General features: G+C 38.4%; 7 protein-coding genes across 10 annotated transcripts in view; 3 read left to right on the top strand and 4 right to left on the bottom strand.

Moving 5' to 3' along the window:
- atp9b (ATPase phospholipid transporting 9B) overlaps window positions 1-16743 on the top strand; it is a 57741-nt gene extending 40998 nt beyond the window's left edge. Inside the window, exons 17-29 of one of the 2 annotated variants that reach the window (XM_081377247.1) lie at window positions 384-476; window positions 3075-3158; window positions 4194-4364; window positions 5130-5228; window positions 6481-6570; window positions 6673-6817; window positions 7004-7068; window positions 9326-9481; window positions 9660-9724; window positions 9808-9916; window positions 10071-10128; window positions 12086-12289; window positions 14688-16743. In XM_081377247.1, the coding sequence (XP_081233373.1) occupies window positions 384-476; window positions 3075-3158; window positions 4194-4364; window positions 5130-5228; window positions 6481-6570; window positions 6673-6817; window positions 7004-7068; window positions 9326-9481; window positions 9660-9724; window positions 9808-9916; window positions 10071-10128; window positions 12086-12289; window positions 14688-14824 (1476 nt within the window). In that variant the 3' untranslated portion in view covers window positions 14825-16743. The remainder of the gene's footprint in view (window positions 1-383; window positions 477-3074; window positions 3159-4193; window positions 4365-5129; window positions 5229-6480; window positions 6571-6672; window positions 6818-7003; window positions 7069-9325; window positions 9482-9659; window positions 9725-9807; window positions 9917-10070; window positions 10129-12085; window positions 12290-14687) is intronic. The other variant, XR_014030995.1, reaches the window with a different exon arrangement.
- A 12675-nt stretch (window positions 16744-29418) lies between these two features.
- nfatc1 (nuclear factor of activated T cells 1) lies at window positions 29419-71309 on the top strand. Its single transcript, XM_081376397.1, has 10 exons — window positions 29419-29939; window positions 32260-33289; window positions 33414-33573; window positions 38987-39189; window positions 40613-40785; window positions 41431-41571; window positions 53263-53318; window positions 56071-56203; window positions 58790-59428; window positions 69644-71309. Exons 1-10 carry the CDS (start codon window positions 29921-29923, stop codon window positions 69697-69699), a joined length of 2610 nt encoding a protein of 869 aa, XP_081232523.1. The 5' UTR covers window positions 29419-29920; the 3' UTR covers window positions 69700-71309.
- Window positions 71310-74460: 3151 nt separating this feature from the next.
- On the bottom strand, window positions 74461-85150 carry slc52a3-2a (solute carrier family 52 member 3-2a). The gene is made up of 4 exons (XM_081376043.1): window positions 85013-85150; window positions 76640-77701; window positions 74992-75115; window positions 74461-74884 (listed from the first exon to the last, which is right to left on the bottom strand). The coding sequence occupies exons 2-4, from the start codon at window positions 77656-77658 to the stop codon at window positions 74675-74677; spliced, it is 1353 nt and encodes a 450-aa protein (XP_081232169.1). The 5' UTR covers window positions 77659-77701; window positions 85013-85150; the 3' UTR covers window positions 74461-74674.
- On the bottom strand, window positions 83806-96092 carry slc52a2 (solute carrier family 52 member 2). 3 transcript variants are annotated; one of them, XM_081376038.1, is made up of 5 exons: window positions 95633-96092; window positions 89015-89152; window positions 88013-88865; window positions 87116-87239; window positions 83806-86677 (listed from the first exon to the last, which is right to left on the bottom strand). In XM_081376038.1, the coding sequence occupies exons 2-5, from the start codon at window positions 89142-89144 to the stop codon at window positions 86468-86470; spliced, it is 1317 nt and encodes a 438-aa protein (XP_081232164.1). In that variant the 5' UTR covers window positions 89145-89152; window positions 95633-96092; the 3' UTR covers window positions 83806-86467. The 3 variants fall into 3 exon arrangements, with proteins under 3 accessions (XP_081232164.1, XP_081232165.1, XP_081232163.1); XM_081376039.1 differs by lacking the exon at window positions 95633-96092 and adding an exon at window positions 94517-94624 and having other exon boundaries at window positions 83813-86677; XM_081376037.1 differs by lacking the exons at window positions 83806-86677; window positions 87116-87239; window positions 88013-88865; window positions 89015-89152 and adding exons at window positions 90625-93680; window positions 94517-94632 and having other exon boundaries at window positions 95633-96069.
- A 2119-nt stretch (window positions 96093-98211) lies between these two features.
- Window positions 98212-105696, top strand: fbxl6 (F-box and leucine-rich repeat protein 6). Its single transcript, XM_081376042.1, has 9 exons — window positions 98212-99045; window positions 99150-99308; window positions 99405-99468; window positions 99581-99712; window positions 101742-101849; window positions 101944-102057; window positions 104358-104589; window positions 104817-105057; window positions 105230-105696. The coding sequence occupies exons 1-9, from the start codon at window positions 98519-98521 to the stop codon at window positions 105357-105359; spliced, it is 1707 nt and encodes a 568-aa protein (XP_081232168.1). The 5' UTR covers window positions 98212-98518; the 3' UTR covers window positions 105360-105696.
- On the bottom strand, window positions 105530-268254 carry eppk1 (epiplakin 1; the record flags this gene model as incomplete). Its single annotated transcript, XM_081375708.1, has 41 exons — window positions 105530-127660; window positions 135852-135982; window positions 137317-137433; window positions 137527-137549; window positions 143976-150278; window positions 151320-154664; window positions 156181-156279; window positions 156433-156537; window positions 156626-156709; window positions 156871-157224; window positions 157343-157481; window positions 158087-158265; window positions 159646-159803; window positions 160237-160269; window positions 160539-160722; window positions 161583-161709; window positions 161918-162072; window positions 162473-162625; window positions 172523-172648; window positions 172767-172862; window positions 173163-173267; window positions 173419-173580; window positions 173731-173808; window positions 174198-174549; window positions 174941-175095; window positions 175210-175303; window positions 176263-176390; window positions 176525-176620; window positions 176879-176998; window positions 177084-177190; window positions 178118-178233; window positions 181128-181294; window positions 183548-183640; window positions 183900-183977; window positions 186313-186402; window positions 187740-187754; window positions 191116-191177; window positions 257082-257277; window positions 263314-263598; window positions 267212-267249; window positions 268098-268254. The coding sequence occupies 41 exons, from the start codon at window positions 268252-268254 to the stop codon at window positions 105966-105968; spliced, it is 36300 nt and encodes a 12099-aa protein (XP_081231834.1). The 3' UTR covers window positions 105530-105965.
- Window positions 268255-270730: 2476 nt separating this feature from the next.
- On the bottom strand, window positions 270731-286027 carry eif3eb (eukaryotic translation initiation factor 3, subunit E, b). The gene is made up of 13 exons (XM_081375920.1): window positions 285868-286027; window positions 285135-285252; window positions 284327-284444; window positions 284183-284225; window positions 283924-284028; window positions 281527-281652; window positions 280988-281112; window positions 279865-279991; window positions 278066-278167; window positions 276575-276684; window positions 275237-275339; window positions 272361-272495; window positions 270731-271916 (listed from the first exon to the last, which is right to left on the bottom strand). Exons 1-13 carry the CDS (start codon window positions 285955-285957, stop codon window positions 271878-271880), a joined length of 1341 nt encoding a protein of 446 aa, XP_081232046.1. The 5' UTR covers window positions 285958-286027; the 3' UTR covers window positions 270731-271877.
- Between the last annotated feature and the right edge of the window lie 2331 nt (window positions 286028-288358).

Raw genomic sequence — 288358 nt, 5'->3', positions numbered from 1 at the left:
TTCTCAATTCAAACACTGTAAAAAAAAAAAAATCTGGGGAAAATATAAATGTGAAAATGTGTGTGTTTGAAAATGCTCCCTTTGCAGTCTGACTTTGTGTCCTTTAGTCTTTGCTGAGTAAGCTATTATATACTTCAGAACTCTGTACCTGAGCTTTTCTATGAGTGTGTTGTGTTTGTTTGTTTGTCTGTTACATTTCATGCATAAGAGTATTTATGACTAGCTTTTGACGTATTTGTGTGGGCGCAAATCACATCTGTTTGACTTTTTCACTAATAACTTTAGGAGTGTTGGTATCGTGTTGGTCGTGTACTCTACAGTTGAACACGCTAATGATTTAGACATGTTTTTAAGTGTTCTCTTTTGAATTGATTATGTTTCAGGAGGAGGCTACTGGCGACATCACGTTTTACATGAAAGGGGCAGATGTTGCTATGGCGAGCATTGTACAGTACAATGATTGGCTGGAGGAGGAGGTAAGAATACATGAACCATTGTTGATGGAGAAAATCGCCATTCTGCTTTTTCATGCAGGCTGGTGAGCTTATGAATAAACCTAATTGTCTGTTTCTGTGACCCTTCTTGTTTTTGTTTGTTTATTTGCATTTTTCATTGTTTTTGTGTCCGATTCATAATCTGTATTTACACACACACAATCAAATGCAATCAAAAAAAAAAAAAATGCAGTACCTTTATATTTGATCCTCAAATGTAATTTATCCACACACACACACACAAAAGAAAAATGTCCCTAGAGCTCACAAATGTGGATGTAGGGGTGACTAGTGCTACAATAGTTGTCTAATTTTTTAGCTAAATTTAAACAATAAAACAGTTAGGGCACTCACGATTACGAAACTATAAAAATGTTAACAGGAATACAAAAATATCAAACAATTTTTACATATTGTATGCAAGTTATATACATACACTCATGGGTGTAATTTTCATCTAACAGTAGGGGGGGGACAGTAAAAAAAAAATTCTAAAGAGCAATTTTTGAAGGGGACACTAATAATTCAGCCAATTTTGTACTTGTAGCTTACACAAAGAGATAGTTGTTTAAATATGAGTTAGGTTTATAGGTTCACCACGCGGTCATATTATAATTATTAAATGATCTTGTGTCCTCCACATAGTATTTTAGGTTTCGTCTGGGACAGACAAGCCCACTGATCTGCCACTTAACATCATATTGAGCTAATCCCAACACAACGGTAGATCTACAAAATTAGGCTAATATCAGTTCACACATAGGCTTATCGCTGTGTTAGTTGTAGTGGGTGACTTACTATCCAACAAGCTTCTGTATTAAACAAGCTGAAGCTACCAAACAAGCTAGGTAACATTATAATCGCTGACATGACTCATGGAAAACAGATTGGATATCATCATTTTTTTTTGTCATGACTAATTTATTAATGACACAGCATCATCTGTATTAAATCCGATGATTAAAGTGAATAAGATAGCCTTGATAGTCGACTTAATGGAGCGCTGTGAGGCAAGGGAGAGGGGACTCAAAATGTTTCTGAACTTAAATCATTTGTATTGTTTTACCAGGTACACAATTATTTTAAGTATATATCATTATATTATTTACAATACACTGCATGGTTTTTAATTATATTTTTAGGGGGGGACAACCCTCAACCCCTCTATCCGCCTTTGCATACACTACTGTTCACGAGTTTAGTGTCATGAAGACTTTTTTTCTAAACAGATAATACTTTAATTCAGCAAGGAAGCTTTAAATTGATCAAAAGTGACAGTAAAGATTGGGAAAGAAATGTATCATGGTTTCCACAAAAATATTAAGCAGCACAACTGTTTTCAAAATAATAGCACATGTTTCTTAAAGGTGCATTGCGCAAGTCTCTCAGTTTTTGCAGAACTATGCCCCCTCTGGCGACAAGCGAAACTGCAACACTGCAACTGAACGCGCATGACGTCACGCCCAGTCTCAAATTCCGACCCGAATCCCTCTTGTTTATTTTACTGTACAGGATTATAGAGGCAATCGCAGTGATCAGAGAAGGGCTCATTCAGCCCATCAGGCAATTTTTTAAGCATGTATGGGTTAGAAAAACGGGTATTTTTAACATGAAACGTTGCGCAATGCACCTTTAAGCACCAAATCAGCATATTAGAATGATTTCTGAAGGATCATGTGACACTGAAGGCTGGAGTAATGAAGCTGAAATTCAGCTTTGCCATCACAGGAATAAATTACATTTTAAAATGTATTAAAATAAAAAAGAAACAGTTATTTTAATTAGTAATAATATTCTACAGTATTCCTGTTTTTACTGTATTTTTGATCAAATAAATGCAGCTTTGGTGAGCATAAGAGACTTTAAAAAAATATTAGAAAATCTCCAAACTTCTGAACGGTACTGTATATACATACATACATACATATTCTATACGGCAGTGTTTTTGGTGTTGAATCCCTTGAATGAATGACTTTATGAACATATGACCGTGTTGAATTAAGAATCAACACATATGATAAGGTACCGCCAAGCATAACAAGCAGCTCGGCCTGTCCTATCCTTTGTGATCAAGGACAATCAGCTCAGCCCATCATCACACATGCATTTCTCGCTTTGATGATTACGATTTGTATTGGCAATATTCAGTCGATGAGGGGCGGAGATGAGGCTTATTAATTAATGAATGACCTCAATAAAGGCGTATGACTGGGAGCATCATGTCATAATCCTCATCGGCCTGTTCACGATACGCTGTGTGTGTGCGTTAGACGCCGTTATGAGGACGGGTCAATAAGTAATCACTGCATCACTTTCGCCTGTTGCATTTTCATATCAAAAATAAACCGCTGTCCCACATCTTTTACAGTCTGCTCAAAGATTCCCATAGGCACTGTTGTATTTTTCACAATTGATCCATCCTGTGCGTGTGTTTGATGTTTCCTGTAAATACAATTGTGTTAAAAGCATTGTTTATATCTTTGTTCCAATGCCTTCTGTATACCAATTGAGTTCATTGTCTCACACGCCGTGGCTGTAGCAGATGTAACTGTAGTTTTGTGTTGCATTATGTTGTTTCAGTGTGGGAACATGGCCAGAGAGGGCCTCCGGACGCTGGTGGTGGCTAAGAAATCACTGACTGAAGAGCAATACCAGGACTTTGAGGTATGATAGACCAGCTTTGCATCTGCCCTCAGATAGTGAAGTAAATTAAAATGTAGGTTAATGTATATCTTGATATTTTTCAGCTTTTTAGAATTCATGGATTTGCTTTGAAACTGTTTGAAGTTGTGATTTTTGTACTCGGGCAGAGGAACCATCATTTCAAGCAAACAGTTATTGGTGACAAGTAGATACAAATTGTTTCACGTAATAAATAAAATGCAGTAAAAGAGACTTATAAATGATCGAGGCATATTTCCCACATGTTTTAACCAAACAAACACAAGGAAAACATATATTTAATTATGTTTTATTAATTTAGAACCAATATACTGTTCATGTACTCTACTGTTCAAAAGTTTGGGGTGAGTAAGGTTCTTTTCAAATATTTTTTTAAAGATTTTTTTTATGGTCACCAAGACTGTATTTATTTGATTAAAAACACAGAAAAACAATAATAATGTGATATATTAGTACAACTAATTTCTATTTTTATATAGAAATATTCCATACCATACCATTACTCCAGTCTTCAGTGTCACATGATCATTCAGTGTTTATTCTGAAAAGTTGATTTGTTGCTCAAGAATAATTTCTAATTATTATCAGTGTTGAAAACAGTGATGCATTTTGATGTTTTGATGTAAAGGTATTCTTAGAGTATTATGTTTAAAAGAACATAATTTATTTGAAATAGAAATCCTTTTTACGTTATAAATATATTTACTATCACTTTTGATTCATTTAATGCATCTGTACTGAACAAAAGTGAGTTTTTTTAGTCAGCAACCCCAAACTTTCGAATAGTAATATGCAGCAATTTTTACAGGACATTTTTATTAAATCCTTTTAATATAAGAATAATGTCACTTGTGTTGCTGTTGCAAACAAATCATTGAATCAGATTTTGAAATTGATTCATTGGTCAGTTTGAACCGACTCAAATCAAATTGACCAACTCTAACTCTACTGAAGCAAGGCCTATTTAAAATCCTTATAACTTAACACAGATTTTATCCATCTCTATGATCTATTCAGAGCCGTTATAATCAGGCAAAGTTGAGTATCCATGATCGCGCCCTGAAGGTGGCGGCAGTGGTGGAGAGTCTGGAGAGAGAGATGGAGCTTCTGTGTCTCACTGGAGTGGAAGATCAGCTGCAGGCGGATGTCCGGCCCACACTCGAGCTCCTCCGCAATGCTGGGATCAAGGTACACATACATCTTATGGCCAAAAGTATTTGAACACCCAAACACTAGGCCCATATACATATTAAGAATTTAACCCTATAAAGCCTACTGTATATGCACTGCACATACTGTCTTTTTGATGTGAAATCAATGATGTGAATTTTTATGAAGTAAATGTAAGAATACATTTTTATATTGTTAGTAATATTTTAAGGTGAACTCTTAGGTTTACTTGATTATCCATGAATAATATCCAAGAATGATTTGTTTTGGAAAATCTTATTAAAATGTGATCTCTTAGACATCATTGTATTGTATTGCATTATATGGTTTGCCCCCCATAATGAGAACTGCAGAACATTGATCATAAAATCTTACTAAGACATAATATTGGGAGATACAACCAATATTTATAATCATCTCATTGATTCACATTACAAGCTATGAGAATTCCATCTTACTTTTTGGCCATATACATATCAGAAACTGCACTAAACTGCATTTTTCTGCTCAGTTTGTGCCTCTTTAAGATGTTTTTTTCATCCTTGAATATGAGCTCCATATTCTCCCATTTAATACCATAAAAGCCTGATGTATTAAATATAATGCTCTATATAATACTCAACAACACATATTCAGACTTTTTAATTATGATTGATTTTTTTTTAGATTTTGTCTATTTTTTCTTCATTCAATAACATTTTCCATTTCATTTTTTTTTTAGGATTTCATATTTCAGGCTTTATAGGGTTAATATTGACCATTGGGTTCTTCTTAATATTTCAGATCTGGATGTTGACCGGAGACAAGCTGGAAACTGCTACATGTATCGCCAAAAGCTCCCATTTAGTGTCCAGAAATCAAGACATCCATATCTTCAGACCGGTAGGATCAGAACCACTGATCATTTGGATTTTAACTGTAATGGATTTAGAGTGAAACCTCTGTGGTGTTTTAAGCCTTGTTCAGACTGTCAGTCCAAATCAGATTTTTTTTCACCGAACATAGTGTGGGCAATAAAAAAATGGACAAATCCGTTTCAAGCTGCAGTGGTTTGAAATTCTATTTAAATCTTATTTCTGGAAATCCGTTTCAGTCTGGCCACTGATTGGATTTCATGTAGCTTTTCTGCCTTTATGGCACTTTCTCATGCCATGTAAACGTAAACGCCTGACGTCAATGCAGAAACAAGGATGTGTTTTTGGTGTAGAAAACCAATGCATATATTCCAGAAAACTAAAAAAATTGCCACGAGACACACAAATGGGATCTAAACAGTTGCAATACACAGTTTGGAACCAGGGGTGTCAAATTCTGTTGGCAGGTCAATAATTTAGGCTACGTTCAGACTGCAGGCAAAAGTGGCCCAATTTTTTTTGCTCATATGTGACTCAGTTCTGTTCTGTTTTTTTATTACAGTGTGAACCACGCAATCCACACTGAATCAGATTTTTCTAGATTCTGATTTGGGCCACTTGGTACTAAATCAGATACAGGTTGGATGTTTTGCAATGTGACCTCAGTCTGAATGGTTATATCGGAATTCATGCAACATTTATGTCACTCTAGATCAACATGCATCACAATTAAGTGCTGACGAGAGTCACTCCAAAGATTTTACATACCAGTAGTTCTTTGGTCCCTCGGTTATTATGGAAGACAGCCGTGACAGTAGTCAGTGGAGGGACAGTGAGGTCTAAGTATCATGGTGACAGCTCTATATAAGCGAAACTCAAGGGAAATCTAGCAAAACTTTGCTCTCTTTCTCCACATCCTCGTCTTCATCCTTCACTTCCGCGGCACATTATAAATGAACTGGAAATGCTGACTTCAGTAACCTCCATGTTTACGTCCGTATGACAGTTTGCTGCTTGCTATCTTGTTATTGTTCTTTTGCGAATGCAGGTCAGTTCGGATCAGTTCACACTGGAATCTGATATCGGCCACATTTAAAAAAAAAAGAAAAGAAAAAAAATCATATCTGAGCATTAATTAAGATTTGAGCATTAAGGCTTGCAGTGTCAACATAGCTATAGATCAGATCTCCATTCCATAGATCAGATTCCAGTAAGTGGATTTGGACTGACAGTCTGAACATGTCTTTAGTAATAGGACGTGTTTTATGTATTTTTGGTAGGTGTCCAGTAGGGGCGAGGCTCATCTGGAGCTGAACGCCTTCAGGAGGAAACACGACTGTGCACTGGTCATATCAGGAGACTCTCTGGAAGTAAAACACTTGAAATATTCCATATATTCAACACAATCATGTATGATCATTCAGGATTGACGTTCTCATACTGATTATATCTCTCTATGTGTGTCCCATCAGGTCTGTCTGCGGTACTACGAGCATGAATTTGTGGAGCTGGCGTGTCAGTGCCCCGCTGTGGTTTGCTGTCGCTGCTCTCCCACGCAGAAAGCTCAAATAGTTCGATTGTTACAGCAACATACAGCCAACAGAACATGTGCCATAGGTCAGTCCTCTCCGCTTCTCTCCTTAGTTTGTTGAGCTTTAAGTCCCATCATCTAGTAGCTGAGACAAAACCCACTTAAACCGAACTCTCTCCAAGCACATGAATCTTTCAGAGCGGTAAAGATGACTGTCTTCACAGTGTCTTCTCATGTTTTCCCGCTATCATCTTTCTTATCTCTGTGCTCAGGCGATGGAGGAAATGATGTCAGCATGATCCAAGCAGCAGACTGTGGTATTGGTATTGAAGGGAAGGTAAGGTATTTCTCATTAACTTGGATTGTCTTCCTGTTGCTGTAACTTTTCAATTCATCTTTAATGAACCACATTATCTTAATGTGTCTAGGTGTTTTACTTCTTTTCATCTAATTCCTTTTGCTCTCATTGGTGATATTGGTGATATCTTAGGGTGACCATACGTCCTGTTTAACCAGGACATGTCTGGCCAGGATTTCGAGATCGCCCAAAATGCCCGGGATTCGGCTTTTGCTTTCTACAGTCACCATTCATTATTTTTACATTATAACATTATTTGATACTGACACATGCGTGCCAGCTTTGCAGGTCATGCATTCTGCTTCACACGGATCCCGATCGAGACGAAAATACAGGAATTTTCCTAGCAATGCTAAAACGCACATCAACCGATCACTTGTTTAGCGTTCATGTAAACACTACATTTAGATTCACCAATCGGAATTAATTCAGGCCTATTGAATCAAAAGGTATGCATGTAAACAAAATGAATGGCGATGAGAAAGCAAAAGCTGAATCCCGGATATTTTGGGCGATCTCGAAATCCCGGCCGGACATGTCCTGGAAAAAGAGGACATATGGTCACCCTATGATATCTTATATTGGTGTTGCTCGTTAGATTATTTTTAAATCTTCTTCTTCCTCTTCCGCCATGGAAGTCTGTGGCAGCCCATAGAACCACTTGTAGGAAGTAATGAAATTTGGCACACAGATTGAGGACAGTCACCATAGCCAAAGTCTCTAACTCAAACCCTCTAATGCCACAAACTGTCAAAATTACAACTTTTTAAACATAAGGGCTAGACACAAAATTATTTGTTCCTCTGATCCCTTGGCTCAAGACGATTCGGATGCAACCTGTAACGAATTTTCTGCCATTTTGAATTTCACAAAAAAATTATTTTTCAAACTCCTCCTAGACCTTTGCTCCGATTTTCAATCAGATCATCGTCATGCTGACAAAAATTTGTGGAATTCAAGTTGATTTGTCAAACCGCTTATGAATAACGTGCAAATGACTCCAAAGTGGACGTGAGGCTATATTTCTGGTACTCTTTAGCGTATTCAGACCAAACTTGGTGTGTGTTATGACAACCATGACCAGTTGCATGTACCTGTACAGTTTTGGCACAGCACCACCTAGTGGTCAGGAGATATACATTTGTTTATTTTTTGCTTATAACATCTGAATATCTAAAATAGTCTAAAATGTCTTTAATGTTGCAGTGGGTCTGATGCTCCCAGGCATGCTTGCATAACTCAGGACTTTTTTGTGTTTGGCCCCTTAATTGCTGCTTGCAGCTATATATTTTTTTTTACTGGGGATGCGGCGCATTTTTGGCCGCTGAAAATAGCATTTTCGGTTTTTGGCCAAAAGAGAAAAACTGCAAAAAATATATGCCGTCCTGCCCAGGTTTCACTCTCGCTCTAGCCGTTCTCACCGTGTGGCGCTCCCCTCAATATTCTGCTCTATGCACATGCACTCTGCTTAGTTGGTCATGGCCCATGCGAATGCTCCACTCATGTACCGCTCATGCTTTTCGAAAGAAAAAAAAATCCGCTCAAGTGTTGCGCCGACATGAAATTTCTATTTAGTTGTAGACTTGTTTCTGTTTGCAATAGCCCTACTGTGTTGTAACATGGTGTGGTATAGCCATGCTGGGAAACGCTGTTAAAATGACGCTACCTTCTCATTCACTGATACGTTCCCCACTCTGCTTAAATGCTCGAATAAGAATATACTTTGTAGGACTATACGTTATTTGAATAATTGATAATTATTTGGAAAGCAAAAACAAAACAAAAAAATCCGTTAAATCTGATTATTGCAAAGATCTGAATAAAGAATAATATATTGATATTTAATATTAATATATTTTCTGTCTAATTTAAGTGTGTTACTTTCAATAAAAGTGTTGTTATTTTATTGGCTTGTATTTTTTTTTAATTCATAAAAAATATATGAATTAGTAAAGTATACTATAAAGTATTTTCAGTTTCTGCCCTGAATTTAAGTGCCCTCAGGTAATATGATCCGCATGTTCATGAATGGTTTCGTGACGTTCATCCATTTTTAGTTTTAGGAAACATAATTTACAGAGACATTTTCATATACAGTACCTTTAATAATTGTTCCTACCTAGTCTAAATAAAATGTATTTTTTTAATAAATAATAACAAAAGAACAGTAACAGTATACTATTTCAGAGTTCACATAAGTGCATTATGTCATTTTAAAACTAAACTTGTGTTTCAGGAGGGAAAGCAGGCCTCGCTGGCGGCAGATTTCTCCATTACCCAGTTCAAGCACATCGGCAGACTGCTAATGGTACATGGCCGCAACAGCTACAAACGTTCAGCAGCTCTTGGCCAGTTTGTCATGCACCGTGGCATGATCATCTCCACCATGCAGGTAACACACAGAGACAAGTAGAGCCTCATGTAAATGTTGTCATATAGTGTTCACTGAAGTGACCAGAGTCAATACAGTAAATTGGCTTGCTCTCAGCACCAAGAACACTATACTTATGTTGCTGCCTCTTGATTTGAAGTGCTGACATCTTGATTTAAATTTGTGTTTTCCCGTCCAGGCTGTGTTTTCTTCTATTTTCTATTTCGCATCTGTTCCTCTATACCAAGGTTTCCTCATGGTGGGGTAAGTAAAGGCTACACAGCACTTTTGGACATCATAGTTGCCTTTTACAAGGATTTCCTAACATTTTGCTTATTTGTTCCCAGTTATGCCACCATCTACACCATGTTCCCTGTCTTTTCTCTGGTGCTGGATCAGGATGTAAAGCCTGAAATGGCTCTGCTGTATCCTGAGCTCTATAAAGACCTCACCAAGGTAACAACATATCAGACATTATAACAGTAATCATCAGAACTAACCATCAGCTCAAATATCTGCATGATAAACATGATATAAGTTACAGGAATGAAGGCATGAGTTTGTGTTTGCTGCATGACAGCGGTGCTGACTTTGGTTTTCCCTCCACTAGGGCCGTTCCCTGTCCTTTAAGACCTTCCTGATTTGGGTTTTGATAAGTGTATATCAAGGTAAATGGATGAACAATGTTGTTGTCATATTTTTGTTTGACTGTAAACAACAACAATAACCTTTACTCTCGTCTTATGGTATGTTATGTTGTTGTTGTTGTTGTTTTGGCATGAACTTTGTATCCTTGTTGGACCGGATGTGAAAATTAGACTGTCAGTGCAGTGAACTTGTGAATTCTCGGAGCCACAGAAAGGGGGGATTTTTCAGTTTAAAGGGAATTAAAAATTCAAATGCATCAATTAGGGAATGTAATAGTCAATTATAATTATGATAATATAGTGTTGTGCTGATACAATTATATATCAATATGTTGTGATTTTTTTTTCTCACTGTACTAAATCAATACTTCAGATTGTTCTCATTATTATTTATTTATGTGTCTAAACATAATTTTCTACAGTTCAATTAATAAAGAAGCAAGTCATAAATTATAATAAAAAAAAAACTTATTTTAAATTGTGATGATTATTTCACAATATTACTGTTTTTTTACAGTATTTTGATCAAATACATGCAGCCTTTGTGACCATGACACTTTCAAAAACAACAAAATCTTAAGGACCCCAAAGTTTTGTATCGTAGTGTAAATAATCAATTTGTTTCAAATCCAATCAAGTCATTACTAACATTTCCTGTTTTTATTATACATCAGGCAATTTAATCGAGAATCGTAATGGTATTGAAACAATCAAAGAAAACAAACGAAACTGGTTCGAGTTTATAGTTTTATCTGAGTATTATGCTGGTCTAATGCTGTAGGAATTAATTCAACATCGAAAAGGTTTACACCAATTTCCTTTTAGGCTTAGGTTGGAATCCCAGGAGGAGTGATGCATGAGCTACCACCATTGTGCCTGGGTTCCTCCAGGTGGATTGTCTCAGTACTCAAAATTCTCTAAACAAACATAAAAGAGAAATGTAAACTTAAAAAAGCCAGTCCAATCTGAGATAACATGACATATATAAACTAACCATAAATGGATACAAATAAATCAGTGAACGTTTCATCAAAGATATAAACCTTGAAGCGCAATGTAACGTGTCTACCGCAAATTCAGCCGAGTTCTTTTCATGAATGTGATTTTCGGATCGCCGCCAGCTCTCACGCGCACACGGCTGCCTTATCCGCACTGTAAATCGATCCGCGCAGCGAGCAAGAGAGATCAGTGTCCCCGTCTGACAGCTCCTGCTTTTTAATTAAACCTTAATACAGAGAGACAAGAACAACAGGGAAATATGAGCAAAGATTTCATTTAGTCCAGAGAGTAACCCTGAGGAATGTTCGCCGTATGAAGAGAGGCAATTATGTGATCAGTTAGAGGCCATTAGGCTGGATTGCGCTGGCATTTATGATTAAAATGAAAGCAGAGACGGTTACAGTAGGCTGAGGAGCCGAGTGAGCGTGGAGCCTTGTGAGTAGGGGTCAGGGCTCGACGCGCTCATGTGTGAATTGGGATCAGACCATGAGCGAGGGTCAAGAAATCACGGAAGAAACTCATTCTTGATGGACATCAGTAAACCTTATGGATTTGTCAGGTCTTGCAGTCTAAAGGAGGGTCTTTTTTTGTTAGTTATTCCCCTGTTTCATTTAATAACCACTAATGTGTTTCATGCACATGTTTTTATACTCATTATCCCCCTGGTTTCACAGACAAGGCTTAAGCCTAGTCCTAGACCTAGAACGCATGTTTGAGCTGTTTCAACTGAACGCAACTTGCACTGACATATCTAAAAATATGTCAGTGCCATTGTTTTGTCTCAAGATGCACACCAGTAATGTTTTTTTCTAAGGCACGTTTATAAAAGCTACTTAAATATCCTAATTAAACCAAGGCCTAATCCTGGATTATTCTAAGCCTTGTCTGTGAAACCAGGCCTATAACACTAAACTGACATCTTAGCAACATCTCAGTCCTTGTTAGTTGAACTCAAACACATCTTCTGTTTGTCCACCAGGGGGCATCCTGATGTACGGGGCCCTGGTGCTGTTCGATCAGGAGTTCGTGCATGTGGTGGCAATCTCTTTCACTGCTCTGATCCTGACGGAGCTGCTGATGGTGGCGCTGACTGTCCGCACCTGGCACTGGCTCATGGTCGTAGCCGAACTTATAAGTCTATGCTGCTACTTTGCTTCCCTCGCCTTCTTAAACGAATACTTTGGTAAGAACGGACAGCAGTGCAACACATTTTTCGAAAATTCTTATTTGATTATTTATTTGATCTAAATTATTTCGCATATTATCAATATATTATTTACCTATCTACATGTTCTTCGCTTTTATTCACTTTTTTTAAATATTTTCATTATTTTCATTTATAGAGTGCGTGCATAATTATTATGCAAGTTGATGTTCTGATCATATTTTTTTCCGAAGCACATTATACCAATTCCAAACCACATCAATCTTAATAACTACTATTAATTTTGTATTTAATCATTTATTAGTGATATATAATTGTTAAGGAATGTTGGAAGTGGAAAGCGCTTTATATTCAGGTGTGCGTAATTATCAAACAGGTAAAATGGGCTAAAAAAGATGATTTAAATCGCTCTGAAAAGTCAAAACTTATTAAATGCTCATGAGAAGGATGCAACACTAAAAATTGCTAAATTAAGATGTGACCAATGGACAGCAAAATGCTCGTTGGTTCAGCAGAGTCATACAAAAACAAGCCAAGAAGAAAAGGCACGTTAACTGCAAATAAATGTGTAATTAAGGTAAAGAATTAGGTGTGAAAGCATCAGGAACCCCTTAGTCTCCAGTGCCACCTCCAGTCCTACCAGGATCTCAGAGACTTTGCTAAGAGAAAGAATTCTGAAATATGACCCACACTTAATAAGAATCACAAGCTGAAGTGTTGTGAAATACATGAAGAAATCATTTTTTCTATTGGCAGATAGGTTGGGAATGACTCTTGAGGGACCAGCATGACATCCTCTAGTACCACAGTTTGAAGAATTTATCTGGCAGTAAGTTTTGGGAGTTGATTTTAAGTCCATCTCCTACGTCTTGCTCATTGTTAGTAGCAGCTCACAGCACGACTCCCTCGCCACCGCTGCTGTTGTCTGACTTGAACTGGTGCTGGTCCCTCAAGAGTCACACTCAACTTATCTGTCTATAAAGACTTCAGACAGATAGGTTGTCTATAAACAGTCTTCATGTATTTCACGCTTAAGCTTGTAATTTATTATTAAATGTGGGTCATATTTCAGGATTCTTTCCTTCAGCAAAAGTCTCTGAGATCCTGGTAGGACTCCAGTTGCAGGTCTGGAAAATGGTGGCACTGAACACTAAAGGGTTCCTGATGCTTTCACACCTAATTCTTTGCAGCTAATGTGTCTTTTCTTCTTGGCTTGGTTTTGTATGACTCTTCTGAACCAACGAGCAGTTTGCTGTCCATTGGACACACTTTAATTGTTTATGTTTGCAATTTAATGTTGCATTAGTATTGCATCCTTCTCATGAGCATTTAATAATTTTTGCCTTTTCAGAGCGAGTTAAATCTCTTTACATGTAAAAGAAAATCTGCCTAATAATTATGCACACCTGAATATAAGGCATTTTTCACTTATACATGATTTAATACCAAATTAATTGTAGTTATTAAGATTGATGTGGTTTGGAATTTGTAAAATGTGCTTAGACTAAAAATATGATCAGAATATCAACTTGCATAATAATTATCCATGCACTGTACAGGTAAATTCAAACCAAAAATATTATTATATTGTTTATCTAGCTATCCATCCATTTATTTGTCTATCTGTTTATCTATTCACTTATTGATTTATTTTTGTTTATATAAATTAAAATGATTATTTATTTTATTTTTATCTTACCTTATTGATTATTTCTTACCAGTCTACCTGTTCCTTAAATATTCTTAAATATATTAAAATATATATATATATATTGATTGATTGATTTATTTATTTTAGTAGTAGTAAAGTAAGTAAATTAAAACAACAATTTTTTTTTTTTTTTTATATTATTCTATCTGTCTGCCTCTCTTCACCTTTAATGATATGGTCCGCTGGTCTGTTTCCTTCACACGTAAATAAAAGGCCAAATAAGTGAATTTCTGGTTTCAGTGTTTCAACCAAACACACATTAGTTCAGACTGGTGCACTCACTGTAAGCTCAACTTTTAAGCTCTTTCTTCTTTCTCTCCATCTCTGTTTTGTGACTGTGCTTTAGGCATAGGTCGTGTGACCTTAGGAGCTTTCCTGGGTAGGTTTGTCTTTCCCCTGTGTTCTCTCTGTTGTTTCACCAGCTATCATTTCCTGCCTCCACAAACATATCCGTTCTCCTCCCTCGAGTTTCACTCTCGTGTGGTGTGGGCCCCTGGATGAGAAGGAGTCATTCAAATGTGCCGTAACCCCGTGATTACTCATTTTTCAGAACATTCCATCGTTGCAGTGCATCCCGTCCACTTCATCCATAGCCTCTTTTTCTTGTTGTAACGTGAAAACGTACTCCTTGATGATATAAACCAGCATGAAGAGTCACTTTGACCCTGACGTTTGATTTTCTTCTTATGTTTTGTTTGTCTTCAGATATTTCGTTTATCACAACACGGGCGTTCTTGTGGAAGGTGTGCGTCATCACGCTGGTCAGCTGTCTGCCGCTCTACATCATCAAATACCTGAAGCGGAAGTTCTCCCCTCCCAGTTATTCCAAACTTTCCTCCTGAGCTTTCCATACATTACGGTGTCAAAAGGCATGCAGACACATATATGCGCACATGTGACAGCTACATCAAACACTTTTGAAACAGATCTGATCCTTTTTTATTATTGCTGGATTTTAGTTCACCCAAAAATGAACAGCCTGACATCATTTACTCACCCTCATGTTGTTACAGAACTTAATGGCCTGCTGTGGAACACAAAAAGAGAAGTTTAGCAGAATGGTCACGCTGCTCTTTTCCATACATTGGGAAAACTGTCATACTCCAAAATTGCACCTACAACACAGTCTTAACTTTTGTATTTGATCTTAAAGGAAACTCCTATCTGTTTGGAATGACATGAGGGTGAGTGAATGATGACCAAATTTAAATTTTTGCGTAAACTATTCCTTTAAGTGTCAGCCCAAAAGTGCTTTATGATGCGGTTTATGTGTGCTTCATATTCAGTGACATTATGTGATTTGTTTGTATATATATGTACTTTGCCGTTGGACTAATATGAGTGCTCCTGTGCTCATCATTTAAAGATGGTGGGACTGTTGCAGGATAAAAGTAGTATTGAGTACTTGAAAAGGCTAAAGCACAAAGAAAGACAAGATAGAATAAAAGGGTTGTTTAGGGCACCCACACTGGAATGACTGGAATGGTCCCAAAACGGTCACTTTTTACTTAGCGTAAATGTATGTGAAGGCAAAATCAGTTTTTTATCAAATAGATTATGGATTTTTAACTTTTATTTTTATTGTTGGTATATAACGATACAATTTCATCTTTAATGAACGTAAAGTATTAGTATTATCACACCCATCAGCACTTTTCCGTCTGATTTTGGCACATTTTGCGTCGTTAACTTTATTATTAATGAGATCTGTGTGGGCGGGGCTTGGTAAATACCTGTGGTTGTGATTGGAGTGTTCTGATTGCATGAGTGTGTACTGAAGTTGAATTCGGGCAGCTCTTGTTTCCTGTTGTGCTGTGGCTGCTGCTGCTGCCATATGATCCTGCTGCAAAAAAACTGTGTAAATGTAAACCAGAGCACAGCGTGTGTTCTTACAGAGGGAACTATTTGTTCTGGGAACAACGGTCCTCTCAACCTGACATCCTAAATGACATTGTGTAAACTTCACAATCGACGTTTTGACATTTGACAAATCAAACTTGATTGATTGCGTGACTTGTAACGCCAAGTCATTGAAAACAAGAATGTACTTTTGTTGGATTGGTGTTATAAATGAATGACTTATTTAAGATTGTAAAAACTGAAAACAAAAAGTATTAGGATGTCCTAAGCTGCTTAGAGGTGCACTGTAATTTTTGCATTTCTTAAATCATTGTTCATCATCGGTTACTTTTTTATAGACAATGGCGCCATTTATTTCGGAGTTTCACTATTTTTTGCTTTGACTGTGCTGACGGTGTGAAGTTGGCTCAATAATGTGTAAGATCATCTTGCCTTATCGTTATGAAATAAGTCAGCTGGTATGAGGAATGAGTTTTATCATTCACTTTATTTTCTATACCGTGTGTGTGAGTGTGTTTACAATACCGAATGAGACAATGCCAAGCAACGTGTGTGCCGTACGCTGTTCCTTTCTTGCTGTGCGTAATGGTGGATTCCAGTTGTGCTTTGAAGACGCAGAGTTGTACTGTACTCAGGAAAACCACTAACTGATATATTTTACTGTATATAAACCTTCAATTAACCCTGTAACAGCCTAACAACAATAGCTTATTTATTATGAGTATTTTGCTTTTGTTTCTCCTGCTTTTTTTTATTGACTGACACAATAGAAAATGTGATATTTCTGTGGCGTTACTGCGACTGTGGGCGTTCTCTCGGTGTCATCAGCACGATGGTTTCGGCAGTATAATTTAACATTTTAATGATTATTGATGTCTGATTAAAGAGCAATATGTTTCCAAGCGGTCTAGTGGGTGCTTCTTTTAAGGGCTTTCAATGTTTATTAGTGGTGTGCTAATACATATGTCATACATCCATATTTGGTAGCACTTTTTACATACAAAGTATACATTGGTGAACTAATAGGCACAAATCCCATGTATTTCTTTTTTAAAGAGAAAACTATTAGATATATAAAATATACTTTTCTAGCATCAAATTGACTGTATGAAATGTAGCTAGTTTTAGTTATTTAATTGGCTTGTCAAATTGAACTTGAATTCAACTCTTTTTCTTAAGAATTGTCATGTTGTTGTTGTTTTTTTTTTGGGTTTTTTTTGGAAATTTGAGTTATTAACAACCAACATTTGGTCCCAAACTCTGCTCCAAACTAGTTACAGATTAATGGCTGAATCTTTAACCCTGTAGCCATTTTTGTTTTATTGTTTTATTATCATTACATTTGTAATTGAATTGCTAGAAAATGAATACTAAGATTGCTTCATATACACTCTTTGAAGAAAAGGTTCTACTGTATATAGAAGTGTTGTGTCAGGAGCTTCATATATAGAACCTTTTAGGGGATTCCAATCATGGGATCGTTTTATGAATTTTGTTTTTATCAATTTTTAATTTTGATTCATTTTAGTTAAGCAGCTCATAAACGTACCTAATCACTAGGAAAAAAATGAAATAACCTGATAAACATGAGTATTATGCAATAATTTAAGACATTTCTCCTTGTATAGAACCTTTTTAGCATAAAGGGTTCTTTAAAAATGAGTCAAAGACCCTAGGGTTCTGTATAGAACCCCACCGAACCTTTTTTTTGCTAAGTAGAATGTGAGTAAACAGGCGAGTAAAAAAAGGTGTTCTTAAACACTGACCTTTTGTTGGAAAATAACAAAAAAATATATATATTTGAGTTTCAGGCCCTTTTTTTTAGCATACTCATGTTAAGTTAACTTCAAAATAGAAACTTGCAGAAGTCGCAGTTTGAGTGAGTATAAGCTTGCATTTCTGAAATCTTTACATGACAGCACTGCTTAACATACTGTGCCACACATTTATTTGTATGTATTGCTTCTTACCACTAGAGGGCGGCATTTACACAGTTTCACTGAAGACACGCTTTGGGCCCACATGGAAAATACATCTGCTGGTAAGATTGCTGTTCAACAATAGGCTTTCAGAGTTGTGTGACCCCTGGTTTCTGTCCACATGTAAAACTGCATATTTTACTATTGCTTGTTAAGTTTGCTTTGTCAATTTTGCTCTCTATTTTATTTTAGTCTCTTTGAGGGATGTCAACATATCTGATTTTATTGTAGCTTTTGAATACCCAGACAGCAACATACATCTGATACATGTGATGTGGTCCGTATCTGGGCTGACACTATGTTGCTGTCTGGGTCTTTAATCTTTATTTATTTATTTATTTATAAATTAGGGGGTATTAGACCAATATCGTCATGGATGTTTACTTGGATTTTTCAGTTAGATGTTCATCACCAGTCAAAAGTTTAGGCACATTTGACTGAATAATCTAATCTAAAGTCTTTAATTCTTGAAATTAGCTTTGTAGACCAAATGCAAATCCCCCTTTATTATTTTTATTATTATTATTATTATTATGAAAATGGGTAAGTTGGATCAGATAGTGAAGGGAAAGCATCCAACAAGTGTCCAGTTTACAGTTGTGGTCAGAATTAATGGCACCCCTGGTAAATATGATCAAAAATGTCTGTAAAAATAAATCTGCATTGTTTATCCTTTTGATCTTTCATTCAAAAAATGTGCGAAAATCGAACCTTTCATTGAAGTAAAAGAATTGAAAGTGCGGGGGAAATCGCATAACGAAATAAATGTTTTTCTCCAAAACACAAATATTGGCACCCTTTTATTAATTACTTTTTGCAAACTCCTTTTGCCAAGATAACAGCTCTGAGTCTTCTCCTATTAATATCCTTTTTGTTATTATCCTATATAGTGCCTGATGAGTTAGGAGAACACCTGACAAGAGATCAAAGACCATTCCTCCTCACAGAATCTCTCCAGATCCTTCAGATTCCCAGATCCATGTTGGTGCTTCTTCTCTTCAGTTCAGCCCACTCATTTTCTATTGGGTTCAGGTCAGGGAACTGGTACAGCCATGGCAGAAGCTTCATTTTGTGCTCATTGACACATTTTTGTGTTGATTTTGAGTTTGTTTTGGATCATTGTCCCGATGGAAGATCCAATCACGGCCCATTATAAGATTTCTAGCAGAAGGCGTCAGGTTTTGATTTTTTATCTGTTGATATTTGATAGAATCCACGATGCCATGTATCTGAACAAGATGTCCAGGACCTCCAGCAGAAAAATATGCCCACAACATTAAAGATCCAATGGTATATTAAACCTGCACACCTGGGGTACTTTTTATCCTTGTGCGCACCAAACCAGTATAGACACACGTTCTCTTCCTGGCAGATTCGTTGATTAGAACTTCTTAATTATTGCTCTGATGATGGAAATGGGCCAATTGGAAATGGAAATCTAGCCATTTTCTTACAACACTTTCTATTTTGTAAAGCTCAACAATCTTTTGCTACACATCATAACTATAGTCTTAGTTTTTACTCATTGTGATGGATGATTAAGGGAATTTGGCCTTTGTGCTTCCTCATACTTAACCTCCTGTGAAACAAGTCATAGCTAAACAATTTCATGTTCCTAGTCACCGTGGTGTGCTAAAAAAATTTAAGGGTCTTGGGTTGCCAATAATTGTGACCAACATGTTTTGGAGAAAGATGATACAAGTCTACCATGTAGAGAAATTGTCAAGTCAAGTCACCTTCATTTATATAGCGCTTTTAACAATATAGATTGTTTCAAAGCAGCTTTACAGAGATAATAGGAAATTAAAGTAACAGAGATTGTTTTGGCTTTACAGCAGCTCTAGAATAAAGTTATTGTCCAGCTAAAGTTAGTTTTGATTGATTCACTTCCGTCACAACGATCATTAGTTAGGGGGCGCTTACACAACATCGTTCTAACAGAAAACCCTTAATGCGATCCGGCTGCTCATTTGCACAAAACAGTGCCTGATGGCTCGAGAACGCAAACCATGAAATAGAATCCAAGGCACAAGGCTTGAAAAATGTATAATACAGAATTTTTTATCGCTTCCGCGTAGCCACATGAACCGGAATTATCCCGACGTTTTATCTGTACAGAGGTAAAGGGAGGGGAGGGAGGCCTTCACAGGGGAGAGACTAGTTGACACTTCAGGACTGCGTTGTCGTCACGTCCGGGCGCAGGTCCTTCATCAGATCTGGATTCGGCCTGGATCCGGCGGACTGCGGTAAACCTTGGGATGAACAGAGAGACTAATATTAGTGTAGACGCCATCCTTCTAATGATGTAACAAGTACTGTACATCAGGATTTATGGGAAGTGTTCCCAGTTCCGGCTGACCTACCGTAATCTATGCAGCCTAACATTGAATTATGAAAGTCTATAATGTGTTAGGTCAAAGAGATGTGTTTTTAGTCTAGATTTGAACTGACAGAGTGTGTCTGCTTCCCGGACAATGTTAAGACTGTTTCAAAGTTTAGGTGCTAAATAGGAAAAGGATCTACCGCTAGCAGTTGATTTTGATATTCTAGGTATTATCAACTGGCCGGAATTTTGAGATCGCAATAGACGTGACGGACTATAATGCGTTAAGAGCTCACTCAAGTACTGCGGAGCTAAACCATTCAGTGCTTTGTAAGTAATCAGCAATATTTTAAAATGTATACAATGTTTAATAGGGAGCCAATGCAGCGTTGACAGAACCGGGCTAATATGGTCATACTTCCTGGTTTTGGTAAGAGCTTTAGCTGCTGCGTTTTGGACCAGCTGTAGTTTGTTTATTAAGCGTGCAGGGCAACCACCCATAATAGCATTACAATAATCTAGCCTTGAGGTCATGAACGCATGAACTAATTGTTCCGCATTTGTCATTGAGAGCATATGACGGAATTTAGATATATTTTTAAGATGAAAAAATGCGGTTTTACCGATACTAGAAACGTGACTTTCAAATGAAAGATTGGTATCAAAGAGCACACCCAGGTTCCTAACCGACGACGAAGACTTGACAGAGCAGCCATCGAGTGTTAGACAGTATTCTAGATTATTACATGAGGAAGTTTTTTGTCCAATAATTAGAATCTTTTTTTTTTTTTTCAGAATTAAGTAGTAGGAAATTACTAGTCATTCAGTTTTTTTTATATCAGCTATGCATTCCTTTCATTTTGTGAATCGGTAAGTTTCGTCAGGGCGTGAAGAAATATAGAGCTGAGTATCATCAGCATAACAGTGAAAACTAATGCCATGCTTCCTAATGATATCTCCCAAGGGTAGCATAGGTCCTAGTACTGAGCCTTGTGGTACGCCCGGCCATACTGAACTTTTGATCGGTGAGACATGCCTTCATTTACTGCTACAAACTGATGACGGTCAGATAAGTATGATTAGACCATACTAATGCAATTCCAACATAATTTTCGAGTCCATTTAAAAGAATGTTGTGGTCAATGGTATCAAATGTAGCACTAAGATTGAGGAACACTAATAGAGAGACAACCACGATTGGATGATGAGAGCAAATCATTTGTGACTCTAACGAGAGCTGTCTCAGTACTATTGTACGGTCTAAATCCTGAAACAGACTGAAAATCCGTGCAGATATCATTTCTTTCTAAAAAGGAACATAGTTGTGAGGAAACTGTGACTATTTTTATAGTTTATCTTATATATTCACCTATGTATTCACTATAGTGTGAAAATGAAACGATCAATAAGTCATGAAAACATATGTTTTTACATTACTTTAACCCAGAAAAATAAATTAGGCAATTTCAACTTTTTTATATAAGTTATATGCGATTTATTCAACTAGTCAGTTAAATATAATGTAAGTTGAAATGACTTGCACAGCCAAATTGATTATACTTAAAAATGCAAGGCAGCATTGAACCTTTTAATTTTTTTTTGCAAAATGTTTTTGAAAAAAGTGTGCTCACCAAGGCTGCATTTAATTAATTAATTAATTAGAAATAAAGGGGGGAATTATTTTTTTTTTATCTGTGATGGCAAAGCTGAATTTTCAGTCTCATTACTTCAGTCTTCAGTGTCAAATGATATGATCCTTCAGAAATCATTCTAATATACTTTTTTGATGCTCAAGAAACATTTCTTATTATTAATCTTGAAAACAATAAAAAATGAAATAAAAGTTACAAATCATTTATAATACTACAAAGGAATTCTTTTTCAAATAAATGTTGATTTTTGAAATTTCTAGTCATCAAAGAATCGTAAAAAATATTATTTTACATAGGCTTACAACAAGCAGGTGTGTCCAAAGCTTTGACTGGTTTATTGTACTTGCTGAGATTATCAGCCTTGAAACACACAGACAATGTATTATCAAGCTCTCCACCCAAACTCACCCACACACACACTCTGTACAGCAGGAAACGTGTGGTTTACTGCGACCCCGCTCTAGATGTGATGGTCCACTGACACTGCAGGAAGCTTTCTCTTTCATCTTATCTATCTTTCTATCTTCCTCTTTTCCCCTTCTCTCTATATCTCCATTTACCTTTCTTCACTTCTTCATCAAAACTCAATTTTGCTGTTCCTGCATTTGCTTAAAATGACCCAAATCCGCTGCACGTGCCTGTATAGAGTCTCCACCCTTTGATGTGTTTGTGCGCTGGACATTTCCGCAGAGGTTGTGGGGCAGTTGTGTTGTTTTATCAGCCACATGTGGGGCACAACACGCGTCACACTGTTTTTCTACTGTCTCTAGAGTGTCTGTTTTTCCAAAGCATTGTGTTTCCTGTAGGTGGACACAGATTTGGGATACTCCTTTTGCTAAGCACTTTCTGTTGATGAAAACCTTCAGCTGTATTTGTCAGCAATTATTTCGGTCCCACTTTATATTAAGTGGTGTTAAGTACTATGTACTTACATCAAAAAATAAGTACAATGTTGTTCATGTTGTATTGTAAAACACTTTTGCTGCTATTGAGGTGTGATACAGGTAAGGTTAGGGACAGGTGTGGTGGATTGGGTAGGTTTAAGGTGTAAGGGAAGGATCAACTGTGTAATTACATAAATTAATTACAGCTGTACATGCAGGAATTTTTAAAATGTAAGCACAATGTAAAAATGTATCAAATTATTAATTTCAATGTAAGTACATAGTACTTAAAGCCACTTAATATAAAGTGGGACCATTATTTCTACAGTGAAAATGTCCTCTATCTATCCATCCATCCATCCGTCCGTCCATCTGTCTATCTATCATTCTATCTATCTATCTATCTATCTATCTATCTATCTATCTATCTATCTATCTATCTATCTATCTATCTATCTATCTATCTATCTATCTATCTGTCTATCTATCTGTCTATCTATCTGTCTATCTATCTGTCTATCTGTCTGTCTATCTGTCTGTCTATCTGTCTGTCTGTCCATCTATCAATTTTTCTATCTCTATACCATCTATCTAGCTATGTATCTATCGTACTACAGTATGTATCGTTCTATCTATCTATTGTTCTATCTATCTACACATTGTTCTGTCTGTCATTATATCTATAGTTATGTCTGTCATTCTATCTATCTATCGTTCTGTCTATCAATCTATCAATCTAAATGTTGTTGTATTTTGTGATGTTAAAATTCTCCAGAATTCTTGCAGGCACGACTGAGAAGGTCTATATGTTTTAACGATTTGGTGTAATTATTTTTGCCAAGTTTACTAAGTCACATGAAAGTTGGGGAATGTATTCTCAAGGGCAGCATTTGCTCAATACCACTCTCTTAAAAAATCTATTGAAATGACTTTCCTGCCATTTGTTGCTCCACTCACTGTGTTGTTGGTAAGTTAGTCACTGTTGTGTCTGAACCCCACAGTGGAGCTCTGGGCAGAGGGTCTGTGTTTGCTCACTCAGCCTGTGGGAGCCAATGAAATCCCTCCCCTCTGGAACACAGCCACAGTTGCCCGGCAACAACCTTACACAACAGGAAACAGACTTGGGGATTCCGTCACTGTGCCGAGTCAAAGAGAGCATTCAGTGGAGACAGGAAGCCCCAAGGTACAGCGGGGGGCAGTTCTATAACCAAGGCCATGTCATGTAAATACCACCTCAAATTGCTGTTGCTGTTTCTACTTTAAGCACTTTATATGTTCATCAGCTTACTTTTAAATGTGGTCTAGGTTTTATGACATGAACTCATAAGGCACATCGTAAAAAGGCTAAAATAACACATTTGATTACAATCCCATTGTGACGCAAAAAACAACAACATGCTTTTCTTGTTCTGCATTATCGTCTTCACGTAGGTTTAGCCATGGTCACATTTAAAACATGATACATATTTTCAGTTGCTCATGGAGCCCTAGTCATCTGAAATTCAACTTCTGCATCCAAACCTGGTTTTAGCTGTTTTATCTATTAAGGAAAAGGGGAAGAAACAAAAAAGCTGGAACCTTGAGGTCTTTTCCAGAAGACCACCATCAAATCAGCGTCATTCCCAGTATACTCACCCACAAATATGACGATGAGCCCTGCCAGCCAGACGGAATAGTGACTTGTAAGAAGAGGTGAGTAGACCTATGACATCAATGACTCCCCCTTTCTTGACCAATCACGGCACAGACAGAGGAACGGTTTGGGTGCACATGGGGGTTGAATGTGGTTTTGATTTATTTTAACAACTTTTAAACGCTGACACATCATTAGTGATGCACATGCATATTATGATTCATGCCATTGTTATGAGTGTGCAGCCTTTTTTAAACATCTCCGAGACAGACAATTCAACATCTGTGGCATTAGTTATGGACTCATGTTACATTGTCCCTAATGTCTTTGCCATCTGTGGCGTGCCATGCGTTGAGACATATATTGCGTTATAGCACATTGCCGCCCATGTATCCTGTTTGGAAACATAATTTGTCATTTGTGTATTCTTGAAAACCTTATAGAGTAAACAGCAGTGCATCATGTTGACACACGAGCCAAGCTAACTGCATTATCACTCATTGTATTATCATTATCATTAGCGTTAGTAGTTCTTGAAGTCATAAAGTCACTGCCACTCCTGGACATAGCAGTTAATAAGGTGTCTTTCGAATATAAATGAGAAATGTATGGCTACATTTTAAAGTCCCAGTGTTGTAGTGTGAGTAAACCGCCTGACCTGCCTTTGTGGGCGTCTAATCAATTATTCATCTGCTCTCTAGAATACTCCATTCCGATTGGTCAGTCAGTCTGATATTCACTGTCGCCATTGCGTGATTCCCCAATCCAGAAGCGCAAACCCACCAAGCTGGCGATTCTAAAGATTTCATTGCCCATGTTAATCCCTTCGCTAAACTTTAACCTTAACCTCAGCATAGGAAATCCTGATAGAAATAATTACTGTTTGATGCTATCTCTCATCTATGATTATTCTGAACTACGCCTATGAAGTCTGAACTTTTCTTGACAGGTGACGGAGGGGTTTGCATCAAGGGTTCTCGTATGCATCTGGAGGCGTCTAAAGCCTTTGGCTGTGTCCGAAATCACTCCACACCTATTATAGTGCATTATTTGAAGGCACAGCCTTTCCAAAACAATAGTGCACATTATTGAATGCACTCATTCTGTCCCATAATGCACCGCAATAACAAGTGTGCAACCCATACGCTTAGCTAGTACCAAACACTGTGAATATTGCACTGAATTCCAGTGTTTTATAGTAATTTAATTTATTCAGACACCTGCAACATTTCTCATATCACAGTTTATTTGCTATAGTTTAGAAAATGGTAATAAAATATGACAAGTACTCAGACTTATCAAATCAGTTCACTGGTTTTGGCCATCCTTCTGTTAGACTGTTAAATTTAAGTACACAATTAGATAATATCAATTTAGGTCAATCAATTTCCAAGAAATGCTTATTTTTTTCAGTCTGTTGTGTAAAAAGGCTGCTTTAGCAATTAACGAAAAGACACTTAAGCAAAACATGGTCAGGTCAAAGTGTCTGAATAATTTTTGGTCCCAAAATGTTACTGGTAGACCACTGTATGAAGAATTTTTGGGTATAATATGTCACAGTTTACTTTATTTTGCTATCCTCACTTACAGTACCAGTCAAAAGTTTGGAAACGTTACTATTTTTAATGTTTTTAAAAAGAAGTCTCTTATGCTCATCAAGCCTGCAGTAAAAACAAAAACAAAAAAAAACAAACAAAAAAAACAGTAATATTATGAAATATTATTACAATTTAAAATAATGGTTCTCTTTTTTAATATACTTTAAAATGTAATTTATTTTTGTGATGCAAAGCTGAATTTTCATCAGCAAGTACTCCAGTCTTTGGTGTCTTATGATCCTTCAGAAATCATTCTAATATGCTGGTTTATGATCAATGTTGGAAACAGTTGTGCTGCTTAATATTTTTTTTATAACCTGAGATACTTTTTTCAGGATTATTTGATGAATAAAAAGTTAAAAAGAACTGTATTTATTTAGAATAGAAATCTTTTGTAACAATATACACTACCGTTCAAAAGTTTGGGAACAATAACTATTTTTTTTTAAAAGAAATTAGTACTTTAATTCAACAAGGATGCGTTAAATTGATAAAAGGTGACGGTAACGATTTATATTGTTAGAAATGTTCTTATTTTGAATAAATGCTGTTTTTATGAATAAATGCTGTTAACGTTTTACTCATCAATGATCCTGAAAAAAGTATTCCAAAAAAATATATTAAACAGCACAACTGTTTCCATCATTGATAATAACTGAGTATCAAATCATCATATTAGAATGATTTCTGAAGGATCATAAGACACCAAAGACTGGAGTACTTGCTGATGAAAATTCAGCTTTGCATCACAAAAATAAATTACATTTTAAAATATATTAAAAAAGAGAACCGTTATTTTAAATTGTAATAATATTTCATAATATTACTGTTGTTTTTTTGTTTGTTTTTTTAACTGCAGGCTTGATGAGCATAAGAGACTTCTTTCAAAAACATTAAAAATAGCAATGTTTCCAAACTTTTGACTGGTACTGTACATAAATTAATTAGTGTCCACTAGTAAAAAAAATCACAAATTATATCTGGTGTCTGAATGGTTTTACTGTATTTTTCTTTGGCAGAAGCTTTAATGTAATTCACGGGTACACTGAACATTTTGTTTTTTTCTAACTTGTAAATAAAACAAAGATTATTGAAATATGTTTCACAAGAAAAAGCCATTTCAGTCTTGCTATTTCAAAAAGTTACATTTAATTGAATGGTACTTGCCATTTCTTTGTAATTATTTGTGAAATTTACTAGCAATATCTGAGTGAAAATTGATTCAAAGTAAATGCAATTTTTTTAAAAGCTTAAATCAATGTTTCATGTCCTTTATTTATTTGCAACGTAGCCATAATAAAAGGTTTTGTGTTCAGTCATTGCATACAGTTTAATAATGCTGATCTAAGTTAGATCTAAATCCAGTAACATAGATGACAAAAAGTCTTTGTAGGGACTATAAAATACACCGGCTTTTTTTGGCGTATACTGCAAAGCTGAGGTGAACAAAATATCCGGAACTGTCCGGCTGGTGCTTAAAAACCCCTGCCCTCAACAACGGGCAGACAGAGTGGAAAAACTACAGGCCAACTGACGTAGAACTAGGCGCACGTCAATCAGCACAGTTAGTGCTATTTATTACCTTCAGCTTGGAAGCTGTGTTTACTGCGGCACGAAGCTTGCTTTCACATAGCTGGGGAGGACAGGGAGGCCCTGCCCACATCCCCTCAAGCCCACTTAGGGCCCCTAACCAGTGGGTGAGAGCTTTCCATGAGGTCAAACAAATACATTTGACCCACAGAACAGCAGGAGAGAGAGGACTGTAAGAGAGGGTAATGGCACAATTACCATGTTCCCATGATGAAAGAAACAGCTAGTGTTTCATAAATGCACTAATTCCTGATGCAATTATATATCATCCTGTGCGTGTGGGGTGAAGGCTATTTGGCTCCCTTTTGTTACTCGACCTGGATGAATTCTTGGTGGGGGCAAACACTATGCAGCTACTTCAAAACATGCCCATGTCATTAGAGAGCTTGCAATGCTCAGCCACGTTAAAAAAAAAAAAAAAAAAAAAAAAAAAAGAAGCTATTTTTTGCCTAATGAGAAGACCATAATGTATTTGTACTGTAAAAATACAGACTTATCTTTCTTGAAGATACATTACATACATTAAAATTACACAACGTTTAGGGTTAGGGTTAATTGCAAATAGTATGAGAACCCTTTACATTGATGCAAACATTTGCCAACATTTCTTGGCTTCAAAAAAGTCCTGGATGATTTCCGATGACGCAGCGAATCGCGCCCCACTGGAAAATTGTCAAAACCGAAATCATAGTTGCCCGAGCTGCCAACAGCATCTTGTGATTCAGATCCCATTTCCCTGCACAGTGATGTCCTAAAAAAAAACAACTGGAGCTGCAAGTCTGTTTATTCAATCACTATCAACGCACTGCTGTTGCTACGCGATGATCCGTCTATTGATGGGACAAAAGAAATAATTAACATGATAATGGTTTCTTTAACTGCCTTTGTTTTCAAAACGGCCACATTTGATTTCCCTCTATTTCCAGTATGCACGTGCATACACTGGCTCTTTCACTTTGCATTTCAGCTATAGATCTTAGTTAGGGTAACACACCATATATTTAATTTTTGACATGAATGAAAACGAGGCTGTGATAGATAGAATTACAATGGATTTTTGTTTAACATACCAATTGTTAAGCTGCCGAAACGTCTTTCAGAAAAAAACTTCCCGTAAACAAAACTCCATGAAACAGTTTCAAAAGTTGTGAAAATTACGCGAACTAGGACCTTTGTACAGTGTAAAGACTGTCTATCCCTCACAGCCTGGTTTTCATCCGTGTTGAATTCAATATGGCGTCTAACCTGAAAAAGATTTGTATGTGAATCGTTAATTTGAATCGGTTCTTCTAAATGAGCCTCTGCACAAAACTGGTCTAAAAAGATTTGTTCACAAATCAGACTGAACAGAATTAATGATTCAGACTGAATCGGTAAAAGAGCGCTCTGGAGTTAAAAAAAAATATTGCGTCCAACTTGCAATGATTCTGGTTGTTAGCACCAAAACTCGTTGATGTAGGCTAATTACCCGAGAACCAATGAAAAAAGGAAGTTTTAGGTTTACTGAAAGAAATGTTGACAATAACAAAAACTTAAATATATCACTTTATAATAAAACAATGGGTTTAATTAATAAGTATTTTATTAGCCCAAAACATTTCAGCCAAGAGATTTTAGTAGCTAGTATTTATTGTAAATACAAGTGACTTGTGAGCTAAATCATGGCTGCAACTGGGAAATGACATTTTAAACATTTTTAATATAACCTGCTATAACCCCAAAACATTATACTAAACAGTAATATTTACCTTAATATGACTCTACTGGAACGTTTTAGAGAATGTAATATCCAATGCCAGGATGTTAGGGATATTAAACACCCGCTGAATCATTTTTAAACCGGTTCTTTAAAACAAACTGTTCGAAAGAACCGATTCTCTGAAATGAGTTGGACTTCGCTTCAGCAGCTGCGCATGCGCACACGGCTGGCTCTTTTGCCTTGGTTTCAACGGCTCCACATCTGGAAATGTTGCGAGGAGAGAATCCCTCTCTTCATCTGCCGTTGAGCTTGAGACGTGGTGCCTGCGTCACTCCATGGAGGGGCGGGGCTTCTCGGAGGTGTTTCCCGGCTTTATATAGATACAGAGACCTTTCCATCGCAAAGCAGTGCGTCACCAGAACCCCTGGAAACTAACATGCAAGTCCAGAATAGAAACTGAATTAAAATAAGATTAATAATTTTTTGCGTTGTTATTGCATGCGCTTTTAAAGTGCTGTCTATCAAATCATCTGAGCTTTCAAATAACTAACAGTTTTTTTCGTGACTGGAATACACCTTTATTGAGGTAGAAGTGAACATTTTTATCACAGATATCTGGAGTCATCATTATACTGGGACATAACACGCTTATCGGACACTGTTGTGCGTTTTGGGAAAGTGCGTTGAACTTGGTGTGAGTTCACTCTTGACTTCGCAAGCATGAAATCGGCAGAGGAAGGTAACGTATAAGAAGATTAAATGCACGTACTTACACCGTCGTATTTCATTCGAACTTGTTTCTGTATCATTATTAAGTCGATAATATTAGCCTTATTTTATCGAACCGTCATAATAATGGATGCACGTTTGCTTATGAGTTTACCTGTAGTGACTGAAAAAAAATCTACGACTGCTATCGTCCACTCACCATTATCTGTTACTAAGGGAGACTGGGGAGTATTGTAACACAGTTGGTTTCAACGTCTCTAACGCAATGTCGTATTATGCCATGGCTCTCCAACTTAGATATAACGTTCCCATATCTGTCTGCTACAAATGAAAGTAATTTAGAAATCTACAGCATGTTCATAAACTGTGTAAATGAATGTAAAATACAAAGACTGCTGTTGTAAACAACCTCACTAAAGAGGTGAGTTGTAACAGTAGGAGGGCTAGGTAACACTGATATATTTTTTTTTTACTAGTTCTAATTATTATAGCATATCTTATCACTACCCCAAATTATATTTATAGCAAATAAAATACAAAAACAAGTACAGAAATAGGATAACATTTCTAAACCTATATTGTCTAATTTCTGTGCAATCTTTGTGTGTCCATTAGGACTTTGGAAAGTTGTTACAACCCTCCCCATGTATGATTTGATGATGTATTTCATCCCAGTAGCTCATTTCTGAATGGTTATTGGTGGTTACAGCTCAACCTGTGATCAGTTTGGTGAAATTGAAGTTATTTCTTATTCAGTCAATGGACTGAATGAGTTTTCCTTAGTTTAAGAGACTGCAGAAGGGAGTGGTGGGCCGGACGAAGATGAATAAGCAGGGATGTTATTTAGATTGTGGGTTTTTGCATCCCTCTCTTTGCAGCAAATGTGTATTTCGCAAGATAACCTAGATTATAGTTCATAATGACAGCTCTACTAAAACAAAACCAGTTAGCATATTTTTGCCTGAAAAACAATAGTAACTTAAACCAGCTTTTAAGATGGTTTCCTGGTCCTAACTGGTTTAAGATGGTCTCGAAGGTTGTTTAGCTGGTCTACAAGCTGGTCTTCAAACCTGACCTGCTGAAAAGTGCCTAAAACCACTTTAAATCCAGCCAACAGACCATCATAACAAGGCTGGGAGACTAGAAAACCTGCTTAAGCTTATTTAAGGTGTTTTATTTCAGCAGGGTTACTTACTAATGTACTTTTAGTATTCAGTAATTTAGTACTTTTATTTATTTTTAAGCTATCAGAATCACATGGTGTATACTTACGGCTTGCTTACAAAAATCTAATATGTAGTTGTTAACTTGATTCAAAAACGATACATACATTAGGGATACATTAGCATGCTATCAGTATCCAGGGTGCTTTGTTGCGCTGTGGTCACATTTTCAAGTATCCGTGTTTTTAATCGTCCTCTAAAGTAGCGAGAAATCGTTGCAAATTTTATTGCAAGCAGAGCCAGTAGTGACTGTGCGCCAGTTTGGGCTAACTTACATTACATATATTTCCACCAGGTTGGACTGACTGACTACAGTGGCTCACTCAACTCAACTGCATTTTTTCCCCCTTTTTACACACAAATAAAAATATATACATTCAAAAAAATTCTGTTATCAGTAAAAATATGTCTTAATGGGTTAGATGTACCAGCTTAAAAAACTTGAATAAGCCAGATGACTTATTACTAATGCTTTTTAAAATGTTTAAAATGTTTTTCGATAAGCTGAAAGAGTTCTAAAATTGCTAAAGTGGTAAATGATTCATCTTCTACTTGTACTCTCCAGAAAGCACTAAGTATTCGATTATTTTTTTCTAGTCAAGACATCTTCTGTTAGTCATGTTGCACTTCAAATGTTGTGTTGTTCTCTAATCTCAATATGTACATTGCATTGAAGCAAATGTTTGCTCCTGTTTTTCGACAAAGATTGCTTATGGGTATTGGTTTTCCGTCTGGTTTTGTCCTCTGGAAGATATTTTTAACACTTTGTTATTTTTGGCCTGGTATTTGTGTATCACTCACCTTGCTTCCTCTGCAGAGGTTGTGGCTTTTAACCACTAACGTTTTTTTGACTCACAGCTATTACTAATAAAGAGTAGAGTGTCTTTTTATAATGCCACCATTTTATACGAATCAAATGGCAGTTCATAAAAAATAAAAAGCTATTTATTAGAGGTGGATGATTGTAAAAGCAGCAGTCTCCTTAAAATATTCACACAGCAGCTTTATGCACACATTCTTCAAGAAATGTTCTGCACCTATGCTCTTTTATCTCTGTAGCTTATTTTTTGTTGCAGTACCTCATGAAATTCTGATTGCACCTTACAGATGCCTACGGTTACAGCCAAAACACCAGCATTTCACTTCCTCTGAGCAACCCCTGCCCATCTTCCCAGTACCACAATCTCCAGACCAGCCCTTCATTGTCAATATCCATCAGTCAGCCATCCTCATTCTCCCCTCAAGATGACATGAGCTCGGTGGGCTACTTCCAAACATCCGGCCCCCGGTCCAATGGAGCTCCCACTTTGGAGAGTCCACGCATCGAGATAACGGCTTACGGGCAGTTCCCCGAGGATGAGGTAGAGGAGAACAGCGTTCCCGTGGCTAAGCGAGTCAATTCCATAGTGACATTAACATTGCCAAGTATCGACGGTTATCGTGATCCCACCTGTCTCAGCCCAGCAAGCAGCGTGTCTTCTCGTAGCTGCCATTCAGATGCGTCGTCATACGAATCGGGCTTCTCGTACAACTACGACAACTCGCCGCAGAACTCGCCCTGGCAGTCTCCATGCGTCTCCCCGAAAGGTTCCTCATCGCTGCAGTCCTGCACCCTCGGGGCTTCTCCGCGCCATTCACCATCCGGTTCTCCCCGTGCCAGTATCACAGACGACAACTGGATTGGCACCAGAGGCTCTCGACCAAATTCTCCTTGTGGCGGTAAACGGAAGTACAGCTTTAATGGCGTCCACTCGCAGAAGTACCATCCGTACTCGCCGAATCAATCCCCGGGGCCATCGCCACAAACTTCACCCCGTCTCAGTGTGACTGAGGACACTTGGCTCGCCAACACCAATCAGTACACCAACTCTGCCATTGTCGCCGCCATTAATGCCCTCACCACAGATGGATTAACAGATATTGGGGAGGGGATCCCTTTGAAGTCCCGCAAGACCAGTCTGGAGCACAGTGCCTCGATGAACCTGAAAGTAGAACCAGGTGGAGAGGAGACAGGATCCCTGGAGCTTTGCCAGGATGACTTCTCAGCACGCCTGCCCTTCAAAAAAGAGACCTACTGTAGTGGTTTCTTGGATGTACCCCAACACCCATACTGGTCCAAGCCGAAGCCTTACATCAGGTTGGTTGCATAAAAAAATTCTTTCATATTCATGGACAAGTAGTTTGCCCTTTTGTCTGTGCTAACCAAAGTTCTCTCTCTCTCTTCGCCTTCTTATTGGACTCTCTCACTCTTATTCTTGAAGTCCATCGTTGCCTGCTCTTGATTGGCAGTTGCCTTCCAGTTCAGGGCCGTATAGCCTACAGATCGATGTCCAACCCAAGTCCCATCACCGTGCTCATTATGAGACTGAAGGCAGCAGAGGGGCCGTGAAAGCACTAGCGGGAGGGCATCCAGTGGTTCAGGTATAACTTCATAATCTCTAAAAAGCATTAGGGTCTCTCAAATGCATAGTTCACTCTGTCATTATTTACTCACCCTCATGTTGTTCCAAACCTGCACAACTTACATTCTTCTGTGGAATGTTTCAATTGGTTTTAGGATGATGAAGGAACTGATTAGTTAGATTAAAATCAAAGTCTTCTAGGTTGATCTATGCATGAAAAAAACTGTGTTTTTTTAATATATGTTATATACAATAGATTTGAAAATAAAATAAAATAAAAATAGAATAATAAAAGGTTTTTAGGGTAAGATTTGTTTACACTTTTGAAAGAAGTCTTATGCTTACCATGGCTGCATTTATTTATTTAAAAATACAGTAAAAACAGTAATACCGTGAAATAATATTGCAATTTAAAACAGCGGTTTTCTATTTTAATATATTTTAAAATGTTATTTATTGCTGTAATGGAAAAGCTGAATTTCCAGCCATTACTCCAGGCTTCAGTGCCACACGATTCTTTAGAAATCATTTTAATATGCTGATTTGATGCTCAATAAATATATATGTATATATATGCACTTTAAAACTAAATCTGCCATTCATTGTGGAAACTGTCAGAGAATGGTCTTATTTTTAACTATTTATTTATAGTCAACATCCTCTCCATGTGCTATGGTATATATGGTATATTTTCACTCCCTCATTGTTTTTGTTTTTGTTCATGTAAGGGAACTTCCTTTTATTTGTTTTCTCTGAAGTCATAGTGACACACTGTGATTTAAACCCTTATGTTGTTCGTTATGCTGACAGTTCAGGAAGTGTGAGTTGAGGTCTTCTGATATTTCACAAGACTGCAGTGTCTTGTTGTCAGTCCGTTCTGCTCATCTGTGAGTCACACACCTCATTTGCTCTCATAGCTGAATCATGGGTATTCACTGCTCCAGTTGGTTGCAGATGCTCCCTAATGGATAACAGAATACCTAAAGACAGGAGTCGTAGTTTTATCTGAAAAACATCAGTGTGGTTGGACATGACTCTTGGGGTATGTGAACCACAGTCTCCACGACCACTTAATTTACTAAAATTGCAGTTAAAGGTGAACTCAACATTTCAGAATACATCTGTGGCTGCTGGGTACTTCAATTCAAAATAACGAGGTGCTAATGATTGTGAACACGTGGCTCAGTGTGACTCCCGTCTGAAAAAACAAGGTCCTCTCACCCTCGCGTTTTTTTCAGATCCATTGCCGTTTCCGGCCTAGTGCACAGACTGCCTTTTGTTTAGCTAAAGTTCCTCGTACTGCACTGACATCATGTGCAACAGCATCTTGTGGAGGCGTCAAGTCTTCGCTGCTTACAGTTCTGGCAGGCAAGTGAAGGGGAGTGTTCGACGGAGCCTCAAACAAGCTTGTCCCATTCTGTAAACCATCAGATTAGAGAGCACTCTCAGCTGCACATGTTCTTCTTTTATTGTACACCTCCCTTCATGCTCTGTCACCACCGTTGTCCTCCTCCGAGGATCTCAGTCAGTGTGCAAGTTCTTTTGTGACCTTAAGGGGAGTTGTTAAAGTACTTTTGTCACATTTTTTTGGTCTGTAATCAAAGTATTTCAATTGAAAGTTCTTCTCATAAAAGTCAAATTGACATGTGGCCACGGTTTCTCTAACATTCTTGTTTTATGTAAATCTTTAATGGTGAGTGGAAGTGATATATACTTTTAGGTCTGGAGAGGTTGAAGCCTTAACTGGAGGGTCAGGCTTCCCAACCCCCATTCATTTCGGCCCTGATCTCAACAAATTAATCATATTTTCAGAATTTTGAGCACCTACTTGTATGTGTTGCCTACTGTGTGAGTCACTATATCCTCATATTTAGTCTTAGAGCTCCCCTCTTCCCTCCTTCTGTCTCTCCACTTGGGGTTTGGTGGTTTCTGATGGTCAGGATTTTTGGACCCAGGCTGCTAGAGCCCCATCTCTCTTTCTCTCTCTCCCCCCTGCTCGGGTTCCTGGTGGTTTCTTTCAGATTTTTTGTATCCTGTGTGCAGTTTGACCACATGTGCCGTCGGATTGACGGTAGACGTGAGTGTGTAGCCTCTGAAGTAAGCCTGCCGCACCACAGCTATGTGCTTCCACGTCTGCGCTTTAGTCTCTCGGGAAGTTAACTTCTCTAAGAACAGCTCTGTCAACAAAAATCACCGCTGTAACTGGAAGAAGTGACGAAATCCCTAAATATAGGTTGCTTTGTAAGGGCAGTGCTTCCACATTTCTAATATTCAGACTGGTTTTTATCTCGTATGCCTACTTTTTTGTTGAGTACTATTAGTAGATTTCTATTAAGTCTTTTTATGGCTTATTTTATCATAGTAATGAGTCTCATTCACTAATAATTGTGTACTCAAGTGTTTTTACTTAAGTGCGCAAAAAGAAAAAACCTGACTACACATGATTGGTTCCATTCATATTGCAATGCTTATGCATACAGTACAGAGATGATGAGCCAAACATTATGACCACCTGCCTAATATGCTGTTGCGTGCCTGCAAGACACGCCGAGACATGGACTCTACAAGACCCCTAAAGGTGTCCTGTGGTATCTGATGTTAGCAGCAGATCCTTCAAGTCCTGTAGGTTGCGAGGTGGACCCACCGTGGATTGAACTTTTTGGTCCAGCACATCCCACAGATGCCCAATTTGATTGAGATCTGGTGAATTTGGAGGACAAGGCAACACCTTGAACTATACATCATGTTCCTCAAACCATTCCTGAACAATGTGTGCAGTGTGGCAGGGTGCATTATCCCGCTGAAAGAGGCCACTTCTACCAGAGAACACCATTGCCAAGGGTGTACCCGGTCTGCAACAATGCTCAACGTTCATGGCTGGACCCAGGGTTTCCCAGCAGAACATTGCCCAGAGCATCATACTCTCTCCACTGGCTTTTTGTTGTCCCACAGTGCCTCGTGGTGCCATCACTTCCCCAGGTAAACGGCGCACAGGTTCCCCTGCTCCAGGATCCAGTTCTGACTCTTGTGTGCCCATTATAGGCGCTTTCAATGGTGGACTGGGGTCATCATATGCGCTCTGATTGGTCTTAGGCTACACAGCCCCATACACAGCGATGCACTGTGTTGTGACATATTCGTCCCATAACCATTATTACAATTTTGTGTGACTTGTGCCACAGTAGACCTTCTGTTGGCTCAGACCAGATGAGATGGCCATCATTGCCCTTGTGCATCAATGAGCCTTGGGCGCCCAACACCCTGTCACTGGTTTGTGGTTTGTCCCTCCTCAGACGACTGTTGGTAAAATCTTACCACTGCTGCCATTTCAGAGATAGTCTGACCCAGTCGCCTTGCCATAACAGTTTGGCCCTTGTCAAAGTTGCTCAGATCTTTATTCCTGCCCATTATTACGCAAACTGATTGTTTGCTTACCATAATTGGGATTTATGAAAATTATTTTTTTATGTAATCATAAAATATATTCAATATATATTGGCTGCATATAATTCTGTTATGGTTAATGTAGTTAAATGAATATATCACACTTCAAAAAATATTTTAAAAATATTTTAAATAATATTTGTCATTTTTGCCCTTTAGGATCCTTATAATTGATACTACTTTTATATTTTATCTTCAAAATTTTCTTCTAATTTGCGTGGTATTTTTATTTTTTTTTAAGAAGATTTGTGTAAATATAGCCACAGAAGTCTGCAAATTCTTTTTTTTTTGTTTACTTTATTTTTTGTGTGGATGTGGGTTTTAGTTGGTTCTAAATTTGACCTTCAATTTAGAAAAAAATGTGTCAACTTTTATGTATGAATCAGGTTTTCAGTGTTTTAATGTGCCAAATACAGGCATATACACTGTTAGTGAATGAGTTCAATGAGAAGAACAGTTGGTCTTGCTCAATATCTCATGAGACATAACCTTTTCCAGTAAGAATTTGCTCACTGGATGTGGCCAGTAACTCTTCAACGGAGCCGGTGTTGTAGATCGACTTTTTTTCCTCAAACTGTTTCCCGCAGATGTGCCACGGAGGTTGAGAGCTTGAGTGGGTGAGAACTGACCCACAGCACTTGGAGGTGTGGACATACGGCTCTGAACTCCGTGCCATGGGCGGATAGAGTTTTGGCATTCCTCTAGTGGGTGATAATGTACTGAAGTGAGGGGAGGGTTCTGGGAGTGGGATCTCTCTGGCCTCTGTCTTTCTGGCCTGTGCACTCCCTTCTGCCTGAATAAACACAAATGCCAGGCTCAAACATATCTACTTAAATAAATATACAGACTGGTCCAGACTTTCACCACAGATGCTGACCACCCTCTTTGAGGATCTCCATACAGTACATCAGCAGCTTAGACCCAATGTGCTTGAGCTTTAAATATAAATCTTCAAATTTAAAATCTTACTTCATATTTTTGTCCATTTTCTTTCCTTTTTCTTTTTTTGTGGTTTTCCTTGTAGAGCTTTTTTCAGCTTCTAAAATCAGTCTCTTAGTATACAATATATTTGCTTAACAATATACTCTGCCATTCAAAAGTTTTAGTTCTATAAGATTTTTTTATGTTTTTCAAATAAATCAAAGCAATCTCTTATCCTTTTATTCTCAAAGTAACCTCTTATGACAGTACAAACAGTAAATCTGTGAAATAGTATTGTGTAATATTATTACAATTTCAAGTGATTGTTTCTATTTTAATATATTTATAGATATTCTAATATGCTGATTTGGTGCTGAAGAAACATTTCATATTATTATCAATGTTAAAATGTTATAATCAATGTTGTGCTGCTTAATATTTTTTGTGGAAACCTTTATTTCAGGATACTTTGAATTAAGTTTAGAATAAAAGTATTGATCTGAAATAGAAACCTTTTGTAGCTTTATAAGTGTCTTTACTGTCGCTTTTTATCAATTTAATGACCTCCTGTTGAATAAAAGTATTAATTGCTTAAAAATCTTACAAATCCGTTTTTTGGTCTAATGACATGTTAATGTGGGCGGGGCTACCTGCCACAATGCCAAATACATAAAAATAAAGTGACAAAATGTAGCATCACATGTTAATTAGAGCATGGAAGTGATTAATGTCCTAACCAGAAAAAAAAAAGGCAATTACATTTTTTTTTTTTTTTTTACAGCAGGTTATTTTGTGCATTATTCAGTGTCTATTTATGCAGGGTCATGCTGGGTAGCCACTCCCACTTTGAAATCTGTCTATTTATGCAGGGTCATGCTGGGTAGCCACTCCCACTTTGAAATCTCATTTGTCTAAAATCCCACTTTACATCAAACATAAAATATCTTCTGGGATTGATTCTGCAACCTAATTGTGTCATGTCATACATCAGTTTGTTCACATTGAACTAGAAACTGCTTTGGGCTAGAAATGGGTCACACCACTAAATTCATATTTGTATCTTTCAGCTTCACGGCTACATGGAGAGTGAGCCTTTGACCCTACAGCTGTTCATTGGGACGGCAGACGACCGTCTTCTCCGGCCTCACGCCTTCTACCAGGTCCACCGCATAACCGGGAAGACCGTGTCCACACCGAGCCACGAGGTCATGCAGTCCAACACCAAAGTTCTTGAGATTCCTCTCCTGCCCGAGAGCAACATGAGGGCCATGTGAGTATATATCTCAGAAAGATGCTAAGAAAAAGAAAAAAACACAGAAAAGCCCGGTGAGGGAAATGTTTGTACCACATAATTCTGTATATCCACATGCATCCTGTGCATATTTCCTGCAATAAACAACACTGAAAAAAACCTCCGTTTTACCGCCAATTCCCCTGTTGTGAAGGCAGTTGCTTAGCAGAAGTGTGTTTTTGTGTGCGCACGCTTTCGACAGAGTCCCAGCGCTGTGGGTTTCCCTTGTATGAGCTCCAGGGCTCGTGTTACAGGAGGCCTCTGGTCGCGTGGTGCCTGTAATGGCGCGCTGGGGTCTGTTCTGCAAGCCAGGCGGTAGCGGTCTTACTAGCTCAGCATTTTCTCTTCACTCTATAATGGATGTAACACTTAACTTATACAAAAAAAAACCACACACCCCTCTGGATCCTGTTTCAGAGCTTTCTGAGTAGCGTTCCCTCTTTGCCACGTTTCTGTAGTAAAGCCAAAAAATGGTTATGCCCCATGTTTCAGTGCAGTTTAAACAATTTTAAAAAGAAAATTATATTTTGTGCCTTGTATATAGAGTTTGGTTTGGACGCATAGTGCTGGAAACTCAACACGGGCTTCACACTTTTTAAAGCATTTTTTTTTTTTTTGAGAAAGGAATGACAAATGTTATTCAACAAAAAATCAGGATGACAACTAGAACACAGTGTCCTCGTCCTCACCACGTAAACATGGGAATGGTAATATCTGGTGTTCTAGTACATGTACTGTGTTGACAGATCACTCATACTCTGTGATTGTTTCTCCAGTTTTTCAGACTTTTTGTTTTTGTCAAAAACTAAGCTTTAACATTATTACACACAGATGATTCTTAAATAAAGGGCTCTACATGTTTCTTCAATGAGATTCAAAACTTGAAAAGGCTTTAAAGCAAGTATTTACACACTTTGGCTTTCTGGTCTAGTTGGAGGATTTGTACGTTTAATGGAGAAAGTAAACTTTTCATGTATTTTTAACAACATCTCTGCCATGTCAGGAGCAGAAATTGGAAGGGACGAGAGAGAGAGAGAGAGAGAGAGAGAGAGAGAGAGAGAGAGAGAATTGGAAGGGACGAGAGAGAGAGAGAGAGAGAGAGAGAGAGAGGGAGAGAAATTAGAAGGGATGAGAGAGAGAGAGAGAGAGAGAGAGAGAGAGAGAGAGAGAGAGAGAGAGAGAGAGAGAAGGCCATGTATTTATGCAGTGCAGAATAAGAGCCAGGCATAATTTTGGCAGAAGTGGTAATAAAAAAAATTCAGGCAATAAATTAAACGTTTACTCTGTTCCGAAAAAATGTTTATTAAACAACTGTCTAACGATATTAACCACACATTTTTGTACTTCTGAAAGGATTTGTTGAGTCTATTCCTCAAACATTAACGTTCTTACTGTGCCACAGAATCGACTGCGCTGGAATTCTCAAGCTGCGTAACTCAGACATCGAGCTCCGGAAGGGCGAGACAGACATCGGACGGAAGAACACGCGTGTGAGGATGGTGTTCCGTGTCCACATCAACCAACCTAATGGCAGGATGGTGTCCTTACAGGTGGCATCTAACCCCATTGAGTGCTGTGAGTCATGCCACTAAATCTCACTAAATCTTATTTTTGTGCATTTATCTTTTTTTCTTTTCAAACCCATGATCTTGCTAGCACTATCCTTAACTGACAAGAATGCTGTAATTAGATGGATTGAATCAATAAATCAAAGACAAATTTTGCTCATTATATAAATTAACCCCCACCCCCCTCAGGTCGATCAATTGCTATGAGGTAAATAAGAAATATCACTAGAAAATGAGCTCAGCTCATAAAATGTGATTGATTTCTGGATTATTCCCAAGTTAATGGCAGAACATGTATGAAAGACATATAAATCATATGGAAGAGGCCTGTCAAAGTGTCCACAAAATGGTTTTCAACACTGATAATAAGAAATGTTTCTTGACCAAATCAACATATTCAATTAAGGAAACAGAGCATCCTATTTCTGATGTAAAATTCAGCTTTGCCATCACAAGAATAAATTACATTTTCACAATATTATAGTTTTTACTGTGTATTTGATCAAATTAATGCAACCTTGTTGAGCACGAGATATTTATAGTTATACTGAGATTTAGCTCTTTACCCTACCGTTAATGTACGTACCCTATGATTTTTGCACATTTACATCTCTTTCCTCACTTTCTTTCTGTCTCTTTGTCCTTCTTGCAGCCCAGCGCTCGGCACAGGAGCTGCCCCTCGTGGATAAACAGAGCATGGAAAGCTGTGCCGCCTCAGGGGGGGAACAGATGCTTCTCAGCGGGCACAACTTCCAACCCGACTCCAAGGTGGTGTTTGTGGAGAGAGCACAAGGTAGGGAACACACTTGGAGGGGTGTGTGTGTGTGTGTGTGTGTGTGAGTGAGTGAGCAATTGGAATTGTTTTGAAGTGGCCTCACTGTTGGGAGGTTTCTGAAGATAAAGCTGTTGGGACAGGCTGAATCCCAATTCACATACTTCCCATATGTACAAGGAAATACGTAAGGTGCTGACGATGGTAAATAACATAGTTTTGAGCATGATGTAAACCTGTAAATGAGCATTGGTTTATAATGAGGCCCACAAGGAATCTCTGCATCATTTGCAAAGTATATCTCCCACCCTTTGCATGTTATTGAAAAATGTTTGCAAATGTTACCAATGCATGTCTAGTACACTTAATTCCATTTAACACATCACATTTTACCATATACAGTATAAATTAATTTAGCAGATTTCCCCCCGAAAAACATGATATTATGTTTCGATCCATTGCAAACCAATCCTTTTGCATAGTGCAAGGGGAGCTGGACAATATTAGGCCAAAAAGCATGTGTGGGTGTCATATGGCCACATTTGGCATGCTGTTTTCAACGCACCATGATTCGGGATGGATACTAATCTTGCATACTGTATAGGACGGACAGTAAGCAAACTGTGTGGAATGAAGGACTTCTTAACTACATTTAAAGTTAGTTAAGTATCTATCTATCTATCTATCTATCTATCTATCTATCTATCTATCTATCTATCTATCTATCTATCTATCTATCTATCTATCTAATATATAAATACATATAAATGAGTGACTATTAGAATACAGAGAGGTTCAAAATCACTCAACAACTATAACACATTTCAGCAGCTTCATTTAATTTCAGTTCCCCTCTTCACAGTTAAAACAATGAGGCCATTTCCTTCAGCTTTGTGTTACGGATCGCCAAATATCCAGAGTGTTTTCCAAAACCTGTTTGCCATTGTTTGGATGAACACTTAATCCCCTCCCAAAATTAACCCATTGGTTTAGCCAATATTGTGATGCGCTGCGCAAACAAACAGATTTCAATTATTTTGATCAATTAAATCAGTTCCAGTCCATAGTTCAGTGGAAGTAAAAGGATCCTATATGAATATCTGCCTCCCTGGGCTTGATGCGGTAGTTTATCTCTCTGTTATAGTCATGGGGGTCAATGTTTACTCATAAGAGCTTTTTTCCTGTGACGTGCCCCTAGAAGCTGTCCAGTATATGTGGAAAAGTCCTGCTTTGTCCTTAAACTACTGTCAGTAGTAGTAGTAGTTAGTTGTCGTTCAGTGTGTATGTATGTGGTTGCTTTCTCCAGATAGAAAAACCCTCCTACCACTCTCTCTATCCCTCCTTCTTCCCCGTCAAAATATCGCTCCCTATGCCAGAGTGCCACATGTGGAGCACATTAATGCGCTGTATTTTTAACCCAACAGATTTACATTTCCAGAACTTTCCATTGCCTGTGCTGCCCAGGAATGGAGCCCAAATAGAGAGAGTGTGCAGTCTGTCCCTTGTGTCTGGGCGTTTGTTTTGATTTTTTTGTCTGTCTTTATTCAGATCTCTCTCTCTCTCTCTTTCCATATGGAAAATAGAAGCAGTAGCCCTTGACTGTTGATACCTGAGATTTACAAACAGTCATTTCCTTGATGAGTGTGTCAAAAATAAAATAAAAAATGGAAGAAAAAAAAGGAGAGGAGGTGCAGACAAGGGCAAGGCTGAGTAATGTAAACACTCTGGATATTTGGCGATCCGTAACACAAAGCTGAAGGAAATGGCCTCATTGTTTTACCTGTGAAGAGGGGAACTGAAATGAAATGAAGCTGCTGAAATGTGTTGTAGTTGTAGAATGATATTGAACCTCTCTGTATTCTAATAGCCACTAATTTATATGTATTTATTCTTATATCATTTTATATAATGGATGGATGGATGGATAAAGGTTGTTGTGGATTTACTAATGAATGAACATTTGTTTAAGTTACAGCATCAATAACATGCTGTCAAACCCAGAGACATTTTTGGTTTGTGCACATATTTGCGTAGGTGTTTGTGTAAAAGAGAGAGCGAGATAGGAGGGCATGTGTGTGCTTGCCGACAGAAGGGTGTGTGCTCTTGTTTTTGAGAAGGGTTTCCCCGTGTCTGGCATCTGCTGAGGATTCTTGGGCACTCCTCACATGGAAACACCCCTGAGCCAGCCCACCATTGGCATCAAGAGCCAACAATCAATCTCTCTCTCTCTCTCTCTCTCTCTCTCTCTCTCTCTCTCTCTCTCTCTCTCTCTCTCTCTCTCTCTCTCTCTCTCTCTCTCTCTCTCTCTCTCTCTCTCTCTCTCTCTCTCTCTCTCTCTCTCTCTCTCTCTCTCTCTCTCTCTCTCTCTCTCTCTCTCTGTCCAGTTTTCTAAGGACAAATCTTTTCCTCTATCATTTTTCATGAGCTCGGTCACATGCTCCTGACTCATTGCCTTATAATGTATTCCCCTGTATTTGCATTTACCATCATCTATAAAACTTTGGCTTCTTTAAAACTGGGGAACATTCAGTTTTTTAGGAAAGGAAAGAGGCGTTTCAGCCTCTGTTTCAATTTTTAAATAGGTTTTCTTCATTGGTTAAAAGATATTAGATTAAAATGAGTTGTTTTTTCATCATGGGAGAATATTTCACCCATAAAATTCTGTTATTATTTACTCACCCTCATATTTTTCCAAACCTGTACCTCTTTCTTACTTGGGACACAAAAGGACATTTCTGGCGAAAATATCCATATAATGCAATTGTATGAGGATCCAAAATGAAATATAAGCCATTGGAATGGTCCAACTTGTGTAATATATTTAAAGTCTTTTGAAGCCATACAACAGCAATTGTGTGAGGAACGGAACAAAATATAGAATAGTGGCCAAGATATACTAAAACGATTTACATGTTCCATGGAATAAAGAAAGTCATATTGGTTTGGAACGACATGAGGGTGAATAAATGATGACTGAATTAAAATTTGTAGGTTGAACAATTCCTTTAAAGCATATTAGACTAATATTTTTGTTGATCAACATCATAACTGTCAATGAAAAGGTGTTGAAATTAATCTGCGGTCTCTAGCGCTGTGCAGTCTGTCTCTGTGGGTTCAATCTCGAAGGAAAGGGTTGTTTTTGTTATGAGTGAAGAGGGGGCTCCTACAATGACTCACACACAGGGAATCCCTCTGTCTCTCTCTCCCTCTTTCTGACCATTGCTTCCTCTCAGCTGCAACGTGACTTCATAGACTCTTTTCCCATCTGTGCTTGGAGCGTCTTTTAAATGGAAAGTCATAGACAGTATAATTAATATGCAAAAGGAGAGGAAAAATAGTGAGACTGAGAGAAAGAAAGAAGTTTAGGGATTGTTTTTTTTTTAAACTGATTGGTAATACACTATTGAAGAAGTATTAGATTAGAGTAGATATTTATGATTTATTTAATTTGATTTATGCAGTTTGAAGAGAGATTTTAAGGAAAGTAGGGTTTCCAGGATGTTCTGCTTTAACTGCTTGGCAGTTGCTAGATTGCTTGCATGGAGTTATGGGTGATTGCAAGGGCATTGCTGAAACTGTAGACAGATAGATAGACAGGTCGATGGATGATGAATGGGTAGATAGATAGATGGATGGATGGATGGGTAGGTAGGAAGATAAGGTAGGAAGGTAGGCACTTGCTAAATGGTTACTAAGGTGTTCTAGCTGGCTGCCAGAGCATGATACATAAATCAGACCAGTAAAATAAAATGCCACAGAATAGAATAGAATAGAATAGAATAGAATAGAATAGAATAGAATAGAATAGAATAGAATAGAATAGAATGAATGAATTTCACGATTAATGAAGTCTTTAATGCAGCAGCTGCTCAGCTCCTTATCTCTCGTCATTAATACTTCAGTGCATAAGTGTACTGCTGCAAGACTCTTTGTATAAATGTGTCTGCTGAAATGATCTGGGCACCATCCACATCAGAGTCATCCGTGATTAATATGTGTATGTTACTAATTTGAGTTCACTGTCTAGTCTAGACATAATCAGACACCTCAGAGAAGTCTTCATTTTGGCACACGCTGATGACTAAAGATAAGACATCTCCTTTTCTTTCTCTGTAGACGTAGACAGAGAGGAAGAGGGAGAGAGAAGAATTGCTCAACTTTAAAGTTCTTCAAGTTGGCATCCTCTGATACATATCAGGTTAATAGTGTTGGAGAGCTCACGTTGTCAGTGGTGGAGCGGCTTGTTGACTTTGTATGCAAATTCGTAACAACAGAACTTAACGATGTTTTTGTTATCTTTATTTGACACTGGCCAGGGATGTGATCTATGGTGGTTCCTTTGCAAATCAAAATTTTTCCATTGACTGGAAATGGCCTGTGTGTTTGTGTATGTGTGCTTGGCCCTGATGTGTTACAGTTAATATGTGTGTGTGGGTGTGTTACGGAACAGTGGGGATTCCTAACAGAAGGGAAAATAGAGGGCAAAAAAAGAGAGAAAGAAAGAGGCAGACACAAAGAAACTCCCTCATGAGAGAGGAGCGTTTTCACATCTGGACTCACTGGACTTCACTGCCTGCTCAGCTGCAAAACCACTTAAAATTCTTTTTCCCCTCTTTCTTTGTGCATTGGTGTGTGAGTGCATATGATAATGTCTTCAGAGGTTGCATGGCCAATGCTTTGACCTGGAGCTTATTATTCTTACCAATTAGATTAAGTTATCCAGGTATAGACCTGTGTGTGTGAATGAGTCAGTCTTCATTAGAATAGTTATTTGAAGTAGATCAGTCTGCACTCATGGGTGGTTCCAGACAGCTCAGGTGAATATTGTTCTCAGCTTTTGTCCATAGAAACCTTCCATACCAAATAGTTGGTGCTTAATCAAACAGGCAGATGGTAGTTTATTCACATTTTAAATGCATCACCCAATTTTGTGTTGAACTAATTTGAATTATTGGTCAAGGCTCAAGAGTTGGTTCCCGGTAACTCCAGATTTCCACTAAAACGGTCACAAATGCGACTAAATAATTAAAATTTGCGACAGTCTTTTAAAATCCACTTTGAATCTTTGTTTGTGTCCATCTGTTTTATCAGATATCTTGTGCGGTGCACGTAACCGTCTGAGAAGTGACGTACTGTAATCTGGTGACTGACACCATTGGTTGTGTCTCTTGGTGCAGTGTGAATTAGCCTTAACTCACTCATGAGTTAGTGGTTTGATTCAGCTTGACTCTGTCAGTGAATCGTTCACAGCTCACCACTACTGAGTTACAACTGACTCCCTCACTGAACCGTGAGTCACTTTTACTGCAAGAATCAGTGAATGAAACTGTTGAAGCAACGATTCAGTGACTCATTCATTAAGCCAGCCATTTGCCATTTATGGCCTAACAATGTAATTTGTAGAAAAGATACTCTGATAATTAACTCAACTGTTGTTTTTAACTAATCTTTTCACTCAAAGGGGCTTTTCAACCTGCGCTTTTTTTCTGCGCTTAACTCCGGGTTATCGTTGTTCTAAACCCCACTTTTAACCGTGGGCACAGGAACATTTCACGCTTGTAATTTAGAATTTTACCTGCGGTTATGAAACCCTGCTCCAGGGCAGGGTTAGCACCGTTCTTGCCGTGTTAACCACGCATTGTAGTGCCAAACTCATACAGTGTTAAAACGATGTAATGTTAGAATGTCACAAATAGATGCTTAGCCACGGACAACCAATAGTGTGCCTCATATTCACGTTCTTTGGACAGTCACGGAAACACTGCGCGTTGTATAAACAGTAGCTTCAGCGGTGGAAAAACGGTGTTTGAAAACGTGACAATTGGAATGAAGATACCGTTTCATTCTTACCTTTATATTCGGAAAAGTCCATTCAGTGTAAACTTGATAGTACAGTCGGCCTTTGTGTAAACATATTTGGTGCAGCGTTCGTCCAATCAGTGATACTGTCACCACAAATAGGCAAATAAGGAGGGTTAAACCCTGAGTATAGGAATATACTGTGAGAAACAACAGCTTATGAATACCCAGGATTAATTGTTAACATTGGTTAAATTATGAGCATTGTGAAACGTGAATCAAGGTAACCCTAGAATTTGTTTCCCTGGGTTTACAATGAGCTAGGGTTAAATATTTCAAGTGTGAAAAGCCCTAAAGTATTTTTCATATGGCCTACATAACTAACTAGTTTTCAAACTTTTTGGTACTAATGGGTGTATAATCAAGGTCATGTAACTAATACCATCATAGGCCTCGATACACACTTTGGTGGAGCCCGCATAGTCATAGTATCTTTATCAAAGCACACAGAATTTTTTTTTTTGAATTCTATCATTTGATGTAACAAGTTTTGTTTTACCATCATCCACCTGGCAAAAGTCTAAGGAGTTTTTCAAATCCCCAACCTTCCATATTAGCAATTGTAATAGTGCTGTTTGCCTTCACAAACATTACTAAAAATTTTGTTAGTTGCAAGTCGTTTCTATGGGTCTTCTGTGTGAGATGAGTTTGTTCTGGAGAAGCTTCGTGAATGAAAATCTCATGTGGGTGTCCGCCTTTCACACTTCAGAACAATAACCTCCGTGTGAAGGAGCCTTGAGGTTTGGCTCGTCCTCAACAACCCTCGGCAACAATGGCGCACTCTCACAAACAAACCAATCGTGGTCGCAAGCCTCAGGGAATCCCTGCATTGTCTCCTCATTAAGGAGCAACAAAAAAAATTATATTATACATTTATAAAGAGACCATCCACAACAATGGCCTGGCAGAATTTGATGGCTTTTATTGTTTTTCATTTAAACGCAATGAAAATGAATATTTTTCAAGCACATTGTAGCATTTTAACGTGGCATAGAAGAGCAGCGCTACTTGCCTGAAGACTCCACAGCTGCTGTTCATTAGCACGTTCTGGAAAACTGGCTTGCTTGAGCATCTGCAATTAGGGTCATCCCAGCCTAAGCTCCCCTTTCTCTCTCGTGCCATACGCTGATCCCTTTTGCCCAGAGGAGGAGGGGGGAGTCGCTCTCCGCTGCAGGAGGACAAGGGAGTCTATTCACAACGCTGTGGCGAGCAGGTCTGCATTGCCGCATCTGTGTGTGTTTACAGTACAACTGTCTGAGGGAGGCTTTTGGACGCACACTACCACCACCCATCTCCCTGACTGCCTACTACCCCGACCGCCTGGGGCACTAAGATTTCTTTTTTGTGGCCCTCCCTAATCAACAACACAACAGTGCTTTTGATTCTGAACTGGGCTTAGGGGGAGTTTGACAAGGGCAAACTGATCCAGAAACTTGGCTCTGGAAGTTAGCTTTTGAGTAGTATTCGGCTCTTTTAGAGGTATTTGCTAAGACCTAATACTTAAAGGGATAGTTCACCTAAAAATCATGATTTGCTCGCCCTCATGTCTTTCCAAACCTAGATCACTTTCTCTCTTCTGTGGAACATAAAAGAAGGTAGTTCATACTGTGAAAGTCCAGTTCTAAAGTTAATCATAGGCTCTGCATAATTCTTCATAATATCTATAAAAAAAGTCATATAGGTTTGGAACGACATTAGGGTGTGTAAATGATGACACAAGTTTCATGTTTGTGTGAACTTTCCCTTTAAGTACAGTATTAAACTTCGACGTGTAGATCATTGTGAATCCTGTGGGTTTCTAAGCAATCAGACTTTTTTCACTTGGTGGACAAAAAATGTTCGATCTAGGGACTAGAATATCATAGAGATTTGGGATGGGCTTTTTTGACTTGGATCAGTAATCAACCACTCTAGCAACCCTGCTGAAAACCAAATCAGCGATTGCATAGCAACACCTCTGGCACGCCTCTGTTAAATCCTAGCACATGCAAAGTTTTATACATACAAATACCACATGTAAAACCTTGTTAAAGTTTGGTATTTGAAATATGTCATGTTGACCTTGGCTCTTAAGTAAAGTAGATTTTTATCAGTAATGGTCTTGTATGCTTCTCTCTGAGCAAGTAGTCTGATATGACGTGGTCAAGGCAAGGCTCACACTTTTGTCGAGTCCGCACTGAAGCAAGCTTCCTAACAGTCAAAGTGGTGTTGCGTCTCGTAGGAAGACCGCGAGTCGGTGCCATTTGGGACAGGGCCAATAAAGAGAGATTTACTAATTTAAATAAATTGAAATCAATGAATCAGTTAATTAAAGTATTTCTTTAGTTAATCAGATATTTCTCATCTTGCCGAACAATGTGCAAATATATTGCATGCTATATATTGTATGCAAAAATTGCTCAATAATTATGCAAAAAATATTACTGAATATTACAATTTAGTTTTTTCATATATAAAATGTATTATTATATATAATACTACATATTATTTTAGTATTGTTATTCATAATAAAAGTAAGTATTAACATTGTTAGGGCCCGAGCACCGATGGTGTGAGGACCCTCTTGGAATTGCTCTGTTTATAATATCATTATAATTGTTTGTACAGTTTTTTTAAACAATACTGTTGCTTTTTAGACAATTTCTTGCATACAGTATCTAGCACAACTTATATAAACTTTAATTTGCACACAAATGTTTTTCCAAAATGGTTGTTTCTTGCAGACCACCAAAAGAACTGAGGTTGAGAGGAAAGTCTAGAGTCGAGATCTGAAAATAAAAGGACAGTATGACATTATGCTGGTGTACCGCAGATCTCCATAATTCGGGGCCCCATCCAAGTGGTGATGTCATATACAAGAGTTTGTATTAGGGGTGAAATAGTATCACTGATGGAGACAGACAGTAATTTTGGTCAATTTGGCGCTCTCGAGTAATTTTCTGTTTATTTTTTTGGAAACCCAATTTCAGTTCATCTTTCTTATTTTGTCATTTCTTACAAGTAGTGTATATGTCTTAGAAAAATGGAATCATAAAGTCTGTGTGCCACTTTGATGTGGAGTAACATCGCTGTAGATAGACGAATTTAACCATAATATAGTTGGTAACTTCATGAAACTGATCTGAAAAAGAGCAGGAGCAAAAGAGAAAGAGAAGGAGACAGTGGCAATGGAGGTTCCCTCTAGCATCACATTACCTTCCAGCAGTAATGACAGACCGTTCCACCACATCACAGACCACAGCGCGACTAGCCAGGGGTGCCCTCACTGTCTGCCCACGAAAACTAAGCTTTCTTTTAAAATGCAATCAAAATAGTCTCAGCATTCCATCTTTAAAGTCTGAATAATATGTCTGGAATAGTTTGAGAACCTCCAATGGAAAATTTCCCCCGATGCCAGATTCATTGCAATCAGACGTTACTACAGTATTGTTAGCGCTCCTCTAAATCTGACGCTGGATTACCCATTCCTTGCATATGCTGTTGAGTAACGTTATGAGAACTTGACAAGTCATTTGTCTTAAAGCTCGACAAGCAATTTGTCTGACTTGAAGCCTGAGACCTCTTATAAATACTTCACTGAGGTGAGAACAATACATTTGATCTTTCTCAGCGGTGTAAATAAAGCACTCAATGTCTAGGAATACAGTCTTCAGGGTCTCCTGGAGCATATTTGTCATAGAAAATTATCATGGAAAACCAATACAGTCTTTTCCACCGCATTCTGTTTAAACCCATGAGCATCATCAATGTGAAATGTATGATAGCAATATGCAATTATGTAAAAATATGACTGCAGACAAGCCAATGGAAAGTTTAAAAAGATGCGTTGTCTATTGTTCTAGATAATATTAGACGAATTTCCTTTCTTCTGCTTTCTTTCTTTACTTTTAATCTTTCTTAGACACAATGATGCTTTGTTTTCGTGTGTGCGTCTGTGGTTTGCCCTAGCGGGTCGCTGCTGTGACCAAACTACCCTGCGGTTTTCTCCTGTTTTTACGGTCTAAGTAAAAACGTCTTTTCAGTGATGTCTTAACTAAAAATAGCAAACGAGACCTTAATATGTCTTTTGTTCCCAAACGTTTGTGTGGGAAAGCCTGTTTGCATCAAAAAAACGGAGGCTGAAAATAGTTAAATAAAACTTTTTTTAATGAGGAGAGATTGGAGATTGAGGGAAAGGACAGATGAGAGTCTGTGACGTGTAAGCGCGCCTCACGCTCTTTAGCCAAACAGCCGTTGCTCATTATCTGAAGCGGAGTTTACCAGGCCTTTTATTGGACCCTTCAGACACTATTTGTCATGAGTTGCGAGATTCCACAAGGGGCTGATGTAAGCGACTGGTCCCTCCATAGCAAAAGCACGTCACACGCACACACTTCTTGGCTATGGTAAGATCATTAGGATTGCATCAGCCCCCCATCTGCCCGAGCGGGTCAGAGGCAGACAGGACATGATGTAATCTCAAGGCTGACTGCAGTATAGCGATTGCTCTCGAATAGACTTTTGGGATTTCTGCTTCTTTTATGTTGTACTGATGTTGTCTATGGAAGCGGGTCTCAACTGGTCTTGCCTCAGGACCCAGATGTCCAGTGGTGACTCAACACAATACCAAAATCATATTTTCTTTCATAAGCAATATATATATATATGTATATGTATATGTATATGTATGAAGAGTTCAGATGCAAAAGCCTCTAAGTGCCATCTGAAATGTTCTTCTAGAATGATCATTTTTATCAAGCTCATATATTTAAGTTCAATAATTTCACTTAAATGGCAATGCAAATTACCTATTAATTGTCATTTAAGTGACATTACTAAACTTAAATATACAAGCTTTATAAAAATTATCATTCTAGAAGAAAATTTCAGATGGCACTTAGAGGCTTTTGCATCTGAACTCTTCATATATATATATATACATATATATATATATATATATATATATATGTATATGTATATGTATATATATATATATATATATATATATATATATATATATATATATATATATGTATATGTATATGTATATATATATATATATGTATATATAGGCATATACCATATATATACCATATATATATGGTAACACTTTACTTAAAGCCTTTATATATAATACATTATAAAAGTATTCGGAATGTATGTTAAAATGCATTACATCCTTTTAAAGATAATTGTAACCAAAGTTAAAAGGCTATATTTAAAATTGGTGGGTCGTTATGTGTTTTAATGCATTATACTTTCTTAAGGTGTGTTCAGTGAATAGATAAGTCATATAATGTATTATAACTGTAGTTACAATTATTCATGCATACAATGCATTATACGATGCATTACAAACTAGCATAATTAATGAATTACAAATACTTTTATAATGCATTATGTATAAAAAACTTTAAGTAAAGTGTTACCAAATATGTTTTGAGAGACTGAGTAGGAAATCTATGGGAAAATATTCTGTTAGTATTAGCCATATTGACATTTTAAGTGAAACTGCTTTGCACCAAAAATTCAACAACAAATACATTTATAAGCTCTTTTTCATCCCTCTAAAATCTATTTATTTATTTATACTAACTATGCATGGTTATATGGTTCATTTATTATTTATTATAAAATACAACCATATGTGTGTGGAAAAAGTTCAATTCAATCATCTACTGTAACTGGTGATAAATATTTTTTTTTTGCTTTGATCAGACTTCCATCACAGTGTGATAATATGTTGATTTTAATATCAAAATGTATCTTCTATTCTGAATTGAGGCTCACTCTGTGGTGTATTCCTGCACATATGTGAGGTGAATGTTAATAGTATGCTATAAATTTCAGCTCTTTTTTATTTATTTTTTACAGATGGCCATCACATTTGGGAAATGGAGGCCAAAGTCAACAGAGAATCCTTTAAATCTGTAAGTCTTGCATTTTACTCAACTTTTTTACACTTAAAAAAAGGCAGCAAGATGAAATCTTGAGAATGTTATGAATACAATTATATAACTGTGTAAATTATTATATAACAAAACTTGTTTAGAACTAAGAAATGTTTGTTGTATTGTTGTGTTTGAGGTAAACAGGTTGTTTTTTGGTGTGTAAAGCGGATATAATGTATGTGTGGATCCCTACTCTCTTCTCTCGGGAGGAAACGCACACAACACTCGCACTCGCACACGCAAACCTGCTCCTTGTTTTCTCTGTGGAAGATTCTTTCTGCGAGAGCTCAGGGACCACAGTTTAGACTCTGGGATTAGACTGTGTTTGTGTGTGAACACTGCACCTGCTCCCCTCACCACACACACTTGTTAGGTAGCACATGTCTGTCCATAGAGCTCAGACTGTTGGATAAAACCCATTCTAAAGGTTTTTACTGTCAGTATTGTCCAGATAAGAAACATAGACATGCTCTGGAATGTGACAGAATGTTTTAATCAAAGCATTAAAGAGAAAACGCACCAGCTATTTACCATTTTATTTGTAGATTCTCGTAAAGAGAATGTATAATTGCGTAGTGACTCTTTAATTGCTTCTCGGCAGAACTTTCAAGTGCGATTTTTGGTCCCGCTATCAAAAAAAATGAGCTAGCTAAAATTCCTTAAAATTTATGGCAAAATTTTAGTAGCTTCTGTCTGAGCTCATGTGTTCATAATAAAATGAAGAGAGGACTATGGCTGTCAAATTTTTTTTTTTAGGATGAATTGATGTTTGTTTCTTCCCTTCCGGAGCCAAAAGCTCCCTGAAAGCTAGCCTTTGTCTGGTGTCTCTTGGTTCATAACTTTATGAGAGCCTCCACGCCTGGTTTCAATGCTTAGCGAGTGAATGGAGACCATCTGTTTGAATGGAGCATTAATGTATTAGACCATTTTTTTACAAGGACGCCTTTGATTTCTTCCCCTCCCTACCGGCTGTGTGTGTATATGTATATTTATTTAATGTGAGCCATTTTCTCACACAGTCTAAACCACATGGCTCTTTTATTTTGCTATGCTGTCTTGTGTCAGTTTTTGGAGCAGTTTTGGGGTTGGTTTGTCTTTTCACAAAGCAAGATTTTCTTTAATGTTACATTTACTTTTTCATATAAACACAAACATTTGAAATAGTTTCTATAATTTGGTGTTTGTAAATTAGGGGCGGCGCTTGACTTTTCAGTCATTAGGTACAAGCTCCAGAAAACGAATAACGGAAAATGACATGAAATTGTTCATGACATTTCTTTTCCCCTCAGATCTTGTAAATAAGTAACACTGTATGTTCAATAAGGACAGCCAAATAACTATAGTATCATGTAACTTTTGCAAATTGTCTCAATTCTAATATGTAATCACCAGTTTCCACCATCCATTTTTGATATTTTGTTTCCTCTTGGATGTATACTACCAATCGAAAGTTTGGGGCTGAATTTTCAGCATCATTACTCCAGTATTCAGTGTCACATGATCCTTCAGAAATCATTCTAATTTCTTAAAAAAAAAAACATTCCGACCCCAAACTTTTGATCACTAGTATGTGTGTGTTTTAAGCTAAAGAAAGAAAATGTATGATACCATTATGAGATTTTATTACCTTTTTGAAACATGTTTTTTGAAATTGAATCTCGACAAACAGTTTTAGAGCTTCTTTCTCAAAGACTTTTACCTTCATAGAAAATTACTCCTTACCAAGGTGTAACCAAAATTAGGCCGCCAAATGACCTAAATTGCCTTAACATTTTTCACTGAATATGTTTTTCACTCAGAAATACCTCACATTACAAAAGTAAAATGGGTTGCCAATGACATTTTTACTGAAGTAAATCTGAATTTTTACAAAGTAGAGTTGGAGTTCGCTGCAGGCCAAGGGTCCCGAGCACAGCTGCAGATCAGACTAATAGATGAAATTCCCTCAAACACATTGTGCTTGGTCTGGCATTGCTCTGCGGCTAAGGCGATGTGCTAATATAAATAGTCTGGGAGCTCACCTGCACATGGTTCTAAAACCTGCAAGAAGACTGATGACTTCCTCTCTGGCTACTGTACAGCACTACCATCAATTTCTTCTCAGCCACACAGGGTTCATCTCAGGGTGGAGGAAAAGAGGTTGGGGGGAGATAGACAGTTTGACACTCCCAACACCTTTCTCATACTGTAGTTATAATCGCAGACGGCTCAGTGGTCAAAAGTTCACTGGTGTCTGGAGACAGAGAGGGGAGACGCGCAGGGGAAATAAACTGTCTGGACGGAGTCCCCGGACACTCTCTCATTCAGGGTGAGAAGCGCAAAAATAACACCGTCTGCTGCATGCAGTTTGGTTTGTCTGAACCTCATCTGCCCCGAGCTCACAAAGCCACAATCGCTGGATGCGTGCGCGGCTGTTGGACGCTGCACATGGTGTGAGGTTGAATAACGGAGATGGAGTTGTTAATGTTTTTGATATCTAGAATAGTTTGTTTTTTCATTAAAATGTCTGATGAAACTATTCCAACTGGTTTTAGGTGGTGTTAAAATACTTTATTTTTTCCCTGCTTAATATTCAAGAGATTTAGAAGCAACCCAGACAGTGGCTTTTAGTATTATCAAAAAGCGTTTTTTTTTTGTTTGTTTGTTTGTTTGTTTGTTTTTTTGAGCGTCAAATCCAGCCCGACATTGCAACATCAGCTGACTGAAATCATGTTCATATATTGCATTTCAGGTGGCTTTGCTTGTGGAAGTCCCATCATATCGGAACCAAAGAATATCCAACCCAGTTCAAGTGAATTTCTACGTGTGCAATGGCAAACGGAAGAGAAGCCAGTACCAGCGTTTCACATACCTGCCCACAAACGGTAACAAAAATCGCCTCTTTCCCCTTTAATTCACACACGCTTCTTTTTCCAATCTGTGACTGAATGAATTCAGAAGAAATTCTGAAGCCTTGTTTAGTCGATGGAATTGTGGCTAGTTCTTTCTTTGTTAAAAGCATTTCCATAAAATTTGTTCTTTTCCATACCTGCTCTGGGAGCAGTGGAAGGGCAGTGACAGGGTGGGGTCCAGTATGTGAATGCTATTATTCAAATCCAGACTGGTTGCCAGGTGAAATAAAAAAAATGACTTGACTTCTGAAAAGTCCTAACCACCGCTAATTCCCTCAGGCCCAGTGTGCGTAACCAGTGGGTGGTTCAAAGGCTTGAGTCAGACCCAGCTTGTCCCAGCCCTGTCTCCTGAAGTGTGGGCACTGCAACTGCAGGCCGTCCCACTCACACTGCAGTAGTGTCTTTTTTTAGACTGGACGCTGTAAAGATGATGCAGGGAATCTGTCCAGGACATTTTATTAATATCTGTCTTTTAGAGCAGAGGTTTTCAGACCAAAGACCCCTAAAATAATCATTATTTTTACATTTTTAGATTTTAGCTATTAGTACTATTTAACTATTATATTAGTAATTTTTTTAAAAATAATTATTATTGATGTTCAAGTCATATACATTTGAATTATACTTCATTCATTTTAATGTGGGAGGAACGATAGAACATTTTCCTAAAGTTAAGCTTCTTTTTAAGGCAGTAGTCTTCAGGCCAAGACCAAGAACCCCTGAAATAATTACTTTTATTATTATTATATTGTTCATTATTTATTTATTTACTTATATTTTTTAACTGCACATAGAAGTGAATCTTTTTTTAGATAACTATTATTGATGTGTAGAGTCATGTACTTGTACATATAATTTGAATTTATGTACCTAAAATGTACTTTATACATTTTGTTTTATAGTTTATTGGAACAGTGTTTAATTGTTTTGTGTATGTATTATTATTATTATTACATTTTAATATATGGAATATATTAAGTGTTAAGATAACACTTTTTATTCTGATCATTCAGATGGAAGATTTAGAGACTATTTATCTCATTCTATTTTAAAGAACAAATTATAACCCTGAGTCTGTGTATTTGATTTCATATTAACACAGAATGACTCATTAGTATCATAAGTCTATAAGCTTCAGTGGTAATTGTTACAAAAATCTGAATCATCTAAGATGGCTTTTGGTTGTAACATGAGACAGAGTGACAGATATCTGCCTGCCTGTATAGTCATGTGCTAGAAGCGTCATTTCCCCTTTTAGAGCTTAAAATAGGTGTCTAGGCTCTATTTTAAAACTGCGGTCGGTATGGGCGGCACAGAGAGTTTCCCCTTTTCTCTGTATTGTTGACAGAATGCAAACTAAAACTTCAGGGCTTCTGTGGAGGCATGTTTGTGTGAGGGATGTCTCATCGACGAAGAAAAATAAACTGCTGCTGACAGTCTGTTGAGAAATGCAGCCAGAAGTTAAAAGGTGAAAAATGTAACGTCATGTGGATGAAGAGTTTGTCAACAACAGATGAATTCTCCCCAGTAGCTCAACATCTGTTCACCAGAATCATATACACCAAGAAACGGTCGTTTTTAGTTGTAGTTATATTATCAGGCTGTTTAATGCTTACAAAGAAATGGATGTTCAGAACAAAAAGACATGGATGACTTTGCTGAAATTGCTGAATTATAGTGGTCTTCCCTGCAGTTATGCATTTCATTTTGAAACAGACATGCTTATATTTACATAACAGTCATGATTTGCAGTTTGCTAGTCAGATGAAGATGGTGTTGGGGGAGGGACATTCTGATTCCAGAGAGCATCTGATTGGTCAAAAATAGGTCATTTATATTTTGGAGCTTTTTTCCTGAAAGAGAAACATTCAAATTTTAAGATAAACTGAGCAAAAAGTTTATCTGGCTTTAGAAGCTAAACGACGTGAACTGAAAGTATACTACACAGTACTCAGTACAACATTTTCTCTTTAAAATGTCTTTAAAGGCACCTTTGCTACTTGTGTTTATGTTAAAATTGGGCAGCCTCTCTGCTAGTTTGAACTCCATGCACTTGATATGTAGGATCTGCTGATCTGTTTCTAATTCAGTCTCAGTCCAATTCTTAGCAATTTGGCTCTCTTAAACCTGAGATCGCATCTTAAAATGACACTCTGAAAAAAATGCTGGGGGGGTAAATCAGTGGATGCGAAACTACTGTAGCAGTAAAATATTTCATAATGCACGCTTATATGGTATTAGCACTGGGGGCAGATCCAAAAAAAATAGCCCTTTTATTTTCGAAAGCAGCTGGAAGGCTCTTGTGGTGATGATTCATCCCTTTTTTCCCTCTTTCTTTAAATATTTTCAGTTGGGCGGGAGCGTGTAGCCTCAGACACATAGTCTCATTGATGAGAATGTTTGTTTCGCTGTGGGTATCCTAGCCACAAACCCACTCACTCGCGCTAGCTCGCATAAGTCACATGAACCCGGAACGTGTTTTTATTGGTTTTTCTCCTTTTCCCCCGTTTTCTTCATCTGATCTCTCTCTTTGCTCTCTTTTCGCCTTCGCCTCCCCAGTTCCAACCATAAAAACAGAGCCGCGCGACGACTACGACCTCCCCCAGGTATGTGCGCCGCTCCATCCTGTTGGGTTGGCACTGCATCCGAAGCCCTACTACAGCCCCCCGGCGATGACCCCCATGATACCCTCAGAACTAAGGCCCTGTGTGACGGGCTCATTCGCGTCGAGCCCTCAGAGACTTGCGGCAAAGCCCACCTCCCTGTCCTGCTCGTCCTCCCCCAGCACCAGCCCAAAACTGCAGGATCTTTCCCCGCCTCACATCTCCACTAAGTGCCTATCAGTGGGATTGAACTTGGGCTCCCAGTCTCCTACGGTCCCACACGTCTCTACCATCCAGCCCACACCCGGACGCTACCCTCAGTCCATGCTCTACCCGACAGGAAGCGCTGCATCCTCTCCAGGGTCCCATCCTTCCACCCCAAACTCTGCACCAGAACTCCCCTTCACTCCCAGCCTCAATCTGACCCAATCACAGGCCACCAGTGAGGCCTCTGCGTTAGCAGCTCACATAACCAAAGGACCAGTGAGGAGCGGGTCCTCCCCCCTCCTACAGGAGGAGGAAGACGCCCCCGCCATGCTGGCTGTCAGCATCAAGCAGGAACCACAGGAACTGGATCAAATGTACCTAGATGATGGTAAGTGACAGCGCAATATTCAAGCGAAATTTAGTGACCGTGTGCATCGTAGTCTGGTGATGTAATGCCCAACAGATGTTTCTAATTGCTTGATGTTTTTTGCCTGAGTGCTCCCTCACAAAATTAAGACCGTTAAGATCCAGCGCTAACCGTACTGCCACAACGACAGCGGCCCCGTTCCATGATGTTTAATATATCGAGAAAGCAAGTTAAATTAACTGGAAAGTTAATGAATGACTTCATCGCTTTCCCTTCAACTTTTTGTGTTAAATTTTAAGCATCTGTGGAAGAAACATTCAACAGATGGAAGAATTTTCAAATTAGATCTGTCTATTAAATCATAAAAGCTAATAGATAATGGTTTTCTAGTCATAGCCAGACCTTTGACTAAATGGCGAAAGGTCTGATCTACATCACAGCTTATTCTGGCCCAGAACCACCAACCTAGACAGAAAGAGAGTGAATGATCTGAATGACATTTAATGCAACAGATTACAGTTCAACAATAATAGGCCGCTATGGGGAAAATAAATAAGACGACAGCCTCCGAGAACAGTTTTACAAGAATTGGTGAAAAATGTGTATAGAAAATGTGTATAACATCTTTGTTTGTAAAAAGTAATGTTTTTTTTTCCCGCAGACAAAAATCAAACAAAGCATCAAACAAATATAGAAAAGGAATACACTAACATTCGAAAGTTGGGGGTCAGTAAGGCTTTATGCACACCAAAGCTGCATTTACTTTATTTGATCAAAAATACAGTAAAAACAGTAATATTGTGAAATATTATTACAAATTTAAAATAATTCTTTTTGATTTAATTTATTTTAAAATGTAATTATGACATGTAAATGTAAATCTTTATTTTGATATCTCTCTATATTATTTTATCTGAATTTTTTTCTCTATTGCCATGATCTAACAAAGACTTCTTTCATTTAAATCCTACTTTGAGTGCCTTGGACTACTATATTTTATATAATTGAATATCCCTTATCCAAAAAGTGCACCAGTAAGTACAACATGATACCCAAGTAGCACCCTTTGCATACTTTGCTTTTATTTATCCTGGCAAACTTGACAAATCCACTGAATATTTCTTACTTCTAAATTTTTTTTCCAGGCTGACTGATTTAAAAAAACGTTTGTGCCATGACTCCGGAAAGTTGTTTATAGTCAGCCAATCAGATTAGAGCTTGCCAGATTGAGAAAGTTCTGTCCAGTTTTGTGTGTAATATGCATCAGGCGGTCTTTGTCCAGTCCGTGGGTGTACTGACATTGAGACTAATGGCTCTCTAGTGTATTTGCAGAGACCCAAACCTTAGTGGTTATGAAAAGATCTGTTGAAACATCAAATGGTGCTTCAAGCCCAACAGAAGGTCACTTTTCAGCACTGTAAATTAGTTTTTATCATGCTGATAGACAAATAGTCTGGACATCACCCCCCAGTTTTTCAACACTGTAGAACACGTGACAGGCCATCAGTATTTCTCAAACTTTGTGTTCTCCAATGTCTTCATAGGGCTTCCTTCCTGCTGCCCTAAGAACACTATTGTATACGTAAAACTGCTATATGCTAATTTAGTGAAAGAAATTGTCTTAAATCGTTCTGCAGACAACAAACATCAATGCTAGCGATCTAAGATCCTTCCTTGGAGTTAAGATGTCAGATAGCAGATTATGGATACCATAGTGGTTTCCTTAGGTTCCAGGCAAGGCTTCAGTTGAAATATAGTCCATACTGCCTGAACTAAGCGGAAACATGGACAAGTAGTTATGCATGGAGTGAGAGCGGGATTTTTTATGGGTTTGCTTGTCAAAATTATTACCTGTCATTTCTCCCCTGGCAAAATATAACACGTTTTAGCGAGCGCTAACACGGCTCCCTGTGTCATAAGTTCGGATTGCATTTCTTCTAGATTGCAGCTTTAATGGACTCTGTCAGGTGTGGCATTCAGGGAGCTTGTCAACCACTCTCATTAATTTGATTTGAAACAGAGGCACTTTTCTACCAGCACAAAACCGTCATCCATCATGCACTGCTGTCAACATATCTAGTATTCAGGTTTTCTGAGGCTTTAGTTGTCTTATTATCATTGAAGATGTTCTTACTTCTTATTATATACTTGAATAAGCTGCCGGTGTGATGAAGGTACATTCAAACTTCACAACCAACCACTTATCCAATACTTCAGTCTTCATTTACTGCTCACTCTTTCCTCTGATACGGTCCTTCTGTTGTTTTCCTTTGCTTCTTTGAGGAGGGGTTACAAACCCTTTTACTCATGGAAACTCTTACAAAAGCTGGCTGCGAGCCTGGCTCCTGGCCTTCACCAGCCGTAAGCTTTGAGGGGCCTCACTGCAATAAAGCACACTGACTTGGCCGCTGCCGATGCAAGCCTGTGGCTTGAGCGCTGCCAGGAAGAGCGATCCAGCTCGGGCCGAGCCAAAGCAGTAGATCCTGCTGTAAAGGAGGGGGTAACTACGGGAACCGCTCCATACCACGTGACCCACGAGCTGGGTTCCCCATAAGAAACCACAACAAACTTTCCAATTCAGCCTGTGGGGCTGTTAAGAAATGTATGTAGAAGTAGTGAGCAGTTTGAACATTCAGAACGTTGAGCAAGTACAGTGAGGACTGTATTTATACAAGATGGCGAATTTATAAAAACTACTTTTTTTACCCAATACACTGTTCATTTGTGAATATAAATAATAGAAATGTTACCCATAAAGTGACAAGCATTTTAAACTGGAGGCCTGGCTGTTTATGAGTTATTAAGCTGTCTTGACCCGTGCTTGAAGTAATAGTCGATAGTGGTGATGAAAACCAAAAATGAAAACTCATCATCATGTTGTTCTAAACCTGTATGACTTTATTTCTTTTGTGGAGTTCAAAATGATATATTTTAAATAATGTTTCAACTGTTTTTGCTCTGAAACAACACTGAACCCATTTGACTCAATGTATGGACCCGTCAATTGAGAGAAACGGATCATTTTTTCTACAAAGGATGACAGAATTTAATTTTTTGGACAAACTATCACTTTAAATAATGTAATTTGTCGGGTGCTTGCATAAGAGTTTGAAGAGAAGAGATTGGCTTGACACCTCCAAGTTGATGACTAATGGTATCATAATTTTGTTAACATTGTAGCAAAGACCAAATACATCTTGTGGTCATACTTGGTTAGGCTAACATAGTTTTTGAGGAAGATATACCCTTGTGAGTCAATTATGAGGCCGGTCATTGCGTAGATGACAAATCCCAGTGTGATTGTGATCCTGACCCGAGGTCTGTTTTTCTTGTCTTCTGCTGATTAAAACAATTAGGACTACTGGGAGTTTTGCTGCTTGTGGACCCCTTAATGAGGCTAACAGTGCTGGTGGGATAATTGTTTGGTAGTTCCTTGTTCCCCCATTGTTTCCTGAAGGTAGAGAGCAGGCCAGGTCTCTGGGCTCTATCACACGGATCCAGCTGCTGCTTATCCTGGTCCAGCAGGAAGCAGGTTCTTGGATTACCTCACATCCACATATTCACTTCCCAGTCAGAGTCACAACAGCAATCCCAGAGATACAAGACCTTTATATCAGAGTTCAAGAGGTACATTTGCCAAAATAAAACAAAAATCTAAGGAATATTTATTTATTTGTTTATGAGCTACTGTAAGGCCTTAATTTCTTATTTTAGTCAGAAAGATACATAAAATGGTCATTGGCTGTGATAAGGAAGAATCCAGAGCTTTTTCTTTCAATGTCAGAACCACTAAATGTTATGGAACGTGGAATGGACTCTGAATCGGATCTGATTTGAATGGTTTTGTTTTAAATATCAGTTCATGCCAGTGCTATTTTAGTATTGTTCAGTTATTATTATAGTTTTTCTTAATATTTTGAATTAGCTTTTATTTTTATATTTCCAGTTAGTAATTTTAGTGCTATATTTTCAATTAGCTTTTCATGTTTCATGTCTTTTTATGTTTTATTTTATTTCAGCTTTATTTCAACAACAACAAAAAACGTTTTTAATATTTCTACGTTTTATAATAACCCTGCTTCATGCATTCCCTGCGAATCAAACCCACAATCTTGGCATTGCTAGCACCTACTGTTTGGGCTATTGTTTTAAATATCCTCTACTGTTTTAGCATGTTGTTGAACTAGAAATGGCGTCTAACGCCCAGATTTTTTTTTTTTTTTCATGCAGAGGGCTAATAAAAATCTGGCTGGCTAATGCATCGATTCATGAACTCGCTCTCTGTCGCACTCTATAAACTCTGTTCGTGCATTATCTTCACTCTGAATCGTTTATCATGTGCTGAAATACCTCTTGAGTAATGCTAAGCTTATCGGGTTATGAAGGGTAAGTCTCGGCTATTCTTTGCCAACTCAAACAGCACCAGGCTGAAATCAAAAACACTTGTTAGTTTGGTATGAAGCCCTAAGTAGCATCTCATATTGCAGCTTTATTATAGTGTATCCAGTCACTTATCACTTGTTGAAGTCCTTTCATTAGACTCCTCATTCGAAATGTGGCAGCAAATTGAGATGTATCCTATGGCAACTGCCAACAGTTTTCTTTTCAAGCCAACAGTGTACAAAAGCAGCATCGCAGTACATGAGTCACTAGCTGCTATCCTTAGCCAAAACCCCAAACCAAAATTGTTGACCAACAGAGACTTGAAAACAATCAAAGTTTCCTTTGGTCTTTTCAAAATGTTAGTGCATGTGTCAACACCTACTGAGGCTCTCTTTATTTACCATGAGCACTCCGAACAAGATGAAACCTCGTCAAATGTAAGTTGTCATCTTGGCTCAAAATAACAGCGTCCCTCGTGTCTCTCCGCTCAGCATAAATATCTTGATATCTTTGGATATGTTCACGTTTCACTTTTGTACTCTCTTTTGTGGCGTGCTCTCCCAAGAATGAGTTAACAAGAAATCTGTGCGTCCTGTTATTCACGCCAAGGAGGCACACGGTTCAAATGGATTTGAATGATCAGGTCAATGTAAGGTGAAACCTCAAGGGAGCTGTAAACAGTCAAAGTTATGCTGCTTGCACTGAATCTGGTGCAGTTCGAACACGTGGCGGATGAATGCTGAAAAGTGTTAGTAGACGCTTCGTCATCGTAGAAAAGATTTTTATACCAAGACACAATAGGTCATGGCTATTAGAACTCACATGTTTACTACCAGTAATATTACCAGAGAAGAACCCATTTATCTTACAGACGTTCCATTGCTTTACTTAAATAAATAGACCGTTATAAATATAAGACCATTTTAAATATAATACCGTTCAAAAGTTTGACGTCTATTTGAGTACACTTCAAAATTTTCAGCAGCCATTATTCCAGTCTTCGGTGTCACATGATTCTTCAGAAATCATCCTAATAAATTAATTTGCCATCACAGAAATAAATGACATTTTCAAAATATATAAAAATAGTAAACGGTTATTTTTAAATTGCAATAATATTCTACAATATTACTGTTTTACTGTATTTTTTATTTAAAAGAAACTAAACCCAAATATCTGCTTTTAGCTGTCTGGTTTGGACATTTTACCCATTTTTACCCTTAGTCCTTTCAACTCATTCAGAAGACTTTAGCATCGAAAAGATGTTTTCTTTAGTGTCCCGCTCACCATAAAACTTTATTGCATGTGTGCAGTCCTGCAGATATTTCTTCTGTCTGTTTTGACAGTTGGGATCCTAGTGATTCAAGAGACCTGCTTTTTAATGTCCAAACTCCCATGGCAGTTGTCAGTGCTCGCCAAATTTTTTCACGAAGATGTATTGGCGTAATTTACTCCCAACTGTCAAAGGTCCCTAATTGTTTCAGTATGGAGTGGTGTTTGTGTGGCACGTCCATGTGTGATTTTTCTCCCCATAATTCAACCATCTCATTGATTCATATCCTGTTCACATATTAGTGCTACTCAATCAGAACGCTACTGGCAGTAGCATATCATATGGGCTTATGCCCAAGGGAATATGAAATCTTAAGGAATTAAGATTTATTACATTTTAATATTTATAAGGGTGTGAAAAATATTTCTCCAGCTTTACTGTAGCTTCGGAATATTTCAGTATGTTAGTGGTTAGAGTTGTGATATTTTGAATATCAGGGGTAAATTTCAGTGTCGATTTTGGTGTTTTGTCAGCTGACGGTTTCCCGAGGCGTAGTTCTTTTAGTCTTTCAAGAAAGATCCTGTGTCAGTTTGGTGAAAAAGAGAAACCAAGAGACCGGGAAGAGGCCGTGTCAGGCCGGGGTCAGGTAGGCTGGGTGCGCCGCCCCTCATGAGGAGATGAAAGACAGATTCGGCTTCATTGTTTAGAGGGAACGTCAGCATTCCGGACTCTTCTCAGTCCCGCAGGCAGGTTTGCAGTGGGAGCACGAAGACCATGGTTCATTTGCAGGGAATTCCTCAGCAGGCTTCCTGGTCTTGGCCGGGAGAGACACTTGAGGGAAGGAAATACACCGCCTTCAGCCACATGTGTCTTCTCAATCTCTCTCTCTCTCTCTCTCTGTGTCACAGCCTTTAGATTGTTGGGATTTTTAGGCTTACATGATTTTTAAAGGTCGTTTAAGGATGTGACTTATTACCGTTCAAAACATTTTTTATCACGGTTACCAAACAATATTAAGCAGCACATCTGTTTTCAACATTAATAATAATAATAGGAAATGTTTATTGTGCAGCAAATCACCATATCAGAATGACTTCTGAAGGATCATTCTTTACTCCACACTGAAGACTGGAGTAAAGATGCTGAAATGGCACTTTTTCATTACCAGTACCGACTCGGCTCGGCTCGCTTTTCGCTCCGTTTTCCATTGCAGATAGTACCTCCACAATGGTACCTGGTCGTCATAGCGACGCCGCAGGAAACTGCCGTGACTTAATCTTTTACGCGAGATGCGCGAGACACACCCACTACCCACACACACAGGACAATGGAGGAAATCGAGTGTATGCTGTTTTTGGATGTTTTTGTTTTTGCTGTTTTTTATGCAGGATACTCCGTCTGGCGTGTACATTGATGACGCAGTGAATAGTGACGATTCTCTCTGACCAATCAGCAGTCTGCCGTGTTTTCACATCACATTTTAGTATCGCCTCAGCTCGCTTAGAACCTCGCCGGAGGGCGATATTTTTTTTCCCAGGATGGTAGGGGAAGACTCATGAATATTCATTAGGGAAGTCATCCCTGATTGGTCTGATGACCTACCCCTAAACCTACCCGCCACTGGGGGTCTGATGACCTACCCCTAACCCCGCCCTAAACCTACCCGTCACTGGGGTTAAGACCAATCAGGGATGACTTCCCTAATGAATATTCATGAGTCTTCCCCTACCATCCTGGGAAAAAAAATATCGCCGCCGGAGGTGGTACGAAAAAAAGTACCTGGAAGCAGATACAGTTACAACTTTTACACAGTAGAAAACCAAACAGAGCCGAGGCGAGGCGAGCTGGTACTGTGTAGTGGAAAAGCGCCAAAAATGTAATTTTTATTCAAATAGAAAACTGTTATTTAAAATTGTAATAATATTTCACAGTATCACTGTTTTTATGCAGCCTTGTTGAGCATAAGAGACTTTTTACAAAAACATTTTAAAAATCTTTTACACCACACAATTTTTGTAAATTTATGTAAAATCCCAATATCTTGAATACATGATGCTGATTGACGATAATGCTATAAATAATTCCATTTAAGAACAGCAAAGGAGGCGTAAATGACATGTTTGAAATGAAAAACACTTATTCTACTCAACATTTAATCAAAATTTACCAACACTTAGCCTGAAAACAAAATACAAAATTAACAAATGTTTGCATTTTTTGCTTATCACTACTCTCTATATATATGACTTATAACTATGACTTTAAACCGTTTTATTACGTTAGAAAGATGCTGCTGTGATGATATTCCTCACCACAAATGAGGAAAACACACACAGCTTGTCTAATAGTTATCAAATGCTTCCTGCAGGTGCTTGCGTCTGTGCTAAAGAATTCAAAGGCCAACTAAAGCAGTCTGTGCTGATCGTAAGGGAAGAGGAATGTGCTGTTTTGAAGCAGATAGAGCAACCGATAGAGTTGCTATCTGTGGCCCTTAGAGGTTTGAGAGCCGTTAGCAAAAAAACGTGAAAGTGAATCGCTTTTCTCAGAGCTAAAAGGCTCAAATGTTTTGCAGTAAAACCATTGAAGGCTTGAAAACTGAAATACAGACATTTAGGGAAGGGTAATGTGCTGTGTGTTGGTCATACAATGCTCCCTATGGGCCTGCGAGTAAGATAATATGTCTACCGCTAATATGCTAACATGCTAACTTTAAGAGGCAGCCTCATCCGGTTTCCCCTGCTATCACACAGCGAGTGAGTGCCAGGCTGTTTGTGTAGCCTGAAGACACGCTAAGTCACTTCCCATGCTCGGGCCAAAGAATACAGCTGACAGAAGGAGCCAGGGTCTTAGTGTGTGGGAAAATGCAATGACAGATAGAGGGCAGGAAGATAGCAGACAGCTGGAGTTGCAGGGTCCTCCGTAAGAGGGCATGAGATCGTCTGATCTCTCTTCCTCTCAGTCTCAGGGAAGCCACACAAAAGAGATTTGATTTACTTTATTCATGTTATTTATATTGACTGTTGTTGCGTTTGGGGTCACAGATGCTGTATATGTAGAAATTATAATTAAACTCTTATTTTACCTGTTAAATTCCCCGGACCTAATTAAAATCGATCAAACTGACATTTTGTTTGTAATCAGGTCTATTAGGATTTGCAAAAGAATCTAAAATGATCTTAAACTTCAATTGGAAGTCAATCAAAATGGATATTATTTACTTCCTTAATACATGTTGAGTCATATCACAGAAGCAAAATGATTTGCTGATCAACATACTCAACATACTTTGAATTTATTTTAGTCTTATCAACCACCTGATGAGTGTACGTAAATTAAAGTTCAGAAGTTTGGGGTCAAGGACGTTTTTTTAAATAAATTAATACTTTGATTAAAAAGGGACACGCTATATTGATCAAAAGTGACCGTAAACGCTAGCCTGGCAAGCCAGACCTACATCAAGATGTTAGGTGTGGCAACTCACATAGACACGGCTCAATCCGAGGGGCGGGATAAACTGCTGTCTTTCAAATTCCCTCTGCACGCAATAGGACAGCGCTTCAACCAACCAGAGCGTTTTCCCAACAGCGGAGCTTACGTTAGTTGATAGATTCAACTTTTGAATCTGGCCGGCAAAACTACGAACACATCTTCCTTTTTTAAGAATGACTCAAGTGCTGTTCTTTGCTCTTTTCTCAAAGAAAAACTTAACTCCAAGTCCTCCAGAGTCGCGGCCAAAGCCGATTCGACAGACTGTTCTCCAGCAGCCGCCATTCTTTGTTTTCAAATAGTAGGGAACCGTCGCAACTCTGTCGTCATTATGTTAAGCCCACCCCGCCTTTTCTATACGCGACGTGATTGGCCTGACCCAATTTAGGTTTTTACAGCTCGAAAGTCAACGGAGAGTTGCTAGACTACCCTGGCTGCGAAATACATTTTTCTGCCGCTAGGGTGCGTCTAGATTTCTAGGCTACGTAAACGCTTCAATTATGTTACAAAAGATCTTTCTGTTGTTTTGAATTTTCTATTTATCAAAGAATCTTGACATTTTTTTTTATCACGGTTTCCGCCAAAATATTAAGCCAGCTCAATTGTTTTCAACATTGATAATAATAAGAAATTAGCATATTAAAATAATTTCTGAAGGATTATGTGACACTGAAAACTGGAAGTTGCTGAAAACTCAAATTTTGTTAAAATTTGTTATTTTAAATCGGAATAATATTTCACAATATTACTGTTACTATATATTTGATCAAATAAATGCAGCCTTTGTGTGGATTTCTTTCAAAAACATTTAAAAATCTTACCGACCCCAAACGTCTCAACAATAGTGGATGTTGGGGAAAACAACTGTATCTAAGACGGGGATCGTTTTAGTGCTCTGTTACAGACAAACAATACATCATCTTTATAAATAGTCCACATTTAATAGATGTCTGTGACACATCTGCAACCAAGGCATGAAACACATTTTAAGAATGAACAGCATTTTGTGCTTTTAGCAATATTTTCCTGTGTTGATACAATTGTTTGTTTTGGGTCTAGCCTAAAAGTAACATGATTTCCAATTGCATTCACAGTAAATGAAATCATCAGGAACGATCTCTCCAGCATCTCCGTGCACAGCCATGCATAGCAGCGAGGGTCCCTCTGAGAAGACCACGGCAATCATGAACTCTTCAGCGTACCAAATTTCATACAGAAGATCTGAATCTGCAAGACCTGACTCTGATAACACCGATTCAACAAACAAACCTTGCGCACTCAGAGTTCCACTTGATGCGAGGCCATCAGAACTCACCGAACCTTGCTTGTTTTATTTCCATGGGGGACCTGAAAACCAGCCTAAAAGCACAGAAAAAACAACAACAAGTGTACTTCGCTTCAGAATTTATCAGCACATCCTGCCGAGACGGAGCCGTGTGCTGTTGTGGACCAAGTTGTCTCTCCTTTTGCTTTCCTATTTACTCTATTTACACGATGTAGCTTTTTAAATTATTACCGTAAGTGCAGTTTGACATCTTTCTCCATCCACGACCGTGTATATTTCTAAAAAATGAACATTTGAGTCTGGTCACAAATCAGAGTAATTTTGCAGGCCAAAAGCCAGGCGTACAGTTGACGCATGCACAATTGTAAATTATAACCTAAACTTTTTGTTTTTGTTTCGGATGCATGCGTACGTGAATGCAGCTGTGCACTTCTGAAAACTCACTTTGTCTGTTTTTTTGTACATTTCATCATCCAGTGGCACAAATACGTGTGGTTAAATGAAGTATCTGTTCCTCATGAAGAAGAAAACATTGACGACTGTTTGCCTTTATGGAGACGTTTGGTCGAATATCATTTTGAAGCCTTGACCTATTTGTAAGCCCGAGCGGCCTTGTTGATTTGCCTTAAGCTTATGCCAAATTGTGGTTTTGTTCATCATTTGACAGCAGATGTCTGTGCTTATCTCTGAATAGCCATTCCAATGTTTATAGCTTTTTAATATCAGGTATGATATGTATTTGTTAACTGGAATTTCTATGAATAGAATAGAATAGAATAGAATTATTTATTTGGAGTGAGCTGGAATTAATCACACGCAAGCCATAAGGGAATATAGTAATTCTGTCCCCTCTACGGTCACAATGGTAGCAAATTTTGTGACCAGAATGACTGGACTGGCATTTGTCAACCATCCAATATTATTCTAGCAATTTTTCAAGGCAGGATAATGGTTTCCGATTAGGCTACGCTCTCTTGAACTGCCTTTAAAACAGCAGAATATATGTTTCTCTATAACTGCCTCTATGACCTGATGGTTTACTGCACTGTGCCTTAAAGTGTTTATTAAGCAGGAATACTTTTATATATGTATTTGTCCTCTCTAATTATAAACGTAATGCATGTTTCTCAGCATATAATGAGATTTTCATACAGGGGGTTTTACTTCCTGTACATTGTATCCTGTCTGTAGGTTGTTAGGTAATGTATGCACTTTAATTTGTATTTTTCTGTACCGGGATCTCAGAAATACCACATATTGTTTTGTTGTTGTTGTTGTTGTTGTTGTTGTTGTTGTTCTTTCTTGACAATCAGACCTAACATGATATATTCTTCCGCAAGGTATCAATGACAACAACAGAGTTTTTCTTGCAAGTTTATGTATTCAATTACCCATGCTTGTTACATTTCTACGGAGCATTTACATTTCAGTACCAAAATATGCACAATAAATCCATGCTTTGTTGGCTCTTTTAGAGTTGTGTATAGTCGAATGGTGTAAACATATGCATACAATATAGAAAGTACCAGTCTCAGTAACCATAATATTTATATATATTATACTGATTCAAAAGCCTTTTAAATTACAAATTTTCTTTGTGAATTTAATCCTCCAACCTAAATTTCAATAATATATATATTTTTGGTAAGACTTTAGTTTAGGGTCCAATTCTCACTATTAACTAGTAGCTTATTAGCATGCATATTACTAAGATATTGGTTGTTTATTAATATTTAAAAAGCACATATTAATGCCTTATTCTGCATGACCATATTCTATATCCCTTAATCCTACCCGATACCCAAACTTAACTATTAATAAACCGTAATTAGGAGTTTATTGAGGCCAAAGTTGTAGTTAATAATAGTGAGAATTGGACCCTAATCTAAAGTGTGACCATATTTTTTTATTATACTTTTTTTCTTTTTCTTTTTTTTCTGTAGCTGTTGGGTAACGAGAACTAAAAATAAATAAAAATACGCACTGACATGCAATCGATATGAGTCCACTATAATGACCAGAGATTTTAACTGAAAGGTGTCCTTAATATCTTCTTCTTTTGGCCAAAACATTGGTTTGATATTTTGATTACCTGTTACATTTTTTTGATGTTTCATGTATTGTATTTCTATTTCATAAATCTTGTAATACTATACTGTTTACATTTAGCTGAAAAGCCTTTAATAGCCCACTGTGACAACTTTCCCCATATATTGGCCACTATTGGGGCATGTTGTCACATAAGAATGTTTTGAATGTGTGTCTGCGCAAAAAGTTTTACCGTTTACTGCACTTTGTTACCAGTACCTATAGCGGCTAATGAATTCTGCACATTCGCAGAAAACAGTTTACTTTTGCGTTACAAAAGAAGGTTTTGGAGTAATGTGTGGAAAGCCTCTATTATGACAGGAGACTGCTAGTAATTGATATTGAGTTTTACAACAAAGTCAAATGACAAAAGACTTCAAGATGTTTCTTACTGGTCACAGAGAATGAAAAACGGAGATGATTTATTTGAAAAAGTCTTTTGTCCAAACTTTTAAAGAGTATAAAACACTGACCCAATGTTCCGTTTCAAAGATCTAGTTTCAACCCTAGTCACAACGGCTCATTAAAAATGCGGCAGCGTCGTCTGAAAAGGAATCATGAAAAATGCGCGAGATCTCTTCCCCATGTGCGCAGGAGAGCTGAACTTCCAGAGTAGTAACTAATGGATCAAAGTAGAAGCAGCTGTTGCATCCAGGCTATGAGCCAAGCACCCTGTTGACACCTGCTAGGCAGACAGGAATATTTTCCATCGGTTTGAATCCCCGGTCACACATAGCCATGGTGACAACGCACAGTCCGGGTGGGGTGTATCATCAAAGCCAGTGCCCACAAATAGCCATTCTATTAGTAGGCGGCCTGTGTGAGGATTGTTAGAGAGCCAAGAAGAAGAGTGGCCTTTGCTAACGGACTCAGTTATCATTGTGTGAAAACTGTCCTGTTGGAGTCTTGAAACTCACAGATGTGAGCTTCACATCCCAGAACATATAACCGTCACCCTCTCATTATCTTCTCTCCCTTGAGAAGATAATGGATCAAACCCACACTGTCATCTGTATTCAAATGTTTTGATGCCACAACCCCCTAAATATTGGTAGCCTATCTTTCGAGGGACCTCTTTCTTAATCATTTATAAATGTATACCGTAAAAAAAAAAAAAAAAAAAATGCTAGGTGTACAATATTGTGTGGAAAATCTTTTCTTTTCTAACTTTATATTAAGTTGACACTGTATAGAGAAACAAACTTTAATAAATTAAAAAGCCATCAATCTAATGATTAAAGACCTGTCATTAGCAATCAAAATAAAACGACAATAATGTCAAATTCTGTAACTTATTTACAGTGTTGGGGAAAGTTACTTTTAAAAGTAATGCTTTACAATATTGCGTTACTAAAAAGTAACTAATTGCGTTACTACTTTGTATGGAAAGTAATGCGTTACGTAATGTGTTTCACCTGGGTTGGGCTTGCTTGTTTGTTTTTTTAATAGCAAAAAAAAAAATATATATATATATATATATATTTGGCAAACGTAAAGGCCCTTTCACATTAAAAGTGAAATGAATAAGGCTGAAGGAAATGCAAATTCATACCTGTACAGTAGAAGGCGCAGCTCAAAGTAACTTTTCAGCTGTCCCGCCATTCTGGATTGAAGCAGAATAGGACACAGAAGTTTCACTCACTTCAGCAATAAATAAAAACACAAATGTCATGTTTAACTAAAGTCATTTTTGCTTATTAATGTGGTTTATTTGGATCATCAGCAAAGACGTTAATTAAGTTAGATTAAATACATTTTAACATATTAAATTGCAGTTTTGCGTAATACCATTAGTTTTTATTTGACTGTTTAATTCATTTTTAAAAATGCTGAAGTGAGATGAGTAAATGCATGCTCAAATTTAGTCAATAATCATCATGTTTACACAGTTCACACAACTCTGCACTTACTCCTGATTCTCTCAACATGGGGGCAGGAGAGGTGTCAATACATGAAAACTTGTGTTGCTTAATTTGTTGTGAATTTAAAAGTAGTGCGTTACTATCAAGAGTAGCGTTAATTCTGCGTTAATTCAAGCTCACAACAGCTGATACACGTCTACCTTTAGGAATATGACGCCTATCACTGTATTCATAAGCGTTTTCAGTATTATCAGCAGCTTTCGCATTTCCCATTTTGTTGAGGGGACAAATTAAAAACCTTCCTGATTTTTCTCCAAAGTAAGAAATCCAATGTATGTTATGTTTCACTTATACATTCTGTGAGATTTTACTGATAAAAAAATAAGAATAATTTTAAGACATTCTGAAACTAACTTACAGAGGTCCCCTAGTAGGCTAACCCTCTGCTCATGAGTGAGAAGAACTCATCTAAATGAACTATATTCACTGTAGACTGTTACTGCCTCCTAGTGGACATTTGATGATTCTGGCAAAACTGGCATTGAAAATAGGACTCTAATCATGAACCCATGTTCATTAAAAAAAAAAACATGGACAAGCCAGCAAATAAAAATAATAATAATAAGTCAGCATAAAACACTTTACAAATATTGCAAATAAAAAAAAAGTCAGCATAAAAAAAACTTTTTTTACATTGTTTTTTACAAACGTTATTGTAATAAACATATCTGAATAGCATGCAAAAACAATTGACATTGAAAGCAAGATTATTTTACATTAATTAAAATATTTGATATTAGTTTTAAACAATTTCCTTTTCTGACAAAAATTCGAATACAAAATTGTAATATTTTACATATGCTCAGCATTTTTTTTACAGATCCCATTTTTCATTGACAATTAGTGTTACATGGGTCACCTGAGGTGAAAAATTCAAATACATTGACCAAAGGAAACATAGTCACTGCCCCCAACATTGAGCCCAACTGCACTACAGCTCCACACCACACAAGAGCGCTGTGGCCTTCATCTCGCAAGATAACAGCAACAATCACCTTTACGTAGGATAGGATGAAGATAAAAAAGAACCACGCCAACACCTGTAAAACAAAGTATTACTAAATATACAAAAAGAAACAATAATATAGATCAAGGAAATATGCTTCCTATATAAGATATAAACAAGTAATTGGTCCCCAATACTCACAATAATGATGGCTCCAGAGGTCTCATTAACTAGCAGTGGACAGGGACTCAACACAGCCATGCTCATAATGAAAACTCCAATTAGAGAGCCAATAGAAGTGAGAACTCCCATCAGCACTAAAGACCTGTTCAGAATGTAACAAAGAGTTGAGGAAGAGTTAGTTAATTGTGTTAATAGCCAAAATGTGCAAAATCAAATCTATCCATCCATCAAGTGGAGTCTGGTGTTACTGCAAATCGACATCCAGGATAGGCCAAACTGAAGTCCGGATAAATGGAGAATGGACCTTCTCATCTGGACCTTTTGATTTCTGTCTATCACTGATTTAGCAAATTGTATGAATGTGACTAAGAAAACTACACTTTTTGAGTAAGCATGTGGTGGCCAACTTAAAGTTGTTAACTCTTCATCCTTCATCCCATACAAAGATTGGAACTGGTGCACTGTAAACCCTAACGCTCAAAATAATTAATTGGTTTGAGTAGGACAAACTTAAATTAAACTAATTAGTTCAGTCACATTAACTTTTATGAGTATTTTGTTCTTACTTTTTCTTTCTTTCAAGTTCACAGGACTGATAGATTTTAGGTAAACTGACAGTTTCATTGTTTTGAGTTTTATGAAATGATTGCTTTTAATTTAGACCAACTTAAGTTTGACTGAAACTGGGCTGGGATTTCTATTTCCCAGCATGCTTTGCCCATGGCACTCGTAAATGCTAACATAATGTTTTTGTGTGTGTGTGCAAGATTAATGTTACGTGGGAGATTTAGCAGTGATTAATGTTATGCTAATTTAGAAGAATTTCTGTTCATGTTGGTTTTAGGAGAGTTACGAGTTTAGGCTTGGTTTGAGAGCAAGTATGATACAAGCTTAATATTGCTGCACTGATACAACAAGTGCTATTCCCTGCTATTGTTAACATGTTAGCAAATTAGCAAGTTAGCATTTATTGAACTAGCTTGTTATAGCTAGCTAAGAAATAAAAATGTTCACATATAGGTTACATGAAAGTTTTAAGTTAAATGTATGAATTAGTGTACGCAAACATTTCAAGTTAAAAACAAGTAAAATGTATGAGTACAAATAAAAAATCTGCCAGTTCTGCTTACTTAAACTTTTGAATTTCGTAACTTAAAAATTGAGGCAACTGATTGCCTTAATTTTTTTGAGTTTTGCCAACTTATTCGTAATATTGCAAATAATTGAGTATAAGAATACTAGAATAATGAAATATTCAAATATTCAAATTAAAAACATGACTAAATTCATAGTAATCTCAGTCTAAATTTTAGGATCATTTTAAATTGAAATCAGCATGGAGCTAGAATAATAAAAATAAAAAAAATAAGTTAACTATCTGTCTGTCTGTCTATATTTAAAACTTTTAGCCTTTCTCAAGCCAACATCCAAGTTTGTTTTGTCTTAAGTGTCACATGATCCTTCAGAAATCATTCTAATGTCAATGTTGAAAACTTGATTTAAACTTTCATCATTATTTCATGTGCACATATTTGTGTGGGAAGTAGCCTTGTAAAAAGCATGATACAATATTGTAGAGCTACAATATATAATCAGATATTGTTTAAAAGAACAAAGAAATCACATTACAACCTATGAAATGATTGTTTTTCAAGATGTAGCTCACCTTTGAGTGTAAAACATGGTGATGAAGCAAGCTATAGGATTGGCAACATTCGCCATAGTGGCTGACCAGTGATAGGCCTGGTCTCCATATGGTAAACATGCGTACGACTGCACTGACGGCAAGCCAGTATTGGTCAGAGCGTTTACCCATGCTAGGATAATGTAGATGTACACTACTTGTGTCCACGTGTACCTCCCGGTCCCAAACGTGCTCCTGGGCTTCTCAACAATCTTTTGAGAACGCATCATTGGCTTCTGTTCAGATCTCTTGTTTCTCCTGAGGGATATATGGTCTCCATTTCCATTTGTGTTATTGGAGTGCTCTCGAGCCACAGCTGGATGGTAGTTCAAAAGTAAGAACGCCACTAAACAAACCACCATCATAGCAGCCAGGAAGAAAAAATAAGCTTCAACTGAAAAGTTAGCTGGTTGGTAGTGAGGCACGAGGTAGTTAGCGTCTCTTTCTGACTCATTAAGATGCGTTTCATTGGATCTGAGGATTTGAGATGCATTTACACATTCCATCACACCTACACCCTGAACCATCGCCATTAAAGCTGGGACAAGACCGCTCAGGCCTTCCCCTATATAATAAGTCATGAGATACTCCGCCTTGAGCTGCGCCATGAAGGGAAGGAACGTCACAGAAGAAGTGCAGTCCACTATGGAGATGAAGAAGATGAGGAGCAGGAGAGGAAGGCTGCACTCCACACCTTGCACTGCTACCGTCTCACTCCAGAAGAAAGCCAGGAAGAAGCTGGCCAGTATCCCGAAACCAACAATAAAATAAATAACCGCTGTCTCGTTGAGAGTTCCTGGGCGGAAGCGGTGCATTAATGTGATAAACAGAGGTCCGATGTTGGCAATTTGGACAATAACAGAGAGGTAGGAGGGAAGGTACCAGCCCTCCGGTACATGTGGAACGATTAAAGGAAGCTCCACCCACACACCACAGATAGTGACCCAGGAGCCCATGCCAAACAGACTGGCCAAAACATGGGTGAGGATGGACGTGGCCATGATGATTTAGATCAGTATCCCTAAGAATTCATAACCTAAATGTCTTCAGGAAAGAAAAACGATACAGTTAGTAACCAACAGAATCATCATTATTAATGGTATAGTTCACCCAAAAATCAATATTCTGTCATTATTTACTCACTCTCAAGTTGTTCCAACCCTGTATGAATTTATTTCTTCTGCTGAACACAAAAAAATATATATTTCAAAGATTCTGGGTAACCAAATAGATGTTGGGCCACGTAAGCCACGTTTCCACCACAGGAACTTTCCCCAGGAACTAGGGACTTTGGGATGGTACTCCTTAAACCAGGGTCTAAATGAAGTTCCAGGTAAATATTTCCCCCTCCAAAAGTCCATTCTCGCAAGGTAGTACTTTTTCAAAGTTCAGGAGCTTTCAGGGGTGGGACTTTGGCGCTGAACATGCCGCATTTTGATTGGTTGAGCATTTTACTTTAACCACAATCTGTTGCAGTGCGTGCAGTAACAGTTGTTTGCTATCCAAATCAACAATGGAGTTGAAAAAATACGACGATGGACCGACGACGAGGTTCAGGCTTAACTAGACTTAAATTCAGAGGATGAAATTCAGCGGGATCTGTAAAGTAGCACGCAGTCCTACGTCACCGGTCTATTTGCCTAATCTTTACAGTACTTTAGACCGGGGTGGAAACACAGACAGCAACAGGTCTGGGGGAAAAAAAGTTCCTGGGACAAATTGTTAGGGGTAATTTCAGTGGAATTATGGAAATAGTATGGAAAAGAAACATACTATGGAAGTCAATGCAGTGGTGTAGTCTACGTGATACGCAGGTACGCCGTATACCCACTAGAAAAGGCCAAGGATTTCCGTATACCCACTTAAAAAAGCGTGAGGATACGTAACAACTTCGTTTTGTGTCAGAACTTTCACACTTTCATTCATAAATTCACCCCGTCTGTGTTTTCGAAGCGACACAGATCGAATCGCGGAATCCAGTCACAAATGGAACTTGCTATATAAAGCAGAACGTCATGGAATTTTTTGAATGAATAAATCTAAAGTAGGGCTGTACAATGAACCAAATCTCGGCGGTATATTACAGTATACTCACTACAAAAAACTAGACTACACCACTGAGTCAATGGGACCCAACAACTGTTATTTTTGTGTTCAGCACAAGAAAGAAGTTCATACAGGTTTGGGACAACTTGAGTGTGACTTGAGGTTTCATTTTTGGGTAAACCATTCCTTTAACCAACAGAATGTCATTCAATAATGAAAGCAATTATTTTTGCAACTCCACTTGGTGCCACTAGTGGAGGAGAAATTACACACTTCATCTTTAAATGCGAAATTTGGTACAGATAAGTTCTTTCAGCTGTAATGTCAGAAAGGTTCATCATTATGCCCTCAAGCAAAACATTTAATCTAAGGGCACTCCAGGCAGATGAACCCTTCATTGAGTGCACTTTCATTTCAAACAAGAATCATCTGCTAAAGTAAAGTTAATCAGTAACATCCAAACAGCGACTGGAGCATTGTCTAACTAACACTTTGATGCTCTGCCAATGTATTTTAAGAACAAAGTCAGGAAGAAGGGCTATCAAAGTACAAATCAGAGAGCAGTTATAGCAGGAGGTTTGTAGGTTTCTAGGTGGGTTTGGGCCACACTGCTCCAAAACTGTCATAGCAATAGCATTAAAACAATATACAGTACACATATGCACGGAAACTTTAAAATGTATATGAATGTATAAGGAAATTTGAGCATTCAATTTCATGTCAGCCACGTAACTATGAATAGGACAACCTTTTATTTAGTGCAACAAAATTGGTCTGCAAAAAGTGGGACAGAACTTTGATCAGAAGTGAACAGAAGCTAAAACAAAGGAAAATAAGGTAGGCTACATCAATGTGGGGGGAAAAGAGAATATATTCACTTCAAAAGTATTTTAAAACATTAACAAATATATGCAACGATTATAAACACAAACCTCTTAAAAAACGATTTTTGCATCTTTTTGTTGAAAGTGTTTGCATTTATTGCCCAGATTACTTTTGAGAAAACATTATTATCCTAATGAATGAATAAGCAATGTTTCTACAAGTCAAAAGTGCATTGAACACAGTAAGCGTTTTAATATCCGCAAAGTAAACTTTCCATCATTCATTCCATGTTCTGTTGAACTTTAGCACTTTTGTGTAGTCTGTGGATGATAACAAGGTGATAATTGGACATCCCATCTGCTCCAAGACATGATTAAATTATGCAGAAAATGCAGTGCTAGGCTACATATTTTGCTGTTACTGTATTGTGACTCTTAGTTTATTTGTCATTTTGGAACTCATATTTATGCTGTTTTTGGTTGTCGGTGTCATTGTGATTTGAGTATTTGGCTAAATTATTAGGTCTGTGTCCATCGCTGAGTTAGCGAGTAGGTAACAATATTCGGTTACTCATTTATCAAAATTCATGATAATTGTGTGTGTGTGTGTGTGTGTGTGTGTGTGTGTGTGTGTGTGTGTGTGTGTGTGTGTGTGTGTGTGTGTGTGTGTGTGTGTGTGTGTGTGTGTGTGTGTGTGTGTGTGTGTGTGTGTGTGTGTGTGTGTGTGTGTGTGTTCAATATTCAATATTGACATATTCTGTTTACTTTGTTTCGAGAAGAGGCGAGAATCCTAAAGCAAGCAAAGTTTATTAAAGCTAAGTTGATTCTTAGCAAAAAACACTTTGTTCTTTCAAAATGATATGTGCTCATTAATGTGTAATTACTTCTACCAACTAATCAAGTATTCTCGTAAGCGTAGAATCTGCCATTTAGAATAAATACGAGCGATTCGCTTGAATGGCGGCAGCCATGTTGCACCTCCATCTTGAAAATACATTAGCCAAAGAGGGACATACCTGGAAATTCAAGCTTCGCCTTTCGCGTTTTGACACTCAGCGGCACCGTGACGAACGCAAGGGGGAGATTACTCGCGACTACCGGCAGATTTGAAATTATACGGCCACTGTAGGAGTTAAAACGCCCTCGGAATGGGAGGGGCTAGAAAGCAATATTCAGTTGGTAGTCATAAACAATTTCACCGCTAGCTGGGAGAAAATCCTACACAGTGTAGCTTTAAAAAAACACAAACAGTCACAGATAATCCAGTCCTGGAACAGAAGACAGAACTATAATCCACACAAGGGAATCAGGAACATAATCCAAACAGAGAAAGCAGGAGCACAACAATTTAGAACACACACATGAGGAACAACGACTGACAAAACACGACTGAAACACAAGGGTATAAATATGCAGGGATCACAAGGTCCCAGGGACAGGTGAAGGATATTAGTTACTATGGTAAAAAAAAAAAAAAACTATAAAAAAACTAACAAGGTAGGCAATAAAAACAAAGAAAACTGGAGCTAAACACAGGAAGACAGATCACAGGAACAATGGGAACAAAACTAAATTTAGAGTCAAACTAAAGAGAGTCAATTAAACAAGTTCCATACAATTCACATAAATGACAGTGCAACTAGGTTATACACAACTTTATTGTGATTATTATTGATTGTCATAAGCAACAAATATTTATCAGGTAAAATATCAGATGTGACATACATATAGTAGATGCAATGGTCCATTAATTATGCAGCATATAGAGCAGTTATTAACAGAAATTAACAGAAAGGAGTATGTAGCAATGAATAAAGTAAATTAGAGAAAAAAGTTATGAAAAAAGTTCATAATAACATGCAAAATCTGACAGGTACTCACATGATCTGAGGCTGATCATATGGACACAAAGTCCTGTACAATGAGAGAAATGTGTCTTATATCCTCTGCATGAGTGGGTGTGCCCATTCTAGCCAACTATGGCACCTGTCTGTTGATGTTTTATTAAGGAAACGGATAACGGGATAATGTGTAATTTGTAGATGATATATTACAATGGAAGTATGAAAGTCAGAAAAACCTGAATCATACATTTTATAAAAATGCAATAGTATATGTGTACTGTAGCATGAGCTGTTTTCTTGCATGAATGTAAAACACAATGTGCCTTTGATAGACAGACCAATCTCAGCTTCAGTAAAAGTTTAACTATGACCACCATGTTATGCAATAGTGTACTAAAAAGGTGACTTAAAACAAGTGCTGAATATTGTTGAAAAATACATAGCGTGGTCTAGTGTAGCGTTACATAGTTTATAAATTAAGCTTTTTATAGTTTATATAAAATATTTGTTTAAAATAGTGTTGTTAACACTATTATTGACATATTATTTTCCAAATAATGTTAATAACATCATCCATACTTTTCTATGAACCTACTGACACCAACATTAGTACAACTAAAACAACTGCTGTAATAAATGATCATGGTTAAAGGGTTAGTTCACCCAAAAATTAAAATTATGTCATTAATGACTCACCCTCATGTCGTTCCAAGCCTGTAAGACCTCCGTTCATCTTCGGAACACAGTTTAAGATATTTTAGATTTTGTCCGAGAGCTTTCTGTTCCTCCATTGAAAGTCAATGGACGGCACACTGTTCACGTCCAGAAAGGCAATACAGACATCATCAAAGTAGTCCATGTGACATCAGTGGCTCAATCTTAAGTTTATCAAGCGACGAGAATACTTTTTGTGCGCAAAAAGTAAACAAAAATAACGACTTTATGCCACTATTCATTTCCTTCTCTCTGTGCCTCGAGTGAGTTCGCGTAGTGTTTCAGCGTAGCGCGTACTGTGTTGTACGTCACACGCATCACACATGACCAGCGTCGGCCAATAGTGAGCCTACATGTGACGTACAACACAGACGCGCTGCGCAAAAACACTACGCGAACTCACTCGAGGCACAGAGAGAAGGAAATGAATAGTGGCATAAAGTCGTTATTTTTGTTTACTTTTTGCGCACAAAAAGTATTCTCGTCGCTTCATAAACTTAAGATTGAGCCACTGATGTCACATGGACTACTTTGATGATGTCTGTATTGCCTTTCTGGACATGGACAGTATGCCGTCCATTGACTTTAAATGGAGGAACAGAAAGCTCTCGGACTAAATCTAAAATATCTTAAACTGTGTTCCGAAGATGAACGGAGGTCTTACGGGCTTGGTACGACATGAGGGTGAGTCATTAATGACATAATTTTAATTTTTGGGTGAACTAACCCTTTAATTGACTAAACACATGCATGGACACACAGACAAGTATCCGAGGACACACAGAAAATAGGAAGATTCTAGGATTTCAATATTAGGTGGGCTCAGCCCCCAATGACAGTATGATTTAGAAAAATGAATGTAATATGAACTATATTGGCAAAAGTTTTGGGACACCTGCCTTTACATGCAGATGAACTTTAATGACATCCCATTCCTCTACTTTATTTTGGCACAATGCAGTAAGGTAAGCATCGTTCTCCTGGCAACCGCCGAACCCAGACTCGTCCATCGGATTGCCACATCGGATTCGTCACTCCAGAGAACACGTCTCCACTGTTCTAGAGTCCAGTTGTGGCGTGCTTTACACCACTGCATCCGACGCTTTGCATTGTACTTGGTAGATGTAAGGCTTGGTTGCAGCTGCTCGGCCATGGAAACCCATTCCATGAAGCTCTCTACGCACTGTTCTTGAGCTAATCTGAAGGCCACATGAAGTTTGGAGGTGTGTAGCTATTGACTCTGCAGAAAGTTGGCAACTTCTGCGCCTCAGCATGTTCTGACCCCGCTCTGTGATTTTACATGGCCAACCACTGTGGCTGAGTTGCTGTTGTTCCCAATTACTTCCACTTTGTTATAATACCACTAACAGTTGACGGTGGGATATTTAGTAATGAGGAAATTTCACAAATGGACTTATTGCACAGGTGGCAACCTATCACAGCACCACGCTTGAATTCACTGAGCTCCTGAGAGCCATCCATTCTTTCACAAATATTTGTAGAGGCAGTCTGCATGCTTAGGTGCTTGATTTTATACAACTGTTGCCATGGAAGTGATTGGAACACCTGAATTCAATGATTTGGAGGGATGTCCCAATAATTTTGGCAATATAGTGTATTATTTGTACAGTAGGATATGCATGAACAATACAGTAGGTTCTAATCTATTTGTGTCATAACAAGGACTGACATTTGTAGATGCCGTATACAAACACGGTGATGAAGTCAAAGGTAATCTTTAATAAATCTACAGGCAGGTAAATCCAAACAGAGAACAGCTTTCAACACAGGTAACGTGACTCGACAACAATGAACAGAAACAAAGGAACTTAAGTATATGCAAACAAGGATAATTAACGACACACCTGAACTAAATGGCGAAATCCAATCAATAACCATGACAATCAGTTCAATTCAGGAAGATGGTGCAAACTGAAAAAACAAAGTCCAAATGGTGTGTGACTGTGGCAATATGAAATCAATCCCCCAATACTGATTTCATTATAAATCATTTTAAATAATCAGCTTATAATCATTCATATTTATTAAGAACATAGACAAACCTTATATTACTAGATTGGCAGTATGTTTATTCTGTCCAGTATTAAATCATTCCTTTTTTTCTTCTTCTTTTTTTCTGTTTATTTAAAAAAACAGCACATGAATCTGTAATTCAAAGTTGCATCAAAACCACAATTGCCTTTACTCTAATGCTAATAAATGTATGTCACAATCAGCAGCTGGATCATTATTTAGTAGGATGAAATCAAATAGGTGAACACACATAATGTGTCTCTTTCTCTGACATTCACTCTTATAAGTTAAAATGCAGAGATGCAAACACATCAGAGGCGAAAATTGTATATGTATATATATGTATACACACACTATTATAAACTATTTTGAACTCTACATTTGTGCAGCAAAACAATCTACATCGTTCAAAATGTACCATGATTTAATGGAAGATTTCAGTCACCTGGTGGAAAACACTTTTCACATGAAAATTAAATTTAAGTTTTCTTCACGTGATTTGCTTTTGGATTTAGGCTATTATAAAATTAATATCATGGCAAATTTTAGTTAGCCTACTGAGGTACGAAGCAGGCCTATACCACGTGTAGCCGAAGGTCTAGAAAGTCTTATTATTATTGCTAAATGTGAAATAAAAATGAAATAAAATAGCATCGTGATCTTTTTCTAAAGTAGCCTATGCCTGTCTTCATTGCTGTGAGGCGCTCCATTTTCGAAGGAGGAAACAAAACAACTGTGTGATGATGAGGGATAATATGCAGCCAAAACTTTTTGCAGTCGACGATGAACCGTCTTGTGTCGCCCCCCATCATATTACGTGAACTGCATTTATAACAAACAACTAAACAGAGGCAGATGCCATGACAATCTATTAATAAATGTATTGTACACACCTTTTCTTTGCCTCTGACGCTGGCGCTGTTGCGGAATGCGGAGTGAGGAACAGGCAGACTAAACGAAGCAATTCCAAGAGGGTCCTCACACCATCGGTGCGCGGGCCCTAATAACGCAGACTAGGAGCCGAAGCCTGCCGACGTTTTTATATGAGGAAGGGGTCTGAGACGATCACGATTTAGAGATTATCACACATTTTTATGGCTGGGTGGAACATTAGGGGGGCTAAATCTCTAATTTGAGCCTATGTGCCCCAGAATAAGCTTTGTTTTCATACCAGTCACAACATTCCACTTTTGTTGAAAGAACCATTTATTTACAAAGCTGTGAGACCTCATAACAATGCCATATTAAAAATGGCATGAGAAAAAGTGAACATAAAAAAATAGCATATAATAGTTCTATGATGTCATAATATTTTCAGCCCCCTCAACCCCAATGTCACTGAAGACATCTTTATATTTGTATAGCCTATTCAAAGTTTCCAAAGCATGATAATACTACTATGCAATGTTAATAAAACAGGTTTTAAATAAAGGCTTTCATCAGAGATGTCAGGAATGCATCTGAATTCTTATTTCAAAAATAATAATACATAGGCCTACATAAAATAAGTGACAACAGCAGCTGGAGAATCCATGAGATTAATCGTAAATTAAAATACTGGCCTCACATCTAAAATAATCTAAATCAAAAAGGTAAAACATGGCAGCATCACACATGTCAGATATTACAGGTTTGACATGTTGTCGACTTGGACTTGTGTACATTAAAACTAAAATTTTAACGGATAAACAAAACTAGATATTCAGCAGAGAGACAAGGTTGTGTGTCTAGATCTAAATCCAACTGTAAGACGCCATTAACATGGATGTGGCAATGCACATTTTTTGCTTGTGGTCAACTAAACAGTTTAATCTTAGAGTCATTGAAAAAAGTTTTACCTGATTTTACCTCATCAACAATGATCAGCTTAATAATAAACAAATGCTGTGTATAATACTACACGGATTAAACATATAGTATAAGTCTACTCATGGGCATAGTGTACATTGTAGCTAAAGATCGATGAGATTCCTGGGCTAAACATTTGCTGACATGCTGATATAGAGGCTTTCTGTTATAAAATCAGGCCTGCTCTGATTTCCAACCACAAATGTCTTGTCTTGTCGTATGAAAACAGTTAATCTAGAATAAGGTGTTCAAGGTGTTCACACACACACACATTCAAAGTGACTCATGTATCAACCACATATTCTTCACATTCTCAATGTGCCATCAGGTAACGCAAAGATTTGCTATGTGATCAAGAGCAGCTCAGTTTGCATTGACATTAACTTGAAATGTCCTGTGAAGGCATCAGCTTTACCACCTCTTTTCATCGTAGATTCCCACGTGAAGAGATACCTGCTATATAAAGGCATGGCGTGAATGTAAACTCAAGTGTTGAATTATTAACTGCAGACATCAATGCAGTCCTGGGCTCTCTGAAAGACCTGGTACACACTGACTAAAGGGAACATTGTAAAGGCTCCGATAAGAGAGCCAGCCTGGATGAAGACTCCGCACCAGAGAAGAGCTGCATGTCCTGCTTCATGAAGCAGAGTCCCAACTATCACCTTCAGGTAAGAGAACAGGCCAGTGAAGATGATCCAGGACATGATCTAAATGGTAAAAGTATAACAGGCTTTGATTAAAAAAGATACAGTTTCATAGAATTACTGTATTTACAGATAGTTTGTGTATTATGTGTGGTAAATGAATGGGTGATTGTGGTCAGGAATTACTTTTTTTTAGTGTAAATCAATCATATATATATATATATATATATATTCATATTGCTATAATGACAATTTTTTTAAATAATTATCTTTACTTGCAGATTTTAAGGTTTAGGATTACTTTTGACTCTTTTTTTATCAGATCTTTACAGATGATAAAATAATCAGAGTGTGGTGAATCACTAAACAGTGACTGGCACTTTTGCATGTGGTATTTGCACATGGTATTTCAGTGGTGTAGTAAAGAGCACTTTCAACATTTTAAGAGATTCATTCTTAGTAAGTTCCTCTTCCACCCAGTAATGGGATAAAGTCACTAACCACTAAAGCGACTCCAGACTGACTTCCTAAAAGTGGTGGGCAGGGGCTAAGTGCTGCCAAGGCCATGAGATAGGCTGCAAAAATACCGCCTACTAGTGACATCATACCAAGACCAACACTGGACCTGTAATGAAACCTTAATTTCAGTTCTAAAATCAACTAAATTAAAGGGTTAATTCACCCAAAAATGAAAATTAGCCCATGATTTTCTCACCCTCAAACCATAGGTGTTTATGACATTCTTCTTTCAGACGAATACAAAAAATTTCCTGGCTCTTCCAAGCTTTAAAATGGGAGTGAATGGCAGTTTATGTTTTGAAGTCCATCAAAGTGCATCCATCCATCATAAAAGTAATCTACACGACTCTGCAGGGGTTTTTACACTCCCGTTTTTACACCTCCGTTTTAAAGGCCTTCTGAAGTGAATCGATGAGTTCGTCATTACGTTGTGTGTCGGGTCAGGGGTTAGTCTTCCTGCCGAAAGCTAGTTATTTTAGTTGATAAAGTTTGAAAATATGCATATTTTTATTACACAAACACTTCAGAAGGCCTTTATTAACTCCCACAGAGCCGTGTGGATTAATTTTATGATGGATGGATTCACTTTGATGGATTTCAAAACATAAACTGCCATTCACTGCCATTATAAAGCTTGGAAGAGCAAGGACATTTTTTTATATAACTCTAATTGTATTCGTCTGAAAGAAGAATGTCATATACACCTAGGATGACTTGAGGGTGAGTAAATCATGGGGTAATTTTCATTGTTGGGAGAACTAACCTTTTAACAACACTTACATCACACAATTCAATGACAAATTGTACAGGAGCAGAATTTAAAAAACAGGAACACTAAAATGTACACCAAAAACTCAACAAGAACATTAACTCACTTACCTAAGTAGGACAAACATGGCCACAAAGCAGGCCAGAGGGTTTGCAATGTTGCCCAAGACGACAGAGAGGTGAAAGGTCATGGTGCCATAAGGCAGACAGGAGAAACTCTGTACTGACGGCAGCACGCCGTTGGTCAAAGCATTGGATATTCCTAATAACAGGAGCAGATAGACATTGCGTGACGTCCAGAAGGCCACAACAGGTGCCTGTTTTTCAACTTCAACTTGTTCCTCAGAAACAGGCGAACTTCCATTTTGTAAAGGGTGTACCTCTTCCTCCATTTTCACTGTTTCCTGCTCAATCTTCGGGACTTCCTCTGCCACAGTCTGGGACACCACTCTGTACGTCAGAGCCACGAAACAGAAGGCCGAAAACGCCAGCATCACGGACAAGAACCAGAAGAAGTTTTGGGCAGGGAAGTTTTCTTTGAGATAGTGGGGCTCTGTGCCGTTGGACGTCTTAACGCACTCTAGTTTCCCTACACCCTGCCCCAAAGCAACTACACAGGGAAAGAGTGCGCTAAGACCCTGTCCGACGAAGAATGTCCGGATGTATTGCGAGGGGTAACGGAACATGAAGGGTAAGAAGGTGACATTGGAAGTGCAGCAGACAAATGCCAGTATAAAAGTAAGCAGCAGGAATGGGACAGACCTGGACTCTCCAGCGACCGTGACCACCTGGGACCAAAAGAGAGCAAGAAATGCAGCTGCAACCACCGCTAGCACTTGTATGATGTGAATGACCACACGTTCATTTAGCTGTCCTGGAGCAAAGTGGTGGGTTAAAGTGACAGCCACTGGACCCAAATTCCCAAATGCAATCAGCACTGAAATATAGGCTGGTAAGTTCCACCCTATAAAGAAAGGACATGTTTTAAATTCTACTGTTGTCAGGATAATAAATACAGCATCTACTAGGTACAACTGTGGGACACATTAAAGTTTTATTCAAATAAGTTACTATGGTATAAGTAAAAAAAAAAAAAAAAAAAACACTAATTACCTTCAGGTAATTCACCAACAACAACCGGCAGTTCAACCCATAATGAGTTCACAGAGATCCATGAGCCCATTCCAAACAGGGCCACCAAAATGTGTGTAACGATGGCATGATTCCACCACGTATCTGCCATTTATACGTCTAGGAAAAGGGCACGGGTAAGTTAGAACATTGCACGTTTCCTATTTCTCGTGAATAGGAATGAACTGATAATTCTTGTGATTATCAGTGCTCACTTAAACTCCGTATTCACTTGCAATGAGATATAAAATATACATTTAGTATTTTAATTTTAAAATATGAAAACAAACTGTTTAAAACAAATGTGTTAAAACAATATACAGTCAAATCAAAGATTATTCAGACGCCAGATATAATTTTGTATATTTTTTTACTAGTGAGCGCAGGACACTATAGTTCATTTATGTAAGTGAGGATAGCAAAATAAAGTAAACTGTGACATATTTTACCCAAACATTCTTCATACAGTGGACTACCAGGAAAACATATAAAAATTTGGGACCAAAAATTATTCAGACACTTTGACCTAACCATGTTTTGCTTAAGTGTTTTTTCTTTAATGGCTAATGCAACCTTTTTACACCACAGATTGAACACTTGATTGAACACCAAGCATTGCTTGGTAAATTGGTTGACCTAAATTAGTATTATCTAATTGTGTACTTAAATTTAACAGCTGACAGCTATTCAACCTAATTCATTTGTGAGACTTATTGTCATATTTTATTACCATTTTCTAAACTTTAGCGAATAAACTGTGATCATGTGAGAAATGTTGAAGGTGTTGGAATAAATTTTGGTTTGTGTGTGTGTGTGTGTGTGTGTATGTGTGTACTTGTACAACTATCTTTGTGAGGACCAGTTTGAGTTTTAGACCATTGGAGTGAGGAAAAAGAAAGTAAAGTGAGGACATTTTGGCCGGCCCCTTTAAAGGCCTGTTTGAGGGTCAAGACTTGGTTTTAGGGATAAGGTTATAATTAGGTTAAGGGTAGGTTTAGGGTAAGGGTTCGGGTTAGGCACTTAGTTGTGATAGGTAAGGTTAGGGTTAGCGGCTAGAGATTGTGTCAATGAATGTCCTCATAAAGATAGATGTACAAGAGAGTGTGTGTGTGTGTGTGTGTGTGTGTGTGTGTGTGTGTGTGTAATGAAGTGTATCTATAAACTTTCTCAGTTTAAATGAACAGTACTGCCAAACAACAGAGAAATATGAGATGCTGCAGGGCTTTTAAACGGTTTTAAAGAAAAAGACACGTAACATTGGCTTAAAAAAAAGAAAAGAAAAAGGGTGGAAAGGGAAAATAAATTAAATATTGGCTAGTATTTAAGGTCTAGTAAAACGTACAGTCTAAGGTCAGTAAAACTTTACTGCAAGTGGAGGATTCTTTACTGAACAGAAAGTTTAAAGACCATAATTTATTTTAAAAAGATTTAGAAAAAGTAATTTATAACATTATAAATTATTTAACTGCACTTTTTCCTCAACTGAATGCATCCTTGGTGAATAAAAGTACATGTTTGATAGTGATTCCAAACAATTATATACATTTATATAATATATACATATTATATCAATATAGTCAGATATATGGAGTAAGCTATACAATATAAATATAATAGTTTTATTATTGGTAATAATAAGATGATTGTCATTGTTGGTTGTAGAAGTAAAAGTTGTATTGTTGTTTAATAAAAGTCAGGACAAGTAGGTTTCTAAAAACTGTTTTATTCTGTAATGTAATTTCTATAAAAACATATGTCGAAAAACAATTAACTAATGAACTATTTTGATACGTATAGAAAAAAAGGAAAAAAAAGTCTAGCAATCTCTTAGGTATATGAGATCGAGCTTATTAATAACAAAACATCTGAGAACAAAAATCTTATCCATATGCAGAAAAATGAAATCAAGAAACTAATGCAAGTGTCATTTATTCAGTAGAATTAAAACACAATCAAATAAACTCAAAGTTCTCCCTGTAACAAGGGCCGAAAACATTTCTTTTCTTTATATCAATATTTCTTTGTTGAGTTTGTTGACCAGTGGCTGTACTTTGAGGGTCTGATGATGTTGTTTGCATCAGGGTCTCTTGAATCTCTGTATGATCAAGCACAGTTTCACCTGGTGGTGTAACTATAACTCTCTCATTTGGCAAGATGTCCTTCAGTGTAGAAACCATGTCATTCAAAGAGAAACCCATGTGATTTAGCTTTTTGTCTCTGGAACCCAAGATGCTCTTTTGGTAGTTCAGCTCACAGCGAATAACCTCTCGTGTATGTGCATGGTTTGCACCTTGTAGTTTTGCAAGCAATCGTTCAACATCTTGCTTGCTTTTACATGGGCCGCCATATTTTGAAACCGCTCCAACAATCAATTTCTTATAAATGTGATCCTGAGCTTTTTGCTTTAGTCTAGACACCTTCATTTTTTTTGCAGCATTGAGATTTGCTCCTTCCAAGGTGGAGTAGCGTTTTGACTCTTGTTGCTGCTTTTGAATGGTTTTGGCAGGTGATAATGTGACCGCTGGTGATGTGGGTTCATCTGTCGTCTTTCGGGAAGCAGGTTCTTGTTCTGTCTCTTTGGAAGCGCAACCTTCGGGTTGACTGAGGGTTTTATCCGGCCTGTTCTTCTCATAAGGGTACCCATGACCGAAGGGGTACTCACCCATCAGCTGTGAAAATGTGCAGTTTGCCATTTGAACCGCTATATCCTTAGGCTGATCTTTGCAGTACTCACCGCCAGGTAAGAAATCTTTGAGATTGTCCTCCAGTACAGCTGCGAGGGCTTTCATCATCCTCTGTAAACAAGCTCTCATGAGAGTACCGTACTGGTTCTCAGCATTAGCACGGCAAAATCTGAACACTCCTTCAAAAGTCCCCTCTTGCATTGGTACTTGTAAGAATACATTCACAAAAGCTTCTGGTTGCAAAAGGCAACTGGCATCTTGCGACCATTCCAAGAGCTTGTCATACAGGCAAAGGATGTACCTACTGAAAAGAGGATATTCTCCATCACTCTTCAGAAGCTGCCAAAAGGGTCCCAAGACTTTAAGGTAGACAATAGCAACCACACAGACCAGCGCCTGCAAAGCCTCGTCGTTTGCATCAGCATTGATGCTCTCCAACAGGATATTTGAGTTCGAGTTCTCATTCAGATGCTGCAGGTCAGATACAAAAAGAACAACATCTTCATGATGGTGAATGAGTCCGGCAGCTGCCTCAAAGTAGTTAATGACACGATTCGACCTATTTATAGGTAGTCTGGAAGGGTTTTTTCTCTCAAGGCAAAAAGCAAGCCAGTACCTGCGGTAGTTTGGGTTGGTCTCCTCACTTGGACATAAAATTTCAGAAGCCGTGTGAATGTAACGCGCCACTGCGCTCTCATCGAAGTTGACAAAACTCTGAAATCTGGGATGCTTGTCGCGTCCCAGTTTCTCACCTGTGGTGTTCACGAGATCTCTTCCGAATGACATCATTTGCTGCTCCGTTACATCAATAAGTTCGAAAAGGAATTGGCAGATGTAACGCAGGAAATTCAAAGGTGGCACAAGTGGATGGGTGCTTTCTTTGACTTTGTCATTGAGAGATCTCAGGTTGGCATCTTCCTTCAGCATTGCAGAGAAGTGATTCTGAAGTAGATCCATTGAAGCCAACTTAGCAGCTTCGTTCTTTCCTCCACACACGTCTGCAATCTTTTGCCAAGACAGCACAGAGATATCAAGAAGCGTTACATTGTCGCCCGTGTCACTTCTTGGGTCTTCTTCCACATTTTCTAGTGACTGTATCAATGTTTGATGACTCTGTGATCTCTGTTCCCTTTTTACACTGATCACATGGGGAATTTGCTTTGGTTCACGCTGAAATTGAGTTTTTACAGTGGCATCTGTCTGCAAAATATCAAAGGGTTCATCTTCCTTCTTGACTGCAGTGGTAGGTTTATGCACGGAAATGCTGCGTTTCTTCCTTAGATGTGCTTTGATCATTGCCACCCTTCTGTATTCAATATCATCTGCATCCCCTTCAGGAGCAAGATCAAATGGACTCTGAAGAAACTCATCCAGCAATCCGCGGCTCCGCTTTCGGCTCCTCTGATTGTTGCGGTACTGTATTCTGAAATTCTTGAGATTAGCCCGAAGGAGCTTGTAGGCTTTTTGGATCTTGCCATCATAACAAAATAAAGGCTCAAAGTTACGAATCCAGGAAACTAAGACGACCGGGTCTAATTTCTCTCGTGAAATAAAGTTAGTTAATTCGAGAATTAGGCCGTTTGTAAGACCAGTTAATTTTGCACGATCAGAAAAATCAGACATTTCAAGTAAGTCTCTTCTTCCGATTCCAATACTATCACATATAGGTCCAACAAATTCGAAGTTGACATCCGACTCAAGAAAATTTTCTCTGGCATCTCCAGTTAAGCTTAAAGCTGTCGTGGTGTTTCTCTCAATCAGGCTTTGGAAATCAGCTGACTGAAACATTGGGATAATCTTTTGGAGCCATTGTATTAAATCAACCCATGAAAGATCTTGCTCCTCTCTCATCAGCCCAATCTGGACCAACATGCGGTTTTTCCAGGGCTTTTCATCCAGCTCCAACAGTTCTCCGTAATGAGCACCAAGATAGTCGTCAACAAGCTTGGAGTAAAAATCATCCTCTGCAAAACATGAAACAACAAAACTATTATATAGGGGTCAATTACATGACCTGCCTATTTTTATGTCCAAGTGCATTATTTTATTTAAAATTATTTGATAAATTAAATAGTTTGTTAATTTAGTTTGAATTCATTTTTAGTATATAAAAAAATAAAACATCTTAACATTTTTTCATCTTAAACCCCCAGAATGTCAGGTGGTGCAACTGTCTTGAAACGATTTAAAATGGTGTCTTAATAATAAAACATTTTAAACTAAATACTAAAAAAAACTAATTTTATAAATATCAGTAGTTGGGTTAAGCTGAGTTAACTGAAAAATTTTCCAGCAATTTTTATATTCTCAAATGTCAGGGTGGCACTGCAAATACTGGGTCAGGGTGGCAACTGCAAATATGGCTCTTTTATTATGATTTGACATGGTAATAACAGTAAACCTGATAATGCATTCCAGAGGACCCCAAATGATACTTGTGGCAGAGTGAAAAGATTTGTAGATCTTTCTCAAATACGGGTAAAATATATACATGCTCATTTCAGTATGGGTAGGTTGGTACACTTTCCATGTCAGGTGGTACAACTACAGTATATATACAATACATACATACAACTATTTGGTTGTACCGCCTGACATAAAAAGTAAAAAAACAAAACAAATTTAAACACTTTGAAATGTTATCTAAAAACTGAAACTTGTTTAAACAAACTGTACATGACTCAAAAATATGCATGACATCAGTTGAGAAGATTTTTTTTTTTATGTATAGAAAATGTCAAATGTCAGATTTCTTTTTGATTGCAAGTCATTGAAAAACAAGACAAAAAGTGGTACTCACTGAGCTCAGCAGCAATGGTCATTGCACTCGCACTAGAGGAACCAAAGTCTTGCAGATCCTCCATTGTTGAACATCAAAGTGGCTTGGCTTGTTTTTTAAACCATCCGGCAAGCACACTTCCAAATAAAGGCCAGATAAATGTTTTAGTAATAACGACCAGAGCATGGTAGTCCACAGCTAATCTTAACCGTGCAACAAATATTATTCCTCAGGTTTTTTTTTTTGTTTTTGTTTTTTTTTAATCACGTTACAACAGGAGTACCTGTCTGAGACCGTAATTTTCCTATTAGTATTACAGGATTCTAATAATTTTCAACTGAACAAATTAAACAATTATCTTCCGCCTTTTCAGTCCTTAGATTTACAAAACATATCATATGCAATATATTATAAAGATACTATGGTAACATGGTAAGTTCATGGTAACTTGCTATTAACCAATGCTATCAAATGCTATTTTTACATTGCATATTAATTTTTTCACCATTATTTTACAGTCGTCGTGATAATATTTATAGTAACTACAGTATCTGTGGTTTCCTAGGAAATACATTATGAAAATTACCAGTTGCTCATGTGACAAAAATAGTAGTAGTAAAAGAATGGTGCAAAAGTTCAGTTGCATCACTGCTAACTTTACTAGCATAAATCAAGGTCACACGCTATCAACTGTGCAAGTTATTGGCAAGTTATCCTTAAATAATCAAGGAACATAATGTTCACGCCACATTTGCTCACGCGGCTGCTTTTTGTATTTATATAAATAAAGGGGGAGAGACGTATTATCGACATCCTGATATTATAGACTAAATGTCAATTTTGATTGTTTTGGTTTTACTAGTCAAAAAATCATAAGCACTGGGGCTGAAAACTAGATTATTCGTGGTTTGTTCTCCTTAGCGCGCGAGAATGCACCGTATCGTGAAGTTTGAAAACATGCCGTTTGTGTTGAATTGGTATTTCTGTGGAAGATTGCCATTGATAACACTTTTAAACAGCGTTATTTAGTAAACATGTTTATAACTAATAAGCATTTACAAAAATGTACCAAGGGCAATGCATTTTCAATAGACAACAATAGTACTGCTTAAGTGAGAAATTTCAAAATGTACTCACCAATGTATTGTGCTGCAGCGGTACTATTTGCTTTGTAGTAGATGTAGGTGGTTTGTGTAGCGCGTTTTTCTCTTTGGACCCTTTACAGTATGTAGAGAGAGTGGGGGGTTCCGTTTCGGTAATAACTTTTATGTAAACGGAGGAGCGTCCACTCTACACGATGGACAGAGAATGTCTAATATGCCATGGACTTCACTGTCACGTCACGTGTGCATTTTAGGAGTCGCTGATTGGATATACCCCATTCCATACTTTGGATAAAACGGCTATGCTACATAGATAAAATTCCGCGAAATTGCGAATTGATTATTTCGAACAGTTCGTGTCATTGCGTAACTCCGCAAAGCTTTAAAAACTATCAACAAACCATCCGATCCGTCATAATGAAATCATATATGTAGGCACTTATAGTTGCATATTTTCAGTGCTTTATTTGTAAAGTGGGAGGTCCCGGAGCGCAGAGGGGGGGTGGATCCGGCGACTCAAAACGGGGATTGGAGGTAACGGAACAAAAAAAAAAAATAATAATAATTACACTGCCTACGTAGCTTCTCTGCAGGGACAGCGCCAGCTGAGTGGGTGCTATAGATAGATCATTGACGGGGAGCTGCGCAAAACTTGGCCACTAAATATTTAATATTCAGTTATGTTAATGATCACAATTAAAGTTTTAATTTTATTAAATTGAACAAGTAGGCTACTTAAATAACATTCAGCATTCAATCAAATATTCTAAAAGATGTAGGCTATTATTAATAATAATGTTTATTTATTTTATTACAGATAGAACAAATAAATTAATAATAATGACTGTTATTTCAACAAAATATCTCGTTATTTCGAAATAATATGTGTGCGTGCATCTGTAAATCCGGTGACGCGTGTATTGATTTTTATTAATAAAAACAATAAAGTGTTTTCTCTAAAAGTGTCGACTCAGCTGCAAAGATGAAGTTGACGATCGCCATCTCCGTGTGAACGCACTTATAGAGAGAAATGCACATAAATAGGCCTAATGGATTACATAATCAGAGAGTAGCCTTTTTCCTTTTTCGTTTTGAATTATTTCGTTTAAAGACATTTCAAGCTTTGTGTATTTGATGTATTTGTCATGTCTGTGTGAGGCATACACTGAGTTTCGTGCTGCAGTTCACGTGCAATGCAAGTGAGCGCGCTGGCGCCTCCGTTATATTTTTTTCGTATTCAATAAATAGGCCTACAGGCAAATGGTTGATGAAAATTTGATTAAAATTAAGATACAATTTATACAAAACGAAATTCACTTTAAAGAAAGGCTTTCTAAACAACTTCAACTTCAACGGACAAAATCATGTCTGACCCGCTCCATGTCTCATATTGCGCATCCTATCTTACTCGGTCGTGCTGTTCACTTTTCATAAATCAACATAAATGAAAAAAAAACAAAAACATTATAATATTTTAACAAATATGAAACTAAATGTGCTTTTTTAATGGCTACAACGGCATAGTAGGCCTACATACTCTCTATTTGTACACATTTCTGCACATTAATTTAATTCTGAATTTTGCACACACAAGTGAAAGGCATTTGTTCAGATCAAGTTCACGGATAATTGTGCGTTATTAATCATTATGATACTAAAATCCTGACAAATATGCTATGTACAAAAAATCAGATGAGCCCATAATATGAACGCATTTACACGTTAAGCATTTTCCTCCCATATATAGAAAACCATTATAAGAACGCTTAATGTGGCAGATTAGAATGTCCCCTTATTATGTCGAAATAACGAGATATAATGTCGATACTAGGCTACTGTGTCCACCGTGGTCTCCTTTTTGATCAGCAGAAACGATTTTTGCTTGTTTGGGATCTGACTGTCTATAGCGTCTTTTTGACATTTTTCCCCTGAGTGAAACGATCGAGGCTAACATCAATCTCAACTCGTACAACAAGCGCGCAAGTCATGTGTCACAAACATTGAACACTAAAACAGTAATTTTATTTTATTTAGGCAATTAATTTTATTGACACGGGAGGTGCCGGATCCAATAAAAAAGGTTCCGGATCCAATGTCGGAGGTGCCGGAACATGTTCCGGCGTGTTCCGGCTCAAATTAAGCCCTGCATATTTTGTTTCCTTTCCAATTAACTACAAAAGCGTTTTATTGTAATTTAAGTTTTATTGAAATGTACGTGCCCCAGTTTTGTTGCAGCAATGATTCACCACATAAAACATGAATACAAGTCAGTCATGGCATACATAACTGTGAAATGTTAATATTTAAAATAACAGAAAGTTCCTGTTTTTATGTTGTTGACTCGCGAACCAATCGGACCGGTTCAATCTGAGATGAACAAAAGATTCAAACCGAATTTGTTTTTGACCAGTAACAAAACAAACAAAACGTATACTTAAAAATGACAACGTTTGTGTTATGTCCACATCAGCATGCAGTAATATTTTGTACTATCGTCATTTATTTATTTCACGACGAATTGTAACGCATGGTTTGCAAAAAAAGTTATTCTCCAAACGAGAGTGGGCAGGCTAGGCACAGCCTCTCACCACTGGGCATGAAAGCGGATATGACGACATTCATTGACTTACGCTAGTGCATCATGGGGCTCGGATGATAACAACAAAGCAGCAAGACCGTACTTCGAGTATGCTTCAGTAATGGAGCTGTAAACTCTAAATAATTTGCATGATTGTCCAGATTATCAGCGAAGACCTGACAACTGCTGTTGAACCCATCTACATCAATGCAAGGGATTATAAAGTTTAAACGAACTATTGGAAGTTGTGGGCATGCCAATTTTCAATATTTCCTTTACAATCTTCTTCATGAAATTTTGTTGAATTTACTAAAGTGATTTTTAAGGACTTGTTATAGAATAATGCAGGTTTCCAATTCAAGCACAGAGCCAGATTCACTCCAGGCTCCTTCTGCAGAAATGTCAACCACCCCGGGGGACATTCCAGGGACGTCCCAGACTGCACCTGCAAAAGCAAAAAGACCTTTGAAGAGGAAAGCTGATCCTCTTAAGGATGACAAAAGCAAAAAGAAAAAGAGAAAAAATGTCAAGCGAACTGCGAGACCAAATTACACCATCCAGGAGGGAGAGGACATGCTTTTGATTATATCAAATATAAGTAGTGGTGACAGTGTATGGAAGCCCAAACGGAAGGGATGTAAGAAAAAAAAGGGAAACAAAAAAGGCAAGAGTAAAACCTCTGCTAACAAAACTAAAAAAGCAGTAAAAGTCCCCAAAGTCACAGAAGAAACTATTGATGAAAATGTTGATTTGGAAGCTGCGAATTCTGTTAGTTTAGACCACTGGGGTCAGAGTTTACCAATAGAGGTCCTGGTGAAAATCTTTCAGTTTGCAGTTCACCAGGATGGAGCTGTTCCTTTTCTGTGCAGGTGAGGTTTCTGTGCTATTCAGTTTCTGTATAGCCTTTATAACTTGCTACAGATACTATATTTGCTTTATGTTTCTAGTTACATTTGTTTGCTGTCTTTAAAAGGGTTGGTAGAGTTTGCCATCTATGGAATGGAGCTGCGTCCTCTCCGGTCCTGTGGCGCAATGTGTCAATTGGCTACTGCTGGATTGAACCCAGTAAGACTCAATTACCTGGGACAGAACAGAAGATTAGGAACACTATAGACTGGCTAGCTGAAAACAGGTCAGTGTTTGAACTAAATAAAAGTATGTTGTTGTTGTTGACGCAAAGCGTCATTCATGCAAATTAGCCAAGTTATGTTGTGTTCATTTCCTGCAGATTGTCTCAGCTGAGAGAGTTCTCCCTTTGCCACTGGAAAAAACATGTTGACTATGTTATTCAGGTAATAATTCATCTGCTTTGGAATTTTGTTTCTGGTATCTAAATCTGTTTCATAAAAATGTTTTGGGAGTGTTCTGTATTATATAAACAGGAACTGTGCTCTGTTTTTCTAGAAAGTTTCACAATCATGCCACAATCTTCATTCGCTCAAGCTGTCTTACTGCACGGGAATGACAGAAACAGCCTTCCAAAGCCTTGGCTCTGACTGTCGTTCATTAGAGAATATAAATGTGCAACACTCAGAGGTTTGTATGTAATTAGATGATTGTTTACCTAGATTTAAAGGGTCTCTTACCCCAAAATGAACATTTTATTCACCCTGATGTTATTCCACACCTGTATTGCTTGCTTTCTTCTGTGGAACAGAAAAGAGGATATTTTTAGTGTATATAATGTCATATGGACTACTTTGACTATCTACTTTTTTTTTGCATCTTTGAAAAGCTTCTGTCTGCGTTCACTGTAGTTGGAAAAGAGTGACCTGTATTCTCAGTGTAGACAATTTATTTTACACCTGGTATTAATTCAAGTGATCAGGGGTGGGTTTACCATTTTTGGGGCCTCAAGCAAGGTCAGGATCCACACACCCTACTCTCCAACATTACGTTACATTTTACTCTGAATTGCACAACAGTAATATTTAATAGAATTAAGTGAGAAATTAAAAAATATATTTATTTTATTTTACAATGCATAACAAAAATTGTCTACACTTTAATACTTGCTCCCTTAAGCTTTAAGATATAAACCTTCTTGGTTTTGGATTCATCAAGAGTCTTAATATTAACCATTGTCTTCAATATATAAAATGACACAATGTATTTCTGACATGAATAAAACGTGTCAAATTAGAAGAGTTTTAATTGCCGCTTCCATAGACATCACATCCGTTTGGATTTTTTTTTTGCTAGTATTAAGTGTATTTAAATGAAACCTAATTGTTGTTGTTGTCAGGAAAAAAAACTGCACAGTTATATATGATATATGACAAGCACTGAGCACGTCCGTCTCTGGCTCAGCACCAAAGCGCGCACGCCGATTTGTTAGTTAGTTCACCCAAAGATAAAAATGCTATAATTTACTCGACCTCATGTCGCTCCAAACCCATATGACTTTCGTGCATCTTCAGGACACAAATGTGAAGATAGCCTATTTGAATGAAATCTGGGAGATTTCTGTCCCTCCATTGAAAGTCTATATACCCATACTGTAACTGTGACGCTTCAAAACGTTCATTAAGAATCATGAATCGATCAGTTTAATCCAAGAGGATACACAATTGCTTTTAATGATGAGCAGATTTAATTTAGGCTTATTCAAACATAAACATTGATCAGAGAACAATATTTTCAGCATTCTAAATTTGGTTACGGAAGCAATGTTTATATGTAATAAATGAGGTCAACAGCGCTGCTGTAACAGCGGTCATCAACTGATTTTATTGCTTGGTCAGCAAGGGGCCCCTCAAACCTGCGGGGCCCTAAGCAATTGCGTGGATTGTGTGGTGTTTAACAACACTATTGCAGGTAATGCATTTTCAAGTGGTCAGTCAAAACACATTGCTATTTACACCAGGTAGTGACGTGTTTCAATAGGTGTGTTTGACTTAAAGCGGTGCTGCGCAGAACGATCTCTGTATCATGACATCAAAGTACAGTGAGTGTGATTAGAGAGCAGATGCAGCCATATGCTTTCGAATCGCTTGATAATTTGATATCATACGCCAATCTGCACAGCGCCGCATCAAGATGAACACACCTATTGTGTCTCCTGTGACCACTCTATATTGTGTTATCAACTGCATGTTGATAAAGTGCAAAATTCTCCTAAAACCGTTTCTCCCAAAATATCCATGAAGTCTTGCGCATATGTATCTTTCTAAATCCCTTGTTTTAGTTTAGTTTTTGATTGACAGGTTAGTAATCAGTCATTCACTGTTGTTCAGTTGCATGAGTGCTTATGTTACAAGCACAATGTGGTGAAAAGTGGTTTCAACCTCCAGATATGAGGAATTGGACAAGTCACAAAAAATAATCAGGCAAAACAAATGTTAAAACCACTAAATGAGACCACAGTCAAAGGGGTTTTGAATTTTCTTTTTAATGTGAACTTTTCTTTTAAGAAAGTAGCTCCTGGAGTATAATTGTCCATTATAGTAGTATACCACATTCATTCTTTCTTTTTTACTTTACAGAGCGTGTTTCACTGATCCACCATATGCTACCCCTTGTTACCATCACATGCTCCCTGTTTTGTGTCCTTTTTTTAATATAGTTTAATGTTGATGGTCTGGTGTCCTTCCTTGAGGCGTACGGCAACCAAATAAAGAAAATTTACTTCACACACAGCACCAAAAGTGACAAACTGCTCAGTGGATTGTCTGTAAGTTAATATTAATAATTTTTACTTAATGTGACCCAAGTTGTTACTGTATGTCTGTTTGTTCCTGATGAGGGAAATGTCTCTGAATTTAAAGAAAGGTTGCTGTCCAGAGCTCAGGCTTCTGGAGATCAATACTAAATTAGATGGAGGATACTGCCAGCTTCCCATCTGTATTCAGGCTTTGCAGATTGGATGCCCTAAACTTCAGGTATTAAACTAAAATATTTTGTGATCTTCATGTACATGTACACAAACCAATTCAGTATACAAGAAAGTGCACAGGAGGTGATGTATAGCTGTATTTTCTCAACTGAGTGCACAGTTATTGTTTGTCATTCTAAAAAACATTTGCACACATTCAGGGTTCCTGTGGATCCTTATGTATTAAATTAGATTTTTTACATTTTCAGGAGGTCTTACATTTCTGTGAGGTCTGAAATTTTAGATGGCATTTTGCTAAATACTTGGTTATGTAAACAGTTATACTGTAGCATTAAACGCCACCTACTGGTGGTTTTAGTTTCATATTTAAAGGCACAATATGTAACTTTTTTGCTTTAAAAATAGCAAAAATCACTATATCTATGTTATATATTTTTTTTAGTTGTGTACTTACATTATCCCGACTGTTTCCAACAACTTTCAAACCAGGAGAAATTTGTAATTTAATTCGAGAAACGTCCCGTTTCTTCATTTCCGTTTTGTCGCCGCCAATGGCGTCATATCCGCGTTGTCCCTGGTTTCCGCTCGTGCTGCCATGGCAACCAGAGCCCTCTGATAGTAACCAAAGCGACTGACGCGGACAACTTTGTAGTTCGCAATGTCTATTTGCACGCTGTTGTTGTTTCGTTCAAACATTATGGACCATGGCAAGCAGACTTTGGATAAAAAAAGGAGAACTAAAACGAGAATCAATATCAGCGCGGTGATTTCGAGATGCCGAGAGCTCCCATAGACCGTAACATTATATAAACGAGAGCTCCACGTCCGAGACTTCGATCGCTCCTACATGTACTTTATTAAACAGGTGAGCACATTTACATAAAACTAATCAATGTTTTATAACGTTCAACAATGATAAAATGTTATGAATATAATCTGTATGTTATTCTAATGTTGATCTAGCTTACTGCTAGTCTCATACAGACAAACTAACACATACATTTCAACACATTCAAATGCAGTTTAGTGTGCTAGTGTAATGTTAGACCAAGTGAAACAGCGCTGCGTTACCTCACAAGTTTAATTTGTCTAATAAACTGACCTGTGAGTTGTAATTCTGCACTTGCGTGTAGTTCAGTAGAATGAAATGTCCATATTCCTTTTCTGCGGGACTCGCGTCGCGTGTGGAGCTGATAGCTGTCTCTTAGCAATCCCGAACTGCTTCATATCACAGTCATGATAAAAGCATCGATGTATTCAGTCATCCATAAACATTATTAGATCAGTCGGCTTGGCGTTGACGACAAGATCCATAATTCTTAGCAAATGTTGCGTCATCAAACTACGCCTTTGTTATTGTAAATAGGTTAGCGACCCCTAGTGGCGAAAAATGCCATACTGTACGTTTAAAGTACCTTTTAATTAAGTTGAAAAATGAGAAATCATTTCATATTTAAATATTGAATCAAAAATTTAATAGCATTATTTATGTAATTGTAAATAAAGTGTAAATACAGTAGTCAACATTTGAAGTGGAAGTAGTCAACTTTATCAAAAAAGTGAATCAAAGTTGTCAAAGTTCAAAATTCATGTATAACTTTGATGAAAGGTATATTAATGCTGCTTCTGTCACCTTCTCACTGCAGATTATTATATTGGTAACAGCCCTATACTGTGTTGTTATTCTAATTTAATTTATTTAATAATTTGAATAAAAGGAGATGCATACATCTAATACGATTAGGCGAAAAAAGCCCTTATATAGGTAAAAATGCCCCTGGAAATCAATTTAAGGTGGCGAATATTGCCCCTTCAAAAAAAAGTAGATTTCTGTCACTGCTGTGAACTGACCACCTCAGAGAATATGAATAACATGAATGTCTTTGTGAGTCAGCCGTCTACAACAGGCCTAAACCAGCCATGGTACCAGCACAAAAACACACTCAGCAAAATATAATTACTGTCAATAATTGTAAAAAAAAATGTTTGTCAATATTGCACACTACTAATGTATAGTATTAATTTGTACTTAATTTTTTATTCCTTCAGGTCTAAAAAAGCCTTAAATTTTACTTTAAAAAATGTGCAGCAACCCTGACATTCCCGTAAGTCAGGGATATGGGCAGCTTCAATCCTGGAGGGCCACTGTGCTGGTGAATTTAGGATTAAAAAAAAAAAAAGCTTAACTCCGCAAGAGAGTAGCCCTCCAGGATCCAGGCTGCCCATCCTGCTCTAAGTGTTATTAATGGTGATGTTGTATTAAAATTGTACTACAAATATAAAATATAATATACATATTTTTACATCTTATTTTTTTCTTCTCTTTTAAATTATTTTATAATTTAGACTTTTAGATTGATGAATGTCACTCCAGTTCCTAAAATGATCCGCAACACGCCTAGTTCAACGTCCGGTTTTCCCATGCTAGAGGAACTGTGCATTGCCACTTCCTCTCACTCTTTCATGACGGACAGTGACCTGAACAATGTGCTGCATGGCTCCCCCCACCTGCGTGTGCTAGACCTGCGTGGTGCCTCCCGCATCACAGCCACTGGCCTCCACGCTCTGCCTTTTGAGAGTAAGTTTCGATTTTGAAAAAACAAGAGAGTAAGCATTGATGTACCTCACACAGTAGTGAATGTAATATTTAAGCCACACACAGCTATGAATATCACATGGTTTTATGGACTTTCCCTATATTTATTCTTATAGTTTACAGTATAGAAGGATTTGATCATACCTATGAATTTCAGGGATGGAATAATATGCTGCTTTTCCCTTAATTTGCTGACCTGTCTTGTGTAGAACTGGAGTGTCTATATTGGGGCCTGTACTTCAATAGCAATACCATGGTAGCATCCAAGAAAGGCATACACATGCTTGCCCAGAAATGGAGCAGCACCCTCAGGGAGCTTGATTTGGCCAACCAGCCATTTTCTGAGGAAGATATGGAGATTGCCATGGGATATCTTGCACATGCTGCTGGAGTCGATTTGTTTCGCTCCCTGAACCTCAGTGGTACAAAAATCACTTCATCTACACTCAGGTAAGGATTACTTTTGTAGTTGCTCACATGCTTATAGTGCCTGCCAGAAGGCTCACCATCCATTAATGCTTGTTGATAAGAGTTTATAAATGTAATAGAGATTACAAGGCTTTTCTTAATTTTGCAGTAGATTGGTAAAGATGTTCTGGTACCATTTATTATTGTTTCATAGGTTACTAATAACCCAGGCACCAGCTCTGAAGTACTTGAATCTGTCGTCTTGCCGGTATCTGCCCAGAGGGCTCAAAAGAGTATATCATGGTCAAGAAGACATTCAGCTTCTCCTGGACAAATTAGGCTGAACATGTAGCCTATTTATTTTAGGAACTTTAATAGTTCGTTTAATTTAGTTGTTTTTAAAGTGTACTTAAATGTGGTATTTTTGTGTGTGTTGTGATTTGTATATAAAATATAAAGCCTTTACCCATGTAAAGTTAGACTTGCCAATAAAGAACCCAAAAATATTTGTGTATCTTTACTGTCATTTGTGTATCTTATATGTTCATGTGCTGGAATGCAATACATGTCAAATGTTGTGAAATTATGATAATGTAAACAAGCCATGTTTAATAAAAACACAATCTTTATAATGAAAGAGATTACTGATTTGAAAATTATGAAATAAAATGACATGTTGCAGATGTAAGTTTATTTGTATTGTTTTGAACATGTAGCCAGAAAGCAGTGAATAAACAAACTGACCGCTTACATTTCAGTTTAAAAGTGTAAAACTAGAAAGTGAAGTTATCTAAAACTCTAATATAAACAATGCACACTGAATCTGAAATGGTATACACTTAAATGATACACTTACAGATTTGCAAATGGAATAAGTAGAAAGAGAAGAGTATGATTGTAGTTAATAAAGCATGAATAGTTTGCATGGCATATTGCATCCAATCTTAACTCTACTTTTTTAAAGCAAGCAGACTCAGCCCAGTCTTTGGGTCTCTAACAGACCTCTCCATTAATTGCATGTATGTGAGGTTTTCCTGTGTGTTGGGATCAAAGAAACCCTTGGTGTCATCATCTGGATCAGAGAGGATCTTGTTCATCTCCTCATCAAAGTACCCTCTTTGGTAAGCCACCTCCACAGGGACACGATGGCTGTGCACAGGATCAATGATGCCCCCCGTAGCAATCTGAGCTTCTAGCAGACGAATACCATGGTCCTTGACAATCAGATCTTTTTTTAAGGCCTGGAACAAGGAGATTGTGTTTCCTGTGCTGGGGTCTGTATAACCAGTAACTGCCCGCTCTGCTGACAGCAGTTTGCTTTTCCATTCTGTTCCAACAATCCCTTCAGTCACCGCCTGCTCTACTGACAGTTTTTTGTTCTTTACGGGGTCAATCATAAAGCCAGTGGCAGCCTGGGCCTCAAGTAAAACCAAAGACGTTCCAGGTGTTAGAAGTCCCTTATTTTTGGCTTCGGTTATGCTCATGGTCTGTTTGGTAGACTGCACCAATACACCAGCAATGCTGTTCGTCCCTTTCAGGTATTTTCGCACAGAGTCTATTTCACTTACATGATCAACTGTGACTTTTCCAGTAGTTAGGTCTTTGTACATTTTCTCATCAATGATTTTGGATGACAGCAACTCATCAGCACTCACATCCTTTCTGATACCTTGGAAGTTGTGCTGTTGGGTTGTCTCTGTTGTTGCTGTGGTGGTGGTGGTAGTAATTTTGTGGGTGCTTGTTTCTGATTTCTGTGATACTAAGGTCAGAACTATTTCTAAGAATTGTTCAATAGTTATTGTACCTGACATAAACTGCTGCACCAGTTCTCTCCTCTTTTCCTCAGATATGTAATGTGAATGCAGCAGATCCCAAAGTGTCACCAGCTGTCCTTGGAATTTACCTCCTGCTTTCTTTGTGGTTGCAGACTTGAGGATACTCTTTGTATGTTCATCGATGAAGAAGTAGTGCTCGCCCTTTTTCACAATCACAAGGAGGCTCAGGCCAGTGTTGGGGTCTTTAACACACCTCTCCACAAGTTGCAAGTATGTGAGGTTCTCCTGTGTGTTGGGATCAAAGAAACCCTTGGTGTCATCATCTGGATCAGAGAGGATCTTGTTCATCTCCTCATCAAAGTACCCTCTTTGGTAAGCCACCTCCACAGGGACACGATGGCTGTGCACAGGATCAATGATGCCCCCCGTAGCAATCTGAGCTTCTAGCAGACGAATACCATGGTCCTTGACAATCAGATCTTTTTTTAAGGCCTGGAACAAGGAGATTGTGTTTCCTGTGCTGGGGTCTGTATAACCAGTAACTGCCCGCTCTGCTGACAGCAGTTTGCTTTTCCATTCTGTTCCAACAATCCCTTCAGTCACCGCCTGCTCTACTGACAGTTTTTTGTTCTTTACGGGGTCAATCATAAAGCCAGTGGCAGCCTGGGCCTCAAGTAAAACCAAAGACGTTCCAGGTGTTAGAAGTCCCTTATTTTTGGCTTCGGTTATGCTCATGGTCTGTTTGGTAGACTGCACCAATACACCAGCAATGCTGTTCGTCCCTTTCAGGTATTTTCGCACAGAGTCTATTTCACTTACATGATCAACTGTGACTTTTCCAGTAGTTAGGTCTTTGTACATTTTCTCATCAATGATTTTGGATGACAGCAACTCATCAGCACTCACATCCTTTCTGATACCTTGGAAGTTGTGCTGTTGGGTTGTCTCTGTTGTTGCTGTGGTGGTGGTGGTAGTAATTTTGTGGGTGCTTGTTTCTGATTTCTGTGATACTAAGGTCAGAACTATTTCTAAGAATTGTTCAATAGTTATTGTACCTGACATAAACTGCTGCACCAGTTCTCTCCTCTTTTCCTCAGATATGTAATGTGAATGCAGCAGATCCCAAAGTGTCACCAGCTGTCCTTGGAATTTACCTCCTGCTTTCTTTGTGGTTGCAGACTTGAGGATACTCTTTGTATGTTCATCGATGAAGAAGTAGTGCTCGCCCTTTTTCACAATCACAAGGAGGCTCAGGCCAGTGTTGGGGTCTTTAACACACCTCTCCACAAGTTGCAAGTATGTGAGGTTCTCCTGTGTGTTGGGATCAAAGAAACCCTTGGTGTCATCATCTGGATCAGAGAGGATCTTGTTCATCTCCTCATCAAAGTACCCTCTTTGGTAAGCCACCTCCACAGGGACACGATGGCTGTGCACAGGATCAATGATGCCCCCCGTAGCAATCTGAGCTTCTAGCAGACGAATACCATGGTCCTTGACAATCAGATCTTTTTTTAAGGCCTGGAACAAGGAGATTGTGTTTCCTGTGCTGGGGTCTGTATAACCAGTAACTGCCCGCTCTGCTGACAGCAGTTTGCTTTTCCATTCTGTTCCAACAATCCCTTCAGTCACCGCCTGCTCTACTGACAGTTTTTTGTTCTTTACGGGGTCAATCATAAAGCCAGTGGCAGCCTGGGCCTCAAGTAAAACCAAAGACGTTCCAGGTGTTAGAAGTCCCTTATTTTTGGCTTCGGTTATGCTCATGGTCTGTTTGGTAGACTGCACCAATACACCAGCAATGCTGTTCGTCCCTTTCAGGTATTTTCGCACAGAGTCTATTTCACTTACATGATCAACTGTGACTTTTCCAGTAGTTAGGTCTTTGTACATTTTCTCATCAATGATTTTGGATGACAGCAACTCATCAGCACTCACATCCTTTCTGATACCTTGGAAGTTGTGCTGTTGGGTTGTCTCTGTTGTTGCTGTGGTGGTGGTGGTAGTAATTTTGTGGGTGCTTGTTTCTGATTTCTGTGATACTAAGGTCAGAACTATTTCTAAGAATTGTTCAATAGTTATTGTACCTGACATAAACTGCTGCACCAGTTCTCTCCTCTTTTCCTCAGATATGTAATGTGAATGCAGCAGATCCCAAAGTGTCACCAGCTGTCCTTGGAATTTACCTCCTGCTTTCTTTGTGGTTGCAGACTTGAGGATACTCTTTGTATGTTCATCGATGAAGAAGTAGTGCTCGCCCTTTTTCACAATCACAAGGAGGCTCAGGCCAGTGTTGGGGTCTTTAACACACCTCTCCACAAGTTGCAAGTATGTGAGGTTCTCCTGTGTGTTGGGATCAAAGAAACCCTTGGTGTCATCATCTGGATCAGAGAGGATCTTGTTCATCTCCTCATCAAAGTACCCTCTTTGGTAAGCCACCTCCACAGGGACACGATGGCTGTGCACAGGATCAATGATGCCCCCCGTAGCAATCTGAGCTTCTAGCAGACGAATACCATGGTCCTTGACAATCAGATCTTTTTTTAAGGCCTGGAACAAGGAGATTGTGTTTCCTGTGCTGGGGTCTGTATAACCAGTAACTGCCCGCTCTGCTGACAGCAGTTTGCTTTTCCATTCTGTTCCAACAATCCCTTCAGTCACCGCCTGCTCTACTGACAGTTTTTTGTTCTTTACGGGGTCAATCATAAAGCCAGTGGCAGCCTGGGCCTCAAGTAAAACCAAAGACGTTCCAGGTGTTAGAAGTCCCTTATTTTTGGCTTCGGTTATGCTCATGGTCTGTTTGGTAGACTGCACCAATACACCAGCAATGCTGTTCGTCCCTTTCAGGTATTTTCGCACAGAGTCTATTTCACTTACATGATCAACTGTGACTTTTCCAGTAGTTAGGTCTTTGTACATTTTCTCATCAATGATTTTGGATGACAGCAACTCATCAGCACTCACATCCTTTCTGATACCTTGGAAGTTGTGCTGTTGGGTTGTCTCTGTTGTTGCTGTGGTGGTGGTGGTAGTAATTTTGTGGGTGCTTGTTTCTGATTTCTGTGATACTAAGGTCAGAACTATTTCTAAGAATTGTTCAATAGTTATTGTACCTGACATAAACTGCTGCACCAGTTCTCTCCTCTTTTCCTCAGATATGTAATGTGAATGCAGCAGATCCCAAAGTGTCACCAGCTGTCCTTGGAATTTACCTCCTGCTTTCTTTGTGGTTGCAGACTTGAGGATACTCTTTGTATGTTCATCGATGAAGAAGTAGTGCTCGCCCTTTTTCACAATCACAAGGAGGCTCAGGCCAGTGTTGGGGTCTTTAACACACCTCTCCACAAGTTGCAAGTATGTGAGGTTCTCCTGTGTGTTGGGATCAAAGAAACCCTTGGTGTCATCATCTGGATCAGAGAGGATCTTGTTCATCTCCTCATCAAAGTACCCTCTTTGGTAAGCCACCTCCACAGGGACACGATGGCTGTGCACAGGATCAATGATGCCCCCCGTAGCAATCTGAGCTTCTAGCAGACGAATACCATGGTCCTTGACAATCAGATCTTTTTTTAAGGCCTGGAACAAGGAGATTGTGTTTCCTGTGCTGGGGTCTGTATAACCAGTAACTGCCCGCTCTGCTGACAGCAGTTTGCTTTTCCATTCTGTTCCAACAATCCCTTCAGTCACCGCCTGCTCTACTGACAGTTTTTTGTTCTTTACGGGGTCAATCATAAAGCCAGTGGCAGCCTGGGCCTCAAGTAAAACCAAAGACGTTCCAGGTGTTAGAAGTCCCTTATTTTTGGCTTCGGTTATGCTCATGGTCTGTTTGGTAGACTGCACCAATACACCAGCAATGCTGTTCGTCCCTTTCAGGTATTTTCGCACAGAGTCTATTTCACTTACATGATCAACTGTGACTTTTCCAGTAGTTAGGTCTTTGTACATTTTCTCATCAATGATTTTGGATGACAGCAACTCATCAGCACTCACATCCTTTCTGATACCTTGGAAGTTGTGCTGTTGGGTTGTCTCTGTTGTTGCTGTGGTGGTGGTGGTAGTAATTTTGTGGGTGCTTGTTTCTGATTTCTGTGATACTAAGGTCAGAACTATTTCTAAGAATTGTTCAATAGTTATTGTACCTGACATAAACTGCTGCACCAGTTCTCTCCTCTTTTCCTCAGATATGTAATGTGAATGCAGCAGATCCCAAAGTGTCACCAGCTGTCCTTGGAATTTACCTCCTGCTTTCTTTGTGGTTGCAGACTTGAGGATACTCTTTGTATGTTCATCGATGAAGAAGTAGTGCTCGCCCTTTTTCACAATCACAAGGAGGCTCAGGCCAGTGTTGGGGTCTTTAACACACCTCTCCACAAGTTGCAAGTATGTGAGGTTCTCCTGTGTGTTGGGATCAAAGAAACCCTTGGTGTCATCATCTGGATCAGAGAGGATCTTGTTCATCTCCTCATCAAAGTACCCTCTTTGGTAAGCCACCTCCACAGGGACACGATGGCTGTGCACAGGATCAATGATGCCCCCCGTAGCAATCTGAGCTTCTAGCAGACGAATACCATGGTCCTTGACAATCAGATCTTTTTTTAAGGCCTGGAACAAGGAGATTGTGTTTCCTGTGCTGGGGTCTGTATAACCAGTAACTGCCCGCTCTGCTGACAGCAGTTTGCTTTTCCATTCTGTTCCAACAATCCCTTCAGTCACCGCCTGCTCTACTGACAGTTTTTTGTTCTTTACGGGGTCAATCATAAAGCCAGTGGCAGCCTGGGCCTCAAGTAAAACCAAAGACGTTCCAGGTGTTAGAAGTCCCTTATTTTTGGCTTCGGTTATGCTCATGGTCTGTTTGGTAGACTGCACCAATACACCAGCAATGCTGTTCGTCCCTTTCAGGTATTTTCGCACAGAGTCTATTTCACTTACATGATCAACTGTGACTTTTCCAGTAGTTAGGTCTTTGTACATTTTCTCATCAATGATTTTGGATGACAGCAACTCATCAGCACTCACATCCTTTCTGATACCTTGGAAGTTGTGCTGTTGGGTTGTCTCTGTTGTTGCTGTGGTGGTGGTGGTAGTAATTTTGTGGGTGCTTGTTTCTGATTTCTGTGATACTAAGGTCAGAACTATTTCTAAGAATTGTTCAATAGTTATTGTACCTGACATAAACTGCTGCACCAGTTCTCTCCTCTTTTCCTCAGATATGTAATGTGAATGCAGCAGATCCCAAAGTGTCACCAGCTGTCCTTGGAATTTACCTCCTGCTTTCTTTGTGGTTGCAGACTTGAGGATACTCTTTGTATGTTCATCGATGAAGAAGTAGTGCTCGCCCTTTTTCACAATCACAAGGAGGCTCAGGCCAGTGTTGGGGTCTTTAACACACCTCTCCACAAGTTGCAAGTATGTGAGGTTCTCCTGTGTGTTGGGATCAAAGAAACCCTTGGTGTCATCATCTGGATCAGAGAGGATCTTGTTCATCTCCTCATCAAAGTACCCTCTTTGGTAAGCCACCTCCACAGGGACACGATGGCTGTGCACAGGATCAATGATGCCCCCCGTAGCAATCTGAGCTTCTAGCAGACGAATACCATGGTCCTTGACAATCAGATCTTTTTTTAAGGCCTGGAACAAGGAGATTGTGTTTCCTGTGCTGGGGTCTGTATAACCAGTAACTGCCCGCTCTGCTGACAGCAGTTTGCTTTTCCATTCTGTTCCAACAATCCCTTCAGTCACCGCCTGCTCTACTGACAGTTTTTTGTTCTTTACGGGGTCAATCATAAAGCCAGTGGCAGCCTGGGCCTCAAGTAAAACCAAAGACGTTCCAGGTGTTAGAAGTCCCTTATTTTTGGCTTCGGTTATGCTCATGGTCTGTTTGGTAGACTGCACCAATACACCAGCAATGCTGTTCGTCCCTTTCAGGTATTTTCGCACAGAGTCTATTTCACTTACATGATCAACTGTGACTTTTCCAGTAGTTAGGTCTTTGTACATTTTCTCATCAATGATTTTGGATGACAGCAACTCATCAGCACTCACATCCTTTCTGATACCTTGGAAGTTGTGCTGTTGGGTTGTCTCTGTTGTTGCTGTGGTGGTGGTGGTAGTAATTTTGTGGGTGCTTGTTTCTGATTTCTGTGATACTAAGGTCAGAACTATTTCTAAGAATTGTTCAATAGTTATTGTACCTGACATAAACTGCTGCACCAGTTCTCTCCTCTTTTCCTCAGATATGTAATGTGAATGCAGCAGATCCCAAAGTGTCACCAGCTGTCCTTGGAATTTACCTCCTGCTTTCTTTGTGGTTGCAGACTTGAGGATACTCTTTGTATGTTCATCGATGAAGAAGTAGTGCTCGCCCTTTTTCACAATCACAAGGAGGCTCAGGCCAGTGTTGGGGTCTTTAACACACCTCTCCACAAGTTGCAAGTATGTGAGGTTCTCCTGTGTGTTGGGATCAAAGAAACCCTTGGTGTCATCATCTGGATCAGAGAGGATCTTGTTCATCTCCTCATCAAAGTACCCTCTTTGGTAAGCCACCTCCACAGGGACACGATGGCTGTGCACAGGATCAATGATGCCCCCCGTAGCAATCTGAGCTTCTAGCAGACGAATACCATGGTCCTTGACAATCAGATCTTTTTTTAAGGCCTGGAACAAGGAGATTGTGTTTCCTGTGCTGGGGTCTGTATAACCAGTAACTGCCCGCTCTGCTGACAGCAGTTTGCTTTTCCATTCTGTTCCAACAATCCCTTCAGTCACCGCCTGCTCTACTGACAGTTTTTTGTTCTTTACGGGGTCAATCATAAAGCCAGTGGCAGCCTGGGCCTCAAGTAAAACCAAAGACGTTCCAGGTGTTAGAAGTCCCTTATTTTTGGCTTCGGTTATGCTCATGGTCTGTTTGGTAGACTGCACCAATACACCAGCAATGCTGTTCGTCCCTTTCAGGTATTTTCGCACAGAGTCTATTTCACTTACATGATCAACTGTGACTTTTCCAGTAGTTAGGTCTTTGTACATTTTCTCATCAATGATTTTGGATGACAGCAACTCATCAGCACTCACATCCTTTCTGATACCTTGGAAGTTGTGCTGTTGGGTTGTCTCTGTTGTTGCTGTGGTGGTGGTGGTAGTAATTTTGTGGGTGCTTGTTTCTGATTTCTGTGATACTAAGGTCAGAACTATTTCTAAGAATTGTTCAATAGTTATTGTACCTGACATAAACTGCTGCACCAGTTCTCTCCTCTTTTCCTCAGATATGTAATGTGAATGCAGCAGATCCCAAAGTGTCACCAGCTGTCCTTGGAATTTACCTCCTGCTTTCTTTGTGGTTGCAGACTTGAGGATACTCTTTGTATGTTCATCGATGAAGAAGTAGTGCTCGCCCTTTTTCACAATCACAAGGAGGCTCAGGCCAGTGTTGGGGTCTTTAACACACCTCTCCACAAGTTGCAAGTATGTGAGGTTCTCCTGTGTGTTGGGATCAAAGAAACCCTTGGTGTCATCATCTGGATCAGAGAGGATCTTGTTCATCTCCTCATCAAAGTACCCTCTTTGGTAAGCCACCTCCACAGGGACACGATGGCTGTGCACAGGATCAATGATGCCCCCCGTAGCAATCTGAGCTTCTAGCAGACGAATACCATGGTCCTTGACAATCAGATCTTTTTTTAAGGCCTGGAACAAGGAGATTGTGTTTCCTGTGCTGGGGTCTGTATAACCAGTAACTGCCCGCTCTGCTGACAGCAGTTTGCTTTTCCATTCTGTTCCAACAATCCCTTCAGTCACCGCCTGCTCTACTGACAGTTTTTTGTTCTTTACGGGGTCAATCATAAAGCCAGTGGCAGCCTGGGCCTCAAGTAAAACCAAAGACGTTCCAGGTGTTAGAAGTCCCTTATTTTTGGCTTCGGTTATGCTCATGGTCTGTTTGGTAGACTGCACCAATACACCAGCAATGCTGTTCGTCCCTTTCAGGTATTTTCGCACAGAGTCTATTTCACTTACATGATCAACTGTGACTTTTCCAGTAGTTAGGTCTTTGTACATTTTCTCATCAATGATTTTGGATGACAGCAACTCATCAGCACTCACATCCTTTCTGATACCTTGGAAGTTGTGCTGTTGGGTTGTCTCTGTTGTTGCTGTGGTGGTGGTGGTAGTAATTTTGTGGGTGCTTGTTTCTGATTTCTGTGATACTAAGGTCAGAACTATTTCTAAGAATTGTTCAATAGTTATTGTACCTGACATAAACTGCTGCACCAGTTCTCTCCTCTTTTCCTCAGATATGTAATGTGAATGCAGCAGATCCCAAAGTGTCACCAGCTGTCCTTGGAATTTACCTCCTGCTTTCTTTGTGGTTGCAGACTTGAGGATACTCTTTGTATGTTCATCGATGAAGAAGTAGTGCTCGCCCTTTTTCACAATCATAAGGAGGCTCAGGCCAGTGTTGGGGTCTTTAACACACCTCTCCACAAGTTGCAAGTATGTGAGGTTCTCCTGTGTGTTGGGATCAAAGAAACCCTTGGTGTCATCATCTGGATCAGAGAGGATCTTGTTCATCTCCTCATCAAAGTACCCTCTTTGGTAAGCCACCTCCACAGGGACACGATGGCTGTGCACAGGATCAATGATGCCCCCCGTAGCAATCTGAGCTTCTAGCAGACGAATACCATGGTCCTTGACAATCAGATCTTTTTTTAAGGCCTGGAACAAGGAGATTGTGTTTCCTGTGCTGGGGTCTGTATAACCAGTAACTGCCCGCTCTGCTGACAGCAGTTTGCTTTTCCATTCTGTTCCAACAATCCCTTCAGTCACCGCCTGCTCTACTGACAGTTTTTTGTTCTTTACGGGGTCAATCATAAAGCCAGTGGCAGCCTGGGCCTCAAGTAAAACCAAAGACGTTCCAGGTGTTAGAAGTCCCTTATTTTTGGCTTCGGTTATGCTCATGGTCTGTTTGGTAGACTGCACCAATACACCAGCAATGCTGTTCGTCCCTTTCAGGTATTTTCGCACAGAGTCTATTTCACTTACATGATCAACTGTGACTTTTCCAGTAGTTAGGTCTTTGTACATTTTCTCATCAATGATTTTGGATGACAGCAACTCATCAGCACTCACATCCTTTCTGATACCTTGGAAGTTGTGCTGTTGGGTTGTCTCTGTTGTTGCTGTGGTGGTGGTGGTAGTAATTTTGTGGGTGCTTGTTTCTGATTTCTGTGATACTAAGGTCAGAACTATTTCTAAGAATTGTTCAATAGTTATTGTACCTGACATAAACTGCTGCACCAGTTCTCTCCTCTTTTCCTCAGATATGTAATGTGAATGCAGCAGATCCCAAAGTGTCACCAGCTGTCCTTGGAATTTACCTCCTGCTTTCTTTGTGGTTGCAGACTTGAGGATACTCTTTGTATGTTCATCGATGAAGAAGTAGTGCTCGCCCTTTTTCACAATCACAAGGAGGCTCAGGCCAGTGTTGGGGTCTTTAACACACCTCTCCACAAGTTGCAAGTATGTGAGGTTCTCCTGTGTGTTGGGATCAAAGAAACCCTTGGTGTCATCATCTGGATCAGAGAGGATCTTGTTCATCTCCTCATCAAAGTACCCTCTTTGGTAAGCCACCTCCACAGGGACACGATGGCTGTGCACAGGATCAATGATGCCCCCCGTAGCAATCTGAGCTTCTAGCAGACGAATACCATGGTCCTTGACAATCAGATCTTTTTTTAAGGCCTGGAACAAGGAGATTGTGTTTCCTGTGCTGGGGTCTGTATAACCAGTAACTGCCCGCTCTGCTGACAGCAGTTTGCTTTTCCATTCTGTTCCAACAATCCCTTCAGTCACCGCCTGCTCTACTGACAGTTTTTTGTTCTTTACGGGGTCAATCATAAAGCCAGTGGCAGCCTGGGCCTCAAGTAAAACCAAAGACGTTCCAGGTGTTAGAAGTCCCTTATTTTTGGCTTCGGTTATGCTCATGGTCTGTTTGGTAGACTGCACCAATACACCAGCAATGCTGTTCGTCCCTTTCAGGTATTTTCGCACAGAGTCTATTTCACTTACATGATCAACTGTGACTTTTCCAGTAGTTAGGTCTTTGTACATTTTCTCATCAATGATTTTGGATGACAGCAACTCATCAGCACTCACATCCTTTCTGATACCTTGGAAGTTGTGCTGTTGGGTTGTCTCTGTTGTTGCTGTGGTGGTGGTGGTAGTAATTTTGTGGGTGCTTGTTTCTGATTTCTGTGATACTAAGGTCAGAACTATTTCTAAGAATTGTTCAATAGTTATTGTACCTAACATAAACTGCTGCACCAGTTCTCTCCTCTTTTCCTCAGATATGTAATGTGAATGCAGCAGATCCCAAAGTGTCACCAGCTGTCCTTGGAATTTACCTCCTGCTTTCTTTGTGGTTGCAGACTTGAGGATACTCTTTGTATGTTCATCGATGAAGAAGTAGTGCTCGCCCTTTTTCACAATCACAAGGAGGCTCAGGCCAGTGTTGGGGTCTTTAACACACCTCTCCACAAGTTGCAAGTATGTGAGGTTCTCCTGTGTGTTGGGATCAAAGAAACCCTTGGTGTCATCATCTGGATCAGAGAGGATCTTGTTCATCTCCTCATCAAAGTACCCTCTTTGGTAAGCCACCTCCACAGGGACACGATGGCTGTGCACAGGATCAATGATGCCCCCCGTAGCAATCTGAGCTTCTAGCAGACGAATACCATGGTCCTTGACAATCAGATCTTTTTTTAAGGCCTGGAACAAGGAGATTGTGTTTCCTGTGCTGGGGTCTGTATAACCAGTAACTGCCCGCTCTGCTGACAGCAGTTTGCTTTTCCATTCTGTTCCAACAATCCCTTCAGTCACCGCCTGCTCTACTGACAGTTTTTTGTTCTTTACGGGGTCAATCATAAAGCCAGTGGCAGCCTGGGCCTCAAGTAAAACCAAAGACGTTCCAGGTGTTAGAAGTCCCTTATTTTTGGCTTCGGTTATGCTCATGGTCTGTTTGGTAGACTGCACCAATACACCAGCAATGCTGTTCGTCCCTTTCAGGTATTTTCGCACAGAGTCTATTTCACTTACATGATCAACTGTGACTTTTCCAGTAGTTAGGTCTTTGTACATTTTCTCATCAATGATTTTGGATGACAGCAACTCATCAGCACTCACATCCTTTCTGATACCTTGGAAGTTGTGCTGTTGGGTTGTCTCTGTTGTTGCTGTGGTGGTGGTGGTAGTAATTTTGTGGGTGCTTGTTTCTGATTTCTGTGATACTAAGGTCATAACTATTTCTAAGAATTGTTCAATAGTTATTGTACCTGACATAAACTGCTGCACCAGTTCTCTCCTCTTTTCCTCAGATATGTAATGTGAATGCAGCAGATCCCAAAGTGTCACCAGCTGTCCTTGGAATTTACCTCCTGCTTTCTTTGTGGTTGCAGACTTGAGGATACTCTTTGTATGTTCATCGATGAAGAAGTAGTGCTCGCCCTTTTTCACAATCACAAGGAGGCTCAGGCCAGTGTTGGGGTCTTTAACACACCTCTCCACAAGTTGCAAGTATGTGAGGTTCTCCTGTGTGTTGGGATCAAAGAAACCCTTGGTGTCATCATCTGGATCAGAGAGGATCTTGTTCATCTCCTCATCAAAGTACCCTCTTTGGTAAGCCACCTCCACAGGGACACGATGGCTGTGCACAGGATCAATGATGCCCCCCGTAGCAATCTGAGCTTCTAGCAGACGAATACCATGGTCCTTGACAATCAGATCTTTTTTTAAGGCCTGGAACAAGGAGATTGTGTTTCCTGTGCTGGGGTCTGTATAACCAGTAACTGCCCGCTCTGCTGACAGCAGTTTGCTTTTCCATTCTGTTCCAACAATCCCTTCAGTCACCGCCTGCTCTACTGACAGTTTTTTGTTCTTTACGGGGTCAATCATAAAGCCAGTGGCAGCCTGGGCCTCAAGTAAAACCAAAGACGTTCCAGGTGTTAGAAGTCCCTTATTTTTGGCTTCGGTTATGCTCATGGTCTGTTTGGTAGACTGCACCAATACACCAGCAATGCTGTTCGTCCCTTTCAGGTATTTTCGCACAGAGTCTATTTCACTTACATGATCAACTGTGACTTTTCCAGTAGTTAGGTCTTTGTACATTTTCTCATCAATGATTTTGGATGACAGCAACTCATCAGCACTCACATCCTTTCTGATACCTTGGAAGTTGTGCTGTTGGGTTGTCTCTGTTGTTGCTGTGGTGGTGGTGGTAGTAATTTTGTGGGTGCTTGTTTCTGATTTCTGTGATACTAAGGTCAGAACTATTTCTAAGAATTGTTCAATAGTTATTGTACCTGACATAAACTGCTGCACCAGTTCTCTCCTCTTTTCCTCAGATATGTAATGTGAATGCAGCAGATCCCAAAGTGTCACCAGCTGTCCTTGGAATTTACCTCCTGCTTTCTTTGTGGTTGCAGACTTGAGGATACTCTTTGTATGTTCATCGATGAAGAAGTAGTGCTCGCCCTTTTTCACAATCACAAGGAGGCTCAGGCCAGTGTTGGGGTCTTTAACACACCTCTCCACAAGTTGCAAGTATGTGAGGTTCTCCTGTGTGTTGGGATCAAAGAAACCCTTGGTGTCATCATCTGGATCAGAGAGGATCTTGTTCATCTCCTCATCAAAGTACCCTCTTTGGTAAGCCACCTCCACAGGGACACGATGGCTGTGCACAGGATCAATGATGCCCCCCGTAGCAATCTGAGCTTCTAGCAGACGAATACCATGGTCCTTGACAATCAGATCTTTTTTTAAGGCCTGGAACAAGGAGATTGTGTTTCCTGTGCTGGGGTCTGTATAACCAGTAACTGCCCGCTCTGCTGACAGCAGTTTGCTTTTCCATTCTGTTCCAACAATCCCTTCAGTCACCGCCTGCTCTACTGACAGTTTTTTGTTCTTTACGGGGTCAATCATAAAGCCAGTGGCAGCCTGGGCCTCAAGTAAAACCAAAGACGTTCCAGGTGTTAGAAGTCCCTTATTTTTGGCTTCGGTTATGCTCATGGTCTGTTTGGTAGACTGCACCAATACACCAGCAATGCTGTTCGTCCCTTTCAGGTATTTTCGCACAGAGTCTATTTCACTTACATGATCAACTGTGACTTTTCCAGTAGTTAGGTCTTTGTACATTTTCTCATCAATGATTTTGGATGACAGCAACTCATCAGCACTCACATCCTTTCTGATACCTTGGAAGTTGTGCTGTTGGGTTGTCTCTGTTGTTGCTGTGGTGGTGGTGGTAGTAATTTTGTGGGTGCTTGTTTCTGATTTCTGTGATACTAAGGTCAGAACTATTTCTAAGAATTGTTCAATAGTTATTGTACCTGACATAAACTGCTGCACCAGTTCTCTCCTCTTTTCCTCAGATATGTAATGTGAATGCAGCAGATCCCAAAGTGTCACCAGCTGTCCTTGGAATTTACCTCCTGCTTTCTTTGTGGTTGCAGACTTGAGGATACTCTTTGTATGTTCATCGATGAAGAAGTAGTGCTCGCCCTTTTTCACAATCACAAGGAGGCTCAGGCCAGTGTTGGGGTCTTTAACACACCTCTCCACAAGTTGCAAGTATGTGAGGTTCTCCTGTGTGTTGGGATCAAAGAAACCCTTGGTGTCATCATCTGGATCAGAGAGGATCTTGTTCATCTCCTCATCAAAGTACCCTCTTTGGTAAGCCACCTCCACAGGGACACGATGGCTGTGCACAGGATCAATGATGCCCCCCGTAGCAATCTGAGCTTCTAGCAGACGAATACCATGGTCCTTGACAATCAGATCTTTTTTTAAGGCCTGGAACAAGGAGATTGTGTTTCCTGTGCTGGGGTCTGTATAACCAGTAACTGCCCGCTCTGCTGACAGCAGTTTGCTTTTCCATTCTGTTCCAACAATCCCTTCAGTCACCGCCTGCTCTACTGACAGTTTTTTGTTCTTTACGGGGTCAATCATAAAGCCAGTGGCAGCCTGGGCCTCAAGTAAAACCAAAGACGTTCCAGGTGTTAGAAGTCCCTTATTTTTGGCTTCGGTTATGCTCATGGTCTGTTTGGTAGACTGCACCAATACACCAGCAATGCTGTTCGTCCCTTTCAGGTATTTTCGCACAGAGTCTATTTCACTTACATGATCAACTGTGACTTTTCCAGTAGTTAGGTCTTTGTACATTTTCTCATCAATGACTTTGGAGAGCAGCAACTCATCAGCACTCACATCCTTTCTGATACCTTGGAAGTTGTGCTGTTGAGTTGTCTCTGTTGTTGCTGTGGTGGTGGTGGTGGTAATTGTGTGGGTGCTTGTTTCTGATTTCTGTGATACTAAGGTCAGAACTATTTCTAAGAATTGTTCAATAGTTATTGTACCTGACTTAAACTGCTGCACCAGTTCTCTCCTCTTTTCCTCAGATATGTAATGTGAATACAGCAGATCCCAAAGTGTCACCAGCTGTCCTTGGAATTTACCTCCTGCTTTCTTTGTGGTTGCAGACTTGAGGATACTCTTTGTATGTTCATCGATGAAGAAGTAGTGCTCGCCCTTTTTCACAATCACAAGGAGGCTCAGGCCAGTGTTGGGGTCTTTAACACACCTCTCCACAAGTTGCAAGTATGTGAGGTTCTCCTGTGTGTTGGGATCAAAGAAACCCTTGGTGTCATCATCTGGATCAGAGAGGATCTTGTTCATCTCCTCATCAAAGTACCCTCTTTGGTAAGCCACCTCCACAGGGACACGATGGCTGTGCACAGGATCAATGATGCCCCCCGTAGCAATCTGAGCTTCTAGCAGACGAATACCATGGTCCTTGACAATCAGATCTTTTTTTAAGGCCTGGAACAAGGAGATTGTTTTTCCTGTGCTGGGGTCTGTATAACCAGTAACTGCCCGCTCTGCTGACAGCAGTTTGCTTTTCCATTCTGTTCCAACAATCCCTTCAGTCACCGCCTGCTCTACTGACAGTTTTTTGTTCTTTACGGGGTCAATCATAAAGCCAGTGGCAGCCTGGGCCTCAAGTAAAACCAAAGACGTTCCAGGTGTTAGAAGTCCCTTATTTTTGGCTTCGGTTATGCTCATGGTCTGTTTGGTAGACTGCACCAATACACCAGCAATGCTGTTCGTCCCTTTCAGGTATTTTCGCACAGAGTCTATTTCACTTACATGATCAACTGTGACTTTTCCAGTAGTTAGGTCTTTGTACATTTTCTCATCAATGATTTTGGATGACAGCAACTCATCAGCACTCACATCCTTTCTGATACCTTGGAAGTTGTGCTGTTGGGTTGTCTCTGTTGTTGCTGTGGTGGTGGTGGTAGTAATTGTGTGGGTGCTTGTTTCTGATTTCTGTGATACTAAGGTCAGAACTATTTCTAAGAATTGTTCAATAGTTATTGTACCTGACTTAAACTGCTGCACCAGTTCTCTCCTCTTTTCCTCAGATATGTAATGTGAATGCAGCAGATCCCAAATTGTCACCAGCTGTCCTTGGAATTTACCTCCTGCTTTCTTTGTGGTTGCAGACTTGAGGATACTCTTTGTATGTTCATCAATGAAGAAGTAGTACTCGCCCTTTTTCACAATCACAAGGAGGCTCAGGCCAGTGTTGGGGTCTTTAACACACCTCTCCACAAGTTGCAAGTATGTGAGGTTCTCCTGTGTGTTGGGATCAAAGAAACCCTTGGTGTCATCATCTGGATCAGAGAGGATCTTGTTCATCTCCTCATCAAAGTACCCTCTTTGGTAAGCCACCTCCACAGGGACACGATGGCTGTGCACAGGATCAATGATGCCACCCGTAGCAATCTGAGCTTCTAGCAGTCGAATACCATGGTCCTTGACAATCAGATCTTTTTTTAAGGCCTGGAACAAAGAGATTGTTTTGCCTGTGTAGGGATCTGTGTACCCAGTAACTGCCCGTTCTGCAGACATCAGTTTGCTTTTCCATTCCATCCCCACAATCCCTTCAGTCACTGCCTGCTCTACTGACAATTTTTTGTTCTTCACTGGGTCAATCATAAAGCCAGTGGCAGCCTGGGCCTCAAGTAAAACCAGCGTCGTTCCAGGTGTCAGAAGTCTCTTATTTTTGGCTTCAAATATGCTCATGGTCTGTTTGGTTGACTGGACATATACACCAGCAATACAGTTTGTTGCGCCAAGGTATTTTTGAATAGATTCCATATTGTTTATATCTTCATCATCTACTTCATCATTGATAAGCTTACTAAACATTTCTTTTGAGATGATTTTTGCATCAAATAGTTGACTTGCTGACACTTGTTTTCTCAGTCCTTTAAAGGAATGCCTTTTTGTGCTTACCTCAATTGTCATTGCTGTCACCATTTCTGTTATCTCCTCAATTGATAATTTCTTTTGTTTGTATTGGTCAAGCAGTTCGTTTCTCTTCTCTGCAGATATATACTCTGAGTGTAGTACATCCCAAAGTGATACACGTTTGTCTGCAAACTTTCCAGCATTGATGATCACTGATTTTTCTTTGAAGATATTTATTATTTGTTTGTCATTGAAGGTTGAGCTTTCAGCACTCTTTTCAGTTATTGGGAGAAGCAGCATGCCGGTTGTTGAATTCTTTTCACATTTCTTCATGAGCTGATGGTAGGTAAGAGGTTCTTTTGTTTGGGGGTCTGAAAACCCTTTTTCACTTTTACTAAGATTTGCCAGAAGATCACTGGTCTCCTTATTCAAGCATCCTTTCATAATTGCTTTTTGAACAGGCAACCGATAGCTTCCAATTGGATCAATAATTCCCCCTGTGGCAAGCTGTGCATCTAAGAGGTTCAGTCCATGTTTCCGAGGGATGAGACCTTTATTCATTGCTTCAAACAAGCATATCTGCTCATCTGTGTATGGGTCTGTGAAGCCAGTGACAGCACGTTCAGCCAATAGCAAGTGCTCCAATATCTCTGGTCCAATAAGTTGAGCTCTGACAGCCTCCATGACTGAGTGATGTGTGTTTTTGATTGGATCGATAACATATCCAGTTGCTGCCTGAGCCTCTAGCAACAACAGTGCTGCATCGGAAGTGAGTAAGCCTTCAGTTTTTGCCATGTTTAAGCTTAACACTTTTCCTGATGGATGAAGCTTCACACCAGCAATACTTCCAGTGCCCTTCAAATACCTTTGAACAGATTCAAGTTTAACCACATTTTCAAGCATCTCCTTACCTTGTTGCAGTGCTTTGTAAGTACTGGTGTCAATGATTCCAGACTCATGCAACTGTTGCACAGAAACAGTTTTTCTCAGGCCCATTGTTGTTTGAGGAGCTGTTTCTTTCTGTTCTAGTGTTTGAATAGTTGTGGTAACCATGGTGACAAAATCCTTGATATTTATCTTGCCCAAACAAAATTGTTCAAAGTACTGCTGCCTCTGTTCATCTGTGAAGTATTCAGAATGAATTATCTCCCAAAGAGACAGTGATTTTCCAGAGAAACGGCCAACAGTAATGACAACTTTGTTTTTCTCAAATTCTTCCTTAATCTCAACGTCTGAGATGATTTTTTGTAATTTGTCTTGTGTTTTCCCTTTTTCGGCAACTGGAAGAAGTAAAAGACCAGTATCGGGATCCTTGATGCATCGTGCGATCATCTCCATGTAAGTCAGATTTTCTTGTGTGGTGGGATCAAAAAATCCTTTAGTGTCATCGGTTTGATCAGCAAGGATCTGGTTTAAGTCAGAATCAAAATAACCCTTCTGGAAAGCAACATCAAGTGGCAAATGTAAACATGTTAAGGGATCAATGATGCCACCTGTAGCAATCTGGGCTTCAAGCAGACGAATGCCATGCTGCTTTACAATAAGGTCTTTCTTGATTGCTTCGAAAAGTGATATTGTCTTGCCTGTGTATGGGTCTTTGTAACCAGTCACTGCTTTCTCTGCAGCCAGGAGTTTTTCATACAACTCTGGAACAATGATTTTCTGCTTCAGTGCCTCATCAACGGTGAGTTTCTTGTTTTGTATTGGATCAATAATAAACCCAGTGGCAGCCTGTGCTTCAAGAAGACACAAGGCAGTGCCAGGGGTAAGATGGCCTTCTTTTTTGGCTTTGTAGATGCTCATTTTCTGATTAGACTTTTGTAATATTACACCTGCTATACAGCTTGTTCCACTGAGGAAGTTCCTCAAAGTGCCCGTCTCAATGAGATCTTTGATTGTCAGCTTCCCCTCAATAACATTTTTGTATTTATTTTCATCTATTATTCCCAAATTCAGCAGCTCCAAAATGGAAACCTTTCCCCTGAGACCATCTACACTGAGGTCAGCATTTCTTTTTACTTCTTTGCGCTCAATGATCTCTAAAATTATTGTGATGATTTCTTCAATTGTGATTGCTTTTGACTTGTAACGTTTTAACAGCTCCTGTCTTTTCTCCTCAGACAAATATTCAGAGTTGACGAGATCCCAGAGTGTCACTTTCTTGCTGCTGAATCTGCCGTATCTCACAGAGACATACGTGGTGTGGAAGGCCTCTTTGGTGCTGTCCCCTATCTTGACTCTCTTGTCGTTCCCTTTGATTACCAAAAGGCAAAGCTCTGTGCTTTGGTCAGTGACACATCTGGACATAAGCTGCATATAGGTAAGGTTTTCATGAGTGTTTGGGTCAAAGAATCCTTTTGTGTCATCAGTTGGATCACAAAGGGTCTGATTCATTTCACTATCAAATAATCCTCGTTTATAAGCAATATGAACTGGAATGCGATGGCTATTTACAGGATCAATAATGCCCCCTGTGGCAATCTGGGCCTCTAGCAGACGTATACCATGATCTTTCACAATTAAATCTTTTTGCATTGCTTGGAACAATGAGATTTTCTTTCCAGTGTATGGATCATAGTAACCTGTCACTGCCTTCTCTGCTGAGGATAATTTTGCATGAAGATCAGCCCCTACCACCCGTGCCTTCACTGCATCATCTACAGAGAACTTTAGATTAGCAATTGGGTCAATTATGTATCCTGTTGCAGCCTGGGCTTCAAGAAGAACAAGTGATGTTCCTGGCCTCAGAATCCCTTTTTGTCGGGCTTGGTAGATTGACATCACTTGTGAGTCAGGAAGCAGCACACCAGCAATGCTTGGTTTGCCTTGTAGATATGTATGCACAGATACATTCTCCGTAACATCTTTGACAGTCTTTTTTCCTTCTCTTAGATCTTCTAGATCGTGCTCTGTGATGATATCAGCCTCGAAGAGCTGGTTTGCGCTTACTTTTTCCCTTATACCTTCAAAAACTACTTTAGCTGTTTTCACTGAATGTTCAATGATCTCCAGGACTTTAGTGACTATAAATTCAATCGTGACTGTTCTGTTTCTGTATTGCTGGATAAAGTCTTGCCTTTGCTGTTCAGTGAAGTATTCAGACATAAGTAATTCCCAGAGTGAAACAGTCATCCCAATGTATTTTCCATATGTCACTTTCACCATGACACCCTTGAATACTTTTTTGATGTCATAGCCAATGAATGTGTGATTCAGACTACCAGATGTATCCTGAATGGGCAACAATGTAAGTCCTGTAGAAGAGTCAATGACACAACGATCCAGCAGTTGTAGATATGTCAGATTATCCTTTGTGTTTGGGTCAAAGAATCCTTTAGTGTCATCTTCAGGATCCTTAAGGATTGCATTCATTTCCTCATCGAAAAAGCCACGCTTGTATGCTACATCCACAGGAACTCTGTGACTGTATATGGGATCAATAATTCCACCAGTTGCAATTTGTGCTTCAAGCAAGCGGATTCCATGCTCCTTCACAATCAGTTCCTTCTTCAGAGCTTGAAAAAGAGAAATGGTTTCACCAGTGTATGGGTCATTGTAACCAGTAACTGCACGTTCTGCTGCAAGCAATTTTGCATGGTATTCTGGTCCTACAAGTTTTTGTTTAATGGCTTCATCTACAGTGAATGTCTTGTTTTCAACAGGGTCAATCATGAATCCAGTTGCAGCCTGTGCTTCTAGCAGAATCAAAGCAGAACCAGGCATGATTATTCCTTGTCTCATTGCCTGATAGATGCTCATTTTCTTATTTGTGGAGAGCACAGCTACTCCCCCAATGCTCGTTTTACCTTCTAGATATTCTTTAACCGTTTCCATTAACATCACGTCCTGGGTGGTGGTTTTACCATCATGTAGATTTTCAAATGTCTTTTGGTCAATTATTTTTGATGCCAGAAGCTCAGCAGAGGTTACACCTCTGCGGAGGCCTTTAAATGTGATGTACATTGGGAAAAGCAGTAAACCTGTGTCTGGGGCTACAGTGCATTTCTTTATCAGCGATGGATAGGTGAGGTTTTCCTGAGAGTTTGGGTCATAGAATATTTTTAGATCATCCATCTGGTCTCTGAAAAGATCTTTGTCATAGTGACCTCGTCCATTGGCTTGTTCTTCTGTTAGGTAGCATTTTTCAATAGGGTCATAGATCCCTTTGCCAGAGATCTGTGCCTCAAGTAGTCTAATGCCATACTCTTTTGGAATGACATCTTTCTGCATGGCCTGGAAGAGTGAGATTTGTTCGTTGGTGTAAGGATCTGTGTAGCCCATGATGGCCCTCTCAGCGAATTGAAGTTTCTCTTTCATTTCACGTCCCACAATGCCTTCTTTTACAGCATCTTCTACGGTGCATATCCTGTTTTTGACTGGGTCGATGATTCCTCCTGTTGCAGCTTGGGCTTCTAACAGTGCCAGACATGTTCCTGGAGTCAACAAGCGTTTCTTGTAGGCTTGGTATATTGTAATGGTTTCATTTGAATGTTCAAGAAACACCCCAGCTACTGGGCCCTGAGAATTGCAATTTTCCTGAGCTGGCATTTTTTGTGGATATTTTCTTGCACCAGCTTCTGTGGATTACATAAGAATAATTATTAGCAATGCGTTAAAAAAATTGTCCTGATACATTTAAGTTATTCTTATGTTTTTGTTTATTGTACACTGTAAAAAATAAAGTTTTAATTTTTAAATAAAAATACTTTAAATTCTACAGTAAAAACATGTTAACTGCTTTTGCAAGAAAAAACATTTTTTAACTATTTTAAACTAACTACCACATTATTTATGGTAAAAACAAAAACAAAAAAAAACAAACAGTAAAAGGACATTCCCAGAAGTCCCTGCATTACACATCACATATGATTACATTTTTTATTATTAATTTTTAAAGAAATATTTTTTTCTTATTATTTTTGTCATCAGTGATGTACATTGTTACATTGTGTTACATTTTATGTTAATTAATTTAACATATATTTCATTATTTTAGTGTCGTGTGTGTTACCCTGATGGTGTTTTGTCTTTGTATGTATGACCCTGTGCACCATCTGTATATGAGCATTGACCATGTTTTTAACAGGCTGCTTGATGAACTCGATTCATCATGTAGCTTTCTATTGTTTCACCTGGATTATTGTGTTGGTTATTGGAACATTTTAAGGTAAAATGTGGATTTTGGTAGTTTGGTACCCTAGCCGTAGGTATATTAATATTATATTACTTAATATAATATACTGTTCTAAATTGTAAAATACACAGGCACCCCTTAAAACTTGTGTTATTGCACACAATGAAAGCACACTTCTTTATCATGTCTTGTCTTGACAAGAAAAAGTTTTTGAGCATTGCATCATTTGGAAAGTTTCTTGCATTAGCCCTGTAAGCAATGGAAAACTGGAAATACAGGATGATGATGTAATTTTGAAGAATGTCAGATGAAGAATCAATGACCCAGACAAGCTTTTTACTTGTCAGTCTCTCTCTCTCTCTCTCTCTCTCTCTCTCTCTCTCTCTCTCTCTCTCTCTCTCTCTCTCTCTCTCTCTCTCTCTGTTTAATGGCAAAACGCCAACAAATAAATATATTGAAGACAAAAGGCAGAATAATCCCCAAGCCTCAAAGGGGATAGCCCCTATTGTATTTGATAGATTTCTTATTAGGGGCCAAGCCCCGAAGGGGACAGATTTCCAGAACCAATTTCGGACCCAAAATTGGTTCAGAGGCTGTATCTCGGCCAAAGTTTGATCAATCGAAACGAAAATTGGTACGCTTCATCGGAAGCATGATCTGAGGGTCCTTGCCAAAGTTGGGAACAGCGCCACCTACAGGTCATGAGATCTGGAAAATGGCTATTTTGGCCAATAACCTTTGAACAGTTTGTCAGAATCATAATATTGGTGTCTATGGATTCCTTGCATCATGGCGAATCTGTGGATACCGATTTTGCCAGAATTGGATGAACCACATGTCCGCCATTTCGATTTTTGTCAGAAATTGCAATATCTTATAAAATATTTGACATGTCGGCACAAAATTTGGTAGGGATCATCATTAGCATGTCCTGAAAGTACATGAGAAGATTGAACACAGTGCCACCTAGTGTTCCAGAGGTGTACGTTTTTTTGCAAAAATGCTTATAACTTTTGAAAACATGAAATGGCTCATAACATGAAATGGCTCATAACTCCTAAACTGATTGGCGTAGGCTCAAGTGTCTTATTTCGTTGGAATCCTTGGCTCAAGGTAGACAAAATGTATGCCTTGGATTTGCTCGTCACCCTGGAAAATTTTCGGGTATTTTGGATTTTTCCAAAAAACTACTTTTGCGAACTAGTCCTAGGTTTTTGGCCCGACCGGAACCAAACCAGTGCAGCAAGATTCTCTGCAGTCTGATTGTGAATAGATGAATATCAGATGACGTCATCAACATCTCCTCACTGACGTCACTCACTTCTGAAACTTGTCTGCCACTATCTTGAGTACCTGATTCATGTCAGTCGCAAAGGAACTAGCTAGCTATGCCTTCAATATGTTATGCGATGGGGTGCAACAACAAAAAAGGAGACCCCAAAATATCCTTTTACAAGCTACCTCAGGACAAAAAAAGATGCCATCAGTGGCTTGCAGCCATCAAGAGGGCAGACTGGACACCAACTGCAAACACTCGTCTGTGCAGTGCTCATTTTGTCTGTGGTGAGTGGATGTAAATATATTGTTAACGAGCTAGCGCTAGCTGCTCGCTGTCGCTAATCGCCAACCTAAAGATAATAACATAGCCTACGAATCTTTCCAAACAGTATTAAGCAATCGGTGTGAATTGGTTCATATACTGTCTAACAGCATGAGTTTATCATCAAAGGTCAGTTTATCGTTTAATCATCACATCCATAGGCGTAATTTGTGGGTGGGACATGTCCCCACCACTTTTTGCTAAGGTTGATATTGTCCCCACCACTTTTGAAACATCTCGTGGCACAAATGTACCAATACAAATAAACAAAACATCTCCAGTTAACTAGCAGAGTATTCATTTAGTTCGTTTGTTAAATATAAGGTGATCTAGCACTAAAATGTGTTGTTTTTTAAATCAAGAGATCAAAGTGCTCATTGCTGCTGCGATCAGTGGCGCGGATATTGTGTTCTCTTGTGGCTCGTCTTCACTCGGACGCTTGCTTCAAACTGTTGTGGAGACTCTCTATTCGTTCCGGTGAAATTACTAAACAAAATGCACACAAACGTGTCCCTGCCTGATATACAACCACTGATAAACATAATCGGTTTTGATGAGAAAAAAAAAACTATCTGAGTGCGGATTAGAACCCAGAACCTCTGACACGCTTGGCAAAAGTTCTGCCCCGGACCATTTAAATACTCACTTAAAATAGTCGGATCAACATATATTATCATTGAATGCCAGGATTGGTAGTTCTGTGTCAGAGTTAGTACTGGTTGCAGATAAAGTCATAATTGTTGGTGATTTTAATATACATGTAGATGATGAAAAAGATGCATTGGGATTGGCATTTAAAGACATTAGACAACATGTGTCAGGACCTACTCATTGTCGTAATCATACTCTAGACCTAATATTATCACACGGAATCAATATTGATGCCGTTGAAATTCTGCAGCAGAGCGGACATCTCAGATCATTTTTTAGTCTTGTTTAAACTTAATTTAGCCAAGGCTGCAAAGCTCTGTGTTACAAATATGTTAAACCTATCACTTCTGCCACTAAAGATTGCTTTATTAATAATCTTCCTGATCAGTTTCATCATCTCAGTATCCCAGATAGCTTATAATAACTTGATACTGCGACAGAAACTTTTAACTCTATCTTTTCCAGCACTTTAGACACAGTTGCTCCGTTGTGCTTAAAGAAGATTAAAGAAAATAGTCCAACGCCGTGGTACAACGAGCACACTCAAGCCCTTAAGAGAACAGCCAGAAAAATAGAGTGCAACTGGAAGAAAACAAAACATTTCATCGCATTTCATGGAAAGAGAGCTCGATTGCATACAGAGAGGCTTTAAAAGCTGCTAGATCTGCTTATTTTTCAACCCTATTAGAAGAAAATAAACAAAACCCAGGTATTTATTTGAAACAGTGGCTAAACTAACGAAAAATAAAGCTTCATGCCCAGAAGTTTCCAAGCAGCACAACAGTAATGACTTTATGAACTTCTTCACTTACAAGATTGATAATATCAGGGATAAAATTATAACTATGCAACCGTCTACTACAGTATCGCATTAGGCAGTGCATTGTAATGTCCCTGAGGAAAAATTTGATTCATTCATTGCTATAGAAGAGGAAGAATTAGTTAAACTCGTTAAATCATCTAAATTGACAACATGTATGTTAGACCCTATACCGACTAAGTTACTGAAAGAGATGCTTCCCGAGGTCATAGATCCTCTTCTTAATATCATTAATTCATCCTTGTATAGGATACTTACCAAAAACTTTTAAGCTGGCTATGATTAAGTAACAAATGATTTGCTCTTATCATCCAATCGTGGTTGTATCTCTCTATTAATGTTACTCGATCTTAGTGCTGCATTTGATACTATTGACCACAACATTCTTTTAAATAGACTCGAAAATTATGTTAGCTTTTTTGGAATTGCATTAACGTGGTTTAAATCATAATTATCTGAAACTTATCAGTTTGCAGCAGTAAATGAAGAGATGTCTCATCGATCACAAGTTCAGTATGGCGTACCACAAGGCTCAGTACTAGGAACGCTGCTGTTCACTCTGTACATGCTACCATTAGGAGATATCATTAGGAAACATGGAATTAGTTTTCACTGTTATGCCGATGATACTCAGCTCTATATTTCTTCACGCCCTGACGAAACTTACCGATTCAATAAATTAACGGAATGTATAGGTGATATAAAAAATTGGATGACTAGTAATTTCCTACTACTTAATTCTATAAAAACAGAGATTCTAATTATTGGACAAAAAACTTCCTCAAAAAAAAATTGCATAAAAAAAAAAAGACATCAAGGCTAGATTATTGTAATGCTATTATGGGTGGTTGCCCTGCACGCTTAATAAACAAATTACAGCTGGTCCAAAACACAGCAGCTCGAGTTCTTACCAGAACCAGGAAGTATGACCATATATTAGCCCAGTTCTGTCAACACTGCACTGGCTTCCTATTACTTAATGCCTTAATTTAAAAAATTAGGAAAAATCCAACCTTTAAGGACACCAATTTTCTTTGTGAATGAATAATGTATCGTAAATAAATAAATGTTCTTCCTTAAAATACAGGGTGCATAAGTTTGGACACCCCTATGTTAAATTCCCATAGAGGCAGGCAGATTTTTATTTTTGAAGGCCAGTTACTTCATGGATCCAGGATACTATGCATCCTGATAAAGTTCCCTTGGCCTTTGGAATTAAAATAGCCCCACATCATCACATAGCCTTCACCATACCTAGAGATTGGCATGGAGTACTTTCCATAAGATCATCTCTCAATGCAAATCAAACCAGCTATTAGGCTAACTGAAATAAAACCATGCCAATCTTTAGGTATGGTGAAGGCTATGTGATGATGTGGGGCTATTTTAATTCCAAAGGCCAAGGGAACTTTATCAGGATGCATAGTATCCTAAATTTTTTTTTTTTTTTAAATACTTAAAAATAAAAATCTGCCTACCCCTAAATAGGACTCATTTGTTCACCACAGCGGCAGTCAACTGGAAAAAGAGCGGATGACGTAAGAGGTCACATGACTGACATTCATGTATAGTTGTATAGGAAATGTATAGGAAATGTATAGGAAATTTCGGTTCACAGTCCATAAGGGCCGCCAAAACTTGAGAAAAAGTGAGAGGAGCCCCTTTTACTAAATTGGCTATAACTCGTGAACGGAACGATAGATTTTCACCAAACTCAGCACACCTGTGTAAGAGCTCATAGGACGTGGCAACTAGCCAATAGGTGGCGCAATAACTGTTAAAAATGTGCCAAAATTATGTATTTCTATGGCAAATCCCATGAAATGGTTGAAAGCGGCCCTCTTCCTGCCTGATTTGCATTACAACCTCACAAAATCGGGCGTGCGCATGCGGCACATGATCCTAAAGAAGCTTGGAAACTTTTATGGATGTCATTGGTGGCGTTTTAACTGTTATAAAGGTGAAAAATGCTCTATATTATCCTATGCAAAATTACATTTAAATGACTGAAAAATGGTCTGCTCTGCACAGAACTTCACCAAATTAGCTGAGTATGTGCGCCATATTATTTTAAAGAAGCGTGCCAACTTTTACAGAGATCGGGCCATCAGTGGAGGTATTACAGTTTAAAACGTAAAAAAAAACACACACACCAAAAAACACCACATTTCCATGATATATGCAAAAAGCAACCTTTTTCTTCTCTGAGGTACATGTTAAAAGGCTTGATAAAGATTTTGTTATCAGCAGCTCAAGCGTCAAGTGCTGAGACCCTATAGTTCTTTTTTTTTATAGGCCTTTTTTAGGCCCTTTTTATTAGGGGTTCAAGCACGTAGTGCTGAAACCCTATTGTTATTGTTAATTTTCCCATGATGCAGCATTCTCCATCTTAAACTGATCGGGCAGATCGAACCGTAAGTTGTAGAGACTTGAAACTTTGAAGGCTGGTAGTACTCACACCGCCCACTATGTCACCAAAGCCTGCCCCGATCGGCCTGACGGGGGCGCTACAGCGGTCAAAAGTACGAAATGGCTCATAACTCCTAAACCAGGGATAGGCAACTCCGGTCCTGGAGGGCCACTGTCCTGCAGAGTTTAGCTCCAACTCTAATTAAACACACCTGAACAAGGCAATCAATGTTTTCAGGATTACTAGATAGATACAGGCAGGTGAGTTTTTATCAGGGCTGAAGCTAAACTCTGCAGGACAGTGGCCCTCCAGGACCGAAGTTGCCTATCCCTGTCCTAAACCGTTAGACGTAGGAATCCTCGGCATGCCTCGGATTTGCTCACCCTTCGGTGACAATTTTGAGTAATATTGTATTTTGTGAAAAACCAAGTAAATAATTTGCAATGCAGAAATATCACAACTAATAACAATGGTTCATCAGGTTACAGATGTTGTACTGCTATCACAATTTTAATGATTTTATAACAAGGACCTGACATCCTTCTGTAAACACTGAATGTGTTATGCAAAATCTTCTGCAAGTAATGTTTGCTTTACATATCTTAGTTATAAAGTCTCACTGCTGCAATCAGCCATGAATAGCTTTAGCAGGTAAAAAAAAAAAAAAAAAAAACCTTACACAATGAAAAGGGCTGCTAATGGCCTCTTCCTGTCCAAATTCCTTGGATGCAGACAGTGTTAGGTATAAATAAGGACTTCTGAAACTACAAAGTCACATGACTTAGACACTTTCTAAAAGAGCACTCAAATGAACACTACTTCAAGTACACTTTCTGCAAAGCTGTTTATACAATGCATTATAAGGTTATTTTGATTGAATCATAAAGGTATTGTAGATTACACAAAATCTTTTGATAAATGGCTAGCCTACACTATTTAAAATTTTGTCATTCATCTGAGTATCAACATTTGTGAGATTTAGACAGTCAAAGTTTTGAGGTTAATTTATCTAATTTTGTTTCTCTGGTATGACATTGTATTATGTTGAATATCATAGTTTACACCCCATATAATGTTATTATTTTTAATAATTATTGTAAGGTTATGAATTAGATTTTAGAATTTCAGACATCTTCGCTTTCATTAAAACTGAATGAGTGAAGTCATTAAATTTGCATTTATAGTGTTGCTAGACATATCTTCAAGTAAAATATAGGCAATTAAATTTATAAGTAAATATTCATATGCCTGTATATTAGTCGATTTTATCTTTCAGGTAAATCTCATTGTATTATCCCACCGGATATTAAATTATTATCAACTAAATTGTCAAAATAAAATTATTTAGTATTTTACATTAATGACACTTTAAAATATATATAAATATTATTAATAATAATATCAAAAGTAATATATACATTCTGTAAAAAGTTTAGTCATTTTATGCTTTAACAATTAAATTAGCAAATGTTTCTATTTCCTATAATAATACATTGGCTGATAGATCATCAATCCTGCACATGCTAAACCTATATCGAAATATGGTACAATTTGAAAGTAAGTCTATGTTGTTCTTAACCCTCAGGTTGTGTTTTATTTTATCTAATATTTCCAAAATTATTCATAAATAATGCTTTTTACTCAAAAGATTTGATGATTAACTAGTATTTTCGGGCACAAGAAAAATTTCTCCGGGTCAAAATGACCCGAACACAACCTGAGTAAGGGGAACATCTTCCCCAATCCATTTGTTCCCACAAAGTTTTTAAACCCAAATTATATTATTTGACCATGGTTAAATGGTGTGATGCATAATAATGCACATTAACTGTACTGTACTTCTAAAACTCAAAATGGAAATGTTTAACCGGTCCTCTTATCTAAACAGTAGATTACATTATATAACCATAAAGGTGTCCAACTGTGCACTGTTTGCAAATATTTGCACTCTTTTTTGCTAAAAGGTGTGGTCGATCAAGTGAACATATTATGTTGAACATGACATTCTTAAGACATAATGAATTATGGCACACATATGTTCAGTTACCTGAAAGTGCTTTACAGTGTTACCACTGCTACTTTTTTTTTAAAGCAAACAACAATGTAATTACAAGAAGCATGTTATCGAAGACAAGAAAACCCCTCATTCTTACCTCTTTCAATGTTTTTTTGCAAGAGGGTTTCAGTCAGAGTCCAGCTGAGGGTGTTTTCTTTCCTGCTCACTAAGACTTGATGTGGGTCAAGCACACAGCGGATGCTCAGTGAAAAAAACTGAGAATGCTTCCTTCATTCCTTTCCACTGTCTAATATACTGATCAGTCAGGGCCAAACTCCACCTCCATGAACACTCCCCCTTCTTGCTTTAGATAAGACAAACCTTGAAGCCGAGTGAAGAAATGGCCCTCTCCTTTTTCATACCCCCACCTCACCCCACCTCACCTCACCCCACCCCATTATGGTAAAGCAATGTGTCAAACTCATGTTCAAACTGAAAATGAAAAGCTGTTCTCGCGAATGATTTCATCAGTGCATTTCACTGGTATTCTCTCAAGTTTGTGCACAGTTTCTGTTAATCATTTGTCAATATATTGCATATGATGTCTTATCTCTGACACAGAAGGCATGGTCATTAAACAAGAGCTTAACCTGCAGCTTTTGGTTTTGTTGTGCAAATATATTTGAAGGAGGTGGAAGTATCATAAATTAAGACAGTATTACAGTCCTTGACAGTATCTTATTGAACTGAATCATCAATTATTTTGCTACAGCTGCATTACAGCAGAATTTGAAGTTGATGTTTTCTACTTGATTCTTTGATGAAAGTTTAACAAAACAGAATAGATTTGAAATAGAAATCGGTAGCAATACATTTTTACAGTCCTGTCCCGCATGCACATACTATGTACTTATAATAGCAATTACAATAACTGGGTTATAACTATAGGTACTAACCCTGAACCTAACCTCACACCATATAGTTAGTTACCATATATTACCAGTACTTTCTAAGTAAACCTACTGCAAAATAAAGTGTAACCTAGACATTTTTTTGTAACATAATAAATGCATTTACTATTGAATGTCCTTACAAACAAAAAATCTTTATTTCTCAAAAAAAAAAAAAAAAAAAATAATAATAATTCTGACCACAAACTTTTGAATGGTATAATAGTCCAGATGAAATTATAAACTCACATATAGTAAATAACATAAATTCTATTATGTATATAGTCGAGTGTTTATGTGTTTATCTGAGTGAATGCCTTAAGATATGAACAACGGACACTTTATTTATTCATTCATTCATTTTTTAAACAGTTACTTTAGTATATAATCAGGGCTTTATAAGGGTCCAATTTGAAATCTGACCCATTTTTTTAACCAAGCTCCATTTCAGATAAACTTAACATGAAACTTCAATAAATTGTGTAACCCTCCTACATGTTTTGCAATACACATTGGCAGAGAAATCAATGACTTTTTATAATTCATAGCCAAGTTTTATCTTGCCCTGTTTCGTCACATCATTTAATATGCAGAATATTTGCATATTGGAGAGAAGATCATGTTGCTGATGTGACAGAACAAGCTATGCATGTTGCCAAAACCACACCGCACCTCCTCTTGTTGCTGAGGCCCTTACAGGCAACATGTCGGAGCTGTTCCAGACTTCTCAAGTCTTTGAATTCCTCATCTTTCAGTGAAAAGGGTTGGTACGTTGACACCCCCACACTGCTGCAGACAAAAGTGACGAAAGAAGAACAACATAAGAATACATTGGATTGCATGCAATGTCTTATCTCTGTTTCTTGGTGGAGACACTTTCACTGGGCACAGAATGAGGTCCTGCTCTGCCAGCATAAGATAAACATAAGAAAGCAAATATACCAGGTTAAGAGGGACCATTGACTAATAATGCCACACATAAGTGATTGAACCTAGAAGTACTCAAGAGAATGATTGGTGAAATGTGTTGTCTTGACTAGTTAGGTTGGTGATAAAATGTAATTGTTCTGTTCAACACTCTATTGGCTAGTTTTCAAACTGTCAGTCTTGATTAAGGAATATCTGCACAGATCTGTTAAGGATTGTACAATTAGGAAAATCATTTGACAATGTAGCAATTCATGAAGTAAACCTTCAGGGCAAATCAAATCTTTTCAACTTGCAATTATCTTTTTTGAGTTTGCCTGTTATGGAAAGGATCTTGTAATTAGCAGAGCCAGCTGAGCATAGCTGTGGTTTCAAGGTGCGGTTTCATGCATGTACTTTCATGTTGAGAGGCTTGTATTCAGATGCAAACATAAATTGCCCTCTGCTTCTTTTGTTAAAGATGTTCACAATCACCATATTCATGTTTAAACCACTCCAGAACTTGGATGATGTCTCGTCTGTCTTTCCGCTCACTTTTCACATCGTCTACTCCCACACTTGTAAGCAGATGCAATCGAGAAGAGCTGACAGAACAACTATGCAAGGCTTGGCCAGAAGAAACAAGGTGTGGCAGTTTACAGTTTTCTTTCCAGAGAAAAATCTGTGATAAGGGTTAGATCTCTCATTTTGGCATTTCTTATAAAAATAAGGTGTGTGAAAAAGTTTTTCCTCATATATTTTTTTCAAACAATGCTATTTGCATAAAGCATTTTATCTTTTATTTATTTTATATACTTTTTCTAATATTTACAACCCCCTAGCAAAATTTGAGATGTGCCTACATTTTTTGAATAAAACGTATAACAAAAAAGAATTCACAAGATTAAATAATATAAAAAAAATTAGAAGGCCAGAAGGGGTAGATTTAGCCTTAAACTCTCCCTAGTTTATTATTATAAATAATTGAACAAATGAAATGTTTTCATGTTAAATTATCTTACAATTAACTGAATATCAACAACAGATTGTGTCAAATTTATGTGATTTTAAGTATTGCATTCAGTAGAGATTAAATCCTCTGAGGTGAGCAAGGCCAATTATTTTGATCCCACTTTATTTTAAATGTCTTTATTATGTACTAACATTTGATACAATGCACTTATTGTGTACATGCATGTTTTTACTTATATTTAGTAAAATACCTGCATGTCATTACATAACTACAATGATAACCCTTCCTTTACCATTTAACCCACCCTTAAACCTACTCATCCCACCAAACCTGTCCCGCGCCCTTATACCCACATCCCACCTCAATAGCAGCAACAGTGTTTTGCAATCATAGTTAAAGACACCTTATATAAAGTGTGACCATTATTTTTAGTGTTTTCATAAAGTTGCTATGCACCCTAAATAGTGTCTTCCCTGACAGGACTGAATATTCATAGTAAATATTTATAGTATACCTATATTTATAGTAAACATAATATATGTCTAAGGCCACACCGCATTATGTATATACGGTAGTCACACTGCGGGGTTAACAACATCCTTAAAACTACACTGTGTAGTTTATTAAGTTGATTCTTAGCAATAAACACTTTGTTCTTTCAAAATGATATGTGCTCATTAATGTGTAATTACTTCTACCAACTAATCAAGTATTCTCGTAAGCGCAGAATCTGCCATTTAGAATAAATACGAGCGATTCGCTCGAATGGCGGCAGCCATGTTACGCCTCCATCTTGAAAATACATTAGCCAAAGAGGGACATACCTGGAAATTCAAGCTTTGCCTTTCGCGTTTTGACATTCAGCGGCACCGTGACGAATGTGAGGGGGAGATTACTCACAACTGCCGGCAGATTTGAATTAATACGGCCACCGTAGGAGTAAAAACACCCTCGGAATGGGAGGGGCTAGAAAATAATATTCAGTTGGTAGTCATAAACAATTTCACCACTAGATGGGAGAAAATCCTACACAGTGTAGCTTCAATGCCAGTGAATATATATTATTGGAATCACCACCAAACACCAAATATGTTTTGGGACAGTGTTCAATGATTTAACAGTCTGTCAAAACCTGCTGGAGCATTAATTGTTCTGCCTTTGCACTGCACATTCAGAAAACACAGACTTCCATTGCAATAGCAACATGTTCTCACCTCCAACTCGTCACATGGAGGACCCATCACTTTTTAACGCACAAGGTATCCCTTTGCGTCATTTTTCGATGCGCATGTTACTCCATTTAATACAGTATAGCATTTGTAAATACCATGTTTAATTAATGAATATATTTTGCAGTGAAATGAATCATGCCCACCCAGAATCATAAAAACTGTTAGGGAAACTTTTCAAAATGAGAGTCACTCCTACTAAAAACATCATGCCATCCAGGTCTGTGTGCTCCTCTGGGTTTTCTAGCATAAAATCCAGCAAAATTACACATTTCCTTATTCCTAGTCTCACTAATTTACTGCCACTCCCAGCTAGACAATGCATCACATTTGTTGTTCTTTGTTCTTATCTTAACAGACACACAATGTCCTGAATAACAGGAAGTCAAGAGCATGAGAAAGAGCACCTGAAGTGATGTGATTCTTATTAATAGGAGGAAAACATTTTGGTAAATGATGCCTCCAAATTTGGTTACACTTTACAATAAGGTCTCATTTATTAACATTAATTAGTGCGCTAACCAGGGTTCGACTTGAGGGAGGGGATGGCATCCCCCTTGTAGAAAAAAGGAGCTATTTGCAGCGCGTTTTATGTATTTGTTTACATTGTGAGTATTTGCAGCACGTGTGTTGTCAAATTGATGATGTTTTCTTAATTTGCTGGTGGTTATTTATTTATTTTTTTTTTCTATTTGCATGTGTTTTCATCAGTTGCCGCTCAGTGGCACTTTTGAGTTTCTGGTTGTTTCTATCCAGTTATTCAGAACAGATAAAATGCATGCTAGCCTACGTGTGACTGTGAGGGATGAGAGAGAGTCTGGTGCTCAGTCATACAATACTACAATGATATAAATTATTTTATGAATAGTGCCTATATTTTTATTCTACACTTAATCCATTAAATAATTTTTTTTTTTTTTTTTTCACTGTAAAGAACCATTTTGCACATTTCAAAGATGTTAAAGAATCTTAGTGGAACCGTCAATTCCAATAAAGAACCTCTATTTTTTTTTTAAAGTGTGACAAACGTTTAAAAAAAAAGAGATTTTCTTTTTGCAGCATGACAGTAGTGTAGCCTACAAAGCGAGGTTCATATAGAAATAGGCCTACTTACACTTAAAATATTAATATGACTTAATATTTACAGATGGCTGCAAACCACCTCATCTCCCATCATCAGTGCCTGTCCTAACTGTCCCAACTGCCTGTTGTAGAAGCAAAGGAAGAGACTAATTCCCACTGTTCTGAAATGAAATGCTCGAGCACATGGGTGTGTAGTATTCAGGTGGCCACAAGCTTTATGTCATTAAAATGTAACGTTCAAGATAGTTTTGTACTGTGTAACTGAAACTGTGTAATTCAGTTTTAGTAAAGATAAAGAAAAGAATGTAGTTGTTTTGGGTGTGCTTAATTAATAGTTTGTTCTGACTAAATGATCTGATGACATTGTATTTTAATGCATCCAAACCTGTAAAAAAAAAGAAAAAAGAAATGAACGAGATTTGTCGGTCATGCTGTGAAACACCTCAATACTACTGTCTTGCACATTTACAGTGATTAAAAATGGTGCATTTCTTTCTTCTAAATATTCTGTTTAGAAATGTTTAGATTTTCACCTTGTAGTTGAGTTCATAACTATTACCAAACTCACAACCATTCAAGCATTTCCTTGTGATTATGCAAATTGAGTGTGTGTGAATTAGCTTGAGGGAGTTTCTAACACATTACAAAACCTGTCACATATGTATAACCTCTCTTACCCTAAGGCTAATGTCTCAGTTAAAGTTGATGGATTTAAAAGATTACATAAATTGTGCATACACTGATTTAAACCATTATGTTGGTAAGATATAACCAACTTTAATAGATTTTTAATGCTTTTAATTTGGTTTTAATGCTGATGGTTGACATTTTTTTCCTACCAAAGAGTTGACACATGGGTAACTGACATTGTACAGCAGATATTTAATGTTTATTTACAATAGGATATTAACATTTCATACTCATATCATGCATTTAATATCAGAACAGTTTCAGATATACCTTTTAGTGCCTCAAAAAGCTTCCTTTAAAAGGGTTTTGCTGAGTATAACTGATCATATTGCATCATTTTAATCATGTTAGTAGAACACAAAAGCAGAGGATATAATGTAGGAAAATAGAACTAAAATTGAAGTATTATGATTTATATATATGTACAGTGAACCAAAAGTCTAAAAAAACCACCAAACAATACATTGCATTGGAGAGACTGAAACAGATTTTCTTTTTGTGCCTTTGAAATTCTTATCTTAGTCTTTCTTTCCGATTACATGACTACAATTTTAGATATGTCATAATTTGTTAACCTACAGAGTCCTTGTTTTTGTACACATCTACATTCAGTTCAGAGATCAATATTCAATTATTTGTAATGCTCGTCAATAGGCCTACATCATTATACCAACACACAATATATTATTATGCAGAAACTGATTAACAGAGGGCTAGCATTCCAACGTTTCTACACTAAAACACTTCAGATTTAGTGTTAAAATTGACCATTATGGGTGAATATCAGCTGACTAGACCATTAGCGTTTTAATTCTACTCAACCAAATAAATGTAACAATTCTTATATGGAGCATAAACAAAGGTAGTGGAACATGTATGTTGGTTGAAAGATCACAATGTGATTCTTTTGAAAGGAGCAATCCATTCCATATTCTCTAAACACACAAGTGGAGCTCAAGTGGCAGTGCAAGATATGGAGCTATATGATGATTCAAAACAAAGCTAGTCAATATAACTAATGGGGACATGAATTTAAAGAAGAGGTAGACTGGGCATATTCAAGGTTCCAGGTTTTTTTCTGCTAATTGCTTTATTGTATTCTAAAAATCTTAAGTATTTTATAGCATTTGACAAAAATCATTAACCATGTCTTCAAGTCTACATTAAACATTAATACCTCGGTTTCTGTAAAATCTGTGGTGTCAGTAACTATGCAATTCTGTAGACATAGTGCCCTCTCAGGAGGACACATCTTATAAAAAATAATGAGACCATTTTTATCATTATCATTTATAATATTAAGAGTGTTTCATTTGATAACTACACAGTGCATGAGCTTTTCTGCAAAAACAAGAGCAAAAGCAGGTCTTTGAATTGACATTATTGGCCAGGTTAGTTAATATTTAAACTGACATTGTAACATAGAAGTGAGTGTCCCAAAACAATATGACACTTTTATGCAACAATACACATTACAAATTTTACATCTGTATAATAATATAATCTGCAGTGAAACATTATTTTCGTATTTAGGCTTTATTTTTCAAGCCTATTGAGGGTGAACATTACATTTACAAGAAGGTTAATGCAGACGTCACATGGTTAAGGTGCAAGTGAGGTTTCCTTTAAAATGAAACTAATGTGGGAAGTTGGGATGTGAGTTACTTATGCTTTTAAAGATTTTTCTCTGTCATCTTTAGAGTGAGTTGTGGCAAATTCTGTAATGATTTTCTGTTTTTAAGGTGACTGTAGGATGGGTAAATCCATTTCACTTTATCTGGTACGACTGCATAGCACAAAGTTTATTGTTTTCTAGTTTTCAATAATGAGAAGAGAATGACTTTCTACAGAACAATGTCCATGGCAGTGCTGCCAATGTTTTGTTTATTGGCATGCTCCCAATCATGAGTGTCCAAATGGACTTTATTCCACTCTGCAGATAGTCAACTTTTTTTTTACCATGCTGGCTTAAAATATTCAGTGGTGTACAGATACCCTAGGGATCTTTACACAAAAATATATAACAAATAACTTTTACATCTCATCTGAAGCATTACCATATCCTCTCTGAGAAATCTATACATTCTTGAAACTTCTCAGTATAATTCATGTGCCAATGTACAAGGTACATGAAAAAAATACAAAAAGAGAGGCTATAAGTATTTAACACAAAAATTGAAAGGATTGAATATAAAAAATATATGATTATGATTCTGCCATGAATGTTGTGCAGAAAAAAAAACTGTATATAGTTTCAAATTGTCATGTGAAAATTAAGAGAGAGAAAAAAACTATGTGACAAACATATGTATATTAAACTAAATATATAAAAATGAAATAAAATATTAAAGCCAGTCTTATATAGCAATATTATCCCCGTAAGTAAAAAAGCCCATTAGCAATATCATGCAGAGCAGGATAAATGTCCTTTTTGTGTACATAAATTAAGCAACTAAAGAGGATTGAGTTTGTGATGATGTAAATATTCTCTTTTCATCATAGCAACAGTTCCTGCCTGATGCTAAAGCTGTAAGGGCTTGCTTTAGCTCATCCATCTGCAGTCCACCATGTGCCCCTGAATCATAACGGCGGCCATAGCTAGTGGGGCTGTAAGTTGAAGAAAAACCCATGGAGAAACCTGAACCTGTAGCATCAAAACTTCCCCTTCTAGAGCCTGATCTTGAACCAGTTCTGGATCCAGATCTAGACCCTGAGGTTGATCCAGAGCCACTGATGCTGTATGGGCTGTAAAGACCTTTACTGGACTGGGAGGACGCTTCTAGCAATCTCAGGCCAGATCCTTCCTCTATCATACTTCTGTCCATGGCGTCCTTGTATGAGATCTTGAGTTTTGTTTTGGGGCATGTGAGGTATTTGGAATATCCACTGATATCTCTTAGTTTCTGTGCAGTGCGTGCATCTAGATTGCCCTTCTTAACAGCATCATCCAGTGATACTCTTCCTGTAACATCTGGTTCAATCAAACCGCCTGTTAGGTACTGGACTTCAAGGAAACGTTGGCCAGCTTCGTAGTAGAGCCAACCCTTCTTTAAGGCTTGAGAGGCAGACATTTTGGTTTTGGTTCTTGGATCTTCAAATCCTTGAAAAGCTTTCTGTGCTAGGTTAATACGATCAACCATGATCTTGTCCACCAGCCCTTTGTTCATAGCATCAGCAACAGAGAATTTCTCTCCAGTGTTTGGGTCAATAATTCCCCCTGTGCATGCTTGTGCTTCTAGTAGTCTTTGACCAGTGATGTTGTCAACTAGATTCCGATGCATAGCCTCCGTAACTGACACCTTTTCCAAAGTATCTGTATCTAAGATTCCAGCCACTGGTCCAGTTTCCTCAGTTGGATCAGTCCAGGTTGTAGCTGGTGTCTTTATGGAGGGAATTGGACTCATGGGATAGGATGAGTTGGACCCAAAGGAAGATGAACGTGATCTGAAGCCACTCATATTGCCAGAGAGCATGTCAGCAAATTCAGTGATAGAAAGAGTACCAGCACGGTACTGGTCCAAAGCAGACTGGTCTATGAGGCCCTTGGAGATAGCATCATCAATGTCATACTGCCGTCCAGACCTTCTGTCAGTGATCATAGACTTGACAACACCATCTGATGATGAGGTGGTAATTTCTTCCCATTCACACTCTTGCTCTGCAAGTTCAATATATGTTTGATGGTCAATGAGTCCTTTGCGGTATGCCTCATACACAGACATCTCTTTTCCTGTTTCTGGATCTACGATAACAACTCTACGTTTGCGGACTGAGGACTTAGAGGACGTCTTTCTTTCCCGTTTCTTTTCTTTCATCAGTAATAGAGAAAGTCCAGTTTCAGGGTCTGTTATACAGCGCTCCATCAGCTGGAGGTAAGTTAAATTCTCCTCTGTGTTTGGATCAAAGAACCCCTTTGTGTCATCAGAGGGATCAGTGAGAATACCATTCATCTCCTCATCAAATAGACCCCGCTTGTAGGCCATTTCAACAGGAAGTCGATGACTCTCTTCTGGATCAATGATTCCACCGGTGGCTATTTGAGCCTCGAGCAGACGAATACCATGGTCTTTCAGAATAAGACCTTTCTTCATAGCCTGGAACAGGGAGATCACCTTGCCAGAGTATGGATCTTTGTAGCCAGTCACAGCTCGTTCAGCAGAGAGAAGCTTGTCTTTAAATTCTGGTCCTACGACTCCCATTTTCACAGCTTCGTGGACATTCATTTTGAGATTTTTGATTGGATCAATCACATACCCAGTAGCTGCTTGGGCCTCCAGAAGTTCAAAGGCAGTGCCTGGTCTGATCATGTTCTTCTTCATGGCTTGGTAAACTGAAAGTCGATCTTTTGTAGCCTCTACAAACACGCCTGCAATAGAGCTGATGCCTTCAAGATATTTCTTTAGGTCTTTACTGAGGTCCTCAACAGAAATGGTACCCTCCATGAGTGCTGTGTAGGTCTTCTGATCAATAATTCGAGAGCGCAACAACTCCTCTGGAGTGATTTGTTTTCTAAGGCCCTTAAATAGAAGTCTCTTGTCCGCCAGAGACAATAACCGTAAGCCACTCTCTTTATCAACCTTGCATCTTTTGAGAAGTAGGGCATAAGACAGCTTTTCATCTGTTGTTGGATCAGTAAACTGTTTGACATCTCCACTTGGATCAGATATCCTCTCACTGGTTTCTTTGTTCATGTAACCACGTTGCATGGCGACATCAATTGGGAGGTGGAAGTAGTACTCTGGATCCATGAGGCCACCTGTTGCTACCTGGGCCTCCAAAAGCTTCATGGCATAATCCTCAGGAACAAGGTTCTTTTTCATGGCTTGGAATAGAGAAATAACCTTACCGCTGTACGGATCCTTATAACCTGTGACAGCTCTCTCAGCAGACAAGAGTTTGTCATGGATCTCTGGGCCAACAAGACCCTTCCGGACGGCCTCATCAACTGTCAACAATTCATCTTTCACAGGGTCAGTGATGAATCCTGTCGCTGCTTGTGCCTCCAACAGATCAATGGCAATGTCAGGTTTTATGAGACCTCTCTTCATGGCTTGGTAGATGCTAACCTTAGCATAGTTATCAGAGAGTACTCCAGCAATGCTGCCTGTTCCAAAGAGATAGTGTTTCACACTTGCCATCTCCATAACTTCCCGGATTGTTTTCTTGCCTTGTTTGAGCAGATTGTAAGTTTCAAGGTCTATAATACGAGCTCTGTAAAGTTCATCAATAGTAACCCGGCGTCTGATTACATCACATGACATACTCTGCTCAGTCTTGATCATCTCTTTTTGTTCAATGATTTCAATTATAATAATGATCATCCTTTCTTTTGTGATTTTACCTGAGCGATACTGTTCAAGAAGCCTTTGTTTTTCCTCGTCTGGAAGCAAATCTGATTTCATGACTTCCCATAAGTTCACTTGTTTTCCAGCAAAACTTTCATGTGGTATGTCTATTTGGGTATTAGCTAAGTCTGTCTGTGCTTGTTCCTCAGTGTAAACATACGATTTTTCAGCTTGCTCTGGAGTCTGGGCTTTAGAAAGTGGTAACAGGGCAATTCCAAATTCTGGATCGGCCATACATCTCTCTTTCAGTTGTTTGTATGTGATATTCTCATCTTTGTTTGGGTCAGTGAAACCTTTGATATCATCAGTGGGGTCTTTAAAAGATTTGGCTAATTGCTTGCTGAGGTAGCCACGCTGAATGGCTATATCACTAGGAAGTCGATGGCTATTTACTGGATCAATTATACCTCCAGTGGCCTCCTGAGCATCTAGAAGAGGTATAGCATGTTCTCTTAGAACAAGCTGTTTTTGCATTGCTTGAAAAAGAGAGATCTTATTACCAGTGTATGGATCTTTGTAACCAGTAACAGCTTTCTCTGCTGAAAGCAGTTTTTCATGAAGCTCTGGACCAACAATGCCAGTCTTAACAGCATCATCCACTGTAAACTTCTCATTCCTGATAGGATCAATTATGTAGCCAGTAGCTGCCTGCGCTTCCAGCAGGGAAGCGCCTGTGTTTGATGTCAGTAGTTTCTGCTTCATTGCTTGGTAAATGCTGAGTTTTTCCTTTGTTTTTTCCAAAAATACCCCAGTAATACAATCAGAACCTTGCAAGTAGCGTTTGATGGAGTCACTAACTTCTGCAGGTTTCTTTTTTCCTTGTTGGATTTTGTCATAGGTATCTTTGTCAATGATTTTAGATTCAAGCAAGGAACTGGCCGTTACAGGTCCTCTAAAACCATCAAAGTCGCCCTGTCTCTTTATTTCTTTTTCATCCACTGTAGTGATCACAATCTTGATCAGTTTTTCAATTGTAATTATTCCTGATCTATATTGCCGGATGAATTCAATCCTTTGTTCCTCTGTGAAATATTCAGAATTGATAATCTCCCAAATGGTGACTATTCTTCCTTTAAAAACTCCACTGTGCAACTCAACTGTAGCATGGCTCAAGGTCTCTTTAGTTTGCACATCAGAAACTGGTTCTATTTCTTTTGACTTGACTGTCTTTTCAGATATTGGAAGCATTGGAAGACCAGTCTGCTTATCAGTGATGCATCTTTTCAGCAGTTCAGCATAAGTGACATTTTCTTGTGTGTTTGGGTCAATGAATACTGTATTGGAGACTGATGGGCTGCTTAAGTCTTCATTCATCTTCTCATTTAGGTATCCACGTTTATATGCAATATCTGGAGTGATGCGGTAACTTTTCTCAGGATCAATAATTCCTCCAGTTGCAAGTTGAGCTTCCAACAGACGGACACCTTGGTCTTTCTTAATGAGATCTTTTTGCATTGCTTCAAACAGGGATACAGTTTTTCCAGTATATGGATCTTTGTAACCAGAAATAGCTCTTTCTGCAGACAACAATTTCTCATGCAGCTCTGGGCCAACAACACCACTTTTGACTGCTTCATCAACAGTGAGCTTTTGATTTTTCACTGGATCAATTATGAAGCCTGTTCCAGCCTGGGCCTCCAGAAGGTTTAGCGCAGACTCTGTTCCAAGCAAGCCCTTCTTCATGGCTTCGTAGAAAGACATCTTTTCAGAGGTTGACTCGATCTGCACTCCAGCAATACAGTGTGTCCCCTTAAGGGCTTTCTTGACAGGTTCAAGCTCAGAGACCTCTTTAATAGTAGCTTTTCCATTGTGCAATTTGTTGAACAAATCTTTATTAATAACCTTTGCTTCCAGAAGTTCAGAGGCTGGCACTGATGATCTCAAACCATCAAATGCAGGTTCCTTCTTGCTCTCCTTGTCCTCTACAACAGTTATTACAATTCTAATAATTTTTTCAACTGTAATTTTGCCTGTCTTGTATTGACGGATAAGATCCTTTTTCTGATCTTCAGTGAAGTACTCGGAGTTTATGACCTCCCAGATGGTGACAGTCTTTCCTTTGAATCTTCCAAATGGAACTGTTAGGTTTGCCTTACTAAATACATCTTTAGTTTCCTCATCAGTATAAGTTCTTTCAATTTGGGCTGCATGTACTGTGATTGGTAGTAATGGAATGCCTGTCTCAGGATCTGGTTTGCATCGCTCCAGTAACTCACAATAAGTGAGGCAATCCTGAGTGTTGGGATCAATGAATGTTTTTTTGTCAGCAGGACGGCTGGACAGAATTTTGCTTAGATCATCATCAAGTTGACCTTGTGTGCATGCCATTTGGAGAGTTACACGGTGACTATTGACAGGATCAACTATCCCACCAGTTGCATATTGAGAATCAAGAAGTTTTGTGGCCTGGTCCTCTGCAATCAAACCTTTTTTCATTGCTTCAAACAGTGAAATTGTATCTCCAGTGAATGGATCTTTGAATCCTGTGGCGGCCCTTTCGGCCGATAACAACTTGGTGTGCAACTCAGGTCCAATCAAGGTATCCTTCACAGCTTCGCTTACAGAGAGTCTTCTGTTCTTAATGGGGTCAATTATGTAACCGGATGCAGCTTGGGCTTCAAGAAGCATCATAGCTGTGCTTTGTGTAATCTTCTTGTCCTTCAAAGCTTGATAGATGCTCATTTTCTGGTTAGGATCAACTATTACACCACCGATGCTATCTTTACCTTTTAGGCACATCTTGACCTTGTCATTCTTAGAAAGCTCTTCCACATTTGTTTTGCCTTTCTTAAGTTTGTCAAATTCTTTTTTGCTGAGCACACCAATCTCATGAAGTCTGTTTGCAGGCACCTTCTCTCTGATTCCATCAAAAGCCAAGGGTACATCTTTTTTCACACCATCCACTTCTGTAGAGCCATTTAGGACCTTCTTTGTTGTTTCTACCATTGTCATTTGAACTAACTCTTTTTCAGGGACTTTGTCAGTTTGAATTTCAATCTCCTTGGTGTGGGATGGCTTTTGTGAACTCTGAAGCAGCTGGAGTTTTTCTCGCAAGTTCTTGTTTTCCTCTGCCAGAAGCTTCTCTTGTTCAATTCTTTTCTTTTCAAGCTCTTTCATTTCTTTTTGCTTGGCATTCATCTCTTCCTCAGCATCCTTTTGCTTTTTGATGGCAGCATCCATGGCAGACTGAAGTTTCTTTCTCTCCTCCTCCAATTGCTTTTTCTGACGCTCCTGTTCATCTTTAAGTGCTTCAGCCTTCTTTACTTCCTCTTCAAACTGCTTCTCCAGCTTCTTTTTCTCTGCTTCAATGGCTTTCTCCTTCTTCAGGAGTGTCTCTTTTTCTGCAAAGAAAGTCTGCTGGAGGATAGTCTTTTCCTGCTGTAACTGTTCTTGTTGTACATTGGCCATCTGTGATAAAACAGCATAAAACAATAATTAATGAAATGCATGACATGGAAATTATTGTACAAGGAAAAATATAACTGCACAACTCAATACAATATATTTATAGAACAGATAATTTAGCATTTTAAGATGCAGTTATATTCTTTCTTATATAATTATTTCTCTTATAATTACACCATAACTTGCACCTGTCAGTGTACTTTTTAATTGATCTCTGTTGTATGCTGTGATGTCACATTTATATTGTGTCTATTTGATTCTGTGGTTATAATGATCATTGAAATGACAATTAAGTACATACATATCTTAAAGTTATATTTTACCCCCAAATTAAAACTCTATCATCATTTACTCACTCATGTCGTCACAAACCTAACCATACTTTATTCTGCAGAGCACAAAATATTTTGAAGAATGTTTTAACTGTTTATGTCCATACAATGAATGTCAAAGCAGGTAAAAACAATATTGGAGTCTAGTGACTTTCATTGCATAGGAAAAACAGATATATTCTTCATATTATCTTTGTTTGAGTTCCACAGAAGAAGCAAGTAAATGATAGCAGATTTCACTGTAATGACAGAATCAAAAGAATACAATACACTATGTAAATATGACAACTTCACAGCATGCTAAAATAGATATTAATTAAAAGTAGAATAAATCTAACAGCTGAAATATATTTAGTTCATTGATGAATTAATAGGTAGATATGGACATTTTAGGAAAATTACAATACATTATAGTGCCCAAGTTACAGACATTAGAAACTATTTTAAAATAAATAGTGATACCAACAATGTGCAAATAGGCTGCACAACATAACTGCAAACTAAATAAATACATCATGGACACTAGTGTTAAAGGGGACCAGAACAACTTTGTTCATAACAATTGCAGGTTTTGTTATCACTGAGACTGGTAACATGCAATGTACATGAACAAAGGTTCAGAAATTGTATAAAACTGTTAATTGTTAATTAAGGTGTTTAAGGCTAATATATAAAGCACTAGATTGCAGTACTACAACATATAACACAATACCTCTTTTGATTGTTTTTGTAAGTCAGCAGCCTCTTTTTTCAATTTCTCCTTTTCTTTCTCAAGCTCTGCAATTGCTTTATGCAGATCATCAGCCTCTTTTTTGCTCTGCAATCTCTGTACTTCCAGTTTCTCAACAACAGTGTATTTTTCGGAAGTCTGTTTTTCAGTGTCTAGCAGACGGGTTTTGATTTCATCAGCTTGTTTCTTGAATTTTTTGGCTTCCTCCTCTGCTTTTGACTGAGCATCACTTAGCTGCGTCACCTTGATCTTTAGTTTCTCAGCCTCTGCGGTAATCTCTAATTGCCGCTTGCGTTCAGCCTCTAAAGATTTCTGGAAACCTACAGTCTCCTGCTCCAGACGCTGCTGCATCTCCTTTTTGGCCTCTAACAGCTTTTGAGCCTCTACCTGTGCCTGATCTTTTTGTTTCTGGAGCTTTTCGGCTTCAGCCTTCAGTTTTGTCGCCTCAAGAATGGCCTGCTTTTTCTCTTCCAGCATCTTATCAGCCAGTTCCCTCTGTTTGGCAAGATCTGACTCGGCAATTTGCCGTAATCTTGCAGCTTCTTGAGCCTCAATGTTAAGCCGTGCTGCCTCCTCTGCCAGTTTTTTCATGTTCTCAGCCTCTTCCTCAAGGAGTTTCTTTGTGTTGTCTTTATCTTTCTTCATAAGCTTTTGGTTTTCCTTTTCAATTTTAAGTTTCAGTTTTAGTAAGTCCTCCATCTGAATCTTAACTTTAGAGAGCTCATCCTCTACTTGAGCCTTCTGCTTCATAGCATCACTGACCTCTTGTTTGAGTCGCTTAAGTTCATCATCAAGGATAGATTTCTGTTTGTCTGTCTCATCAAGTTGCAATTTAACCTTCACTAACTCCTCCTCAACCGAAGACTTCTGCTTCAGGGTCTTTTCTGCAAGCTTTTTGTACTTGGCCATTTCAGCATCAGCCTCTTGTTTTTGTTTTAAAGCAGCAGCCTCTGCCTCAGCCCGCCGGGAAGCTTCCTTTTCAGCCTCCTTCCTCAGTTTTTCAGCATCTTCCTGGGCTTTGGCCTGTTTGGCAGCTTCAGCCTCAGCTGCCTGCTTTTGACGTTCAGCTTCCTCTGCTTTCTTCTGCAACAAGGCAGCCTCTTTCTCAACCTTGTCTTTAGCTTTTTCTGCATCTTGTGCCAGTTTCTTTGCTTTTTCAAACTCTTCCTTGAGATTATCCTGTGCCATGCTGTCTTTATTTTGCTGGAGAAGAACATTTTGGGCTTTCTGTTCAGCAGCAGAGCACTTCTGTGTAGCCTCTTTGACTAAAATGATCTGCCTCTCGGCTTCTTTCTCTGCGATCTCTTTCTGCTTTTTGGCATCTTCTGCTCTCTTTATTAGACGCTCAACCTCCTCTTGAGCAGCTTTGTGTTGTCTTGCTGCCTCTTCTTCTGCAGCTTGGATTTTTTTCACCTTGGCCTCTGCCTCTTTCCTTTTTTTCTCCTCTTCCAAAGCAAGTTTTCGGAATTTCTCTGCTTCTTCCTCAGCCTTCGCTTTGCTCTTCAGTGTCTCCTCTGAGATGCCCTTCAGTTTGTTAAGCTCAAGTTCAAGGTCCTGTTTGCCAGTTGAAGCCTTTTCGAAATTGAGTTTGAGAATGTGGATCTCCTCCTCCACCACTTTCCTCTGCTTCAAAGTTTCTTCAACGATTTTCTTTTGCCTGTCGAGCTCAGTGTCTGAAGACTTCTTGAGCTGATCGATCTTTTCTGCAATTGCTTGCTTGTGCTGAGCCGCTTGATCTTCAAGAACTTTCCTCTGGTAGGCCTCGTCTTCGGCTTTTCTCTTTAAGCGGTCATTTTCAGCCTCCTTCTCTTTCAAAGCGATCTCAGCCTCAGTTTTTAGACGGGTTGCCTCGTTGATAGCAGCTAACTTTTCTTTGAGGATCTTCTCAGCCTCTGCTCTCTGACGGGCAGCTTCTTCTTCTGCAATTTGCCTCTGTTTCTTTGCTTCTTCTGCAACTGACCTCAGTTTAGTTGCCTCCTCAGCCAGTTCCCTCATCTTGGCAGCCTCAGATTCAAGTAGTTGTTTGCTCTTTTCAGTGTTTGACAAAGACTCTTTCTCAGCTTTGGATTTTACCTGTAGTAGAACTTCCATCTCCTTCCTAACTTTGACCAGTTCCTCCTCAAGCTCCTTTTTCTGTTTAACAGCGGCATTGACATCATTTTTGAGACGCTGGAGCTCATCATCCAAGACAGTTCTCTGTTGTTCAGCATGCTCAAAATCTGCTCTTAACCTAATAAGCTCTTGCTCTGCTGCAAGCTTCTGTTTAGCTGTTTCTTCAGCCATCTTTATTTGGTTCTCCAGCTCCTTTTCGGCAATCTCTTTCTGTTTAAGGGCAGCCTCCTCGGCTTTTCCTCTCTTCTTTGCCTCCCGTTTGGCTTCCTCTTTCTGTTTCTCTGCTTCCTCCTGAGCTGTAGTTTTCTTATTGGCCTCTTCTTCGGCCTGGAGCCGGAGCCGGAGAGCTTCATTAGCCTTCTGTCTCCATGTTTCTAGCTCCTTCTCTGCCTGCTCTCTTGCCTTATCTGCTTCAGCTTGCTGCTTTTTGAGATGTTCTGCCTCCTCCTGCAGTTGAATGACCATCACCTGTTCATGTTTGAGTGATTCTTCCAGTTTTGCTGTCAATGATGTTTGTTTACTCTCAAGCTGAGTGGCTGCAGTCTTCTTAGCCACTTCCTCTATCACTTGAATCTGTCTTTGCTTTTCCAGCTCTGCTTGCTTCATGTGCCTCTCAGCTTCCTCAGCTTGAAGCTTGAACTTCTCAAGATCCTCAAGGGCCTTCTTCTTCTCTTTGGCAGCCTCCTTTTCTGCCTCTGATTTCAGTTTAAGCTCCTCTTCTGCCTGGCGTTTCTTCTGAGTCTCTTCGGCAACTTGCTTCCGAAGCTTCTCTGCCTCATCCTGTGCTGCCTTTCGAAGTTTTTCGGCGTCTGCAGCTTTTTCCCTGAGCTGTTGAAGCTCTGTTTGAGCAGTGTTTTTTTGTTTCATCGTCGTCTCTAGCTGGAGGCGGATTATATGGATTTCTTCTTCAATTCTGGTCCGGCTGTGGAGGGCTTCCTCTACCTGTTGAGTCTTAGACTTGATTTCCTGCTCAGAAAGGCTTTTGAGCTCCTGAAGCTCTCGTTGGATATTTTGCTTCTGTTTCTCAGCATCGACCGCGACGTCCTGTCGTTTGCTGACTTCATCTTTCATCTTCGTCTTCAGCTCATTCGCCTCTTGTTCTGCTTTAGCAATAGCCTTTGAGTGAGATTCAGCTAACTGCCTTTGCTTTTCTAGCTCGGCCTGCATCTCGGCCAGCTTTTTTCTATCTTCTTCCTTAAGTTTTTCGGCAGCTTTCTGTATTAGTGAAGGTAAATAGTAGGGGAAATAGAAACAAAGTTAAATATTTAAGTGTTAGATATTATAAGTGCATGTACGTACATGCGAATGCATGTACATGGACAAAGTTACAGGGTGTTATGCTAAACAGAAAAAAAACTTAAGTAGTTATTTTATTAAGGATTATATAAAGTCACAATGTATGGTACACAAAATGAGACACAATCACTTCACAAAACACTACAGCTGGAATATCGAATGGTTTCATGCTAATGAGGTGTTATCACTGGATACATTTTTTAAATGAATAAAACCTTTTTTAAACTCTACCCTGTCATCTTGAAGACTGAAGATTTGTGGTTTTTAATATATTTTACATTAGAGTGAAAAGGGTTACAGAATGTGTTTTGGATTCCCTTTTTAACAAAACATGGAAATTTAACCTTTTAATAAATGACAAACTACTATTATAAAGGGTCAATGAAGAAAGAATATTTGAAAATGTATATTCATAGTATTATCATGCCTACAACAGAACAGCTTAGTGATGCAGCAAAGAAAGAATGAGACTTATTAAATAATGTTTAAATAATGCTAGACCATAAGGGGAGAAAGGAAGAAAAACAGGTCCGATGAATGCCAAAGTGTAGATTTTGACAAATCCAATAATATATATTAATGCATATTTTTGTTCATATTTTAGTTAACATATTTCCTAATAATGGCAAAATGCAAATGTAATTAACAAGGGACTGGAAAAGGATGAACATGCATTTTTGTGGACAATTTACCTCTTTAGCGCCCAAACATGACAAACATTCATCATGATAAAGCACTGGCAAGCAGTTTAGAGAAGCAGACAAGAAAATAAAGGTTAGAAAGGAAAATGGAAACCAAAATTGAGCAGAAAATAGCTACAGAAGAAGGGCTGACAGTCAGGCTGAAGCAACTTCAAGAGGGAAAATCAACAAATAGTGTACAAAGGAATGATGGGTAAGAATGCAGCTAAGCAGCAGACAGAATCCAACCAGGAAATTAAACTAGTGAAACAATTTGGCATCACTGGTACTTTGCACCATGCACTAACTTTTATTTTTAGGATAACAGCATATTTTAACTTTGCTTCAGGCTGAAGACTGAGAGCTCACTATAATGGAAGAGATATAAAAACACCTCCATAGGAGTAAACACATAATGAAAGACATACATTGTGAAAGAAATGGAATGTGCTGCACCACTAGCATTTATATTACTGAAGGCCTAGGTGAGCAGCTCAATCTGTTACTGTACATTTTTGATTTCCAGAACTTTAACCTTTAGCACACGGCCATAAATAGCATTTTTCAACTTCACTATTGTGTTACTCTTTGATAACTTAAGATAAAAAAATGTAACTGTGTCTCATATGGTTTGTACAGTGAAATAAATACATATTTCATGTGTCCATACATACACAAATTAAACTAAAAAAGGATCAAGTTAGTGAGTTAAAGTTAAGTGCTAGAATACTAAGATTTTAGGTTTTGATACTTACCACCTCATCCTCTAGGCGGCGCTGTGTCTCAATGATGAATTTAATATACTGGGTCGAAAGAGTCATCAGCTCACTGTAGCGTGTTCTCAGAGTCACATACTGAAAGATATTTTTGAAGTTACTTGGCATGTCAAAGAAGATCAATAAATAAAAGCCCAAGTAGAACAGTATAAGTTATGCATACAGTATGTAAATTAATGCATATGGCAGATTAAGAGCCAAAGACAGGTGGATATCAGATCTCTAGGGTACCTCTTGAATGATGTCATCAGATGCAGACTCCATTTTGGTCTTCTTCAGAGGGGAAGCGATGGGCTCCACATGAGCTTTATAAGACACTAGCTGGAGCTCATAATCCTGGATGAGAACATTCAGTCAGAGTGCTACTCATAAATCATTTAGATTTGAGTAAAATATGTATGCGGCCGGCATCATTCATACAAACCTTTATGGCATCAATGTATGCTTTAGCATATTTCTGGCACTCATCCACCTTGTCCTTGTTCTTCTCAATCTCCTCAAGCAGTTTCTGTACAAATAAAGGACATGATGTAAATAAAAAGATTATTAACATGATTTTCTAGCAAAATATTATATGATATTCATTATATAAAGCATTGAGAACAGAAAATTAATTAAAACCCTGCATTTCAGATTGACCGATAGATGGATGGATGGATAGACAGATACCTTCTCCTGGGTCAGCTGCTCTTGAAGGGCTTTGCTGTCAATGGGCAAAGCATGGAGCTTGTCCTGCCTCTGCTTGGCATCTGCTATCCAGCGGATGAGCCAGTCCCAGCTCTGTCTGTAAGCCTGCATCTGCCTGCTCAGAAGGTCAAGTTCTCTCTGCCTCAGCTCAATCTGAGCGAACACAGCCTGCCAGCGGTCCTTCAGGTTGCCCACCAGCTGCCTGTAGTGCTCCAGCTCTATGTCACGTTCACTGTGCAGCTGAGACATACGGTCGGTCACCGCTGTAGCCCTCTGAAGCTCCTCTTCCAGGCGGTCAAACGTAGCTTGCTTTCCCTCCGCTTCTGAGCGCAGTTTCTAGAGTCAAAAAAAAAAGGAAAGAACATTAACATGTTTGTGAGGTCATGTATGATTTTAGCTTATAGTGGTAAACAATTTCATGCATAATTGGGTTATTGTGCGAGAGACAATGTACCTGGAGCTGTGTTTGAGTGGCCTCAATCTCTTTCTCATTAACAGGAACTTTGTTCACATCCCGCAACTGGTTCTCATATTTATTGAGAATGTCTTCTGCTCCTTGTGTGCTGCGGATTACCATGTCGATGGTCTTCAGCCTTTATGGACAAAAATAATAGGATCAGCATAATATTATATGGGAAGGACAAAAAGATGACTTAGTGTGGAAAAGTAAAAAAACATTTCTATTGGATACTTCAATCTAAATAAGTTCAAAAGTTTGGGGTTTTATTGTACAAGGATGCATTACATTGAAAGTGACAGATTTTTTTTTATATAGTTACAAAAAATGCTATTTCTATTTACTTTCTATTAAACTTCTACTCATCAAATAATCATGTAAAAAGTATCACAGTTTCCTCCAAAAAATAAAACAGCACAACTATTTTCAACATTGATGATCAGCATATCAGAATGATTTTTGAAGGATCATGTGACGCTAAAGACTGGAATAATGGCTCCTGAAAATTCAGCTTTGCCATCACAGGAATAAATTACATTTTAAAATACATTAAAATAGAAAACTGTTATTTTAAATAGTAATAATATTTCACATCATTGCAGCTTTTACTATATCGTTGATCAAATAAAGGCAGCCTTGGTGAGCATAAGAGACTTCTTTCAAAAACATTAAAACAGCTTACCTAAGCCAAACTTTAGAACGGTAGTGTATATATGTATAAAAAATGGACTTGAAACTCACTTGTCGAGATACACAGAAGAAAGACTGTAGGCGTGCTCCATCTTTTTCTGGGTGATGTCTATTTCTGAGCGCAGGACAGGGGCTGAACTGGACTGCTGAGATGTGGCCAGCACTGCTTCACTCTTCTCCACCATCTTATCCAGGTCTTTCTTTATACCCTCCAACTCAGTCTGCACTTTCTGTAGGACGACGTGAGAATACACAAGGATTTAGTCATTGAATAATATATATTAAGATTTCAATTAATTAAAAATAAAAAAATTAATGATTGCAGTAGACATACACAGGCTTTTCATGTGTTACAGTGCTATGCATAAGTTTAGACACCCATACTAAAGTTGACTAAAAAGAGGAATAAAAAATCATCTTTTGGAAACTGAACTTAATGCCTTAATTTAAAAGATTAGGAAAAATCCAACCTTTAAGGACACCAATTTTCTTTGTGAATGAATAATGTATCGTAAATAAATAAATATTCTTCCTTAAAATACAGGGTGCATAAGTTTGGACACCCCTATGTTAAATTCCCATAGAGGCAGGCAGATTTTTATTTTTAAAGGCCAGTTACTTCATGGATCCAGGATACTATGCATCCTGATATAGTTCCCTTGGCCTTTGGAATTAAAATAGCCCCACATCATCACATAGCCTTCACCATACCTAGAGATTGGCATGGTTTTATTTCAGTTAGCCTAATAGCTAGTTTGATTTGCATTGAGAGATGATCTTATGGAAAGTACTCCATGCCAATCTCTAGGTATGGTGAAGGCTATGTGATGATGTGGGGCTATTTTAATTCCAAAGGCCAAGGGAACTTTATCAGGATGCATAGTATCCTGGATCCATGAAGTAACTGGCCTTTAAAAATAAAAATCTGCCTGGCTCTATGGGAATTTAACATAGGGGTGTCCAAACTTATGCACCCTATATTTCAAGGAAGAACATCTATTTATTTATGATACATTATTCATTCACAAAGAAAATTGGTGTCCTTAAAGGCTGGATTTTTCCTAATTTTTTTAATTAAGGCATTAAGTTCAATTTCCAAAAGATGATTTTTTATTCCTCTTTTTAGTCAACTTTAGCATGGGTGTCTAAACTTATGCATAGCACTGTATATATAGACCTTATGCGCCAGAGAAACAAGGGCGCCACCATCTTTAGAATATTGTCTTTGAACTTCCGTTTTTGCGGTCGCTCTGTATATTTACTTCATAAATCCACTTCAAAAGCTATTACTCCTAGACACCAATGCCATAGATTGGTGTCTAGGAGTAATTAGCTTTTGAAGTGGATTTACTTAATATAAAGTTAACGAAAGTTATAATGAGGATTGTAATGTTTAAACCAGATGTCTTAACAAATGTCAGTAGACCGGGAAGATTTTAAAACGAGCCGTTCATTCATAAATACGCAAGATCGCTGTGAAAATAAAACCGGAAGTCAAAAGATAACGAGCGCAGTGCTGAAAAGGGGCTGCATAAGGTCTATATACATTTGAAGGCATTTCTTGATGGATTCAATGGTATAATGTATATTAATACAGTGTTTATGCAGACCTTCTGTTCAGTGGCTCTCTGTGAACAGGCTTTGAGAGGCTCCTTGTCTACCATCTGTCTGAGGCGGTTCACTGTGCGATTCTCACAGCCTTCCAGTCTCAATCTCAGCTCTTTTATCTGGGTGATGTAACTCTTGCATACTGACTCATCCTGTTCCCCTAAATAATTGACATACTTTGTGTTAAAAAAGCTCAAGAAATGCTCTTAAATTTTGGAAAAATACAGATAAAAAAGCAAAAGCACACACATCTAAGAATGTTTCTTCTTTAAAAACATTAAATCCATGCAGTATCCATACAATATATAGGTACATGAAATCGAGCTTGCATATCTATAGAAGCATTTGCATTCAAGTACTTTCATAGAGAATGTTTCAGACCTTAAAGATCAAGTAAATCAGTTCATTTGCACACTTTTAAGTGAGTACAGTGCATTTCAAACTGTCAAATGGTGAGAAAATCTGAGAAAAACATGCTAAAAATCCCTGGAGTCAATGTGGATTAGAACAAAATGCACATGAAAGTATGAAACAAACAATGACATGGACATATCATTCACAGTTTGTTAAAAAATCCACTCTCGGATCTTTACCCAGTGCGCTGTCCTTTTGGATGAGAACATGTTCTGAAAAATAAGTCTCACAGTCATAATGGGAGTTGGATGAATGCCCTATCCAGAGCCATCTTGAAATTCCTACAAGTCATAATGCTTTTGTGTTGCTTCAAGCATGCAGAAAAATCTTCAGCCATGCTCAGGGACAGTCTTAAAGTCTTAAAACAGGGGTGTTGCTGAAGCCAAGATGACTTTGTATGTTTGCAATTTCATTGAACTGTGAAAGTGATGAACGGTTTCTATACATCTGAACAAACCAGCTGACCTTATCAGACACCCACCTTGTTCAACGGAGCGTAGAAGGTTATCATAGTGTTGAGTGGCTTTGCTGTAACTGTTCTCAGCTTGCAAGCGATCATCAGCACCGAAGAGATCAGAATCTTGACTGTCACGTATGAAGGCCTGATAGTGCTGCTCCAGGTTCTTCAGGGTCAGTCGATATTCCTCAACTCTCAGAGTCTTGAACTACACAAAATTAGAAAACAATGTCACCCAATTACTTATAATGAGTAAATTTATAAGGTTTAAAATGCAACTTTTCAGTTCGTATGCCTCTGCATACAATACATAATAATCAATTTGTATCAGTTATAAGCCAATATTAGAGATTATATTTATCGTAGCAATTGATATTAGACATATATTGGCTGAAACTGAATATTTAATTGTGAATGTTAAAATGTTTTTACACAAAACATTTAATACAGTTAAAAAACACTGATAATAATTTAATAATACTGTTAAATGTAAGCTTCAGCAAAACTCAAAATGAATGCACTACCTTTTATGTTTTTGAAAGAAGACTCTTATGCTCACCAAGGCTGCATTTATTACATCAAACACACAGCAAAAACATTAATATTGTGAAATATCATTACAATTCAGAATTTCAGCAGCCATTACCCTGGTCTACCTAATGTCACATTATCCTTCATAAATTATTCTAATATGCTGATTTGGTGCTTAAGAAACTTTTCTTTTCATTATCAATGCTAAAAACTGTTGTGCAGTCTAATATTGTTGTTGAAACGTGACACATTTTTTTTCTCTCTCTCTGATGATTAGTAATTACAGCATGAATTTGAAATAGAAAGTTTTTCTAACAATGTAAAAGTCTCATCATTTTTCACTTTTGAATGGTAGTGTATACATTTTTCATACTGTATTTTTTAAAAGGACTGATTTTCTTTTTCAGTTATTTACACAAAATGATAACTAATTTTTAGGCCATTAGCACCAGCCTTTTAATATAGGTGCATCCTGGGTTCTACTATTTTTTATCAAGTTTTTGAACGCATCTAAAAATGGGTGTGTGTGCTAGTTACCATGATAAAATTCCAGGAGTTGATAAGCAGGATATCTCGCATGTAGTACTGCCAGGACAGCAGGCTCTTCATATCAACATGTAGCCTTTGCCAAAGAACCATCAGCCTCTGCAGACTCGCATCCATACTGAGGTTAAAAAACAAATCAAAGGATAAGAAGGAAAGCCAAACACTAATCAGAAAGATTTGGTTTATATTGCAACATCGCAAGAAAACAACACATCCCGTCTCCCAGACCGATAAAAGTATGTGGAATCTGAATGTGCTGCCAACTGAAGGAAGGGAAGTCAAGTGAGGTTAGTCTTGTGCACTAGTATTAGGTTGTGCTGTGTTACCCAGAGCTGACATCCATAGCTTCTTTGTTGGTGGGAGGGACAATGAAACAGATGGACGGTACTGTGGCTTCATTTCCACTGGAGTTTCGCACTGTCCAATTGTACGGTTGGGAGTTGTTCACCAGGGCACACTCATCTCCTTTGTGTACCGTGATCTGGTCCAAAAAAATTAAGGATGTTAATTAAGTTTGAAGTGATTACAGTGATACGGATTGCATTGTGTATATGACAATATAATTGCAGTGACTACGAGCAAGAACAAATGGGTGAGGCTAATTGCTGAGCCTATGTAATAGCAAGATATTCATGCTAGATCACACATTACACCCATGGTGAGCAAGAGCATGATCACACATGTGACTTCTTCATCCATTTTTTGAAAGAGGGACTGGAATATAGAAAAGCAAATAAACACACGGTTCAAAGAGTTGTTTGTGTGTTCTTAATTGAGCCCCTAGGAATAATTCAGTTTATTTTATTACCCATGTACACACATACACACATGCAAAAAAAAAAACAAAAAAAAAAACAAGTGACTCAGTGTCTCTGCTTTACCTCCATTTGTTTGAAGTCACAAACAGCCTGAATGGGTAATTTGCCCTTGACGGGGTGAGCGGTGTTCCTCGGCTTGAGCTGGATAATGGTCTTGGCTCTCCGGTTGAGACCCTCCAGGTGTGTCTTGAATTCATTTAGCTGTTCTTTTTCCTCCTGATGTCCAAAGAGACACATTTGCATATGTATGTGTGTATATATCTATCTATGTATATACAGTTGTGATCAAAAGTTTACATACACCTTGCAGAATCTGCAAAATGTTCATTATTCTAACAAAATAAAAGGGATCATACAAAACGCATTTAAATTTTGGATTTAATACTGTCTTGAATAAGATATAATACATCTTACATCTTTATATCTTACATAAAAAGATGTTTATATAGTATACTTCTGGAGAATCAGTGTATGTTTCACTTTCGTAATAGTTGTGTATTATATATATATATAACCTTTATTTAAACAGGAAAAGTCCCATTGAGACACAGTCTCTTTTACAAGGGAGTCCTGTATAAAAGTCCTGTATTAGTCTCTCAATTGTCCTCAGTGTGAACAGATGGATCTCAAATCATACTGCAGGGTTCAAATATGCAAAAGATTCTGGAAAACCAAAGAATTTGAGGATTTTTCTGAAGAACAGAGGGCAGTTTTACTGCTCAGGACAAAACAGGATCCCTCATGGATCCTCTAGTAAGGATACACAGTATTACGAATCAAGTGTATGTTAACTTTTGAAGAGGTCGTTTTTATAAATAACATTTTTATTTTGTCTTGTGGGCTATATCCCTCTTATTTTGTTAAAATAATTAACATTTTGCAGGTGCATGTAAACTTTTGATCATATATATATTATATCAAGCGATTACAAATTTTAATCTAAATAATTACATGATGTGGCGATTAATTCATCTAATTTATCGCACATCAAATGAAAAATTACCCACAAAAGATAATTTAAAGTCATCATGGTGTTAAATGAGAGAAGCATCAAATAGACATATAAAAAATATTTTATTTGATTCAACATAGAATTTATTACACATATAGTTTTAGGCTTTGACGGCCATTAGGTTGAGTAAATAATGACAGAATTTTCATTTTTGGGTGAACTGTAATGTTTTTTTTATTATATGGAAATATGAAATGATTTGATACTCTAAACAAGAGGCGGTAAATGTCTAAATGAACAAGTCATTGAGACATTCATTCATTCGATTCGTTCAAACGGCGGATTCAAGTAAATGGCTCTCTTTGGCTACGTCTAAATCGCCACCTGTACCCTTATTCACTGTTCCCTTTCGTCAGCAGGGAACTCCGACGCCTCGTCGGGGGAGTTCCCCTGACGAATTGGGATCACGCTAGGGAGACCAATTGCCTTCGAGTGAATTAAAACGAGCCAATGAACATTGGCATGCAACATTTGCATTCCGCAGCCCGCCTACCAGCGCGGGTATAAAGCCCGGAAGCAAACATTGCATCATCGCTTATTGCTTCGGAGCCGACCGTTTGTGTCCTCTTTGAGTGAATGAGCTTAAGATTGTATCTTTCTTACGCTCAACGAGTCTGCTGTTTCAGGAGGGGATCTTTCTGTGTTGGTGAGACGGCGCTTCAGCGACCAAGCGATTCCTGTCTGCCGGCTGCGTCTACACTGTTAATTCAAAAGCTGTTTTCACAGCTGGTAAACGGTTGAGTGCGCACAGCGGGCTTGCAGTTTCCCCGCTGTGTCGCCGCGTTGGATCCCTGTGTGCTTCAGCACAATAAAGAGAGTACTTTCTTCCTGAAAGAGCAACACGAGTGAAGATCGCGTCCTTTTCAGGATGACGTTTCACTCGTGTGTTTCTGGATGCGATCGTTTCCTGTCCTCATTGACGGCCACGACCGCTGTTTCACATGCCTAATCGGTGTGTTGAAGCTGCGTTCGTGGGTGGTTCATGCTCTCTCATGAGTGCATGACCACGTCGGCACGTTGTTCGTCTCCCCTTTTTAAAGGATCGAGCCGTTCAATGTGCCGTGTGCCGTCGAGCGCCGGCTGACAGCGCGGGTTGTCACGGCAACTCAGCGCGCGTCATTCGGCGCTCTAGATGCGCGGCCGAGACTCGTGTGCCTCTACGAGGTTGAGTCCCATTTGCTTGTTCCCCAATTTAGTTCCTTTTCTAAAAAGAGGACTACTTTGGTTAATGAGCATTTGGTGGTCTGAGGGTTACAGTACGGAATGTCTCGCCAGGTGAAAGATCCTCACGAGCTTCCTACTCCTCTAGCGCATCGCAAACATGCTGAGACTGTGTTCGTGGGTGGTTTATGCTTTCTTATGAGAGCATGACCACGTCGGCACGTTGTTCGCCTTGCCTGCAGGCTTGAGCGCTCAGCGTGCCGTGTGTCATCAAGGCGATGGCCACGTTCACTGTCTTGCATGCCTGGTTGACGGCCATGATCACTGTTTCACATGCCTAATCAGTGTGTTGAGACTGTGTTTGTGGGTGGTTATGTTCTCTCATGAGTGCATAACCACGTCGGCACGTTGTTCGTCTCCCCTTTCTCGTAAAGGCTTGAGCCGCTCAGCATGCCGTGTGCCGTCGAGGCTTTCGGATGGGATTCTGGTCTTTCTCATCAGGGACCAAGCATTTCATTCGGGGCCCCAGGGGAGGGCAGATGTCGATTGCTACATCGGAGAGAGGGCTGTTATACTCTGAAAATAATGCTGAGTTCCTTCTATAATGGTGTGTTCTCATGCTGAAGATTCAGACTTGACAGCCACACTTTCCTGGGCTATTCTAAAGTGCCTGGATGTGTGTGAAAAATTTTGGCAGTATGGAAGCTTTTTGGTGCCAATATGGCAAGCCAAACATGCCTAAATCTGCAGAAGTTTTTCCTCTCTCACTACCCCTGCACTTTCACTGCACGTGGGTAGTTCTGACTCGGGGTGGAGCTGCGCTTAGTGACTGACCGTGATTAGTCACAACGCTGGCCCTCGGTCAGACGATGTCCACACTTGTGGTCCAGGAGCGCCTCAAAACCAGCCCGCTCAGAGTTGTTTCCCCCTAGCAAAAGGAAGGGAAATAACTCTGAGAGAAGCGACCAGAGTATGTGACATTCTGCTCTTCGGGAGTGCGTGTCATCACCACTCCTTCCCCCGGGAGAGGGCCGGGTGGAGAATTTTGTTTCTGTTCCGCCGCTGGTCATCCAGTCAGTGGTACCCAAAGTTTGAGCAGTCCACTTCCTCTAAGTCGCTCACGGGCCCCAGCGCTCAGATGGCAGTGAGGGCTTCGGCCTCGTCACTCTCGTCTCTCGCTGGGTGAGGCGGAAACCAGGACTCGATGCCCCCGGGCCTCGCTCCTCGTTTCCCCTCACGGTTGAGACTGGCAGTAAAATAAGACCAGTCTCCTCCGTCTGAGAGGGTCAGAATGGCAGTGTGCGCCGCCCCCGAGCTGCGCCGCTCTCGTTCCCCTCTCCCCAGCTCTCAGATAGCAGTGGCGCCACCCCGGTCACGTCACTCCTGTCTGCTGCTGGGCGGGAAGGTACGGAGACCAGCAGCCGCCCTTGGGCCTCGCTCCTCGTCTCCTCCCCTTCTCTCGCCAGGCGACAGCCCGCAGCAGAACACTCTAGGGTCTTCTCTGCCGTCTGTCCCCCGGTGGAGGCAGGTAGGTGTTGTCCAAATACACACCCAGACCCCGCTCTCGGCCGCTACAATGCCACCGGAGCCGTGTCCCTGCCTTCCGCCTCGCTGCCCCTCCGCGGGTACGCCGGCGGTGCGGGTGGGCTCGTTGCGGCAGTTTCTCGGAGCCTGGCTAGCGCTCCCGAGGCCGTCGCACTGGCTCATCCACACCTTTCGGCTCGGCTATGCAACTCAGTTTGCACACCGGCCTCCCAAGTTCAAGGGCATCCACTTTACCCATGTGCGTCCAGTGGATGCTCCTATCTTGCGGAAAGAGATCGACGCCCTGCTGGCGAAGGACGCGTTCGAGCCGGTCCCTCCAGCCGATATGAGGTCAGGGTTTTACAGCCCTTACTTCATTGTACCCAAGAAAGGCGGTGGGTTACGGCCAATCCTGGATCTGCGAGTATTGAATCGGGCCCTGCACAAGCTCCCGTTCAAGATGCTCACGCAGAAACGCATTTTCGAATGCATCCGTCCCCGGGATTGGTTTGCAGCGATCGACCTGAAGGACGCGTACTTTCATGTCTCGATTCTTCCTCGACACAGACCATTTCTTTGGTTTGCTTTCGAGGGTCGAGCATATCAGTACAAGGTCCTACCCTTCGGGCTGGCCTTGTCGCCCCGTGTCTTCACGAAAGTCGCGGAGGTGGCCGTTGTTCCCATGAGAGAACAAGGCGTTCGCATTCTCAACTATCTCGACGACTGGCTCATTCTTGCTCACTCGCGAGATGTGTTGTGCGATCACAGGGACATGGTGCTCCGTCACCTCAGTCAGTTGGGGCTTCAGGTCAACTGGGAGAAGAGCAAACTCTGCCCCGTGCAGAGGATCTCTTATCTCGGTGTGGAACTGGACTCGGTCGCTCAGACTGCGCGCCTCACAGAGGAGCGCGTCCAGTCAGTGCTCACCTGTCTCAAGTCCTTTCGAGGCAGGACAGCGGTCCCACTGAAACAGTTTCAGAGGCTCCTGGGGCATATGGCAGCCGCAGCCGCAGTAACACCGCTCGGCTTGTTGCATATGAGACCGCTCCGGCACTGGCTTCACGATCGAGTCCCGAGGTGGGCGTGGCAGAGCGGCACGTTCCGGGTCAAAGTCACCCCGCACTGTCGCCAAACCTTCACCCCTTGGTCGGATCCTGGGTTTCTACGGGCCGGAGTGCCCCTAGTCCAGATTTCCAGGCATGCTGTGGTGTTCACAGATGCTTCTGCCAAGGGTTGGGGGGCCACGTACAAAGGGCATGCAGTCTCGGGTCTGTGGACGGGGCCCCAGCTGCATTGGCACATCAACTGCCTAGAGTTGCAAGCAGTACGCTTGGCCTTGTGTCGCCTCAAGGGGTTTCTCAGACACAAGCACGTACTGGTCCGTACGGACAGCACTGCGACCGTTGCGTACATCAACCGACAAGGTGGTCTGCGCTCCCGTCGTATGTCGCGACTCGCCTCCCACCTCCTCCAATGGAGTCAGAAGCATCTGAGGTCGCTTCGTGCCGTTCATGTCCCAGGGGAATTCAATTGTGTGGCCGACGAGCTTTCACGTCAGCCTTCCCTTCTGGGAGAATGGCGACTCCATCCCCAGGTGGTCCAGCTGATTTGGCGAATCTTCGGAGCCGCACAGGTAGACCTGTTTGCCTCTCCGGACACGACCCATTGCCAGTGGTATTACTCCCTGACCGAAGGAACTCTCGGCACGGGTGCCCTGGCACACAGCTGGCCCCGGGACTTACGCAAATATGCGTTCCCCCCAGTGAGCCTTCTTGCACAGACACTGTGCAAGGTCAGGGAGGACGAGGAGCAGGTCCTTTTGGTAGCCCCGTATTGGCCAACCCGGACTTGGTTCCCAGAACTCATGCTCCTCGCGACAGCCCCTCCTTGGCCGATTCCTCTGAGGAACGACCTTCTTCCTCAGAGACGGGGCACTCTATGGCACCCGTGTCCAGACCTCTGGAAACTCCATGTCTGGTCCCTGGACGGGATGCGGAGGTTCTAGATGGCCTGCCACAGGCAGTGGTAGATACCATCTCTTCAGCTAGAGCCCCCTCTACGAGGCGCCTCTACGCTCTGAAGTGGAACCTGTTCGTCGGCTGGTGTTCTTCCCACGGGGAGAACCCACGAACTTGCCCGGTCAGAGTCGTGCTCTCCTTCCTACAACAGGGGTTGAAGGCTGTCTCCCTCTACCCTCAAAGTGTATGTTGCCGCAATAGCCGCACATCACGATGTAGTTGAAAGTAAGTCCGTGGGGAAGCACGACCTGGTCATCAGATTCCTCAAGGGTGCTAGGAGGCTAAATCCACCTCGCGACTTGCACCCTGTACCCTCTTGGGACTTAACTTTAGTGCTTAAAGCGCTCCAAAGTCCTCCTTTTGAGCCTTTGCTGACAGTCGAGCTTAAAATCCTGTCCATTAAGACAGCGCTCCTGTTAGCATTGGCTTCCTTCAAGAGGGTGGGGGATCTGCAGGCATTTTCGGTCGACGAATCGTGCCTAGAGTTCGGGCCTGGCCTTTCTCAGGTTATATTGAGACCCAGGCTCGGATATGTGCCCAAGGTTCCTACCACTCCCTTCGCGGACCAGGTACTGAACCTGCAAGCGCTGCCCCAGGAGGAGGCAGACCCAGCCCTAGCTTTTCTCTGTCCCGTCCGGGCCCTCTGGGTTTATATAGACAGAACGCAAAGCTTTAGGACCTCAGATCAGCTCTTTGTTGTTACGGAGGCCAGCAGAAGGGGAAGGCTGTCTCCAAGCAGAGGTTAGCCCACTGGATAGTGGATGCTATCACCAGGGCTTATGAGTCCCAGGGTGAGCCCTGCCCTCCCAGGTTGCGGGCTCATTCCACTAGGAGTGTTGCCGCTTCTTGGGCTCTGGCACAAGGCGCCTCGCTAACAGACATTTGTAGAGCTGCGGGCTGGGCGACACCGAACACGTTCGCTAGGTTTTATAGCCTACGTGTGGAACCGGTTTCCTCCCGAGTACTCGCTACGGCCAGTAATTAGAGGGAATAGGTGTGTCGGCTTGCGACGCCATTCCGTGAGCGGATACGTGCGTCTTTTTGCTCCGTTGGTTACCCAACAAACGGCTAACCTCGTGAGTTCCTCCATCACCCCTCCGGTGCCAGGCGTTGCGGACCGCCCGGCACCAGGTCTGCTACCTTCAGTAAGGAGTTGCTAGTAGACTGGGTGCTTTTCCAGTGGTCCCTGCGGTGACCCATGATTGCCACGTGCAGTTCAGCCGTGTCTTCCCCTTGACAGACTCATTCTGTCGTCCCTGTTGAGTACGCTCCACACTCCTCCGGACTGGGACTACCTTCAAGGACTGCCATATGTTTCACTACCCTACGTGGTTAGTACATGTGTGTATTTGAGGGCCTTCCTCTAGGCTGCCTCAGCTTCCGCAGCGTTCCCCCCCATTATTATTTTCCTTGGGGACGGGCACGCTTTCCCAGTGTTATCCAATATCCACTGATTGGGTCTTGTGGAACAGCAGTGTGATTCCCTAGCTAGCTCCCGCAAAATTTCTGGAAACTGCTGCAGGGCTGTAGCTTAGCTGGGCGCTGGAAGGGGCCAGCACCATGGCATTTTGGTAGGGATCCCAATTCGTCAGGGGAACTCCCCCGACGAGGCGTCGGAGTTCCCTGCTGACGAAAGGGAACGTCTCGGTTACGTATGGTAACCCTCGTTCCCTGAGTCCAGGGAACGGAGACGCCTCGTCCCGTCGCCATGTTGCTGTACCTTCGCGGAGGGCTGGACACTGTTCGGCTCCTCAGCGAAAAGCGATGATGCAATGTTTGCTTCCGGGCTTTATACCCGCGCTGGTAGGCGGGCTGCGGAATGCAAATGTTGCATGCCAATGTTCATTGGCTCGTTTTAATTCACTCGAAGGCAATTGGTCTCCCTAGCGTGATCCCAATTCGTCAGGGGAACTCCCCCGACGAGGCGTCTCCGTTCCCTGGACTCAGGGAACGAGGGTTACCATACGTAACCGAGACGTTCCCTACATTACTCAACTAATATAGTCTACTTGAGGGAGTGAATGAAAACAAGTGAGTGAATTCGGACACTGAGTGCGCAGGAAGGGCTGCAGCTTTTGCATAATTTGTACTTGCTGTTTAATAATCATTAAACTTAGCAAACTAAGCTCCAGTAGTAACTCTGACATGGAAGCGAGCATGTATACACCTTAAATAATTTTTTTTATAATCAAGTAAAAAGGAATTTATACCTGTATAATATAATGCTGTAGCCATATTGGACTAGCGGTTTGGAAAATGGATGGATGGCTGTTTTAGCTGCGGGCGCCAGACGCAGGAATTCATTCTGCGTGAACGTCACAGTGCATTATGGGAATTCTCTAGCCGTTGAGCGTACATCGGTTGTACACTTGCTATTGCTGTGCATTGTGGGATTGAATGAGTGCACTCAATAACGTCCGCTATGGTTTCGGACAGCACTACAAATGTCTGTCCCCTCAAATAGTGCCCTATTTAAGGGTATTTCAAACAGGTTTTTTTATGAATGTGCCATTGAATCATTGGTTCACACGAATGATTCGAATGATTAAAATGCGGATTCATTCAGAAACGATGCACCACTGTGTGTTGCTCAGATATGCACAACAGTTCTGCTCTGGATTTATAGGTAATATTTTCATTGGCAAAATTGAGAAAAAGCAGACAATACTGTGTCTAAAATATAACACAATATTAACTTCTTATTTATTGAACTGTTGTATAAAATCAATATCACATTTGTACTCGTGCTATTCAGGACAAAAACAGCACTTAAAGGCAGGGTAGGTCTTTATATACCAATACATAATTAAAATGTAAGTACTCTGAAAAAGAGAGTATAAAAATCGAGTGTCTGTAGACCTCTCATGACTGTTGTAAACACAGCTAATTATTTCCATTTACTCCACCCCCTCCCTTCTGAGCTCCTTCCAAAGCCACGCCCCCAGAACACATGAACGCGCGACGCCAAACGCTCAGGCTCAGCTGGAAGACGCATTTATTTACCTGAGACGAGTGGAGAGGAAGGAGCGCAGTGCATAACTTTATCACTATGAATATAAACAAATAAGATTTCTTTTAGTACTCACTATCAAGCTAGCATATCGATACTGGTAAAGTTTAAAATATGGCCTACTTTGTTTGATTCGGTAACGAGCTATATTTATAAGGCAAAGCTAAAAACAGGTTGCATTGATACACGTTTTTCCATTACCATCAGTTACACTGTGATGAAGGTGAATTTCGTGTAAGATTCATAACATATACGGTGTTTTGCATGTAAGAGTTTCCATGATGAAAACATTGTTGACTCTAATGTAGACTACACTCCGGAGACAAGTACCGCTTCGTCGGTTCGAGGACAGGTCCGGGGTCGAGGGCGAAGCAGAGGAGGTCGTTCAAGAGTGCGGGCAACCAGGGTCCGAGGAAGTAGTTTTGAATTTTGAATGCTCTTTCTCTGCCATAATTTTACTCTTCGTAGGTTCCGCGCCTCTCTTGCACTCCTCAAATCAAACGGGTGCGCGCGAATATGGGCAGATCTAGCAACAGGGGTGGTAGCCATGGTTGCGAGAGTGAGTGACAGTCGCCCAAACCAATCAATTGTTTCGTCCCGAATGGAAATAATGAGCTGTGTTTATTGCAGATTAAAAGGTCTACAGTCACTTGACTTTTTCAGAGCACTTACATTTTAATTATGTATTGGTATATAAAGACAGTTTAAACAAATTTGAAAAAAAGTTTTTTATAAAAATCCTACCTACCCTACCTTTAAGTGATATTGCTTAATTTTATCATGATATAAATACGAGACAAAAATTCATATTGCCCTGATATCTTGAATTTTAGGGTCATTATAACCGCATTCTATAGGCTACATCATGCAGTGAGTTGTTTCATGTTCGTAACCAATCAACTTTATGAAATGTAAGATGAACTACATAGATCTGGGGCGGGGCGGGTGCGTCAAATGCGTTAATAATTTTACGACTCAAACGAAGCACTGAATGGAGTTAATCAACTAACTGAAATAGAGAGTATGAACTGATTCACGTAAATGTCACTTGGATGTGAACTACAAACCCAGTGATTACAAGCATAAGCAATGACGTACTACTATCATGTGACCTACAGCATCACTTCACCACCTTTCACAACTCCTCTCCCGTAGCCTCATGGGATAGTAAAGTGTCCATGAATATGCACTTCAGAATCTCACTGGAAGTAGTAGGTCATCTGGGTAATTTTCACCTACTGTATGTGTAATGTATTCTGACATAATACTCTTTAGGCATACTGTTTTACAGAATAATTTGATTTCAGACACAAGGTCTCAATGAAAATTAATGGTCAAATTAAAAGCTCTATACAGGATTGTAAAATTCCACTCATATTAACACCCACCACTGCATCTTGTAGCAGATCCTCAAGCCGTGTAACCGTGATTGAGCGGTCACACACATATTTCTTCTTCATCGTGTCCTCCATCTTCTTCATCCTTTCTTCAGCCTCTTTAACATCTGAGAAGAACTGTAGAACAGAAATTTTGGAGATCAAAATAATTCTGATAAGTAAATCCATTTGGCTGTCTACTTGGATGTGAACTGCAAACCCACTGTTTACAAGCATACGTGTTTGTTGAGTGTACCTGGAAGTAGGCGGTGTTTTCTTTCAGATGAGTCTCAATGCAACAGCACAGCTGAAGGATCCAGCTCCACTGAGTCTGAAGAGCTGCAGTGAAAGCCTAAAGAGTAATAGAATACAAACAGCTGGAGTTTCAAACAATTCTCTCCTAATATATATATGTGGTGATTTACTTTAGTTCAATAACTGTGTAAAATTCATCAATTATGAAACAAGTTAATTTCAGCAATATGCAGCTCGACAGAAGACAATAGTGTCGTTATTCAGCTGTAGTTTTGTTTTCATTCGATAGTGTCAGTGCATTTAAAGCAGTAATATTGCTGGATATTACAGTAAGTGTCCACGAGTAAGCAACCAAAGGTTAACAGATACACAAATTATTAAATGTAAAATTGTGCACCTCCACAGTCTTCCTGGCAGGATGGCCATCTTTCAACAGTTTGTCTCCGGTCAGCTGGACATTGTTCACTCTCTTCTCTCTGTGTTCAAGATCTCGCATCAAACCCTACAAGACAGCACAGCAGCATCCACTGTCATTATCAAATGCAATGAAATGCAATCATTTCAGAGGATTCTCTACAATTGAAACATGAACATGATTCCACCTGTAAATTTAATGTAGGTGGAATCATGTTCAAAAGTGTTGGTGGCCTTACAGAATAGTTGTCCTTCTTGGCGGTCATGTTGGAGTTTCGGTCACTCCAATCATAGTTCACTTCCTCCTCTTCTTTTTCGTTCAGCCACATCAGCTCTTTTGTGGCGGCCACAACAAAAGCGTGCAGCTGATCTAGATTCCGCAAGCGTGACTTGGATGAGTTCTGAGGAGGAACAACAACCAACTCATAAATTAGCTAATTCTTTTTTATCAGGCTTTGTGTTATTGGGTTTGGAACAAAGATATTTTAGGATTCATAATTAAGATTCAACAAAGTGATCTGTGTGTATTAGTTCTAGATTGAAGAGCGTACCAGCAGTTTGGCATATTGAAGGTCCAGTTTGCCCAAGTATTCTCGATAAGCTCCCTTGCTGACTGGAGTCAACTGATTCTGAGAGGAGAGAAAATAATGTTGGTTTTTCATCTAACATTCATTGTAGTCTTTGCCATTCTTAACTCATATTCAGATTTTAATAAACAATTTGAATTATTAATACTGATTAATAAAGCATGAATGATTTATTGTACTCTAGTATCCAGTGTGTATCACTCGATGCTATTGTTCCTCAGTTCACAAGAAAATAAATTAGTCAATCAGAACAGAGGTCATTTACATATAAAAACCTTAAAGATACTGTAGCAAAAAACATCACAACCACAACATTACGGTGCAATAAATCTAGTTGACCTCATAAATGCTACAAAAGTGTACAATGGGCAATTTTAAGACTTATATGATAAAGTACTACAGAACTACTTATAAATTATTCTTTAAATTACCTCATCAGACCGTGCACGGTCAATCTTGTATTTGAATTCCTCGATTGACTGATGAAGGCCACGATGGCTACCAAGTTGAGACTCCACAGTGGGCAGATCTTCGCCCCACTCTGCCCCATCAATGCGCCTCTGGTTCTCCTCCACCCAGGACAGGAGGTCCTGAATGTACTTTAGAGTGACTTCGTCGAGCTCAGGTCTTACGCGCTGCGGAGACTGCTGTAGTGTTTGGACGTGGGAGACCTGGGACATGGGCATCTGGGTCATGGGCACCTGCGACACCGTCACGCCAGACTTCAGACGCAGATTAAACTCACTGCGCAGGTTAACCAGACGCTCATGGAGACGGTACACCCTGAAAGAGCCAAGAGACGACAGTTAAAGCTGCTATGAGAATAAATACGATTTTAATTATTATAAATATTATTAGATATATGGATATTATTACAGATAATATTATTAAAAATTGTTAATTAACCATTATAAATAGTTTCTAACACATATTTTCTGTAAAGCATTATTACAGAAAAAAATGAAAGCAAGAATTCTGTAAAGGATTTTACTTTCTTTAAAAAATTTTACATTTCAAAGTATGTTTATCCTATGTAAATAAATAAAGTACAATATTAATATTTTTGGTTGATGAGCATTGCATTCAGACCTAAAGACTAGTACTGAGCAAAAACAATATAGTACTAGCTGTCACTGAATTTCTTTAGGTTATGACAGTAGAATATCATACTAACCGCCTGTACATTTGTTCTGCCTGTAGGTGGCGCCCATCTTTAAGTAATTGCACATCATTAAAAAGGTATCGGATCATGTTTTCAGCCTTGTTCAGATCTGCCTCTATCTCAGACGAGTGCTGGATAGGCTTTCCCGCACCCAGCAGACGTATGTCCTGCAATAAAAGCAAAGTTAAATTAAAGCAATTTGCTTGCAAATACTGCAGGTTTATCTTCTCAAAATTGGGTCTTTGGATTCAAATAAAGGAATAAATGGCTTTCAATCTCACCGTTTGTAACAGTGTTTCCACCTGGTTGAGCTGTTCCTCGCACAAACCCGACTCCATTTGCACCTTACTGACTATTCTCTGCAGACGCTCCAGTCTGTACATGTAACAGACACACAAATACTCTTTACATAATTCACTACAAGATTAAGAATAAAATGACTGGGCAAAGGCTACATAAAACAATATTCAGACTTTACAGGCATTCGACATTCAATCAATCAGAAAAGCATCAGCTGAATCACTCACACCCTCCTCTCACGGAGCAGGTGCTCCAGTCCATGGCTGTCATTCATAAAGGCCATCGCTAATAATCCTAATAATGCTAAATCCCAGTCCAGAGAAGTTTTTTCAGAGCGAAGTCACACAGAATCAGCTATTGATGTTAAGAAGTGCTGCTGTAACTGATGAGGCTCATAAAAATTCTGCAGAGCAGCAGCGAGTCTGTCTTGTGACAAATCTTTTTAAAACCTGGAGACACTCTGTTTCTTGTGCTAAATGCTATTTAATAACAAACGTAATGCATTTATTTTGATGAAAAAATCATCTTAAAGGGATAGAATCAACTGTTTGTTTACCCATATTCTTTAAAATATCTTCTTTTGTGTTCAGCAGAAGAAATAAATTCATACAGGAGAGTAAATGATGACAGAATTTTCCTTTTTGGGTGAACTGTCCCTTTAACTGAAATGAAAGTGTAATGCTTTTCGAACTAAAAAAACGGAGGGGAAAAGTAATTCAATAGATAAAAAAGATTTTAAAAGTAAAGTCGAGTCCTTCCACATTTGTTAATTTAGAAAAAAATTATTATTGTTCAAGATTTGACAATTATCAATTAGTATAGAGGAAGTTTCTTGTTAGGGCAAGTTAACTGATTTCTTTCTAGCAAGGTACAGTAGCTTGAATGAGGTAACTAAAACTGCTTAGATTCTCTTCAAAACATCCGTAAAATCTAAACACAATGGCATCAAACATTTTACTTCTTTAGTACAATACTTTTTGAACCACAGTAACTACACATAATAACCATAAAAAAATATTATACAGATTTCTCACCGTTCAAACTCTGAGCGCAACAGTTTCTCTCGTTCCAAAATGGCCACATGCAGACGGCCCCATTCCTTCTCCACATCAATTGGGTGGTAACTGGGAGGAACCTTGACCTGGCCCGCCTGCACAGCACCCTGGTGCCAAACAAACCCCATGCATAAAGTCAAATCTTGGTAAAACATGTTAAGAAAACTCATGTAAAAGCCCAAACAGACTGTACTACATGCTTGTTTAAAAGGCACTTACTACTGTGACAAATTTAATTTACCTCAAAAGACTTGTAAATGTGCTTGGTCCGATTTTTGTCAGTCTCCTTGGCTGGTAGTTCAGACTCCTTGAACTTCAGAAACTGACGCCAAAGAACCTACAACAGAAGGGAAAATGGTCATACCATAATTTACTATCTTTTTAAAAATTGTTTCGGATGCTTTTCTATAGAACAAAAGTATGCATTTATGGTCACAAAATAATACTTGATTAAGGTTATATGACATTATAGCTATTTTATACATTTTCCAACACTTCTAGCTGGTAAAGAATAGTGAATTACTGCACCAAATCATAATTACACATGTATATATGCACTTATATGTTCATTAAACCTAAGGATCATGGTACTAACCTCAATCTCCTCATAGCTAGAAGGGAACTTGCGTTCCTCAAACACGATAATATGATGCCTGATCCACTGGAGTAACATGGTCACCAGCTCATAATACTCCTGCCAGCGCAACTCCAACTCCTGTAAGCCAGTAAAAAAATGTAAACATCAAAGATAACAATATCAATGGCCCATCATACTTAAATTATATTTTCAAAACACTCACATTGGCCTGGACTCCATCACGAGCGTCAGGAACCCTTGGCATGACGTCATACATAGAGGACACATACGTGATGATGGACTTCTCGTCTGGGTGTGGCACGTCCACATCTGCAGGAACGGAAAATAAACTACCATCATTATACACTATCGTTCGAAAGTTTGGGGTCTGGAACATTTTTAAAAGCTTTTGAAAGAAGTTTCTTATGCACACCATGGCTGCATTTATTTTATCCTTTATTTTACCAGGATAGTCCAATTGAGATTTAAATCTCTTCTTCCAGGGAGTCCTGGCCAAAATGGCAGCATAAAAAGTTTCACATAAACAACATACAAACATAAAACTAAAAATCTTACATAAAATTTTACCCAGCACTCATAAAATGACAAAAGCTACAGTACTTAACAAAACATGCACAGGTTTCCTTTAAATTAGTCCATAAGAGATTTTTAAAAACTTTTAAAGAGGGGAGTGTTTCTAACATCATTATACTCTAAAGCTTGTTCCATAACCAGGGAGCATAAAAAGAGAAGGCAGTTCTTTTAAATAACAATTTTTAATTTTATTATCATTTAAAATCTAATTTATTCCTGAATTTTCAGCAGCCATTATTTCAGTCTTCAGTGTCACATGATCCTTCAGAAATCATTACAATATTAAGATTTGCTCAAGAAATATTTCTTAATATTATCAGTATTGTAGACTGTAATGCTGCTCATTATTTTTGTAGAAATCTTTAAGAACATTATAAATGTCTTGACTTTTGATCAAATTAAAGCATGCTTTCTGAATAAAAGCATTACGTTCTTTCAAAAACAATCATTTTGAACAGTAGTGTACATTACTTAACATCAGCAAAAAATGTAAGTAAATTCACTTTAACTAATTAGAACTGTTTCACAGGCCTTAAAGAATATTGTACAAGTCCATTAAATCCACTAAGATTCCCTAAGATCTACTATATTTATCAATGAAAGAGAAGAATGAAAGAAAATTCTCTGAATGAGAATCCAGAGGGATCTTCTCCTTTTGTTTACCTTCAGGATCCAGCAGGCGTGTGACGCCCATGTCTCTCTCTGCTATGCTGAAGGCCTGCTCCAAATTCTCCAGGTTGGTCTGTCTGAACACCTTATTCATGTCGATCAAATTCGGCCTAGAATGAAAGACAAAATACAGTTAAAGGGGGACATTGAAAAAAATATGACTCTAGACAAGATTTAAAATTAAAAGACCACACTTGAATTTTAACACAGATTCTCCTTTAGTCTATTATTTTGCATTTTAATGTCTGCTTTGTTTAAAGAAATACTTTCCATTTTAGCGAACAAAAATCCAACCTGTATGAATTGTGCCTTTAAAATGGAAATTTCATCCAGATCTCATCAGAGGTGGACAGTAACAAAGTACATTTACTTGAGTACTGTACTTAAGTACACTTTTTGAGTATCTGTACTTTACTTGAGTATTATTTTTTCTGGAAACTTTTTACTTTAACTTCACAACATTTGAAAGACAAATATCATACTTTTTACTCCACTACAAATCTGTCAAGGTCTTTGAGTAGAAAGTAACATCAGTCAGTGGATGATTTTGGTTGCAGGGGTTGCATTTTGGTTGGAAATGAAAGTCGGGTTGACGTCAGAACCCTGCATCTGATTGACATCAGAACCCGACGTCAGATTGACGTTGGATATTGATTGAAAATAAAGGTCGGGTTGACGTCAGAACCCGACTGATGTTGGTTTCTGACGTCAACCCAATTTTCATTTTCAACCACAATACAACGTCTGTCCAACGTTGGAGATAAACGTCAATCTGACATTGGATTCTGACATAAACCTGATTTTCATTTTCAACGTTGGTTTTGTTTTTTTAAATGCGAATTTTGTCACTTTTTTTGGAGCACACTAGCTTATAGATAACAGTAAGGCTAACATATTCATACTAAAAGCCAAAAAAATTTAAATAGGGCACTCTTTGAGGGAACAGCCATTTGGGTGTCCAAAACCATTGTGGACATTATTGAGTGCACTTATTCAATCTCACATTCAATCCCCCTACTGGAACTGTGTTCTAGAAATAAATTCGATATTGACATGAGCGGCGTAGGTATGCAGGCATAGATTCAGAGGCATACGGTACTTTAAGTATTACATACAACAATGCAACAATAATAAAACAATGTATTGACATTTACTTTTTACTTTTGATACTTAAGTACTTTTAAAAACAAGTACTTTTACTTGAGTAAAAATAGGTCTTTACAACTTTTACTTGTAACGGAGTAATATTTGACCAGTAGTATCTATACTTTCACTCAAGTAAGGAAGTTGTGTACTTCGTCCACCTCTGGATCTCATTTGGACGCATACTTGCAGATCACATATATAACTGCACACTGCTTGGCCAAACCTGGAGGCTATGTAAACATTTGTGCCAGAGTCTGGGCAGGTGAAGGCAAGATGGATTTCTCTTCACGGGATTTGAAAAAAAGCCTCTGTCTTATGTGACTAAGTACTCACTCAACAGCAATCACTGCAAGGCGCCAAAAAACAATTACTGAAAAAAATACATGCACACACATGCTCTGCAGCCTCTTAGGAACATGAAAACTTAAAAGTCTAGCAAAACTAAATAATTTTATATTTTCCCCCTGCAAATTTTTTTAAATTATGCACACAAAATTACTAGGAATTAAGTGTAGGAACTGACATTATCAGTTAAATTGCTAAAGCTACAAAGGCAGAATTGCTTTCTCGTTTCAATACAACGAATAAAACCAAAGCATTCATACGACTGTTTGGCTGTCTGTGAGAGCAGGTAGCATGGCTGGCCCCAGGGAAGCTCGGCATCTGAGACGAACACCTTTCTGTAAGAAAACCCATCTAGGGTGGAGAGCCTTTGCTCCATGCCATGTTCAAGATCTCCGCTTTGGGATCCACCACTTGAGCGGGCACCAGGGCTGATGGACCCCTGGCCCGAATCGAAAGAAACCTCAGACGGCACATCTTCACACAGCATGACCACTCGGTCCTCCAGGTCACTGACAGATCCGTGGCTGGACGAGCTGCTGCGACTCTTCTTGGGGCGGAACTTCTTCTTGAGACTGAACATTGTGTCGGATTCAATTTCCCATTCTTTGAAACGTGTGCATTCACACAGGGTGCAGATGGGTATTCTTTCCCAATTTCCCAATAGATTCACTATCCAGTCAACGGTTAGCAAAGTTGTTCCTCAGAGAAAACACCCTCCATCTTATGTCACGCATCAAGCTTTGAGAGCTTCAACTGCACTCCACGTGTTCTGTTTACTGTCCCAGTGCCTTTCAAATAATAATCTGTATATCATAACGTTTAAGTTGCAAGCGAGAGGGAAGAAAAAACACTCCTTATTTGTTCAAATCTCAAGAGTCATCTGTGTCTGGTAGTGTAGGGTGAACCTGAGCTATGCAGCTGAATGTGAAAAACACACCCTCTGGGGATCCTATTAGATTCAACACGCCCTTATTACAGGATTCTAGTTTTGAACTCTATTCATAAGCGCCAATTGGGGCATACTTGGACTTATACGACATAAACTCAACTGAATTTGATGTGGTTGAGAGGTATTTGCATGAAGGCTGCAATAGGTCGGCAATTCTAAAGATATTGCATGACAGTTTTTTGAATCCCATGTGTGTTTGCGCATGAAAGTGCAAACAGGTGAATACCTTTAAGTATGGCATAACTAATCTTGTTTCTTGTCAAACATCACTTGGTAAAAGCTAGGAATTAGGGCATGAATTATAGACCTGGCAAGGAGCAGAAGGGGTCTGTGATTGACATGGCAAATACAGCAAGCAAGTCTGGAGATGAAATTCATAAACAGCCCAGAGATACAAGCATATTTGTCATTTCTCAAGAACTAAGATCACTTTATTAACTATTTTTGGAGTTTTTCCACAAAAATCCGCCTCTTTCACATGGTTTAATGTGTCCTGAGAATGGACACATTAAATGCTAAGCCTCAGCTCCAAGAACTTTTTCTCTATTTACAAGGAGTTTCTACCTGTGTTTATGGATGATGGCGTTGAAGAGCCTGCCATCTTTCCAGCTGGTGGTGAAGTTATCACACCGCAGGCCATGGTAGCCCTCCACCATCCGCTGAGACCACAAGAGCAGCTTCTCCTTGGCGGTCATATCATCTGACTGACCGTTCACCTGGATATCGGAGATCTGATGGAGCAAAGGAAAACAATATAGTTTCAATAAAACAAATGATGTATTATCATTTAAAAAATACTAGACTAAAGGCCCGTTCACACCAAGAACGATAACTATATAAGAGTCCACACCAGCGGATGATATCGTTCTGTTAATTCTAAGTGCTTGCTGCAGTTTTTTCATCTTTTCCTTCATGCTTTAAATGCTCCAGCTCCCTTTGTTCTGATTGGCTGTCAATGTTTTTAACATTCTTTAGCTGGAAAAATTGTTCTGAAAATGATCCCAACTATATAGTTTCTCCATGCCGTTATCGTTATAGTTATAGTTGTGGTGTGGACTCTGCTATTCTTTTATATTTAGAAGGATTAGTACTATATCTTTATCGTTACTGTTATAATTATAGTCCTTGGTGTGAAAGGGCCTAAAGCATATTTAGAAACGACTGTCATATTAGTGCTGGGCAACGATTAATCACGATTAATCGCATCCAAAATAGAAGTTTAGTATAATATAGTACACACACATATATTATGTAAACACAAACCTTTATTTTGGATAATTGTTGCCCAGCATTAATTATAATAGAAAACAGACTAAACATATTTGAAAACTATAACTACAATTTTCTTATTACGTTAAAATAAAATCAGAATCAATGTAAATATGGTTTGAATAAAACAGATAATGTATTATTATATTATTATTATACAACATTTTTGACTAAACGCAGTTACTGCAATGTTACTATTTTAAAACAAAGTTTGCACTGTTTTCAGTAAATGTCTGTTTCATATTAAAAAATGTGCAGATTGTTGCTTTTCCAATAATGAAAAACTACCCTTTAACGATCTGGGAAAATATGGCATTTCATAATTTAAGGTAGGGGGAAAAAGTATACTTTAAATACCCTCATTGTTGCCAAGATACTATGGACAAACATTGCGGTTAGCAGTGATCATAAGATTCGTTTATAATAAGAGGCTTGTTCATCTTTTAGTCTGTGATTTTGCATGTGTTCGTTCCTCTGGTGACTCATCATCAGGATTCCCCTTTGGGTAATTACTGTTCAACGGCTAAAATCAAGTTTCCTCCAATTATAAGAGTTTTTTAAGGATGTCTGGTTGGCCTAAACCTCTGGATCCTTATACTGAGGATGTACACAATGACTCAGACGCGGAACCACGTCCTCCTCCCTCGCAGCCTAGCTTTACGAGAGCCAAGAGGGTCATTTAAGGTTCCTTTCAATGCAGGATTCTTTTTAATGCCTCCCACATTTTTACTAAACTTTAGTGGTGAGAATAAGCTCAACAATTAAAAGGTGTTAGCAAAGATTTGGTGACTCAATGGTAGAGAATGCATAATTAAAGCTAATTCTGCATTGCTTTGACCAATTCCGGATTGTGTTTATTCTATTATATATAACCTTTAATCCAGGTATGTCTGACCAGATAAACAACTCAACGTATAACTTGCTGAAAATAACAAAAAATGTGACCCATTCAAAAAGTTCCATACAATAAGCTTTTGTGAAAATGACAAATGCATTTAAAAAATGGAAGGAAAAGAACACAATTAAGATGCATTCCACCAAACCAAAAACAGAACGGTTGGTCTCATGAGTCACCAAACCACCATACCAGCGTGCCTGCTTCCCCTTCCTTAAGGGAACATGTGAGTCACCAACCGAAATGGACACTGTCCCAGCCCATAATCCCCCACAGGCTTACTGTGATATCAAAGACTGACGCTTGAGTTTTTATTTCCCAGAAAAAAAAGTATAACAAATGCGCTCCAGTCTCCTCATAATGAGAGAAAACCTTGAGCAGCAATCCAAAGACAACAGTGCATTGGCCTAGGAAAAACAACCATCTGTACCTGGTACAAAATTCCTGTTGGTTCTCTTCATTGTTTTGTCTGGCATTTTTCTTATAAACAAAAAATCAAGTTCATGCACAACCTAATTTGAGGTCACGTCTGAAAATACAACCAACAGTTTGCTGTGTTTTGTGGGTGGGCTGAGTTTTATATTTGGTACATTAATGAAAAGTGATCTCTATATCACTGTTGCCAGATGATTCATTAAACCCTGTCACGAGTCTGCACAGATGTCTGTGTTGTTACAGCAATAGTAACAGTAAGTTGAGTGTCTAAAACATTTAGAAACAGTTAAAGGGGAAATGAAAATCTGTGAAGCAAACAGCATTTAAAACGAATAAAAGTGTGTCTGCTCTGTGTAAGTAGAGCACAACCAGCGCTACACCAGACCTGGAAGTGAAGAATGATGGTCCATATTAGCCCAAGGGTCAGTTTTGGATTTCCATCCGCAATGTCGTCGTTTCTTATGTTTACCAGTTTCACCTGTCAAACAATGAGATCTGTGTTAAAAAGTGAAATTGTATAAGGCCAGGGTTTTCAATCAGGAGTCCATAGCCCTCTGTGGGTCTGTAAAGATACTGAAGGAGGAAATTAAAATAAATAAATAAAATAAACTCATGATCTGTAATGAAAATGTTAATTTTAAAATCTAGCTTTATATGTATCCTATCCCTGATCCCAGATGGTAAAACAAAGATAAATATATAAAATAATGGCTTATAAAGTGTTTGGTTCACTGTACCTGTCTATGTTTGAGGAAGTCCAGTGCGATCTGTACATTCTGTAGTTTGTGAAAGCGCATGCGACCCTTCTCTCTGGGCTGGAAAACAAATAAAAGGAGAGATTAAAAAAGGAAGATGAGTTCTCAAAGAATTAGATGCGGTTATGAGAAGACCGAGATTATAGATGTACTGAAATGAATGATAAAAAAAAAATACATTAAATAAACAAACGTAACAATAACTAGGGTAGGGATGCACCAGCAAAGATATAGGAATATTATAATAATGTCTTGCTTGTTTCAAACACAAAAATACGCTAAATGAGACAAGAAGGTGAAATTGATCATCCAAACATTTTATTGAACAGTAACACTGGATAACGGCTTTGCACTTTTGAATTGCATTGAAAAGACTATTTAAACAGGAAAAAATCCAATATTTCTTATATATACTGAAAACTATATAACCTACACAGTTTACAAAACTGATTATTAATTATGTTCGATTTATATTTGTGCATCCCTAAGATAAAGTAAACCATAACAAGACAAATTCACAATTTCTTTCTAATATCTTACACATTTCATGAAATAATGCATTATCTTTTTAAAAAACGCAGAAACGACACTCTAATATTTTAAAGACAACTGCATTATTCTAGATCATAACCTTATTATTCTGTAAACCAGAGATATTCCAGCTTCATTATCTATGAATCTATGAACCGGAATGTAAATACACCCACTATGCCAAATGTGGACAAAATGCACCAGCATACAATAAGAACATGCAATGACACTTGTCAATCAGTCATCACAAGAAATAGCCAATCAAAAGCTAAGCTGTCCCATGAGCCAGGCTCTTATTGGCTTGCAGTGCATGATGTCACTAAGGTTTTCAATGGATCCCATGTCTGCAAACACGAGAAGACATGAATCGATGCATTACTAAAACAAATTTAAATTCCTGAAATCCTGTAGTTAATGGTTCCCTGAAAGTGAATGCGATGCATTCCAGAACATTCCATCACAAAAACAAGAACTGAAAACACTGAATAACCACCCTGACTTTTTAAGTCCAATAGAGTGTAACAGTTGGGTTCCGGAAGTAAAAACTTCATTTTCTCCATAAGGAGATTTATTTTAAACGATAACGTATAAACCTTTAAAGATGAGCTACAAGGTTTTTAATCCAAGACATTTGCTTCTGCTGAAACCGCCAGCTGGCATTATTTCAGATTATTTTAACAGTTGTATTCCTGGTGAAAAACTATATTACCCATGATGCAGTTCAGAAAATTACACCAATCAGTCGAAAAAAGCAAGATGCTCCAAAATAGCTTTTTAGCTCCGCCCACTCCCATGAAGCATTGCAAATGACGTAATTGACGTAATTGAGTAGTTTTATATTTCTCTATTGTTTTTAATTCGATTGAAACACACTAAAACCGTTAAGTACACAGTCTATTATTTTAGTCTGATTTTCAAAACCTTTTTTCTTTGTAGCTGATTGGCTTGGTTCATGGCTTATAACTCTTTAACAAAGACTATTTTAAAATCCCTATGGGAAAAATGAATGAAAAAAAAAAACTTCCGAAACCAGCACCGCTGAAAAAGTGGACGGGCACCGTTGCACTCTATACAAATAGTAGTGTGATTTATTTGACTTTTTAACTGAATACTTTCTCGAACATGGGGGGGAGGACAGCACTGTCAACAGGCGACATGATAAAGGAAGTGACATCATGCACAACACATTTCCCCTGGCAGTGACACATGCCACACCCCTTTCCGGGGAGGCGAGCCGGAAATTTTCAGACCCAACTCACCAACCGCGAATTCCTGACAACGTCTCGCTCCCTCGGCTACCACAGCAAGAGCATCGCAAGAGAGGAGGCAAAGGCAAAGGGGTCAAGGTCAGGGCAGAGGTGAGCAAACAGGAAGTTGAAAAAGGAATGGTCAAGGGGGTCAAACCGGTGCAGAGTTGAAACTGAGGCAGAAAATGTCAGATTGTTAATGTGTTAAAGGAGTGAGACGCAATGCAAAAAAGACACAGTCACAGTAGAAGTGCTCATCGGGAAGGGGAGATGTGAGGAAGCATTCATTCCTACCAACACATTTCTGTATGCATGGTTACTCCCACTGGTCATACAGATTTGAATGCCAGATGTCAACCATTGATGCATGCAAAACAAATCTGAGGGGCACGACATTGAGGGTGTTAAAACTATAGGACTATCCAATCAGATGCAGATTTGAAGGGTAACTTCACTTAAACACAAACTACAGGGTCTATAAAGCAGGTAGAGGAGGGGCTTATGTTAAGGGAACAGATCCAGGTAGTGAGAGTTAGCCTTGCCAGACTGATGTTTGGAACTAGGTTTTGAATAGGGTTGTGGAGGGAAAATGTGATCCAACATCAGCATTTACTTACCAGTGTCTCTCCAGACAGCACCTCCAGCAGTGAGATGAGGTTGTGTCCATCTCTGAGATCCTCGTACAGGTCTGTGATGTGTCGCTGGGCCTGACAAAAAACGGGAAATCATTACAAATTATGGAAATTGTGAGAAGTGGAAGACTAAGACAATATTATGCTAATAACACAGGAAGGCTTGATTATTATAACTGATTGACTATAGCATCATGAAGTCAAATATTTGGGGCCAGTAAGATTATTTTTTGTACTTTTTGAAAAAAATATTTTATTTAAGAATTAAACTGATCAAAAGTGACAGTAAAGAAATGAATAATGTCACAAAATATTTCTATTTTAAATAAAAGCTCTTATTTTGAACTTTCTATTAATCTAAAAATTCTGAAAAAATATTAAGCAGCACAAAAATATTAAGCAGCATAACTGTTTTCAACACAGATAATAATAAGAAATGTTTCTTGAGCATCAAATCAGTATAATATAATGATTTCTGAAGGATCATGTGACACTGAAGACTGGAGTAATGATGCTGAAAATTCAGCTTTGCCATCACAGGAATAAATTACATTTTAAAATATATTCAAATAGAAAATAATTATTTTAAATTATAATAATATTTCATAGTATTATGAAATACTACTTTATTGTATTTTTGATCACATAAACACAGAAAATTATTTAAAAAAACCTAAAACTTTTGCATGGTATTGTATTTCAAATAATTGTACAGTATGTCAACTTCTAAATGACTTGTTAGGTAGATTTATTTTTTGATAATGACCATCTGACTATAAATTACCTATTGTTTAATTATCATCCCATATTTCTTTCTAGAAGAAAGTTTAAAGTTAATTTAAAAATGCACTCGTAAAAATCTATTGTGTAGGCATAAAGACTACAAACAAAACATACACGCCGCAAATATCATGATGTTTCCAGTCTCTGCGAAAAATATGGGTCAAGGTCATTTAAACTGACCTTTCTCACAAAAAAAAAAAAAAAAAACTGTTCAGACAGGGCTTTCCATATGTGACTCAGTTTACAATGTGGGAACTAACACCAGACATCCATTAAAAATAACCGTGGGATTTTAATATTTACAAAAAATGTCTCAGGAAAGAGAAGTTAGATGGTTCTGTACTACAAAATTCATACATTTGTGGGCCACTGTATCTAATGAAACTGTATTTACACTTTGACAAAGGACAATATCTGGAGGCTGAAGCAAAAAACACAGAAAGTACTAAAGGAGACAATACACAAAGGGGAGACATCTTAAGTGTTAGAAAACTGCATTTCATGCAAGGAAGACAGGGAGGGTGTGTGTTAACTCTAGGTTCAGATGTAGGAAACTACGTTGCATGTGAAACCCATGCAGGTCATAACAGAAATCACTCTGCAAAGGTGTGATCACAGACACCACCTACCTCTGCCTTCCAGTGCTGACATAGACACATGGAGGAAAGGATGGAAAATGGAAAGATAAAAAAGAGAAAGGTTGGAACAGATGGGAAATATAATGAGAACTGTAAGATAGACAGTGAGAGACAAACAGATATAACAGTGAAATGAGCACAGGTGACAGTGTAATAGAGTATTGTATGACGGTGTGAATATAACATTTAAATTGATTTGAATCTTTTAATGGACATTTAAATGTATAAAATGATGAGTGAAACTAAATATATTTGTTTCGTTTTAATATTCAATTATGAAGCAACAAATCAAATATGACAGAGCACTGCACTGTACTGTATGTGACATGACATCTATATTTAATTGTCTTTTGAATGTAATTTCAAGCTATTATTAAAGGGATACTTCACCGATTAGCATTAAGCTTTGTATCAGTAGAAACCCGGTAGTATTTTCAAATGACCGTGCTTCCATCCCTCATGTCCCCCTGAGACGAGAGATTTCTGTATTGTGTGTCTGGAAAAAAAACTCAGATGACGCATTTTTTTTTAATTTTGCGCCATCGGAGGCTTTTTTGGCCAGAGGCTAGAGACTACAGCCAGTAGTAGGAGCTAGTTACGCATGTTTTCCCATAGGGGGTGGGATCTCACGATAAAATGGCGTCTTTTCAACTTCGAGTCAACTAGTAGCCTAGTTGTATCATTTCTTCCGATACTGCCCTCTGTAACTGGTAGGCGTGGCTTGGGAGTGGCCTCGTAGGGCTGCGAAGCAAGTGCATTCTGGGAGTTGTTGTCTTTCATCCACATGAGCTAAAAATAGATTTTCTAGCTTTTCTCAGTCTAGAAGGCACCAACTTCTAAAATAATTTCACATTTCTGCTACATAAATGACCGAATTTAAATACACATTCATCTTTCCAGCGGTGAAATATCCCTTTAAGCCTGAAACAGCAATGAAACATCACTAACACATCTGCTGAAACCATCATTTTTGCAATTCATTCTTAATAAATCTTTTTAATCTTTAAGGTTGGCATTCTCTGTGCCCAGATTGAAATGAGAGACAGAAAGGCTTTGCTGCTTTCCCAGGTTTCCATCCCAAACGGCACACGAACAACCCACAGCAAAGCCTCTGAGTCACTAGATCTGAACTGCAGACCACCAAATAAACCCTTGGAGGAAGAAAAATCAGTCGAGCACAATTCAAAAAATAACACCGCTTCGGTCAAAATGAAAAGTGCTTAACTATTTTATTTTAATAATTAAATGTAATAATTTTACGATTTTTTATTTTATTATTATTGTTTTATTTATTTTACTTTTTTAGATGTAGCCTTAACAGGGTTCATACAGATTCTGTGAAATGAAATGACTTTCAAGGACTTTTCAAACACTACTTCTTTGGATTTCAAGGACTACAATAAACACTTATCAAACAATATAGGCCTATATATTTTTTTAGTTTAAATCAAATTACAGATATAAGGTATCTGATGTTTCACTTCATAGAGATCAATCCATTGACCAACGCCATCAGGCATGGGAAATTCCCTTAACCATTGAAAGGATATGACAAAGATATCACCATCCTCATTCAAACCGATTTTTTCCCATTAATATATGATTGACCTGAAGAATGAAAGTTCTTTAAATGAAAGTATCATATACTTAATATCATGCTCATAGCCATGCAAAATAGCTCTATATCTCAGTCAGGCTGCAGCGTTAATTTTGATTGAAAAGATTGATTTAGTGAAAACACTAATTCATAATTCAAGCACTTTTCAAGTACCTCTTCAAAAATATGGCTGTTTTCAAGGGTTTTCCAAGACTTAAATTTCATAAAGTCAAATTCAAGTTCTTCAAGCACCTTGTACGAACCCTGCAGAACATGAAGACAATTTTAAAGATCCACTATGGTTAAAAATAAAATTCTTGTTAAATATATTTCAACACATTCAGCTTGTGCAAGAGAAGGACACTTTTTACCCATATCCTTGATAAGTGTTTTTAAAACTATTTTTGTTGTTGCTTCATTTTGCTTTAAGTCGAAAAACAAAGGCATAACATATATATATTATATATTTATATTATATATAAATATATAAATCACACTTTTGCCTTCACACCTTTTTAAATACAGATTTTAAATGATCCTGCAGTGTGAAATACAAATATACAAATATTTAATGTCTAATATGAGATCATAAGAGCTGAATGTATAATAATTAGAAAATTCTATTTAAAAATAGACAATTTGACAATTGTTGATCTAATTGTCACTGTACAGTACAATGAAGCATCACTCGTTTTGCTTTCTATGTTTGTTCTAGGGGTAAAACAGTTGTTTCAAATTGGCACAACTGCTCGTGGAAGCAGCCAGGACAGGGGGCGCCTGTGGGCCAGACTGTCGGATGAAATACAAGTGGTACCAAGAAAACGATCCGTTTCTTTGGGGATATAAAATGAGACCAGATGTCGATGACTCATCCTCAAACACTCATAAATAAATAAACAGCACCTTTCAGCAGTGCAGTGTACTGGGTGTATACAGGATGATTATTTAACCACCATGATCTCCGCAGCGGTGGCATTCAAGTAAAGTACGTTCGCCATATGTTTACACATACAGGTTAGACAAACAAAAACTGTATATCCCGTTGAAATGATGGCTTTTCTCTCAACCCTCTCTCACACACGCTCTTATCATTTTCACTCTTGCACTTCGTCATACCCTGTTATTTTCCATGTAGTGACAGACAAATAACAATGTTTTCTGTGTTGTTTTAGTACGTGCTAATAGTTCACAATCAAGCAGCTGTTATTAATTATTTGTAGTTGTCAAAACAAGTCCTTTACATATTCCTTCAATTCATTAATTGATAAAGTGGCCATTGGTCAAACTAGACATTGAGAAACATTACTAATACTAAGTGATATTTAAAAAAAATAATAATAATAATCCCTATACTCTCTAACAATATGGTAATGACCTGAAATTCAATTAATAAATCAACAACCATTTTTTTTTTAAAAAATGCTTCATGGAGGAATCATATGTGGTTCCCCAAAGAACCTTTCAGTGAACAGTTCTTAAAATAACCTTTTTTTTTTCTTAGTGTGAAGAACATTAAAAAAAAAAATCTAAAGAAACACTGTTCCACTATAAAGAACCGTTTGTTCCATGATGTTAAGGCTTCTTCATGGAACAAGAAATGCCAATAAAGAACCTTTATTTTTTAGAGTGTAGAATCAAGCAAATGATTCACAATATGATTCAATTGAATCTCTGTGACCGTTTGATTCTCAAGCACCTTGAGTAATTGTGTACAGCTGGAAACTTAGAATTGTTTGCAACTGTTTGAATTTTTTATCTGGATGGTAATACCTTCATCAGATGCTTGTTCACCCATTTTGTGAAGGTCTTTTTCTGTACTCGATCCCGTTCATCTGCAAGACACAAAAAGTCAAAAAATGTCAGTCAAACGGAATCAAATCAGAGAGGAACACTGGAAACCACTGAATGTTATAGCATACTAATGGAAACTTCTGAATTGATGAGTAGTTCTCTTTATTCTCAGATAATAGTGCTCTATGTGGTTTCACATTGAGAGGATTTTAGAGAAGCAAAGGCTTAGAGGAATTATTCGTTTTTCATATTTGCATGCGATCTGTCATTATAGTTTTTAATATACTTTTCATACTTTAAAAACAAACTACCATTTAAAAGTTTGGGGTCAGTAATATTTTTTGATAGAAATTCAATATTTAATTCAGCAGTGACACTGAATTTAAATTTACACTTTAAATTTAATCAAAAGCGACAGCAAAGACATAATGTTACAAAAGATTTCTATTTCAAATATATTCATCAAAGAATCCTGAAAAAAAAGTATCACAGTTTGAACACCTATTGAATTATTTGAATTTGAATTATTTCTGAAGGATCATGTGACACTGAAGACTGGAGTAAAGATGCAAAAAATTCAGCATTGCTATCACATAAACTACCCTTTAAAATATATTAAAGTAGAAAAAAGTCATTTTGAATTGTAATCAAACCCCAAGCTTTTGAATAGCAGTGTATGTTATGAAGCAGAATTCAATGCCAAATTGCAGTGTTCTCAGTGGTAGCCTATTTAATCACCCAAAATTGTGAACCCACGCTATGAACATGCATATCTTAGAGATACCACAGTGTAAATTAGTGGTCTATATTTGCTTGTTTGAGCACTTCAAAAATTGCACTGGTGAAAGTGAACGGAGTGAATGATTTTTTAGCTCTTTTAAGTGTAGCTGATTGAACTTAATTTAAAAGTTGTTCAGTTCTTTGTTTTATTTTCTTCACTTGAGTACAGACATTTGCAGGTCTTAGTGACTAGTGATTCACTAATAGCAAAATAAATAAATAACAAAAATAATATAGTCTTGAACTTATGCCTGCTACAGTCTGTGCGATTCTGGCAATCATATAGGATTGTTACAAATCGCATTGTATTACATGGATCTAATAAACTTGGGTACGACATGCATCGTAGGCTACTACGCAAGTTAGTATAGAGAAAAAAAAACATCATCAGCAAGCGCAAGATGAATCACACTTTGACAACTGTGGTGTTTTATGTGCACTGAAAAACGAAGAGCAGGAGAAAGAGGAGAATATAGACGCGGTCACGGCTAGGGAAGACTAAGGAGGCCAACTTGGCATGCCAATTTTGCAAATGGAGCTTGAGGTAAGTAGTTTTAAGTTTTAGTGGCATGATCAATACGCCATTTCATGTTGCATTTTTATTGGCTAGTCAGTAGACATAGGTCATCATGCTATATCAGAAAAATATCGCAAGATATCTTTGGTCACAAGACCATGACAATGGCCATCTTTGAACCTCTCTCACTGTCCGACGTAGGACCACCGTTTAGGAGCCACTACCACAGAAATTGCTTTGTCATCTTTTGTTTGGGACATCCTAAAATCTTATAATGTGTACCGGGAATAAGATGCTTCTGAGAAACCCATGACTGACCTCAAATAAGGTTTTACCGGCACTGTTTTACCATTTTATTTGCTCCTCAATTTGTTTAGAAGCTTTCAAATGTTCCGCATTTACCTTCATCTTGAATTACCATCATCAATGTCATTAAACATTTATTTGGAAACTTGCTTCAAGGTGTGCTAAAGGAATGAGATGTTCCAGAAGTAGCCTAATCTAATGGGTTTCACAATGATCTTGTGAAAATGCATCATAGAGAGCTATTCGATAAAACCAGTATAAATGCCACTTTCAGGTTCCTTTCTGACTATCTGATGTTCCACTTGTGCTAGCATGAAAGCAATAAGAGAAAACAGGAGTGGAGCTGTTTGGAGAAGAACACAGGAAGCACATCAGCTCGCTGTCACAAGATAAAGCACCAAGACGTGACTGAAATTCTTGTGATACGACCTCCAAAATTCTGTTTATCATCAAAACACTACAAGATAACATAATGCAGGACAACTAACTGTATCAAAACAGCTGCAGGGCATTGGATGCATGTTGTTGTTCTGTCATTCTGTTGCCATGGCGACAACGCCAGTTGGCATCACTATATCACTTCCTGTTTCTCAAAACTCGTGCTGTCACGAAAACCAATTCCTGTGAAAGCATAATGATTCATTGTATTAAAGGGTTAGTTCACCCAAAATTAAAATTCTGTCAGTAATTACTCACCCTCATGTTGTTCCAACCCTGTAAGACTTTCGTTCATCTTCGGAACACAAATTAAGATATTTTTGATGAAATCTGAGTGCTGGATCACTCCTCCTGCAGGCTTATGGACACTATAACTTGCTGGCCCAGAAAATGTATTAAAGACATTGTTAATATAGTCCAAGTGACTCCAGTGGCTCAATCTTAAGTTTATAAAGCGACAAGAATACTTTTTGTGCGCAAAAACAAACAAAAATAACGACTTTTTTCCAATTTTCATTTCCTTCTCTCTGGACCTCGAGTTTTTTTTTACGTAGTGTAATAGCGTAGCGCGTCTGTGTTGCACGTCACCACGTATCACACATGACCAGAGTCGCCCAATAGTGAGCCTACATGGTGACGTGCAACACAGACGCGCTACGCTTAAACACTACGTAAAAAGACTCGAGGTCCAGAGAGAAGGAAATGAAAAGTGGAATAAAGTCGTTATTTTTGTATGTTTTTGCGCACAAAAAGTATTCTCGTCGCTTTATAAACTTAAGATTGAGCCACTGGAGTCACTTGGACTATATTAACAATGTCTTTAATACATTTTCTGGGCCAGCAAGTTATAGTGTCCATAAGCCTGCAGGAGGAGTGAGACAGCTCTCAGATTTCATCAAAAATATCTTAATTTGTGTTCCGAAGATGAACAAAAGTCTTACGGGGTTGGAACAACATGAGGGTGAGTAATTACTAACAGAATTTTCATTTTTGGGTGAGCTAACCCTTTAAGTCCTTTATGAAACAATACACATCTATCTAGTAAATCACAACTGAGGAACCATTACATTTTTATATATTGCACTGCATAAAATGCATAAACATTTTGATAACCACAAAACATTCAGAAGCATGTGGAGACAGAGCTAAGGAAAAAGATGACAGAGGTGGTGCTTTTTACTGCAGTCTTGAGCATCTGTAAGTCTAAGTGATAATTTCCATCAGTGAGCTGGTCTGAGAACAGCTCTAAGACGTGTGTGAATGGTTGCACAGGTCAAAGGCCAGATCAGGGTGGCACTTTAAATTCCAAGCAAAACTTCAACAGACATGTAGAGCCTCACTGAAAGGTAACTAACTGAAAGGTAACGCCTTACATGCATATCCGACATAAAAGCCTTAAGTTTAGGTTTTCAAGCTTTCATGGTCTGACAAGGAGAAACACAAGATCTGAGGCAAGACGCATTCCTCTGCACAGCAGCTTGAATCTGACACTCGTAAAACTGAAAGCGTAGCTTGAGGGAATAGGGAGTTTTACCGTAAGACAGTGTAAATTATAGTCAGAAATAAATCAAGAACATATACAATGTTTGAGCTGTGCTGTACCAAACCTGTGACCTCTTTTCCAACATGCCAATCGTGTGCACACGGGACCACAACCCAGATTTGGGATACGCCTTTGCAATGGGCCCCTCCTTTTGGAGCCCCAAAACATCCATTTGACATCTTTCCCGTCTTATCATTAGTTGGAAAGATTACAAGTACTTTTCACCTGTCCATGGAGAGCCAATTACGATGCAGAATTATAACTTGATCGCATAATGTTAAAATAACTAAAGGAACCTCAAATGTGTGCAAATTATAAAAATAGTCCTTTGAGCTCCAAATTACATGTTACGACAGCAGATGTTAACATTATACTGCAGGACTTATCAAGCAAAGATTTAATAGGATATCAAAAATAGATTTAGTGTCTAATAGCTAGCATGGATGAATGAAGAATCAAACGAAGAATTTCCGCAGTACCTTTTCTTTCATCCGTGGCCCTGAGCATCCCCTGGTAAGGACTTTCCTCTGAGAAGACCACGTCACTGCCGACGCTGTCAGTGGAGTACGTTCTGTACCCTTGATATACAGCCATTCCTGTACTTCAGTTCTTTCAGTAAAGCCACAGTTTCACACTTTCTACCGATCTGTTTAAACCACCTGAACTGTTTCTTTTCATCCAGTCTGGCGTTTCAAAAAGCAAAAGAGAAGACCCATGCAGTCGAGTGGGTGTGTTCCAAGCCTGCTCGACTCGCCCTCCCTTTTCTCACTTTTCTTCCCCTCCAGTTCTGTTCCTCTCTCCCCCTCGGCTTTCATTTTCCACACTTCTAGCTAAATACCTGTCTTTAGGCTATGCATACAAAAGCCGTTCTCTTTTTTGGATGGGGGTCTCTAATTTTGTGGTTGAAAAAAGTGTGAACGCACACAAAAAACCCATTGTGGCTGACCACATGTTGAAGGTGTACAGCTGAGGAAATGACATGACAAACAGCAAAAAGTTCGTGAAAAATGAAAACCACAGCAGAGAATATGATTTATCGTTCTTTTTTAAATACTACACGTAAACTTCTGCTCAGAGGCACAAAAGCATACTGCATATTTACATACTTCGAAAATAGTTAACAGTTACCACAGCTCACATCTGCAAACACAAGAGAAGCAGCTGCCCTGGGAAAGTCTGAACACAGTAAATTATCAGTAAACTAAAAGCCAATCAGAACATATTTGATGTTTAATGTACAGAATTGTGGACTATTCAGATGTCACTGTGGGCGGAGTGGTTTCCAAGCATGACTTTGACATGGTCGCGACTCGTTGGGGTAAAAACTTGGTATAAAAGTTACTTTACTGTACAAGCTACTTCAGTAGCAAGCAATGGAAATAAGTCGCCATGTAATGTACCAAGGGAAAATCAAGGCGAGGGTCTGTTTCCATCTGGGTATTCCATCTGTTTGGGATGGGGAGGAGGGAGTTGGTGTTCCACCAACCGGGAAACCCCACTCATAAGGGAAAATGTGACTAATTTCAGGAGTCGCACAGAAAGGCTCTTGTAGTCTCAAGTAGGAGGTTCAGATTTTCAGTGTCAGGAGTCGCTGATGCTCTTTGATTGATGTAGATAGTCACAACAAAGACATTATTTCATGCAGTCCAGCCAAAGTCATCCTAGACAGGCAAAAATGCGGCTGAACACAAGAGGACCCCTGTGCGTGTGTGGTTGCAATAAAGGCATCTCCTAAAGGCAGCATTTGAAACGAGCGTGTGAATACAAACAGATGATGCAAAGTTTCAAAGAGTCTCTCTGTCTCTCTTTCCCCGAACAATGGACCTCTACTATCAGCAGCACAAAAAAATGACAAGCAAGTCACTTCTTTGAAGTGTGTGCATGTGCATATACTGGAAGGAGTGAGAGGAGTCGTATTCCTGAGTGCACAGGTGTGACTGGAACCCTAACCTCACAGACAATCTCAATGTTTTTAAAAAAAAAAGGGATGGCAGGCGGATCGCAGATAGGAATGGAGGATTCTTTGCATTGCAGCTCGGGGCCGTGGCCTGTTTAGGCTTGAGCTGGAAGACCTGCAGCTATTACCCATCTGCCTCGACTGAAGATAAGGCTAACAAGAGCCACAAGCAGTGTTTTCTATGTTTACAGCAACACAACAAATGTAATGAGATGAGTTAAAATATGAAACGCAACTTAATGCAAAGACTGTAAATAACACATCTGCACAGTGAATAACTGAATCCACTGAATGAACTCACAAAGTAAGTCAGAGCTTTTTACCCAATTACTGAAATCTGACTCAGTTTATCATTATTTTTGTTCCAATGGAAATTAATCAAAAATGTTACTGTATATTTAAGGTTTGTGAGAATTGTATCAGTGTTATGAATATAAAAAAGTAATTAATTAAAATTGTATATTAGTTAATTATATACATATATATTAAAAAAGTAGTAACTTGAGTAATAAATCAGTTGTAAACATCCAAGAAACTGTTGTACATAAACAGTAAAAAACCCATGTGTGTAATAAAACTATCTATTCTGCTTTAAAGAATAAATCAAACAATCTTGAAGATGCTCAGACTAAATTTTATAAGTATTTTAGCACCATTTGAAAGTAATTTGTCCTCGGGTTAATTCCTTAGTCCTTATGTAAGTCACATAATACCTCTGAGGAGTAAGAAAGAGATAACGTGTATGCACAGGTACCCGGCATCACAAGTTCAGCACTGTTTGAGAGCACCATAACAAAACACACAGACCAGATACACACTTAATCCTTTATAAAAACATACTGATAACACAGGGCAACCCCTTCAGCGTATGTGTGTGATGCGATGTAAAGAGAAAAAGAAAATTTGACATTTTTACGAAGGGTGCCAGATTCTGCAGACATTGGAATTTGATTTTCTCTGAAGTGTCCTTAGGGCTGACAGGACAATGTTTACTTATGCTATTCATTTCTATCCTAAGAAAACTTAAACTGATGCGTTTTCAACTGATAAAAATGTGGTAATGTAGTTCTTAAATATATGATCACAACTTAATTTTATTTTGTGCAATCAAATTTACAAAATTTAAGTTAAATAATAATCATTTAATCATTACAAATGAATCATAATAATTAAATTCATCCTACATCAGGTAGATAATGCCGCTACTCTTTACAATGACTAACAATTACTCTTAAAAGACAGGTTCACACCGGCGACCCCTCCTCTAACAGCCAGTCAGACGTGTGAAAACGTGCTAGTTAATTCATAAACAAGGCTGGAATGCTAGCAAAAGATGTTCTGGTCAGCCTTCTTTTACATACTCACATTCTCTCACTTGCATAAAAGTCCCTGATTTATGATGCAAAAATAGTCTGGAAATCTTACTGAAACAAGCCTATATTTATGTTTCAGATGGAAACTGAATAGTTTGAACTGAATAACTGAATAGATTTTATTGGACGGACTTTGAAGGGTGAGGAGAAAATAAAAATAAAACTGAGAAAAAAAGAACAGCATGAAAAGGAATGCTTTGGGAAAGGTTTGGGACGCCTAATAAAATGTCTCCCTCTAGTGGCCACTGTTCCAGTTGGATAGAGCAAAGAAAATTACACCACTTTATCACTTAATTAATGAGGTAAGGACGAGCACCATAAGTCACGTATCATTTTCACATATTTCTCTTTGTACACTGGTGTTCCTCACAGCTGGTAGCCATGTCTAAACTTTTTTCAGGCAGTCACTTAGTTTCAGTGGAAAATGAAAGCTGACCGGTTACCAAGGCAACAGACCCAAACATACAGAAGCTGTGAGTTAGGAACAACCCGCCAATATTTTTAGAGTCACTGCGGTTTTGGTCCAGTGAGGCACACTTTTCCAAAGGAAGGAGATGCTGAGATGCAATACACATATGTTTATAGTTAGTGAAACAACTCTAAGTACTTCCAGAGCCCGTAAGGATAAAGAAATATATACACTACCAGTCAAATGTTTAGAATAAGCACAATTTTTAAATGTTTTTTTTTTTTTTTTATAGAAGACTCTCATGCTCACCAAGGCTGTATATCATATGTCACACGACCCCTCTGAAATCATTCTAATATGCTGATTTGCTGCTCAGTTATTATCATAAGATATTATCATATCATAATTTAATGCATCCTTGCTGAATAAAAGAACACTGTAAAAAAAGTTTGACATTTTTTCTTTTGTCAAAACAATTTAAGTGGCTCAGATAACATAATATTTAGTTTCTGATGATTAAACCAATTTCCTTCATTGTATTAACTAATTTTTATTTATTTATTTCAAATAACTTAAAATGAAGGCAACCAGGTTACTTACTTTTTTAAGTTCAACCAACAATATTTAGGTTTTTTTTTTTAAATAACTTCCTTACACCAAAGCTTTGAATGATAGACTAGTGTCATGGTTACAAAAAAATCAGCAAAAACTGATTTCAACATTTATAATAATAAGATATGTATCTTGAGCATTAAATCAGCATATTATAATGATTTCTGAAAGATCATGTGACACTGAAGACATGTTGCCATCACAGGAATATATTACATTTTAAAATATATTCGAATAGAAACAGCTCTTTTCAATTGTAATAATATTACCATTTATATTATATTAGCCTACTACATAATATTACTACATAATATGTTTACTGTATTTTTAATCAAATAAATGCAGCCTTGGTGAGCATAAGAGACTTCTTTCAAAACATTTAAAATATCTGTATTAGCCTATAGGTATATACACACAGTTGTAATTTGTATATTTTGTATAAATAAAAATCTTTATAAAATTATTAAATTTATATATCTTATCATAATTTATATCACTTCTACACTTCATTATACATTGACATTTTTTCAGCACTAAGGTTTTAATTTAAAATGTGTGTGTGTGTGTGTGTGTGTGTGTGTGTGTATATATATATAACTGTGTCTACTGTATGTTATGTTTATGAATTTTACTTGCACAATTATAGACCGCTTACATATGCAGAACCGCTGTAATAATATTCCATGTAGTATATTCTGGTTCCATGTATTCTAATTATTAGGCAGCGGCAGCCTATAAAAGGAAATGCTAGAAGGAAATGTTTAAAGTTTGTTTGTTAAAGAGTTATAGACTGCAAGACACTCCTGTCATTACCAACCGTCACGTCAAATATGCCATGAAAATGTTTTCATAGTAAACATGTTTGAGCACGTCATCGAAGCCCCCCCCCCCCCCCCCCCCCCCCCCCCCCCCCCCAACCAAAAAACAAAAACAAAACATAAATAGACAATTAGGCTATACCTTACATGTAGGACGGAACATAAGAACGTTTATAACATTGGCACAAAACAGGTTAACTACCCCCCCACCAACTAAACAACACATGCGCGCGCGCACCCACACACACACACAGACAGTTATCGCCCCCCCTCGATCGAACTCCTCCTATTCGCCTGATGCATTCGGCAAAAATCGGAGCCTCAGTACATCACATACCTGCGCAGCACATGCGGCTGTACAAATGCGGTCCGACTTCACCGCAGCTCATCTCGTGAATATAGTTCCCGCGTCCGTAAATCACATCCAGGCTGAATATAGCGAAACACGGCGGAGCTGCCGTGGAAGTGTCACCCGCGCCAGCCATGTTCACAGAGGAAAAAACTGTTGCGCTCCCTGACACTCTGTGGTTTTGTTTAGTTCCCCAAACTCTGTATCAGCGGCACACGTTTGGATACATTTGTTTTGGGACTGAAAAACGAAGGGGCGTCTCACTGGGAAAGCAGTGAAAGCTTTACCTCAATACTAGCCCAACCCATCGCAATGTGTTTGAAGCTGCGCTCATTCTGCTCGAGCTCCGGGACAAACTCTTCTCCCGGACTGCCATTGAAATGTGATTCCTCCTCCCAAATGGGCTATTCGCCGCTGTTACTGATTAAGGGAAAGTTTTTTTTTCTTCTAAAAACATTTCACTTATGCGTCTTTTCCCAGATATTGCTTAACACATCCTGAAACCATGTGTGAAAGGAGAACCAGATTGTTCATCTGATTAGAAGTAGCCTTAAGTAGGCCTACTCTTAGGCTAGCCTTATTTTGAGATAGGCTAAGAATATCATAAAACATATCGATAATTTTATCAGGCTTCGTATTATAGCTGCTTTAAACCTAAGCACTCTCGAGGTCTTAAAACAAGTAAAACCACAAATGTCTACGTTAAAATTAGCCAGAGCGTTACTAAATAGCTCACGAAATAAAGTCACGTTTGTAGAGGAGGTAACTATAGCAACAGTAGCCTACGCCTCTCGAGCGATTTCCATTAGGTGTCAGACTGAAAGCCACAAATTATCAATTTGTTACAGACTTCACTGTGTTTAAAACTTTTTAACATGTCTTTAACACGTTGACGGTTAAATATAGGCTTAGGCTAGTTTGCCTGAGGCGACAACAGTCTTTTGGTAGCGCGAAAGTAACCTCAGCGCTCCGAATAAAATAGGCTTCAAAAAATATATAGGCTACACAAAGTCGACTTTCATGAGAATCATTGTGGAATTCCAACACTGGTGATATAGGGTTGTTAGGCAACATGTGTCATAAATTCACCAGAAAAACGTCCTGATACATAGGCTACACGATCAGCAGTTGCACAATTTAAGATTGCACGTAAATAGTTGAACACAGTCTTAGTAAATTTGATCATAAATCACTTTTAAAACCAAGGTGATTTACAGCCGAGATAAAAACAGAAATAAAAAGATAAGAAACAAGGCATATATAGACAACTATTAGTTAAAAAATACAATAAGGGAGGGGTATAGGCTATTTAGAATAAACTTCAACAAACTAATAATAAAAACAATGGCACAGCATCAAGACAAAAGGGGAGCATTTAAACTGGATTTAAAAGCAGTAATGGAGAGCTTTTTATTGCTGCTATATTTTGTTTTTCGTTTCCTGTTTCAACTGTGAGGTAGTGTGAGTGATATTCAAAGACTGGAGCGCAGGTTATTCAATATTTGAATAGGGATGCAAACAAAGGCGGTGTCAGTACAGGTGGGACATGTTGAGCTGGCAATACGCTCATGCTCAATAGAAATATGAATTCAGATTTTCTCCCAACTACACTTCCAATTTACAGCATTCACAATGCAATTTTTTTCATAAATGCTCACAAAAGAACAATCTCACCTTAGGGAATTTCTTCTTTCCTCTAGCATCCTCACTCAGATATACAACAATTTTATTTCAATCTGCATTGAAATGTGTTGTGAAGAGCTATGGTATACAGTGAGACTTGACTTATAAAAGCCAGTAAAAATGAATTATATCATTAATGAAAACAGATGAATGGTGTGGGTAACAAAACAGAGTTTGACTCTAACTTTCAGAATCACGAAGACGATTTGTGACGTTTGTGAGTCATTCAACATAAGAACTTCATTTGAGGGGAATTCTTTATAGTTGACGCGTTGAGAAAATCTGACTCACTACACCACACTGCATCTGCAACCAGGACTATGAGCATCTCTGGTCAAGTGTAAATAAAATCACCACTTACCTCAAGAATTCACACAGTACATTCTCGCAATTCACACAGTACGATCTTACAGCAAAAAAGACACTTTTAAAATACATCATGTTTCGTTTTCACATTCCAGACTTATTTCACCGAAAACATTTGGACTACACAACTGTACTAAATGTCCCAAATGGTTAATCTCCAATCTATCTCACACTGCAGATGAACAATGCAACAAAAGGTAAGCAGATGATGAGCCAGATGTGCCAGATTTTCCACCATACAAGACTTTTATCCTTTACATTTTTTTTAAACCTTTTTCATACAGATCTATTTAATAATGTTCCTGCATGTTTTTCTACCTGCTTCATGGCTGTAACATGGTGCTTTATCTTCCGAAGAGCTGTTATCTAATCATCAGAGTTTATGGGATACTGAGAAATATCTGTCAAAGTGAAAGATTTGGCTGTTTTGATTTTTGTGAAGCTCAGGGAAACATTCTTCATAACTATATTAAATGTGTGGTCAATGGGAAAAATACAAAAAAGGTCAAGTCTCTCCAAAAGACTTCCTTTGTAAAATAAAAAGCACAGAAACAATGTATGTTTAAAATGATAAGCTTCAACAATCTCTTCCTTATGAGGTCTAATTAAGTCTAATCTCTTCCTTATGGAGCATTGTGGAGCACTTGTGCCTACCTGAAATCCTGAAATCACCTCTTCATATGATGTTTCGGCCACATTAACCCAATTATCTCAACCCGATCTCACGGGGAAACGTATCTATGCTACAAGCTGGCCATTTCATTTGAATTTGAATGATGTGAATAAAAAAGTAAGAATAAAGGTCCAGCCCTAACTCTACCCCTAAACATACCTGTTATGGGGTGAAAGCAGATCATATGAAAAGTATGAGTTAGACTGTTTGAATTCATAAGAATTAGCCACCGATTCGCATGGAATAATGGAATAATAGTCAATTAACTTTAAATTTAAAAATAAATAGAAATTTTAAAAAGTCTGAAAAAAAATCATGATTTTAGTACTCTGCAATTAAATTACAGAGTTAAAGTTAAAGGGGTAATTCATCGCTGGCAAAATGGGCTTTCAATAAGACTTGCGGTAATAAGACTAAGGCTGCCTATGCAGTAGAAAGGTGAATAAAATAATTAAATCAGCCTGACAAGAAAAAAGGCAGTTGTCTTCCCTTTTGCCAAATAGGAAGTAAAAATTCAACATCCATAATGCACTGGACATGTTGCCATCCAAGGCCACTCCCAGTTTGCTGTGGATACACTTGACCAGAGTCAAATACCGCCTTGCTTTAGTAGGAAATACTTCTTGGCAAACTTATTAAGTTGTTGACTTGTATTGTTCCCGGGTGCAAGAATTCAAAGAGTAAACGTTTAGCGGGAGTTAGTTACTTTCGGTTCCCAGTGAACAATCCAGCAGAGTACTATTAACTGGACATAGAGGTTATACCATCATGCTAAGGATATGCGGTGTGATATTTGCTCACAGATGAAATGAGCACACATCTAATGACTGACGTGTTTTAAAGCCTCAAGTCAAGAACTTCATGTAGCTCACGGGTGTTGTATGGCGGGTGTTTTGGTTGTATCCAGGATACACACATCACTAACAGCAAGTAAACTATCGTGGCACTGAGTACTCGGCAGAGGAAGTGTGTTCTTTATTTAAACTAGCTATGGTGAATTCCTAACATAACCTTCCTTAACCTTGCTACAACCAGCTGACATTCAATCTCAACCTTACACAACTACCCTTTACTTTGGCCAGTGCTCACTATTCACCTCAACTAAATGACCTTCAGTGATCAAACAGGCCGAAGCCCTGTTTCAAATGGCATACAACAGAGTCTCTTAAAACTGACATAACCTTTTGTGTAATCCTTATCACCTGCTTCTAATGAAGAGCACTGTCACCATATTTCACCTCATAAAACCCAACCGAGTCAGTACATACAGAAAAGGGAAGGTACATACTGGGGTTTGAACAAATGGTTTTTACTCTGACTCACGATCATTCCGAAATCATTTTAATGTGCTAGTATGGTGCTCAGGAAACATTTCGGATTATTATCAATGTTGAAAGAAGTGGAAACTGTGATACAATTTTTAGGATTCTTTGAATAGAAAGTTTAAAAGAACAGCATTTTTTTTTAAATATAAATCTTTTAGAAAATCATAAATGTCTTTACTGTCACTTTTTATCACATGAATGCCTAAAAAAAAAAAAAAAAAATCTTACTGAAACCAAACTTTTGACCAGCAGTATAAACAAATACTCAGAAAAAGCTATAGTAAAATATCAATCAGGAAATTAGGAAATAAAACAACTCATAAGATGATGACTATGCATAGAAATGCACAAAACAAACTGGAGTTTCAGGTGTATATAAGACGAGAGCACAGGAACATGAAAAGCTAGTGAATGCTGCAGGTGTCTGAATGCAACGTAACCTGTCCTCCAGCGCAACAGCCCTCATTTACCAGTCAAACGAGCCCTGAGTACATATCAAACGCCCAAGCGCCACACCCAGTCCCGATGGACAGATTAACAACAGAACAGTGAATTATGCTGAAAATGCAATTAAACTAATTCCTTCAACGGAACTAATTCCTTCAAGTATATACTAGTATATATATATATATATATATATATATATATATATATATATATATAGTCTATATGTATAACGACTAAGTTTGCAAAAAAAAAAAAACACACACACATATAATGCATTTGCCATCTAGTATCCATATTTCATTTCGCTTCTGTACTCAGTCTGAGACCGCGTCATAGCTTTCCGTTTTCCTCCGGCCTGAAAACAGCTGGCCAATCAACGAACAGAGGGCGGGCTGAGAGCCGTGACGTAGACGCTGATTGTACCGTGGATGCGTAGATTTACTTCACATAATCTGCAAAAGTCGTTCACAGCCATGTTCACTCCGGTATTTCGCTCGATGGTTTTGTTTACGCATCATACATGTGTTTACAGTGGAAGTTAGATGCGGCTGAGAATACGCTTAACACACGCCATTACCAAACGTTATGTGATTGGCTTACGGGTAACCAATGATTTTAATCTTCAGACTAGCGCCCCCAGGCGGTAAAGAAAACGTTTTTCTATTACGGAACTCCAGACTCTGTCTACGAAGCAAAGCGAAGTAGCAGAGTCTGGTATTACCAGGCTAGAACAAAACAGGGAGGTATTTCAAAACCGGAGCCAATGAAAACAACACACAATCAAAGGCAAGGTCATCTGAGAAAAATGTGTTTTTGTTCTTGATAACGTGAGACAGAAACAGAGTTTTATTAGAACTTCTCGATATATGCAAATAATACGCCAAAAGCACAAATAAACACCCTATGTAAATTACAGCTTTCAAGTCAGTATTCGTTGTTGGTAGAATATGCTCCCAGCACTATTGTCTGAAGTGACAGTAACCGAGGACACACCTATAGACACTGGTCACCTTTCCACACCTCTATCTATTTAAATAGACTGACAGATAAAAGGCAGGTTTGAAGGTTAGGATTAGGGTGTGGGCTTTACCTTCATACTACAAAAAAATGTCCATGCAGCCCTCACAGGATGACTAGATGATAACAGCTTTTTCAGAATGTCTTACAATACAAGCCCTGTCAGGACAAACCAGGTGGCTCCTTCTAGACACTAAGAATAACAATTTGCATTCTCAACATACCAGTAAGACACGTCTGAATACATGGGTAAAACACTGTATATGCTTTTCAACCTGTAGTAGGACATTGACATTCATAAAAATTATGTTGCATTACGTCAAGTAAAATGCCCTTAAACCAAATAACAAAATACAGGTTATACTACAGGTACAAACGCCTGCCAGAATTGTGAAACAAACCCAAACAAAGTGCTTCAAATGAATGAGCTTTTCACCACAGGCAACAACACGCGCATCTGCAACCCATCAAAAGCCAGAATGTCATTCTGCACTGTCCAGAACTTAAAGGGTTAACCCCGCAGTTTCAACACACCAGAGAAAAAAAAAAAGAGAGAGAGGGAGGTGTAGAGGGAAATTGAGGGTGTGTAGCACATGTGTACACAGAGAGAGCAACAGCACACAGGACGAAAACGCTGTCCGATACTATCAGAACACTGATACTTTTTCCAAATTATTTCCATCTTACCTTCGCTGGTTTGCTTTCTTCGCTGCATCCATCTCCACACGGCTATCAAGGTGGCCACATGCCCCAAAACCACCAGGGTTGGGAACACAGTTCCAGACGGGTTTGCCGGCATCGAGCCTGGGATGGAGTTTGTGAGCTCCGCGCACAGGAGCAAGGCTGGAGGTGAAAGGTGAGGGAGGCTATAGGAGGGGGGAGGAGGCAGGGGGGCTTTAAATGTACCCAGCAAAAAAAGTTTCTCCGAGTACGAAAGCTCTAAACGACAGCTGCCCCCCTCCTGTCCTTTTTTTTCTTTTTTTCTCCCTGTCTCTCTCTCTTTCTCAGTCCGTGACTGGTAAAAGCGTCTGAGCTTCCTCCACCTCCCACCCTCCTTTCACAACCACTCTCGCCTTGACCAATAGCTCACTGCCTGCGTACTTTTTGTTTCTGTGCTCCGTTTTAAGCACGCTCGTTCACTCCAGTTTGTTCTCTGCAGTCTTATGATTCAGAAGAGATCCTGTTTCTCTACAGTTGTTCTCTTATAATCCATTGTAGGAGCTTTTTTCCGTCTCTACTCAGGCTTGAGTCTCCGGCTCAAGTTAATAATACATAAGTGAGGTTTGTTTTTGGGAGTGCACACACTCATACATACACACACTCACTTGCCCTCAGCAGTCGATAAGTCTACTATTACATAACGTCTACCAAGGTTTTCTGGTCTGCAATATATATATAAAAAAAAAAAATGTACTGGATAAACACAGATAGACTATTTTGTCTTCTTTCATTAGTTTAGTGAAAATGTATAACTGTTTATAGCATATTAGAGTGATTTTTTTGCAGTTTCTCTCATTCATCATGTAACTGCACTGTACTTTCAGCAGAAAATGACTTCCATATGTTTTCCAGCTTCAGCAATGTGCTGTAACTTTCCATTCTCCCCGGCAATTAAAAGGTTCTCATTTCCAAAAAAACAGCGGGAACGCAACAAAATGCCAAGCAGACTGACAGATGTCTTGGACTTCCTACCAACAAAGAAATGTCAAAATATTATTTAATCCTCGGCGGGAGAGAGCTCTTGCTGAACAAACAAATTAAGGACTGAGAACATGCAGAACCTACAACACGGTTAACCACTATTACTCTTGTACTTAAAGTGCTGTGGTGAAGGATATTATTGTGAATGTTTGTTTCCAAACACATAGCTCATGGCACACCCAAAGTCATAAAACACTAACTATGCATCTACTATCACATTAAAGTACAGGAGCAATGTACAAAGCAATGGCATTAAAATGAAACTGCACAAGCACCGCCATTTTAAAACAGTTACAATGACCATCTTTGTGATCTATGGCCATGTGACCAAGCAACAGGGAGTTACAGGTGTTACAGTTCTACACTACCGAATAAACACACCGCAAATAGAGCTGGCAACACATTAAATGGGACTCATGCTATGCATAGATGAGACGACGGAAGAGTTTAAAAGTAGAAGAGAATCCAGGTCGGGTATGTAGCTATGCAACAACCCCGAGATACCCGTCACTCACTGCTGTGGTTATAAAAACTTACACGCCAACACTCACACAACCTAACAAATAATAATCTTCCAGGTTACTGGGAATAAAACAGTGGCAGGTGAGAGAATGAGAGAGAGAGACAGATAGATAGACAGACATTAACTTAAATAGAAAGATATTAACTTGATAAGTTGCAACTTGCAAAACCACACCCATTGGGCAGTTTGCACACATCTAGTTTACATGGCTGAACTGGAAACTGGGCTGATGGATAGAACCAAAATGGCGTCCTCTACAGGCCACACTCTGACCTCACTTCCTTTTAAGTGTGGTACAGTTTCACCTGCCATCCATTCCTTGAGCATGAGATGGATGGCAGGTGAGATACACAATAGAGATGGAGCAGAACACAAGCAGAACTGAATGAATTTCAAATGAACACTTCACACTTAACTTAAGCTTTTAAAAATCTGCAGTCACATTAAATTGCTATGAACACAAAAACAGCATTATTAGGAATAGCAGTTATTCAATATAAATTATATATGACACAAACGTCCCCTTTGAGCAAGACCCCCTGAACAAGGGTCCAATTCAATGCCCAACTTCAATTAATATGCACTTCTAATATCGTCCACAAAAATAATGAGAAAAGTTCTTCAGTTTCAACCTACCATCTGGTCGAGATCGGCAGCAACAGCAGCAGAGGTTCATGTTGAACAAAATTGGCCCTTCTATCGTTCTCAAGCAAAATACTGACAACAACTGCTAATGTAGCACATCTGACCTCAAGACATTGTATGCTGATCAAATCCAGAGGGGCGTACAGCAGTAAGAAGAGTGGAAAAAAAGAGAAAAACATGGAAGGAAACAGGGAGGGAGAGAGAGAGAAAAAAAAGAAAGAGACATGGGTTTTATTCAATCCAAATGTTTTCCATTGTGGAAACTTCATCCCTGCAATGGTGGTGAAGTTCATTATACACTTAACTATATAAACGTAGCAAATGGTTTTATTTCCGTAATTTTTTCAAGAAGTATATGGAAAAAAGACTATGGTCTAAACCAGCCTATATTTAACAAAGAACTCATTGTGTAATGCCTCTGAAGTCAAAAAGCAGTGGGACGTCCCTAAATTTGCTAGAATTAGAAAATAAATGCGAACCTCAACTACTAGGTTTGCAAATCTGGACTGCCAAACAACTGCAACTCAAATCTGCAGGGGTTTTTGCAGTAAAACCTCAGAGTTTCAAATTCTACATGGATCTGTAAAGTGGACGTATCAAAACGGTAAAGCCTTGCAGGAAAGAAATACAGATGCAAATGGTGCTAAACAACCTAGAATACAACTGAATTTGAGACCAGGTAACAACCAATTAGGAAACTCCACATCTATTTCTTTTTAAGAAACGCCCATCAACTAGCAAAGAAAAAACATTAGCATCCAGATGTGTGCCAATGTAAACAGCAATAAATCAAGTGATGTATGTTTAGTTTAGAAGCTAAATAGTCATAATCAAATGTCAACATAAGAACCGAAATGACATTGGAGCAAGTTTCAGATCAGAATCCTGTATTTAATTGTAAAAAAGGGCTTTTTATATTTTTATTTATTAGGAGTGTTCCTTTAAATATGCAAATCAAATGTTGCCTACCTTGGCCTTTCAGGATCAGATCCTCCATGAAGGATCTACCATCATCAGTCTCCATTACAGCTTGTTTAAAGCAATTAGTCTGATTTACTAAACTGAAATGACTTGAAGGACGACAGCGTTTCCCTTTCGTCTCTCTGACCCCGTTTGTCTTTATTTCACTCTGCAGTCTGCGCTAAATCTGGAAATATGTTCTTTTTTGGTGAGATTGAGTTGGCAACATCTTAATGTGATCATCAAGACTACAGAAGCAAGCATGTTTCTTGCCCATTTTCAAAAGAAGGAGAGCGAGGGGGAAAAAATGAATGGACTTTAATTGGTCTCAGATCTCCCACTTTTTCTGTGTCATTTATCTGCCTGGGAAAAGGAAACTTCTGGAGCAAAAGCAGAATGGTTGGTTTTAAAATAGTGCACTGCCTCTGACTGTAAATGTGTCCCGGTCCCATGATAATTAATGAATTAAAGGTCTGTCTTAACTTTAAATATAAAGTTTCTGTAGAGATATGTGAGCAGGAGGTGGCAGTATAGAGTCGAGCAGCTGTCCTCCTTATCCAGTGAGGGGGCGTAAGCTGCATCCTGTGCCATGACCTATGACCTCTTTGTGCTGTTTAAAAATGAACCAAGATGCCAGGAAAGACCTTTAAAGTTGTTAAAAAACCCTTCACATTTAAAGCTCTTAAAAATCCTTCAAAGACATCTGTAAAGCACATATTAAAGAAACTATAATTCTATAATGGAATGTGTCAAATATGGGTGATAAATTACTTAATTAAAAATGAATAAATAATAACGGATTGTCAATGACTGCAAGGTAGGTAAAATTGAATTTTTGAGTTTTGAGTTTTTTTAAGGATTGTTTTACTATTTCTCTTAAAGGCAAACCTTTCCCTAACATACCCTTTAGACTTCATGAAACCCATAGAACGTATCACTTTCAGACTTCTCTGGGCGCCAGTCCTTCTGGACTCATAAATCGCCTGTCTGTCTGAGAGCGGCATGAGGATTCTAGCACTCATTTTGCCTCGATTATGGCGTTATCGATTCGCCACGGGCGCTTTTTTGTTTTTCAAAAAAGGCAACAAAGCAGCTTCTGTCACTGATTCCTGGAAAATGATTTCCTTTTACAAAAAGTTAAAGCCAAAACAGTTTCCCTCCCCTGTTTTTCTCTCATAAAAACCCCAAGTCACTATAACATAAAAAAGCAGTCAAAATTTTACTACCTTCAGAGTGCATGAGGAAAGAGAAACAATACAGAGAGAAGAAAGACCGGACAGGCCTGCTAAGCATCTCCACGTGGGGGTCTTTGCTCTAAAAAGGGCATCACAGACCTCAGAAGGTCAAAGCTCAGGCATATGGACACAGCATTTCTGAGACACACTTTCCCCTCTGAGTCACTGCAGACATTCCAGCTGAACAATATCCTGACCCTATCCATATTAGGGCCATCTGATTTGTTCCATTGCTTGCACTAAATAATGATAGGATGGGATTTTCATGGTAATTCTGACATCTTAACACATGTAGTCTGATATATTTGAGCTATAAACCAACAGAAATAGATGTTTTGTAAGTCCTTAATTTTTCTCATAACTCTACATACTGGTTACACATTCAGTTCTTCAGAATAGTAAAGCCTGAGGCACATATACTAAAAGAATGAATGAAAGGGAGGGATCATAATTAAACTGTAGCAACAGTGCAGCTTATCCGGTTTATCATATAATTTCTTAAACTTGAACAGGAAACCACAGCCAGTGTGTAGTAATAAGTGCACATGGCACAGGTTTACTTTATCAGAGTAAAAATAAAGAAAAGAATAATAGTTAGGACTCAGTCATAATTAGTGGAATACCCTAGTTTTCCTATACACTCAACGGTTAGCTTTGTCCAGATTTGACCCAAACATGGGTTGAAACAACGGAGCATTTTTGTATTCTGAATCAGCCATAATAGGGATGTGGCTACATGTCTTTTGCTTGAGACGTATATGTCCTTTACATGTATTTGTTTTTGTATGCATTTCTGTATACCGTAAATATAGATTGAAAAAGATATTCCATTTCCTTGTTACAGCCAATGCAGCAGAAGTTTACTTGTTAGAAACTTAAATAAACCAAACTGACTAAAGCAACAAAAATATAGTAAAAGTGCATCCATTGAGCTTAATCCACTGACGTTTATAATTTAAAAAAATAATAATAATAGAATGATATTGTCATGTCCACTACCTCTTAAAATTAGACACTAATATTTACTGCAAGTATGATATAAGAAAATCATCTCTCCACCATGGCTGTCTTCAAAACACTGAGTGAAAACATTTCACTGCCATGCCAGAACCAGACAATCAACACTACTGGACAGTATGTTTAGGCCCAAGGGGTTTCTGAAAATACCCCTTGGGTATTTCGGGGTATTTTTTTGGGTATCACATGCTGAAAATAAGAGACATGGTGAACAGTCGTTTCAAAGGAAACTCAATGCACCCTTTAATTTATGAACTAGAATGTGGTGTTTGGAAGGCCAGATTCATTAATCAACATCTTATGGTTCATTTACAGTAATAGGTCACTCAAATACAAGCATGCACCAGGAATAGAGGATGCTAATTACGACTCCTTGTATTTCAGAATGGATAATTAAATCTAATGAAAGGTAAATGGCGTGAGTGCTGAAACAACAAGTTTCACTGTTTCTCGCCTCATCTCCCTTTAGACGTCGCTATGATACGTACATACACAATCATTCGTGCTAATGGATGCTGATGGAAAATGCAGCTACAGTATAGTCTCTCAAAGGGAGATATAGACAATGCGCCTATGTTTGCAGTGTCTGGCTAAATATATGAGGCATAACTCCACATGTGTGGAAAGAAACATGGCTAAGAGATCACCCATAGAATAAAAAATCATGGAAAAACTACTTGGATTTAGATTGGGGTGTCTGTTTCACGTCATAACTTTTACGTTTACATTAAATACTTTCAATAATGCCTCTGTGTAAGTAGAATATGCATCTCAGAAACTGATATATATGTTATATATAGGGCATAAAGGGTAATGAGAGCTGATTTTTACCAAACCACACAAAGTGCCTTCTTGAGTTTAATGCTGGTTATATTTGCAATGATTTAAGGAATCCCTGACACATCCATCACCAGAGTATGACAGTAATAAATTCAATAGACATTCTTTCGCGATCTCAAACACAATTTTGAAATTTTCAGAGACATATCTTGTGCCTCATCTGCAACTCATGAAGAGATTAGCTGTTCTCCGGTTGCTCAAAAACATCTCCACTCATTAGTTGCAGCTTCACTGAAAGAGAATGAATTATCACTCACCCCTGAAATCTCACACAAGGTTTAAATATGCAATCTGTCTTCCGTTTAAATCAGTGTTTCAAGACCTCACGTTTCACAATCTGTTCAGATTTCAAGATATTTGGCTAAAAAAATAGCACACTCCCTGCTGGAAAATTTTGTTTTGACTGATATTATGCTGTTATATCTCTAACCAGATAAATGCTCAAACTTCTAAACCACCAAGACCACATTAGTTGACCACCTTAACCAGCAAGAGCTTGCTGCTACAATAACTAAACAAGAACTCCTTTGTTAGCTTCACTAGAAAGACTTTAGATCTGCAGTATATAACCTGACACTAACAAAAAAAAGTTTGGAAGACGATGGTAATACCACATTTTTGGAAATACACCATAACAACAATATAGTTTATCTTTAAAATACACTGTAAACACTATGATATCCCTAACGAAAAAGAAGTTTATTCAAGTGTGCTATTAGTATACATCTTTTAAAATAAATATAAGAAAGTATACTTTCAGTCTTCTGTTTATGTACTTCTCAAAAATATACTTAAAATTGTATACTTAAAATATACTTAAAAACTTAAAACTGGCGTTCCTAATTCTGAGTATGTGATATTTTTGTGTAGGCTATCCACTGGTAATGTACATAGGAATTTACTTCAAATCTACTTAACAGTAGTACATTGATATTAGTATACTTACTACATAATACAAATATACTTGAACTTTACTTAAGTATACTTAAAATTAACTTATTAATAAGTATACTTATTTTTTTGTAAGGGATATGGATATGACAATCATGCTATAAATCAAAGAACCATGATTTTAGAATGATTTATGGAAAACCAGCATGCAAGTTCATGCTGGGTGGAGAACGTGATATATTTGTTGAGAAAATTTCAGGGACTTTTAAAATGTAATTTTTGCTTTAAACTGTTTTCAAAAAGGGTTCAGTAAAATGTTGAATCAATTCCTCTTGAGAAAGAGACACAAGAAGCCAAGCCACAAGTAGTGTGCAAGTCCATCTGTAAGTCATTGCCTGACGCTGAAACTTATTTAGGGAGAAGCTGGGTAAACAAAAACCTTGTGTAGTCTGAACCCCCCAAAGAAAGGGAGCTTAAATCACGCTGATCTGTAAAAGCCTCAACCAGGCATATCTCACCAGTCAATGACAGCATAAAACCATTAGACTCACTGCATACAAATAAGCCAAAGCATTTATAGCAATGAGCAGTGTGCTGCTGTGCACACTAATATTCATATTCACTGAGAGATGCTGCCCTTCATTTTTGACCACACTCATTTGAGTATCTCTCAGACAGTAGCTTTCCAACTCACTATCAAACACAAAGAGCATTGAAGAGGGCTGTTCATAAAACAAACTGTATGAAAGGAGCTCATTGAAAGCCTCTGGCAGATAAAATGTTCCTAAAACTCCAGTTTCCACTTTACAACTGGCGCTTCTCACACATTCCAACGCTTAGTTTATGGGCTGGAATTTATTGCACATGGTTGTTCTCCAAACCATTCAACACACCCCTGCACTCTGACATTATGGGGCAAGTGGGAAAGAGCTAAAAAAATAGACAATGGGCATGTGAACACACAGAAACACACATTTGCAAATACTAACTTTTGATGTAACATAGGCTACTACATTGTAAACTGCAAACAAAAACTCACTGGACAATCATGCAAATATGCACATATATTACCAGCCACAAGAGAACGCTTTCTTTAAAATGAAGTCTATATTTTCACACAAGATGACACTGAACAAATTGAGCAATGTGAAAAACTGATTTATGCTTTTGGGACTTTTCAGATGCAGTCTACATATTTTGTATCTCACTCTTACTTACGCGACACAAATTTCATTATTAGTTATATGCCACTTTATACACCCCAGTTATCCAGCAATTATCCCATGATAGATCCGAACAGGTGTGCCTGTTCCCCAAAGTGTCTTGCATTCCAAAGCATTGCAACCATGTTATATCCATACAATAGTAACAGCTATGACACAAAACACCTGTTCATCATATCAATATGCAGCACCAATTGCAGATTGAAACATTTTTGTGGCATAGCGACATTCTAAATTCAGCATTTGCAATGCATCAGGGCTCCAGACTAACTTTTTTTATTAGGAGCGCTGTAGCCCCTGACTTAAAATTTTAGGAGCGCAAGCAGAAAATTTAGGGGCACACCTTAAATCACCTTGCAATGTAATTATTCACATTTTCCCCCAAAATAACTGTATTACTGACAAATGCTTTGATAATAAATAGCCTTAACGTACAGAAATTACAATGTGCAGTTTTATTTTAAGTTCACAGGGCTCCAGACTAACATTTGAGGGCAGCGGCACTAAGTTCTACAGAACGTATTTGGTAGCACTGTGGGATGACAAAGCACTGAGCTTAATTTGAGGTGTATAGATAAAGTTAACTTTAATTATTATCATTCATAATGTCTTAATATTAATTCAAAAGCAAAATGAGTGACAAAATAGATATTAGGGAGTGAAAATAGCCAGTAAGCCTCCTCTGCAGCTATGTTTACAATAGTAATTTAATCTTTATCTTTTTTCTTTTTTAAAAAGTGTGAGTTTTCCTACTTCTTGAAACTTTTAGTTTTATAAATAGGTACAATCTTTAAAGGATGAACAAAAAATGTTTTGGTCAACACATTAAAAAATAACATTTAAATATGATAATATAGTTTTGAAGTGCTGGAAAAATATGTGTAGGCTACTGTTATAACCACAGTATATACCATAGTTACAGTTAGTGTTACTACATTAAATCCAAGGTGAATGTTGCTGATCTGTGGACCTAAGCCTTCTATAACTTGTTCGCTCATTGCACATGTTTCTCCTGGTTTCCACGTCAGCGCTGTTTGATCTGATATGGTTTATAACAGAGAATTCTGCGTCAAATCTTAATGTTTCTCACTGGATCTCGCAGCAATGTTATTAATTCTGTCGCGAACTCAATGGATTTCTTCACTGGATCTCCACGATGTAACTGTTTCGCGTGATCGCGATCGGCCCGCGACTGGCGAGAGGAGCTCTGCGCTGTCTATTATTGGTTCGAACTATTAAACGGTCTGTGAAGCAGAATGAGTGCTGAATGAGTGCGTCCAGTTCTTTTAAAATCTTTCACTGGATTGTGAGTCACGGCACACTCTATGCTTGAGGCTTAGATTGAGTGTTTAAACTGCGAAGTGCCTGCACTGTCTGCAAACTTCGTTTTCCCCGCAGTTCTGGGGTAGCGACTGCAACATTAGCAGTTCATGGAGTTCATCTCCTTACAGTACCTCAACCAGCTGAATTCTCGTAGCCAGTCTTCCCGAAAATAGTGGGTTCAGGCCTTTATCACCTTACAAACCTCTGACTCTGAATCATCATCATCCGACTGTGTCTGTCCGTGACATTGATTGTCTCCGTCTCCTTCCCACGGACGTTTACGCGCGTTCGATTATCTCTAGGACCCTCCCCCTCCACATATTAGCCAGTTACAGTGGCCATTCCCTTTTCTTCTCACACTCATTGGCCTGCCACACATTCGCGCCCCTTCCACGTTTAAAGTGAAAAAAAAAAAAAAAAATTACTGGTCGCACATGTGCGACTGGGTGTAAAATTCAGTCGCACACTCTCAAATTTTGGTCGCAAAATGCAACCATTTGGTCGCAGTCTGGAGCCCTGTGCATTCTGGGAAATTAAATGTTAATAAAGAACACTTTAGAATATCATCTGTCAAAGTCAAACAAAATATTATTTTAATGTTTTTCAAAACATTCCAACAAGGTTTTGTCTTGACAAACTTTGCTTTTCTAATTAGAAATGACGGTTATATGACTATTTCAATTTTGTTATAATTTTTTTTTTAAGTTAGACATCAACCTTCTTAGTAGTCTTCAATCAATTCATTATAAACACTATAACAAGAAAAAATAATAATTCTTAAATTATAAAAGAATGCTTGTTTTCCCATTCATTTATGTAAAACAGTGTAAATATAGTTTTTCTGCACAATAAAAATGTAATCTTTGATGGCTAAATAAGGGCAATTCACCTTTATTCCACAAGGTGACAATAGCCGCGTTTCCATTACCCTTCAAATTGCGCAAATTGAAATTGCCAAATAAAAATACGCTCAATGGAAACACGTCAATTTCGCAAAAACTCCCGTTTATCGCAAAAAAGTTTTTACGCTCTCATGAGGTGGTTTTTCAGGCAATTCGAAAAAGGAATATTTCGCAAAACTGCAATGGAAACAGTTTTTGCGCATTTACAGTCACCTGACTTAGAAGACGCGGTGTGTTTGAGGTCCATGTATAGCTACGCAAATAGGCCTAACAATTATTTTATATTATTTTATTTTAACATTTAATAGGCTATATTTAGAGGACGCTTTTATGCAAAAAAAGAACAAAGCTGAGTGTGAAGCGCGCACTGCATGGCACGGAGGCGCGGTCGCGAACACTTGCATTTTCCTATCAACAGTGGAAACAACTTAAAAATACTCTATCATTTCTGGTCATACAGAAAATAATAATACATTATTCTCAACTACTTTTATTTGTGTAAACTCACAAGAACAAAATAAAACGTTGTGCTTGTGTAAAGTAAAAGAAAACAATCAGACGCACTTTCATGATCTCCGTAAACTGGAGCGCGAGAACTGAAACAAATATAGGCTAAAGCTTGAAATGTCCACTTTAAAACGAACAAATTCGAATCGAAAGCTTACCTTCTGATTTTGTAATTCGAAAGGTGCATTTCTCTCTAAAAGCGCATCTGCTTAACAGCGGAGATGGAGATGTGATTTTAGCCAAAACAATAGTTTATTAATAATATTAATGGCTCTTCTCATTCAGCACTGCGGGAAAAACATCAATTCCAGGTTCTAATTTGGCCTTAGAAAACCAGTAAAATCGACATGTTTTCCATATTAATTTGTGACTATTTTAAATGTTTAATAAAGGGGCAAAAAGTCATAAACAAACATCTGAAAATTCTTCGATATTTACTTTTTTGCGCAGCAGCTGGTGTAGCCAGTTCAAATTAAAATTTTGGTGTTCCACTTTGCGTTTTAAAAAGACAACAACCGTTCATTTTTCGTTTTTCAATTACGGGTTAAAAAAAGGAAAAACGAATGGACACAAAATAGCCTATGGATCGTTTGGACAGAATACGAGACAGAGTTCTTTATTAAATTCATTAAAAAATAATAATAATTAGACTATAGGAATACTGGATTCTAAATCTCAAAGAAATGCCACAATCAAAACCTCGGAGCAGAAATGAGGGCGAAACACCCAGAAACTCCATGTGTCGTTCGCATTATAAGGGTCTTTCCCTGCCATTAATGCTTGGATAACACGCCACGTCTCCTTTCATTAATAATAATAATGTCTAATGCGGTGGCTGTGATATTATATAAACCAACGTCAGTTGCCGTGATTTTGGGAATGACTTATCGCGAGAGAAAAAATGATGTTTTAGTTGCATAACATCGGTAATGGAAACGCCGTCATTTCGCAATAGTTTTTTATCGATATTTAGATAATAGCGCAAAACATTTGCGCAAATCTGTAATGGAAACGCGGCTAATGTCTGATAGACAATGATAAAGTGACATTTCACTCATAGTTACCGAAGGCAGAAAACAAAAGAATAGAAAGTATCATCAGCAAAACTTGAAATGACTCAGCGATTTACAGAGCAATAAAGAGACAGGAAGATATCGTAGTGTCCAGGTAGTGTTAGATATAGATCCGGGTCACTAAAGACCCGAATATGTGATAATGATTGGCGAAACATTAGTTCTTTAAGGGTTAATTTAACTTTAAATTAAAATTGTAATTCTGAATCAAGTTTGCTCAGGAATTCAAAAGGCATTCTTAATACATTTCTGAAAGCATCACAACGGCATTTAGAACTATTTTCACAATATATCACAGCTTCTCATACTTTATTGATTAATTAAACCTGCTAAACTTAGTTTCAGTCTGAACTATTAAGGCTTCCATTAGCCTTCGTTCAAAATGAACTTATCTAGAAGAGTGTGATGACGGTGATGGGAACCTAATATAATCTAAGCATGGGCAGGAAGAGACCCATGGCAACAGGGGAGGATGCAGGAAGGTACAGCGAATGACTAATCAGCCCAATACCCTCATGAGATGAGTCTCGAATGTGAGCGAGTGAGTCATCGATCTGAGCTCCTGCTGGGTGTGGTCCATAACCATTGACTGTTGCCACAGCAACCTAAAATGACCCATACAGACAATGAGTAATAACTGTCCAAAACAGCAGTCATGGCCAAATGAGGCATGACCACTAGCAACACTGAAAAAAAAAACAAAAAAAACAAACGCACATATTAAGCTAGACTTCTTCCTGGAACATTTCCTCAAGAAAAGACGTAAAACATTTCATCTGAATACAAAACAGAATAGAAAATGCTGAATAATGTTTGCTGGATCTAAATAATGCCAGCTTCAAAGCTTATTTATGAGGAAATTCTCCTATTGGCAAGCTTGATGGAGTAATTTATGGTTTGGAAACATTTCTGTCTGTGATTGCATTTTTAGATTTTCCAGCAAACTAATTTAAATATTATTCAATTAGTGGCATTGCTAAGTCATATCATTTAATATATCATTTAGCTATTACTGAACATAAGCACAAGCATTTTCAGCATTTAAAACAGGTTCTGATCATCAATTCTGATCTGATTCTGGCACAAACAAAAATAACAATTTTATTCATACAAACCCCTAATCTTAAAGGGATAGTTCACCCAAAAATGACAATATTGTCATAATTTTATCAAACTCAAGCTGTTCCAAACCTGTATGAATTTCTTTCTTCTGCTGAATAAATACTTTGGATCAATGGGGCTCAACTGTTGGTTAAACATATTCTTCAAAATATCTTCTTTTGTGTTCAGCAGAAGAAACAAATTCATACAGGTTTGTAACAACTTGAGGGTGAGTAGATGACAGAATTGTCATTTTTGGGTCATTTTCAACTGTGCAATTCATCCTGTGCAACAGACATGAAAGATACATCAAATCATACAGCTTCTGAAAAGAGGTACTTTTCAAAAGATCAGACTTTTGATGTTTGCCTAGCAAACCATAAAACATGCCAAAAAAGAATCCCATAGGGATAACATTAGAGGACTTTGGGATGGGCTTGTCTGCCCGGTAAGAAACCACCAAGCAATCATCAAACAATGCCCTAGCAACCACCCACAACATCCTAGCAACCACTCACAACACTGAGAGTTTTGCACAGGCCTAAAGTTTTCTTATATTTTCTTTGGAAAACGTAAAAATGTGATTGTGAAAATGATGTTTCCTCAACCAATTACTTCTAATCTAGTTTGTACCCCCCCGATTTAGAACTGCAGTTTATTTTTGGCGCTTAAACGGTTTGCTGTACATAGAAACTTCATCCTTGATATGAATATGGGGAAGTTCAGTCAGCAGCTCAACAGCTTTACAGGTGCCATGGCAATGTGAATAACTGTATTACGTTACCGCATTACTCACGCTGGAGCCTTAGAGATATCTTCTAAGAAAATCCGATACCCCTGACACCAGAAACTTCAAGTAGCTCTGAATGAAATGATGCAAAATCCATAGAAACACAATACGTGCCCTCTGGCGGTAACAGGACTCAAGAAACATTAATAACGCACAGGCCATTTGGTTACTAGGGTGTGGTTTTGGGGGAAATGCATCACCAAAAGGCCAATTTACTTCCCTAAACTTTACCATCATAACACCCTGGCAAACAGGAAACTTAGAAGCATGTGATCAGATGTCAAAGCAACATGTAAAACCATGTGCGAATATGCAATGTGCTGTTCTGCCAATCAGAAATACAATATATATGACATATGTGACTCTCACAAAACACTTTTTAATCATCAAGATTAAATGCATTTTGCATACGTGCACAAATTAGGCACAGGCGTAATAGTTAAAATTATGCTTGATGAATCACAAAGAGGATCCTGGCTGAGTCAGATTGACTCCGCAGATGTGGCGAGGTCCTCAGCCACGCAGTTTCATGAAGACTGCACTATTATGTGGTACCACGTTACCTTCCAGACCAGACTTGGCACTGTCACAGAGCCCTCGGCTTAGTAATTTAACTGCCAATTGAGCTGAATGTCAGTTATATAACAAAATCATGAAGAATTAAAAGCATATGTCCAAGAGAAGTCTAACATTTCCAGCCAAAGTGTGCAAAGGCGCCACAGGAGACGTTTCTGAAAGAGATGTTTACTCATTTTCATTTTCTTTTTATGAAAAGCAGGCTTCAGACAGACTTATTGGTTGTCTTGTAAACGTGATTTATTTTGTTTATTGTCATATCCTGTCATACATTTTCATGGTACAATACCATTCAAAAAGTAATACTTTTATTCAGCAATATTTATTAGGCTAATTATTTCAATTGTTTAAAAGTGACAGAAATATGAATATTACAAAAAATGCTTTTCTTTTTAAATTTCTATTTTTCAGAATCCTGAGAAAAATCACTTTTAATTTCAACATTAATATGAAGCAGCACAACTGTTTTCAACATTGACAACAATAATAATAAAAAAAAAAATATTGAGCTGCAAATCAGCAAATTAGAATGATTTCTGAAGGATCGTGTGATACTGAAGACTGGAGTAATGATACTGATAAACATGAATAAATTACATTTCAAAATATATTAAAATAGAAAATAGTTATTTTAAAATTGTAATAACATGTCACAACATTGCAACTTTTACTGTTTTTATCTAATAAATGCTGCCTTAAACAAAAAATCTTAAAGACCAACTTTTCAATGGTAGTGTATATTTTTACGGTTTTATTTAAGAATAATCATCAACTTCAGGCCTTCAAAAAAGGTAGGTACGTACTTCAAAGAATACCAGAATACCAAGAATCCTGTTTGTTGCTTTATAATCAGTAATGTTTTTAAGTCATGTGACTTTAAAAGGTTAAAGTTACCCATGTTTTTCTCTTAACACTCCTTTGAGAGGGCTGAACTAACATCACACCAGATGACCAGATGCTTGACATTTGATGCTAAATGTCTTCTTGTCAAATGTCTTGGCTCCTGTTAAACATTCCCTTCCTTACCAGAGACAGACAAGCTTCACACACCTACGGCTTGAAGAGGAACAGCAACTTACCTGAAAAACAAGAAAAGGGAGAAAACATTAGCAACATTCATGGTTTACACATTTGCAACCTAAATGGCTCCCACCCTCAAAATATTTCTTAGGTGTTAGCTTGAGTGCTGACGTAGTAACTGACGCCTGTTTTTATGGGAAAAGTTGTTAAAGACATCAGACAGGACCTAGCTCCGCCAATGTGCTAGCCATTAAAAACAGGCAAGGAAGAGAATGTAGCTTAAACAAAAGAAAATAAAGCTCAGGAAACAGCAGGCATGGCACAAAAGGTTCCCTAGCAGGATGGTGGTTCACTTTACAACATTAACCCTCGATTAGACACAATAAACCCCCTACTGGGCCACAGCTGCACCCTAGTACTGTACATCAGTTGCAGGAGCTCCATGTTATTATCTTTGTGAGAGCACCACCTACTGGACACTGCAAGTATGAAATCACAAGTAGTAGTTGCAGTTATCTAAACCGAAAACAACTTCTGAAGCAAGCTGAAAATATCTTGCCGGTATGGACCAGGATCAGCAAAAATCATCGTTTACAGCCCTTTATAACCTACAAAACACTTTAATACCGAGGAGAAGGCTGACAAAGGCCTCCATCACGAGGCTGCCTCTCCAAACACTCCGTTTCATCAGTAACGGTGCTTATAAATGTAGTTTATTGCAACTGGCTGGGGTTTAAATGAGAAATGGGATGCATTATAGGAAGAGTTTAATTATAGGCACAATTTTCTGGTATGAGTGAAGAGCAAAGAAAAGATTTGATTAATCAGTTATTAGATGTAAATGAAGGCTTGACTGTGGAAACATACAGGCAGTGTTGGATCAACAGACTTAAAAGGAATCATTCCTCCAAAAATCATTTTTATTTATCCTTGCGCGTTTCAAATTTATATGACTTACTTTCTCCTGTGGAACGTGAAAGATATTTTTAATACATTTACAATGAATGGGAAGTGGGTCTTTAAAAAAAGGACCCAAAAGCACCATGAATATACGTGTACTAAATTTGAAGCAGTCTGAATTTACTAATAGAATAGAATAAAATTTAAGATGGGATTTACTTAAAAGCTTCTCCTCCATTGGACTGTTAACCGCTGCGTTCACTGATTTAGTGAGTTGAACTCAAGAACTTGATCAATCACCACCATTCGTAAACAAATGATTCTAAATTATTGATTGAATAAAATATATAGATTGAATGATTCATCAAACAGATTCTGTTTCACAGAAGAAAAAAAAGTCATTTGAGTTTGGAAAAAGGTGATGGTCAGACAGATTTTTCATTTTTGGGTGAACTATTCCTTCAATAAAACCCCACAAAATATTTCAAGCATAATTTGAATTGAAAATAATAATTTTCCTGCATTAAGCAGGTAAATCACTAGAAATAAACAGAATGTAAAATGATTAAGGGTATGTCTAAACAGCAATGATGGAATGGACAAATTTGCATTTTTTAAGTTTCGCGTATAGGCGACAACGTTGTCAAAACAATCCCTGTTCACACAGATTAGCTAAAAACGCTTTAAAAAATCATCTTAAAAAATAATACTGAGAAGAATATTGACATGTGCATGCCAGGCCAGTAGATGGCGATGTCATTTTGTTGCGCGTGCTATAGACTGAACACCATGACGTCACGGTTTTGTGTAGTTTATAAAGAGATGATAACGGTATCGTTTTCAAAAACTTGTACTTTGAAACCTGTTTTCAAAAGTTTAAGTATTCAGGCCCCCAAAACAACGTTGTCGAGTAAACGAGAGCCCAAAACGCATAGCGTTTTTTGAAGTCATCTAAAGATTATAAATATATTTGACATCAAAATACTTTAACATGTCAATTCTGGCCATTGTGTACTAATTACACTTATCTGATGTCACAATTGCATGTTCACTAAACTAAACAAATTGCACAGAGCCTGAGATGTGGCACAGCAGGGTGGGGTCTCAGAGAATAGAATAGACTGGAATGGCTGATGACATCATTATTAATTCCATCAAATCCTCTACTTCAGCCTCCAGTAGTTTCTCTGATTTCTGTGCAGTCCATAAGCTCTCTACAGTATTTCTCCTTCCTAAAGCAGAATAAAAGGCAGACTAAGGCCAGCTGCAGAATAAATCAATATTTACACTGCCTGATCAGGGTTGGATCTTTCCACATTAAATTACACGCCCATCAGGCACAAAATTATCAGTACCAATAGCATTTAGCTATTGTTCTTGTTAATTAATGAACAAAAAGGGAATGTGCTAATCCTCCATTTGCATATTTTACACTTCCCAACAAATAAGTGTTAAGACACACCAGGACTATACATCCATTTACAAATAACACATCTGGTAAGAAATAATATGTGAAAGTGAAGCAACAAAATAGCAAAGGAAAGAAAGTGAAAGAGCAACATCTAAAACTACACATTTTAGCAGTTCATTGTGTAGTAAAATAATGGGGAAAATGGAGAAAATTCCTGAATGCCAGGCAGTTCTGATTGTCCTTGCATGGCCTGCCCTGTACACACAAACACACACAACATCCTGAAACTATTTTCTCCACACCCATGCGACTACAAAAAATGCATATATTTCAAGAAACAAGAAAGCATTATTGTGTCAGATTAAAGTAAAAGTGCTTTGATGAACACATTTTCATGTTTGTATGCATGTAAAAACGTGAAAATGGGCAGAGAGCCAAAACACAATGTATAAATGCCATCCCCTACACAACCTTTCTCTGAAGAGGCCTAGAAGCAGCCATCATTTACTATCTAAACTATTTCCCTGAAACACATCAATTCAACCTGTTAACTCTTTGTATAACTGACACAAGATCATTTGATCTCTAGGTTCAACAAGATTCCTGCATCAAGCATGTTGTCTCTATGGTGCAGTGGTAAAAGGAAACCATTTAACAGACATGAAAAGCTTTTCTGAAACAAAAGAGAAGGTAGAAAAGCCAAAAGCTCATTAAAAGGGAATCTGGGTCTGAATCCAGTGCGGTATTAAGCTGAGGCAAATCAGGGGGAAAACAGCAGCATTTGGCTGGTCACTGACTGGACACAGCGAAAACAGCAATGCCTACAAATGCCTTCAACTGATATAAATACAAATCTCATTAGTCTTTAGTTAGCTACTTTGGACAAAAGCAGTTTCAGATTTATTTACTTTTATATACTTACTGCCTTTTTACTGGCTCACAAATGCTAAATATTTTAACTGCATGATTTTTTTATATTAGTTAAAGGTATAATGGAGGATTTTTTACTTCCGGGTGGATCACCTATACTATTGGTCCTCCTAATTGTCAATCATTCTGGTGAATCAATCAAACTTATACAAAAAGTGGAGAGGGCGGGTCTTATCTAAAATTCAGAAAGATCCTCCACTTACCTTTAATATTCATTTACTGTAAACATTACCGTTTAAACGTTAGCGGTCGGTAAGAAAGAAGTCCCGTTTGCTCACCAGGGCTTCATTTATGTGTTTAAAAATATAGTAAAGAATATAAGGAAATATCTAAAATAAGAAATTATAATTTATTCCTGTGATGTCAAAGCTGAATTTTCTTTAGTCTTTAGTGTCACATAGGCTAATCCTTCAGAAATCATTATAATATGCTGATTTGCTGCTCAAGAACCATTTATCATTAATATCAATGTTAAAAATAGTTGTGCTGCTTAATATTTTTTTGTGGAAACTGTGATACATTTTGATTAATTGTTGAATAGAACGTTCAGCAGCATTTACTTGGAATATAAATCTTTGGTAACATTATAAATGTCTTTACTGACACGTAGGATCAATTTCATTAATCCTTGCTGAATAAAAATATTAATTACGTTCCAATAAAAATGTACGATAACGCTTTAGTTTATAGTCCATTTCTTACTATTAACTAGTTGCTTATAAGCATGCATGGATATTGGCTATTTATTAGTACTTATAAAGCACATATTAATGCCTTATTCTGCATGACCATATTTTGCATCCCTTAAAGTCCGCGTGAACCGGAAGTTGCAAACGACTTTTCTCCAGTGTTGTGACGTATTTCCCAGTGAAACGGAATATTGAACAGAGGGCAGGGTTTTACTCTAGCGCTTCTCCTCTCCATCTCTGCTCATAACAGACTAACGGTTCGAGGGGAGTGGTTAAGCGTTTCCCAAACCAAGCCATCAAACATACGTCATCAGGGAAGGTCCTCCAAAGCAGAGGGGAGGGGCATTTTCAGATTTTGATTAAAGATTACGAAGCCCAAAATTTTTTTTGTGTGGATTGATTTGCATGGATGAATTGTTCACCACAAAACGATAAATTTAGGCAAACAAAGTAAATATGGTCAATTTTGATTTCATGTGGACTTTAATCCTACCCAATACCTAAAATACCTTACTAACTATTAATAAGCTGTAATTAGGAGTTTGAGGCCAAAGTTGTAGTTAATAGTGAGAATTGTACCCTAATCTAAAAGGCAACCAAATTTACTGACCCTACATTTTGTTTAATTAGTATGTGTGTATCTATCAACCATAAATGTATTCTCTTATAAAGCCGTTATTTCTATGATCAAAATCTCTGGAGCTAAACTACAAGCATTCCCTCCAGCAGGCAGTAGCTTTCACTGCCATTGATATTCCTGACAGGTAGATCACACCCAACTCTGCTTTAAGGCTGCCAAGAGTGTGTCCAGCAGAAAGTGACCCCTCAATGAAGTGGGTAAGTAGGGGTAGAGGCCTGTCAGGAGTGTTTGATGGGAGAGAAGCCTTTGTCTACTCTGACAATTGGGAAAACATTCACTCTGGTCACAACTGTTGAAGGCTTTTTGGATACTTAACAGCTCCATTGAAACACACTCAAGCTACAGTCAGTGATTCATCATAACAGACACATTTAGATCACAAATAACTCAGATTTGGACTGAATAACATTTTCAGACAAGTTTAAAGTAGGATAAGGAGATAAACTAAATAATGAAAAAGAATGTGAACTATCAAGCCACAAATAACAATAACTCTAGAAATGTTTATGATGAACTCCCTTAACTTACTGACATTGGCTAGGTTAATATATTAACACATGACAACCCACATTTGCATGTCAACAACACATATATAGTCACCAGATGTCATGTGGCTGGTCGCAGTGAGGGTAGAGTAGGTTCTATTATTCTATTATTTCTAAACACCAGAAGAACTACTTATATAAGAAAAATGTGGTTAAGCCAACCACTTCTATGTGTAGAAGAGCAAGTCATGAGAGTCATAGTGCATAGTAGTTTGAATATGGAAATAATAAATGAAATAAAATACAATAAATAAAATAAAATAATAAAAATAAAAATGACCTGAGAGGGATCTGCAACTTACAAATAAAGCCAGTACAAATACTTATATGGACTTATATTATACGTGTAATAATTGATCTGAGAATCAAAAAAGTTTTTGCCATCTAGTTGACAGGTTTAGCATGGCTCTGGTATTGAGTTATGACTCAGCACATCTGCATTGTGAGTCAATATCTGCTCTAATCCATCAACTGAACTTTTACTAAACAAATGACAAACCACAAAAGGTGCTAATGTTTAGACTCACGTAGCATTTAACAGGGACCACTTAACCAAGTGACAGAGCAACACAAAAAACGTCCAGTTCCTTTCAGCACCATGGCACAGAAACAATCACTAAAATCTGCTGCATGCTCAAAAGCACATTTGCCCAATTAATCTCCAGGCATTTAGTGCTGGTCTATTTTCATGCTCCGATAGACAGACTCTTGGATATCTGCACTCAGCATTTTTCAGCCCAAGCCCAACCGGAGGAAGACCCGGGATGCTTTAGCTACAAAAATAGCATCACATAATCAGTTTTGATTGAAATAAGACATCTATCCAATGAAAACACTCAGAGCTGTGTGCTATGACAGCAAACTTCCTGGTCCGCATGTCATTGCACACGCCGTACACTACAGGCAGCTCTATAACGGGAACGGGGGGAACCCAGGCCATGCACTGGCTGTTACCGTGGTGATGCGGCAGTCAGCGCACCCGAACATGCCGCATGGCTGGCGCAGAATCCTGCTGCTTCCCAGCACAGTTAAAAGAAAACAAGCAGCCAAGCTCACAAACACAAGCATGAGGGCTCCCGCACAAAAGACCAGGCCCTTCCCTTCATAAATAACACAGCAAAGTTGAGCCAGAGAGGACACAATGGAATTAAGAACTTTGCACACCATTCACGCCCGCCTTAAAATCCATTCCCGTCCTGTTAAACGGCTCAACTTGCGGCGCATTCCTCTAGGAATTGATCCGCATTGATCAAGAGAGGTGGGTACCTTTGAGAGAGGTGATCTCATGTTGGATGGACCGGGCTGTGTCCATGTCACTGGATTCTGTCACGCTTGTTTCCTGGGAGCGTGTGTGTGTGTGTGTGCGCGTGCACTGCGCAAGGTCAGTCCAGTAAGATTTCACCAGCTGCAAGACTTCAGGATTTAGTTCTGTTCTTCTCTCGGCTAAGTCTGCAGTGCTGCTTGCTGACCGTGTGGTTTCTCTGTTTTGATCCTCTCTCTCTCACTCAACCACTCACTCTTTCTCTCACACTTGCTCATTCCCTGTTCGCAGGGAAACTGTGAAGTGAAAAGTACCCCTCCCTCACTTCTTCCTCCTTCTCTGTCTTTCCTCCAGCCCAGCCCATCCCATCCCATCCCCCATGGATCCCATGGGGTCCCTGAGCCAATCAAAATGCGAGATAAGTAGAAATTGTGCCCACTTATGGGATGTTTGAAGGTGGGAGACAGATGCAGAGAGTATAAACTAAGAGAGAGAAAGATGTAAAGAAGTGAAATGCAAAAGAATGAGTAAAAGACAAGGACAGAAATGGCACAAGAACGCGAAACTGAGAGAAATGCACTCTGGGACCTTGGTCGCCTCTCTCTCCCTGTAATTTGTCAAACCACTGGATTTTTTTTTAGCTCTTAACATGATGACTCCAAATGCTATCCATAAAAACTATTTACAACCTGTCAGTTTTTAGCTAAATGCACCCACAGATTCTCATTTATGACTCCATCTGAATCTCTAATTCATCATGACAGCATCAGTGTCTAATGAAAACATGCTAAAACTGCACACACTACCAAAAAACTGCTCTTGCGATCTGGACTTGGCTTCATATTTTATAAAATTTTCCAGGGTAAAATAAAAATGATTCATTGAATATATAAATAGATCCCTTAGACATATATTTACACACTTTTACTTCTTTCTTTTATGTCCACCACTTCACAAGTTTCATGTGTTTTCGAGCATGTTTAGGCCCTCAACAATGTGATTCATTTCGGACAACAATAATAATAATATTCAGATAATAAATGGAGCAATTCCAATAGGTTCCTCGGGCCCCTAACAAGACAAAACTAGACAAAAAACAAAGCAAAGCAAAGCGAAACAAAAAAATAAATATAAAGTGTATAAATGTAATACAATGTAAACTCAAAAAATACTTGTGTGTTGTTATTGGCTCGTGAAAGCCAGTGAAAACGAGATTATGTGAATGATTAAATCATTGATTAGGCTACCTGATCAGTCACCATCTATTACCCATTTCTATGATGCGTGAAAAGCTTGTAAAGCTATTTAAACGTGAGAATGACAGCTCATTAATATATGAGCTGACAGAATTGTGGCAGATGTTTTTTGAATAGCTTCTCATGTGTTTATGTAAGTGTGTAAGCTCAAAAATAAGGTGTGATATTAAAAACAAAGTGATGAGACACACAAACAGATGAGCTAAGATCTAAAGCTGAGAGTGTCTAAGCTTTTCAAACATTAGATGACATGGCAATGATAATCAACAACAACAAAATCTCATTACATACCATATTCTATCAAAGTGAATGAATAAAGTAATGGAAAAGCATAACAAACATAATTCAGCACAGTTATAGTACAGTGACTCAGCAAAGAAAGGCACAGTATTTGCTGCAATTAATGCTTCTGCAAGGACAAGTCTACTTGACAGTTATGCAGCAAAAAAAGATAAACTAACACTAAACAATTATTGACGACATCAGTGCACCTAATCTTCTTTTTTGGCCAAAGCATTATTTGATTTTGTCATCAGACTCTATTGTTGTAATAACTGATGTGTGTGCACAATCAAAGCCAGAACACGGGCTCTAAACACACAAAAAGAGAAAAGCCCCATACAGACTAGATGACACAGCATTTTGAGAGCCTACTGGCCTACTGCTGAAGTTCCTGAGATTAGCAGCTCTCTCTCTCTCTCTCTCTCTCTCTCTCTCTCTCTCTCTCTCTCTCTCACAGACTGCTATTCTATTTCTGCCTGTTTTTTTTCCCCCAGTGACCCTTTTTTATTCTACCTCTACAAGTCTGTCATAGCCACAAGGTAAAGTTCAAGGGGTTCAAGCTTGTGATATTTAAATATCCGAGTGTCTGTTTACACCAAGTGTGCCGCAGAAGTCCTAAAATGTGAAGCCAAAACGTTTTGACCGCCCCCAGGTGGCTGGATGCAGTATAGCACATAAACCCCACCCTCTCATTGTAATCGAATGGGACGTGACAAACTAAACAATCAAATTGCACTTCAAATAATTTTTTTTCCAAAGATGGTTTCTGTCATTTTAGGTAGTTTTCATCACGCTGATGTAAGTTCAAGTGTTCGTTTTTTAAATAAGTTTGGTTTTAATTAGTTATTTAAATGCTATGAAACAGGGGATGGTATGTCACGATTGACAGCTGTGATCCTTGACAGCTTCTCTGAGCCAAGTAGTCACTGAGGCACCGACTTTTTTCAAGATTTTCGGGAGGAGGTTGGAGCTTCAACTTTAATTTCGACATAATGAGTTGTTCTGCAGTAAACTGTACTAACTGATTCTGCGGGAGTGTGGGCGGGGTCTTGATAGCGCGGCTCCATTTTATGCTCATACTGCGCGGACTCAGGTTCTAAGATGTCAGCGCCATATTTGGACATTGGCGGCTTCACTTTTCTACAATGGTAGAGAGTGAAGGCGGTCGTCCATCTTTTTTTCCCTTTTTTTCTATAATTTAGATAAAGTGCACATAGCCCGCCTTGTTGGCAGAGGTTACACTAACTCCGCCCAATAACATCTAGTTCGGCAACAAAATTACAAAAGACGTAAAATTGCCAACAGTAGCAATAGTGTAGGGGTAAGGTGCGAGGCAAAAAGTTCATGCAAATCCACCCGCGTTTGAATCCCCTTTTTGCTGAATTCGCTCTATTCCCTTTTTCCATCACATATCAGATCTGAAAGGCATTTTTTTCAATAATAATTAAGAACATATTTGAAAAGTAGAAATAAAGTGTCTAAGGTGTGTTTAATAATCAAGTGTTTATTGGTTAGGGGTAGGCGTAGGGAGGCCATTATTTCCCAATAAGGCGGAATCCATTTAATAATTTTAACAAACTTCATAATTTACACTCTGTTATTATTGCATACTGCTTAATGTACAACAACATTGAGGTGCAAACAGTAACTGCCACTATTTATAACTATAACATCTAACTACTATTTACACTTATTGCAATGGCAATACTGCTATTTTTACATAGTGTAAATATAATCTATCGCTATTTTCACTTATTGTAAATTGCATATCGCTAAGAAAATATGCTAGTTTCACTTAGTGTAAATAGCATATCGCTAAGAAAATATGCTAGTTTCACTTAGTGTAAATAACCGCTTCCTTTAAATACTTCTTATAAGATTTGGCGTTAAAGGAAAAGTTCACCCAAAAATCAAGACGTTATTTACTTTTTTTACCCTCAAATTGTTTCAAGCACATACGACTATTTCTTTCGTATTTGATAAAGATTCTGACTGCTCTGTTTTTGTATAATGAAAGTGAATGAGGACTGGAACTGTAAAGCACCAAAACTACAACAACAACAAAAACATATTATAAAAAGTGAAGTTTTCTGAAGCCATACAGTTGCTTTCTGTGAGATATGCTGTAAATGTAAATTGTTATTCACTGAAAATCATATGCCTCATATTCACATGCTCTGTACAATCACTGAAACAGAGTTTGTATATATAAACAGTCATTTCAGCATTTGAGGGGAAAAATGTCAAATGGTGATGGAAAACGCGTCAATTGGAGTGTGGAAGAGACTGTTTCATTTTTACCTTTATAGTCCAAAAAGTCCATTTAAGGAGAAACTTGATAGCAGTTGGCAATATATAATATGAGGTATAATATGAGGATGCACAATGTTAGAGCCTTTGCAAACAGGTCGCGTATACAATGTTCATCCAATCAATCAGACTGACAATGCAAATATGCAAATAAGAGTTTTAACCCTGAGTTTAGAAATGTACAGTAGGAAAAGTATGAATACCAAGGATTATTTTTTAAGTCTGGGTAAATTAGCTCTAGATTTTTCTTTAAAGGGGGGGTGAAATGCTATTTCATGCATACTGAGTTTTTTACACTGTTAAAGAGTTGGATTCCCATGCTAAACATGGACAAAGTTTCAAAAATTAAATTGTACGTTTGAAGGAGTATTTCTGTTCCAAAAATGCTCCTTCCGGTTTGTCACAAGTTTCGGAAATTTTTTTTTCGAGTATGGGCATGTGTGATGTCAGATGTAGCGGAATTTCCTTATACGGGTCCTAAGGGCACTTCTCCGGAAGGACGCGGGCGCGCGCGCACTCGTAGACCAGAGCGAGAGAGCGAAAGCAGTGCGCCCATCAAGGCGCTGTGCTCGGCTTTAGGGAAGTCAATGTCACCAAATAAGTATGTTTTTGGTTGCCAGTGCAAGACAACCCTGCACAGATTCCCAAAGAACCCGGCGTTAAGGGACCAGTGGATGGAGTTTTTTTTTCAGAGCATCAACGGAGGTTGTGCAAGACTGTTTGTTCCCTGCATTTCGACGATGCTTGTTTTATAAACAAAGCCCAGATCGACGGATTTGCAGATCGTCTAATGCTTAAGGATCGAGCAGTCACAATGATAAAGGTTCGCGGTCATGCATTGGAACCGGGCGGTGAGTAAAACTGCTTCAAATGTCTCTGTGTGTTGTTGTTTAGCTTTAGCTCCGCCCACACGGCCCGCCTTCAGCCGCTCGTTTTTTTCCGGAAAGACTCGGTACAGCCTATCTTTCTTTTATAAATATAATAAAACTAAAGACTTTTTGGAGATATGAAGGATGCAATACTACTCTATAGGTACTCAAGATTAACAGGAGATTGAGTGAAAATGAGCATTTCACCCCCCCTTTAAAGATATTTATATTCTAATGATCTCTGGTTTGGCCAACATTTGTAAACTAAGTAGCACTCCGTTGCTGAAAAAAGTGTTTTTGTTAACATGCCAGTGTTTCAACAGACAATACATTTTTGCAGCTGAATAGTCTAGATGAATATTATTAAAGCATATCTAGGAACTATGAATGTATTCAGGAAATGTATAATGGCATATTATATATATATTTATATAAAGTATAAATGACACTTCAGCTCAGTTATGCCAAAAAATAATAGTTTCCTTCTGAATTTCAGTCACTATCTAGAGCCATGGCCAGCTGCACTGCATTTGATCTGCTTTAAAGCAAAAAAAAAAAAAAAAAAAAAAAACATATTTGCCAAATCTGTATTGAACTGCTGGGAAAGAAGCCATTGCTTTGTTTTGATAAATACTGCATTAGAGCAGGTGGTAAATAACTATTACATGGCTCTCTGAAATATGTGTTTTGATTGGTCAGTCACAACATTGAGCAGTCACTTTTTTTTTTTTTTTTACTGCAATCCATGGCAACATATCAGAGTTTTTTCCACTGTCTTTTATATCACTTCACAGTCCATACCAATGAAAGATAGAAAGCTAATCACAGCTCAGTCAAAGCAAGAAAACCAAAACATCCTTTGGCAGAACAAACTTGTTAGAGATACAAAGAGCTGGATAAGAGAGAATTTTAAATGTTAGCTGGTCTACTGCTGAATTTTTCTTAGTGGAATCTAAAAATAAGCTATTAAAATGATTTCAACTGAAATGTCATGTCCATGTAGACTAAAGTTTGGGGTCTGTAAGATTTTTTAAAACATTTAAAAAAAAAAAGTCACTTATGCTCACAATCTTGCATTTATAAAACATGATAAAACAGTAATATTGTGAAATTATAGTACAACTTAAAATGTCTTCATTACTTCGGTGTTAGCTGATCTTTCAGAAATCTTTCTAATATGCTGAGAATATATTGTGGTACAACATTACCAAATACTGGACAGGTAGTGTGTTGGCTCTGATCACAAAAACACTCTGCCCTGTCTCTTACTTTTTTTCACCTCACAAAAGCTTGTAGAATTCGGCAACTTGCACGGACTTGTTTACTCTTTCACATGTAGATCACTCATCCTGTCTCTCTGTGACCCATCAGCCCACCTCACACAGTGCAATGGCGTTGCAGGAGACTGTTAAGACGGTCCCCATAGATACATGTCAGATAGCAAACTGTCAACAAACACAAGTTTGACATCTTTTCAACTCACTCCGCTCTCCTCGTACAGTAGCCAGTGTAGTGTGACAGTGTGAAGTTCAGTGATTCTATCTATGAAACCCCTGTAGAGAGTAAAGCAAAAATAAAAGGACACTTGAGAGACCTTGATTTTGAGCTTCTCTTCTGGCGCACAGAATCAAGGTCGACAGTTTAATGAGGGACCTTGACCAATCTGATAACAAGCAGGTTGTTTATCTATCAGAGGGAAATCCTTTTTGTTATGTTGAGGAAAATTTCACCCTAGTGAAAAGTTGACCCTAGTGCATGTGATGATAACGATGTCTTGTTGAGTAACGTTTATAAGTTATTGAGCCATCAGTCAAGACGGATAAACACATAAGCCAAACTCAAAAACTCAATAAAAGCTCATCTGTCAACTTTCACTGGTTAATTATGTGCTGACAGATGACAAATACCAGCACAACGCCTTCCAAGAATCCCATCAAACTTCTGTTTAACCTTTCATGAAACTCACCACAAGATTTCATCTAATTTGTGAGTCATTCAAGTTTTGGCTCAGACAAAAATGTGAGTTTTTTTGCAATTCGTACATCTTATGTAATAGATATAAAGTCTATTATACTAGATACTACTCAGTGGGCGAACACTATCATTTGTTTATTTATTGTCCTAAAGCCCAATTAGGTATATTTTATTTTACATACATTTTATTATTGGTCACTTTTTTTTCCTTTACAAAAAAGAAAACTTGCAACAACCTGGAAAATCTACAGCTACTGGATAATGTGAAAAATTCATTAAAAAAAAGGCATACAATACAAAACATTAGTGACTGGTTTGTAGCATTCTTTGTGATGCTTTCCAGACAGCAGTGATTTCTGCAAATTTCACAAAACCTAAAAAATAAAATAGTAATAAACAAATACAATTTTGGATGGATGGATGGCAAACAGAAAATATTATGTTTTTCTAAAAGTTACGTGTCAGTAATGCAGTCTCCAAAATTCCTTAACAATAGACCCAGTACCCTGGTGCCAACATGCCTTAATGAATGCACATGGCATTCATGGCAACTTGATACAGCACTCCTGGCATCAGGCTGGCCTAGCGTGCCACTGATCAAAGCTAAAACGATACAGTCTTGAGTCAAGTAAGAAATGTTTGTAATACCTTAATGCCTAATTTTCCACATTTTGTAGTTGGACGATATGATAAACTGATGTTTCATTGAGAGGGTCTAAAATACTTTCTGACACACTCACTTACTGGCATACAAATAGACTTTTCCATCACTTACATACAGATCAACTTAGTCATGTTCCTTAGTCTGGACAATGCAAACAGGAAAACTACTATATTCCAACAATGACTAAACATTCCATGACTCAACATAATGAAGTGACTGAGATGTTTCTACAGCTCCCAGGTTTCTTGGTTCAAATGTATGTGCAGCATTACCAGACGGATGGGGAGTTTGTTGCAGACATCCTTGGTATCCAAGTGACACAAATTCCACACCAACTGAGCAAATTTTTAACTTACTGACAACCAAGTCACAGACAGATAGCACATTCATTCTTCCTTAAGTGCGAGCAATCAATCATGATCATCAATCATTAGCTGAAGTGATCAAAAACTGTCTTTCCCGTTCGTCTGGAAAAGGTGGAGAAAAGAGCTGGTATGCAGAACAAACAATCTCAAGTTTCCAAAACATGCAGATTAGAGCAAGACATGGCCGTTAGCAGCACCAAAGACATTAAAGGGTTAGTTCACCCAAAAATGAAAATTCTGTCAGTAATTACTCACCCTCATGTTGTTCCAACCCCGTAAGACCTTCGTTCATCTTCGGAACACAAATTAAGATATTTTTGATTAAATCTGAGAGCTGTCTCACTCCTCCATAGGCTTCTAAGACACTATAACTTGCTGGCCCAGAAAGGTTATTAAAGACATCGTTAATATAGTCCAAGTGACTCCAGTGGCTCAATCTTAAGTTTATAAAGCGACGAGAATACTTTTTGTGCGCAAAAACAAACAAAAATAACGACTTTATTCCACTTTTCATTTCCTTCTCTCTGGGCCTCGAGTCTTTTCACGTAGTGTTTAAGCGTAGCGCGTCTGTGCACATCACCACGTATCACTCACATGACCAGCGTCGGCCAATAGTGAGTCTACGTGGTGACATGCAACACAGACGCGCTACACTTAAACACTACGTGAAAAGACTCGAGGTCCAGAGAGAAGGAAATGAAAAGTGGAATAAAGTCGTTATTTTTGTTTGTTTTTGCAGACAAAAAGTATTCTCGTCGCTTTATAAACTTAACATTGAGCCACTGGAGTCACTTGGACTATATTAACGATGTCTTTGATACATTTTCTGGGCCAGCAAGTTATAGTGTCTTAGAAGCCTATGGAGGAGTGAGACAGCACTCAGATTTAATCAAAAATATCTTAATTTGTGTTCCGAAGATGAACGAAGGTCTTACGGGGTTGGAACAACATGAGGTTGAGTAATTACTGACAGAATTTTCATTTTTGGGTGAACTAACCCTTTAAGCATAAGGTACTGCCTGTAGATGTGTGGGAAATCCTAAAGAGGTGAAGAAAAGTGCAGTAAACAATCTTTGGTGACCAATATCGGCTATGTGTGAAAGGTATTAAGAACATTTGCACATATATATTTTTGTTCTTTCCAGCTATTCCTATTCAACTTACTAGAAAACTAATGAAATATCCAAGAAACATATCATTTGGTGTTAAATTTGTGTTAAATAGAGCGGGAGAAATTCAATAAGATATTTTATTTGTACATTCTGTCTGCATTGCTTTAGCACCTCATTTAGTAAATAAATTATGCTAATCAAGTAACTTGACCAAAAACGCAATTTAAACATCCCAATTCTCCATCATCCACCTACATGAAACCCACAGCATAAAATATCTCTCTAAACCTCTTTCTTTCCAGCATTCTCTCCAAGAAACACGTTTTTCAACAGTGTATTAACAACATTCCCTTTCTATTTCCAGTTCGGAAAACCATGACTTCCATTACCTAAACTTTCCCTCTTTAAGACGTGGATAAAGGCCTCGGACAGGAAAACAGCTTTCACTGTATTTCGATATGCTCCTTTTCCAATTTTTCTTTTTCATTTTCCACTTTCAGTCGACAGTCAATGTTATGCTAAAGTGTGGCATATAATTGCTTTTATGGGACTTTAGTTTACCGCAAAAAAATTAAAATTCTGTTATCATTTAATCATGAGATTATGTTCATGTCGTACCAAACCTGTATGAATTTCTTTCTTCTATAGAACCCAATAGAACACGTTTTGAAGACTGTTTTAACTGCTTTCTCTCCATACTGTTGGGATGGTTGTTGTTACCTGTATTCGGTGTGACATAAATTTGCCTTCTAGTGTTCATCCCGGACAGCAGAGTCAGGGGTTTGTTATGTTCAATAAAGCAACTATATCGGCATTAACGTCCATTCTGTTAATAGTACAGGGCAGAATGAAACGCATACAATGAAAGTCAGTGAGGTCCAAAAAAAGACTTGACCCCATTGACATTCATTGTATAGGCATTATTCAAACTATCTTTTTGGTGTTTTGCAGACAAAATAATGTTTTTTTAAGGTTTAGAATGGCATTAGGGTGAAAGAATATGAACTGAATTTTAATTCCCCTTTTCATTCACATTCATCACTTTAAGTTAAAAAGCTCTGTTATAAAACTATGGATTTTTGAACAAAACTACTGAATGCATTAGGAAATTCCAATAAAGAATGTATGATATGCTGTTATTCTTTGTAAACAGTCATTCACATTCAAATAGGGTGACACCGTACCCCAGCCTGGGTTTTCTAAATATAAAGAGCTGACTTTCCCAAGATGATCCACACATTTCACACGGGAACACTTAATGACATCAATCATTATCACATTACAAAAAGTAATCCCTCAATTTCCATTGGCCACACCATCATTTGGAGCTTCATTTGAGTCATGAGCTTTACTCATACTTTGGTTTTACTTTACTTTGGGTGTATTTTCTGTGCAAGTGGGTGTGTCTCAGGACAGTTCCAGGAAATCGTGTGTAACAAATACTGTATGGATACACATCAAATACTTTTAAACGTGTGACCAGCATTAGTTCAAATCCAAATATGTGTTATGAATAAGTGAACTTGCATACTCACGGATGCCTGTATGTTCATCACTATGAGTAGGCTTTTCAGAGGCACTATTTTAGAATGTAAGATCAGGTTGCATAAACCTGATCCTGGCTGAGGGAGTAGAGGGGTTAGAGCTGCTCCATATGTGGACGATCTAAAGGTAGCTCAAAATTAAAGCAAGGAAGTTATTCAGATCAGAAACACATGTTTGGCCAGTTACAAACACAGACAGACTTTGTCAATGCCACACCTCGTACTGTTTTCCTTGTTTCACGTGATTACCCGTCGTGATCATTTTTAACACACTGATAATCTTACATTATAAACTGAAATTTTAGGGTTTTGCTTTATTGATCCTCTTCCCAAACTAAAATAAAGAGTTGAAATTACAGTGGCCCTAAAAAGTATTTGGACTCTCATTGACCTCATTAGTGAGAATATAAAATCAGGTGGCATCTGTAAAAATAAAAATAAAATAAAATAAATAATTAATAAACATTTAATTGTTCTCACTCTTTTAGGGAATGCATGACATTGATCAAAAGTGAAAAAGACTTTGGGCCCTATTTTAACGATCTGAAACACAAGTATCAAACGCGAAACGTAACTTTGTGGGCAGATCTCAGGCGCTGTTGCTATTATACCGGCGGGATAAATGACTAGATTTATGCAAATTTTTCACATCTTCATGGACAACACAATGATTTCCCTTGTGTGGTAATATTTTTCCTTGTAATTATGAATGGTTTGCAAAAATGGGAACTGCTGCCTGCGTCTGTGTAGATGAGGGAAGCAAATTGTATGCGCGTTGTGCACACTTTACATTATGGCCAAGCATGCACACTTAAAATAGCATCTGAATAACACACCACTGACTTTAGACTAGGTTTTTCCTGGTCTGTGGCGGAATTGTTTTCTGAAACTGCAAAATAGCACCAGGGAACGTTTGCACTGGAACACGCCTCCTTTTTTTCGCTGAATTGTATATTCTTGAGAATTTTGATATGGCCGACACATGACCAAAGAGACTACGTTCCGATGAACAAATAACAAATAAGAGGGAAAAGGAGAGGGAACGTGCGAAGTCCCGAATTTACATTAGAAAAGCGTTCAAAAGGTGTCGAGAACTCCGCCAGCAGAAGGGCTTCCAATCCGAAATTCAGGTGGCTCTGTTTTTGCTGGACAGGTGGGTAAATCCAGTTTGGTTTTTCTAAATGGTTCATGACTGTTTCAGGAAGCATGGAAGGGAGGGGGAGGGGACGGGATGAGGAGGAGGGAGGGTCGAACTAGCCTCCGTTTTGTTTGACAATACTTTGAACGTCGACAAGAAGTGACTTCACCCAACATCGCTTAGAGCACCTTTAAAGAAAAATACCACTTGGTTTGATACTTTTTATTAATACAATGACATTCATATATTTTATGTGTGGCTTAAAATACTTTTTGGGGCCACTGTATCTAATTGGTTTAAAATACACATAATACATTCATGTACTTCGCTAATGTACTTCAGGAATTTCAAGAGGACTGAGTCATGGCTTTGCCATGGTGATACCAGGAAAATACTCTTGGGGTCAAGGGTTAAATCATTCAGTGTGAGAGTGTGCATACCATCTCAAGATGTGGCCAAGCCAAAGTTTAACTGCACATTGCATCTTTAAAAGCTACTCCAACCTGAACACAGGGTCACCTCGGGTCAACAGTGGCCTTTAGACAGTCATCTAAAGGACCTTGTGTTTGGTTAAGGTTAGAGGACACACTCTGCTGATCAAACACAGGCTCTCTTATGGAAGTAAAATAATGACAAATGTTTTTGAAACAAAAAAGCTTGTTTAATTGCACTACTTGAAAAAAAGATGCATTGCATTAACCCTGCTTGCATTTTAAATCATTGTATTTTCAGGGCTTGCATTTTTATGGGCTCTAAAAAGTTACATACGTCTCTAAAGTTACATACGACATTGGACACATGTTTCTAACCTCAATAGCATTTGAAGAGAATGACTTACAGTCATACAACCAACTGTAAAGTGTTCATGTAGGTGTCATGATACACACTTTTTAGATAGTTGATGTGAAAATAAATATGAGCTCATGTGGTTCTGAAAAAAAAAAAATAGCAATATGTAGGCCTACACATGATTTGACAGTTTATTTTATTAAATATCAAAAAACTAAAAGTGTGCATCATGTCTGGCACCTACATGAACACTTTACAGTTGGTTTTATGACCAAGTCTCATAAAATCTCGGTCACGACAGAGAAAGCTGTGCAAAACTTACATGTACAAAAGTAACAGTGACTTACATGTAAACACAGCTTTTGTGTCTTTATCAGCTTGTCCATATGATAATCATCACAATTCATCGCCCTGATAATAATCACAAATAGCCAACTGCTTGCTCCATTTCTGTAATTCAACGAATGAATGAGTTTCTCACCCGTTGCTCTATAGTTTTCTTCGTCAACAGCCGCTTGCACCCCCTGCTGGTGAGGCCGACTAACAGCTATGGAGATCATCAATCGGCAATCTACTGATATTCCTGCCGTTCCCGGATGTCAAATGTTGAAGTTTCTGTCGAATTTGAACCACTGAATTTGTGGAAGTGAATTTGTTAAGCGAAATAAAATGGACCGAAAATTGCCGGTCGAATATTATAGGTTGTATTTTTAAACAGAATGAACATTTTGGAAGTGAAATCTGAAAGGTGAATATGGATTATTGAATTTTTAATAATGAAAACGTGTGTGAAATGTTTTGAATTGAAATATTCACAGCTTAAATATACAACCATGTTGAATTTCAGCCCATAAAAAATGCAAGCCCTGAAAATACAATGCATTAAAATGCAATCAGGGTTAATGCAATGCATATTTTTTGGAGTAGTGCAATTCAACAAGCTTTTTTGTTTCAAAAACATTTGTCATTATTTTACTTCCCATACTCTCTTACCAGGTTACCATTCAACCTCACAATCAGGAAGCTCAATAAGTATTCCATAGGGTCAAAGGTCAGATTCTAGTTCGGAGACAGATGTGGTTAAGGGGGGAAGAACGTGATGTCAAAGTCACGAAATCCGATCCTGCATCTGAAGAGGTCTGTGAATGCTTAATTTAAAAGTAATCTAAACATAGGACAGATTTCATTCCGGTTAAAATTAGTTCAGCCATCCTATTTAAGAGACACACGGGAAGAGTATTATGTTTGGATGTTAAAAACAGAAATGACACCAAAATATCCGCTTCGCTGCATTTCAATCCATCAGTACTGAACCCACTGTGGGGACAAACCAACTTTAAAACACGCACCTGAAAATCACATTTAAAATGATCCTAAAATGGAGAAAATATAAATGTTACAGATTAAGCTCACAGCTATTTGATGTTATCACGTCTAATTCAATCTATGCATTTCTTAATCTTCTCTAAATCTGCCTCTTATCAGCAGGTGTCGCAAAAATGAAAGGCGACACAAAAGAGGACACCGTCTCAGTGGGTCATGGAACACTCACACTCCTGCCAAATTTGTCACCATGTGATCCACTTCAAAAGGGAAGAGGTCCATAGGAAGACACAAACCATTTTACACACTCAGATCATGAAGAGATGTTTAAATAGGCTTGATATTATTAAATAGGCTTTGTGTAATCCAGCAAACATTTGGGATTCAAACAAAGGGTGCAACCTGACCAGTAAATGCATGTAACCTGTGTAAAGTGTGCTGGCACTTGAATCAATATCAGTTCCAAACTGGAAACATGGGGGGGAGATATAAGTTTTGCATAAAACTCCTCTAGAGGATTCGTTCAGACTAATATTCAAACTTATGCAGGCCGTCTGGGTCCAGTTCTCCTCTACAATAATAAACTGGGGCGATATTTATAGATCTCTCCTCAGGACCCAGTCCTGCAGACATGGGGCAGAAGTGGGATTATGGGAGAGGAGGTTTACATAGTTAAGAACACAAAAACTGCCTGATGAGCCATTTAACTTAAAACATGTCATTTTAAATCAAATTAGCTGCTATAAAATATATTTTAGCTGACATGGCCCTATAACAACAATGGTATCACATATAAACCATGGTATTTATGAGGGGTTGTGAGGCATTCAATTTTGTAAATCTGCTTTGTAAATGTAATTTATTCCTGTGATGGCAAAACTGAATTTTTCAAGCATCATTACTCCAGTCCTCAGTGTCACATGATCATTCAGAAATCATTCAAATGCTGATTTGATGCTCAAGAAATTATTATCACTGCTCAAAACTGTTAATTTAAGCCACTTAATGTTTTTATTTTATTTTATTTTATTAAGAACCCCATTTATTTGAAATAGAAATCTTTTGTAACATTACAAATGTCATTAATGTCACTTTTGATCAATTTAATGCATCCTTGCTAAACAAAAGTGTAAAAAAAAACTTTGACCCTAAACTTTTAAACAGTAATGTATATAATAACACAGTGCTTTTCAGAGTCTGTTTAAATTGCATTCCTGTTCACAACTTCTATTGCAGGCCTTATATGTAAATAAAGGTAAACATTGTACAACTGCTATGAATCAGTCTTTATAGCTGCAAAAATGCCAAGAATAAATTATTAACACTTAGTAAACTTGTCTCATAAGACATGTGTGTAGACAGTCCTTTACTGAATGATTGAAGACCATGATATGCCAGGTGGGTTGAAGACATCTGAATTACATCTGAATTAAACGGACTCGCCAGCATGTGTTTTAACAGAAACAGCTGTAGAACTCACAGCAATTCAAAAGTTTCAGAGCAACTATTGCCTCTAGGTTTAGTCTTTTGCAACTCTGCAGTCGCGCACATCTTTGCCAGTCAATGTGGAACTACTTATAACCCGACAGCAATGGCTGAGCTACAGCCCCCTCTTCTCCAGACGTGAACGCATGCACACAATCACAGTCGCACAGATGGTGCATTCACACACGGACAGTGACAGCCGCGGCTTCAGTACCTTTATATTTCTCCCTGACGTTCTCGTAGGCTTGAACAAACTCCTGCTCGTCTACGTGAGCAGTCACGCTGGCTGGATCGTACATGGACATGAGGTCAGGTCAATCTCTCGTCTATTTTCCCTTCTTCTCTTACTTTCAGTCCCTCTTCGGACGTGCTTTCTTGACGACTGGTCTGTTAGAACAGACTGGTGTGTTTGTACAGTCTCACTCTCTCCAGGCTGTGTGTGTGAGAGAGTGTGTGTGTGTGTATGTATGAGTAAGTGCGTGAGTGAGTATTCCCCCACAGTTCTGGCTCTCGTTCCAGACCACCAGTACCACTCCCCTCCTTAAGCTTGAGAAATACCAACACACACACACACACACACACACACACACACACACACACACACACACACACACACACACACACACACACACACACACACACACACACACACACACACACACACACACACACACACACACACACACACACACACACACACACACACACACACACACACACACACACACACACACACACACACACACACACAGAGAGAATGTTCCCACCTCTTAAAGGCATATATGAAACACACATGTACACACAGGAGCAACAGGCTGCTTTCTAAGGACATCAGATCTAGTACAATGAATACGTTATGAAGCTGGTAGATCAGCAGAAGTATGTAGTGTGGGATAATATTGGCTTTGACATGAGAGCTAAATCTCAGCAGGACTTTGACACTCTTACATGCATACAGACCCACTAACAACAATGTGTGAACAAACACAAAAAAATCCCTGGCATCCACATGGGCACAAAACAGCATAACATAATGCTTAAGCAGTCATTAAATAATAATAATGAAAAGATCTGATAGAACTGAACAGATGAACAAAAATACTAAACTTTCAACAATGGCAATTGGCAAATGGCAACATAAAAAATAAGATCCTGACCACAAAAAAAATCCTTTAATAATGGTGTTTGCTACAGTAAGCATCAATATTTCTCATCATCCTCAACATGATAAACACTTCAAATCATGCAGTTACAAGTTGCAACTTTTATAGCCTAAATGTTCAGACTAACAGTTTACACCTGCCAGATGATAAAACACTTACTGGAACAGTAAGCTACAACCCAAAACACCCTAAAAGCCACCTTGCAACACCAAGGAAACCACCCAGAATGCTCTAGAAACCACTTGGCAACAATCCAGAACACCATTAAAACCAACTACTGGCCACTTAAAACACTCTGTATAAAAAAAAAATAAAATAAAAAAAAAACATTGGAACAAGGATACCCTAGCAACTAGTGTTGTCACGATGCCAAAGTAAATAACACATTAAAACGGCATGTAGCCTTCATACATTAAAACGGCATGTAGCTTCTACCTATCAGTGGCTACCGAATTGACCAGATACTCTGTAATAGCAGCCATGCAAAAAGGTTTTTGGCCTTATTTTCTTTTTTATATTTCATTATCGGCTTGATGCCAAAGTTCCAGTACTTTTGACAAAATACTAGCAACTACCCAGAATACCCAAGAACACATTCAGAAACAACCCAAAACTCATTGGAACCCATATGGCAATGCCCTAGTAACCACAAAAAACCCTAGAAACCACCTAGAAACAACCTCGAATCAACCTAGCAACAAACAAAAACACCCTAGAAACCACCAGCAAAAGTGTGTGTGTGTGTATGTTTTGAGAGAGTGACAGTGATGATTAAATGAAGTAGAGAGAGAGCGAGTGGGAAGGAGAGAAGGAAATAAAGCCCTTTTGTATGAAGTGTGTCCTACAGTCTATCTCAGGAGGAAATGGAAAAGCCTCCTGAGATGAGGATGGGGCGGAGGAACTGAACTTTTATCACTTTAAAAAGCAATTAGCTTTTAAAGAATGAAGTGGGTGTGAGATGCAATTCTGCTGTCTCTCCTTAGCCCCTTTAAAAAAAAAAAAAACTACATTCAAGCTGGTAGCATCTATACGTTCGCAGCCATCCATCTTAAAACCCCCCAACGGTCTCAAGGGGGCAAACCCCACCCCTAAGAAATCCCCTACACCAGATGTGCCCTGTTACGAGCATTCCCAAAGTGGCCACAATGCATCAACCTGTCAGCTCTTTTCCAATATCCTGGATAATGTTTGTCAGTTTTTGACATTTTTAATGTCACTGAGAAACTCTTTCTCAAACTACTGCAAATATTTGGGCTTCAGGAGCCATAAAACGTCAAAATAAATACAGATAATTTTGCACAGAATGCACACCCTCATAAAAGAGAACGGAGAATATTTTCTAGAAAATACATTCATTTTTATTGCTTTTCTGGAGATGCCATGTAATAAATTCTTTGGAAATAATTTAATCATGTCTGATATATGTGTTCTTAACACCTTTGCCAAATGTGGAATGAAAATAAAGTATGTGATTAATCTGTCAAGAACTAAGGGAACTGGATATGCCTTAAAAAGATGTAAAACATGGTTCAACATATGTATGGATTCTGTTCAAATCACACTTTAACAGCTGGTTTATTTATCAAAGCAGCTGAAATCTGTGCAGAGACAAAAATAAACCAAGTTTTTACATTTTCTGAAGAAAACTGTTGGTATAGCACAAAACTCTCCGCCAGTGTTGCCAGACGTACTATAATTATCGTATTTGTACGATATTTTTGACCGATGTATGATAATTTATGAAAATTGTGACACTTCAAATAATGGTCGTTGTAATCATAAGGCATCTATACTTATTGATCAAGCTGTAGATCCTACGTCTACCATCATGATTGTGAGGAGAACGTGGTATTACAGGTCTTCAATCTCATCTCACAATATGTCTTTTCGGCCAATCATCGTGGAGAATGAGGGCCCTATCTTGCACCCAGCGCAATTGACTTTGTACACCGACGCATGTATCATTCCTATTTTGCACTCACGCACACGCAAACTAGGGAATGAACTTGCGCTCCCGGGGGGCGGTTCAGCGAAAAGAGGAGGCGTGTTTCGGCGCAAACGTTCCCTGGTGCTATTTTGCAGGTTTAGAAAACAATTCCAGGTTTAGAAAACAATTTCATGCGTGTTGCGCATGTCAATATGCTATTTTAAGGGCGCATGCTTGGCCATAATCAATGTAGCGTGCGCACAACGCGCATACACTTTGATTCTCTCATCTACACAGAAGCAGCTGTTTTCATTTTTGCAAATTAGTGTTGTCAAAAATATCGATATTTCGATAAATATCGATACTGAAATATCTGAACGGTACCAATATTAATTTCCCGAAGTATCGATACTAGCCGCGCTTTCACTTTCACTTCTCTCCAAAGGCGCGTTGACAAACACCACACGCGCACTCGTCTCATTCGCTCTGGTTAAATAGCAAAAGTGAAGTGAATGGGGCCGATCACATCTGACTCGTTTTTTTGCAATGAGAGGCGCCTATTTTCAATTGGTTTCCAGCGAGCGTTCTGCGCGCTGTTTATGCGCCTCGCGGGCCTTCCGTTTTAGTGATGAAAGCTAGTTGCTTGAACGCCCGGAGAGTGCGATGATGGAGGGTAAACTTGTGGTGCTCTCGCGGGTTACTGGAGCTTAACGACTTCACGAACCGTAACTACCACAATGTTAACAGAAAGTAAATAAAGTTAATAAAAGGCTGATTTGATGTTTACTTGACTGACAGGACAGCTGTTTCAGTGGTTGCCAAGCAACATAAAAAACGCAGCGCACTGCTCGTTCTGTGTGATCTTAGACAAGTACATTTTAACTGTGGTCAATGTAAATGAACTTATTTAACTTTATTCAAGAATTATTATTTAATTCTGCAATTTGCCTTCATTAGCAAATATCATCAATTTGATTACACAGATACTAATTAAACTAAACTGAGCTAGACAATGACATCTCTGAATTCAATAATGAAATGCCTTTAACTGAAAATTGGATGTTTAATCTTATTATACATTACTGACACTCTCCTCCAATTTGATACTGTTAAGTGATTTGACACAATCTGTATTGTTAAAAGCACTACATAAATAAAGGTGACTTGACTTGACTTCATGTCGATCCAGTGAGCATTGCTTTTGCGTGTGATGCACACACGTTTGTGTTTAAATCTGTTCATCAAATAACGTTAATGTATTAACCAGCATTTATGCTTTTGAACAAGTACACTACCTCAGGACATTTTTGTTCATGTAAAATATACCTCATTGTCATGTTCTAAACTTGTTATATTTAGCTTTAAATAAAAAAAATACCCCCTTAATATTGTGGCAGTTTATTTCTCCGTGGTATCGAATATCGATATTTTTCAAGGTATCGTATCGAAGTTAGAAATTCTAGTATCGTGACAACACTATTGCAAATCATACATTATTACAAAGAATAATATTAACACACGAGGGAAATCATTGTTGTGTCTATGAAGATGTGAAAAAATAGGCATAAATCTAGCTTACACATTTACCCAAATTATTATACGCCTGTTTAACCAAAGCTAATTTGGGTGTGTTTCTCCATCCCCAATGTCACTTCTCTGTGTTTTACGGCCCTGACGAGAACGTTGGTCTCCTCGGCTGTGAACAGCTCCTGGCGTGCGACTGGTAAATTCTGCCGTTATAATAGCAATCCGCCATGGAACAAGCGCGCCTGCTCTTAAAGGGAATGTGAGATGATGTTCTGATTGCTTTATTTCACGTTACGCCCAAACCACACCTATGAATAATGAAGCTACTTCAGACCAACCCATTTTAGATTTGCGTCGGGCGCAAGAATCATTTATCCCGCCGGTATAATAGCAACAGCGCCCAAGACCTGACCACAAGGTTACTTGTGTTTCGCGCTTGATACTTGCGTTTCAGATCGTTAAAATAGGGCCCCGACTCTCTCTCACAAGCAGAAGTTAACATTCAAGTCAGTTCAGGTTGATAATTTAGCACTACAGTAATTTGCAGGTCCTGTCAAAAAGTTGTTGGTCAGGTCTAGATAAATAGCTGTATTCTGTATGTTTGACTCGTGTATGATAATTTTCTTCCAAATACGATCATTTTGAGCTTATGGTACGACATTTCCAATCTGGCAACCCTGCTCTCCACCATGATGCTAGTGTGTTGTTGGTTTGCCAGGACATTGCTATGCAGTTGCAAAAGCATTGAATTTTTTTTAGTGTGTTGCTATGCAGTTGCTAGGGTATTTCGAATGGTTGCTTACTGGTCATAAAAATAACCAACATGTGTCTATGTTCATCATGAGAACCAAAGAATAGCAGCATTAAATTCTACGCATTTACATTTACACAGTTAGCTTTTCATGTCTTCAAAATCAGATAATCAATAAAGGCATGACACTAATGTCTCGAGTTTCTACATTGCAGCAGCAGGACAGATGTATTTTAGCCTAATGAGGTTGTCATCTTGGTCTTACATGATCGGTATCACTCAAACTCAGTCTAAACTATTGGACTTGTCGACCCTGTATGAGCAAAAAAAAAAAAAAAAAAATTAAATCTAAAACATTTCTCAGATATTTTTGCTTGAACTACTGACACCATGTGGTTGCAGTAGGACTGACATTTGGGGACTATATAAAATCTCAAAAATATTTGGCATTAGAACGAATGAACGGCCACAATCTACTTTTCTTTCATTGTCTAACATAAGAAAAAAAACAATACACTTCAATCAAGGCACTTAACCTGGACTTTAGCTTATAACACAAAATCAGTATATAGATCAAAACGGATAGTCTCCACTGATTTCCCTCAGATCTGCTTCTGAACTCTTGCACATTATCTGTGTGTGAAATGTAAAGATAACAATGAGATATGGGAAGGAAGATGCTTGACTATCAGAACTATCTGTGAATAACTCACTGGATTTTTTGAGGTCTGGAAGTATGTGGAATCAACTTCAGTATGCTATTTATAGTTAATCATGAATAATTGATTCATGGTGTGCCGTCTAAAAGGTTACAGATTTTCCCAAGACATTTTTTTGAAGACAACCATCTGACATTTTTCAGCAGCAAAAATAAAAAATAAAATAAAAAAATAGTACAAGCTTCTTATAGCAGATATATCATGTTGCAATACACTTGCATGGGTTGGTTGAATTCTTAATTAATGACATAAATCCTAAATGCAATCGTCTGGAGATCTCCTACATGCCAGTAGTTCCAGTGAGGAGTAACTGATAATCAGTTTGTGCTGTGCAGTGATGGTACGAAGGAAAAATTGGATGTGTTGAAGTTCATATGCAGAATTCCATCCTTCAACACCTCATAGGCATTATTAAAACAGGAGAGAAAGCATAAGTTTGCATTTTAAAAAGACTATTTTAACTGTACTACTGAAAATAAAAATGTATACAAAATATACATGAAAAATATCACAATCATATATAATATAATATAATATAATATAATATAATATAATATAATATAATATAATATAATATAATATAATATAATATAATATAATATAATATAATGCCTTGGGTTGGATTTATTATATTGTGTCTGGTAACTATAACTCCCTGTCATCATGCCAGTTCAGTGTCAGAGTGTGTTATTCTTGCTTTTCCATGAAACTCATAAAAATCACCCCTCAAACCTTTCTCTGGTGTCTACACAAATAAAATTCCAGACATTCTAGAGCATTCTGCAGGGCTCAAACTAGCCAGAGGCAACTGTGTGAAACCTGACCCCTGCAATGGGACGGTAGGTCAGAAACTTCAGATCTGGAGTTAAAAATATAAAGGAGCTAAGAGTCACAAATTAAATTTGTGTATTTAGACTCAGATGCAAAGTGTCATGCATTTCAGCATGATAAATCTAATTATTTTTTTCCAAGTCCCTAAAAACATGGATGCATGTCTTGACAATATCTGAAAAATAATTAAGGTTAGAATAAAGGCTACTGTGATTAATTTAATACATATTAATAATTGTGATTACAATATCAAGGAAAGTTTGTCATAACTGTGCAGTTCTACAATGAATTTAAATGAGCTGAGCAAGCAGATAATGCTGACTCACTAATTTCCACAGCAAAAATTTACTACCACAGGATGGCAGCCAAGTGCAGATCAAACTTGGAATATTATCAAAACATCCTGTGGTAATCTACTTTGTGGATACATGTGATTATTACTAGAAACATGGTCATGTCTACAAGAAAAAAGAAAACTCTGGTAGAGCAAGGCAGGCACTAGCAAAACCAAAGTCGTGGAAAGATGAAATGCCAACCTTTAATGCACTGAAAGTCACTTGTGAGCCAAATGCACAAACGTTAAATGCTTTAAAGTTTCCTGAAACAGTCTCAAAACACTCAAGGTCTACGTATGAGAGAATGGATATGGTTCATCCAGACTATACATCAGCATCATATGGAAGCTTTTTTCCGCCACTGAATAATAAATAAATAATAATAATTACGACTTTTTATCTCACAATTCTGACTTTTTTTCTCACAATTGCGATATATCAAGTCAGAATTGTGACTTTTTTTCTCAGAATTGCGAGATATGAAGTCAGAATTGTGAGAAATAAAGTCGCAATTCTGAGAAATAAAGTCGCAATTGCGAGATATTGTCACGTACTGCTCAGAGACACGAAGTAGGAGATCCAAATGCAGCTTTATTTTGTGGGGCAATCCAGAGGCGTAATCCAACATACAGGCTAGGGTCATACACAGGAAAGCAGTCCAAAACAAAGAAACAAACAAACAAACAAAACAGGCAGGGACCAGAGGCAAGAGAGTAATCCAGGGACCAGAGGCAAGAGAGTAATCCAGGGACCAGAGGCAAGAGAGTAATCCAGGGACCAGAGGCAAGAGAGTAATCCAGGGACCAGAGGCAAGACATCCAAAAACAAGAAACAAGACAACCAGGGAAACGCTCAGAATGGCAGTGTAACACTTAACAAGACTTCGCGGTGAGTGAATGAATGAACATGGTATAAATAGAAAGACTAACAGGATGAGACAGGTGAATGCAATCAGTGAATGAGGTAACAGGTGAATGTGATCAGTGATAAGTGATGATGAGTCCGGGCAGTGAGTTATGGGAAATGTAGTTTGTGAGTGGTAATAGTCTTATGTGGAGTGCCCTCTGGTGGCTCTCAAGGGCACTCCAGCTGGTGATCGTTACATAGCCCCCCCTTTAAGGAGCGGATTCCAGACGCTCCTAAACTGTCCAGGAGGGAGGTGGAGCGGAGGCGGACCCGGGGGCGGGATGGAGGGCCAGGCCCGTGGAGCGGCAGAGGACCTGGATACTGCAGCAGGATGGGAGGCCAGGGCGGATCAGGCTGTGCAGGTGACCAGGGTGGAGCAGGCTGTGCAGGCGACCAGGGCGGAGCAGGCGGAGCAGGCTGTGCAGGCGACCAGGGCGGAGCAGGCTGTGCAGGCGACCAGGGCGGAGCAGGCTGTGCAGGCGGCCAGGGAGGAGACGAACCTTCAGGCGGCCAGGGCAAAGACGACCATTCAGGCGGCCAAGGAGGAGACGAACCTTCAGGCGGCCAGGGCGGAGACGACCATTCAGGCGGCCTGGGTGGAGACTTTCCCTCGGGCAGCCACGGCGGTGAAAACCCCTCGGGCGGCCACGGCGGTGAAGACCCCTCGGGCGGCCACGGCGGTGAAGACCCCTCGGGCGGCCACGGCGGTGAAGACCCCTCGGGCGGCCACGGCGGTGAAGACCCCTCGGGCGGCCACGGCGGTGAAGACCCCTCGGGCGGCCACGGCGGAGGAACTGGAACAGACACCAACAGCTCAGGAACTGGAACTGGCACCACCGGAACTGGCACCACCGACTCAGGTTCAGGAACAGACACAGACACTGGCTCTGGCTCAGGAACTGGAACAGACACCGGCTCAGGGAAAGGCATGTCGGCAGCCATCTCTGCTGAGGGTAACTCTGCTGAGGACACTGGCTCGGCGGAGACCATCTTGTCCCGAGACACTTGCTCGGCGGCGGCGACCATCTTGTCCGGAGACACTGGTTCGGCGGCGGTGGCCATCTTGTCCGAAGACACAGGCGTGTAGTCGGCCATCTTGTCCGAAGACACAGGCGTGGAGTCGGCCATCTTGTCCGTAGACACAGGCGTGTCCGAAGACACAGGCGTGGAGTCGGCCATCTTGTCCGAAGACACAGGCGTGGAGTCGGCCATCTTGTCCGAAGACACAGGCGTGGAGTCGGCCATCTTGTCCGAAGACACAGGCGTGGAGTCGGCCATCTTGTCCGAAGACACAGGCGTGGGAAGAAGAAGAGGAACAGATTCAGGCTCGGCGGGACGAGACTCCTGACGGGCAGACGTGACGTGAACAGTCTCTGGATCGGCAGACGTGACGTGAACAGTCTCTGGATCGGCAGAAGTGACGAGAACAGTCTCTGGATCGGCAACAGTGACGTGAACAATCTCTGGATCGGCAGACATGACGTGAAGCGTCTCTGAGCTTGACGGGACCAGCGGCGGCGAGGGCTTTGAGCTGGTTGGGACCAGCGGCGAAGAGGACTCTGAGCTGGACGGGACCAGCGGCGAAGAGGGCTTTGAGCTGGGCGGGACCAGCGGCGAAGAGGGCTTTGAGCTGGGCGGGACCAGCGGCGAAGAGGGCTTTGAGCTGGGCGGGACCAGCGGCGAAGAGGGCTTTGAGCTGGGCGGGACCAGCGGCGAAGAGGGCTCTGTGCTGGGCAGCGAAGAGGGCTCTGTGCTGGGCAGCGATGAGGGCTCTGTGCTGGGCAGCGATGAGGGCTCTGTGCTGGGCAGCGATGAGGGCTCTGTGCTGGGCAGCGATGAGGGCTCTGTGCTGGGCAGCGATGAGGGCTCTGTGCTGGGCAGCGATGAGGGCTCTGTGCTGGGCAGCGATGAGGGCTCTGTGCTGGGCAGCGATGAGGGCTCTGTGCTGGGCAGCGATGAGGGCTCTGTGCTGGGCAGCGATGAGGGCTCTGTGCTGGGCAGCGATGAGGGCTCTGTGCTGGACGGGACCAGCAGTGAAGGCTCAGCTTTGCCCACTATGAAGGGAGACCCACAAAATAGCAAAACAAAATATATATATTGAGCCAGAGTCCATCTGGGGTCAACCTCGGGCAAATAAAAACTCACGTCCTGATCCAGTCCCATCCAAAAACAATCCTTGAGTTCCCTGTCGTCCAGTGGGGCCAGGTGGCAACAAGCCACAAACTCACCCACATAGTCCTCTATGGGGCGACCATCCTGGAAGATGGAGCAGAGTTTAGTTACTGGGTCCATGTTTGTCATTGCTGCTGGATCTGGGTGTGGCGAAGTCTTCTGTCACGTACTGCTCAGAGACACGAAGTAGGAGATCCAAATGCAGCTTTATTTTGTGGGGCAATCCAGAGGCGTAATCCAACATACAGGCTAGGGTCATACACAGGAAAGCAGTCCAAAACAAAGAAACAAACAAACAAACAAAACAGGCAGGGACCAGAGGCAAGAGAGTAATCCAGGGACCAGAGGCAAGAGAGTAATCCAGGGACCAGAGGCAAGAGAGTAATCCAGGGACCAGAGGCAAGAGAGTAATCCAGGGACCAGAGGCAAGACATCCAAAAACAAGAAACAAGACAACCAGGGAAACGCTCAGAATGGCAGTGTAACACTTAACAAGACTTCGCGGTGAGTGAATGAATGAACATGGTATAAATAGAAAGACTAACAGGATGAGACAGGTGAATGCAATCAGTGAATGAGGTAACAGGTGAATGTGATCAGTGATAAGTGATGATGAGTCCGGGCAGTGAGTTATGGGAAATGTAGTTTGTGAGTGGTAATAGTCTTATGTGGAGTGCCCTCTGGTGGCTCTCAAGGGCACTCCAGCTGGTGATCGTTACAGATATAAAGTCAGAATTGCATGAAATAATGTCGCAATTGCGTGTTATAAAGTCAGAATTGTGAGATATAAACTATTCTGAGGTAAAAAAAAAAAAAAGTCAGTCTTTTTTTCCCTTAGAATTGGACTTTATATCTCACAATTCTGAGAAAAGATGTCAGAATTATTATGTGTAATAAATAATTATTATTATTATGTGTTATAAAGTCATAATTGCGTGACAAAGTCACAATTGCGAGAAAAAAAAGGTCAGAATTCTGACTTTATAACACGCAATTCTGACTTTATATCTCGCAATTCTGACTTCATAACACGCAATTGCGACTTTATTTCACGCAATTCTGACTTTATATCTCACAATTGTGAGAAACAAAGTCAGAATTGCGAGATGTAAACTCGCAATAGTGAGATAAAAAGTCACAATTATCTTTTAAAATGTTTTATTTTGTGGCGGAAACAATCTTCCATAGCATCCTGCCTTCCACAGTATGTTAAAGATGTCAGTGAATCAGAAGAAAATTCGGTAATACTTTATTTTACAGTGTCCTTGTATTACATAAATTATGCATAATTACATGCAACTAACCCTCAACCAAACCCTAGTCCTACCCTAACACTATAGTAAGAACATGTAGTTATAACTCAGTCCTTAAATATATAATTACATTGTAACAATGACACCTTAAAATAAAGTGCAACTGAAAATCCTCCACTTATATTATAGATTTATGGCACAAAGGAGGAATGTAATAAGCTGCTTAACAGTGTCAGAATCTTCCCTATACGCGTGTATGATGCAGATCAGAGGAACAGAGATAAGAGCACTGCAGTCTTCCGACCACACCCTTGCCTAATATTGTGTGTGTGTATGGTGTGTTATGAACTCACACACAGAATAACTGCTGCATCAGACTTATTGCAGCATGGCAGGGTCACATAGGAAACAGACTTACTGCAGGGTTACCAGACAAGCAGCTTTTTAAAGAACAAAAAAACAGCAGACTGGAACATGCCTCTGAATGTGCTTTTCTGAAATAAATGTTCTACTTGAATATACAACAAATACAGGACATCCAGGGGAGTTTTTTCCCCCCTTCCAAGCCAACAGTTAACAATATCCTGAAAAGGTTTGGTAGTTCTCTACCTAATGACTCACACACGGAAAAAGCTATTTTTAAGCAAACAGAAGTAACCAGAAGTCTTTTATACGGAACTTCAACGGCACATCAGACACCTGCCAAGCAAGTAATACTCCTTGTGCATACTGGACTCTAGGCTTGTGTGTATGATACAAAACACTGTATTTGTCTACGCTAACACATTTAAGCCCACAGGCAAATACAGTTAGCGAAGCCTCTGCCACTTTTTATACATCTGTAAATATTATTGAGTGACTGACTATATGGTTAAAAGTAAAAGCTAGATATAGATGTTTAGATGTAAAAGCAACCGGCAGAATTATAGGCAATTTTAAAACGACTTTCTGGATAATGTGTCATGTGGTGATGTTTAAATTATGCTGTCATTTCTGTGTGATTTAAAAAGGTATCAAGGTACACTGTATCACCTTGCAGTGAAGAGCATCTTTCTCCATAGACTGCAATTCAAAAGGTCGCCATGTAGTAAGGTGTTCACATTTACAATTGTTCTGTGAATGTTCACTTGCAAAGTTCAGTAATTGGGAATTTTGCATTGATTTCATAACGGGTTAAAGTTGGTCATGCAGATTTGCTGCGTTTACCAGTAGAAAGATGCTTGGTTTGAAAGTGACTTTTGTTTGAGCTGTGCTTCAGATTATAGTAGATTATGTTATAGTTGAAACTTGCAAGTGGCTTTTTGCTGCATCTAAAAAACATGCTGTTTTATACTTTCAACTTTCTTCATAGTGTAATATTGCTATTTGAGCATGAAAAAGGTCTGCAAAGTTACAAAGCACAGTCCACTCCAAACTGAGTTATTCTCTAAATCACTAAGCACTGTTTTCTGAATTCCCTGAAACGCCTCAATTGTAGTCTTGAGTTTTCTTCCGTGAACATACACGTCACAATATTCCTTACTTTAAAAATTACCGTTCAAGCCATATGCAAAAAAAAAAAAGAGGTGAGGTCTGGTTGAGTTGTGCTAATGGTGCGTTTAAACACACGGTTATGGTAAGGAGTGTGACATTTCCGAAACATGCTCGAAGAGGTTGACCAATCACAACATAATGGTACTGATGACCAATCCGAGTGCATTGCGCTTTTTGGAGGGAGGTGCTTCATAGAGACAGGAACTAAACAGAGCATTACTGACAGACTGGAAAAAGAGGTGCTGCAATAAGGTAAAATATGTGGAAGATGTTTTTGAACATTCAAGCATGAAAACCAAGTAGACCCCCCCAAAAAAGAATCAAGACAAAATCAAGACTCCTTAAAACTAATTAAACTCATGTCGTGTCAAGTTTCTTGGCTTAAAATGTCAAAACCATACCTGCAATACGGATGACCGCTCTCTCTGCAGCGTCCAGGACATCTCCGGAGGCAGATTTGGAGCGTTTGACGCGCTGGTGTTTAGGGAGGTTCCATGGTAAGGTGTCTCCGGGAAAAGGTGAGGAGCTCAGGTCACTCGCACTCTCCTCCGATGCAGACCGCTCCAGTATCCGCCGGCGACCCCCTGACGACATGACCTGGGAACAGTGAGATGGTAAACGTGAGTGTTAGAGGTGATTCAACATTAGCACACAATGCAACAGCAGAGAGCTGACACTCCTCGGGAGGATATAGAGAGGTTTCAGTTCTACATTTTGGAGCACGTCTTTGGACAGCTGCTGGCTGTTTAGGGTCACTGGAAGACACTACAAAGCATATCACAGCATGTTTAATAATGTTTAATATTTATTAATAAAATCTTCAGAGACTACACCATAACAGTGCAATAAATAAATAATTTTGTATATTGCTATTTAACAGTATGGAAAAGCATTTCAACCTGTGAAAGTAGCTTGTAGTCTGTGAATATAATCAATGTTAATTAAACAAGAAATCGGGAAGTTTCTGCTCGCTTTCCTGAAGAGGGCGGAAAACCTTGTCGGAGACTGATTTGAGGGTAATTGATTACTCAGAAGTTACTAAGGCAACATGAAGGTGTTGTTAAGAGCATGTTTCAGTGGCCCCTGAGGAAGAATGTCATTATTGTTAGAAGTGTATCTGAATAGACTTCAGACAGGAGTAAAAATGCAGGGCGGTGATTTAGAGAGGTTACAAAGTCAGCTGGCACAACTTCTGTGACCTTTGTTGTCCTGTAGTAAATGTGAAAAGACTGGACCTACATTTTTTCTTTTGCTAAATATTCCCGGCACATTCTTGCATTCTTGTATTAGATGGTAATGCATGTTACTTTAAAAGAAACTATACCAGTCAAAAGTTTGGACATACATTTCATTGCATTTATGTTCTACATGATCTTAAAAACATTTGCTTAAATGCCTAAAATTATTGTTTTCTGCCTGTACATGAATTTATTTACAAAACTGTAAAGTATTTTTTTTTCATAAATAATGTCATTACAGAATAGTCTGAGCTTATTTTTTAAAGTAGCCTAAAGGACATTTTCATTCAGCAAGGACTGCATTGCAAATGCATTGCAACATTAAAATACTAACAACAATAACGTTACAAAAGATTTATATTTCAAATAAATGCTGTTCTTTTGACCTTTTTTTAAAAAACATTTAAGAAAAACTTATACTGACCCAGATTTTTAAATGTAGGCCTATACATAAATTAAACACCCACACAGACCATTTATAGTTTGGACAACTATTATTCTAGAAAATAATGAGTTTGTGTGTCCACCACACGTTTGGTAGGCTACGTGATTACCACTGAATTATCGATATTTAGCCTACATTATAACACGTACACTGTCATGTTCGACCTACGACCAGAACAAACGCACTACTAACGACTTTCAAATGATCTTATTATACTGACGGAAACCCCTATCTTTGTTTACGTTTCACGTGCGCTGTAAATTTAACAGTTGTTATAAAAATGTCAGCGCGTTGCAGAGGCGCATATCATCATCGCGCGCAGAAATGTTCTCGTCATCATTGCTCAGCAGATTCAACGATGCGGCAAACACACCGAGCATCCTTTAAACAACTGCTTTATAACGGTACCGCGTCTCTTTACATCCAGCTGTTCACCCTCCCCTCTGATCTGTCAACACGGCAATGTCAGTGTGTCCATGTAACGCTCCGGTTTAAACGATGCCAAACTTACAGCGTCCCGCCGGTGAATAACGCATATTCAGTGAAGCAGCCTGACTGCAAGATGCAGCGATAAGGAGAAATGTACCTGCAGAGTGGAACTTACCGAGGATGAATCCAGCACGAACGCGCCCTAGTTATGAATGTCAAGTGATTTTTTTACCGCTGGATGCTCTCTGGGGTTGTTTGTCCGCGGAGATGACGGTGCAAAATGCTGTGGATGATCACTGCTCGAGAGGGGAAAGGTGATCTATGATCTGATCTAACTTCGTGTTCCCCCCATAGTGCTTCAGTTTCACACAATGGTGGAATGTCACTGGGTGTTTTGCACAATGCAACGATAGATTTGATCTATTTATGTGGGGGAGAGTTTATTGCTTCCCCATGAACAAATGCTCCTCTGTTTGATAAACTATACACAGTTGTGTGACCCAAAGTAATGCACCCTAACTACCCCCTCAAAAGTGACTGAAACATTTGAATAAAAAAAGTTGTAATAGGAATTTGTTACTAGATATTGCTTCAATATCGACTTACTGATGCAAAATGAGTTACAAAAGAAACATGAAGCATAACTAAGTGGTAAAGCATCCCATAGCAATGGCAAGGTCATCGATTCCTAAGGAAATACAAGTAAAAAGTAATTCATAATTACAGTTCTATTTTAGGAATCAATGTTTTTTTTTTTTAAATCCATTTAATGTTAGTTAAAACTAAAGTGTTACCTTTATATATATATATATATATATATATATATATATATATATATATATATATATATAAAATAAAAGGCAACACTTTAGTTTTAACTAACATTATACTACGGGGCTGTTGAATGCTTGAACTGATTGGTTGACGAACGTTCTAATTATTTTCAGGGAAACACACAGCTAAAGTACATAGTTCAGGTTTTTACCGCATTACAGTTCCATATCACTTTGCAAAATTATTTCAGTTATTTCAAAGGTCCTTACTATGGAAGCTTAAAAAAGGTAATTGCGACTTTTTCATCTCACAATTCTGACTTTTTTTCTCGCAACTGCGAGTTTAGAGTTCAGAATTGCGTGATATAAACTGACAATTGAAAATTATAAAGTCAGAATTGCGTGATATAAAGTTGCAATTGCGTGTTATGAACTTAGCCTACCACTTTATATATAGACTCGCAAGCCTGAGTTTATCTCGCAATTGTGACTTTATAACACGCAATTTCAAGTTTATATCTCAGTTCTGAGAATAGAAATCAGAATTTTGAGTTTATATCACAATTCTGACTTTATAATTCGCAACTGCGAGTTTATATCTCGCAATTCGTAGAAAAAAAAAGTCAGAATTGCGTGACGTAAATCACAATTGTGAGATAAAAAGCAACCTTAATGTTTTACTCTGGTGGAAGTGGAAAAAAGCTTCCATACCTTACAGACTACAAAAGCAAAAGAACCAAAACCCACAAGGACACTGACCAAGCAAATAGATATAGTAAACAATTTTGCGGCAAAATAAAATTGTATTATGTACGGAAAGCACTCTCTTGCTCCCCGCTCTCTCTCAGTCAAACCAGTACGGACACACACTCTCACAGAAACGTGTTGTCAGCGCTGCTCTGACGATTTTATCAGTAAAATAGTTTAACAAGCTACATGACATTTCTCTTTAGCGAGGTAATATCAGTGCTGTCTTTGAAGCAGATAAACTTACATTTTCGCTATTAGTAGAAACACTGCTGCCAAACACTGTTGAGAGACACAAACTGAGGAAATTCACATACTGTACACTTAATCTCTCTCTCTCTCTCTCTCTCTCTCTCTCTCTCTCTCTCTCTCTCTCTCTCTCTACTGCATTAATAACTGCAATAGTCTGCTATGAGTGGCTCAAGCCTCCGTTAATATCTCTAAAATGACAGTTTGAAATTAGGCACGAGATGAGATGCGTAAGAAATTAGTCCTACACACAAGAGCATTTTAAGGACAAAAACTTGACAAATATCTTGAAATACATAATCTGAACATATTGAGGTGTGGTAACCGTAGTATAAGCGGAATAATACACTCTGCTCCGTTGAATTATTGAAAAATAATGAACACCGAGGTGTAACGGCCACTCCACGATAACCACCTCAGGTGTGCATTTTTTTTTAATAATAATTCAGCGTTGTTAACATCTTCGTTAACTTTAGTTAATCGATGACAGGTGTTCTAGTTTCATTATCAATATAGTCAAATATCTCATGAGTCCTTAAATATTTATGCCACATTACATTAAAATACCAATTATTTGTGGATCAAACTACATGTCTTTGTATGAAATCCTGAATCATTCTTTCACATACATATGCAGCAGCATTAAAGGCATTGGTTTTACAGTTTCTAGCAGTCTCATTGCATTTTGCAAGCAAATAACGGAGCTCAGGCTTGACAACATCTTACATAACAGAAGCTTTTATACCGCTCAATGGCATGTAAGAAAAAAAAATAAGGATAGCTGTTGCCATTGGCATGGGTCAGTTGAGGGAGGGGCTGCTATTTAACACAGCACCAGTCTCAGTGCCAGCTTCAGCCTATTGTGCACAATGAACATTAAAATTAACCCTCTAGTGCACTTCATTAGGGGTACAAATGAGTATTTTACTATGTTTGAAGCTGTTGGGTGAGACAAAATACAGAATAAGCTACTAAACATTTCATGAATTGCACTTGCATTTATCAATTTAGCAGATGCTTTAAAAAAAAAAAAAACTAACAAAACTTTTGCATGACTCATCTTGAATGCAGCACTGCATTTATTTATGTATTTTTTAAATTTGTCTTATTAAATGCTCTATAGAATGAGAATGTCCCTCCCCCTAATGCCAGTTGCAACCAATCAACAATATCAAGTGGCAAATCATGGTTCATAGATGTAATGTAAATAAAAGGCTATTAAAGGGATAGTTCACCCAAAAATGAAAATTAGCCCATGATTTACTCACCCTCCTCAAGCTATTCAGTGTATATATAAGTGTATATGACCAGAATGAATTTAGGCTTTTATGCATTAACTTACCCATTACTTGGGGTAAATTATAGCTCAAGCATGTTTCATATATATATAAATATAAGTGTATTTGACATTCTTCTTTCAGTCGAATATAATCAGAGTTATATTAAAAAAGTCCTGGCTCTTCCAAGCTTTATAAAGGCAGTGATCGGCTGTTTATTTTTTATTTTTTTAAGTTCATCAAAGTGCACCCATCCATGATAGAAGTGCTCCATGTGGCTCCGGGAATAATAAAGGCATTCTGAAGTGAAGCGATGCGTTTGTATAAGAAAAATATCCATATTTAAAAATTGATTGGCTAAAATAACTTTAGACGGCTGCATGCATCGATTTACAGCGAACGAGTCTTCCAAACCTACAAGATTTTCATTCATCTTTGGAACACAAATGAAGATCTTTTTGATGAAATCTATATATTTCTGCCCCTCCATAGTCAGCTATACAACTACAGTACCACTTTGACGCTTCAAAAAGTTCATAAAGAGAATCCATAGAATTGAGCGGTTTAGTCCAAATTTTCTGAAGAGACACGATGGCTTTATATGATGACCAGAATGAATTTAGGCTTTTATTCATTAACTTACCCATTACTTGTGGTAAACAGAAGCTCAAGCATGTTTGCTTGACATATGTGACCCTGGACCACAAAACCAGTATTATGGGTAATTTTTTTTTAAATTGAGATTTTGAGATAAATAAGCTTTCAATTGATGCATGGTTTGTTAGGATAGGACAATATTAGGCTGAGATACAACTATTTGAAAATCTGGAATCCGAGGGTGCAAAAACATCTAAATATTGAGAAAATCGCCTTTAAAGTTGTCCACTTATGTTGGCGATTTTGCTGCATCCACTCACAAAAATACATTTTAATATATTTAAGGTAGGAAATTTACAACATATCTTCATGGATCATGATATGTACTTAATATCCTAATGATTTTTGGCATAAAAGAAAAATCAATAATTTAGACCCATACAATGTATTGTTGGCTATTGCCACAAATATGCCCGTGCAACATATGACTGGTTTTGTGGTCCAGGGTCACATATGAGAAACAATGAGGTTCATTATGGACTGCAGATGTAAATTAGCCTGTGGCTAACTCTGGTACAATGCATCAAATGGTAACATTTATGTTGGAAATTGTACATGGTCCCTACTAAAAAAATTAAAATTAAAAAAATTATCATGTGTTATGCCGCACGTTTGAACCAATGAGTTCTTGCGCATCAAGCATGTACGGTTGAGCTTCTGTTTATGTCTGTATGACAGTTAATTAATGAAAGTTTAATTAATGTGAGGAAGATCGGCACAATTAGCACCATCAGAAAATGATGTTGAAAATGATACTACAATATAAGCCTAAAGGTATTTTCCTATTGTCTTTTTATATGACTTAAGCTTGTTCTCACCTGGTCAGAAGATGCTGAAATCACGGTAGGTGCGATGGTGACTTTAAGGTGCCGTTTGTTTCTTTTCCTCACTGTTGTAGAGGGCTTCTCTCCTTTCCCTTCCTCCTCCTTCTCATCCTTTCCTTCCTTCTTTTCTTCCTCTTCCTCTGTCTTTTTCCCGTGTTTTTCCTTCTCCTTCTTCTTCTGTTTCTCTTGAGACAGAGGGGTTGCCAGTTTGATCACCCCGACGATCCCCTCATTTAGCAAAGCCGCAGAGACACTCTTGTCTTTCGGCTTCTTCTTCCGCTGAAAAAACAGAGAAATCAGTGTATTCATTTGCGCGCTGTAATAAAACCTGCAACAAGAACCACCTTCCAAATTTATGCAGGTAAAGGGGACTTTAGATGGATCCAAGTGGTCATATAAGATAATTCTGAAAAGGCAACAAAAGGGTTATCAGTGAGTTTAGAGAATGTTTGGCTATTTCTGACTCCCACTGCCTGGATCACACAAAGGAGTCCTTATTCAACAGGCTGTGAGTGTGATTGAATCTGTCAGGTAGCCTACACAATTAAAAGGCCATTTCTGTTAGTCAAATCACTTTTTACATCATCCACGCAGGTACAAGAACATCATTCACAGTTTCAAGCCCTAAATCAAGGCTTTTTAATTATCCAATGTCCATTACCAAATGAGATTTTAGTGTTTGTACGTAGCACTTACATTTGCAATGATTTAACACACACCCTCACATGACTTAGAAAAGCTACAAAGACTATTCACAGCACTTATATTATTGTTGCCCTATTGTTGGTTTGATTGCTTATATTGTTCTCGTCATTTGTAAGCCACTTTGGATAAAGGCGCCTGCTAAATAAATGATTAACATAGAGTTATATATATATATAGTGGACTCGCGTCCTCAAACTTAAAACTAATTAGAGCACTAAATTAACACCATTTAAAAACTAAAGGAGGAGAATGATAATATTGACGTCATAGACAAATGCAAATGCAAGAACCAAAGTGGCGGTTATATTATGGGGCAAAAAAAAAAAAAAAAACCTCCAACACATGAGGTACAGCCACCAAAAAGTATTTGGAAACTTCCTTTTTTGTGCTACTGTATCTGCAAGGTATTATATTTCCAAATCCACACAAAAATGCAAGAAATTGTATTGGAAAATAATTAAAAAGTAAAAAAAAAAAAAAAAAAAAAACACTTCAATCCAGGATATTGCGGTATCCAGAATAAATTATGACCTTAATTTGTTTGACCATCTGCTCCGTAAATTGCACAAATAAATCTAATTCATAAACTTGCCTTTTCTCTCAGGCTGAGAGATAATGACATTTGGATCTGTTTTTCTCTCTGTCCACTTGGAGAACAGGGGAGGAAACAGCCTTTTGTTGTCCTATAACAGTGAGCAGAGACAAAGTGTCTCCATTCATGCAGACAGAGCTATCACAGACAATCTCTGTCCGGCAGTCTATCAAACCAGCATGAACACAACAAACCTGCACTGACGACTGATCCACAGACTCAATAATCTATGCCATGTACATCAATTAATATGTACTCATATTTTGTAAACCATAAGGAAGAATGCTGAGCTGTTTTTGACTGTGTGTATCCATATATCAAGTAAACTGTGAGGTTCTGAGATGTTTTACTTGCATATCAAATCATTTACCAGCATATTTAACCACAAACAATTCTAGTATGTGGCAGAGTATTTTGCCACATAATAATTTTTTGGATATCTGAAAAGCAGCTGAAAATGCCATTTAAAATGTCATCATGGCTTGTTTTACAATACTGGCCTCTAGAGGCTGCTGGCCTGGGTAAAAAGTATGATCACTAGAGATGTTTGAAATGACATACTAGCATGCTAATATTACTAAACAGTAGCGTGGTGTAAAGTATCTGAGTAAATGTAATTAGTTACTGCACTTAAGTATCTTTATGGCTTCTTTGTACTTTCAGTATTAAATATATTAGCCACTTTTACTCAAATTTGTAATTACACATTTTGGATGGCACCTAACTTTTTCTGCAGCAGTTTATTTTTATTACAAAAGAAGCAATATCACCATCTACAAGGCATTGAAGGTACTGTATCTTGTGTGTTTTGCCCTTACTCACCAACAGCTGTCAACAAGGCTACTTTACATGAATGCAAGTGCATCAGGAAGTTGTTGAATCGCATGTGTTTCATTTATGAGAAGATTACGTGGCTACATGAGGCTGAAAACAGCACATCCAGTGCAAGTAGGCTTTAACTCTAAAGTAAACCAATACTCTTCCTAATTAATGCACTTAATGTGATAGTTAAAATTCTGTCATTAATTACTCACCCTCATGTCGTTCCAAACCCGTAAGACTTTTGTTCATCTTTGGAACACAAATGAAGATCTTTAGGTGAAATATGAGCGCTTTCTGTCACTTTGATGCTTCAAAAAGTTCATAGATATCGTAAAACTAATCCATATGAATTGAGCAGTTTAGTCCAAATTTTCTGAAAAGACACTTGAATTCATCAACTTACACATCAGTTGTGGTAAACGGAAGCTCATGGATATTCGCTTAACATATGAGAACCAATGAGGTTCATTCTCGTGTTATGCAACATGTTTGAGCTTCCGCAACAACCAATGAGATTCTTTCTCGTGTTACGAAGCACGTTTGAGCTTCCACAAGAACCAATGAGGTTCTTTCTTGTGTTACGCAGCACGTTTGAGCTTCCACAAGTACCAATGAGGTTCATTCTCGTGTTATGCAACATGTTTGAGCTTCCGCAACAACCAATGAGATTCTTTCTCGTGTTACGAAGCACGTTTGAGCTTCCACAAGTACCAATGAGGTTTATTCTCGTGTTATGCAACGTTTGAGCTTCCACAAGAACCAATGAGGTTCTTTCTTGTGTTACGAAGCACGTTTGAGCTTCCACAAGAACCAATGAGGTTTATTCTTGTGTTACGCAGCACATTTGAGCTTCCACAAGTACCAATGAGGTTCTTTCTTGTGTTACGCAGCACGTTTGAGCTTCCGCAACAACCAATGAGGTTCATTCTCTTGTTATGCAACATGTTTGAGCTTCCAAAAGAACCAATGAGGTTCTTTCTTGTGTTACACAGCACGTTTGAGCTTCCAAAAGTACCAATGAGGTTCATTCACGTTACGCAGCATGTTTGAGCTTCCAAAAGAACCAATGAGGTTCATTCTCATGTTGCGCAGCACGTTTGAGCTTCCAAAAGAACCAATGAGGTTCATTCTCATGTTACGCAGCATGTTTGAGCTTCCAAAAGAACCAATGAGGTTCATTCTCATGTTACGCAGCAAGTTTGAGCTTCCAAAAGAACCAATGAGGTTCTTTATTGTGTTACACAGCACGTTTGAGCATCCGTAAGAACCAATGAGGTTCTTTCTTGTGTTGCGCAGCACGTTTGAGGTTCTTTATTGTGTTACACAGCACATTTGAGCTTCTGCAAGAACCAGTGAGGTTTGTTCTCACACACCAAGCCGGTTCAGTTGAGCTTCTGTTTATGTTTGCTGATCAATGAGTATATGTGAATAAAAGCCTAAATTAAATCTGTTTATCATATAAAGCGATCGTATTTTCAGAAAATTTTGACTTAACCACTGAATTCCTATGGATTAGTTTTACGATATCTTTATGAACTTTTTGAAGCATCAAAGTGGTAGTTGCGTAAGCTGTCAATGGAGGGACAGAAAGCTCTCAGATTTCATCAAAAAGATCTTAATTTGCGTTCCGAAGATGAACGAAAGACTTACGGGTTTGGAACGACGTGAGGGTGAGTAATAATAAATGACAGAATTTTCATTTTTGGGTGAACTTTCCCTTTAAGACAAACATCATATCGGCATCATTAATATGGTAATAGATTGATGACATACCTGGCTCTGATGTTTTGTCTTTGACTTTTTCTCCATGACTGAAACAGAAACACAGTATTAAATTACATAAAGGAAGCTCCTGTGGAGAATATTAAACTCTGAGCTCTGGCCAACTGAAATGCTGATTACAAATGAATAATGACAAAGCTTCTCAACTGTGTGGCATGATATTGATTGAAACATTTCAGTACATACACATGAGGAGGTTTGCGTATTTGTATGAACAGTAGGTTAAGTTTGTGTCCAGCTGTCAAAACTCCTGTCACAGTAATCACTCAAACAGCAAGTTAGAGCCTGTTTGAACCTTAAACCCAAAGAAATAGTCAAGTTATGTGAACTGATTCTTCACTGTTTCAAGCTCAAATGCATGTCAGACCCTCATTGTTTCTGGGCTGCTACATTTGTGAAAATATAGGAATGGGTTTCATTTATTCAAAGAATACATTGCTGACAGTCTTCACTGAAGGGCTACAATTATACATCTGATTTAACAACAATTGCTTTGTGGTCTTTCTCAAGTGGGTCTTTTAAAGCAATTCAGATCTTGGTTTGGAAATAGCCAAAATCTGCAAAGGCTGCCATTGCGTAACATCCCAGGGAACATATAATTTAGGGATAATGCTTGAAAAATAGTAAACCGTGATTTGAGGATACAGAACGCCCCTTCGGATGACGTCAAGCAAGAGTGAACACACAACTCAACCACTTTAGCATCCTGTGCCCACTGAATGCAGCTAGTCATGAAAAAGCGGCATTGTTTCCACTTTAAAAACTTTTTTTACTTCCTCAAACAGTCTGGAATTCCTTCTTATCTGGAAATAGCTGAAGAACATCAATAAGAACTGATTCCAGATCAGCTGAGTGAGAATAAAAGCAGCTGTATTACCTGAGAGATATCCTTCCAGAGGGGAGGTGGAGCTTTGGTTACTCCAGCAACAGAAGAACAAGCTCCAGACCAGGACGGTGGCCAAAACCAGCACGAACACCCAGAGCAGCCGGGCCAGAGCCGGGTACTCCAGGGCCCAGTCCTGCAGCGCGTCCATTCTTAGCCACTTTTCCCTTTTCCCTCTCTGTCTACTCCCTCTTTCCTCTCGTCTAGCTCCTGTGGCTGCTTCTCAGTGGCAGATGGGCAACAGCTGTTTAAGGCCACAGCCCACGTCAGCTCTGGAGGAGTGCGTACACGAGTGTGTACGGCACTCGCAACCCTGCCTGGAATATCCAGCAGCCACTCCCAGGGCAAAACATCTCTCACTCACACACACCCTCAATTCACTCAGGCTCCGAGACCTGTTGGTTAATGGTAGGTAGGAGCAGAGAAATGCACCCGAGGCGGTTTAAAGCGACAACATAGTTCACGTACTAGGAGTGCGTGTACAAACGCAGAGATCATAGATGTAGTTAATGCAAACAGTGGCCTCAAAATGTATTTGGACACTTGTCACACTTATAAAAAAAGATCTTGAGGGGAAATGATTACATACATCTACTAAAAAAAGACTTGATTAGTCATTGCTAAAATGGCTGAGAAAAGTGAAGTTAGTTCTGAGAAAAGGTCTCTAGAATTTGTGCATTTTTAAGCGTGACTTCACTTTTAAGGCTTACTATATTTGTAATAAGACAATTTTTCAAAGGCAATCTTTAAACAACTATGCTTACATAAAAAAATGTTAGATACAATGTACTTGTATTGCAAAAAAACTTTTGCTGATATTGAGGTGGGATACAGGTAATGTCATGGACAGGTTTGGTAGTATGGGTAGGGTTAAAGGGTAAAGGAAAGTGTAAAAAAAAAAAAAGTGTAATTATGGATGTAATTACTTGCAGGTTTTTTTTTTTTTTTTTTTTTTTGAAGTATAATGCAAACACATGCAAGTATACAATAAGTGCATTGTATCATAACTAAATGTTAATACATAGTAGTTCATATAAAGTGGGTCCACAACATTGTTCTTTTTCCCATTCAAAACTATATTTGATGATTTTACATAAAGGTATACATTTACAATCTCCATTTTGAAGAATGTACCAAATAGATCAGCTTCCAGGAACAACATGCATTCAGTAAGTACAAAACACACACTTTCCACAAGCATTTTGTCTGGACTCTGGATGAAATATAAAAATAACCAAAGGAAAATCAGTTATTTAGAGGAAGCTGGTCATTTATGAGTCACTACAGGATCTTTCCATCGCGGTTTGCTTCTTTGACAACACACAGCCTGTGTTTTCAACCTCTGGCCCAAAATTACCTGGTCTCCTTCAAAATCAAACACAGATGCCCAACATTCCTAGGTTTCAGTTTGTAAACACAACAAAATCAACACGGTTTTAAAAGAGAAGATGATCAGTCAGGCAACTGGTAAGGAATAGTTTGTGGCCATCTATGGGTGACTAGCCAAACAGTGGTGGAAAAGTTAGTCACTGTTGCCAGCTAGTGGATAAAACATGAACTGAAAATTAATGAAGGATTTCATTACAGAACTGATGCTGGGTTCCCACAATTTATGACCAATGAATTTTCACCATCTGTGACGATCGGTGTTGGGGGTAACTCATTACAAGTAACTTGAGTTACGTAATCAGATTACTTTTTCAAGTAACTAGTAAAGTAATGCATTACTTTTTCAATTTCTAAAATATCCACTTTTTCAAGAAATATTACTTTTTCAAACAAGTAATGCTAGTTACTTTTTCACATTTATTGACTGGCAGCTCTCCTGTCCCCATGTTGAGAGAAATAAAGTGAGGTGTTGGTGTGTGCGCTGTGTAAACATGATGGTTATTGTAGTTCTAGACTAAATGTGAACTTGCATTTACTCATCTCACTGCCACGAAAACATTCAGTATTCCTCAAAATGAATAAAAACAGTAAAATGCAATCTCAGAATTTTACTCAACTTTTAGAATTAACTATTAAATTACACAAATATACTTTGTGTATTTAATCTCACTTTATTAATCAATGTCTTTGCTGCTGACCTTCAATGATCTAATTCAACCATACTAATTACTTAATAAGAGTGTTGAACTTCCTTCTCCTGTATATTATCGTTCTTTAATCCAGAACAGCAGTGCAGCTGAAAGGTTCATTTGAGCGGCGCCCTCTACCGTACAAGCGTAAATATGCATTTCCTTCAGCCTGAGGCTTACCGCTATTCAGTTCACTTATGGTGTGAAAGGGCCTTAACATTTGCCAAAAATATCACTTTTAGTTCTCGTTATTAAAAAACAAACAAGCAAGCCCAGCCCAGGTGAGACAGTAACGTAACGCATTACTTTTCATAAAAAGTAACTAAGTAATGCAATTAGTTACTTTTTTGGGGAGTAACGCAATGTTGTAATGCATTACTTTTAAAAGTAACTTTCCCCAACACTGGTGACGATCGTATACATAAATTATAATTTTTTTAAAGAAGATTGCATCTAAAACCTGTAAAATTGATCCAAATAAATGCTTTAGAACAGTTACTTAAAATTACACAATTGATCAAATATTTGGGGGCCGCAAGTTTTTGTTTTGAAAGCAATTAATCATTTTATTCAGCAAATATACATTACATTGATCAAAAATGACAGTAAAGTCGGGTTACAAAAGCATTCAAATAATACTGTTATTTTGAACTTTCTATTCATCAAATAATCCTAAGCATATTAAATATTAAGCAGCACAACAGTTTTTAACATTGATAATAATAAGAAATGATTCTTGAGCAGCAAATCAACATTGGAAGAATCATGTGACACTGAAGACTGGAGTAATGATGCTGAAAATTCAGCTTTGCCATCAGGAATAAATAAATGTTTCAAAGAATAAATAAATCTTTCAAATATATACATTTTAATAATATTAAAATGGAAAACAGTTATTTTAAATTGTAATTATGTTTCACTATATTACAGTTTTTTTTATTTTTATTATCAAATAAATTCAGCCTTGGTGATCATAAGACTTTCAAAAAGTTACAAAATCTTACAGACCCCAAATTTTTTGAACAGTAGTGTATATTAGTTACAGAATTGTCCAAAATTATTCATTTGCACAACTTTTCCAGGCCTGAAAGTCACATTTTCAAATTCTCTAATATTTCAGTACTGTAGGAAGCCTGTTGATAGAGTGAAAAAATATTAAAACTGAAGTATGTTGTTTTTTCCCATCCCAATTTTACTGTGCACAGAAAACTGAGTTAGCCATTAAAAATGTTGCTGAAGTGTCTCACAAGACAAACATAGTAGAAATAAGAGAGCGTTTGGAAAGCCCAATAATGACACAAATTACACACTTTACCTATAACCATTAAAGATTTCAGAAGTATGTTGTAGGATCCTTGAAAATGTGCTCAAAAACACACTTTCAATTGTTTATTGTGGTGTTATGATGTTCAACACAATGGCTCGCATAAGAAAAAAAAAAAAAAGTCCTTTGAGATCACACAGAACTGGAATAATTCATAAAAACTTGCCTGGTAAAATCCTTCCTTCATACAGAATACATAATTTACGACAGCATCCCGAAACTCCATAGCTTTGTCATGCTGGAAATGTTGGCAACAGTCTTTCGTAGAATGATCCTATTATAAAACATGGCTAGATAAAAGATGTTAGTTAAATACTAAGATGAGGTTGAGGAGTATAACAGTAAATCCACTCTTTGCCTTGTGCTTCCGGTCTAATAGAAGCCAGTTTCTTGACCCGCCCAGTTCGGTGTCTAGAAAGATAATGGAGGATCATTAGTTGCATAAAAGACGCAGCATATACAGCAGAAGTTCTTACTCAAAACAATTTCTATTAAATGTGTTTGACATTAATATTTAAAATGCTCTGACTCAAGCAATGTCTCCAGAGTGAACAGCAAGCAAAATGCAGGACAGCAGAAGATGATTCACATGATGTGAACTGCTTTGCTGACATAAAATATGATTATTCAGATATTACGCAGAGTCTGGGCTTTGATTTGGGAGTGTGCGAGATATTTAAGGGAACTGTATGCCAGCTAATGCTGGCTAATGTTCAGTTAAGGAAAAATTGCTTCAATGTTTAAAAGCAAAAATTTCCCAGCACACTCATTTCATGACGGTAATGATCCCAATGAGGCCCGTCTGAGGGAAAAACTCATTACTACAACCCGTTTTGTTTGCTTTGAGTCTGGTACCTCGTTCCTGCTGCTGTGACTGATCTTCTTCTCGATGTTCATGGCCAGCATCTGACTGCGGAACGACAGGCTCTTGGTCTTCTCGATCACTTGTTGATACGGCGACACGGCGTTGTTGCCCATCACCACGTGACCCTGAGCAGAAAACACCCATTAGAGAGGAGCAGTGTACTGAATAAGACTAAAACAATGCCTTTATAAATTATCAAACAACTTTTCTAAGTAATATAATGAAAAAGTAAAGGCTTCTGGGGATTTGGGGCTTCAAAGTTACTTTGGTTTTAAAGTGACTTGCAAAACTTCAGACAACTATTATTTTACTAAATTACATTTCCTATTAGGAGTGTGTGAAATATATCGTAGTTGTTGTTTTAATAATGTGCAATCTGACATTATGGAGTATGTCCCTCACTTTGAAAAAAACAAAGCAAAACACGCCTATGAGTTTTAGTAGCTATATAGAATTGCAAATGCAATATTGATTATATGACAGTTTAATAAACAATTAAGTGACGTACATTTTAGACAAAATATTGCCTGTTTTGCTCTATTTCGCCGACTAAAATAGTTCCAAACAAAGCCACAGCAGAACTGGTTTGCATCTCCGAGAAACACACAGCTGTGTTTCGCAACTGAATGAATCAGTTTATTTGAATGAATCAGTTGAATTATTGACTCAATGATTTGCTCATTAACGATGACTTGTCACCGCCTAGTTATTATCATGCGGTTTTAGTTTCACATTTAAAGTATCTTCAATATATCATATATCTTCAATGTTTTATAAAAACATCAAAACATTATTTATGCATTTGTAACTGCAGGTTAAATGCATTCATGTCCCCTCTGAGCTGCATTAAACAGTCTGTGTAAATGCATCTGAATGTCAGCTTCTGCAGTTCCTCTGCATTGCAAAGATGGATGTGGTTGATGAGTAAGTAAGATGTTACTTGTCACCGGCATTAACGCAGTCACTGCTTATAGAGTCAATGTAGTGTTTATCTTCATGTATCTACTCATCAGCACAATAGTAACCACTAAAACTTCAACATGACAGAAACTCTTTTAAATGTCAAACATAACAGCATTAAACACACTAGCAGGTTTTTCCGTTCCCTAAAAACAAATAAATTAACATTTAATTTAAACATTTATTCTCCTTATTCAATCCTATGCAAACCTGGGAAATAGAAATCCACTGCCTAATTTCCAAAGTTAAAGACAATTTCATTAAGTTACTACAACCAACTGAAAAAAAAAGCAATTAACACAGAAATTTGAGTTTAACTTACAGATGATATTAAGTTGATGTAATGATCGACATTATTATGTCAACAGAACTCTACAAAATAATGTTTGCAACTTAAAAGGTTTAATTAAAACAATAAATTATCATTTTTAAATTGCAACCATGCATTTATTTAAGATGTGGTAACAGGTCCCATGAATTACTTTTTGTAATTTAACTTAGTGGTTAAATTTAATAATTTGACATAATAAATGATGCATAAGCCACATTTAATTAGGTAAAAATGCAGATTACAGGTAAAAATCCATTTAAACAAAATCCCAGAAAATATTATGATATTTTCAATACCGCACACCCCTAGTTCCTATAAGCTTACAATAAAAGCACTATTCATTAACAAACACACACAAGAAAGGCAAGTAAACTGGTTGCGTTTCCCTTTAAACTCCAAAGTTAAAAAGCTCAACCAATAAAAAAAAATAAATAAAAAAATGCCACCCTCATGTTTCTGTCATACTCTGTACATCTAAAATCTCTTACGCACTTGTACACATTCAAACTTCGCTGACTGCACACAATGGTCAAAGATATCAAACCAGGCATGACTCGTCATGAAAGCAAATAAGAAATGCACAAGCACAAAGGAATAGATTTATGAGAGGTACAGCTAACATGAAGACGACTCCAGAAGAATATAACATATTTATAATGTATAATATAAAGTTGCATGTTCTTTTGGAAACACTTCGCAATAACATTCTATATGTTAACATTACTTAATGCAATAGCTTACGTGAAACAATTAATATTTGTACATTAATCTTAATGATAATTTCTACAAAAACAATTTTAACACTTCAATAAATTAACATTAGTTATTGTATTATGAACAAAATTAATTAACAGTAACCTAGATTAATAGTTTAAGCTATATTTAAAAAAAAGTTGCTTTTGCTAATATTAATGTGTACCTTTATTGTAAATTTTTGTGTAAAATGGAAAAGAGCAGTTTGGACATTCTGCTAAACACCTCCTTTTGTGTCCCACAGAAATAAAAGAAAAGGGTAACTAACAATAAGGCCCCATTTGCTAATCCATTAACTATAAATCCATTCACTAACTACCAAAGAGCATATATTACTATGACATTATAACTTAACATTAATATTGGTAATTAATAAAAAAACAGTTGTTCTTTCTTCGTTCATGTTAGTTTACAATCTAATGTCTAATATTAACAGATACAACTTTTGATTTTAAAAATGTAAAAGTAAATAATGAGATTTTTATCAACTAAGATTAATAAATGCTGCATAAATATTGTTCATTGTTAGTTCATGTTAAATAATGCCATCAAATGAAAGCCCAACTGTAAAAACTGCTGACAAAAAAAATCATAGGATTCAACAGATCAACAGATTTTTGGCAGAATTATCTCTTTAAGGTTCATATTGAGCTAAAAAATAAAAAAAACGTAAGACTCAAAAAACTGCTTTAGGCTATGTGTACCTTATTTAAACAGTGTACCAACAAACGTCCCTGTTTCACTGTCAGAGGGAGTCTAGTGTGTCTCAAACTAATGGGCTTTGTGTTTGGACATGTGTTCTGCACCCCAAAGCTCGCTCACCAGTTTGGAGTCGATTTTGGCATCCAGTCTGGCATTGCGGATCAAGTTTACGATCCATCTCTCAGCCTCCTCGGGGGTCATATTCAGCTTATCTGCCAACATACTGCCCAGAGACAGGAAGAGCGATGGATGAGAGGGAGAAAATGAGAAATGCTGAGATTGGCTAAGGTCAACAACAAGCTGTAGCTCTCCTCTTCAAACAAGAGTTCAAACAGTCCCAGTGAAAATCAATCAGTGTAATAAACACAAGCAGGTGACATGAATTAAGATGTACCACCATGTCTAAGACTAAATGTGAACACAACAGGGTTCCTAAATAGTGGTGTTCAAAGAAACTTTTAAAGGGGGAACTATTGTGCTTTTTTGCGTTTTGTTGCTATTTGAGCATGAAAAAAGTCTGCAAAGTAACAAAGAACAAAGTCCACTCCAGTAAACACTGTTTCTGAAATCCCTGAAACGGCTCGATTGTAGTCTTGAGTTTTTGTCTGGGAACGAACACGTCATAATATTCCTTGTTTTAATAATTCCCACCCAAGGCATACAAAAAAAGTGGTGAGGCCTGGTTCTGTTGCATTAGTAGTGTGTTAAAACTCGCGGTTATGGTAAGGGGCGTGACTCTTCCGAAACACGCTTGAAGTGTGGTTGACCAATCACAACACACTGGTCCAGCCGACCAATCACAGAACACTGCTTTTTTCGGAAGGAGGGACTTCATAGAGACAGGAACTAAACAGGGCTGCATTTCACAAAAGCATCGCAAGCCCAAGTAGATCAACTTAGCTCATGATGCTTTTGAGAAACGCAGTCCAGAGCGTTACTGACAGACTGGAAAGAGAGGTGCTGCAATAAAAAAAAAAAAGTGAATATAATAAAAAATAATGTGTTTTCTGAACATTCAAGTATGAAAACCTTTTCTAGTAGACTCCGTAAAACAAAATCAATAATTTAAAAAAAGTTAATAATAGGTCCCTTTAACAACCATCAATGTAACGCCTATAAATGTTATTAGAGTAAACGAAAACTTAAACCAACAAACATTTGTTACTTTATTTCAATTCACTTAATGTTAAACGCACACACCCGAATAAAACTATAAATAAAACTATAAATAACTCCAATAGTATCTCAATGATACTAAAATAACATGTAACAGTTGTACTCTCCATCTAGCTATCCTTAGCTCAGTATTCAGAATGTACACCATTGTGATGTCAGATTTGGTTGGGGTCCATTGATCCTGGCAGCGCAGTGAATCCTCGCAGCACGCTACGCTCTTTTTACAGCGCTAAGAGGATTAGCACACACTAGTCTATCAAGATTCATCCTGGGGGGGGTTACCTGATGCTGATGCACTGATGGATCCGGCAGAAGGTCTCGAAGATGAACAGCCGTGCGTTTTCAATGAAATCCTCCAAGCAGGCTACCAAGAAGAAGTCGTTCACCAGCACCTTGAAAACAAATAGAGTCCATTCAAACGATGTGTTTTAGAAGTTGTGTAAATATTGTTGATGGTCCACTGAAAGGCAAGGAGACTGAACTATGTACTTTTAAAAATGTAAAAAAAAAAGTCACTTAATTTTACATCAAAACCAATTCATATTTTTTTATAGAAAATAAACTTTCTCCAATAAACCTTTACAGTAAAATGTGTGAGTTCTGCACACAAATGCAGTACCACAAACAGAATTGCAAAAATACAGGTCTAAGATATTATATGTATTCACTTAATGTTAAACGCACACACCCGAAAAAAAAAAGAAGAAAAAAAAAGAAAAAAAAAGATTTGAGTTGAAAAAAGTAAAAGATTTGAAAAAAATAAAATTATATATATACAGTGAGGAAAATACGTATTTGAACACCCTGCTATTTTGCAAGTTCTCCCACTTGGAGATCATGAAGGGGTCTGAAATTGTCATCGTAGGTGCATGTCCACTGTGAGAGACATAATCTAAAAAAAATAATCCAGAAATCACAATATATGATTTTTTAACTATTTATTTGTATGATACAGCTGCAAATAAGTATTTGAACACCTGTCTATCAGCTAGAATTCTGACCCTCAAAGACCTGTTAGTCTGCCTTTAAAATGTCCACCTCCACCCCATTTATTATCCTAAATTAGATGCACCTGTTTGAGGTCGTTAGCTGCATAAAGACACCTGTCCACCCCATACAATCAGTAAGAATCCAACTACTAACATGGTCAAGACCAAAGAGCTGTCCAAAGACACTAGAGACAAAATTGTACACCTCCACAAGGCTGGAAAGGGCTACGGGGAAATTGCCAAGCAGCTTGGTGAAAAAACCCTCCATGATTTCTAAGTGGAAGAACTTGCAAAATAGCAGGGTGTTCAAATACTTATTTTCCTCACTGTATGTCTGTGTGTATATATATGTGTGTATGTATGTATATATATATATATATATATATATATATATATATATATATATATATATATATATATATATATATATATATATATATATAGACAAATCCCACTGGCGTAAACTGAAACGGTGTTGAAAAGGCAGTTGAGATTATGTTTTCACAGGTCTGAATGCTGAACACTCCCTCTGGCCACATCTAAGAGAGGAGCTGCCTCATAACTGTAGGTCTGAGAACTGACAGCAGAAAGGCTTTGAAAAGCCCAGTGGGAAACGGCATTAAATTACAGAAGACAGGGATTTGCAGTGGATGAATACATATGGCTTCAAGCAAAACCGTTCTTCTCAATGTATGCCTCCAAACGACTCAAACTGAGGGAAACAGTGTTAGTTGGAATCACAGGGATGACAGGCCTGGTAACACACAGCGGGTGGTGATCTTACCGACTCGCACTCCCTCAGTTTTTTCTGGGCGCTGTCGAAATCAAAGTTAACATAGAGGCACTCCACAAACTCTGTGATGGGATCCTTGTATGTGTATGACTCCTGTTGAGAGAGTGAAAGCAGAGCGAAACATTAATCTCGTGCTAATTTGACAGCGAGTGCCAAAGTCTGGGGTATAAATGTGGCGTCGCCCCAAGAAGCACTCTGACGACTGCATTTAAAAAGAGACGCTAATTCACAAACTCTGAATCAATACTTAAAAGGAAGCACATTTAAAATGAGCTTAACTGAATGCGATGATGCTTGTCGTGATAGAAACCTCAAAGGAGAATCTGTGAGCTCATTCATCTGAACCACAAAGAAGACAATCTTCAAAACAACCTGAACTCAAATAAACTCTATCGGCTCAGATGCACTTTCATAAAAACAGTGGTTTTATGCATATTAGCATGTGTGATCAAGGAATGGTCAACTAGTTGGTTTATCTTCATTTTTCTGAGTTTTTATTTTAGCTTTAATATTTAAAGCATAAGGATGTTGATATTGATGTGAACATAAGAGTATTAATATGATGATACTCTTATAATTCAGCAGTTAATATCTGAACACATCATACATTGGTCTACACACAATGTGACAATTAACACAGTTAAATCTATCACACAACACTGAGCAAACCTAGCGATTTCATTGTCCAAAGGAACCATGAAACATTAGGCTACATTATCCATTTTGTTAATTTATGGCAAACAAACAACATGACCCTAAACCAGAGTAAAGGGCCGGTTATGCTTTTTGTTCCATTGGCTTGCATTCAAATGTACATAAATGCGGAAGCCCAGAAACGAAAGCTCATGCATTTGGGGACGTAGCGAGCACCAGCTACGCATTATTTTCACATTTGCATAATTTCCAACATTTTTGTAGGAAGAGGATTACAGCATTTCACTAGATTTGTAATGAGATGCGTTTGTAAACCTGTTTTCAGAAACGGTGGTTTCCGACAAAGTAAAAGCTCAACTTCAGTTTCTGTCAAAATAATGTCTCATGGGTTTGAAAATATAGAAATTAGGACAAAAGTATTTTAATTTCCTACTGCAGCATAAAGTAAATAATGTATTCATGAAATATTCATTTTCATTTGTTTTGTTTCACAATATATGGCTATTACTGTCATAGAAATAATAATATAAAATTATTATTATTATAATAAAATTCTAATTGTTTGGCTTCCTAAAACACCAGTGTGAATGTTGTAGCCTATTGGTTAGAGAGTCAGACTGGTAACCCGGTCGTTGTGCCGTTGAGCAATGCACCTAACCCCCAATCGCTCCCCGGGTGCCACAGTGAATGGTTGGCCACTGAATGGTTGTGTGTTCACTACTCACTACTCCTAATGAGTGTGCACTAACTTGGATAGGTTAAATGCAGAGGACAAACCCAGAGTATGGCCTTCACTTCACTTTAATGTAGACTGAGACACCATATCACAACTAACAAGAGGGTTGAGTTCCCATTTAAAGTACAAGTCAATTCACCGACTTTTTTCTTTATTCAATTTGCACACTGAACTCTCAAAGAAGAATTTAACTTTAATGTACAAAAACATATGGGGTTATGCCCCCGATTCCCCTTAGAGAAACATAGTCTAACAAAATCCTGTGGGAAACACTGGTGACATCATATCACGCCCATTGCAGCATCCATAGTAATTTCATGCAAAATTTCCACGGGATAACTATATACCCACTAGTCATTCAGAAAATCCACCCATTTGAATCTGCGGCGATCATGCTAACCTGTTGGATGACTTTGACCAGGTCTTTGAGGACCTGTCGTCGTTTCCTCACGTCCTTGTTGGTAATGACGGCCGTGGTCAGGTAGCGCAGAATGTGGGGGCACATGGTCTGAATTGCGTTCAAGTACCTAAGAAACAGACAACATCCATCAGTAATGCAAAACATTTTTTTATTCATCACAGTTCAAAAGCTTGGGGTCAGTAAATTTTTTTTTTTTTTAAGAAAATAGGAAATTTATATTTTTATTCAGCAAGGATGCATTACATTGATTAAAAGTGATATTTATCATGTTAAAAAAGATTTCTATTTCAAATAAATACTGTTCTTTAAAAATCTCTATTCATTAAAGAATCCTGAAAAAAAAAAAAAAATTAATGATAATAATAAGAAATGTTTGTTTTTTAAGCAGCAAATCAGCATATTAGAATGATTTCTGAAGGATCATGTGACACTGAAGACTGGAGTAATGATGCTGAAAATTCAGCTTTGTCATTATTTTTGACATAACTTTGTATTTTTGATCAAATAATAGCCTTGGTGCCCAATTCTTTCAAAAACATTTAAAAAATATTACAGAGCCCAAACTTTTGAACTGTAGTGTATATGTTTTATGTTTTGCAATAACAAATATATATTTTTAGATTTTCCAATAACAGAAACATTCCAAAATTAAATAATACTGAATCAAATAAATTCAAGAAATCAGTACAGATATGTACTGTAAAAACCAATGACAATTATAACCAATGAGAATTTGGATTTTTTGTCCAAAAAAGAAAACTTTAATTGGTTTCTGTTTTAAAATTACATCAGTGTGGTCTTTCAAACACTCAACACAGAGTGTATCATCTTCAAAGTGCTCAGACTGAGCAAAGCTCATTATATGGTCATGCAAACAAGCACTGTACCCCCTAAAAATGTAACGCTTTCAAGAGCAAATCTCATTAACAGTGAATTTTCCAGCTATTGATGCAAACACAACACACACATCATGGCAAGTCCCTTTAGCAAGTGATAACAAAAATGTTATGCAAATGTGGTTTCTTGCATTCCTACATTCTTTAATGAGCAATTTGAGAGTGCTTGTAATAACAAAGAGGGAATTTTGTGTCGTCGTACTCACTGGGGCTGATAGAGAAACAGCTCAATGATGTTGTCTCTGCCTTTGGGGTGGTTAAAGAAGACGAACAGAGACCAGTGTATGAGCCACGTCCTCTGCTGCAGCGACTGAAGAGGGGAACTCACCGACTGAACCGTGGCAGGCAAGAAAAACATGGTTTCATTAAAAAAGTCAACATTGCTTCAGCCTTCTGTCATATCGTTGAGGTTGACATTACTAGTACGGACTAGCAAAGCAAGCGAGGCCGTAGTAAATCCACACACATCCATCTTTAACTGCACCGCAAATAAAAATTCCAAGCATTTACTTCTCAAAGCTGATGCAATGTAAATGTCATCCTGGTCAATTTTGTGTGTATAGTTGATCTAATGCCTGATGTCTGCTAGAGGACTGTTATATCTGAGCTCAAAGGAACATGGGTAATACAGCAAATTAACCAGTGGGAAGGATATTGGATTTCTCCAGCTGATGAAATACAGCCGCAAAGCTTCTATTATACAGGGGAGACAGAGGATTGAATGATTGATGCCGGACAGACATACGTTGTTGTCGATGGTCTCTCGTAAGCGGGTCAGGTCCTCCATGGCCGCCTCCCAGTTCTGCATGAGGATCTCGGACGCCAGTTTTCCCCAGAGAGAGCTCAGAGCGTTCCTGTCTGTTGAGGGAACCTGAGTCATGACAACAAAACATATTGATTTTGTTGGTATCAATTCTCTGCCAATTTCCACGATAAAATTTCATTGATCCAGCTCCCACAGCTATACATTTTTCGGATATACTGTTGCTTTGGCATTGATGAAAATTGTCACGTCTCGATTGGTTAGGACACAATTTTGAACCCACAACTGACTTTTATTTTATTTGGAAATCATTGAGAAAATTTTTCATAAATACATAAATGATATATATATTTGCAATTTAAATGAACTGTTTTCTATTTTAATATATTTTAAAGCTAAATTATTGATATTATCAGCAGCCAATACTCCTGTCCTCATTGTCACATGATCCTTCAGAATTGTATTAATTTTAATATGCTGGTTCGGTGCTCAAGAAACATTTTTTATTACTATTAATGTTGAAAACAGCTGCTTTGCAATATTTTTGTAGAAACTGTTATACATTTCTCTCTATTATTTAATTTTTTTTAAAAGAATGGCATTAAATTGAAATCTTTTGTAACATTATAAATGTCTTTAATGTCACTTTTGATCAATTTAACAGATCTTTGATGAACATATATATTTTTTGCAAATAAATAAATTACAAATCTTACTTGTCCTGAACTTTTGAACAGTATAAATATTTTAAATTTCACCAAAATAGCTTTGCTTATATCAAGATATGTCTGCTAATAAATTTAAAAAAATATAAATATAAAATTATAAAAAAAATAAAAAAAAATAATCAGACATACACTCACCTAAAGGATTATTAGGAACACCATACTAATACTGTGTTTGACCCCCTTTCGCCTTCAGAACTGCCTTAATTCTACGTGGCACTGATTCAACAAGGTGCTGAAAGCATTCTTTAGAAATGTTGGCCCATATTGATAGGATAGCATCTTGCAGTTGATGGAGATTTGTGGGATGCACATCCAGGGCACGGAGCTCCCGTTCCACCACATCCCAAAGATGCTCTATTGGGTTGAGATCTGGTGACTGAGGGGGCCATTTTAGTACAGTGAACTCATTGTCATGTTCAAGAAACCAATTTGAAATGATTCGAGCTTTGTGACATGGTGCATTATCCTGCTGGAAGTAGCCATCAGAGGATGGGTACATGGTGGTCATAAAGGGATGGACATGGTCAGAAACAATGCTCAGGTAGGCCGTGGCATTTAAACGATGCCCAATTGGCACTAAGGGGCCTAAAGTGTGCCAAGAAAACATCCCCCACACCATTACACCACCACCACCAGCCTGCACAGTGGTAACAAGGCATGATGGATCCATGTTCTCATTCTGTTTACGCCAAATTCTGACTCTACCATCTGAATGTCTCAACAGAAATCGAGACTCATCAGACCAGGCAACATTTTTCCAGTCTTCAATTGTCCAATTTTGGTGAGCTTGTGCAAATTGTAACCTCTTTTTCCTATTTGTAGTTGAGATGAGTGGTACCCGGAGGGGTCTTCTGCTGTTGTAGCCCATCCGCCTCAAGGTTGTGCGTGTTGTGGCTTCACAAATGCTTTGCTGCATACCTCGGTTGTAATGAGTGGTTATTTCAGTCAAAGTTGCTCTTCTATCAGCTTGAATCAGTCGGCCCATTCTCCTCTGACCTCTAGCATCAACAAGGCATTTTCGCCCACAGGACTGCCGCATACTGGATGTTTTTCCCTTTTCACACCATTCTTTGTAAACCCTAGAAATGGTTGTGCGTGAAAATCCCAGTAACTGAGCAGATTGTGAAATACTCAGACCGGCCCGTCTGGCACCAACAACCATGCCACGCTCAAAATTGCTTAAATCACCTTTCTTTCCCATTCTGACATTCAGTTTGGAGTTCAGGAGATTGTCTTGACCAGGACCACACCCCTAAATGCATTGAAGCAACTGCCATGTGATTGGTTGATTAGATAATTGCATTAATGAGAAATTGAACAGGTGTTCCTAATAATCCTTTAGGTGAGTGTATACTAGTATAAGCAAAATTATTTTTGTGAATTTAAAACATAGCAGTTACAATGCATAATATTTTTGTTTATGTTCCTTTAACGGTTTTTCTAACCATCTCGAGGTACTGTTACTGGTTGTCTGTACAAGCAAATTATTAAAAACAAAACACTTTAACTGTTAAAACACTCAGGGAAGAAACAAATTAATTTGCTTCTATTTTCATTCATTTCAGTGTCAATTTTACACTTCACAAATCAAATTAACCAAAAACATAGGATAAACACTAGCAGTCTTGCTTACATGAACAAGAACACTTACTAGCACACGGAAGAAGTAGAGATACTCCGCAGCCCCAGAGTAGTTGCCACACTCATACTGGAATTTGGCATAGCGGTATAGCGTATCCAAATATTCCTGACGAAACTGAGGGAGAAGAACACAGAGGTAACGCAAAATGGCAGTGAAATTAAATATTCAATGATGCAATAAGCTGTTGATTAGCGTCTCTGAAAATAAAAAAGGAATAATTGGTTATAGTTTGTATTGGTTTTAGTATGTTGCAACTTGCAAAACTTACACTATGTTTGTCTGCTAAATATTCAAACAGCATCCTCCCATCTCTAAGAAAAAAAAATGCATCTTATTAGTGACTTTGCATGACCACAAAACACACCAGATATTGTATTTCAAGGTGCAGTACAGCAATATGATGACATCAGACCTGGTGGACTGCATTTGTCTCTGAGTCTCTGGATCTTCAAACATCTTCACTATGGGTTCAGTCTCAGACTGGAGCTGCTTCAGCTGGGCCACCACTGTGGTTCTTTTCTCCCTTAAGGCTACACAGAGAGAAATTATTACATGTAATAGTATACATGAAATATACCGTACTGATCAAAAGTTTGGAAGCATTATTATTATTTTTTATGTTTTTCAATGAAGTTTCTTATGCTCATCAAGCCTGCATTTATTTGATCGAAAATACAGAAATTTATTTCGAAATATTTAAAATGATGGTTTTCTATTTTAATATACTTTAAAATATGATTTATTTCTGTGATGCAAAGCTGAATTTTCATTAGCGATTACTCCAGTCTTCGGTGTCACATGATCCTTCAGAAATCATTCTAATATGCTGATTTGATCAGTTTATTATTATCAATGTTGACTTCAATAAAAGTGCTTGTACAGAATATGTCAGGTAGGCTAACCTTACATTTACCTCAGGAAAGCCATTCAATGATCATAAACCCATCAGTTAGCTAGAAAAATTAACTCTTGAAGTGGAGCATTTTACTAAATATATATTATGCACCCTTACATTTTACATATTCATTACATTTTAACTTAACCTGTTCATCAACATTTAGGACTTGAATCAAAACATATATAATATATCTGGCTGGCCTGGGGATTGACACTAATTTCACAATTTGATTTCAATTCACAGGCTTGCGCTTTGATTCAATTCCAGATATACAGATATGTTTTTATTTAACTCTATTTTAGGTGAGAGGGGAAATACTTACAATGTGGAATTTCTTTGTCAGGATAAAGGTTCTTATATACGTCCATGGCGAAGTCCACCATGTTCGTTTCACTGAGAAGATCCAGCTTTCCTTGGAGAAGTTCTTTCTCATTGTAGATCTGAGGTGACAATAAACATCAGATTTAACAGCACTATATCAGGATTTTTGAATATATGACTGACTTTAAATTGAAGAGGTATTATGCAACATAATAACATGATTTTAACAGACATATATCAAAGTCAAAGCACTGAAATACTAGGCTAAGTTACATGACATACAGTACATATTTTCATTTATCTCACAACAAATAAATACATAGTATTTTAACATATACCACAACAATTATTGATGACAATATTTAAGTATTTATGGCATACGTGTTACTTTTAAGAATATCATGGTGTTATTACAACAAAATAACACTATGTCCAAGCACTATGTCCAAGTATAATATTATACATAAAATGAGACATGAGTTACGAAATAAAAATGTATGCTTTATATTATGCTGATCTGTCAAAAATAATACAAAACAAGTAAACGTTTAATGCAATTATCACTATAAAGAGGTAATTTCTGCTTTAATATCAGATAAGAAAACCAAATAATTTATCCAGACCAGTTGACTTTCCGCCACACGTGGCGCTGCACGACTAGCGACTACCAATTAATTAAGAATATAGCTGAGTAACGAAGTATTTACTTTACACTACTGTGGTTTATATATTACCTCCTTGACAGAAAGAAATTCCAGCAGCGGAAAGACCAAATGTCGGTCTAAAAAATGCGCAATCTTGGTGGTCAGATCGTACTCCGCCATTTTGGAAACGGAAATGAGCTTCTAAATAACTTTATTCAAACACTGAAGAGACAACAATGACCTGCTGCACTCCACAATCACTCTCAGTCATTCCCTTTAGTAGATTGGTGTTTATTGTTACTACACAACTGTTCATATCCTCATGAGACCCAGAAATATATTTTTTTCCTCTGTAGAGGACATTATATTTTAATAATTTTCTTTGAGACCATTTATAAGCCACAGTTTTAGCACATCCAGGGCTTTTCAGACTGAGGTGGGTCATTCCTGGTACAGTATGCGGTGACTTTCCTGTCCCAATGATTTATTTACTCATATTTTCTCTAAAATGAGTCACATATTTATAATAAATGGCTTAAATTGTAGATTTAAATATTCTTTACCATTTAAACAGAGATAATAGACATTTAAAATACTATTTTGTATTTTACACAATTTTAATTGATATATGCATTAAATTTTATCATGTCCTCGGTGCACAGTAATCAACCAACTAATTATGTTATTGGCTAGGCTAAACTGCCTTTAATCATACATATAAATCATGTGAAAATATAGGTCTTTTTCTTTCAATTTTCTTCAATTACTGTGTCCCTGAAGTCATCGTCCACCCTGTTAGTGTGTACTTTTCTGCCCTTCCAAATCTGACTGCATTTTCATTGATACCATTTGCAAGAAGTGACATCATTTCTTTTTCCCGCTGGAATTCAACTGTACAAACTGAGGTAAGCTTCAACTCTCACTCCTAACTTTTTTTTTTAGTTTTTGAATGTTATCCTGCTTGTCCCACCCTTAAAGTTCCACCCTGTTAGGCTATGTTATTGAGTATGTTTGTCCTATCAAAAAAATGTAAAAACAAATCTGACATAGTTATAAAAGTTCTGTTCATCTGTAGAAGGTTAGCTAGCTAAATGTTGATCACTCAAAGAGCTATGACTAACTTAGCTCAGAATTTTCCACCCTGTTAAGATTCCACCCTGTTAGGTCTATAAACCTAACAGGGTGGAATGTGAAACTAACAGGGTGGAAATTCTAATCGAATTTTGTATATGTTTGTTAATCTAGTTAATTCAAATGAATTATAGTATCTTTATTTTTAATCAAATATAAATAAATACAAATGTAATTTATTATGTCTATCTTCTCTAATTTGTAAATATTTCTCTAGCCATCTGAAGAGAGAATTGTTTTGCCACCATGATTGATTGTGATAAGGAACCACATAGCTATTTTTTGTGTCCCTCCCCCAATTTTTTGGGGATTTTTTTTATTTTATTGTTTTGAAACAGTATTATATAGGTGCAGTTCCACACATTACTGATGGCAAACCATGCAGGACAATGACAAAAAGCTCATCCACTGAACCTTTTAACACTGGTGTTCCACCCTGTTATATTCCGTTCCACCCTGTTATGCTCCTTTCCACCCTGTTAGACAAGTCATTTTAAATAATAATTTGACAGCAACGTTAAATGTTTGGTATACTTTTTTGTCTTATTTTGTGAGGTGAGGAGCACGAACAGCATATATATGTTTTTGAGCCAATTATTATTATTTTTTTTTTACCATACTATTTGCAAAAATGGGCACAAAAAGTACCTGTTTTTAATAATCAAGACATACTATTCATCAAAAAATTGTTTTGCTTGTTTCAAGAAGAAAAAAAAATTCTAAGATGGCATAAGGGATATACTACCCAAGAAAAGTTCATTATTGTTTAACATTTAGATTATTAACATGTTGTGATAACTATGTTCAGTGTCTGAACAATCTACCCATAATTATTATTTTTTGAGTCCCTGAGCTTGACCAATATGTATTCCTTATAGTTAAACACTATTTTGGTAGAATGCTAAAAACATGAAAATCATGTACTTTTTTTCCCAACACTTATGAAGCCAAAATGTCACTGCATACCGAATGACCCAGATATCAAATGGTTGGAGGTTACACCATGACAACTCCCTCTCCTTGGTCTTTAAATATGATTGACTTAATTAGTCTACTTTCAGCACTTATGGGAATATGGTACTATTTTGTAATTATCATTTAAATCAGACTATTTTTCATATTGTTTGTCATAATTTAACATCTCAAGACAACTTTAGTGGGGTTTCAAATATGACTTTCTGTTTTGAGAAATGCATCAGTTTCATACATGTCCAGGACTTACAGCATGCAGCATCAGGCATTTTAGGTGAATAAGTGTATAGGGAAGAAATTACATATTTCATATTCATATTGATATGAAATATGAGATATTATGAAAATGTTGCCAAGTTATTACTGTATTTAGCATAGCTACTTCTTTTTCTTCTTTCTTTTTTTCTTACATGTTGCCCAGAGAACAAATTAATATGCAAATTACAGACATCATGTATATAATGGGAAAACTCGTTTT

Source organism: Scardinius erythrophthalmus (genome assembly GCF_964197995.2).
Source record: "Scardinius erythrophthalmus genome assembly, chromosome: 10".
NCBI lineage: Eukaryota > Metazoa > Chordata > Actinopteri > Cypriniformes > Leuciscidae > Scardinius > Scardinius erythrophthalmus.
This window is presented reverse-complemented; position numbering and strand designations above follow the sequence as displayed.

Bases quoted from the DNA above. Each gene is read 5' to 3' on its own strand.
- nfatc1 (XM_081376397.1), top strand. The intron at 33,574-38,986 runs GTATAACTTCAT...TGTATCTTTCAG, and splicing joins GAGGGCATCCAGTGGTTCAG to CTTCACGGCTACATGGAGAG. The intron at 53,319-56,070 runs GTAAGTCTTGCA...ATTGCATTTCAG, and splicing joins ACAGAGAATCCTTTAAATCT to GTGGCTTTGCTTGTGGAAGT.
- slc52a3-2a (XM_081376043.1), bottom strand. From the start codon at position 77,658: ATGGCCACGTCCATCCTCACCCATGTTTTGGCCAGTCTGTTTGGCATG. The intron at 75,116-76,639 runs GTGAGCTACATC...CATTCTGAACAG, and splicing joins ACCATGTTTTACACTCAAAG to GTCTTTAGTGCTGATGGGAG. The intron at 74,885-74,991 runs GTGAGTATTGGG...TTTGTTTTACAG, and splicing joins CCTCTGGAGCCATCATTATT to GTGTTGGCGTGGTTCTTTTT.
- slc52a2 (XM_081376037.1), bottom strand. From the start codon at position 94,580: ATGGAGGATCTGCAAGACTTTGGTTCCTCTAGTGCGAGTGCAATGACC. The intron at 93,681-94,516 runs GTGAGTACCACT...CATGTTTTGCAG, and splicing joins GACCATTGCTGCTGAGCTCA to AGGATGATTTTTACTCCAAG.
- fbxl6 (XM_081376042.1), top strand. From the start codon at position 98,519: ATGCAGGTTTCCAATTCAAGCACAGAGCCAGATTCACTCCAGGCTCCT. The intron at 99,469-99,580 runs GTAATAATTCAT...CTGTTTTTCTAG, and splicing joins ATGTTGACTATGTTATTCAG to AAAGTTTCACAATCATGCCA. The intron at 99,713-101,741 runs GTTTGTATGTAA...TTTTTAATATAG, and splicing joins TAAATGTGCAACACTCAGAG to TTTAATGTTGATGGTCTGGT.
- eif3eb (XM_081375920.1), bottom strand. From the start codon at position 285,957: ATGGCGGAGTACGATCTGACCACCAAGATTGCGCATTTTTTAGACCGA. The intron at 284,445-285,134 runs GTAAGTATTTCC...CTCTCTGTGTAG, and splicing joins TGACAAAGAAATTCCACATT to CCTTAAGGGAGAAAAGAACC. The intron at 284,226-284,326 runs GTCTGATGTCAT...TTTTTTTCTTAG, and splicing joins AGACAAATGCAGTCCACCAG to AGATGGGAGGATGCTGTTTG.